General features: G+C 40.5%; 4 protein-coding genes, 2 long non-coding RNA genes and 2 other non-coding genes across 8 annotated transcripts; 2 read left to right on the plus strand and 6 right to left on the minus strand.

The window, feature by feature from the left end:
* Nucleotides 1–4896: 4896 nt before the first annotated feature.
* On the minus strand, nt 4897–7227 carry LOC110949669 (C-X-C chemokine receptor type 1-like). The gene is made up of 2 exons (XM_022191833.2): nt 6720–7227; nt 4897–6561 (listed from the first exon to the last, which is right to left on the minus strand). Exons 1-2 carry the CDS (start codon nt 6724–6726, stop codon nt 5483–5485), a joined length of 1086 nt encoding a protein of 361 aa, XP_022047525.1. The 5' UTR covers nt 6727–7227; the 3' UTR covers nt 4897–5482.
* Nucleotides 7228–10019: 2792 nt separating this feature from the next.
* On the minus strand, nt 10020–14219 carry nabp1a (nucleic acid binding protein 1a). The gene is made up of 6 exons (XM_022191836.2): nt 13104–14219; nt 12723–12861; nt 12565–12636; nt 12073–12157; nt 11881–11950; nt 10020–11353 (listed from the first exon to the last, which is right to left on the minus strand). Exons 1-6 carry the CDS (start codon nt 13195–13197, stop codon nt 11148–11150), a joined length of 666 nt encoding a protein of 221 aa, XP_022047528.1. The 5' UTR covers nt 13198–14219; the 3' UTR covers nt 10020–11147.
* A 536-nt stretch (nt 14220–14755) lies between these two features.
* On the minus strand, nt 14756–14837 carry trnas-cga (transfer RNA serine (anticodon CGA)). Its single transcript has one exon. It is a non-coding gene; the product is annotated as a tRNA-Ser (tRNA).
* A 2919-nt stretch (nt 14838–17756) lies between these two features.
* On the minus strand, nt 17757–38939 carry cavin2a (caveolae associated protein 2a). The gene is made up of 2 exons (XM_022191835.2): nt 37970–38939; nt 17757–22038 (listed from the first exon to the last, which is right to left on the minus strand). Exons 1-2 carry the CDS (start codon nt 38528–38530, stop codon nt 21187–21189), a joined length of 1413 nt encoding a protein of 470 aa, XP_022047527.2. The 5' UTR covers nt 38531–38939; the 3' UTR covers nt 17757–21186.
* Nucleotides 38940–56894: 17955 nt separating this feature from the next.
* Nucleotides 56895–56976, minus strand: trnas-aga (transfer RNA serine (anticodon AGA)). The gene has a single exon. It is a non-coding gene; the product is annotated as a tRNA-Ser (tRNA).
* Nucleotides 56977–57057: 81 nt separating this feature from the next.
* LOC127537191 (uncharacterized) lies at nt 57058–59524 on the plus strand. The gene is made up of 3 exons (XR_007946808.1): nt 57058–58329; nt 58484–58712; nt 58859–59524. It is a non-coding gene; the product is annotated as an uncharacterized LOC127537191 (long non-coding RNA).
* A 2013-nt stretch (nt 59525–61537) lies between these two features.
* Nucleotides 61538–205861, minus strand: tmeff2a (transmembrane protein with EGF-like and two follistatin-like domains 2a). Its single transcript, XM_051959146.1, has 10 exons — nt 205115–205861; nt 190801–190910; nt 152370–152499; nt 131885–131911; nt 91134–91230; nt 76848–76996; nt 75001–75045; nt 74616–74736; nt 65638–65796; nt 61538–62383 (listed from the first exon to the last, which is right to left on the minus strand). Exons 1-10 carry the CDS (start codon nt 205302–205304, stop codon nt 62287–62289), a joined length of 1125 nt encoding a protein of 374 aa, XP_051815106.1. The 5' UTR covers nt 205305–205861; the 3' UTR covers nt 61538–62286.
* A 37-nt stretch (nt 205862–205898) lies between these two features.
* Nucleotides 205899–220666, plus strand: LOC110967604 (uncharacterized). Its single transcript, XR_007946809.1, has 4 exons — nt 205899–211415; nt 213004–213145; nt 214744–214804; nt 215939–220666. It is a non-coding gene; the product is annotated as an uncharacterized LOC110967604 (long non-coding RNA).
* The last annotated feature ends 67692 nt before the right edge of the window (nt 220667–288358 follow it).

Below are 288358 nucleotides of genomic sequence, written 5' to 3' on the forward strand. Positions count from 1 at the left end.
TTGGAAGTGACGGCCCTGCGTCTCCCTTTCCTTTTCCTGATGTTCTGTGACTTTTCAGTCTTTTGTAACCTTTTTCCAGGAGAGTATAACTTCTTCGTAAAACATGGTGTGCAGGTTGTCGATGGGTTTCCTCTTTTTCTTCCGGTGGCCTTGAGATTTGTTCTCGCTTGGCTTCTGGTGAATGCATGCATCAAGTCCTGTCCAGCAAGTTGCACAGTCCCCCCCCTCCTAGTCCCCTGAGCTAAACCACCCCACTCATGATCTCCCCCTACCTCTGCCAGTCAGTCTGACGGGGGAAATGACAGTCACAGCCCAGCAAGCCGTACAATGACAGCTGCATGGTGATCCTTCTGCCCAGTCACTGCTCCGCTCCCGCCCTCTGGTCATTTTTAGCCAACCTGAGGTCAGTAGAACATGTGAGAGGGTGCAACACTTGGCACATAGGAGGGGGGTGGTCGGTACAGACCAATATTTAATTTGTAGGTCACATGTAGAAGCTGACGCTGGTCTGTCAGTTGGGTCGGTGGTCAAATATCATGAGAAAGGAAATATTATCACTGCATTACCAGTGTGAAGTAGTAGCTGCATCTTTATAACAAATAATCAAATATCCATTACAATTTACTGGCAAACTGAGGTGCTATCACAGATGGTGCCGTAAAACAAGTGCATACATAATACATTTTCAAAATTTGCTGTGCTTAACAAACCAGAAACATCCTACTAGCTTAGTCACAACATAAAGTCTAATGTTAATTTTAGCTTGGCTAAACAAGTGTTACAATGCTTGTAACTACTGATAGAATATAACAACAAATACACATTACAAATGAGACGAATAATCATAATTATGTTGAGAAAAATATGTCTAAAAATTCAATTTTAACATACTACTATAACTAACTTCACTTTTATTATAGCAATTTTATTAGTACACATACATAAACTGCTAGCATATTGTGGATTATGCTACTTTTTAAACTGATACCGAGAACTGAATCCAGTAGTTCAGAGTTGCAGAATAAGACTAGCAAAAATTTAAAACACATAAAAAACAAAGAAGAATTTAAAATGAATTATTTTACTCATCAAACCATCAGCCACAAGCATTAACAAAACAACTTCAGAACTCCTGCTGCTAGCACGCGACATCATCACATTTGCTAGTTGGAACAATACAACCCTTAACAAGAAGTTCCTGATAATAGTTGCTTAATACAAATAACTTCAACCTACAACACCTGAATTAAACTTTAAAATGCTGCAAAAAAAATTAGACTTACCTGGCTAAGAAAAGCAGGTAACTTTGAACTAATGTCTTAACTATCAAAGCACTGCCACAAGCACATTTGTGGACAACAAGCAGAAAACCTGTCAGACAACATTAACCCTTTAAGCTTCAGTGTACCGCCGGCGGTACACCTACTAATTTGCATAGGAATTTCAAGAATGTCCGACGGGTGCAAACGCGATTATACAAACACTATACACTGATGGAAAGCTTAGATTCTCATGAATCCGCCGGTATAAACCACTTTCAGATGCGATTACCACAGCGGGTGAGAAAAACACATTTGTCCGACAAAAACAAATATTCATCCATCCGTTCTCTATACATGGCTTCAAAGCACACAGCGCGACTCACATTTCCGGGTTTATTATTACACACACAAAAAAAGATTCCACAAAAAACGGCCATAATCCAACCTTTTTCATCAGATGACACAAGCCAGTAAACTATTTTGTCCAAAACATGTCATGAAGTCGGTATAAAATCCCCGAATCGGTCGTTTTCAAGGAAATGCACCTCCCGATGCGCGTCCAATATTCCCCGTATTTTTCGTAATTTTTTTTATTTAAAAATAGAATATTAGCGATTTTTTGTACTGAAAACGGCTGGAATTGACTGAAGCTTAAACGGTTAACTAACTTGTAAATGCTAGTTCAGCAGGACTGAAAATTCATTTTTGTTGTTCATCCAGTTTGTGATAACTATTAATGCTCTTTAGTTGACTGGAAATATTGGATATGATGTCTGGTAACTGTTGAACTTCAAAGAAAGTGACAAAATAAATGTATTTAATATGGAATTCAATAGCTATACTATTAATAGTAATAGCTAGCAATGGTTGTGTTTGTGGAAGTAGTAGATGTGGTGATAGTAGCTGCTAGTACTGGCTATACTAGTTGTGGTAGTAATAGTACTAGCTAGTACTGACAGTAGTAGTAGCTGTAGTAATAGCAGTATTAGCCAATAGTTGTGGTAGTACAAGTAGCAATAGATGCCATAGCGATTGTAGTATTAACTTGTATAGGCAGTAGTAGTAGTTGTAGTAATAATAGCATTAGCTAGTAGTGGTGATAGTAATAGTAGTTATGGTGATAGTAGTAGCTAATACTGGTGTCAGTAGTAGTAGAAACAGCAGCGACAGCCATAAGAGTAATAGCTAGTCGCTGTAGGTGTGTAGTACTAATAGTAGCTTATAGTAATGGCAGTGATAGTAGTAGCAGCTGTCGTAATAGTAGTAATAAGTGATAGTTGTAGTAATGTTAATGTTGCTAGTATTGGCTGTGGTAGCCGTAAGTGTTGGGACCGTTTTTCCTGTTACATTTAGGAGTAGTTGTAGCTGTAATGATAGTAGCATTATATAATTATTAGTACAACTAGTAACAGTGTCGTTGCATTAATAGTTTCAGCGGTAGTAAGAGGTGTAACAGCTCAGAGTGGCAACAGTTCTTGTAGTTGTAGTGGTTGTATTTGCAAATTAGTAACAGTGGTATTAGCTGCAGTGATAAGACTATTAGCTAGTAAGTAACTGTATTAAATGGTAGTAAACATTGTTTAAGATATACAAATTTGGAAGTTCCTCTTGAAAAGTAGTCAACTGTAACAATTTAAATGCGTTGTCCCTACTGCAAAATCTACAGTACTGTTGAATCTGTCCTGTGTGCATGGACCTTTTTTACTTTGTTGAAAATGGAATCAGCTTTCCTGTTAAATAGCAAATACATGACTTACTGTTACATTGTGTCAACAATATACAACAAAGACTTCAACATACTTGAATCACCCGACTGTTCTGATTTTAGATCAGGGGTTGGCAAACTTTTTGGCTCAGGGGACACATTGATTTTTGAAATTCGACAGATGGGCCAGACCAGCATCAGATGGTTGGAGATTGTGCAAACTAACATGAATTACATGTTAAAGACAATACTGACAAAGTAAAGAATACTCACATTCAGATTCAGTGGGAACAGTGTTGTTAGTCACCCTTTTTTGCCAGTGCATCAAAGTCTGGTGTCAAAGTTTCTTCAAGAAAATTCATGAACTGATGATGCTGAAGCCCTCTCTCTCCTATAAAGTTAATGAGTTTTACAACTGGCTTCACTACATGATGAGGATGCAAAACAGACTTACAGAGCGCTTCCTGATGGATTCAGCAGTGTAGGAAAATCACATCCTGCTCAGGGTTTTCCTCCTTCACATTATCCTGGATTCTTTTCAGCAGCAAACGTTTTTTTCCTGTCGAGTTTGGCGAAACATCTGTGGTGACATTGGCGAGCTTACACCGCAGCAGCTTCATCCTCTGGATGACCCCAGACATCCTGTCCTACAAGTCCTCTCCACGTGTTTTCCCCTTCATGGATTCTATGGTCAAAAAATCCTCTGTTGTTTCAAAATGTTCATTAATCCCTCTAATAAAAATTAAAAGCTGAGCAGTGTCTTTTATGTCATTACTTTCGTACAGTGCTAATGAATATAGCTTGAAGGGCTCCGCTTTTTCGTTCAGTGAGCTGGTTAAGTCCTCGTCTATTATTTCAACACGGCAAGTAACTGTCCTGCTGATAAACTATTTTTTTTCATTCAAATTTGTTTTTGCTCTCTGGACACAGGATTTGCTGTCTCTACCATGCATTCTTTCAAAAACTCCCCTTCGGAGAAAGGCTTGCTAGCCTTTGCTATTTTGAATGCTAGCAAATAACTTACCTTCATGCTTGACTCTTGAATCGTAGTTTGCAGAAAAAAAAACGTATTTTGCCAAGTCTGAAAACTGGCTGCAGCCTCTGAGCCGAAGCTGTCCGTTCTTGCGCTGACTGGTTGCTAGCGTAGTTAGCATGCTTCGTGGAAAAGTGCCGGCTGATATTGTATTCTTTAAAAACCGCAACGGTTTCATTGCAAATAAGACATACAGCCTTTGAACGGACTTCAGCGAAAAAATATTTAGTAGTCCACTCCTTCTGAAACACTCGACACTTACTGTCGACTTTTCTTTTCTTTAATCCACTGATTGTTATGGCAGAGCTCAATGCAGTTGCAAAGTAGAAGTAGAGAAAATAAACCAACAAAGGTCACTTGTGTCTGGAGCGCGCCATCTAGTGGGGTCAACGTAAACGTCGGGTACTGCAGGGGAAGACCAAATGAATGCGGTCTTCACTGTAATTTCGTCAAAATTATTTCGCAGGCCGGATTGAAAAGCCCAACGGGCAGTATGTGGCCCCGGGGCCGTAGTTTGCCCATGCCTGTTTTAGACTGACTTTGTGAGCCTAAATTAAACTACAGTAAAAAGACTTCTTCTTTTTGATAAGTTTCGGTGCCTGTCAGTGGCACTTCTCTGAGATAATTCTGTAATCAAGAGGGAGAAACTGTTTTCTCCCTGACCTCATTCTTGCAGATTCCTGAGGTTTTGCTGCCGCAGTCATCAAAACTTCTGCTTCCCCCAAGCTGTGAGGTTGCAACAAACAAAAACAAACCTTCTGAGAAACTGTCCACGTCAAAAGAGAAATATGAAGTGACTCTGTGGTGTTATATTAATCACAAACAAAGGAGCAGAGTGGATGTTTTCTTTCATTATTAAACTTTAATGATAATTTCAACTATACAGACACCTCAAATTGTTTGGCATGTGAATGACAGCCAGCTGTCTTAAAAAATGACTGTAATACATAATTACTATAATATAGATAGTATTATAGTAATATAGGAATTCAACATAGTACATGTTATTTTTATTTTTATGCTGCAGTTTAGGCATCTTGAGCTTGAAGTACAAAAAAGCAGCGTAACAGTGGTCTGGGAATTTTAATCATACACAGTCTAAAAGATTGCACAGAGGCCAAATATTTCACCACCTACCACTGACTTGTATTTCAAAGTCTGAAGCATTTCCCACCTACATGTCAAAGTGTTCATCAACAGTTGTGACATAATATCATTGTGTTGAAATATTTTGACACTTGAAATTTTTATTTTGACAGACAGGTTTTCACAGTTTCCTTAAAACTGGAAATGGTTCAGTAAAGAGAGGGGATTTCAACAGCTAACAACAAATGGTTAAAGCTTAACATTATAAGCAGCATTTTTCTGGTAGAACACTGAAAAGCTATGTTAAATAAGATTCTAAAGAACAACAAAGCATCCAAAACTATTTACAAACTTGCAACACAATAGTAAAAATATGTACAATACTCTCTGGTGGTCTCACATGAATGTAGATGTGATTTCTGATGACAGCGAAGATTTGCTGCTTCTCGACACCGATGCTCTCTCCACGAGGCCTGTCTTCATCATCATCTGCAGGAACCCCCTCCTGAATTTCTTGCCAACGAAAGCATACAACACTGGGTTTACACAGCTGTGAAGCAGGGCCAGACTTTGGGTCGCAAACATAGCCCGGTCTACTGCCAACCTCGCAGGACACTGGTAGGGCACTATCTTTGCCCTGATAAACGTGTCTGCCAGCACTGCAATGTGGTATGGAGTCCAACAAAGCAGGAAGGCCACGACCACGAACACGATCACTCTCATGGCACGTTGCCGCTGAAACCCCCCACGGATGTGAAGGAGGCGCCGGATGGTTGCTCCATAACAGGGGAGCATAATGGCCAAGGGGATGAAAAAACCCAAAGCGTGGCGAAAAATTCTGGTGACCAGCCTCCACTCGTTAGCGCTGTTGAGATCATATTGTTCAGCGCACACTATGTGACTGGAGTTCTGAGACGAAAAAGAAGAACTGAAGAAACCTGGCAGGGACAGAAGCACTCCAACACCCCAGACAGCAGCACAGACTCCCCAGCTGACCAGCTGTCGGTTGGCCTTACGAGGCTCCATAGCTCGTACGATCACCATGTAACGGTCCATACTGATGCATGTCAGGAAGAGAATGCTGGAGTAGAAGCTCAGCTCTTGGAGGATAGTAACTATTTTGCACATGGCGTCTCCAAACACCCAGCCCTGTGTGACAGAGGTGGCCCAGAATGGGAGGGTAATGGCCAGTAGGAGGTCTGCAATTACCAGGTGAAGAAGGTAGAGGTCAGATGGAGGCAGGGACTGCTTGTTAAGACCAATCACCAGCCCCACAATCAGATTTCCAGGAATTGCCAACAGAAAGATCAGGATGTAAAATATACAGACAACGACTGTCACAGCATCTGGCATGGAGAAGGTGCTGCACGGCTGGGTGGCAGGGTCAACGTAAAACTCACTTGAGTCATTATAAGTGAAGTTGAGTGCGTCATAAATTTCGCCGAAGTCGAAGGAAAAGGCAGATGAGTTTGGATCTGAGAACAAAAGTCAAGATTAAATATCAAATTAATTTCATAATACGTAACTGAGTGAAGTATTTTGGGCTGCTATGCCATTGATATGTTCAAGACATCAAACAATCAAAGTAAATTATTATTATAGAAGTTATAATTCTGTGGATGAAAGAACTTACCAGTCATTGTGGTGTCTTCACTGAACTTCTGAGTCTGGCATAGTGAGTATGTCACAAGGGGACAAGGAACAATCTGTATTTCTCTACACCCCTCCCACCAGGCTTATTTTCCTGTTGCTTCGTAAATACACATTATGATTTGCTCAAGAATTCAAAGAGGAAGGTGTTTCCAGTCCCATTTGATTTATGCAGAGGATGCTACCATACCTATATATCTATTCAGATTTCATGGTTTTTAATCATGATTTTTGTTTTCTTTCTTTTTTAAGTGTGTGTTTTTGTTTACACATCGTTACCAATCATTTTGTATAGTCATCATTAAGTTATTCCTGGACCACAATACTTCCCCCAAAACAAACCCAGTTCAATCGGAGTCATTGGTGTCATGAGATCTGCTGTCACACTATATGAAAAAATTGAAAGAGAAACTGTTAGTTCATAAGGTCTTGAATTCAAAACAAATGCTGTAAGGATGAAGAAGACAGTGAAAATGCCAATGAGTCAATGTCATATCAAGTTTGTTTGTTTTTTAAAGATGCATACAGTTTCTGATGCCCTTTATTATTTAGACAGTATATATACACTACCGTTCAAAGTCTGGGGTCACTTAGAAATCTTGTTTTTTGAAAGAAAAGCAGTTTTTTTCAAGGAAGATAACACTAACTTAATCGGAAATACAGTCTAGATAGTGTTATATGATAATATGATCAACCAGCAACCATCACTCCTGGGTTCTAATGCTACATTGTGTTAGCTAATGGTGTTGAAAGGCTAATTGATGATTAGAAAACCCTTGTGCAAAAATGTTTGCACATGAATAAAAGCATGAGTTTTCATGGAAAACATGAAATGGTGTGGGTGACCTCAACTTTTGAATGATACTCTACATATTAGCTCAATTATTTTGACTAATTTGGTTAGTCTCAATGTGGGCCTCTATCAGCCCAGTACAATTCTAAATGTCAAAAACCGCATGATGGAGAGGCAGTTCTGACTGACCTGACCGCTGCTGCTGAGAGGAAGTTCCCAGCTCATGACATGCATCTTGGTTGACACATGAGCATCTAGCATCACATTTCCTGCCGCACTTCTCATATGGTTCAACTTCCAGTGTCACAAGTACGGTGCTTTTCTGCTAAACGGTAGTGGAAGTACATAGACATGTTTTGAACATATGATTTAGAACCATGTGGTATTGTGGAGACAAGCAACAAAACATAAAACAAAACAAAATGAAAATGTTCAAATGAATGCAATTGGGGAAACAGGGCATTCTGACCTGATCTTCACCTGGAGGATCTCAGTCTGCATTCAGACTCAAAAGAAATTAGCAAACGGAGATAAAATCTGACACCCTCCAACACCCTTAAAATAAATGATTGCTTTTTTAATTTCTGAAACCGACAGGTAACCAGCGGAGGGATGCAAAAAATGCTATTATGTGCATTCTTTCATTGGATTTAGTGAGCAGTCTTGCTGCAGAATTTTAGACCAGGTAGAATTTCAATGGTTTGGGATGTAAGGTGAGCATGGGTGGCAGTTTCTAAGCTCTTTGTGAATAGAAAGCCTTTGTTAAATATTATGAAGGTGCCAGAAAAGCAACATTGAGCAACAGATTTACCCCAAAATGAAGTTTGTTCTCAAAGATAACACTTGAATTCTCACTGAAAGAGTCTGGACCTAATATCCTCTGATGTATGGGGGTTTTGCTTGAAGAAAGTTGTGGGAAAACCGTCTTATAACATCTGTAGGATGTTAGAGGGTAGCAGAGTGGTGCAAGAAGGTTTTCTGGTGCAAACATGATGGCCAGCTGAGGCCTTTCTGTTTGTATATTATCCCTGTGCCTGCATGAGTGCAAAGACATACATGGTTGCTTCATTAGTGAGTGTGACTGGCAACGTGGACAGAATGCATCCTGCATCTCCCCAAATGTCAGCTGGGATGGACTCCAGCCCCCTGCAACCGTCTGCAGGATAATTCAGGTATAGCTAATAGATGGACTGAAGATGGGATTGTGTTTTGCTTTATTTTGTTATGGTTCTGTTAAATGAGAAATACATCTGAGGGAGTGGAGGGAATTAGTTACAAAACTCAGCGGCAACTTTACTAGACAGATAAAACCAACCTCAAAACTGTACCTGACTTGCCTACTAGATGTTTAAGACACTTATTTAAAACTGAAGTGTCAACTGTATTGAAAGATGGAATAAGATCCATAGTAGTATAAAACGCTTGGTCACAGAATATCATTAAAGACCCAAAAGTGCTGCCTCTGTGCTGTACCTCACGCTGAAATGATTCTAAGAGTCTGTTGTCATTTTAATAATCAATGATCAGCTCAGTCACCCCTTTGTTCTTAAAACCTTGCCTGAAAAGGGAAGTTTAGAAATTGAGCGAAGATCATTTTAAACAGATGGGTCAAGGGGTTGGCTTTCTGAGAAATGGTTGAACTACAGTTGATTTTAAATATTCAGGAAATTAACCAGATGAGATTAAGGATTTCTTTAAAGAGGTAGAGGTAGGTTGAAAGAATGTCCACTGAACAAGAGGATAATTTCATTTTAGTAATAATGTTAAGATGTGTGGTAATTACTACGGATGTAAATGGTGGGGTAATTGCTTTCCTGACTACCTGAACCTTATTTGAGAAAATAATCTAAGAATTTCTCAAATTGATCATCTTAAAGCTTAATAAGTAGTGCCAAAGAGGCAATGTGGACTTCTACCTCTGCTATTAGATCAGAGAAATACTTAATGTGCAAACTTTAGAGATCTCACATCTTTGTGAAGATGCGTGTCCTTTCAGATTTCACATTATGACTGGCTTCGAGAAAGCATGAGAGAAAACTGTTCCCATCTAAAGCTCTATTTCAGTCTCATGTAGCTGAAGTGGCTCACAGATGAATCAGTATGACAGATGGTTTCATTTCAGATGAGCCCTACTTGGCCACTTCTATCCACTCCAAAATGTTGTTCCGTTTATGCCTGCACAACAAGAACATGGTTTCATACAAATAAGATTCCTTTGTGCAGCTTGAAAAGTAGGTCATACGTGTACTCATCGAATTTGAACAGCATCTTTGCCCCTTTGACGCACCGAAAGGGAAGAAAAAGTGCGTCAGAAGTGAAATGGAGCAACTTTTAACATTTAGAGGCCAGAAAGTTGAAGGTGCTTGGTGCAACAAAGGATGTGAAGAAACAGGTGGTTTCATGTATGCAATGTATTGCTTCAAAATGGAATAATTAATGCACAGGGAAACAGTACACAACTCAGATATAGCACACATGTTGGAACTCTCCCAAAATAACAAATGGCAGTTTATTTTTCTAGCCACTAGATGGTGTTGTACAATGAACTGATATTGGATGAGAGGATGGCAGTGGCAGTTCACAGCGTGATGAGGTTTAGGGGTGACTTGTATTCAAATCCCCACACACTGATCTCATGTTGGGGTGAAACCGTGCGCATCCGAGGGAAAACCGATTTCAACAATGACAACCAAAGAATAACCCCCTACATCTTTGCATGTGAAGGGTTTGAATTGATTTTGCCATTTACAAGGCAGCGTAAGCATGGGATGAGCAACATGATATTTTATTGACATTAATAGTAACTTAAGTTCTTAGACTAGAGAAAACAGAAAGTGGCAGCAAAAGTACACTAAAATTTATTTGGTGAACCGTTTTGCTAGTATTTAAGTGGTCCCACCTTGATATAAAGGTACAATTGATGGCAAAGAAGAAAAACATGTCTCATGAAAAAAAAAAGGTTTCACATCGATCTACCTACCTATCAGTAAAAATTCAAAACTAACACCTTTCCTTTCACAGAGTCACTTCGGATACAGTTTGGTTAAAAGAGGGAAGACCCTTTGAAGAATTTCACTTGGGCATTCAGTCCAAAAACTCATTTTCACCAACATAAGGCCTTTTTTCTATTAAACAAAAGCAGAAATTGATTTCCTGATTCAAATGACAGCCAAGCCTCAACATAAATTAAGAGAAGAAAGTGCATCAAGTGTTCAAGTAGGGTGTATAGTTTGAAAGAAAATAAGAGGGGTCGGGGTTTGGTTGGTGTGCAGGGGAGGTAACACTGGCACAGAAGTGGCAATTTGCAGTGAGATTTGCAAGACTGAGAAGCTGACCATAACATAACCACCAGGTCTCATCTATGCAAGAATCCTGACAGTGCATCATGTGGTAGATCATGATCACACTGTGCTGCTTACTGAGAGCACTAGTACTCGCACTATGCATAACAAACATTTGACTATGTTAGCCTGTATAAAAATTATGCAAGTATTCCAACTTAATTTATTTTGAAAGCCAACATGGGCTGTTGTGGAGGTGGAGTCGAAAGGTTAAAAAAAGGGCAGGGGGAAATGGGGATGTCCACAGTTTTCTCACATGATCCCCCTAACCCCAATTTCATCTTTTGGCACGTCGTGGATCCCTGCCGTTGCTAATGGTAACTGAGGACTTTGTGGCTGTTGGGGGTCCAGCAGCAGTAACCGGAGGTGCTCCATTGCCAGGTGACCGGCCATTGGGCCGCCCAACGTTCCCAAATGCGGGGTCACGAGGCGCACCGGATGGTGGGTTGTTGTTGTTGGCAAATGGTGGCATGGCACCGTTACCTGTGCGAGGAGAGGTGCAAGTAAGTTGTCACTGAAAAGTTGCAACTTAAGATATTTCTATTTTCATAAGTTTTTTTTTTTTTTAAAAAAAGGAAACCAAAAGTTTGTGAAGCAAAGATGTAAATTAACAATCCCTGCTTTGAATTCAAGGTCCTCAGTGTAGTGCAGAATGACTCAAAGACATTGCCAAGGCTGACTGAAACACTTCTTTTGGACAAATATTCTTAAGACATTCGTAACACACGAGAGCTTCATCTCCTGACAAGTCAAACTGCCTTTTTTTGAAAACCCCTATTGTGCCTGCTATTCGCATTACAGACTGTCAATGTTCATATTTCATTTTTTTGAAGTTCATTTAGTTTAATTTATTGAATCATAATTTATCAATGTAAACACAGTTAACTTGTCAAGATTTCTACGATACAACTACAGCTGTTACTTTGTACTAACACTATTGAAATACACTACTGTACAGAACACTCTGCTCCTACTAGTGCAGTCATAGGCATGCAGAAAAATAAACTCACCTGGTGGGGCAGGTGTACCTGAATTCTGATTGGGTGGAGAGTTTCCTCTCTGGTTCTGGTCAGGCTTACCCTGTTAGAAGAAGAGAATGTCACCTTTAACAGGGCTGCACTGTTATGAATGTTATGACTGATCTCTATTCATTCACTACAAGGAAGATGACATATTACCACAAGTTTTGAATGGCAACTTACAGACTTGTTTTGCTGGTTCGCTTGGGCTAGCAGCTCTGGGTTTGGTTCACTGAAGTTGGGCACTTCTGAATACACCATGCAGAATCTAAGAACACCATCATATTTTAACATAACATTTAAAGATCTGGAATGACATATTTGGTAGGAATTCACATTTCAGTCATTAGTTCAACAGACCATTTTTTCTCTTACAAAAAAAAAAAAAAGATTTTATGCAGTAGGCAAGTCACTGTAAAAGTAATAGCAAGATGTGTCAATATGATACCTGAGAATAAAAAGTTCAGAAAATACATAGTTGTTTTGTTTAATTACTCATGAATTAAAGTACTAGTGTACTAGTGCTCTTAATCCATGTTTTTTGAAACCTATGTCAGTGTCACTTCACAAAATGCTCAGGCCATTTATAAAGGCAGTGCAGAGGAAATATGCCAACCAGAATACCAAGAGGGACAAGTACTTTAAGTATAAATAGATATATGGCCAGCTACTCACTCTCCAATCTTCTGGAGGTCTCCTCCTCTTCCAGTGTACAGGGTCAGACAGCCTTTCCATATGGATGCATAGCTGCCACAGAAATCACACGTTTAACTCATGCAAACAAATCATTTTTTGGATATTAAGCACGCTCCCAAGCACACGAACAATCCTACCCTCTGGTCAGCTTGATGATGTCCCCTGGCTGGATAAGGCTGCCGAGTTCATCCCAAACAGAGATTGCTATGCTCCCGCTCTTGTCTGCCACCTTGCATGAGCGAACCTCATGGCCATCCTTCGTTTTAGTCACTCGTCCTGATAAAAACAAAAGTATAAAGGATAAGTTAGACAAGAGAGCAAACGTATTTAAAACACCTCATCAGGGTCAAATTACTAACTTGTAGATGGACAAATATATTTAAAAGCAAAGCCCCAGTGACGGTATTTTTTTTACTGTGATTTATGTGGCGAAAAATGTAGCGGTCGCTTTAAGAAAAAGAACACGAGTTGACTGAGGGAGAGACTGCTTTAGCCTCCCTCACAGTGCAACTACTTACCTATTTCCAAAACGATGAATACAATATTCAAATTTTTCGACCCAGGTTTCACATCCTTAATCAAAAACAAGGCCTCGTTTGTTGGGGCTGCCATTGTTAAGTTCGAAAAAAATAACCACTACTGGTTCCCTTCCTGTCACTTACTCAGCAGCTATGAGTGCGGGCTGTCGTTACTTTGTAATGTGTTGCTATAGCGTTAGCTTTAGCCCAGCTAACCAATTAGCCTGTTAGCTAAACGTCAACTAAACCCCACTTCACTCACTGTAACTTTCTCTTAACTGTTTCTAACGTTACAAACAACGACCAGCTTCTCCGTAAATCGACTACATTCGAATTAATGCTATAGACGATCGTGGCCGTGGACGTAAGAGCTCAAAGATAACAGCTTTTTTTCACTGCTAACTAACACTAGCAGGGTGACTAAATGTGCTAGCTAGGTAGCTTTGCTAAGGAACACTTCGCTAAGTATTTGCTAGGTCGTAGTCAGCTACCTTCTCCTAATTTGAAGATACGAGTCTCTGGGCATCTCGCTTTTAACGATTATCGCCATAATGGCAGTTTCATTCTTCACATAGCAGTAGTTAACGTGAAAACCGTACTAATGTAGCTGGCTACGATTTAACGATGCAATTGGCCAAAATACCTAAATCTGAGAAAACAGTGCCAATCCTGGCTGACAAATCCAGACTCGCTGTCCAATCTGAAGTGTTTGTTTAACAAATACCACTCAAATGACTCAAAGTATCACTACAGCTTGACACATTGTCTGCACTGCCAACTATTTTGGAGATAACAGCATTGTTCGACAACTCAATTTGGCGTTAATACTTTCAAACCAATCCGTCTCTTTTCCTTTGTGTGGCTCTTGTAAGTATAAGGAACTGTTAGCTTTGTTAGCGCGCAGTCTGGCCAAATGCTTTGTTACACGACTAGTGTATCTATTTCTATCTGTGTCCCCCTACACCGTTGCTGTTATTCGAAAAGCCATATAACAAATGTCCTGATTATTTACACCTACACAATACTAAAGCCCCAAAACGCTATTTAAAGTCAGTACTAGCTCTTCCCTACGATTTGCCCTACTTCAAGAATGCCCCAAAAACTACGTCAGCGACGACTGCCGGTGCCATTTATCCAACTTGGCCAGTTCCATGATTGTACGTGGAGAAGGGGTATACTGGTAGAAATTTCCTTTGGTGTGTTCTTGTACAGACAAGTCGAAAGGTAGAGACAAGACAAACTAAGCGTCTATTGTTGTAAATGCATTGCAGTCACAAGCGTAAGCAGACACTGTGTCGAGCTGTTTAAAGTCAGTAAAGAAAGCATTTGGTTTATACCAAATGTACTCCGCTCACAAACAACGCGAGATGAGAGCAAACGGGATCGTTTTAACCATAGGTTTTAACGACAAAAGTAATGTGTTATTTTGGAACTCACGATTATAATCAGTTTTGGTAATCTCGATTAACAGTGACTGCTATCATCAAACGTGTTTGTGACTACACAAAAGTTGCAGTGCAGAGTGTGATAGTACCGCAGTTGTGTGATTGTGTAAAAAAAAAAACCTTCACTACGCTGTATTTTTACAACTGTATTCGGTTTGACTTGTGGTATTGTTCCGTGATGTGATGCAAGACAAACAAAAGAATAAACGTCACGAACAGGATTCGAACCTGTGCGGGGAAACCCCATTGGATTTCGAATCCAACGCCTTAACCTCTCGGCCACCGTGACTATACAAACCAATATAGCTCCTACCAGTAGTTTTAATGATCTGCAAGACACACGGCTATTTTCGGTTTTTGTAGATGTTAAGAGAGTAAAATGTCACAAACAACTGTTTGCATCTGTGTCCTGAATAGATAAAGCTGTGAAATAGACAATGACGATGTGCAGTGGAAGAAACGCAGGGTGTTGGCATAAGTTCGGACATAGGAGGGAGACAAACACCATCTTAACACATACAGACATGAAAATAATACATATCCTCATTGAAAATATGCCTAACTCATCTTTAAATACAGTGCCATTAAATAGAGGGTTTGTTTTGTTCACTTACATCGATAGATGTTGTTTTACATCAGGATTTAAAACTGGATGCATTTTAATAACTGTAAAAAAGTTTCTCCACCTTGTTAAAGTCACGCTTGCGTCAAAGATAGCCCTGGTGCAAATCCATTTCAGGTGAAAGTGTTTCTCTGATTTAAAAAAAAAGCTCTGTTTTGCTCTTACTGTTTCATGATAAGAGAAACTAGATAATTAACAAAGCTTGTTTTTAAGCCAACTGTGCAAGACTAACATTTTCCTTTGATACAAAAGGTCTCTAATTCTTAAAGTTAACCACCTGTGAGGAGACCGATTGTATTTGTGAATGAAAGCCTTTATTCAGGGAGTTTAGTGATACTGTAACTGTCCAGCATAAGAAACCTGAGACAGCCTTCTTCAGAGAAGACTTAGTATCTGAATTAGAGAGAATCAGTAACAATTTCAGTTCATTTTGAGCGCAGTCAAAGTTGCACATTTGAGAACATTCCTCCTCCTGGTGTTGCTCTTCATGAGAACTTGATATATTGATATCAGTGTTTTTACAAATAAAATGAACATGTTAAATTGTCATCTACACATAGTGAAAGACTCAAATGATGATGGAATTTTGACATTTTTTTTAACAACATACTATATTTGCAAATGTTTTCTTTAAAGGCCATCCAAATTATAGCTGAATATTGTCTCATTACTTCTGCTCATAAATGTTAAAACCTTGAGCTTTCTCCTTCCACCCAACACCATCAGGGTGAATGGGATTTCATCTATGGTGCTTATTGTATTGAGAGAGAGAGAGAGAGAGAGAGAGAGAGAGAGAGAGAGAGAGAGAGAGAGAGAGAGAATATTTAAATAATTCAGCAGCAATTTATATCCCAGAAAGCACCTCAATCCTCTGAGTAATCCCCCAGACCATGCGGTCAATAATTTTCATATGGACAGACTCAGCCACGGGCATAAACACTCTAAGCAGTTGTTTACGGCCACAATCGCTATGGAGGGGACTCCAAATCACTGTGAATTTTTGTGTTGCTCATTCGTAACATAATGTTTTCTTGTCATGTAGCAACACAGTCTTGACTTCTTCAGTCTGCTGGTTAATATGGCAATAAATCTTAATGTGCAACTTATTTGAATGAACCAAGTAATTTTGCACAAATGGCGCCTGAAAGAATATTAAGTACTGGAAGAACAGAAAATGAACACAGCCTTGCATCATCCGCTACATCCACAATAGTGTACATTTGTTATATGCAACAATGTTGCTTTTGTAGTTTAAATACAGTAACTGTGTCATTTATCGTTTCAAATGCAGTGTAATTGTTACTTGTTTAACTTCTCAAAATGTTATAGTCTTTACATGTAGGAAGAGATTTGCTGTTAATTCATTTGGCCAAATGTGTGGGTTCATTCAGTTCTGAAGTGGTATGGTGATACACTGGGAGTGTTTTAGGGACATAAATCTTGTTGAGGGCCACCAAAATCCAGGGACCAGACTTACATATGGACTATTTATGCATGAATTAGTATACAGTAATGTTTCTTTTTTGTTGTTGTTGTTGTTGTTGCTTTATTGGGCAAAAACAGGTTGCTACAACTTACACTACCCATCAAAAGTTTGGACACACCTTGTCATTCACTTGTTTTTATTGATTTTATACATTGTAGCTTAATACTGAAGATATCAAACTGTAAAAGAATACATATGGAATTATGTTGCAAACAAAAAAGTGTCAATCTTCAGTATTTATCCACAATGTAGAAAATAATACAAATAAATAAAAAACATTAAATGAGAAGGTTTGTCCAAACTTTTGACTTGTAGTGTACTTCTGAGAGTTTAGAGCACTAAAAATGAAATTTCAATCACTCTGCTATGAGACAGAGGCAGAAATCTTGGAAACAGAGTGTCAGCAAATAACATTTGAGCTATTTCTATTGATAAATAGTGCTGTGGCTAAATAATAAAACTGTTATTTCATGAAGCAAATCTCCATCCAGGCTCTGGTTCCATCATCTATCTTATCTTCATTTGTTATGGAGCCTTCTGAATCCATGGGCTGTGCTCTGTAAATAAGGGTTGAGCCACTGAACCACTCCTTTCACTTCAATCCAGTGCCCCACTACCTGCTCTTTGCTTCACTGGAATACAGCACTCTGACCTACAGTAAAAGCTGCAGTGAGCTTAACTACATGTTTTCCTGGGATCTGTAGGTCACAACATGAACGACACACAGATCAGGAACTACTATAATTTATATATGTGTGACTCCATCACCTGATAAGAATGAGAACTGCAAATAAAGACAAAAACATTTTAGTGTTGTAAAATCTTTATTGATGTATATAATACTAAACTTGGAAAATAATTGCCTGCATGATTACACGATGCGTTAGGAGGAGCATCTTTAAACACTCTGATGGCAGCAAATCTTCTGCTTTGAAGGGGACTTCTTTGGTTTAACTGGTGAACTAAATGAACAGGCTAAAAAGTAAAAGCAAAGATGATGCTTAACACAGAATCACTATCTGGTGTTTGACCTTTCGAGAAAATCAACGTGATCCTCAATAATTTGTGTCATTTAAAAGAAAAGCAGACTTTTGCACAAATTCACGTGTATATATTTATTTTTTTTAAACACAAGAAGACAGTAAAATCACCAAGTAAGACATTTGCATGAATAAGCAGAAAACAACATGAGCCTAGTGTTTGATCTGTTTTCACTTGGATGATATACACAAAGAAGAATTAAAATGAAAAAAAAAATCCACAATATGATAAAGGACATTTAATATACACAGTTTACAAGTAATTTTAAATGGATATATATCTAATTATATATTTTCTTCCTACAGAGAAAATTGGCTGATTATTTTCTGAACATATAAGGCACTTTAACAAATACGGTGACACCACATGTGCTGCATTTCTCTTATGTTTGTCCATTTTGGACCTAAGTGAGAGATAAAGGTGAAAATCCTCCTCTTTTACCCATACTTCTAAATTTAATGATTAAAACTCTGTCTTAAAATAATTTTGACTCAATAATGCCATTACATACAAGAGAGCTGCAGAGCCGATTCTCAATATCAGAGCTGAGCAGAGCACACCTGTTTCCTGGCCGATAATAAAAATAATAATACAGCTGCAGTTCATATTCAAGAGTTGAGTAGTTTTAGTCTATTATTTATTATTTGCATTGAACATTTTATAGGATGTTTATTTTTTTCTCTTTATTTTTTATTTTATTTTTTTTACATTTCTCAAGAGCGTAAAACAGCAAGAATAAACTGAAATTTGTCTCCAGTTTGGTCACTTTCCTATTAATTCATTTCTTATTTGTATGTTAAATTGTTGTTTATTTCCTGTGTTAATTACTCCCAGTGATTTCCCACAAATGAAATACATTTTTAAAAATATAACTGTAATCTATGTTCTGACACAAACATACCATTGAATAAGCTGTAAGGATTTTTTTCTTTTTTAAAATCAAAATGTGCTAGAAGGCAGAGATATAACAGGATCAATACATATCTGTGATTGGCTATTCATTCTTTCAGCATTCCTATGTTCAATCAGACACCACTGAATAAATGTATGGTATTTATTACCCTTAGAGTAACCTTTCTACTCTAAAGTTGGTACTTGTTGTCTGAAGTTGGAATGAATCCAGACTTAATCAATAAATTGATTTTCTTAAATATTTTAAATACAGAGTATTTTGGGAACCATATTTCAGCTTAAAAAAGTTAACCATCTATCATCTCTATGTTATCTATATTTTTCAGAAGCAGTATAATGGATATGTAGTACAGGCAAACTGAAAAAGAGGTTTCCCAATCCTGCAGTGCAAGCTATGGATATACATCCCCTAAACATATTTCAGTTCCCATGGTTTAATGCATCGCAGACTCTCACAGTTTAAACACCTTTCTGCCAAGATGCACATATGCCTAAACCAAATGCAACTTTATCATCTTTTCCAACAACCTTTCTCTCCAACACCCTTGTCCTCCCTCTGCTTCCCGCTCATGCCCAGGAGCCTCTACAGGGTTCAGAACACCTGTGGCTCCACAGAGCGTCTTCCTCCCTTTGCACTGTCTCAACAAGGAGGCCAAGCGCATGAAAAATGGGCTGAGCAGGAGTCATCCGTCAAAACTAGGAATGCTGCCTTCTGCCTTTATCCACTTCAGTGACCTCTCTAGTACCTGGATCCTTGGCACCTGGTATCACTTGCTACATTATTTTTAGGAAGTCATGGCATAAGACAGCCTGTAGCTGAGGCTGGTAACGCTCCGACACTGAGCAACAAGAGGAAGGTCACTTTATAGCAACTTTGAAGGCCTGACTTTAAACCATAAAGTTGATTGTGACCGATGTATTTGCACGTCCTTTAAACTTTTTTTGATGTAGTTGGTGTGAAGCCTAAACTGCGTTCAGAAAAGTGATAGCTGCAAGGGCTTTCTCAGAAAAAGGAAAAAATTTCAGGCATGTTTTACCATCACTCATATCTACAAAACCATAGGAATCCATCCCTTTCGGAGTGGAAATACACCAGCTTGTACAAGGTAAAGGCACCATTGGAGTATGTTTGTGTATCCAATAAGGCAGGGCAGCTTTAGTGATGTTACCCTGGCAAATATTTAAGATTGAAACTCAGTAAATATTTCACCATTTAACTTATGGATGCCTGAAAGAACATGGCTTAAAAACACCCGAAAATCATACAGTAACGCAGAAATAAAATTCACAGATACAACATTTACTGTATAAGAACACACACTCAAGGCAGGCATAAAGCTACTGTACTAATTTAGGATGTTTAAGCTGTAAATATCTAGCAGGTAGTGTGGATCATATAGAATAGGACAATAATTTCTGTACATAGAAAGTAGCTGTGCAAAAGAAGAAAAAGGGCTGCAAAAGTGACATTTAATGTTTCACTAATAAAACCTGTACGGTCCTTTGCATCACTTACATATTGTTTTCTACATCGAGAGCAGCTTTATCCTGCAATGCTGTCCTTCATCTGCATCAGTGTGGCCGAACCCAAACATTATGTTAACATTTGTTTCTGTAATCTTCCTCAGAGTATCAAATACATGCGATTTTTCAAGACGGTTTGAACCATTTCAAATTCTAACTATACTACTTTACTTTTCTGTGGTGCAAACGTTAACTGGTTGTTGGATGTCAAATGGCAACTGTATATTTTTTATAGGATGCAGCTCCTTTATTTTTGCACATAGGTTGTAAATGAAAGGTAAGGAAAGAAAACTGGATCTCACTGTTGCACTAACATAATTTCATAACTGGAAGGACAAAAGGCAAGATGGACTGAAGTCACCTGCTAGTTAAAATCAGGGCTTCTGCAGGGCAGGTCCAAAGCATTCAGTAAACAACCTCTAGTCCACTACTAAAAAACACCCCAGGGCCTTTTTACTGAAAATGCAGAAACTCCCCATTCCAACTCTTGCACAACCTGGCAACACACTGCCTCAACAGGCTGTGGGCAGTACCACTATTGCCAAAGATTTACTATTTTTTTTTTACAAAAAACACAAAGAACAAAAGAGGCTATTTGTCAGTGAGGAGGAGAGGGCCAGAGGCAGACAAACACAGCAGGAGGGAGATAGTTGGTCCAGTGCCCTGGAGATGTGCACCTATTGAAGTGGTGGGCACCGGTTGATGAGAGAAGTTATGGTGTATTGCTGCGATGTAGCTTTCCTTGGACAACCTAACTACACTGAATGCTTTAATGTAGTGAGGTACACTGTTGGGTCTTATTGCTAATGCAGATCATGTCAAGGTTTGTCAAGGACTGTGCTGGTGATAATTAAAGGCAGTGATGTAGAAAAGGTCCAAGGTCGGGGAGGTCAAGAAAGTCTTTCTAGTATATAGGGGTGCTAATGACCAGAACACAGGACTTGTTACAGGAAAGGGAAAAGTGGTGCTTGCTGGGGGTTCAGTAATTGTCGAAACTTGAGGAAGAAAATCACAAAATGCGAAACTAGGACAGATGCTCAAAATCTCAACATATTAAGATACTTGCTCCACAGACACTGTTGCTGCAGCAATCTGGACATCGGCTTCTATCTCAACAGGGCATTTCTGGTTGTCGTCTTCTTCATCCTCCTCTTCTGTATCCTTGGAAACATCTTGATCACCATCTGTAACTGCAAGGGGAGCCAAACCATTTCCATTCACCTCACACTCACTGCTTGATGCTTTTTCATTCAATGCCAGCTGTACCGGCATGCCATCTAGGGTGGAGGGGCTCAGCATACCCTCCTGGGTATGCACCTCCGTCAAAGGAATCTCACCATCCATGCTTCCCAGAGAAGGGATCTCCACATGGGCTCCTTCCAACAGTGAGCTCATATCTGGTGTGGGGGTCTCACCATCTCTGACCTTCTTGACGTTGAAGGTCATTGGGGACACCTTGAAGGAGGAAGACTTGGCGGTCGGGCTCACGGGGTGGTTGGGGGTGAAGCTCTTCTTAAGTTTCTCACGCTTCTCTGGTGGTACAATCTTAGTGGTGATCTCGGTCATCTTCTTCTCAATGCTCCGGCGCGAGAAGGCTTTCTTGAAGCTATCTACCTTCTTCATGCTGTTACGCACGAACCTTTCTCCCCTTCTCTCAAATGTACGCGAAGTGCCCGCCCCAGGAACACACTCCGAGAAATCTTCATCGATGCGGTGTGCTCCAAACTCACCATCCTCATCTGAAGATATACTAATGTTCTGCAGACCCTCCTCTTGGGCACGGCTGCCTTCAACAGAGCCTGTGACAGATGGGGCAGCCCGGGTGGACTCTGCATCATACTGGCTTGGTAGTGGGGTCTTGAGGGAGTCCTTGACTAACACACTGGCAGGGATCTCATTGTCCTCCTATTAGGAAACAAAAGGACAAACAGAGGTGTATTTAGCAGGCTGTCATAGTTTAATGAAGACTGAATTGAATGATATCTTTATTGAACTGGTTACGGTCAGGGTTAAACTTCAGGCCATGAATCTTGTCTACAAAATTTTAAACCACTGTGATTAAAGTAAAGCTGCTACATACCCCCTATAACCATGTTAATGTATATTCCTAAGATACATTCAAGGGCAGCAATTGCTTTTTTTTACATCGTCAAAGAAGTATTCATCAAAACTGAAGTTTGTGTTAAAAACACGTTGGCTTGGTCTGTCTCCTGAGGATAGACGCAACCAGTCTCTGCATGCCTAACTGATTTTCTCCTCGAGACATCTGAGGAATTCCACCTGTTTCTTTGCAGGAGTCAAATGCTGCTCTTTATTTTCTCTTTAATATCTTTCTCAACCTCTAACATCCATCTTTAAACACATTGATCAACTAAAATGGAGTGAGATGGAGAGGACTAGTTCAATATCCTGAGTTTCAATTTGTTTAACTTCTTCCTTTTTCTCTATGTTTTATTATCTTCTTTCTTCCCCTCTTTGACTCAGTGCCCACTCATCTGTGCGCAATCATGCAATAACACACATGCGGGCACAGACGCACACAGCCAATGTTCTCCTCCAGTGGGGATTTATGAGCTAGAGTTTCCACCCCCCCATTGCCCATATCCTTTCACACCCGAAAGTGAGTGGAGAGTAAAGGTGCAGCTTCACTGGTTGACATACTCCACTAAACATTTGAAATACTCATAAACAAACCTCTCCCCTCCATGACAGCTTAAAGTATCACCATGACACTGTTGGCTTTGAGTAGACTTAATGTAGCACAGTGTAAAGCATTACAGTTCACAACACACAGCTGCGTATGGATTAATTAACTGCTTTCATTTGCCCATAACAAATTAAATCCAATAAAGGCTTGACTTAGTTGGTGTTAACTGTACTAATTGTCATATCCAGGCATAGATCAGCAATGGTGCAGCTCATTTTTGAGATGCTAAACCTCAAACTATGTCGATATCAAGCACTTGCGTCAGCCCCACTCACCCCTGGTGCATGTTGGAGTGACATATATTGTAAACACTTGCTGATTCTTTGCACAACACATGTATGAATGAGTCTTTATTGAAGTATGACTGCATTTCAAAGAATGCATGGCAGCTCCTAAGACATTTGAAGAGTGCTTAAGGCAACAGAATGCCTAAAGTTGTTGAAGGACTGTGCAATGCATCTTCCTTGAGGTGTCATTAACATCCTTAAGGACTGGGCCAACCAGATGGTCTGGAAGAGTGATCACACATCACTTATCACCACCACTATTTTTTATTTTTTTTTTGGCTTTGAAAGGACAGTGGTGTATTATGCATTCAAGCCCATTCAAGTGGGTTTTGGCCAGTATTGTATTTCATGGAAATGTAAGCGATAAGATGATAGACTATGTGTGATAAGCATGTAAAATGTGCTGTGAGACTGATATGTACATTTCAAAGGCATATTTCAAATAACTCCCTTTGTAAGTAACAATGTTCAATCCATATCAATCAGTATTGGTATTACAGTGTTAAACTGCCAAAGACGTGGCCCATTAGAATCAACTATTCAAGTGTGTTTCACTCATATAACCACTTCCCCGGTTTTCTGTATCACTTTCTGCATTTTCTTGATTGCATAAGGACCTTGTGGCAATTTGAAATGAACACTCAGATTACATCTTACTGCTGTTTTACCCTAAACCGCAGCAGTTCGCAGCACTCCCCTTAGACACCTTAAAAATTCAGTGTCATACCTTCCACTTCAGAAATGAAAAGCCATGCAAAAGGCCCTCTTTTTTAACCACCTTGCAGACATCTGATATCTCTCGCCTTGATCTCAAACATGCAGCTGTGATTCACAGTTCAGGTGTGTGCCAAGCATGTGTGGTATCTCTCAGCTAATGGCAATAAATCTGTCAGCGTGTTCTTAAAGGTGCAACATCAACCTTAATAACAGGGACACGTTTTCAAGTGAAAGAACGATAAAAGCTTCAGAACCTACAAATATATAGCACAAATAGATAACAGAGAAGTGCCAATAAATAAAATATACTCCACCTCAACTTGTGTCGATTCTAAATAATTTAAAATATTTTTCTGCTGTTTCTGATCAATACAACGTCAAAGAACCAGTCTTCTGTGACTGTTTTTCCCCCCACCAACCACTAGGGTATGTCTTCTAACTTAAAAAAGCTGGGAATCGTGATGGCACTGCAGGTTTGTAACTTGAAATCCAAAAAGACAAAAGGTAGTACCTTAGGGAACAGCTCTAGTTACCACTATCTTGTTTGGTTTAACTGTAATCCCCCTTTTGAGTTTTGTTCTCTGTAGCTCCCTCCTGTTGTATCTGAAAGAGCAGTCTCTCAATGCCCTATTTTGCTGCAGGTCTGACACTCACCACACCCACAGAGAGTGTGGAGATCAGAACATGTTCATGCAGACTCAGATCAGAATGTGAGCAAGTCTGTGGGAGACAGTTTTTCTATTAAATGTATGAAAGGGTACAGAGAAACGAAGAAAGCTTGCTCCTAGGAAGATGATACCTCTGGCTTTACGCTTATCTCCCTTTTCTGTGCTTCTGATGGAGTCGGGCAGTTTTAATCAGCATGAAATGTGAGATAGCTTAAGGGTTACGAACCCACCTAAATCTGACCAGTCATGATTAGAAAATTTAGAGCCAATACGGCCTCTCCTGACCTCGGCGGAGCACTCCTGATAATGACGGTGAATCTTCGTGATTGTCTGGTGGTGTTAAGGTTTGTAAAGACTCAGTCTTGACACCTCTGCTCCAGTCTGGGCATGCCATAGACTTTGTGATTTGGCTCAAACATGTTTGGTGTAATCAGTGTGGGCACTGAAGTGTGTGGGAGGCAGCAACTGAAAGTCAAACACGAATGAGAACTGAGCCCACCTATGACTAACTGAAAAAAATGCTCCAGTAGCACTATCTTACTGATTCAAGTCTTGCCTGTGCTAATAAATACCAATAATCCTTCTCATGTCAGTTTTAATTGACCGCTGCTTCTAGCAATGACACACAACAACGGCAAGTGAGTCTCCAGTTTTCATCAAGCGTGCTCAGAAAAACAGATCAGATTCAGTCTTTTTTCACAGCCATGATTTCATCCAGGATCTTTTTCTTTCATTTACTGGTAAAGATGCTCAGTATGCATTTGGCTGCCCAAACAGTAAAACAGTGTGAAATCAGCATGTCCCCAGTTTAACCCCCAACAGTCTTGGCAAGCAAGCTACAATAAACAAAATTTTCCTAAATACCGTTTGACCCTCATCTGCCCTGTGTGTGTGTGAATGTGTGTGTGTGGACCTCACATTCTGGCACTTTTCTCTTGGGAACCCTGTTAATTAACGTACCTTCGAAGCAAGCACTCATTAGCTACTGAGAATGTGATACAGTATGTGTGTGTGTTTGCTTGCTAACGTGCATTTGTGTGCAGCCATGTAGGACACTGGCTATTGTTTGGGAAAAAAACACAGTTTAAAAGAGCAAGATGAAAGAAAACAAAAGTAAATTTGGAGCACACCAAAAAACAAAATTAATTTAGTGTGACAGCCAGTTTGCTGTACATTAAAGGGGACGCACTTCAAAGATATTTTGTTACGTAATGCAATTCAAGATCTCATTTAACAGTTGTATGGTAGAATTGCCATCTAATTGCAAGTCCTGCAAGGTGTTACAAAGCTGGAGCTTATGTAAGGCATGCCATTGGAGTCTCTTGCTTCACTCAAATGCAGAGAGATCAGGGTGGGGCACGTTGGAGCTGCAATGGAGTGAAAGAGCTCCAGCGGGCTCCTATTACTCGCTGAGTGTCTCTGTTTATGTGTCATGACATCCTATACCGCCTTTTTTGCATTTCCTTCCTCTAATTTGTTTATATATGTTTGTGAATACAGGCATCCGCACACATCTGCAGTGAGTATATGATGGATGTTCTATATTCATGATCCCCAGAGGAGGAAACCTTTGGACTTTGGGGATTCCCTGACTTTTCACCATGCATCACAGTTATTGACAGACATTCATGTCGCCCTGGGGAGGATTTTTAATAACTATATTCCTCTGACCTTTCATCTAGTTCCATAAATACTTGATAAACTAATGACATTGCCGTCACCTTCTGTGGCTTGTGTGAGGCAGATGAGCAGATTTTAGCACACTAGAAAAACACGTAAAATATTAGAGCTGCAGCTCATAATTAATTAATTAATTAATCCATTAATGTGCTGATTATTTTCACGCTTGATTACATGTCAATATCAGTGTGTCTTAAAGTCCAAGATGATGCACTCAAACACCCAAAAAGATTCACTTTGCTATCATAGAGGAGGGAAAAATTGACTTAAATTGCTTGAATTACAAGATTTTGACTTTTTTCTCTCTACAGAAATACGTAAACAGATTAGCTGATTATGACAATATTTAAAAACCATATGGCATATTAGCATGCCTTACAGTTCTGCCTCAAAAACAACTATGCCAGCTGTAGTATCCTCATCTTCTTCCTATACGCCAAACCTCTAAAAAACTTCTTTACGTTTATTTGCTTTGTGATTTTCAGTTGAATGAAATCACTTATTGAAATGACAACATGGTCATTAAAGTTGGTATTACACTGCTTTTTCACACCTACTGTTATCTTCTGGGTCCTGTATGTGTGCATTTCATAGACACATCTTCCCATTTCATAAAATCCCTTACATTCCTACCTAACATCAATCACTTACTTTCACTTAAATAAAGTTCGGATCCAAAACAGACCACAATACACATGCAAGATAACTTTCTAAGGTAACAACTGAGTCGCACATCCATGCCAGACATAAATACCAGTTTAACCTTATGAAACACATTGCACTAATGTATATGCACTTGTGCTTTGACTAGCCGCATTTTCCTGGCACTTCAGAAGACTAATGGAGGTTTTCTTAATCCTGCCAGGTGAGGCTGGTACAGGTGTATTGGCACAGTGAGTCAGGTGCCTCTGGTGGCTGCACCAATGAGAGGTTAAACCATCACTAACACACACACAGAAGTGCTCACATTCACTCTTGTCAAGTCCCTTGCAATTACTTTTATAAAATGACCAGAGAGAAAAGAGACAATGAATGGATTTTTTTGATTGAAATATCATTTTTTGATATAAAGTTCAGAATAATTTCCTCTTTCCACATATACCTATTGTAAAGTTCCCTCTTCTCTTTATCTGTAATATAACCCACCTCATTCAAATCACTATCCGCTGTCTCCAGCCCCTGCTTGCATTCATTCAGTGAACAATGGCAGCACCATTTCTACCTGAATGTGACTGTGCAAATTTGCCTTCATCTGCATATGTTTTGATTACAGTACATTCTTTCCATTACAGTGCAGGGAGTTGTTTTACAGGGTCACCCTAACCCAGGGGCTGTTGCATAACATGACGCCCCCTCCACCCCGAAGAGCCATCTGTGGACACAGGAAGGAAGGAAGGAGTAAAGGAAGGAAAGGAAATGGAATCTTGCTATTTGTCATGGGACAAAACATGATAAACTCCTAAGGTGCTGTAGACAGAGGAATGAACTCTACACACTGAGATGCACTATTAAGTGTAAAAATAAATGTTCTGTACCAACTCATGATAAGATTGTACACTACCCTACCAGGTATGCTCAAACTGTGGGAAGTGATCAGATTTTTATCAAGAGCCATAAATATCTTGTCAGCACCTTCCTTCCAATCCTGAATCATGCCTCTAGGCCTAATACCCATGAGGCTTTGCATAACAAGTTAGGGCATTCTCTCGCATTCGCACCCCTCCCATAATCTGCCTCACCAAAAGAAAACACGGCATGTTTACTGGCCCTGCGAGCTTGTGTAATCACACAGCACAATAACCAATTCAGGCGTGATGTCATGCTGACGTGCTGGTAGAACAGAGATGGTGGCGACCTGGAGAGGCTACCATTATTCCTCCTGACATAAATGATGATGCTGCAGGTCTGAGGAAGCCTCTTCCCGCAACACATAATTTCCAGGGTGGAAGTCGGTGCACAGTGGATGACGATGTGCTTCATATTCTGTGATATATTCTCCCCGGTTCTCCTAATTAATTCCATATATATGGCATGGTATTCATTATAATAACTCCATGGGTGAGCGCCTTGTCACTTACTGCATTTCCTCTGAATCACATCGCGAAACTTTCACAGATTATCTAACGCCGTCTCCATGTGATGAATGATGCAAAGCGCTGAAGAATGTCTTAGCAATGTCACCGCGACATTCCTGCACATTTACAGCTGGAGTTTTGACTCTACATCACGGCTATGTTGCTCTCCTTCAGCTCTTTTGTCCAAATCTCCCAAGATCCTCCTTTCCACAGCACAATCCCATGCTGTGCCTATCTGAACCATTGTTTGATAAGAGAGAGGAGATACAGCGAACATTTTTGATAAAGCTATGTACAATTGTCACAATGTTTACCCCGTATGGAGGTCAAAGAGCATGTGTGTCCATAGCGAAGGCAGAAAGTCATCATGTTATCTCGAGATATGTTTTCATGTTTCTGTTAGGAGCCACGGAATAAGAACAGTGAGAGCTAAAATGGCAATTGTTTTCCCTCTTCCTGCGATGGATGTAGAGGCCTTGATGAGCGGATTAGTTGGGTCTGAAAAGTCAAGACGGAGCAAACATGTGGATGGAGTCCTGAAGTCTAACAGCAGCAAAAAATACAGGAGGTGACGGAGGAGTCAACAGGATATATTTGGTTTGTTTCACACAATAGGACACTGGGATTCTTTGGCAAAATACCAGTTAAAACTCCAAAGTAGTCCCAGTCTTTTTAAAAAGTTTGATAAATCACCACCTCCACCTAACTTGTGGTGTGAAACTGAGGAGAGAAAGCTAAAAAATAAGAGCACAGGTAAGTGTGAAAAACAGCTTTATTATCTTATTAAGACCTGTTGTACATTAGAAAACATGCTAAATGTGTGCCTTACACTTTCAAAATAAACACTGCATCATAGGACACGCTGGGAGGCTATAAGCAACATGGCACCAAAACATCATTTAAAAACAACACACTTTAAACACAACTTGAAATAGAGGAGCTAAAAAGCCCAACCACACATTATCATTCTGTTGTGGATGCTCACACAGACGCTCCAAATATCACCACTTCTCTGTTATTAAGAGGTGTTGAAAGTGGTGTTTTACTCCAGGAATCTGCGGTTACAAACTGGCCTCTGCCTCCGAGACCGAAAGAGCACAGCAGACTTGTCAAACCTGAATGTGACATTAGGAAGAAGAGCAGGCACTTAAGGTAATACTGCCCCATCCGCATGAATATACAATAGTTTCTGCATACAGTTTGCAAACCTCATTATAATCTCTTATCCAAACTCACTCCTCTACTATTACCAATACGTGACAAACACTGGCCATATATTCCCTTTGCCCTTTCTTTCCCCTCTGCTCATCATTCCTCCCTCTATATTTATCTCTGACGCACTTTTCTGCCACTTTTACTTTGCTCTGTCAGAAAACCCAGAGGATTATCGGAGGAATGAACCCCAAGGGGAAAATAAGAATGATAACAAAGCGGGAATCCACGCTGTAAACAAACTTCATTGTTCATTTAGAAAGCATGCCTTAAAGGCTGTGCAACCATTTTAGACTGTTATCACAGAGAACAGTTTTACATACTTTAGAGTCTCGCATCCGACAGCACTTTTCTAAATATAAAAATCTCACTGTGGAGGACAAAATGCATGAAAGTCACTCCTTGTGTGCTGCTGGTTAAATTCATAATTCAGCTTTAGTGACTTTAACAACATATACGGGCTGTAAATAGTAGCATGTGTGTTTAAAAATTTGTATTAAAACTTCTGCTGTAGACTACTGTTCAAAAGTTTGGGGTCATTTAGAAATGTCCTTGTTTTTGAAAGAAAAGCAGTTTCTTTCAATAAAGATAACATTAAATTGATCAGAAATGCAGTCCAGACACTGTTAATGTGGTAAATGACTATTTTAGCTGGAAATGGCTGATTTTTAATGGAATATCTACATAGAGGTACAGAGGAACATTTCCAGCAACCATCACTCCTGTGTTCTAATGCTACATTGTGTTAGCTAATGGTGTTGAAAGGCTAACTGATGATTAGAAAACCCTTGTGCAATTATGTTAGCACATGAATAAGTGTGAGCTTTCATGGAAAACATTAAATTGTTCGGGTGAGCCCAAACTTTTGAATAGCAGTGTACATAATATTCATTTTTATGAACTGTATCTTGACTTGTTCTAGCTGACATAGGTTCCCCATTAATTTCAGTCTTGTTTAACTGGAATGGGATGTTTTTTTTGTTTAATATCTGCCACTTATGTATAATCAGTGACTAATGTGGTCCTTTAACGTTCTAAAATGATGTAATGCTTTCAGCTAGAGTTGTTGTCTCAAGGCTATTTTACACAAGTCCAAACCTTCCACCCCGCGTATTAATTACTATGGACAGAATTGGAAAAGCAGACCCTGTTTTTTTAAAATCAGCAGCTGCCCCATGATCTAAGGTTACTTACAGACCATCAGTTGCCTTAGCAACTAGTTGAGCTCTGTTCTCCATGTCCAGAGTCCAACTCTGAACAAGATTCAGAAGATATGTTTACCAGTTTTTCACAGAACTAAAAGCTCACAATATGAGATCACTTTGAACTTACTGGAACTCATAAGATTAATTTAATTTTTGCAGAATCTATCCATCAAAAGTGAACACATCTTGTGCCCTAACATGCACTATCCAATCAAACACTGGACAAGCAAGTCTGTCAGAATATCGAAAAGGGCTCCAGACTAACTTTTGGGAGTGGTTTCAGAGCACATAATTTCGGATCGCATGGTTTTCGTTGCACATTTTGGTATATTTTAAGTGCTGCTTTTTTTTTTGTCATTTTCCACACATGCTCATAATTTCATAACATATTATGTAAATGATTGTCAAGAGGAACAGAGACGCAGAGAAATGTTTTGTAAATGTAACTCATTCTATTCCATAAACATGATCTGGGTCCCCCCTCTGGTCACTGACTAAATCTCTAAAAACTCATCTCAGTATATCAAAATTACAAATTTAGAGGTTTTAATTCCATGAATATTATCCCTTTGTGTTTTTAATTAGCTTAGATGTACAACTGTACATTGTTGCTTCCTTTAAAAAGTACAGATCTATGAAGTTCCTGCCTCTCTCTCCCCTAACATTTCTCCACTTGTTCCAGCTCAAGCACTCAAACTCACCAATGATTCCACTCAAACAGCCCGATCTCACGAGGATTCGTGAAACTGTTACGTAAATTTTTGTTTCGGTTTCGTGCGCACCAACACGATTTCGTCATGTTTTTCGTGCCGCTCACCACGAAATGCGCACCAATGTATTTTAAACGGCGGACTTTTCGTGCCACCCAGAACGTATTTCAAACGAATGTGTGTATTATATTTTTAATGTAAAACCATGGCGAATCCAACGCTATATTTTGCATGACATCGTCCCTAACCATAACCCTAACCATAACCTAACCATAACCCGGTGGTACACTTACCAATTTGCATAGGAATTTAAAGAATGTCCGGCGGCCGGCGGCCGCAAACGCGATCACACAAGCAGTATACGCCGATGGACAGCTTAGATCGTCATGAATCCGCTGGTATAAACCACTTTCAGCTGTGATTACCACAGCGGGTTTCGTTGTGAGCAACACGAAAAACATTTCGTGGTGAGCGGCACGAAAAACATGACGAAATCGTGTTGGTGCGCACGAAAAAGAAACAAAAAATTTACGTAACAGTTTCACGAATCCCCGTGAGACCGTGTTGACTCAAACACTGCAAAAACTGTTCCTAGTTACACATTGACAAGTTGTAATATTGAAGAAGAATTATCCAAGTCCAACCCTAAAAGCTGACAGAACTGGTTCCTTTGTTACAGATGAAACCCTGAATGTCTGAAACCGTGCCCTGTCACTGCTCCACTGCACTCTCAAGGCATAAATACTCAGCTATGTTTTCGACTTCTTCTTTCACTCACTTCACACACGGTGTGTCTTCCAGCATAAAAACATCATATTGACATGTTAAAAACCCCTCTGGTGACAAAAAAACAAACAGAGAAAATTGTCACCAGAGGGGTTTGAAAGTTAGTCATAAGTAGCTATTTCTTGGCTCTATTGCATTTTGTCAGGATGACTACACATATGTGGAAATGAATGGGAATTTATAATAATTTCTAGATCTTGACAAGTTGTAAAATACTATATTGTTCAATTCCAGATACTTGCTACTAAATGTTTTGTGCCTTTGTAGACACACTGATCTGGAAGTTGAAATGTGGAATAAAAATGATAAACTGAAGCATAATAGTGTTCAGACTGCACTTATTTTTCTTAAGAAATTTCAGGTTCTTCATAATGTTTTGCAAATCAATAGTCCATTAAATGTGAACATTTTCAAAATTGCACTTTTTTGCACTAAAACAAAGGGAAACATGTGGAGTTATCGTTATTTATCAGTTATTATGCTCAGATTTGACGTATCTGGCCCACTTGAGATCAAACTGGGCTGAATGTGGCCTCCGAACTAAAATTAGCTCGACACCCCTGCTCTATAGTCGTCAATTTTCTGATCATTTCTAACTCCTCATTGCTTCAGTTGGCTGCTATTCACCTGCCACAGCATAGGATGAGTATTTTAAAAACATTTAACAGATGTCAGAGATGGACAGTTTGGTAGAGGATGGCACACTTTGACCAATGTGCATGCAGACATTCATACAGTTTAGAAGGGAAGAGTGTAACCCAGGGTGTTTTCTGAAGCCCCTCCCATGCATCAGTAAGCACTACTGGGTAGCTGTGCATAGAAAACCCTCTAGTCCCCTCTCAGTTACTGCAGTGCAAGTCAGACAATTGTGTAACCAGAAATTAGCTTAAAAAGAGTGAAACAAGGCGTTCTAATGTCAGATGTACCTCAGCTGAAACTAACTGGGCGGGCCAACCAGAAAAACACACACAGACAGACCGGCTAAAAGTCAGGCGCACTGGTGCAACCAATGAGATGTTTAGTCACAGTTGGCAGATTTTTGGTTGCATGCTGGAGCCCTGTCAAGGTAATGAAGGGTTACTGTCAGGGATTGTACTGTTACACAACTTACACCACTTGCTGCTAAGCAAAACAAAAATTACTGCAACGGCTTGTTACTTTCCTCACACTACTGGTTATAGTCAGCAGGAGTACATGAAAGAAAAACACTGCGTCACACACACATTTAGATTTCACGCCGAGTGGCAACAGCTGAGTAAGTCTAAGTAAGCACTAACTAAGCAAACTTTAGGTTAACTAGCACGCTACTGAACATTTGCATAGCTGGGTGACACGTAGGCTCAGCTGTCTGAATGCACTGCTTTTGGCTGTCAGCGGGTGTAATATATCACCTCAAAAAAGGAGACAGAACTAATTTCAGCTGTAGCCTGCAGCCAGCGGCCTGCTCCAGCTTGTGGAAATGGATATAATTTTAAAGCGCCAGATTCTAGAGTGAAAATACACAATAGGTACTCCAATCGCAATCAAATATCTAATTACTCCGGTTACATTACATATCCCATTTGGGAAAGTAAGATTGTTGTCTCTCATATTTTTGCTTCTTTCGTGTTTAGCTTTAAGGGTTACTTTGGCATTAAAGCACTGATTGTGCTGCATTCGACAAAGCTTAATAATACTTATTATTAGACCATTATTTCACATTTTTAAACCTCAGTTTACTCAGCTCCGTGTCATTAAACTACAGTAACGGTAAAGGATTTGGGCGAGGCTGGAAACATCATTATTAGCTCGTCCTCCCTTTCAGAGCATGAACAGTGTGTGAAAAAACAGCCTCTACTTCCTGCTGCTGAAAACTAAGATTAAGTCCCAACCTTTGGTCAAGTGTCGCGACACAACATTTCCATGACGATTGTCAGCAAAGCAAACAAAATGACAATGACTGATGTGACGCTAATCACTCAAGACCTTTGCAAGCATACTCTGGTGCGAGGAATGAATCTGTAAGTGGTGAAAGATGGGAAAGTTGTTTCACAATCTGAACTGTTTACAGTTTTAACTTATTAAATGAGTGACGGTTAGCAAACGTAAATGAGCTCAGTCCTGCAGCACAACTAGGCTACTGTGTTTGCTTTGGCTGGGGAGTGCATTTCTGTTTCCTTGAAAAGTGATATGAATGTTCTTTGATAGTGTGTGACTGTGACAATGTGTGAGAGCTTATTCCCTGCCTCTCTGCAATTCAGGATCCCAAAAATCCAGACAATTACTAAACATCCTCTTGCTATCCCATTGAGAACCATAGGACACTGCTTTCCTAAATATTAGAGACCAACAGAAATACCTACATATTATCAGTTACTGGAATATTGGTGCATGGGCCCGTCATAGATTTATTTGCACATATGTTGGCAGATATGTCAATGATTTAAAAAAAAAAAAAAGATAATGCAGAAAAACATACTTGGTGTAAGAAAGAGATGGTTTCACCACATAGCTTGACCAGCAGAGTGGCTTCAACTCCATTGTTTACAATACTCTCAGCCCTGTCAGTGCTCTCCATGATGAAAAAAAATATCTTTTGGAATAGTAGTGTTCCTTTTCTCCTCTAGAGTTTCAGAGACTTTGAGAATCAATGCCAAGGTGCCCTAAACACCCAAATAAAACACTTGATGTTGGTTTTTCCTCCAGTTTGCTACAGATCTGTATATATAAAGAGAACATGGTCATGGTCAAAATCTGAATTTATCACTTCCTAAAAACAATTATCAGCCTCATAAATCCAGTATTAGGTTGTACTAAATAGATGTATAGCAAAAGTGTGGCTCAGTCTCATACAAGGAATACAAAATAAATAAAATCCTCGCAGCCCAACTTGTTTGTTGTGATGAAATTCTTCTGTGAAGGAACACAGATGAGAACATCACGATCTACTCAGACGTAAACGACTTTTGTCGCAGGAAATTAAATTCCAAATATGCCGCGTTTCATGGAGCATCTCACACAGATGCAAATTCAGATAAGCTTTAAGATCTCCAAAGCGACTGTTGATGTTTAAACTCTCAGGTAATGAGCCTCTGAAGTGAGCCTGTGTGACAACAGAAACTATCTGGAGCCCAACGTTTCAGCTCTCCAAACAGTCCTGACACTGTGCACAGCGGAATCTCAGATGGCTGGGAATTGTATGAGTTTTGCATGTGTGTCCCAACAGAAAAGGCCCAGAGAGGGGGAGAGCCATGTAGAGACAGGAAAAGCACTGGTGCACAAAAACAAACAAACAAGGCCCAAGCAGCGGTAATTAAGTCCTCATTAGTCCTTGTTATGCACAGGAATGCAGCCGAGCGGCAGGCAGCACTGTCATTTCTGACCGACCGTGGCCAAAGCCTGGAGCCGGTATGGACCCCTGCTCTGTGCAACAGTGGGCGCTTACCCAGAAGCCCTCTGTGTTTCCACCTCAGCTGGCACGTACAGGGTGATGAGTGTTATGCATCAGTTTTGTAGAGTGGGTAGAGGAGGGCCCCTCGACCGATAGCTACAGGGCTCGGTGCACTGAGTTTGGCTCTTGGGTGTGCAGCAAATGTGTGTTATCAAAGAGCAGTGTGAAGCGTGCAGCGTGTGCTTTTGTGTAGTTTCAGGGAACCGGGACAGGTGGCTTGACCAAAGAGAGAAAAAGTAAACTAAATCCAAATTGGAGTTTCTTTAAAAGACAGCAACAGAGGGATGGAGCGCTGTGAGAATAGTGAAATAGTCTGGCATTTTGAACACAAACCAAAAGATATCAGACAAGAAAATCAGAGCACAGCATCACATGGAAAAAATACAGAAACAATGCTGGCAGCAGATAAAGAGATTATGCGACGCAGAAAGTGATGGGCACAGTGAGGTCAACATGGGAGAGGGAACAAGGCCTGCACTTACTTCTTTTATTACCCACTCCTCTCGAGCACTCCAAGTCTCATTTAGCTCTGAAACTGCAAACACCTGACCCAACACATCAGCTTAACATCCAATGGGCAAGCTGCATGCACACACATGCGGTGTACACATGCCCCGGAGGCCATACCTGACCCTGCTACGCCCATTTAGAAAAGCTCCACTCTCGGTTTGACTAAGAATTGGAGGCAAATCAGCAAAAGGCAGGAATGCACTTTTAAACTGAGCCTGTGGGCAACACATTGCTTGTGACAGACACTGCAAACTTTTAAGTACACTCCCATTTGAATAATGTCAATAGAAAACAGGCAGACCCCAGTTAAACTCAGTCATAGAGGAGAAAAAAACTGAATCCATGTCACATGAAATTCGACAATCACTGAGAGCAAACAGCACCCTTCCCTCTCACTATCTCCAAAGCAACAGGTCACTCCCTTCTAGCACACACACACTCGCTGCCCGAGGATTCAATCCAATCGATCCGCTGTGCCTCGCCCGCAGTCACACAGAGCCAGTTTGCACCGAGTAAGGTCTTGGCACCTGTTGCATTTGAACAACAGTGCCTCAGTACCTGGGAAACCAGATAACAGCGGCGGTTAAGAGCTCTCAGTGGCTCTGGCTGTGTCAACAATGCCCCCCCTTTTTAACTACCTGGGAACACACTTGTACGCACACGCTCAGATGTAACTACACACAGATACAAGCATGAAAGAGCACGTATGAGGACATGCACGGAGCAAACTCTAGAGAGGACGCCAGCATTGTGTTTTTTTGGTGAACTGGAAATGCATGAGTAAAAAAAGACAATGAACTCAGCTGTAATCTACAGATCAGAAATGCAGGTTTGACTATGTAAAGATTAGAAATTTTAGCTCTTTTTATGTTCTGAGATAAGCGAGGTCTGGTTTGTGCAAGGATACTCGTCATACTTTTCGCTTGCAATTTCCTCTGTAAATTAGAAAGTTTGTCACTTTTCCTGTGCCGGTATAGAGTTTTACCCTCACAGGTGTGATATGGCAGTTAAAATGGAAAATCCATCCAGAAACCGTCTGTCTGCCTGAATTATGACTGTGGGGTGTAAACAGATCCAGTCAAAGTCAGCGTCTGAGCCCTCCTCTATTATCCTGTGGAGCTCCATTCCCAGACACACCCTTCTTCTCTCTACACACACACACATACAGACACATAGGAGACTCGCATGGATGTGTGTATGAATCTTGTCAGGACCTTCACTCAAAAATACCTGGATTATACTACTCTGCATTTTCTGTCTGTACAGTGGATGTGTGTTTGCTTGAAATCAGGTTGAACAAGTTCTAAGTGTTGAAAATGTAATAATAGAGTGTTGTAAACCTAAAATGTATCACGTGTCAGTGTCAACTAGGTGCACGATAAATGCGCACACACCCACTAGATCAGCCAAATATGAATGCAAATACTGCTGACACACTCACCCACACAGACTGGAGACCTCATGAGGAGTTCATTCACTTTAAAGGAGTGGCACAACCATTTGTAATGAAGTTAAGGGACCCACAGGCGTGACATAGGGAGACATATTTCCAATAATGCAACTTTATGCCATCTTTGGTTAGAGCTGCAGTCATTTTCGTTAAACTTCAGCTTTAGATTGCAACATCTGCTTTCTACCATACACGAATATTGTATTAGTCTCACGCAGAAATAGGTCCAACTTCTTTAAAATTAACTTTTCACACTTTGTAGCTCCCCTTTAGAAGCCACAGACATTACACAACTGTGATGAATAAACTGAACCTCGTGCGTAAAATCAGTGGAGAATAACACTAAGTGACAAGCTACTACATGCGGTGTTTTCTGTGCCGTATTGTCCTCCTCCTCACCTGGAAGATGAGCACTTTGAAGTGGTTCCTCTTCAGCAGGTGGCTGTGGTTGGCCTCCAGCTTCTTCACCTGGACCGCCTGCTTGTCCATGCGCTCCTTCACTTCCTTCAGGTGCCCGCTCACTTTGCGCGATCTCTCCAGCAGCTTGCTCACGCAGTTGGAGGTGGTGATGTGGGTCTTGGACAGGCGGGTCACGTCACCCTGCACCACCCGCACGGCGCCCTCCAGCTCGGCCTGCCGCTGCTCCATCCGCTGCTGGTTGTCCTGCACCGACTCCAGCATGTTCACCAGCTTGTCCAGCAGCGCCACCACGGTGATGGCGCTAACCTGGCCGCGGTCCACCGGGCTGCCCGGCGCCGCGGGGCTGGTGGGGCTCTTCAGACCCAGCCGGGACAGGGTGCCGGTCGGGGTCGGGGAGGACGGGGCGGAGGAGGCAGTGAAGCTGGGGATGAGGAGCTCCGTGTTCTCCTGCTGCTGGGGCTGGGACTGGGGCTGTGGGATGGTGTGGGTGCTGCTGGAGACGCTGCTGCTGGCCTCGGCGTGGGACGCGTCTTCTTCCATGGCGCACAGGTGGCGGATGGGATGTTTCACCTGAACACAGACGGTGTGTGGTAGCTGACGGGCTCTCTGCTGCTGCTTGCCGTCACTGGCTCCAGCTGAGAAGTGCAGACGCCGGAGTGTTTTCACTCCTTGGAGTTGGATCGGCCTTCACGCCCCTTTCTGCGTTTCCGCCCTCCGCACACACACACACGCACGGACACGCTGGGAACTTTCAAAAACACCTCCCCTGCAAGCGAAAGGGAGGGGCCAGGTTGCCATGGGAACCGTGCAGGCCTAGCCCTATTGACAGCATGGTGTGTCCTTCCTTGTATGCCTGCTTGCTTGCTCTGTGTGTGTCTGTGTGTGTGTACATGTGACTGCCATCCATTCCACATGCCTCGCTGCATTTGCAAAATCTCTGCAAAGGCTACTCTTGTTTACTGCACAAGCTGCTGTGTGTGTGTCAAACTGTACTGGGGTGTATTGTGATGCAGTGTCAGGGATGTGTGTGTGCCACAGACAATAAAAGGACAATTAAGCTGTGATCTACATCAGTGTTTCTTGTGTTTTTGGATTTTTTTCCACTGACATCCTGCAGCCCCAGATAAATAAATCGCAGACCTTGTTTCCTTTGGTCTGGTGCATGTGTGCGTTTCATTGCTGGGTGTGTGTTCCCAGTGTGTGCCCCCTTTCCTCCCCGCTCTTGTTTTCGAGCTCTGTGTCATGGCATGGGGCACACAGACATGGAAATGTGGAAATCCCTGTTTCAACAATGAGCTCATCCGTGCCCTGGCAGCCTGCCCCGGCCTCTCTCTCAATCTTTCTCTTTGTCGCCGTCACTGTAAATCTTTTATTCACAGTAACACAGTCGCTTTTTCAGCCGAACATGTGTTAAAATTAGATAAATATGTGGTGTTTACAAGGAAAGTGTCAGGGTGTGGCACGCCTGCGCGTTTTGCATAACGGCGGACAAGCGTATGTTTTTATGTGAGCTGCTGAATCTGTCACAGAAAACACGCTGCATTGCGACTACGATAAGATTTTCTACATCAGTGGAGACTGTGGAAAGCATTCAAGCCCCCACCTGAGTTTTATTGGATTCTGCCCAGTATGGTAAATGCTTGGTCATCCACTATCTCAAAGTTGCTACACCTGAACTGAGATTAGGTTTTCTGTAAGGAGCAAACAGAAAAGCCACACCTTAGAACAATATTAAAATATGTTGGTAGAGGCATGGTCCCTTTCAAATCCAAACCACATTATTACTTTATCGAATTTTATAACTAGCTGTAGTGATTTGAAGTTTTACTGGCCCTTGATTTGCAGGTGAAATTCATACACTTGTGCTAATTTAAAAGAAAAGCTCCACAAGTTGGGAACTAGACTTAACTTCTATTCTTACAGAGGCTTACATGTGAATATTAAAGACAGTTTCACAACATTTCTGTCTGAGCAAAACTACAGTCAGGCGCAACATGCATACCAGCACCTCTAAAGTTCATCCATCAGCACATTGTATCTCACTGGTTTATTAGTCACATAAAAAGCAATGTGTAAAAATTCCACCATGAGGTTTTATGTAGGAGGTTGTGTGGTGAACAATGTCTTGCTCAGGTGCAGTGAAGTTTTTTTTTAACACTTTAGCATTTATATAGCATACATGCATGAGATCTTGGCTAATTGCAGAGCTTTCTAGGCATCCTCACTAGTGTTCTGTTTGCCTCAGCTGTTTCCCTGCTACATATCTGATAGATGAGAGTGATATCAGTCAATACTGTACCATCTTTCACTGATTGCATTATTTTTAAGTTGTACAGTAGAGTATTCACCCCTATGTAAAATCAACCGCTTAGAGTTTCTTCTAATAAAAATATAGGCCCTACAATAGGAACTCAATGCAACAAAGCTGATTACTGAGACACACATTTTTTATTTATTACTTCATATACCTAAATTTATTTTGATGACAGCCTCAATCCTCCTCAGTATGTAGGATACAAACAGTAGCACACTGTCTGACGAAATGTTCTGAAATTTTGTTATAACTTTTCTCATAACCCTCCTGTTGTCCTCATTTCCAGGCACCAAAAAATATTGTTTCCTTGTCTGAAAGAAAATCCAAAAATTCAGCAAAAAAATTCCCTAAATTTCTGAAAATTTGCAAAACTTTCAGGAAAAAAAATCCAATAATTCCTTAAAAGTTTCCCTTAAAAGTTTTATTTAAAAAAATCCCCGAAATTTGGCAAGACAATTCTTGCAAATAATTTAAAAAAAAAAGAGAATTTACGCTTCAGTGCGTCGTAGGTGTACCGCCGGCGGTACACCTACTAATTTGCATAGGAATTTCAAGAATGTCCGACGGCTGCAAACACGATTATACAAACACTATACGCCGATGGAAAGCTTAGATTCTCATGAATCCGCCGGTATAAACCACTTTCAGATGCGATTACTACAGCGGGTGAGAAAAACACATTTGTCCGACAAAAACGAATATTCATCCATCCGTTCTCTATACACGGCTTCAATGCACACAGCGCGACTCACATTTCCGGGTTCATTACTACACACAAAAAAAAGATTCCACAAAAAACGGCCATAATCCAACCTTTTACATCCAGACGACACAAGCCAGTAAACTGTTTTGTCCAAAACATGTCCTGAAGTCGTATAAAATCCCCGAATCGGTCATTTTCAAGGAAATGCACCTCGTGATGCCCGTCCAATATTCCCCGTATTTTTCGTAATTTTTTTATTTAAAAATAGAATATTAGCGATTTTTTGTACTGAAAACGGCTGGAATTGACTGAAGCTTAAAGGGTTAAAAAAAAAATCCTAAAACTATCTAAAGTGATTACATATGTATCAGTAAAACTTCTAATATTTTCATTAAAGAAATTCACAAAAAAATCAATCAGAATCAATCAGATTTTTTGTTAATGTTCTTAAGAAACATTTTTAACATTTCTTTAATTCCACCAAAAAAAAATGTTCAAAGACTTCCCAAAAATGTTGAAAATGTGGACATGTGAAAACATCTTTTTTTCCTACATTTTCAAACGTTAAAACAGGTCAATTTTGACCCACAGGACAACATGAGGGTTAAAGAATCCCCAAAGGCATCCAATTGGATTCGTGGACTTATCTGGCCAGGTAATAGTTTTCAGTTTTTCTTCTTTAGAATCTCTTGGATGTTTTTGGCAGCATGCTTTGAATTGTTATGCTGAAATATTCCTCTTCTGTCATATTGCTGCAAACTGGGAGTCATCTTGTCTGCCAGTATTTTGGTATATGTACAAGCATGATGCCATAGATAAAGGTCATACCCTCGACACTTTTGGCACTCACGTGATCCCATATCATCTCACTCAGACCTCTGTGCTTCACTGTCAGGACTATGCATTCACTGTGGTACTCCTGACCGGGTTCATGCAAGACATGCTGAACCCTATTTGAGGCAAATGAATTGATCTTGGTCTCATCTGACCAAAGAATATACCTTGCAGGCTACAAGCAAGCAGGGTTTGTTTTCTTAGATGCTCTCCATAGAGGCTGATATTGTACACTACTCGTCGTGCTGTCTGAGCTCTCATAGAAACTGATTTCCACTGATAACCCCTGTGATGACTCTGAAACACTCGCCTTCCTAGAACTATTCTGTGCAAGTAGCGAACTGTCTGTGGTATCATTTTGGGAGGACGGCTACTGCAGCTCTGGTCAGAGCTTGTTCTTGTTCTATACCTCACAAATACTGCTGCATGTGTGTGTCCACTGATTTCAATTGGTCACAGAAGATTTATGGTATTGTAAAGATTTTCAGTTGCCACAGCCATAACGTAGACATGCTCATTTTAGACCCGTGTTCTTGTAAATTACACTGAAAATCCCAGGTATTCTCAGTTTAGTTTCAGTGATTGCAGGTGTATTCACTCCTGTTGCATTGAGTTTCTACTTTGAGGGCTTTTACTTTCAATACAGTTTTTCTCAAGCATTTACACACAGAAATACTGGAACTATTGAGAGCCCATGCCATATCGAATCATTTAACATTTAAGTGATATTGCACGGGGGTGCTCCCACTTCTGTTGTACACTATTTGCAATTTTTCTGTTGCAGCTCTGTCCTCTCACCACCACTGTAGTCAGAAGTGCTCCCGACAGATTCTCCAATGTCAACATCCAAGGCTAACACCTCTTCTTGAGATTACCGGCTCAATAGGCTTCAAAGCTGTCAGAGCAGAGTGGAAGTGCGAGACACACACTCGCCCAAACAAATTTCCTTCCTCCTCCAACTCCCCAGTGTTTCTGACCGTTCTCTCTGTCACCACTTCCCCATGGAGACGTGCACTTTTGTCAACATGAAAGTGTGACCTCTTGTTCCAAACTCTTGAACTCTGACTTTTCCCACTTTCCCCCTAGGGATAGAGTGGAGAAAATGACGCTCCCGTCCTGTCATTCCTCTAACTGTGCACCCTCCTTTCCTTTACTGTCCTTTCCTCTTGTCCCCTCTTTCTCCATTCTTCCCTTTCCCCTTTCCTCCTTTCCCTGTAACTTATCTTTTGCTTTCCTGAATTTCTCCACTGTTCTTGATGGTCTGGTACATGCTTCACAGTTTCCAAGTGTTATGTCAAGGAATGTTGTATTTCCCTTGCCTATATTCCAACAACATTCACTATTCAGTTAAAGCCTTTTTTGCTGCTAACTTTCCTACTGTTGCATGTGATAGAACATACCAAAAAGCAGTTGTGAAATGGACACCAGCTGCTAAGGAAGTGTTTAAAAGAGCTGGCGAATGAAAAGCTTTTCAAGTTAGCTTGAAGGACTCGATGTATTTGCCCTCTGGAGGCTAAGACGTGCAAATACATTTCCCAGTTCTGACAGTTTAACGAGTACTCTGCTTGAATTGGACCTTTAAAAATCAGTCAGTTGTCATATTTTCTCCTTTCATTTAAAGGTAAAGTCAGAGGTTGAGTTTGTAATTGTGCCACGTTCCCACGAAAGCTTCCATACTCAAATCTTCAACTGCAACAAATCTCAAAAAACAAGAAGTGGGTGAAACCGCTGCCGCAGAAACAACAATCATCATATTCCATCTTCTTTTAACAAACATGCCACTGCAAGTTGCATCAATTGAATGAGCTTTGTATCCTGTGAAACCGACCTGGAGCTACTTCAAAACCTTCAGTAGGGGGTGTGGCATTGCTCTAACCGTCGGCTGTTGGCAAAGTACCTGGGCGGATGACTGATTCCCCAAGAATGGTTGATGAACAAGTTTCTCTGACTATGACATGCAGTCTCATGCACAAGAGGATTACTGAAAATCCCTTTACATAGAAGTAAGCAGTTTATGTTCCTTTTCCCTTTCCCAAATGCAACCTAACCAGTTGAAGTGAGAATATTTGCAAATTCAAAAATGCACAGAGGATAGTTTAATATTAACATACAGCTTCCCACACACACATACCAAATCACCTGCACATAGGATTTGTTTCAATCTAGTTTCCGTCTCTTTATTTCACTTCCACACGTAGGCTACCGTCCAAGTCATAGCTAACTGATATTAACATGTTGGCTGCGCTCATCTATGCTGTTCCAGACCACATGTTTGTCTAAGTGCCTGCTTGATGTGGAAACAAGAATGCAACTGAAACACCTTGAGGCAGACTTCACGGGGACTTTAATGACGGTTTCTCACACAGACACAGACATTACGCTCTAATGCCAAGGAGGAAACACTCATGTTGAAGAGTGCTGTCTGCAGTTTTACTTACAGTTGCTTTTATGAAACTGTTGCCTTCATGTAACTGCTGTATGTGTGACAAATGTTAAATGCACAGTATATGTCCTCACATTTAAAGCTGTTAGTTTATTTAAGGGAATTTAGGTGAGGATCAAGAGCACAATCATCCACTTTTTTTTTGGAAAAAATGGTGCAGCATTAGCAAAGTGTGATATTCTCTCGTGTGAGAGCTCATTTTATGGTCTCTACCACATCTGACAGGAATATCTCAATCTGTTACTAACTCACTCAATTGAAATTCTTGATTTCTGCATCCCCATGTGCTTACCATATGGTCTTTGAACAAGTACAGCAGATGCATATGCACTTTCATTTATATAACATCTACAGGGTTCTGCAGCTCAGAATGGTCTGGCTACACCTCATCACCATTCTGCTTTAGGTAGATAAAGTGTTCGGTGCTGTTTATATTTCTTAAAACACTCACAGTCGTATGGGGTGAAGCCAAGTGAACTGAATCCTAAGCTAAACGTGACATTTTCTGAATTGTAGTTTGCTGCTTGGAGGTTGTTGCTTCCTGTAGTGAAGGTGATTTTGAAAACAATAAAATGTAGACAGCAGAAGCGGCGGGGGAAGCTGCATGAACTGCTAGGTCAATGTCAGGCTCGTACCCGCAGCCCGCATCCAGTGAGTCACACCACTGACTGCTGCAGCTCCATGTCACAGATTACTATCATCATCATTAGAAAGAATTTCTGCAGAAATTCCAGGATTTGAATTATTTTTCTTCCACTGTATTTGGGCACTGTAAATGGAAAACATCAAGGACCTCCAAAGTCTGACAGAGACAATTTCAGTTCATTTAATGACATATAATTTGTTCCCAGGTGCATGCACCGTCAGAATATTATCAGTTTGGACTATCAGCGGGCATTTAGGTTCAGCATCTTTCACTAGAAATAAGGTATTGCTCTCTCTTCCACTGATGAGAATGGATTTAGCCGCCCTAAAAGTAAAATAATGAGCAAAGAGGCTAAGAGGATCCATATAAAAAAATGAGTACTGTTAATCTCCGTTGGCTCACTACTACGAGTGACCCATGTCACATTTTCAGTCTTTTATTCTCGTGTGAAAAACACAAGAACAAGACAGACAGTATTTTCGGATGTCATCCACCTGCTTCCTCATATTTCATAGTTAGTTTCACCTTGTTACATTGTGTCTGCAAGAGACACAACAAGCAGGTTCCCTGATCAGTGTTTAAATGGGACCCCTAATGTTTGTGATTACCGACAACAGTCCCACACAGGTGGTCATACCTATGATGATACGATGGATGCCCGGCAGTGTTTGATTTGTATAACCAGTTCAGACTGGATGTCTGGTTGCACAGTGGGAAGGAAGGAAGCAATGGCACCCTTTTGCCGTGAAATCAAAGGCCCCCACAGAGGGGAAAATGGCATGCTGGGACCAAAACAGATGGCGATGGATCTTTAAATGACCCTTTTTCACACACCAGCATGTGTTAGACACACGCTCACTTAAAGGTGGCCTTGTACGTTAGGAGTGTGTATGTGCTCTCTGTGCTGTGTGATTTCTGTGATGCTATCAATTCTGGAGCTAATGGACCGATTTTCGAGGTTTTGAGCTCTACACACACACGTCCTCAGACAGTGAGGAAATGCCTTTTGTATGTGTGGATGTTTGTTGGTGTGAGTGTGCATGTTGTCATGTGTACAACACCATCAATTTTCAAACCAATGGGCCAATTCTTCCTTGCAAAAGCAGTCAAGGAGCAGTTTGTTGATTGCAAAATCAATGTAAGGTCTCTCCTGGCCAGTCATTCAGCATGATGGTTCCCAAATTGAGGATTCCTTAAAGACAGTCATGTGCCTCCCAGTGAAATGGTTTGACTTCGCTGTTACGTATTCATCCAGTGGTACCTCAACAGCAATGGTAATTAATCAAGCAGTGGAGGTTTAATTTTAAAGCGATATATGCATTTTCTGCTTGTGATCACTTTGGAAAACACATTGATATGTTCAAACCTGTTGTCTAAAATGGTAAGGAGGTACATGAGGAGTTATGCATTTCTAAGATAAGTGTCAAAATCCAGTGCTGACTGCCTGTCTGTTAGGCTCAGTGGGTCCTGGGTTGGGAATGAGGTTTCATTTTTTTGGTCTTTGGTCTGGCTAGGTAGAGCGAACCATTCCTGAGAAAATTTGGTGGTATTTGAAGTCAACAAACTTATTCCTAATTTCAGCACTCCTTTGAAAGCCTGAACCCCAAATTAATGGACATTTGTTGCCATAGCAGCAAGTGAGCAAGCTGACCAGAAGTGAAATGTTTTAGCCCTCTATGGTGTGAAGGAAGATTTCTCTTTCTCATAACTGAAGCAAAACAAACATTGCAACATAAAATTTGACCAAAATAACAATATGCAAGCATATGAACAGCATTCAAAATGGATTAAAAAGCAAAAGTTACTAGTTTAGATGGGCTATCTTTCTGCAGTCCAGGATGGATGTCTCAGTCTGTCTGTGAGCACACAAGCAGAGCCTGGTGGTGCTGAAACCGGCTTCTAACTGGACATTTTCCCTCAGAAACAAAGAGGATAGGAAAGGCTGCTGCTGTCTCTCACACCATCTACTACTAAAAATTAGGGGGAGTTATGTTTTTCAAATTTTGTGAATTCATCCTATCCTTTGGAAAGGTGTTCACGGTTTTATAGATCTGTTCTTTCCACAAGCACAGACATACACAGCTAGAGTAGTGTGTGAATTAGTCTGAACTTTATTCTTTTCTTCATTTACAGAGTAAATGTTTACAGTATTTTTTCAGTGTGGACAGACCACTCACAAACCATGAGGAGATGTTTACTGACTTTAACAACACTACCTTCAAATTTTAAGTTGCATCAAAGGATTAACATTGGTCCAGTGACTTTTTATTTCATTGTGACGACCTCAGCTCAGGGTAAAACCACATGAAGAGGAAGTAGATTAGATCAACAGGTTAGTCTTCAGACGTAATTAAGCGCTGATTATACCGTCTCACAAAGTTACCGACACAACAGACAAATGGTTGTTGTTATTATACTACTTTTCTAATCCACCAGGTGATTCAAAGTCTTTGTTGTGCTGTAACTAATACGAACACTACTGCTCAGAATGTGCATTTTGTCTCCAGAACTGCCACAAAGACACAAATATTGAGCTGCATGCCCTCACAAATGAGGACAGTACAACACTGGCCTTTGACGTATAGTTATTGTTATTAGGTCGGTGTTAAATTTACCATGTCCACGAGAACGCAAGGGTTCACTAGCGTTCTCGTGACATAAACTTTGTCATCTCCAAAGGCCAACTCCACACAGACCCCTCTGGAGCTCTGGACCTCCATGTGCTCGTCAAAGCTGGTACAGCTACTCTAGAAGGGTAGTGGTGTGCACGTTTCACAGTGGTGTTCATGTGTGGAATACTTAGATGCTGACTTATTACGCATGTATGAAATGAAGCAGACAAAAAAGCAGTATAATAACAGCTATTTGTCCAGAGTGTTTACATTTTTCAGTATCATCCACAGATGCATCATCGTAAACTGTAGCGAACTTAAAAGACGTTAAAATTTTCATCATTTGGAACCCACTGGACCCTTACACGCTTGTGGACATGGACAGAATGATACCAAATGAAAGAAAATTCTGCCTTTGATTGAATAATTTCTTTATTTTCGTGTCATGCACACAAGCATGACAACACCTCATGAGTTTACAAGACACCACTATACTAGCAATGCAGCAATACGTCCAAAACACACATGATTCTGCTGCTCACTTCTCAAACAAAATATGTTGCCTTCTACCCCAGACCTGGCAAAGAATTTCTGCCATGAAAAAAAGCTCCCCTTCTAAAACATAACTCAGGTTTTTCATGGCCATCCAACCAAAACAAATCAAAATAAACAGAGGACATCTTCCTGAAAAGTACCTCCCATACGTACAGGACAGTAGAACACAAAATGAAGCTCATTCTCAGCTTCACCTAAATTACTGAACAAACTAAGTATGTCCTTGTATGGAGTAGCATTAAAGCTCCCAGTCTCTAAAGATAGTGGTCATGTTCCTGAGGGTAACTGTGCACACAGTGATCTCTGTGTTTTGCTTCTATTATATTTCACACAAGATTCCACAGTGTATGTATCCTTTATAAGACAATAAATCTGTAATTTTGGTTTATACCAAATATCAACAGACCATTTTTCTCTAAACCTAAGAAACATATTATTTATCATCTCCTGAATATCACAGAATAGCCGATTATGAAAAATAAATGGTGAGTTGTTCAAAGGAAATTAAGGCTTTAGCTCATTAATCCAGGGGTAATGATTCTAGATGCCCCAAGTAAATATCTTTTCTTGTGATTCACTGATTGGACATCTTCACCTGTCTATTCCAAAAGCAAAGCATTTGGCATTTACGTCTGCTGTTTGGAGGTCCTCATCCCATATCTCCAGTAATCGTCAAAACTGAAGTAAATTTATGGACTCCCAGAAATGATTGAATCACTCTATGATGCACTGTGTTACAACTATAAGGAGTAAACAGTTCTTTTGATGGGACTCAAGTGTCTTAAAGAAGCAGAATAAATGTTCAGTCCCTGCGGTATCTTTCTCAAGAAGATCCAGCACCAGTATCACTTGTGTCTGCAGCTATTTTAAGCTTGAAGTTCTACCTTTCAGATGGCTCAAATTAAAGTTTTGGGATGACAGAGTGATAGTTAGTGGTTAGCACTGTCCTCTCACAGCTGAAAGGTTCTGGGTTTAAACCTGTTTTGCCTGTGTGGGTTTTCTTTGGCTGCTCCAGCTTCCTTCCACAGGTGACAGGTTGATTGGTGATGTTAAACTAGCCGAACACTCACGCAGCGCGAGTGTGCATGTCTGTTTGTGTTACCCCTATGATGGACCGCCAGTGTCAGCTCGGCTAGACTCCAGCCTCCTGCAACCTCAGCGAGCACACTTTACAAAACCCTCAGTCGTGTCAAGCTATCCCAAGGAATCATTTCAATTCCCGGTTGGTTAAAGACGCAGTAAAATTCAGCATATTGCTCACTTAAGCTGCACTTGACTGTTTAAATATGATCCCACACAAACAGATGCTTCACTTTGTGCCTGTCAGATTACATCCTAGTTCACAAAGCACAGTGTTAAATAAAGTATCTGTGTCCGACCCAGCACTGAAGGCAGAATGTGAACTTTTTATGTAATAAGTGAGTAAGAAGCGGAATCACTGTGAGGTGACCTTGTTGTTATCGGCGATACAACTCACCCCATTCCGAGGTCTCAGATGGGAGCAGATACTCAGACATTCACAGAAATTTCCTTCCTGCTCCTCCCTGGCCTCGAGCCCGCTGGATTTGAGCCGAAACCAGCAGGAGAAGACAGGAAACTGACAGGATTACTGTGACTGGGTCTTGCTGGGAGCTGTGCAGTCATACAGATGCGAGCACAAATAGGGTGTGCCCAGCGGTTGAACTGCAGGGGAGTATGGCTTCTTCTTATTCAACGTGGGGGAGGAACAGGGGAGGGAGATGAAGGTGAAGACATGCACTGTGGGACTAGATATCCTCCACTGGGGATGTCCTCGTAAGGCCCTTCCTAACAGGCTTGAGGAGGTCAAGTACAGGGAAAATGAGGTCCTATCAACGTTGATTTTTCAGATTCATTGCAACATTTGCATTCCTACACACAGTAATTACTGTCAGTCTGCATGCATAATTTTCTGACTTTTCTGTGTTAAACTTGGCAAAGTTTGGTTATTAAGCATGTGAAGTTATTAAAAAACAATTGCATCTGCCCTTCAGACAAATACATGCCTGCACTTAATGCCTACAGGTCCAATAAAAATGGCTGGGAACATTTGAAGTCTGCCAGAATGACCCAGGAGTGAACCTGAGCACAAGATAGTTTGGAGTGCAGTTCGTAGTGTTCCTCATTATAATGCGACTTTGATGTTTTTCTAGCACTTGGTAGCTGCTGGATGAAATCTTGAGCATCATAGGTGGTACAGAAAATACATCGACTTATTCTGTGTAAGTTTTGTCATAAAAAGTTTTTATTTTGAGACCTTTAATCATTTCTGTTTTTATAGTGCTTTTCACCAAATTCAAATTAATGTAAGAATTTTTTTTTATTGCAATAATTTTTTGTATGACATGGTTGCACTATCAGGCACTAAAGTGAGAAACAGCAGTTTGTTTCCTGTGTATTTTTGTAAATACCTTGTGAGAAATGACATTAAAAGGGTCAATATATAATTCTGGCACTTTTGAAGTCCATGGGCTAAATCTTGCATACATTTTTATTAAAAGTTTAAAAAATATTTTTTTGTTCATTATAATCATGTCTTTACAAATTCCATAATTATTTATTATGGAAACAATCACTTACTAATTAAAAAAAAATGTTTTTGTTCTTAAGTGTCAGAGAGCAGCTGGTTCGACTTAAATTTCACTGGAAATCTGCAGAAACTAGCTCTCACCTTTTGACTATTGAAACACTGCATATACAAATGACTGCAGACATGCTAAAAATTTTTTATAAGAACAGAAACAAATGAGGGAAAACCCTGAAGTGAGCTTGATTGAGAAGAATAACAGGAATAACCGAATAATCGTCTGTACAGCTCTGACATTTATTTAATTGAGTCTGCTCATTCATTCACCTAGTTTCAACTAACTCTGACAACTGAGCCTTAAGAACCGGCTCTCTTAAAAGAGCCAGAATTCCCATCACTAGTGCTCACCGCAAGGTCATTTTTTATTAAAGATTTCATCCATCGGAAATGATACGACTGAGCAGCCTTGGCGGAGTACTGCCCTCTCTGCTTTTCTTGCATTGTTGGATGGTAAGCCAGATTTCTGCACTGCTGATGGAGGCCAAGTGACTATTTATTTCTTTAAAAGGGAGGACTACTGATGAGGACAACTCTGAACGAACAGATATCATCAATCGATATTAAATGTGCAAATGAGGTGTCACTATCACTGTATAAATCAGAAAATACTGTATACAGCCAAAAAATCTATCAAAAACCAAACAAACAAACAAACAAACAAAGCAAAAAACAACAACACATTTTGCTACATTTTAATGATTAAAATGCTCAGTAAATGAGGCTATGAATTATATCTGAACAAATCCCCCCTGGAAAAACCTTTAGAATGTGCCATAGATAGAATAGGACTGGGAAGTTTATGTGTGTGTAAGAGGGGGAGATTTCTGACCAAACTTATTTTGAGAAAATGGCCTGTAAGGATATGTATTCTATTTAAAATGCACAAGCACAGTTAGACAAAGTGTGGTAGAACAAACACCTAGCTGTATATTTTGGATGTTTTCCCTGTAGTCTGAAAGGAAATGTAATGAAAAAAAAATATCCTAAAATCTCAAAATTGGCTGGTGCATGAAAGTGATGTAATGTCTCTCCTTAATCTAGCAGGCATCATAGCCTATGAACTGATCATTTATAGAAAAAATAGCTCTATAGAATGATAGCTGACAGACAAATGCAGTGAAGTAGAAAGATCTGCGTTATATTAGCTTCAAACTGTAGTTGAGTATATGCAGTTACACTTTAAACACGATCGAAGATGAATACTTACATATGATGGAACAGGATATTCGTATGACATCAGTTCTTGTATTTGAATTGCATTGACACTACAGCTTTGTGCAACTAAACCAGTGAAATTTGTGGTGACAACACGAAAACAATGGCACGTTGTCGGCAGGATTCGAACCTGCGCGGGGAGACCCCAATGGATTTCTAGTCCATCGCCTTAACCTTTGTGTTACTAACCTCTGTGACGAGGGCCCCAGGTTCAGTGTCACCCTCCAACAACACCTGGTCTTCAGGAGGATCGAGACCACCAGCCCCAAGCTCAGCTGACAAGCGGAGAGCAGCGTCAGGCTCATCTGGCTCGTCCTCGTCCTCCTCAAGCACCTGAGAGGGGATTTCGGGCATCTGTTCTGGAGCAAGCAGGTCACCTCTGTTGGTCTGGGCTAGTAAATATTCGACAGCAATCCGCTCCCCTGTAAACAGTATAAACACAAAGATGAACAGATGACATACATATACACATCTCCTATATGTATAGCACAAACTTTGCACCCAAGACACAAGTCACCTGGGTTGAGGGGATGCAATAGTCTACTGTACCAGTCTCTCTTACCAGTAGGTTTCCCAGGTGGGTTGAACTCTGGAACCAGATCACAGCCATGGACTGTGTCCAATATTCCTACCGTCGCCACACTATGCTGGTATGTACAGTGACGCTATTACAGGCAGAACTCTGTTAGCAAATCTTTAATCCTCGTGTTGTTGAGGTGAGACATCAATCGTACGTCAAATGTTCTGAGGGTTGAGGCAGCCTCCACAGCTACTGCCTATTTAGCCCAACCCATGTTCCACCTGGATGCTCCTTCCAGGATGTACATCTGCATGTGTACTGCATTGCAGCGCCAGCCTAACAAACTAAATGCTTTAGTCAACCACTATTGTAAAGTGAATACATATGAATACGTGAAGTGGTAATCGTATTGTCTTGACACATTCTCTGTCATAACATAGACACTTGATGCGACTGTACCTGGAATGAATGCACACTGGTGTCGGTGAAAACTCTCCAAGGAGGAGGATCCCCTATCACACCTGATAATGTCCAGTTCTTTCCCACCCTTCTGGAGTGTCCACACCTTTGTGTACAGCGCAACTCCTGCAGGATCTTGCAGGCACTCCAGGTGCTTTTGCTGTACCTCCCACATGTGGCGCATGCTTTTGTGGCTCACCAGATGCAGCCCTGTGGTGTCTGTCAGCTCCCACACTGACTCCAGGAGCCCTGAAATCATACTGCGCATCTCTTCCACTCCTCGCGTCCTCCTCCTGCAGTGCCTCTTCAGTTCCCTTGGTCTGATGGTGGCCATGAGTTGTGCCTCAGTGGGAACAAGCCCGCTGTGGTTTCTCTTCCACTCTGCTCTTTTGGCCTCTTTCAGGCGTTGCACATCCTCCTTGTCCCATTCAAAAACACAAGAGGAGACCTTTGCACAAAAAAGGCCATAAAGAGGGTGGTGTTCGGTGGTGAGACCACAATTAAAGCGGCGCATAAAATGGAAACTATCCAAGCGCACTCCAGACGTCCACGGACGAAAAAGTTTAAGGACTGGAGACACACCTGAGAAAAACAACCATTGATAATTACACAAACCATGACACCTGTGTGTGGTTACACCTTGATTAAGTAAACTCAGGCGCTGCCCAGTTGCCAGTACCACTAATCTCCCAAGTGGTTGGAGTGTAACAAAAATAAAAATAAACACATTTAATACAAATGGCTCTAACAGTGTGTGTGTGTGTAAACGTGTGTAACATTTTTCCACACGTATATTAAAAGAAGCAGAAAAGAAGCAAATTTCAATCACCTGACTGGCTGCAACAGTCCCGGTCAACATAGATGACCTCAGGCTGAGCTTGGCTTGCATTCTTAAAACAAGTGACGATGCCCTGGCACAATTCCTCCAACCCTGCACCTTCACCCGTCGTTAGAACGGAGTTCAAGACCTGGCCAAACTCATTGCCAATGTTAGTCATCCATGCTGCGCTGTCAGCGATCCCACCAGCCAGCTTCTTGGTGATCTGCAAAACAAACACGACTTTAAAATGCAAAATAAAGATATTGCTCCACGAAGTAAACCCACTTCCTGTTTTGTTCTAATTATACATGTTCTATTTTATATGTTTTTTACAGTAGAAACCCTAACCTTCTTTGTTGAATCCATTTTAAGGATTCTCCCATAGGTAGAAGTTATTACTCCCTTCATCTCATCCACGTGGCTGAGGATGTCGTTGAAGTGGACTGTCTCAAACCACTGGGCAAGTGGAAGGGGCCTGAAGGGTGGTGGAGGGATGTTGTCAGCTGCAGAGGGGACAAAGGTCGCCATCTTCTTATGGCGCTCACAGTCAGAGCGGTAGCGGATGGTCTGACGTGCCCACTCCTCACTGTACGCTTTCTCTATTACTGACTGGATGTAGGAGGAACTGTTACCGCTGGTCCTCGACTTAAGGAAAGTCACACATTTTCTGTCTAGAGCCAGCTGTGTCGTGAGGACAGCGGGGAACAAGCTCCTGTGTGCCACATCCAGCTGGGAGAGAATATCCTGGCTCCATGGACAGACAGGCTGAGAGCACTTGCTGGAACGTGGATAGTCCCCTCCCACCAGGTAATAGCAGCTATCCACATCAATCACCTCCCTGACTTTTCTCTAGATGTCTGAGCTGTTCATTTTCCCGGGAACACTGTGGGCATTTCAGCGGAATCCCCCACATCCTCATTGGTGCCCAGATGAACATCCTCTGCCGGTAGTACCACCCAGGCTCAGGAGGAGATGGGCTCCAGTGGTGGATGAAACCAGCAAGCCTTGATTTTTTGTACTGTACTGGTCAAAAGACCTACAGTACCCTGCACCTTGGCCCCACAGGTGTCACAGACCTCCTCCGTATGATGATCAGACAGGTGCTCAGAGAATTTTTCTGCCTCCACAAACTCACTGCACTTATATCATTGCACTCCTTGTCCTGCCACTGATGCTCCTGTCTTTGTGTCTTCTCTCCTTGTCTCTGTGTCTCCTTTCCTTGCGTCTGTGTCTCCTCTCTTGACTCGCCCTGCCTCCGTCTCAAACTCTCCTGCCTCACTGGAGCCAGCACCTGAATACAGATCTGCTGACTAGGAGAAGATATTATGCATGTAAGTATGTTTATATTGTTGTTGTGAAGCACTTTGTAAATGTTTTCAAACCTGCTATATAAATATTGCTGTTTATATTTTTTGTTATTATTCGTACACAGACAGATGTAAAACGAATGAAAAATTAAACTAATTATTATAAGTTTAACTTTTAATTGTTAAATTATTATTATACTACTTATTATGCATGTTTAATATAGCTGGATACATCTGTCTGCTATGTTCAAACACATAACCAGGCTCCATTACCGGCGGGGAGAAAATGCCACACAGAGCCAATAAATTACTGTTATACTAGCGAAAAATGAAACTTGCCACAATTCAATCAAATCTTAAGGCTTTTCCCGAGAAATCGGCAAAGTTTACACGGTACACAAACACATAAATAAGTTACTATTGGTCTTCTGATTCTGTCATATCACCAATATTCCTACCGTCGCCACACTATGCTGGTATGTACAGTGACGCTATTACAGGCAGAACTCCGTTAGCAAAGCGGCTACTTAAGAAGAAAAGTAGAAATACAAGTTGAATAACGTGCTAGCTTCAAGGGAAATTGAATCTCATATTGTTTTGTCACATCGTTTTATATTCGGCTTAAACAGTGCGTTACTTTTCTGAGTTTTAATCAAGTTTCCAAACCTTTTCTGCACTTTTCCCGGGTCTTATGTGGTGAAAAACATGGCCGATATTCTGAAGAGATACCCACGCCCCCTTTACATCACGTGATCCGGTATACTGTTCGGATTGGTTCGGACCTGTGTTCGGACATCATTTCGACCATAGACATATATCTATGGTTTCGACGGGTCCAAAAAATTTTGGTGACGTGTCTATGGGCGCCATTTTGTTTCCTATTCATGAACGCCGGGTTTTCCTGTTAACATTGTTTACACCGCAGAGAGTAATTCTAGGTAATTTCTGGCTTCATAAATACCTGAAAAATGACGGGCTGTTGTGCCTTTGGGTGCACAAATCGATCGGAGAAGGGATTCCACATGTTTAGATTTCCCAGTAATAGTGAAAGAAGGAAACTGTGGGAAAATAAAGTCCGGAGAGTGGGATGGAAACCGACTTCATCATCGTTTTTGTGCCAGGTTAGTCCTGTATGTACTTTCATGTTATGATGTATGGGTGAGTGAAAGATAGAAAAGTTTGATGTGGGTTTAGGCAGTTGTGGTTATTTTGACTTTGACCATTTTCATGAATGGAGCTGCATGAAATACGGGCCGCTGAAGTTTAACGGGTTTGCCCGTTAAACTTCAGTGGCCCATATGTGCAAACGTATTTTGCTAAATTGACTGAAGCTGCAAACTCGATGATAGAAACATTATACACCCATGGAAAGCTTAGATTCTCATGAATCCGCCGGTATATACCACTTTCAGATGTGATTACCACAGCGGGTAATGTAAACACATTTGTCCAACAAACAGCAAATAACGTAAACAGCACAACTCACTTTTGAAGGCTCAAAACTAGTCACAGATGAAAATATTCCACTAAAAACGGCCATAATCCAACCTTGGACATCCAGAAAAAAACAAGCCAGTAAACTATTTTGCCCAAAACATGTCTTGAAATCAGTAAGCAATCCACAAATAGCTAATTTTCGTGAATGTGCACCTCGCGCTGCGCGTCCCATATTGAGTGAATGGAAACAAAATGGCGTCAAAGCCCCAGTTGTCGCAACTCTGATAATGTAGGGACTCTAGTTTAGAACTCTTTGATCGTGTTAGGAATGTGTTCGGAACTGTTCCGATGTGTTAGGAACTTGTTTGGATGTGTTAGGAACTCGTAGCAGTACATTTATTGGGGGGCGAAAACAAAAATGCAAAACAATGGCACGTTGTCGGCAGGATTCGAACCTGCGCGGGGAGACCCCAATGGATTTCTAGTCCATCGCCTTAACCACTCGGCCACGACAACTGTCGACAGTGAGGGATGATCGAGAATGTTTTCAGATTATAGACTGTGTGGAATGTTATTTCGATGATGTACTTTCTTTCAAAATCCTCATACATGTTCAGGCTCTGTGTAGTCGCTGGCATATGGTCGCTGGTGCAAAGTTTCATTTTGTGCTCAAACATGTTAATGGAGGATACAGCTCCATCTGGTGGCGGCTCACACTTGTTGCTTGCTGTCAGCTTAATGGACTGTACAAAGTCCTAACAATTCCTAACAAAGTTCCTAACAGCTCCTAACAAAGTCCTAACAGTTCCTAACGATGGGGGGCAAAAGAGCCAATCCTTTGCTTGGTAACAGGTACCGTTCGAAGAGGCAAAGCAACCCATCACATGCTCAAAAACCTCTTCAGAATGTCGGCCATGTTTTTCACCACATAAGACCCACCCGGGAAAAGTGCAGAAAAGGTTTGGAAACTTGATTAAAACTCAGAAAAGTAACGCAGAATTTAAGCCGAATATAAAACGATGTGACAAAACAGTACGGGATTCAATTTCCCTTGAAGTTAGCACGTTATTCAACTTGTATTTCTACTTTTCTACTTAAGTAGCCGCTTTGCTAACGGAGTTCTGCCTGTAATAGCGTCACTGTACATATCAGCATAGTGTGGCGACGGTAGGAATATTGGTGATATGACAGAATCAGAAGACCAGTAGTAACTTATTTATTTGTTTGTGTGCCGTGTAAACTTTGCCGATTTCTCGCGAAAAGCCTTAAGATTTGATTGAATTGTGGCAAGTTTCATTTTTCGCTAGTATAACAGTAATTTATTGGCTCTGTGTGGCATTTTCTCCCCGCCGGTAATGGAGCCTGGTTATGTGTTTGAACATAGCAGACAGATGTATCCAGCTGTATTAAACATGCATAATAAGTAGTATAATAATAATTTAACAATTAAAAGTTAAACTTATAATAATTAGTTTAATTTTTCATTCGTTTTACATCTGACTAATAATAAAAAATACAAACAGCAATATTGATATAGCAGGTTTGAAAACATTTACAAAGTGCTTCACAACAACAATATAAGCATACTTACATGCATAATATCCTCTGTTCTTTATGTCCACCTACTAGCTTGGCATTAACCTGTTTTATATTTAATGTCTACCGATGACTAAGAAAGGAAAACCAGATAGTTACCGGAAGGACATATGCCTAAAATATGCCCAGGGGCAATACCATTTTTCAACTGGCAAACGACCAGGGGCCAAGAAATGGAAAGAGGCCTTGGAAAAAATAGATGCTTGCCCCCTGCAGAGCCATACGAGGGATCTGTTTGAGAGAAGTCTGAGATGCTCCTGTGGGTTCCATAAGGTAAGTGAAATTATTTACTAAGTCATGATGAGTCACTGTAGCATGGGGATTTGTTTATTGAGCAATATGTAGTTGCACAATTCTGGAGGAAATTAGCAGTGTAGGATTCCTATTTGCATGTAGCATGACCCTGTTTTTGTACATCCCCTCCTAGTCAGCAGATCTATCATCAGGTGCTGGCTCCAGTGAGGCAGGAGAGTTTGAGACGGAGGCAGGGCGAGTCCGGTTCGACACAGGTAAAGGAGACACGGATGCAAGGAGAGGAGACACAGAGAGAAGGAAAGGAGACACAGAGACAGGGAGAGAAGACAGGCATCAGGAGGACCGTGGAGAGCACCCAGGAAGCCGAGTGGCTCTGCACCTGGACAGCAGGCGGCAGAGAGGTACTTGACCACAATTTGCTATCATTTTGATTTAATACAGATCAGTGCATGTTATTTTATTGCAATCCCTGTGACATTGTCACTTGGTTCTTCATGATGTGACATCCTTGTTCACAGTCCAGATCATATCATGTTTCTGTCCACAGACTATACATGACTCGTGGCCAAGCAGCCCAGGACCCTGAGGTACACAAGGTCTGTGAGTGTGTTTGCCTCAGACTCGCCAAAGAGTTTATGCAAGCACGCAACAGGCCGAGGGACACAAGAGGAAGAATCATGCCCATCCCTCAGTTAATAGTCACTGTCTACAGCCACCTTAATATCTTTTTTATTTTTATTTATTTTATTTTTATTTGTCTTTTATATTTATTTTATTTACAAGTAAATATGTTCATTCACTGCTGCAATCATTTGCAAGTAGTGTAATTGCTATTGCTGAAAAAATATATAAGTTGCTATTGCAACTATTTGCAAAAAACAAAAAACAAAAACAGAACTAACATAGTTGCACGTTTTTTTTTAAAAATCATCAGTTAGCCTTTCAACACCATTAGCTAACACAATGTAGCATTAAAACACAGGAGTGATGGTTGATGGAAATGTTCCTCTGTACCCCTATGTAGATATTTCATTAAAAATCAGTTGTTTCCAGCTTGAATAGTCATTTACCACACCAACAGTGTCTAGACTGTATTTCTGATTAATTTAATGTTATCTTCAATGAAGACAACTGGTTTTCTGTCAAAAATAAAGACATTTAAGTGACCCCAAACTTTTGAACAATGCTGTATATATAAAGTAATCTTAAAGTACCGCCAATACTTGACATTTCTGTGTGAAATTGAAAACATCAAATAATGCTTCTCTGAAGACAATAAGATTTTACCAGTAGTAATTAGTGATTAACCAGCAGTAACATCCTTGTTTATTTTTAATAAATGAAAAGTGTGTGTCCCGTATTGTAAAGCCTGAACATACTAAAATCAGTCTAGCAGCACAGTGGTGAAGGAATCTCACATGCACTGCAATAAAAGCAGCAATACTACAAAAACAGACCAATATAAGCACACTGTTGTATTAGAAGTTTAATTGAATACATCATTTGTTAGCATTATTTTTTTTAATCATTATTATTAGCAATATTCTGATGTGTTTGTGAGTAGCAGATACAGCAAAACTGTGGTTGGTGAAGATGGACCGAGTCATTTTTAGCCACTTCTATATGCTGGTTATTTTAATCTATTAACGCATCATACTCTTATTATCATATGTTTTGTCTTTAAAACAATTCTGTTTGAAGTAACCAATAAATACCTCTAACTGCTGGTAAAAAGTGTTTACATATAAGATGAATCAGTTTTACATTTGTTCTGAATTGTATACAAAACATTTCATCATAATTAATATCAGTGTAACAAGTTCCGTGCAAAATTACATTTCTGAAAAATGTGAATAGAGGAATATCACATATTTGCTTTAATGAATTCTTTATTCAGCCCAACACTTGCTCCAAAGAGCTTTTTGTTGTTTTTCAGTGCCTCCTAAATGTTCAGTGAGTTGAGATCAGGTGACTGGGGAAGAAAGTACATGAAAGTCAGCTCTTGTTGGTCTTCTTTAGTCTTCAAGTCAAAGCTCATCCTGCTGCAGTAGGAATTCATCTCCACTGACCTTCAGACTACAGGATGGAACATGTCTCTGGTTAATAGAGAGCTGCTTCTCTTTAGTCAGGGTTGAGTTGATTCACTGCAGGTGTCCAACTCCAGAACATCTTTGACTTCACTATTTTCACCACAGTACTGTTCCTTACATTACTGCCACAGATCTTTAATTTGGATTCATCAGTGAATAAGACTTTATTTTTCATCATCCACTGTGAAATCCTGCTTCGTTTCAGTCCAGTCCCAGAGTCCGGCTTTGCTTCTCCTCCTTAAAAGTGAAGTAGAGTTGCTCATCGTCTTCTGAGACTCTATCAGACAGCCTTCTTTTGACAGGGCTTTTGCTGATTGGAGTCTCAGGACAAAAGTCTGTCTGTGATGAAGTAACTATTTTATCTCTCAAAGAGCAATGCTTGACATATTGATCTTCTGATGGTGTGTTCACCTCTGGTCCGCCCGATTCGGCTTTGGATACAACTGATCCAGCTTCCACAAAGTGTTCTAAAGTGAAGTGGACTGCTCCCTCGATACCGAGGAAGCTCCTCTTTGCTTTGAGTAGCTGTGACTTCCAAAGCCTTTCACATAGCTGTGGTTTTCCCAGTATCACAGTGCAACTTAGCGAGCATTGTTTGGCTGTAAGCTTGAGACACAGAGGTATTTTAACAGACAAACAACGGCTGCAAACTGATTTAGTTGACGAGGCAATCAAATCAACCTGAGTGTCATCTGAGCCCCGCTTCAGTGAAGAAAACAGCTCAAGGAATTGTGACCTTTTGCAGAAAGGAACTAGAGTTTGATTTCACTATTTTGCTTCAGTTTGATTGCTGAGCTAGAAATAATGCAGAAATTGAAATTTCTTGTTCACTTTAAAAGCCAGACCTTCTTGTGTTATTGTATGTTTCGAAATCTGAACACTGTCAGATTTTCCCCCCAGATTTTTTCACTTTTCTACCCCTCTGTATAGTAATGTACAGTAACTTCAGAATTGTACTGAAAAATAAAAGTATAATAAAGGTACTTAGTTGTATTCTGCCACTGAAACAGCAAAACAGCCGAACTAGTAAACTGAATCGCTGATTGTTACGTAGCACAGGATCAGTTCTGCATGTATTCATTTGAGGAACTGTAATGAATATGAACTACATGGCAAACAGAGGCCGACACATCGTGTTACATTTCGTGATATAAATTATTTATTTACATTTACAGAAAAATGACCCCATCAAGACAACGTAGTAATAACTATTGGAAATAGAACCCAAGATACAGTAGCTGACGTCATCGTCACAACCGAACAGAGAGCTCTATAATAACATTGTGCCCTCTGTCAAAGGTCTCCTATAACACAAGGTGCAAGGCATCACGTGTAGCCCCGAAAACCCCCCACCCCCCTCCCGGACTGAACACACACCTCATTTAAAGCCCGTTACCCTGCTTTGCACTACCCCGATTTGCTTGTACCCCTCATCTATAAACAACAGACACCGACTAGCCCGCCTCTAACAAAGCGCACACATCTAATACACATTCACACACACCCACACACACACATTCAGTATCCTCAGCGGCCCCTCGGCCCCAAGACCTCACAGTTCAGTTTTTCAGGAGAACCTTCAGAAGAAGGTGTAAGGAGATACATGGGCAACTGGAGGGGGGGGGGGGGGGGGGGGGGGGGGGGGGGGGGTGTTGCTGGCGGCGGTGGCGACTGATGACAACATTACCCCAGCGCGTGAGTCTCACCACTGACTGGTGTGCCAGCTCTGTCTTTGCTCCATGGGCGTTCCTCAAGTTCATACTGGGAGAGAGGGCGAGGGGTGAGGGGAAGCAGATGCTAATTTTCAGGGTTGGCCTACTAGGGGGAACATCTAACGCCACAGCGCCCCATAACGTGAAGAGGACGCTGTCCGGTGTGTCTGGGCTCAGATAAGTCGAGTGGAGGCGCGCATGGTATTCTCTGAACTGAAGTGAACATTGTTCTGCTTCTGCCGGTTGATCCTGTTGGTCCGTGGGCACTTCCTGGACAAAGACACAGGTGAAGGAGAGAAACAAGAAGATACTTTTCTCAGTGTTACTATATCCCATCAAAAGACCAAAGCCAACAGTGATCTGATCCTGCTCAAGTATTATCTAATATATGCTCTACCGTTAAAAGGTTTGGGGTCACCCAGACAACTTCATGCTTTCCATGAAAATTCACACTTTTATTCATGTGCTAACATAATTGCACAAGAGTTTTCTAATCATCAATCAGCCTTTCAACACCGTTAGCTAACACAATGTAGCATCAGAACACAGGAGTGATGGTTGCTGGAAATGTTGATCTGTACCTCTATGTAGATATTCCATTATAATCAGCTGTTTCTAGCTACAATAGTCATTGACCACATTATCAATGTCTAGATTGTATACAGTATCTGATTAATTTAATGTTATCTTCCTTGAAAAAAACTGCTTTTCTTTTAAACTAAGGACATTTCTAAGTGAGCCCACACTTCTGAACGGTAGTGCATATCCTTATATTTTACATTTGCACTTGTCTTGCTACAATGAACACCAGTGTGCATTTTTGGGGTTTTTTATAGCCACCATTAATTTATGACAAAATTGGATCTTGTTTCATAATAAATGGTAGCGTAAGTAAAATAGAAAAGCTATGTAATTGATGGTATTGCCCAAGCACTTCTTTACATCGGTTCAGTACAGTGTTGTTTCCAAGCAATGTTCAGTTAGTAACAGTAAATAATTATAGAGATGAAGACCTTGTTCTCATGTAAATGTGTTTTTATGGAAGATAGCTTTTTCTATGTCTTTTGGCTTTTTGTTCACATGCAAATGCTGTTTAAGGTCACTGAAAATTGAAGAATTATTAGAAACTGAGTTTTCAGTTTTGAAAGATAATGGGAGGTTTGGCATGTGTGAGTCAGAGTTTGCACAGTTCTTCTCCTGTTCTGATTCTGTACAATGGCAGAAGTGATAATAGTGTTGGTGCTAACATTGCTAGCAAGACTTTTTTACACGTTTACAAGTAAATCTGTAGTGAATCCACCACTGTATCATGGAACACACGCATCACAATCAGTTCACAGATATTTTTTCACAATGTGTAGTGATTAGTAGGCTACTAGAACCACAGGCTCTTTATAAAAGATGGACATAGTCACCATGATACCACTCAATGGTTTGTACACTACCATTTTAAAACCATTGAGTTTGAAATTTAGCAGTGGCCACCTTGCTCTTTTTAAATCAGTTGCAATGAGTTAGTGGATCTGACTACACACAGCAATAGCAGCCCTCTGTTTATCACAAAGTAGCTCCACCTTGAATCACACGCTGCTTTATCACCAGTTTTCCTTAAAATGGGATGATAATTTACAAAATAAACACCTTGCTGCATTGAAGAAGCTTTGAAACTAACAATTGAGATCATGAACTCTCTATCAAAGTGTTGATGAGGAAACAGATCAGGCAAGAAGTAGATACATTTTTTCATAGACTTTGTGCAATCTGACTTCTTTTTATTTTATTTTTTACAACCAGAGGCCCCTAGTGGCTGTTACAAAGAATGCAGGTTTAAGGTCTGCATTGGCTTCACTGTTCAAATCCAGAGGCCAAGTCTATCTTTAATGTACAGTCTGTGGTGAGAACAAGTAATAGATATTATTTCAGTTTTCTGATTGGCTGACATGGCTTTAGGTTAGAGGTATATCGCTGCCTGTTGTTTTGGCTTACTGTTGAGAGTGCTTGGTTTTTGAGAACGAAGGAGGAAAAAAATACCCGTGGACTAGGCCTAATGGCCATTTTCAGCTCTGAATAGTTCTTGCAGTCTTCCTCTCTGGCTGTGTAGGCTTGACAATCTCCTCCAATAAGAGAGGGCAACCTGTGTTGACTGAGAGGTGAAGTCCAGGGTAACAACGGTTGCTGAAAGATTCACCACCGTTCACAAAAACTGTTGCTGCAGGCACAAAGGGAGCAACTGAAGGCAAATCAGATGAGTAAACCATATATACATTTTGTTTTATTAATGCCTGTTTTCTTTTCTGGATTTTTGCAGCTGGAAAATAAGAAGTCACAGTATTTGTTCAAAGTGTCCATATGTTTTCTGAAATCCCTACGCCTTTATAAAAATGTAAAAGCTTCTGTTTCTTTGGAGGGTTTCGGGTTAGGATAGAGAGGTCAGAATGTTTCAAGACACAAAATAGGCATTACTGGTTTTGTTCTGTTCTTTTTTTATGCGATATGAGTAGGGTAACTGGGGGAAAAAAACAGAATAACATGGTAACAACATGATATTTTGCACTGAAATCCTTTGGGGCAGACCTTTTCGCAGATTTGACAGAATGTCAGGATGCAGAGCATAGAGATGACCTTCTCCACTATCGCCTGCTTGTCCTTTAAGTGAATGGTGAATGTTTATAATAAGCAAAAATCACATAAAACTCCAGCAACATGCAATACATGAACTACAAGCAGTCTGTCCAGCACAGAGGTCATCCATTTGTTTCTTCACTCACTTGATTCCACTGTAACAAGTAAAAGCCATGAACTTCTCAAGGCAGAGTTTTTAATATGTCCGTGTTAAATGGATATCGCTGAACTGCAGGATACATTAGTGCTACTGTAGCTGCGTTTGGTGTTATAAATTCTCTCTTTGCTTCTTTATCTTCTCTCCTTACCCTCTCACCCTGCCCCTTTACAACTGCTCGCTCTCTCATTTCGTCCCCCCTCCTCCTCCCCTCCTTTGCTCGGAGGAGCAGTTTTGTCTCGGCCAAAACTCTTTTAAAATCTTTTATTAAATGTCATAAATTGCTTAGGTCAGCCCGAGGCAGACAAGCTGCAGGCTATATATGTGTGTGCGTGTGTGCGTTTGTGGGTACATGTGTGGGTGGGTTTTTACTGTGAATACAAAACGCCTGTTAAAACACAAGTGTGCATGCTTGCCTACACAGATAACTCTGTGTATCAGTGCTTGTGCGCACACACTGCATGTTGTCAGATGTGTGTGCGTGCCCTCGGGGAAAGTGACAGTACTTTCTCTCCGTTGTGAAAAGCTAGGTGACCTTTCAGCTGTTTCCTCCAGGCTCGGGAGCTTGTGACTTCCAAACACACACAACATGGAAAACACTGCTCCCAGGCTCATTAGTAGGCTGTGTTTGTGAGTGTGTGTGTGTGTGTGTGTGTGTGTGTGTGTGTGTGTGTGTGTGTGTGTGTGTGTGTGTGTGTGTGTGTGTGTGTGTGTGTGTGTGTGTGTGTGTGAGGGCAGGACTCACCTGGTAATGCAGAGCACCACCACACAGATGATGACCACCTGGAGTGCTCCAATGATAGAGGCGATGAGGACGTAGTGCAGTTTGCCAGAGCCTGGCACCACATAGAGCACGTTGTACTCTTTGATGTCACACTTAGGGCCCCTAAAACCCGTGTCACAGCTGAACACACACACACCACATAGACACACACACACACACAAATGAGGAGAAAGAGAAAGAAAGGGAGTCATTGCTTTGAACTGAGCGGCAGGTTAAATCCTTTTAGTGACTCTAAATGAAACGCCGTTACCTATTTGATAAAGACATTGTGCTGGAGCACTGCATCACACAAAGGGTCCTTGAGAGAAATTTTTTCAGGACTACTTTTGCGTGACCTCGCGTTAATGTTACCTCTCACCCATAGAGGAAGGCTTAACTGTATGATGATACTGTGTCATGCATTATAGCAGACTGCTGTTGCTTGTGACTTCAGGAACAAATCTGCATTCTTGAAGATAGCTACAGTAGCTGGTTCAGCAGCTCTCTCACTAAACACTGCTGCTGTAGCTCCGTAGAAAGCCAACAGACCTGGGATGGCATTATCAGTGCAATGATGAATCGATTAGTCGTTTGGTCGTCACCAATTAAATTCACCCACAATTTAATAACCAAATAACTGGTTTGAGTAATACTTTAAGCAAGACAAGTCAAAATTAGGGGCTGCACAGTAGACCAGTGGTTAGCACTGTTGCCTTGCAGCTAGAAGATACACAGTTCACGTCTTTGCATGGGCCTGGGATCTTCCTGCTTGGAGCTTACATGTTCTCCAAGTATATTTGTGGGTTCTCACCGAGTCCCGTGGCTTCCTCCAACAGTCCAATAACATGCTGAGGTTAATTGGTAACTTTAAATTGTCCGTAGGTGTGAATGTGAGTGTGATCGTTTGTCTTTATATATAGCCCTGTGATAGACTGGTGACCTGTCCTAAGTCAGCTGGGATAGACTCCTGCCCCTAATGAGGATTACGCGGTGTATAGATAACGAATGGACGGAAGTCAAAATTCTCTCATTGCAGCATATTTAAAGTGAAGATTATCTGTTTTCTTTCCTCTTCCATATCAGTAAACTCAACATCTTTGGTTGCTGACATTTTACAGACCAAACAACTAATCGACTGATTGAGAAAGTAATCAGCTTATTAATCTGTCAGCTGCAGCTGTCGATGACACAGCTGTCACTGAGGCTGTAGTCGTGGCTCTGCTTTGGTTGTTAGAGTTATAGTTGCAGCACATCCATTTCCAGGGATTGTTACACTGACTACGTTCAGTAGTTGTGTGTGTGCAGTGTTGGTGTTTCTGTCTGGGTGTTATATTGAAGTGACCGTATTCCTGAACTCCTGTGGCGTCTTGGTAACACGTCTGCCACTGAAGCACTGCACGGTCAAACACTGGTACAGCTGGAAATATTCACCACACACATCACAACAGATTTAAGTTTGAAAAATCACCTTATATCCAGCCACAGATTCACCATCACAACCTGACAAAGCAGCTGTGCTGACCAGCAGCAGCCGGATACTGTCACAGATCGGCCTTTTAAGATGAATCATGGCCAATAAATGTATCATTTAAAGTGTCACATCATGTTTCCTTTTCCTGATATATTTTCCCCCAAACTGGCAGTGTATTAAAACTGGACCAGCACACCACCTCTTCACATTGACCAGAACTTTCTCTTAGATAATACTCCAAAAATAGCCCCACCATGACTTTTGAGAGGCTCAGTACATTTCTGTGACAGTCTGGTGACTGTGCTTTTTCTCTGCTGTGACTGTTTAGATCAACATGACTGATGGGGCTTGCAGTGGGAAAAAAGGAGGAGGGATAAAGTCTGAGTATGTTCACACCTAATGTCTACAAATGCACAATGCTCTCTTTGTTCTGGTGCACACTAATGCTGGAACTATAGATGTGTGTCACTGTGGAACCCACACAAGCAGCTGCCATAACTTAAGCGTAGACTCCCAGAGAGAAACTGTAAGGGCTGCGATTAGTCAGCTCGAGCTGCTTAGTGTTTTCTTCTACAAGCTTCTGATACCAGGAGACTGTTTACAGTGAAGACAATAAGGAATGAAAAGGAACATAAGCACAGTTACTGCAGGGATTCTAATTAAAGCATCGTGTGTTGCGGTGGTGCCATCAGTGGCTGAAATCCAACACTGTACTGGAAATCTATGCTGTTAGTAGCTGTGGTGAAAATGTCATTAACACCTCGCGTCAAGTGTAAATCCAATGTTTTCTGGCACACGGGAACAGGGCTTTTTTGGAGTACATATTGGAATGAACAGAAACTGGTAAAAATAGAAGACAAAAATGAAAATCTGGAAATGAGAAAGAATCCAAACAGAAACCTATTAGTGATGCATTCAGCTAATTCTTCACGGTGCTGTATACTGCTCTCCCCCAACATCATAACAGGACTCAGATTGGGTCAGTTTAGAGTGGGTGTCGCCTGAAAAAAGCAGACATATGCATGCTCAGACACACAGAAATAGAGACTGATGGAGACGATCTTTGTCCTCGGAGACGAGCTAAAACGGTCCACCTTTTAATCTCTCTCTCTCTCTCTCCATCTCTTCTTCTTTACCTGCTTTTCCCGTCTCTGGGGAGGTTGTTACCCACCAGCACCTGCACATCCTTGTTTGGCACAAACATACACAAACACAGTCTCCTTCACATTCTCTATCCCTTTCGACCTGACAGTGTGTGAGATGAACGTTGCAACCTTGTTCCGTTTGGGGGGCTGTGCAGTTTCCACACTCATGTACACGCACACACACTTACACACACACACACAAAGAGAGACACACAGCACTCCCACAGAGACCACTGTGCTCCCCTTCTCATTAGGATGCAGCCTCCCACTCCTACATCCAACAGGGGGCAGCAGAGACCCTTCACACTCTGTCTGATAAGCTCTGCTCTGTATGCAAGGAGAAGGTCTGGCTGGGTGAGCTGGGACGATCGAGGTTAGAGAGAAAAGAGAGAGATATGAGGAGAGAGAGAGAGACACCAAGACCCCCTGGCTGCAACACTATCAGGCTGTAAAAGATGGCAGACCTGAGCAGCACACATGTATATCCACTGTGTGTGTGGGAGGTTGGTTCTAATATCGTTCCTCATTGTGCTTTTATGTAAATGTGCGTGAATGCTGTGTGTTTTCAAGTGTATTCCGTGTGCCGATGTAAATATATGTACGCGTGTGTGCTGTCATTTGCACCTGTGTGGCTGTGATTTAGCCGTGTGCAAATGTGTGTGTGAAATGTCTGTTATTTGTTGTGTTTTTTTTGTGTGTATCTCTGCGCATTTAAAGCCCAAATATCACAAAATCCTTTAAAATATGGACATTTTGAAGCTCCTTGCTTCCTTATAGGATTATCACTTTAGAAAGTTGACGTGCCTAATGCATTCGCAGCAACATATTTACAGCTCCAGCAAAAACACGCTTTGAGAATTTTGCGTTTGACTGTTCAGATGCAGAATGCTCTGCCGCATCCGATCACTAGATGTTGACTTTTACACTACAAGTTCAGACTGTGGACACATCTTCTCATTCAATTGTTTTTATTTAACTATTTTACACATTGTAGCTGCATATGTAAACAGGTTGTAAACAAAAAAGTGTTAATCTTCAGTATTAATCTACAATGTACAAAATAATACAAATAAATAAAAAGCATTGACTGATAAGGTGTGTCCAGACTTTTGACTGGTAGTGTACTTTTGCTTTATGAGTTTTTTTTCTGCTTATCTGAACCCACCCTGATGAGAGTGAACCATAACAATACAGCTGTTGGTAAAAGGACAAAAAACAAAACTAAGACATGAAAAATGCTGTAAAGCACCGCAAAGCTGAGAGAATCTCCAATTAGTGGATGATTGTTTTTGGGTTTCTCACTACAAACAATCTCTTTCACAAAACACACACTAGTTACCACTGTTAATGATATGAAAAACACCAATTACAGCAGACAGTTGGGCGTGGGTTAATAAAATAAGGCATCACAATGTGACTGCTTGGTATCTTGCGCTGAGAAAAGGAGTTTCAGAAACACGACTGTCGTCTCTCTGCTGCTGAGATTTTATCATGAAGAACAAACTAAACTGAGGATTGAATGTGCAGTGATAACAAGAGCAATGCTCGAAACATAAATGCATCATTTAAATTATTCACTCTCCAACCAGTAGATACGTTTAAATCAAAAACGAACATTTAAAGTGAACGTTCTGCCTTTATCTATAATTAAATACGAGTGATTGTTACACTGCCTGTGATCAACAGCTGCTTTACATTTCAGCTTCAGATCATTAAACCCCTGCAACCCTCTGAAGGCAACAGGAGAGACATGGTGAGCTTCTCTGAAACTAAGGCGTGTATTCTCAAAACACACAGCCTTATCCTCGTCGAAAACTTTGCGGTCTTGTTGTTAGTCAGCGGATCTTAATATTAGTGCTCAGAACTGTTGTTGAGAGTTTTTTAACCTTTTTATCTTCTTGCTTAGTACAGACATCTGACCTGCAGATCTAAGAGTAAACTTTCTAGGACTGTGTTTTACAGTTTGGCAAGCAAAATAGTTGGCAAACCCTAAAAGTCCCTGGGTGTGCGCATTACTGGAAGGATGAGGAAGACGGCAAGGAGTATCCTGGCAGACAGCTTCCATCCTCTCTTCAGCCAGTCTGAGCCTTTGAACTCTGAGAGGTGCTGCAGAGTCCCTCTAGCAACCAAAAATTTATTAGAAGTAGTCCTTTATCCCAAGTGCCGCCAATATTCTGAACTATACAGGCCAACTGATAAGATTGACCCGTATACGTAGTTCAGTTGTGTTGTACGTATTCAATGCGTAATGTAACTAATTGCTAGCCTGTTACTTATCTTGTGGTTTCCCGTTTGGTGAGACAAAAAATTCTATCCCAGTAAATAACAAGAAAAGCACTCAGAGAGCGTAGCACTCCACCAAGGCTGCTCAGTCGTTGTGTCATTTCTGATGGCTGAAATCTTGAAAAAAATTGTGGCAGAAATGATGACAACACAGAATGTGGCCATTTAATATAGATGTACCCACAAACAAAATGACCTCGTGCTGAGCACAGGCGTGTGTTTTGCATGTGTAACATTATGTATAGATACTGAATCGCGTGATCTACATATGTAGCCAGCGGCCGGAATTGATGGGACTCAAAAAACAGCCCCACAATTTAATCACTTGTCCCTTGTATCATTTCTGGCGGATAAGTCCTGATAAATCCGCAGCGGTGGATTTGTAGTAGGATCGCAATAATGTGATCATCATAGTCATAGTTACAGTGATGCCGTGTTGCTATCTCGCAAAGATACAGAAGTCTTCATCACTCCCAACATCTAATCACTTGGTCCTTGTGTCATTTGTCACCTTCCCTGAAAAGTTTATCCAAATCCGTTATTCCGTTTTTTCAGTAATATCACACACAGACAGACGTTGATCGTCACATAACTTTGCCTCTATTCTATTCTATTCTATTCTATATGTAGATAAATCTGCTGCTGATTTGAAACAAGTAACACCAGGACACAGTTTGCCCACTATGTTTCTTTGTTACAAATGACACCAGCTGCTACACAATACCCACACACACACAGTTAGGGCTCACTGTTTATGCTGCTTTTGTTTGAGATGCAGTATTACAGTGGCTCCTCAACACAGCCTGCTTTCTAACTTACTTTTTGTCAAAAGTGGTGCATTTTGTTTTATTTGTGAATTGCACGATAAAGTTAACATGCTTGCATCACATTTTACCATACGTGACCATTTACGACGTGAGGTGTAGTCGAATTAAACCTGAAACAGCGCCATAAAGCTGAAAATTGATGCAGTCGCTTAAATGGCTTCACCAGCATTTAGATTATTCACCAGCAAATGATTATTTGTTTCTACTATCATTGTGCAAATTCAATAAAACCAATAATCTGCAACCATCTGCAGATTTGGGTTCACGTTGTGCTGCTCGGCACCATGCAGGCAACAACGTGAATTTTTAGACAAGTGTCTTTGTGTTTTGTCATGCTAGTCTGAGAACGGCACAGATGTTTCAGAGCTATGAGACTCTGACTAAGACTGTAGACATTAATCACCACACTGTCTGATATGTTTATTTTCAACTTAACCAATTCCTTTTCCACTTTCTGCTGCGGCACATGTGTGAACCACAATAGGAGGTGTGACTGGATTGGAGTCTGAGACACTGAGAAATAGGGCCAAAGATCATGATGCATGAGGAGGGAAACACCAGAACCCTCATTAAGCAGCGAGAAATCCAACATGGGACTAATTTGAAGCAGTGCAGCACATTTGACTGGTCAACAGCCTGGCTTACCACTACAGCGGGGGGGATCTCAAACACTTTCCTCTCCTAGCACACTGGCTTATATTCATTCAGTATAAACAAGCCTGATTAAAAAATAAATGGGCTTCAGCACTTGCCTAGCAGTTGCAAAATTTTACAGCTGATTAGCCAGCAGATCAGAGAGAGAGGTTAAAAAAAAATGTGTGGTGAAGAGACAGAAGCAGTGTGAGTCCTCTAATGTTCATACTCGGAGTGCAGCCAGAGTCACATAGTACAAATGTTTTTCAAATAAATAGAATGAATTGATTGTAAAAGGGTATATGCACTGCAATAGCTGATATATGGCATTATGGCAACATGGCATTATTGATAGTTAACTATTCAAAATCTATTCATCTCCTTATGAACTGATAATAAACGGTCTATACTTAAATACACAAAAAAATAATGAATTAACAAGCCTATAGTGGTCAAAGGTCTAGTGTGGAAATAGAATCTAATATTTAGAGTTATAATTTCATTCATGTTTAATCACATGTAGTTACAAATAGACAGAAGGTCTTAGGGTTTTTTCATGTGTTTTTCATGGCCACCGTAGGTTCTTCTCGGTGCGTGGAAGGTGAAGGTGAGGCGAGGGATACTCAGTTGGTTGCAGTTTGCAATTTAACTGGAGATGCCATTAAACTGTTTGGTCTGAACTGTGGAACCATGTCATTAACACCAGTTAGCTACAACAATAAAATCTGCCCAATATTGTGTAGATCCCCCTCATGCTCCTAAAATAACTGTGAACCATTGGGGCATTAATCTCTGGGGGTGCCTGTGGTGTGCCTTTGGGTCCTTTGGGTTCGGGTGGCCCTCTGTAGATTGGACTTGTTTCAGGGTGTATCCTGAATATGTTTGAGTGGATCATACTCTATATAAAAGATGGACACAGGGACTATGATGTCATCTACTGGTTTGTGAACTACTGCTGTAAAGCCTTAAATCTGTCATTTAACTGTCCCCATAGTGGTGTTTTGAAACCAGACATAACGAGCTAGATGTGGATCTGATGGGAGAGCTTGAAGACACTTTAGCAAAAGGTAGCTCAGTCCTAAAACATACTCTATTTTATCATCTGTTTTACTCTAAATTGTGCCACAAAAGTGGACATCGTGCTCAATTCCAAAAGTCTGGAAACTAGTGATAAAATCCATAAACCCATTTTAAAATGTTCACTGAGGTAACAAATCACGGTAAAGGTAAGTAGAGTCATTTTGTCATAAACCTTGAATACAGTAACCCCTAATTTCCACATAACGCGAAAGCGCTGTGCAGCGCCGCGCTCTTGAATCGTACTGCGCAGCACTTAGAACCCATTCTCTTCTATCAGACAATTTCCACTGCACGCGCTGCGGAGCACCAGCGCCGCGTCCCTGAAGCGCCGGCACGCGCCACGGCACTGGAGATTTGCTTCAGGTCTATTTTCTGTGCCACCGCTTCAAAACCTCGTAAATTCACTGTCGTTGAGATAGCACCAGACAGGAAGTTAAACCGGAACTGTCAAAATAAAACACAATGCACGACCTCTCGGACGTAAATTTTTTTCCTATATGTTGTTATTACACCTCCGGAGGCACGAGCATCAGGTCAACAGGGTCCCAGATACAACACGACGCCATGGGCGAAGAGAAATTACCATTTTTTGTATAGAATAAACCATACAAAATTAAATATTGGATAAAGAAAAGCACTCATTTGAGATCAAAACATAAATCATGTTAGAAGTGCTGTAAATCACAGAGCAATGTGGCTGGGTTGAGCACAGCGACCTTGTAGAAGCAAAATGAGGTGTGGTTTATTTATTTTCTGTTTATATCATGCGTTTTTATCGCGTGATATCGCTGTTCACACGAGAGTCTCTCTGAGGAGCAGCCCTCCCCATCCGGACAGCGCGCCGCTGCGCAGTGCTTGCGGTGTGCTTTGACTTTCGGAGCAAGACGGCGGTGCTTTGCTCCGTTGCGCGACGCGGCACGATCGCGTTATGTGGAAATTCGGGGTAAGACGTCTTTTTGCTACCTCGCTGTCGCCTTATAGCTGGAAGATCCCTGGTTCTCATCCCAGCCTGGGATCTTTCTGCATGGAGTTTGTATGTTCTCCCTGTGCATGTGGGGGCTCTTATTGGGTTCTTTGGCTTCCTCCCACAGTCCAAAGACATGCTGAGGTAACTGGTGATTCTAAATTGTCCCTAGGTGTGAATGTTCTTGTCTCCATGTGTAGCCCTGTCATAGACCGGTGACAGGTGTCCCATGTCTTGACTAAGTCAGCTGGGATAGACTCCAGCCTCCCTTTCCAAACCAAGAGGCTACATCCATCTCATATATGTCTTGTATGATTGGGATCTAGCTGATTTGGAGGCCAGGTTAATGTTTTGGGCTCTTCACCCATGAGTGGTTTCATTGTTGTTGCTCATCAGTGTATTATGACTTCAGTTGTATCCTGGTTGGAGAGCTTTGTTGCACACTTGGCTATCCCTTTGCAATATCAATATACAATATCATTGTCAATGTCATTTTCTAGTTCCCCTCTCCTTCTCTCTCTCTCTCTGTGTTTATTTGTTTGTGTGTGTGTGTGTACCTGCAGGAGGGCTGGGCCAGAATACTGGGAAACTGACACTCTCCATGGACGCAGTAGTTTTTGTAGTGATCTGGACAAGGGATGTACAGGCCACGGGCCAGTTCGCTCCCTTTTTCCTTTGCTGTGTAAACACACAAAAACACACACACAGACACACAAAGTCCATAGTTGTTTAATACCTACATGTTTGGGGCCATCTGTGCACATAAATTAATGTACTGGACAAGAAAGACATTGACTTTGATAAGAAAAAGAAGGTATTAATCATAAAAACCTGTGTATGACAATGGATGAAGAGAGAGAAATGTCTGATTCTGATTCTGACTCATCTATGAGTGACAGCACATGCAATTTGCTATTCTGCCAATTTCACAGAAGCACTCACCCGGGATGTCGGTCCGAGCGAATGTGCTATCTCTTATGCCGTCTCCTGGAAAGGTAAAAGACACATTAAAGCTGATCTCAGGTCACTGTAACCTCTCCTCTAGCCCCAACCCCATTTATTATGTGATATTCATTCTAACTGGTTGCAGGTAGAGAGGGCTGAATGAACATTACCATCTCAACAAAGGGTTAATATGGTGTTGGCACCTATGTGCTTAATGCGTACAAATGTGACCCATTCTCTTCAAAAATCAGAGGCCATCTCCCTTAGTGTATTATCCTGAACAAAGGGGAGAATGGAGGGTAGAAAAGATCAGAGGGACTAATGCATTTTTGCTCACCTTAGTGATGGTGCATCGAATTCCTCTTTTCACAATGGCTAGACAATATCCTTCAAATCATGATCATTTTATTGCAGTTTATTTTTTTTCAGAGGTCAGTGAATATATTCCCGCCAAGTGAGATTGTGAAAGCATTTTCCAGATTCATGATGCAAGAACCATGGCAAGAAATGTGCCTGGATCTGTGACTTTTAATTTCTCATTTCTTATTTTTCTCTCCCCCCCCCATCTTTCACCGCATATTTGCTCATTTGTAGAACACCGCAGGCACAATCACAGAAAAGAAACAAAGAAGGTTTTCGATGAGGTCAGAAGCTCAAGCCTTGTATGTATGACATCCACTTAAGGAAAAGCAAACAAAAAAAAATCTAATGAATTTTAAAACTATCTGGAGGCGAGATGTTGAAAATGGAACACACTGCAGCTACAATAAAACAACACCTGATTATGTGAGCATCTATATCTGTTGTGTTAGTGCAAGGTCATCAGTACTTTTTTTGTTGAGCTACTGCAGCAAGCAGAACTACCTCCAGAAATGTAAAATGGTTTCATAATGGTACGAAAAGTGAGACGTAAACCAGCAATCTAAAAGGCAAGAAGCCACTCTGAGTCTTGGCTGACATGAAGTTTATTTTCCCACGTTTAAATCCCTCACTTTTGTTGCTCTCCTCGCTCTCTCTGATTGGAACAGAATGTGTGGAAGCGTGATCAAATTGATCAGGGACCCACAGGGTGAATGCAGATTTCTATTTGTGTTCCAGAGCTAGTTAGCAGTGATTGCTTTATTTATTCTCCATTGCTTTGCACAAGACCTGTTCATGCTCTGTGGATGCAGAGCCAGTAAAATGCTCTCGAATGCGCTCTTACGTTATTAAGGCCACTAACAACTGTGACGTGAGCATGTCCCTGAATTGCGACCATGGATAAATCTCTGCTCTGTTTGCCATCTGATGACACTTTCAGCCAGATCTTAAAGCAAAAATATCTTTAAAAAAAGAATAAAATAGCTGGAACAGACCTTGAATACAGTGAAATAAAATTAACTGCATATTCAAAAGAAGAATTCTCGTGCGCCTTTTTCATTCTCCTACATGGATTAGCAATATGACTCAGTTTATGGATTTAAGCACAGAGATTAATAAAACAACTTTATCCCCTGAAATACTGCACCAAAATAAAAGATACTACACTAAAAAGGGGGACTACCATTCAGTAAAATTATCAATAGAAGTGGCAGCGGAGGCGATGTGGGGTTTTGAGGATTATCTTTGCATGCCATTTCAAAATATGATTGAGTGAAACTTTCTAGAATTGTGAAATGTGGCTGGAACTGCAGCTGGAAGGAGATATAGAATCATGCTGTCTGCGTTTAGCTCACTTGCATCCATGTCCTCACGTCAACGTGAGGTGAACACCTGCCCTGAGAGAGACTGACGGCTTCAGCTGTGTTTGTGAAGGCGCTGTTGAGTCAGTGCACGCATGCACGCGTGGCGTTTGAGTGTCTGACCTTGGCAGTGGCCCAGGTACTTGACCTCGATGCGCTCCTGCTTCTGACAGGATGCCTCTTTCACCTGGCAGGGGTTGTCATAGGAACGGCCATCTGAGGCGCACACCGGGTTGAAGCTGATGTGTGAACAGTCAATGTTGCAAACACACCTGAGGAACAAGAAATGATATTAGAGTGGTACACTTCCTGGTATCTAATGTGTTGTCTCTGTCAAACCCTAAAAAAAAATGTCATGTTATCTGAAATATTAATGAAAATGAGAGCGTCATTATTCCAGAGAGATTCATGTGCGAGTTTGACTCCAAGAGGCAACCCAAATTCATTCAGGGATTAGAAGTGAGACAGCTTGCACTCAGTCAGGATGCTGGACCATGCATAGTAATCCTGTTCAGACTGGGCTTTGGCTCATTCAATTTGATACAAAAGCAAATGGATTTAACTTTGCGGAAAGAGACAGCCTGCAATAAAAGTGTGACTGACAAATGTTGTGCAGAAAACAATTAATAAAGAAAGAATTGCAGACAACAAAGCATCATATTTTAGTCTTGCAGAGGAGACAGCACAAAGAAGAACACCATTCAAGTTGTCAGATGTAAAAATGTATTTTAGATAAGAGGGAAAATAGTCTAAATAGAAGATAATGAACTAATACTATTATAGCACACACTGATCTAGTTTGTAAAGAGAAGCATTTTTGACAACTGAACAGCTTGTTTGTGGTATCACACCAGGCCTTTTGTAAAATCTTTCAACAAAACCCACACGGCGGAAAAGTTCTGAAAATGATCTTGATGAAGCTGAAGTGTAAAACTTCAACAGTCATACGAGGTGTATTACAGTCACACGTTTTTGCCTGCATTACCTTTAAAGTTATAATCACCTGATTTACTTAAAATGTATGCATTTATTACTGACAACAGATGCTTTCCTTAGGTTCAAGATGTTACGTTTAAATCTTAGAAATGCTTTTATACAAAACTGTAACAGCCAACATCTGTAATATGTTCAGATTTGTCAGGCTCAGTTTTCTCTGCATAATGAATCAGTTACTTTCTTCCATAACACTGATGTTTCTGCTGTGTTTTTGTAGCAGACTGTGATGCATTCGTTTCTCTGAGAATCGAGAGCTTACTTGATGCTTTTAGCTCTCGGAAATTAACCGGCCAATTTGCTGTCGCACCGCAATTTTTGATGAAATTTCGGTGCGAGCTGTTTTGTGCTTGTGTGTCTGCGTGGGTTCCTCCACATGCGTGACATCTGCGCAAATGACACTGAGATTGGAGGACCACGTATTCCTGTGTGTGTGTGTGTGTGTGTGTGTGTGTGTGTGTGTGTGTGTGTGTGTGTGTGTGTGTGTGTGTGTGTGTGTGTGTGTGTGTGTGTGTGTGTATAATGGCATATGTGTAGTGTGACCCTTAAGTCTGTGGCAGGCCTGATCAGCAGAAATTACACCCAGATTGCCTTCCCCAGAGAGCTGCTGCTGAGTAGCACTGAACACAAGATTCTGTAATTATAAATCTGTCATTATTCTCCCGGTGTTTTCATTTTCCCCTGGTGCCAAGCTCTCGGTAAAGCACAGGCATTCAGCTGTCTTACAGCTGCATTTGCATACACGCCCACGTGGACACCCACCAACACACAAACATGTACCTACCCACACACACACACACACACACACACACACACACACACACACACACACACACACACCTTCACAATCAGCCATGATGATTCGAACTGCTGACACTGATGTTGATTGAAATGCCGCGCAGCAAAGCGTGGTGGCGCTCAGCTACTGTTGTAATGATGCATCAGCAAAGCAAGAATGATGTGAAGAAAGGCTTCGTTATGCATCAGAGAGGACGCGGTTGTGTAAAGGCTGGCAATATCCGAAATCCAACATGACACTGAAGGTGAGCTGCCACAGCTATGAATGGCCTGCCACTGCAGAAGGTTACGCAATGAAACCGTGACACCGTGATTTAAAATGTCGTTCCACTGAAATTATAAAACAAATCCTTACTCTCTCTCGCTCTCTCTCTTTTTTTTTTTTGCCAATTAGGCTCTGTAAAAATGACAAGAATCTACATCGATGCACAACCACAGACCCGACACTAAGTCTTTGTGACATTCACTGACGATTGATTCAGCTGTCAAAAAAAACCATCTTTTCAGTGCTCCCTCAGTCGGTGTATGCCTGCAGTGTGTGTATGTGTGTCAGCCAGTGTGTGCCATCCACCCCTCTCTTGGTAGTTAGCTACATTTTCATACATACCAAGTTTTCAGCTGAAAACTAAATCCTAAACTAAAAGAAACACAACTCTGTGCACCGTACAGAAACTCATGAAATCCTACAAGAGAATGCATAATACATGGTGGTTTTATAAAATGTCCCCATGGCACTACAGCTGTTGCAAACCTTTTAAGAAGGAATGTGCAAACTGAGAGCTGCAAATGCTACTTTTAACTACAGTTGCCACTAAGTCACCCCGGTAAAAGCCATAGATTGTATGGAAAAATTGCAAAAAAAAATGCATTCTTTCTAACAGCCAGAAGGGGGCCACTCCTATGGTTGGATTCCTGGACTCCAGTTCCTACTTGACCTGGCACCTTAGAAAATATTTTTCTGAAGAGTTTATGGTCTTATATGCTGGAGTGAAGTCTCCTTCAATCCAGTCTGAGGTTTGTTTTGTAAATTTTGGTCCAATTTACAGGAAAATAAAAGATAAAGCAGCATATGTTTTATGCCAGGGCCGTTTTGTGATTAACAGTTACCATATCACTGTGTGTAGTTTCTCCAGTCAGATTCATTGCTCGCTCATTTGGTCCCATTTAAAAATAGCAAGATAATGATGAATAAATTCCAAACTCAAAGTTTTCTCGCTGTAATCCACAAACCAATGGATGACATTATGATCGTTAAGGCCATCATTTATATCCACTCTAAAGACGAAGCTGTATACTAAAGCCTTAAAGTTGTATTTGTGGCTATATGGCATTGGTAAAAATGCCGAAATTTAGAATACTCACTTAAAGCTTGGGTAGGCAGTATTTGTTTTCGGCATACTCAGACAAAAATTTCATTCTAACCTTTTTAGGACATTGCAGTTCAAGTAATGCACAAGGAAACTAGGCTTCTGCACTTGTTAGATAATCAGAATAAAAGACAGGAGATGGTAACCAGTCACTGGGTTTTTGACCCATCACAAAATAATCTACATAATGACAAAGTTCAGGGTGAGATCAAGATGTGGTGGTACAGTGAGTTAGATGGAGGACTTTCACTGAGGAGAGTGGCGGTTGAATCCTCATAGAAGTCACATATGAATGTTGATTTCAAGTCTGATTATCTATGCATGTTTGAAGTACGAGTAATAAGAGAGGCAAAGAAAAGAGAAAGAAGTATGTAGTTTATATGTAGAAGTTTTAAGAGGTAAACAATAGCCATTAAGCAGGATTTGTATTTGACTAGTAATTGAGGAAATAATGACTTCTTTTAGTGACTGTCAGTCAAGTTTGTGCTCGAAAACTAAGGTTAAATCTTTTTACATTGTACCTAACCACTGCACTGCATTGTTACAATTTTTACTCCGCTAAGGAGGCGGAGCCTCAGCAGAGTTATGCGACGATTGCTGTATGTTTGTCTGTCCGTTAGCAACATTACTCAATAAACACGCTCCGCTTAAAACATCCCCTGCCTTATATATAGTACCTCTAAGTGCAAGAAATAATAACATATACTGGACGATACACCTACAAACTTCACTAAAATAAGAAAAAACAGTCAAGTCAAGGTCATACACCCCAAAAGGCACATCTACATTACCAACAGGCTTAGTGTGTGCAATATGAATGAAATCCCTCAAGTAGCTTCTGAGCTATGATCTGGAAAGCAAAAATATTTGAAGTGCCTCACTATGACCTTGAAAATCAGGTCAAGGTCATGCCCCCCAAAAACCACATCTACATTACCAACAGGCTTAGTGTGCGCAATATGAATGAAATCCCTCAAGTAGTTTCTGAGATATGCTCCGGAAACCAAAAAATATTTGGAGTGTCTCACTATGACCTTGAAAATCAGGTCAAGGTCATACACCCCAAAAGGCACATCTATACTATATAGAGATGGCCTGGGTGCAATATGAATGAAATCCCTCAAGTAGTTTCAGAGATATGCTCCGGAAACGAAATGCGGACGTACGTACGTACGTACGTACGTACGTACGGACATACGGACGGACGTGCCCACGCCAATACCCCCCTCCGTGCCTACGGCCGGCGGGGGATAAAAAGGGACTAATGGTTTTGGATGAAAGTTTCAGGGAAGGTCAGAAATGACACAAGGACCAATCTCATTAGATTTTGGAAGTGATGTGGCTTATGGTCTGGATCCAATGATTTGCTAAAAACTTCTGTATTGTTGCAAGATAGAGGCTGTAACTATGACAACAAGTCAAGTCTACATCAAGTGCGTGCTGATGATCACATGATTGCAATCTTACTACAAATCCATCGCTGCAGACTTATCAGGACTTATCTGTCGGAAATGATATAAGGAACAACTGATTAAATTGTGGGGGTGTTTCTGAGTCCCATAAATTCCCACTGCCTGCTACATATTTCGATCACATGATTCAGTATCCATACATAATGTACACATGCATAACACCTGTGCTCAGCGCAAGGTCATTTTATTTGTGGGTATGTCTATATTAAATGGCCACATTCTACAGTGCCGTGATTTCTGCCACACATTTTTTCAAGCTTTCAGCCGTTGGAAATGGTACGAATGAGCAGCCTTGGTGGAGCGCTGTGCTCTCTGAGTGCTTTTCTTGTCATATGTACGTATATGTAGATAAGTGCCAAATCCTCTAAAAGGGATAGATGCACAACCAAGCTCCCAATGCATTTAGGTGGCTGCAGATTTTCCTCAATCACGACTCTCACAACAAGCCAAAATTATCTGCATAGCGAGATATCACTGCAGGCAAGTGATAAAAAAAATATTTTTTGTAATTTGGGCTAACCTTTAAAGATTATACAACACAGACTTTAATTTTGCAAAAGCCACCCTAAAGACGAGATTAGGCTTACAATTAAACTGTCCACGTTATCGTAAAAAGTATCTAAATGAGAACAGTTTTCGGATGAAAGGAAGCAGCAAGAAGAACTGAGGAGCTAAGAATCAAAGCAATATCTTAGCACCCTTAGAACTAAAAGGAAACTTCCACACATTCACTGCTTTAAAAAATTAAAATACAACACAGGCTTAACATCACACACACATGTACATGTATGCATGCACACTACCACCACCAATCTCCCATCATAGACGAGCTTTCAGAGTTTTGTCCATCCCGAGAGGCCGCTGTTGGTCGGTGGCTGATGTCTCAGCGCCATACATTTTTAATGAGGCCTCTCGCTTTCTCCACAATAGGCACTATAGCACCAGACTGCAGTGCGTCAACACATCCCAGCGCTACCCACAGACAGCCGTGCACAAACGCTCATCTACACGTTCATGACAGCCATCACTTTGTGATAATCCTTGTTTTCCCCCTTCTTCTTCTCACACACACCAAATCGTTCCTTCACACATTCTGCTGAGAGATAGAGAGGGGTAGGAGAGTGTTAAATGAAAGTTAGCGTGGTGCGTGTGTGTGTGTGTGTGTGTGTGTGTGTGTGTGTGTGTGTGTGTGTGTGTCACGTCTGCGTGAGAACACTTTCTTAGCAGGATGTGTCGTATTGATTAGTTCCCTGCGATTTCCCTCCCATCAAAGCCTCCCCACCTCCAGACTGTCTGCGGGCTCCCAGCTGAAAAGGCCACTTTACACACATTTCAACACTTACATACACACAAACGTACACACAGGCCAACCTATCCACTGACTGCCCGTGTTGTGTACAAATCCTAAGTAGCAAACCTCATTGCAACTGAACAGAGCATTGATTTTCTTAATCCTTTGCCTCAAATTTCACTGGAATCCTTTGAAAAACTGAGTGAGAGGAAAACAGACAGACGAGGAGAGAGACGCAGAGAAACACGGTGAACAAAACACTAATATTGAAGCAGAAAGATTTTTTAAAAAAAAACAGGAGAATGGCAAAATACAGAATAAACATCCACAAGCACACATATACACACAGAGCAAAATAGACCACTTTGTAATGTGGCGATAAATGTTATGAGTCCAGTAATCATTGATGGATCACTGAATTATGATACTTGGTGCAGACAAACAACGAGAGGGCCACAGACATGCCAAAAAAACTTGTACAAGCACTCAATCAAAAAACACATCCAAGCAGAACAACCTATATACAGACACAAACACATTCAGGTGACTGTGGTCCTCATGAGCTGGATAATGCAGTCTGGTCCTCCCATATGATACATAGAGTGTAAGGGGCAAAACATCCCTGCATGAAATAAGCAAAAATACAAAAATTCGGATGGATGAGTGAAAACGTGTCACATTAAACTAGCTGGGAGCTATCAGCACAATGTACAGATTATTTTTCTGACTTTAACACATCAGGACCCAAGAGGTCAAGAGGCCCCTGGGCCACAGCCTCTGTCTGAAGTAACAGTTAACAAGTCGAGAAGCAAACTGACCACAGAACGACCCAACACCACCACAAAGCGACATAATAAGACGATTACAAAGAGATGCAAAATGACAACAAAATGATTTAAAACAACTACAAAAAATCTACAAAACTCAAAAACATAATACAAAATACCTACAAGTGTACAAAAACACAAAAATGTACAGAACTATGAAAGAAATCAAAAAATAAATTGCCTGTTGCAACATGACCACAAACAGAAACAAAAAAAAAAATACAAAGAGACTAAAAATGCCCTTAATGAGATAAAAATGACTGCAAGGAGATGAAAAACAACCACAAAAAAAGCAAAACCTCCACCATGAGATGCAAAACAACTGCAGGATTTTGCAAAAATTACTACAAAGAGACAAGAAACAACTACAAAGAGATTAAAAAAATGACAACAAAGAAATGCAAAACAGCTGCAAAGGGAGACAAAGTCATGACAGACAAAATGACTCCATGGATACACAGATGGCTACAAAGAAATGAAGTGTGAAGAGATACAAAATAACTACAAAGAAAAGCAATGCCACAAAACAGATGTAAACCGACATCAAAGGAAAGCAAAACCACCATAGAGGAAAGCAAAACCACAAAATTCATTCTTAACCAAATGGTTATTTAAGTTTCATTCCATATATTGAGACATTCATTATATATATTCAGACTTTCATTCCATATATTCAGACATTGACTATTCTAGTTGGAAACATCTTATTTTTAATAGAATATCTACATAGAGGTACAGAGGAGCATTTCCAGCAACCACCACTCCTGTGTTCTAATGCTACACTGTGTTAGCTAATGGTGTTGAAAGGCTGATTGACGATGAGAAAATCCTCGTGCAATTATGTTAGCACATGAATAAAAGCGTGACTTTTCATGGAAAACATGAAATTGTCTGGGTGACCCCAAACCTTTCAACGGTAGAGAGTGTGTGTCCATGCCAAGATGCAGCTCAAGAAAAGTAAAGGCAGTCTCCAGTTTGCCTTCTGGCTTTTGCCTTTTCGGTGGCGATTCATTGAAATTTCCTTTTGCTCTCCACATAATGGGCTTCAATAAGGACATGAGTGCAGACTTTGAAAAACCGTGGTTCTTTTCTCTGGTCTAACCTGAGCGTTCACACAGCAAGTGTCCCTGCAGCCCCTTCTCTATGACTGGCTCACTATCTGCTCCTCCTCTGCCTTAATTCTATCAGCACCGATGGGTGCTATTGATGGGTTTGAAAGCATGGATTTTTGTGGGTAATTACAGTTTTACACCACAAATGGATCTAAATGGGTTTTTGTGGCACTATTGATCCCTCAGGGGCAAATTGGTCTTTTTTTTCTCCTGCTGCGTGCCTCCGGAGTAGAGAGGTGGAGTAAGGATACCGAAGATCTTTACTACAGCAGGGACAGGCGCGGGAGAGTTCAGCCAAAAGAGGTTCACCTAACATGAATTACACACAAATTTACACACACAGTGCATATTTTTCCATTTCCTGAGTCAGTAAGGAGAGGGATTTATTTATGGTGAATCATAAATGATGACAAATAGAATCAGTGGGACTTTGTTTGTGGAGAAAATGGGCTGAAATGGCAATTTTCTCCTGACCAGGCAGTTCAGTGAAAGTCACAGCATCATTTCTAAGCATATTATGAAAATAACCCTTCATTATAACAGGCCGGCATGCATTCCTTTATGCTGTCAAATTGTATAAAAATAATAATCAGGTTTAAAAAAATAAATAAAAGCATCAAAATATGAGGCGCATACTGATGGATTTCAGTAAGGCAGCGGAATATTGCTGTCGCCATCAGCAGCTCCGAATGTCTTCTGATTTGTTTGCAGTTTGGAAAGTAAAGCACTCTTTGCAGAGGGCTTTGAGAATCCTTTGAGTCCAGCCCGCTTCCGCACTTCTGAATTGCCTCCCACGTCTCAGGTATTTTTCAGTGGTTTACATAGGGTTGTGCTCGCTGACTCACCGGTGGCTGTTTCCGCTGTTGGAAAAGCAACCGAGCCCAATCATAGCTTTTAAGTTGTGATTATGAACGTGAAGGTTGTATTCCGGCACCAGAATCCAGAACAACTGGGCACAAAAATAAGCACTAACAGAATATACGCGTTGTTGCCAAGTTGAAACCTCCTGCTATCCTCACAATAATGGCCCAACTCAGTCACCTGCAATTGATTGAAACCGTTGCTTGTTATAACCTGCATGGTGTTTCATCGTGGAACACAACCAACTATAATAGTCGCATGCCACGATATTTTTTCCCCTTTTCTCATCAGGTCTGACAAATTCCTTAATGTCTTCCATTTTGTTGACCCATGGGAGAACAGAGCGGCCTTCAGTGCCCAACAAACATAGTAAAAAAGAGGAATTACATAGTTAGCGCTGTCAGATGGAACTGCTAAGTTGGTCTCTGGTACCTTAGTGATCACCTGTGTGCTATAAATCAAGATATAATTGGTTAGGTTCTTGTAGCCACATCTGTAGGCCAAGCTTCAGCAGGAATTTGCAACTCTGTGACCACCTGACATGGCAGTGACCCGAGAGTGCGAAAGCAACGCGCCATCTTTGCTTTGTATCTGACAATCAGATGGGAAGACTTTTGTATCTGTCTGGTAAATACGTAGCAACAGCAGCTTAAATTAGCCTTAGAGACCACTTCTGTTGAAAAAAGGGTAGCCAATGCCATGGTTAAGTATTTCCAACTTGAGATTGCAGTGTACTGATTACAGTCTCGAAAACAGATTCATACTATGGAACAATCCTGAGTAACAAACCCTGTCAACTTACAGGTGCAGGTGTAGCGCTGCCAAAGTGCAGCTGAGTAAAGCTCCACCACTTTTTTCTCCAAAGCAGGAAATATAAGATGCACAGTTTGCATAATACATATTAAATTCCTAAAAATTTAAATGGGAAATGGTCTGCACTTACACTACCATTCAGAAGTTTTGGGTCACCCAGACAATTCCATGTTTTCCATGAAAACTCACACTTTTATTCATGTGCTAACATAACGGCACAAGGGTTTTCTAATCATCAATTAGCCTTTCAACACCATTAGCTAACACAATGTAGCATTAGAACACAGGAGTGATGGTTGCTGGAAATGTTCCTCTGTACCCCTATGGAGATATTCTATTAAAAATCAGACGTTTCCAGCTAGAATAGTCATTTAGCACATAAACGATGTCTACACAGTATTTCTGATTAATTCAACGTTATTTTCATTGAAAAAAATGGTTTTCTTCCAAAATTAAGGACATTTCTAAGTAACCCCATTTTTTGAAGGGTAGTGTATATCGTGCTTTTCTTCCTTAGTGGTATTTAAAGTGCTTTGCAATGTGTTTCTCATAAACCCCAATAGCAACAGAGCGGCCATGCAAGGTGCTTGCCTGCCATGATGAGCAACTTTAGCTTTAGTGTCCTGCCTGAGGACAATTCAACGTGTGGAGGGGGATTGAACAACTTTGCGATAAGCAGATAACTCACCTCACCACCTGAGCCACAGCATTTAGAGATCCCATCATTATTGAAGTGCATCTCATGCAACAAAGTCAATAAAAAACAAACTGAATGGTCAAAGCTGTGCTGGCATTTCAGGGGTATTGATTATTAAACAGCTTCAGTTCATGCATTAAGCAACACGTAAGAAAACATTCCACCTCAAAATGTGCTGGTGGCCTTGGAGCAGCGCAGTGAATTAACTTATTTTTTTCTTTGTATCTAACGTTAACTTGCGCAGATGAAAAGGCAGAAAAGCATTATTTCATTCATCTTTCACTCTGCTTCATTTCTGATGCATTCATGCAGAAACATTCTACAGGCAGCCTGTTAAAACTGGAACAGCTTGTGCTGCGTTGACACTGCCTGCAGAAAACACAAGCTTGCTGAGCTACGTTTTCAAAGTCTAGCCTCTTCACAGACTGCATCTATGACCCCATTAGAAGATCATGACCTCTGTCTGCACTGCAGCTTCTCCTCAGAACGGATGTTTCGAATGAGGCTTCATTTGCTTGCCACAAGAAATCATTAAAAACTAGTGGTGGGATGCCAATAAAAAATCCAATTAATTAGACGCTTTTTAATTAGTTAATTGCGATTAATCACATTTTGTCACATACCAATATTTGACACAATAAGTAAAGTTTTTCGATTCAAATAAATGTTGGTTGACGACTGAATCAATGAACAGACATATACGTGAACTTAAACAACAAAATGTTTATATTTCATTCATCCTTATCTATGCATTTTTCATCCGTCTACTACATTAACAGATTACTGCAAAGTCAAAGTGCAATTATAGTAATATATTCAGCATTTTAGGACTTTTTGCAAACTGAAACACTTTCAGTGTCTTGTGGTCTATTATGGAATGACTACACCGTTCGCCGGCACCAGGACTGTCATGGTTAACGTTAGCTCTGGTGCTAACAGCAACATGTTTTGCATTGAGGTGATACTGTTGACTTGAAGTACTGCGGTGAAAAGTAAACTCTTTGTTGCACAATTTGCGCACAACCACGCTTTTATCTGCCATCGGGAAGATTTTTAAAAGAAAACTTCCCGCCCAGCAAGCTTAATGCGGTCTCATCTTCCTTCACTGTTCACCAAGCCTTCTTGTGCGCTGAAATCACTCAGTGCATTTTCTTTACTGACTTTAGGTGCATTACCGCCATCTACTGGGCTGGAGTGTGGATCAGTGTGCCAGAAATTATGGAACTGAGAAAAGTTTGATTAAATGTGTGATTTTTTTAACATCTTATTTTTTCTGTAATTAATTAATCGAAATTAGCGCATTAAAGTCCCAGCCGTCGTAATAAGTATCTGTCTGTCTACCGTATTTTCCGTACTACAAAGCGCACTTAAAAGGCTTTAATTTTCTCAAAAATCGATGGTGCGCATTTTAACACGGTACGTCTTATGTGTGCACCTAGTTCCAAAATCTGACTGTCGGACCAATTCCCGCTGACACAGGGATGTAATACGTACACTACACACGCTGGCAGAGATAAACCTATTAGAGAACATCACATAAAGCTACGTACAGTACTGACTATTGTCCAAGCTTTCGCAAAAGCCGGCATCATTGCTGAACAGCCACCCGGCAACGAGACTGACACCGGCAATGACGAGAGTGAAACCCGACATGTTTGATGTCGAAATTGCCCAGCTGTTCAATTCAGATACAGACTTTGATGGATTTGTGACAAAAGATTGATCAAAAAATAATGTGAGTGTATTTTTAAATACGTAGTAGAATAAAGTTCAACCAAACTCACTGTTTTGCTTCCGTTTCCTCGTTTCCCCGTAATCGAGACTGCGCCTTACAATCCAATGCGCCTTATGGTGCGGAAAATACGGTATCTATCTATCTGTTACAGTTGAGTGATGTAGTATGTAGACTTGCCACTGTACTAACAGTGGTCACAGTCTTCTTCTTCTTCTTCTTCCAAGTTGGTTTATGGTTTGAACCTGTACGGCTGAATTACTTCAATACTACAACTTCCTCTTGTGTAGCGTAGAGTAGCTTTACAGAGTTTGAGCAGAGTCAGAGGTGAGTTGTTGTGTTTCAGACTCAGTGAGCACGGAGAGGTGGATGGAGAGAGAGGCATGCAGGGACATCAGAGATTGTGAGGAGAACAGTGTAGAGTTACACCTAAACCATTTTAAGGTAGGAGGGGATTATTTTCATGGGAAAAAAACTCTAAATATGCAACTTTGATACAGTGAGATTAGTTTTAAGCGGTTTAATCAATGACGTTAAAACTGGAAACAGGAGGAAACAGCTACCCTGGCTCTGTCCAAGGGTAACTAAATCTGCCTTCGAAAGCATCAAAAGCTCACGAATGAATGAGATAATTTACTTTCTCCAATTAAAAATAAAAAGGTAACATGCACAAAGATTTCCTATAATGTTGAACTGCTCCTTTAAAGCTTGACTCAACTTGTCAAACTTTCAGTAACCTCTACGACAGCTTCTGTGCTGGTTGAAATAATAATAACAGTGTCAATATGAAAAAAAAATTTCCAGTGAAACAACACAGCTAACAAGAAATAAATGTCAGGCTGAATAATGAAGTGAAAACAAAATGCCACTTCATTCTGATTACATCCCACATATCCTAAACAATAGCAACACTTCATGGAACAGCTAACATTTTTTACAGGAGAATATTATTTACTAATCTGTACTGTTTGTGTCAAATAAAATACAAGGCATTATTACGAACACACCGCTTTCCGGTCACCTGCTCTTCGATTACATCTCTCATCTCTCTCTCTCCACTCATTGTTTGATTAACTGACGATTTGTTTGATTAAAATCGGCGGCTGCCTGATTGGAATAACCTGTCATTTTAATCAAAATTATCTTATGCTGCGCCAGTTGTTGGCTGCTGTTTGATGAAAATTACCTGCTGTTGGGTTGCAATTACCTGTCTGATTATTTGCCAGGAACATTCTTATCACAACACCTTGGGGCTTTCGAGAGATTAAAGAGTACTTGTAGTTTTCCGCTTTACAAGAAGGAATCACTGAAATATTCATATATCTGTTTATGTCAACTATTTTTTTTTTAACGAGGTGCATTATTGACTTTGGCTGCTGCTCTCGTCCATTGTCTCCTTCCCACGTTATGTGCTGCGTAATTTGTCTTTATTTCAGGTTCTGCTAAATATGCTCGAGGCTCCTTTTTGCTTAAATGTTTTCACTTTTCTGTGCACAAACCACTGACAGTACACTGTGACCTTATGAATTCTCCCTCTGGGTATTAAGAAACCGTCAATAAATCAATTACTGCGTTTTAGTGGAATATTAAGGTGCATTTGTGGAAGTGGGTGGCATCGGGAGAAGTGGACTCCAGCTGTTTAGTATTTGCAACAAGGCTCAGAATGCATCATGAAGCCGGTTCTTGGCATTACGGTTATTGCACACCAGGGTACATTATCTTTCCATTACATCAAGCAGTTTGATAGAGTCATACTCTCAGGGCACTTCTAATTTCTAGCGGTACATCTGGGATTTCTTATAAGCGCTGCCTCCCTTTTGCTGATACCAGCTGATGGCGTTCCACACCAGATCAGTACCGTTGGTTCATTTAAGCCTCATTCAGGCTGTACAAAGCCTCCGTCTAATTGGGCTCCACACATGCGTGTTTTTATGCACCCCCGAGGATGTTTTTAGTGCTGCTTCCTCGCTAATGCACGTGGGCGAGCCAAAAACACATTACCTGCATCCATCTCATCTGCAATGAATGGTGAAATCTATGACAAACGCTATTTCATCACTGAACTAGTTTTTCTTGTGTGAGTCAAAGTCATTTTTGGCCTGACATTGGCAGGTCCTGTAAGGATAGTAATTGGATTTCCAGAATAAGCGAAAATCTCCTTTCTCTCCCTGCCCTGCTCTAGTAATTGAGGTTAAATGAAATGGTCAGCCATGCACTAAACCTCAGTGGGTGTTCAGCGGTGGGCGTGTGCAGGATAAAGGAGAGCTCCAATTTAAATTCTTTGTGTTCAAACTTACTAAAATGCTTCAAATAACAAATGCAGGGGGTATTTTTTTTGATTGAAAATGTCAAAGGGTTTAGAAATAACACGCCTGGTTTCACATGGTCTTGAAACAAAATGGCAGATTCGATGATTTTATCGGTTGTGTTCGTTGTGCAAACTAACCAAACATCCTCAGCGTCCACATCGCACTCTGCCCCAAACTGGCAGATGTCACAGGTGGACGTCTCCTTCTGCCCAGTCTCAGCTGAGCCCTCTCCTCCTAAAAGTGACAGAAAGAGACAGAGAAAAACATGTTTTATATGAGTTTGATTTCCAGCTTCTTGTGTGTTCTCCACAATCCTGCAGGTTCGTTCTACAGGGAGGACAAACGTGTAACAAACCCTGTAATGGTGCACCTCTCACAATGCAATGTGACCGTGAGAAATCAGCCTTGGACAACTTTAAGTGCATTTACATTCTGCCATATCCCACCATAATCCCACCGAAGCTATCTCCTTCATCCATTCACTCTAACCCCCTTCTTCTCCACCCTTTTCTACTCCCTCGCCCGACTCTCATCTATCACTCTCAAATCCCTGCTGATCTTTTCGGAGTCCCTCTTTTATTTCATCGTGCTGATTTTCTCGCGCTGTGAGTGCGACGACTCCTTGGCGGCGGTGTGGGTACTGGCGTCAGGCTTATGGCGGCTTAGGGACCCCACCAGTGCATATCACGCCTCATGAGCGGCCGAAGGGGAGACGGAAGAAAAAAAAAAGCAATCTGGCCAATCTCAAATTGCATTCTCCTACCACAGAGGACTCCTCCAGACTCTGCACACTTTCACTCCCCACCCCCCCCCCACCCCCCACCCCCACCCCCCCGGCCCTCTTCTCCATTAGACAAGCTCTATTTTTAAACTTACTAGGGCCCATGAGGACAACTTCGGAAAAGAAGACGAAGAGGTGGAACTTGGCATCATTTCCCCATGTCATATCTATAATCTCCCCAACACACACACATTCACAGACACCCACTCTGCAGCCACCATGCATTGCTCCCTTGTGTCGCGTCTTTCATTTTCCCTTCTGAAACTTTTGTTATTTCTTGTGATCCCTTGCGACACGCTGGATTGAATTGGAGAGAACTCTTGTAGAGAGGTTTAACCTGATTTTCCGCTGTCAGTCTTACGTTGGGTTTGACTCTTATTTTAAGGTCAAAGTCAGTTAAGTTTACTCTGACTGTTGAATCTAGTTAGCATGTGACGTGCCTCATCCATAATTCTGCGCTTGGATTTTGTTGCTGTTGGCATAGATTATCTCAACAGCTTCATTCGCCTCTTTCGACTGTGTCCAAAACCACAATGCAGCCTACAAGGGGGAAAAGTTCCTTTGCCGAGGATGTTAAACTCCTTTCAAATGTCCTGCCTTTGCTTTTAGTGTATTTTCCTTTTGAAGCTGTGTCTCATGCTGCAGGTGTTAAAAGGCAGCCATGGCGGAGATGCAGCATGTCCTCTGAATGCTTCACATTTACTTGCACGTGGAAATAAATATAGATTCTGTATTCACAGCCCTACTCTCATGTCTGAGGACTGGCAAGACTACAAGGCTACAAGGTGTGAAGCTGAGTTGGTGTGTGGCCAACTAGTGGAGCTTGAATGGCAAATAATCTAAGTGTGCATAGAAAAAAACATCTATCTATCCATTATCTATGCACCTCTTAATCCTCACTAGGGTCGTGGGGTCCTGGAGTCTATCCCAGCTGACTTAGAGTCAAGGCAAGGGACTTTGTGGACAGGTCACCAGTCTATCACAGGGCTACATACAGAGATAAACAATCACACTCACATTCACACCTACAGACAATGTAGAGTCACAATTAACCTCAGCATGTTTTTACTGTGGGAGGAAGCCAGAGAACCTGGAGACAACCCACGCATGCACAGGGAGAACATGTAAACTCCATGCAGAAAGATCCAATGAAGGCGGGGATCTTCTAGCTGCAAGGCGAAAGTGCTACCCACCAAGCAACTGTGCGGATGAAAAAGACATTTTCAGCAAATATTCTAATATACAATGTGAAAAGGACTTTAAGTTCCACTGCAGTGTAATTTGTTTCCAAGAGTTCTTCAAAGTTTTTCCAGAACATAATATTGTAATAATACTGCAAACACAAAGTAAACCAAAATACAGCAATTTAATGAGTGTTTTGTTCACTTTTAATTACTTTAAGTCAAAATGTTTTTTTTAACTAAAAAATTGGGCTTTTACAAACTTGAGCAATTTTGACTTAAAATTGAACAAATGCACCACTCAGTATTCACTCAACTCATTAAATTAGATTAAGAAAGAAAACAAGCACATAAACATACTTCCCAGGATGCACTTTAAGGGAGACCCTTCTTTTACACAGTTTGAAGAAAACAGACGTGACAGAAACTCAGTGTGCATCTTAATTAAGTAAACTAAACACTTAGGGTTTCACGAATTTAATGTTAAATTAAGTGCCGGCTGTTCGTATTACAAACAATTAAAATAATTCTAACCGTGATGAAGGCTCACGTTGAATTCAGTCCCTGCACACATACCCTGCATCTCACAGTCACTGGCAGCAACTGATTGCTTGTTTTTTATTGAACACAATATCTTCATTTAAAGTTCTGCATTGTAACTGAAAAAAAAAACACTCTTTAAACAGAGACGATATTTCATGAGTGTAACTATTGTCCAAACAGTTAGTTCAACTTAATATCTTCAGTTTAAGTTGGTTTAACTTAACTATTGCAGTTTTACAATTTTAAAACCATATAAGGGCTTTGAACCAATTCATCAACCTAAGTGCAGAGAACGCACATTTACAAGGCAGCCAGGGGACATTCATATACCTTTCATATAGGAATAAACCTGAAATATGCTGCAGCCCTTTTGCACAGGGATAAAGTGAAGGCATTTAAAAAAAACAGTCTTTGTTACTGCCCAGAGGAAAGGAAACTATAAAGTGAGATCTGTTCTTTGTGCAGGTCGTTTCTCCTACACATAATTGAGCTCAATTTAACATCAATATGACATTCTGACCATTTTCTCACACTTCTTAAATTCAGCTCCAGAGAAATAGCCTTCGTCTCGTCTCAGCCCGATCCCAGTTTAAGATCTAAAAAAGCTCTTCTTTTCTCTTGCTGCTCTGACCTTTATTTGTCTGGAATAATCAGCTCTTGCACTAACAGTCAGATACAAAGGAAAACTTGACTGGCTTAGAAATGAGCCTGCTTGATATCAGGAAATTGTTTTAAGTCAGTATTTCATCCGTTCTCAGAGTTGTCTCACATCGAAGAGCTATACATAAACGTCACTTTCTCACTGATTTGTCACAAACACATTTCAGATGCCTTCTAAACAGGAGCAGAGCGGATGTCCTGCTGGGCGCCTCGTGAAGCTGGAGGGACGGTCATGGAGTCACTAGAAATGCCAGGTCTCATCCCAGCATGAATGTTGTTACAAGATTTCATGGTGATCCAACAAATATATTTAGAAATGTGCTGCTTTGGACCTACGGTAGCTGCTGACAGACTGACAGATTTTCACTTTAAGGAGGAAAAGGAAGAAGCTGAAAGCGGTAATCACATTTCTTCACCCTTAACACGTTCTGGTAATAAACACAAACATCCATTTTACTTTTTTCTATTTGAAAAATTGCCTTAATATTCCCACTGGCTTATCTCAAACAACTCAATATAGTGAAGCCCTGTTACCCATTTCTGAAACACTACTGGAGGGAAGATAATTAGGGCTCTGCTGTTATTTCAGCACGTTTTTTTTTTTTTTTTTCCTTTTCGGTACGCATCTGTTTGGACGGAAGGTTTATTCACACTTCTTTCAATTTGATTCTAAAGGGTTTTGTGCATGACGTGGCACAGTGATGTTCCGGTTCGCACTGTCATCTCACAGCAAGAAAGCCTGTGTAGGTTTTCCTCTGCAGGTGTTCCAGCTTCTCCCACAGTCCAAAAGCTTGCATGGTAGGTTCAGTGGTGACTCAAAAATGACTGAGTGCGAGCATGCAAGGCTGTCTGTCAGTGTTAACGCTGGAATAAAAGGGTGATCAGTCCAGGATATACAACACCTCTCACTCAACGATGGCTGGGATGGGCTCCAGTTATCTTCTACATAAAGCCAGGATGGCTATAGGTGGATGGATTTTGTCCATTATGAGAGATTTACATTTCATTTATATTCCCACACATTTCGTGATGTTTCTGAAATTATTCCCCTCAGACAATTCATCAGATATACTCTACTGTTCAAAGTTAGAGGACACTTAGAAATGTCCTTATTGTTGAAAGAAAAGCAGTTTTTCAATGAAGATAACATCAATTTAATCAGAAATACAGTCTAGACATTGTTAATGTGGTAAATGACTATTCTACCTGGAAACGGCTGATTTTTAATGGAATATCTACATAGGGGTACAGAGGAACATTTCCAGCAACCATCACTCCTGTGTTCTAATGCTACATTGTGTTAGCTAATGGTGTTGAAAGGCTCATTGAATAAAAGTGTGAGTTTTCATATAAAACATGAAACTGTCTGGGTGACCCTAAACATTTGACATTAGATAAGTTTGATAACAGAAGTGGAAAACACTGAAATCTGAATCATGTAGTTTTTTTGTTTTTTTTTTGTCATGCTAGTTTATTCATTGCTCCATGGGGCTGTTAAAGGGGAACTTCGGTTTTTTTCAACCTGGGGTCTGTTTTCATATGTCATTTCATACATGTGAGTGATGGAGAAATGAATTTTCGACATAGCTCCAGTATTTAGCCAGGCAGGCAGCTTAGCAGCTCAGCAAGTGAGAAGTATGGGGCAACATGCCCCCCCCGCATCAAAGTCCGCCCTAACGTGCTTTTTCCCCACACTGACCGGCCAAAACACAGGTTATGGCGCGAGCTATCGCGCAATTTCGGAATGAGATTTGCTTTCTAGCGTCCTGAGATTTGGATACAGACCACAACAAAGAGCGATCGCCAGGTAATGTGGAGGTTTTCATTCACTTCTCATCTCTAGTATGTTGTGGGACACTCATTGAGACTATCTAAGCCGGTCAGTGTGGGGAAAAAAGCACGTTAGGGCGGACTTTGAAGCAGGGGGGGGCAAGTTGCCCCATACTTTTCGCTAGCTGAGCTGCTAGCTGAGCTGCTAAGCTGCCTGCCTGGCTAAATACTGGAGCTATGTCGAAAATTCATTTCTCCATCACTCACATGTACGAAATGACATATGAAAACAGACCCCAGGTTGAAAAAAAAGGACGTTCCCCTTTAAGGAGAAAAATGTTTGGGAGAAGCAGGTCAGAATTTAGCAAACTCCAACTACAAAGTTGATTTATGTCTGACGAGAGAATGAAAAGACAGAAGAGTTTTCCTCATAGTGAGGATTTGTGCATTAGGTACCAGTGAAGAATTTCAGCACAGTTTTTCTTTATTGATTTTTTTCCTTCCTATTTTCTACATTGTAGAACAAAATTGAAGACAGCAAAACTATGAAATAACACAAATGGATTGTTGTAGTGAGAAAAAAAGTTTCAAAAAAGCTAAATATATTTCATAGTTGAGATTCCTAAAAGAAGCTCAGGGTGACAGCTTGGCAGACTATTGACATTCTGTCAAAAGTTTCATTTAACAAGTGAGGCTTTTGAAAAGTTAAACAGTGAAAATTTTTACTCTCATAAAGCATTTGATACCCCGGTTGTGTTGTGTTGAGGTCATGTTGTTACAGAATTAAGGGCTTCATTCACCTTCTGTAGCATTACAGTAAGTGAGGAGAAACGACAGGCCATCATCACTTTAAAACATGAAGGTCAGTGAGTTCAGAAAATTAATAAAACTTTCTTCAAGTACAGTCACAAAACCATCAAACTGTGTGATGAAACTGAATCATCCCAGGAAAGTTGGACCAAGAGTTCTATCTGTTGCAGACTTTTTAAAGTTACCAGCCTCAGAAATTTCCATTTTACGGGCATTTAAGAGAGGAGTCCACATCAATGCTTCCTGGAGTTCAAAAAGAAGACACATGCCAACATCAACTGTTGGAAGAAGACGTGACTCAGACCTTCATGGTCAAACTGCTGCAAGAAAACCACTACTGAGGGAGACCAAGCAGAAGAAAAAAAATGCTTGGTCTAACCCGAGGAATGAACATTAAAACTATGGAAATCTGGACTTTAATCCGGCTAGTCCAAATATGAGAATTGTATCGGTGGCTTTGTCTTTGTGAGGCGAGGAGAAAGTGAACCGAAGGTATCTGCATGTGTGGTTCCTACTATGAAACATGGTAGAGGGAGGCGGTGTGTCGGTTTAGGGGGGCTTTAATGGTAATACCATTGGCCATTCATTCAGAATTTAAGGGAAACCTTAAACATGGCTACCACAACATTCTACAGCAAGACGTCATCCTTTCTGGTTTGTGGGAATCATCATTTATGTTGTAAGGCAATAAGCCAAAGCACACCTCGGAGCTCTGTAAGGGCCTGACCAATGAGCAGCGTGATTGAATGCTACATCAGATGACCTGGCCTCACTGACCTAACCCCAGCTGACAAGGTTGGGATGAGTTGGACTGCAGAGTGAAGGAAAATCAGCCAGTGAGTGCTCAGGATATGTGGAAACTCCTTCAAGGCTGCTGGAAAAGCTCCATGTGACGACCTCATGAAGCTGACTGAGAGAGTGCCAAGAGTGTGCAAAGCGGTTATTAAGCCAAGAAGTGGCTCCCTAAACAGAATTTGCTTTGTTTACCACTATCATTTTGCTGAGCACATCAATCCAAATGTGTAAAACTACTGAAAAACAACCCTTCAGTGAGTTCGCTTTTGTTGAAACCGTTTTAATGAGGTGTGGATTCAACCTCAGGATCTCTGTGGAGGCTGCACTTTGTGGTCTTTTTTAACTATACTGCATTAGAGCTATTTCTCTGATTTATCTTATCCCCATCAATAGAAATTGGATGGTCCAAATATTTCTGCCAGCAGCATTGGATTTATACCTAAAGAGTTTATCCACATTTATCTTCTTTTCAGCTACTAAATAGTGCATTGATTATAAGTTTCTCTCATATTAAGTAGAGTACTTTTATCCTGGAGTATTAGTCAAGCTCCAGAAACCTTACATTTAGCAAAATGCAACTCGCATATTCTCATTGGACCCTCACTGCCCCGGTAAAATCCATGTTTCTCAAACCCTATGCCCACAGTTTGGAAGGCAGGATTCATGTTATCAATTTGCATTCTCCATTAATTGACTTATTATTTCTGGCTTCCCACCAATGTATGCAACACACAGCGATACAACAGGCTGAGAACTTCACAAATGAACTTGACGCAAAAAAAAAAAAAAATCAGCGAAGCTCCTCATTAACACCAGAAACACCAGCAAATTCATGTATGATAATTTACATACTGTCAAGGACTATTGTCAGTGTTGTTCTCAATGTTCAGCAGCGCATGACAGTTCAATTATATGGACTTCCCACATCAGAGTTTAGGGTACTGTCGGTAGCTGATTGAATTCGTCAGTTGTGACTCTTTGTCCACTGACGTAAATGTAATTTCCCCCATTTCCACCTGTCGTGTATGATGTGGTGTGTGAAATTCTCAAACAGACCACACCGATTTCCGAGTTCTTGCAGCCACCAGAGCTAGCCAGCCTCTCCGGCCACTCTGTACTCTGTCAAATGATCAGCTCCACATAAAGGCTTGTGGGCAGGGAAGCATGTAAGCTCTCCCACGACTCTACTCTCCCACAATTGCACACGAGCGGAGGAAAGGGAGATAAAGAAAGAGAGGGAGACAGAGAGAGCGAGAGAGAGAGAGAGAGATGTATAGGCGCTCTAGCTCCAGCCTATACTTGTGTCAGTATTGCTGACTTGTATTTCTTACGTGTGTTTGTGTACAACGCAAATGCCAACATTGTCTCCTTCCCCTCTTCGTTCTGTCATTTTCTCTCTTACACTGCAGCCAACACATTGTGTATGCACACACACAAACACGCACACTCTCCCTCAGATCCCCGTTCGCAGTACTGCAGGCACATTTACAAAAAGCGACTGGGGACAGGCAGTGTTTTCCACTCCTCAAATCCCCGATAGAGTCTCCTGTAGCACTAACACAACATCTCCCCTGTTTCTATGTCTGCTAATCCCTGGAATCAGGAGACACGGCTGGGTAATGACTGAAATGATTAGCCCTTCTCCTGCCCCACAATCACCCCCCGCCAGCTCCTACATCACCTAGTATCGATCCACGCCTGGACCAGAGCAGTCGACCGGTCTCATCCGTGAGTGCCGTCCTAGCCTCACCTTCATCTCTAACAAATCCCGTCTTCCCTTTGTTCCTTTTGCTTCAGTCACTTCAGTTTAATAAACACGATGAAAGTGTATCTTCTGAGTGACTTTTAACACTGCAGAGAAGACAGTGAGAGCAAAGGCAAGAGAAACTTAGGATTAGGTCACCGGGCAGAGAATAGATCAGAGGGAAATCTGGAGTTAAAGGGGAGATAAGCAGGATGGCTGATACAATGCCGGAGAAGTAAAAAATGGTGGATCAGTCACAAAGGTGTTGTGGACCTTCTTCCCAGGGGTTAGAGATCATCTTTAATCCCCTTACTGAGGTCTGGAGCTCGGCAATGCATGATTTCACACAAATCCACCTAAAAACACAACAGAGTTCAAGACTGTGACTGTTGCTTTTAAAACTGTGACTCTGCTGGTGTTGCTACCCGTGTATCCACCAGGCTGCCAGAGAAAATGGGAAAGGTTTGCTGCAAGGGAGGGAACCAGCGACAAGCTTGGAGCTCATTTCTCTGAAGCAGCTGGCTGAGTCGCTCTGCTGAGATCAAGCGTTGGTCGATTGGTTCAGCTCCTGTAACTTGTGAAATAGAACCAGGGACAGCCACTGTGCACGGGAAACTAGGAAGATATTTGTGATTATATCACATATAATTTCAGGAAAGAGATTCTAATTTAAATACATTCGAAATCTAAGACCTCAGAAGTCATTTATTTTTTGGGAAAACATGTGGAAGCATTACAGTTGTGGCAGTGAGCACATTTCCACCATGTGTATCCACACAAATCTGAGCACTCACTACAAAGGGTCTCATTGATCTCTGATAATTAATTCCCTCCAGATCATTCTCATTTTGTTTATATCTGCAAACATTCTTGAATTGGAGTCAGCATAAGCACCTTTTTCTAAGCGAAATTCTATTCACACCATCCACTGCAATTTTGCACCTTTTTACATCTTCCTGCATACTTCTGTTGTCTTTATATTCGATGACACCGCTTCGAAAATTCACCATGCATTCATTTTGCTTAAAGTGCCTGTCAGAGAGCCATCATGTGAACTACATTTACGTGCATTCGGCGCAAAGGCTGGAATGCACCTCCGGGCTTTTGCTGTAAAGAACTGCTCTGAAAAGGGAAATTACAAAAAGCACCAAATATTCTTAAAATTACAGCGAGGCAATACATAAAAAATACAAACAACAATTTTCCTGAAGTAGGCCATCTTCGAAAACTGGCACAGCAAGAAGGGCACAACTCGAGTAAAGAGGCAATAATGAGTCCAGTGAATGAGCTACAAGGTTTCATGGCTGAGATGGGACACACGGAGGCTGGGATGATCCACCTGTCACAGCTTTATCGCTGCTGAAAACCCTCCCATGACATCTGGGCTGGTATTTCCCAGAAGGCACATTGGAAACTGTGTGGAGGAGTGTTCAATGGTCTAAAAAAAAAAACGACCTCAGCAGCCCAGATTAAGGCGCTAACGGCAGTAAGACTGTAATGACTTAAAAACAACCATCTCTGTCTCAATCTGATCCCGATTTCACAGTCCCCATGAAACCTGACAGAGTCCCTTTTTTTTCAAAGAATAGAGGACAAATTGTAGTGTCCAGATGTGCCAAGCAGATACAGACCTATTGATATTGGCCCGAGGCTGCAGATGCTGCCAGAATTGCCTCGACTAAATATTGACTTGAGTGGGGTGAGTCTTCTTTTGCTTTAACTTTGCATTCCTAGCTGCTCTTTGTCTTACTTTCTTTTGTTCTCACACAGTCCCTCTGACGATCTTGTACAGAATATCATGATATAACTGTACTGTACTGTACTGCACTGTGTATACAAGGACACTAGCATAGTCTTGCAGAATGTGACTTTATGTAGATATCAGTGAAATAAAAAGGTATTCAAGAGAGAGCAGAGACAAAGGATCATTCATTTGAGTAAGCATACAGAGGGAACGAGAGAGCATTTCTTTCAGTGAGCACAAACACACACACACACACACACACGCCCAAACACAGACAGGAGATTTAGGGCACTCTAGTGTGCAGCTTTCATACGGATGATGAATGAAGCCCACACACACCCCTGAAAACAGAGCGAGACCACTACGACCTTGGTTGCAAACACACTGGGGAGAGATGGAGAGCAGTGGAGAGGGATGAGAGACGCACAGGCGGATATATCCTACATATGGCTGTGTGTGGCTAAACAGATACAGTGTAAACCCCACATGGCTCGCAATCATCACTGAATCACCCTCGAAAGCGCTTCGACTGGGTTCAGACTTGACATGTGGGCAGTGATTTATTCAAACTCCCCTGAGCATTTCACTAATTTGTTTGGCTGATTTGGAAAAGTGTAACATCCATGTGCTGCAATATCATAATATGGTATTACGTAATTCAACATGTGTGAAATTCCAATTGTAAGCTGATAGAGACTATTGTGTCAGGACAAGCCGGCATAAGCAGTTAATAATTTAATGACATGATTCATTTAGCGCAGAATAACACATGTAGAAACTTCACATCCAGCACAATAGGACCGCCGTTGACAATATGCTACCTTAGCCTCACTGATAATAAATGAGGTAGACAAAATATCGCAAACACCTCTTGCAGCGCAAACTGCAGCCTCCAGATAGATCCTGCAGTTGAATCAGCACTCTCTCAAACTGAACATTATAACCTTCATGAAGATACAGGGTTGTTACACAAGACTGCATTAGTTTTAGCTACATGTGCCTAATAAATTACTCCTCATAAATATACTCAATTGCGTTGAGTGTTCCAAAAGATACAGGCCACAAAATAAATGTACCATGCCAGCAAAAACAAAATTATGGCTATTGGCAGGTGTGATAAATCTTACCGAGGCCCGTTTTCTTCCCGTAAAAGGACATGTGATCCATGAAAGGTGATACAGGAAGCAATGAACATGAGCCAAATAGCTGATAATGGCTTCGGATGATGATACAGAATCTGTCCTACAGCCGCACTGCATCAACATCACAGTGCAACCAGTACACAGTTTGAACTCTGACTCATCTAAGATGTAATCTCTCAGTTGTGTGGGGAGCTCATTTAAAAGAAGACCGTGCTGACAAACTATGAAACCCATCAATCAAAATGACATTATCAAAGGGCCGCTGACCCAAGTGGCCGATCTGACATGGTGAGCCGAGCCCGAGAACAGAAGACAGCCGAATAATCTATAAACATAATGGACATCAATATTGAAAAGATGACAGATGAGACTGCCGACAGAGGCCAGGATTCAATTTCTATTCTTTTTTTGCTGCAGGAGACCATATCGCGTTTCACAAAGTCATTTGTCAGCCATAAGACCAATGAGGAGAAGCCAAGCTCCTCCAACATGTGAGCCAAGGGCGGTTGTTCCAGTGACGCAAATGACAAAATGAATCAGGCATGGAACAATAATGACTGTGATATAAATAATGATACCATCAAAAAGCTTGGTGGGCATTGGCACAGAAACACGAAACACATATCATACGTAGCACTACTCCAGTAACATAACATAAAACCCATCAAGCCATATTTTCAAAGGATGAGAGTGCGGGCAAAATTTTACATTCCGATGACAAAAAGGAAAAAGTAATTTTTAACTGTTGGAGTCAATTTACTCGCCCGCCTGAAGGTGTAATCCAACCAGAATGAACCTTTTGTTCTTTTAAATGACGTATACAGGAAAAACTTATTAACTTCCAGAAGAAAATTGATCCCACAAGATTTGAAGGTTCTGCGTTCTCCAGCCTGTTTGAGAAATTGGCATAAATCGTTCTTGATTGACTATTAATATCCTTGTTTGTCACTACATGGCAAAGTAATACATGTGACAGAGAAGGACTAATGCAGTTGGGCTGCAGTGAGCACGCCTTGCCGTTGACTGTATATGAAGATGGACGAACCCTCCATGAGATCACTCACAGGTTTCCTGAAGAGTGGTGTTGAAGCACTGGGTGGTGGCTTTCAAATTCGTCATCTTGGCAGTGCCTGACTGCACCTAACTCCCAGCTAATCAAAAAGGAGCAAGTGGAACATGAATGGAGCTGAAGAACGTCTCTGGGCCATGGAATGTCCTGGGACAGCGCTCACCCATCACTCAAAATAGTCTTGCCCCTAATTATGTATAACTTAAAGCCTTATATCATTTAAACTGGTAAATTATATACAAAAAACACTCCCTATACAGTTGCAGGAGCTAAAAATGATCTTGACATTTTCTTTATTCTTTAACATGGGGGTCTATGAGGATCGACTTGCTTTTGGAGCCTTAAGTAGACATTAGAAGAACTGTAGTATCTGGTAGATTAACTATTAGATGGCTCTCATGTTTTAACACAATCCAGTTAGAAATGATGGTTATCATTTGTAACCAAAGAGACGCTTTACGTGCATTTTTACGATCTCATCCTTTCATAATGAGATGGAATATAATGTGTATGTCACATTGCTATTGCCCTGATGAAGACTTAAACTACAAACATGTCTGTCTGGCAATAAGCTGCATTGCTGTAGTTTTGACTCTTTCTGGCTTCTTGCATTTACCTGGCCAGTAGGAGGTTGTCTCAACTTTTCACTCACAGTATGAACTCGGCTCTTGCGACAAATTCAGTGGAACTTTCAGCGAAGTAAATGCAGCAGATACCAAGTTAAAATGGTCTGAACGAGTATCTCACTCACAAACAGTAGCTAATGCATTTTGCACACAGCCTTTCCAATATTGAAGAAGCCTGGCTTATTGAAAACAAAGGCATTTAATTTTAAAGATGTCAGCTATCTGGGCAGGTTGACCGATTTTGTTTGTGGCTCAAGGGCAGGCAATATTGTATACCTGTGGTATGTAGTGGGGATGTGAATCAAGATAGATGACTATAAGGGCAAATAAGTCACAACACTAAAACTACTGACAGATGAAGTGAGTAACACTGATAATCTCACCACAACGTAATTTTCTGCTAGGAAACATTGGGCGCCGATGTTCATGTGGATGTTACAGTGCTTGGATACTTAGCACTCCCAAAAACATTGCTCCAGATTAAATTTTGACTGACTGCTGCATTTCTCTTCATGAGTGTGTTTAAAATCCTCTGCGCTTTCAAAATCTAAGTCAAACCTTAAGCACAACACAGACACAGTGACCTCTGGCTCACTGCCCCAAATCCAACAGGAACTAGACACAGCTCCAGCCAGGTACAACCACCATCAGCAGCGACCGTGCAGCTGTCAACGTAACATAATCCATAAACAAGGTCCTCAGCTGGGTCCGAGCCTTTTTGAATGGATTAAAAAGAGGAATTATGGACCTAGAGCGTCATCTCTTCCTGCTTTGAGAGGATTAGACCGTGCATTCTGTTCTCTTCTAACCCAAACGGAGCAGGGCCCATCAGCCAACCACGGCTCAGGAAAAGTGCATTCAGGTTCCTCAAAAAACTAGGAAAAGTGCATTGCATACCTGGATATTTCTTATTTGACTTATGTTGGCAATATTTTGAGAAGCTAACTGTTCTTTAGTTAAATAAAAACTGTCAGAATACGACACAGTCAAAAAAATGAAAATGACACATTCACATACAAGCACACACACCCATCAAAAGGCAGATGAGGGCGAGTTTCAATCGAGATCCATCGACAGAAACAGTCACATGAGTCACCAGCGCTATCTTCCTCTTTTTGACCATCTTGCTTTTATCAGAGGGCTATCCATGGTTGTTTCCTCATTTTGCTCGAGAATGAGTCATTTTGTGAAAATATGACTTCATAAAGCAACATCGAGTCTTTGGAACAGCTCAGTATTATACAAAAAGCATTTCACAGGGCACTGCTTCACCAACAACATGGCGTGGAATCGTCTTTTGTGCTTTTTTCCCCTCCACATTTGCAATGGTTTACACTAGCCCTTTTTTTGAGCAGCCTCTTCCTGTGTTGTGTCCCAGACACGATTCTTCTCTTAATCCGGAAATACGCTGAAATAGCCTAAAGCAAGCCACATTGGACTTCAAATAACATGGGGAGAAAGCAATGCAGGCTATTCCTTCCTAAAGAGGACACCCATCTTTTTTAAGTTTGATTTTTCTAATGCATTATGACACAGCCGCAGTTCTGGCCTGCAGCACTCACTGCCTATTAAGCTGTTAAACGGATGTTTTTGTCAAATCAACCACACTAAATCATTCACGCTTTTGTTTCTGCTTAATTTCAAGTCCATTTAATCCTGTATAAATGTGGCAGCTAGCACCACCAAGGCAAAACGCAAGTGATCTCCATGATTTGATCGATGGTTTTTTCCCTTCACCTATCTCCCCCTTTCCTCCATTACTCCATTATTTGTTGTCATGCACATATTGCACAAGGATTTTGAATTTCCTACCCATATCTCACATCAACATGCTCGTTGGAAATTTAATTAATACTGCTCTCAGCTCGCACTAGCAGCGAGACCTCTCTAACCTTGGCATATTTACTCTCCAAGCCCCAGCACAATGTGGAGAATATACAGGGGTGAGCTGGCAGTGAGTGACAAACACCCTCTCTTTTCTATCTATTTCTACCCATCCTTGTGGAACATCGTGACGCACTCTTGTTTGGTGAGTGGTCCTGACACATATGGCTTGCATGGGCCACTAGTCGCCCACCTGGACCTGTGTTACTGTGAAGAGACAGACTTTGTCATAGTGTGATAAAAATGACCCGAAGCCACAGGTTTTCAAGCGCACACGTTACTGTCGAGGTATTACAGCAACACCCACAGAGTATTCAGGCTAATTAGATCTCTGCTGAGGTTGACAGGAATTATGTGATGTCACCAAAGTCAATAAAAAACAAAGATACAGGCTGTTCTGCTCTGACAGGTGACAACAAAACCAACAAAACTCGCGAGGTAGATGCCAATCAAGCCTGGGTTGCACACATTCACAGTCCCCATGAGTGATTTAATCAGGCGCATTAAGTGAAAACACCAGTAGGGGTGAGCCACGGGTGTGTGAGGGCTCTAAGTGCTTCTACAATATGAAGTCCTGCAGCAATTACCTGGCCTGACTAATGTTTTTTCAACTTGTCAAATTACAGCTCCCACATGCGACTTCAATTACTCCAACACTTTGCAAAGTATGCTTTTTCACTTTCTCGCTGAGAAGTAATAAGAAGATTGATAGCACTTTTGTGTCTTTGAAGCAACAGCAGGGAGACAGTTAGGAAGTGAGCCTGGCTCTGTCCAGTTTAAAAAAAACCAAAAAGTTACAGCAACCCTTAAAGGCATAAATGTACACGTTCCTTCCTAACCTCGATACAAACCCAAATGTAAATGAATGAATTAGGATTTATTAGGGTGTTATGTACTTCAACTAGTTCTCTTCCGGTGATACTCACCATACCCCACTGTTACAATAGCTGTGAACTGGACTTTGCATTGTCGCATTAATCAAACAGCACTCAGATAACTGTATGTTCCCTCTGTGTGCTGCAGTACCACTGTCACTGTTCCTATTCATACATTTGTGCCGACATTAAATAATGAAATTATATTATTATACTGTGTGTTCATTTTAAACACAGCAGTTGTTTATGGGACTGGGAGAAGGGACATGCACCATCTTTGCACTTTATATCATTGCTGTGCAGTGTCTGAATGCTCTGAATGAAATTTCATTGTTTTATTGACGATGACAATAAAAGATTGAATTGAATTGGACTGATTGAATTGAAAACTATGAAGAAAGACATACAGAATTATGTAGCAAACAAACAATTGTGAAATATTTCTAAATATGTTTTAGATTTTTAAAAGTAGTCACCCTTTGCTTTGATTACTGCTTTCCAAACCCTTGGCCTTCTCTCAGTAAGCTTCATGAGGTAGTCACGTGAAATGATTTTCACTTCTGAGGTGTTCTTTTTCAAGGTTAAGTTGTGGAATTTCATGCCTTCTTAATGGGTTTGGGACCATCAGTTGTGTTGTGCAGAACTTAGGCTAATACACAGTTGACAGCGCTATTTGATAACTGTTAGAATCCATATTGTGGGAAGAACCACTCAGCTAAGGAAAGAGAAACGACAATCCTTCATTACTTTAAGAATTGAAGGTCAGTCAGTCCGGAAAATTGCAAAAGCTTTGAATGTACGATATGTATACGAAACGGCTGTGTTGATGCTTAATCTACATTAGTTACAATGTAGGAATCATCTTTAGTTTTCAAAAAAAAAAAGCACAACTGATCTATTTATTGCTTGTGATAATGACACAACAAGAGGCCACCAATAAACCAAGTAATTCTGCCAAAAAAGCTGTATTTTCTTACATTAAAATGAGGAATTACTGTTACATCTTTTATGAGTCAAAAATGACGACATATTTTCCTGCTTTAAAAAATCCATTTAATATGAACTAATAAGAATTTCGGTTGACTACGGATTTATGAATAAGTGTTATTTCTGGCAGTGTGTGTGTTTGTCTGTGTGTGTGCTGTATGCTGTACCAGTTGTGTGATGCGATGTGAGAAATAAAGTGTGAAAAAGCCCCAGCGTATATAGTGCAATACAGCTGGGGAACGGGAGGCGTGTGTGTGTTTGTGTGAAAGTGAAAAAGAAGAGTGTGTGTATTTGTGTGGGATCACATTTACTGTGTGCCACTCTACAAATGAATTCACGCTTGGCATGAAACATAATTTTAATATTATTACACAACATTATTTTACTATCTAGTATAATGTTTTTAGCATAATTATTTTGTTATATCTTTTTGTATTCCTAATGGTTCTTTTATAGGTATTTAAAAAAAGAGGAAAAATGATAAAAATGTGGTTTATTGTATTCAGTGGACCATTATTGAGGATGCAATGAAGCCCAAACACAATAGAAGGGCTAATTATACAGAAATGGCAAGAGAATCCGATCTTAGTGTGCAACAACAGCAGATATCAACTTACTTAGAATACGGACACAAAACAGTATTATTTATAAGAGTTCAGAAGACCAGTGAACACAAGCCATCCTGCTTTTAAAAACCGCCGTTTCTGTCATGTCCACTCATCTTGCTGTTGTTCTATTCATGAGCTGGAGCCGCAGACTTTGCCGGCCAAATGATAGACCAAAGGTAACATCCCGCTCCATCTGGAACTTGAGCCAAATCCATTCATATTTTACTGCTTATCCATGTCCTGCCATTCAGCTGGCAGCAAACTGCACTCCTCTCCTTGCAAGTGGTCAGCCCACATGGCAAACAAACGAGACTGCAGCTGACTAATGACTGTTTCTGTAAGCTAATGTTACGTTTGACCAGCAGTGTAATTATATACTGTGTCATTGGTTTTAGTTATCACTGAGGGCAAGCCGGGCTGCTGCAATACAAGCAGCCTTTGTTTGCTTGTTGAATAGCTTGTAATCACAATGGTACATAATAAAAAAGTCATTTTTGCCCATATGCTGAAGTAGCTGACTGCATCACTCTCAGCCACTGGCTTTGAACTATCATCATCTTGCCATCAGATGTTTTCCAAATGCTCGGTGGAGTTTTCAGAAGCATAGTCTTGTGTCTTTTTAAAATACTTTCCCAAAAGAATTGCTTGATTTATGTTAAAAAGCAGCAAAATTCTGCCTGTGAATATCCCTCAGGCAGGAAGAAGAGATGATGAGAAGAAGAGAGATACAATACAAAAAGGCATGCCGAGCGAAACGACAGGCTAATGTTGTTTTACTTTTGTGTGAAATCTCTACAGCTATGAGGTAAATGTTCTAACAGGGATCATAAAATAGGAGAGCGGAGATTATAGTCATTATGTTTGATATGGCAGGACAATGACTGAGCATAACCATTAATAAAGGTAGCATGGGGTTACAACTGAGTGTTACCTTTAAGAGAAGGTTGAAGAAACATTTGTGAGTGTGGTCGAGACTTCAGAGGTGAAGCAATGCAAACAAGAAAAGCATTCAGGGAGCACAGTACTCCACCAGGGCTGTTTCCCTCATAAGGCACTGTCAGAAATGCAGAATTTTTTTTTTTTTTTAGAAATATGGCATTCGTTTATTAGTTATTGATGATCAGAAACCACCATAGAATGTGGACATTTAATATAGATGTACCCAAAAAAAAAGACTTTGCTCTGAGCACAGGCGTGTTTTACATGTATACGTTACGTACGGATACCGACTCACGTGACTTAAATACAGTGTGTCTAATTCGTTCGCTCTGTTTGCTCAAAAAAGTGCAATCGTTTTTATTTTTCTGCTTTCAGGAATAGACATGCCTTTTACTGCAACAGAACAGGCAATCTGTGTGTTGAAACACGCCCAAACTCAGTCAAATGTGAATGTGCAATGTGAATTTGTTAGAAAATTTCATAAGCAAGTGCCAACAGGAACACAGATTTGGATGTGGCATAAAAAGTTTCAAGAGGAAGGCTGTCTGTGTTGGAAATGAGGATCTGGACGGCCGGCAGTTTCAGAAGTGACGCACACATTGAACAGTTCTAATAAATTTGGAACATTTTCATTTAAAAGTTGCAAAATAAAACATTTTATGTCCAAAATGAATCCTATTAAGTATCATTTCTCTTGACCATGTAGTCACTCTGATATGAACAGCTCAAATGATGTCAATTTTTTTGGGACACCCTGTATGTAGCAGTCTGCTGCCTGCTACAACTGAATGGGATTTAGAAACACCCCCATAATTAAATCAATTGTTCCTTGCATCATTTCCCACAAGTCCACAGTAGTTGATTTGTTGTAGGATCGCAACCATGTGATCGTCAGCTGACGTAGTCTTTACTTGTAGTCATGGCTACAGTGACGCCATGCCGCTATCTCACAATGATACAGAAATCTTTAACAAATCGTTGGATCCATACTATAAGCCACATCACTGCTAAAATCTAATCAGCTGGTCCTTTTGTCATTTCTGACCTTCCCTGAAAATTTCATCCAAGTCAACAGGTCCGTTTTTGAGTAATGCTGCTAACAGACAGACAAACAGATGGATAGACAGACAAACAGAGACAGACGTCACATAACTCCGCCAAGGCTCCACCTTCTCCTTGGTGGAGTAATGAAGTTTGTGTCTTCTTGTATGTACAGTACATGAATACACATGCACACAGTAATAAAACCACCTGCCAAATATCATGAAGGTTCTCAGTGTGTAGCTCTGACCCACTGGGGCATGGACATGGGACTACTAAAGGGTATCCTGTGGGGTCTGGTACCAGGATGACGGCAGTGTGTCCTTTGGATTCTGTGGGTTGTGTGGTGAGGCATTCAGTGGATTGGACTTCTTCTAGTACATACCGCAGATGTCTGATCAGATTAAGATCTGAGGAGTTTGGAAGCCCGGTCAATGGCTTGGGCTCACTGTGTTCCTCCGTGGCTCCTGCCATGTGGTTGTGGTTGATTTGCAACAATGTTTCGGTTGGTGGTACATGTCACAGTAGAAACCACATGAATGCCAGGTTTGACTCAAGGTTTCGAGCAGCATGTTGCATTATAACGAGATGATCAATGTTATTCACTTCCATTGTTAGTTTTTTAATGCTGTGGCTGATCTATAAAGCCCTCGTAGCCATAGATACAAAAGTTTCAGGATGAAAGAAAGTCAGAAAAAATATATTTTACTAATCAGTATTGAAATCACAATATCAACATATTTTCATATGCATATAAATATTTAGTATGAAAATCTCAGCCCAAGCTTGCCAATAGCCTGGGAAAATATTTGAAATTATTGCAATACTTCAAGGCATATTGGCAGCGATAGTAGGAATCACAAAGCCTTTCCTCATCCTAGTTGACTATAAAGTAACTCAACCTTCTCCAACATCAACTCATTAACAAATTAAAAAGGACTCATCCACCCCTGAGGGTCTCTATTTACTTGCCAGTATGCTAATGCAGTATATAAAAAAAAAATCCTTTGACGTTATACTGGCATCTGTCCAGACTAGAATTGAATCTCAGGGCTTGTATTTCAAACAGACAGGCAGATCTGCTAAAATATTGCTATATACACACTGTAGCCGATATCTTGAACAACGTGTCAGGAAGGGAGCAGCCCTTCTGTCAGAAGCTGCTATTAAAAACCTTTTGTGCTCGCATGGACTTTCAATATCCGACAGTTGTTTCAAAAGCTCCATTTTCATTTTACTACTTATTGCTCAGAGCCATTTAGAAGCACTTTAATCACTTGTATTACAAAAGAAATGTGCTGTGTATATCTTTGTGAGAAACCAAAATATGCTGTCACCGTGGCGTTCTTTTAGAGAGCAGAGGAAGACATGTAGTGTCACTTTAGTCGGCAGAACTACAGCATTGTGTTTGATTACTTGGGAAGCATTTGCATGACATAAGTGACTCTGACATACTGTCAGCAGGGCCCACTGCCTGACTTGAACAAACAGCTAATCACATCATCAATAATGCTATTTTGAGCCAGTTAAATGCCAGTCATGTAAACATGGACGACCCCCTTCCACATAAAATCTTAGAAAAACAAATGTGTTATTGTGTTATCAACAGTCTGACAGATGAGACAGGAAAGACAATGGCAAAAAGACTTGTGTCAAAAGTAGACTCTGCTGAATGTAAACTGTGCAAACAATTTATGGTGCCATTAACTGCAAACTTAGTTTTCTTGAACCACCATGTGTGAGGGCATAGATTCTCAAACAACAGACGTTTCAATCCTGAAATCAGCAGTGAAGCACTCAGAGAAGCACCCATGCATGTCTTCAACCCGTCAGTTAGACACAGACTTGATCATCTGTACTACTTGGATGCTAAAAGGGTTGCTTTTTGAGACAAATGCCCACAAAATTATGACTTAACTCTACAGCTCACGTCAGAATGTGTCACTGTTTTTGTCCCCTCCCCCCCAAGTGAAATCCTGCTGTTTAGATTCACTTAGTCACTCTCATAGTGCTTTTTAGGTCACAGCAGGCAGCTGGTCTCAGTAAAAAATCTATAATAAACTCCATGCACACTACCTGTGCAGCAACAAACAACAGACAAACAACATTAGCAACTAGCTGGTGACCTAGTGCAGCAAGAGCACAATATTTCCCTCAGGAACAGAGCTAAAAGGAGGCTCAATATTGGACTCACAAGAGCACAAACCCCTAACGCCACATGAATTATAATTTTGCTCTATGCCTGCTTGATGTGCAAATAGGTGACTGTTGACTAATAAGTTTTCCATATCAACTTAAAAACTGAATATACATCAGTGTTTTGTTCAGAGTTATCATTTATCGCAGGTTTAAAAGCTAGAGAGGAGGACTTTTGCATGTAAATCAACATCTGTTACTTTCTTACACTGATCAAGCGAGTTCACACAATACTGCAATGTTTTGCAGAACACTGGAATTTTCCATCTACCTTATGTGTCAGCATTTCTGTGCTGGTCGAATTTTACATCAAGCAGCAAGAATTGGTTTGTCTAAATAAAAGAGCGGAACGACTGTAGTGATGGAGACAACAGCAACTTGGAGCAAAAACCCAGGAAGTGTCAACAGTGTTTGTGTAATTTCTGCCAGAGGAGAAGATGAACGCTCCACAGGTTTAAGAAATAGACTCAGGTTTTTTCAAGCAATCAGACCCACTACTTTAACACATATTGTGACTAGAGATCGCCCTAGCATAGCTAATAGGAAAGATGAGACAACATCCATTATTTTAATCAGGGAATAATAAAAAATAAAATAAAATAAAACTTTCTACATTCCAACTGTAAGTTAAACTCTAAGTTAAACAATGGATGTGTATTTGTTGGTGGTGTTGTGTTCAAATTACACAACTACAGTACAGATAACCTCCCAGCACACCTCAGCAAAGAAACAGTGAGGATAAATTTTGTAGAAGAAAAAACAAACGGTAACTTCTGAAAATACCAGTCTGGTATTAATTCAGACTGCAGTGCTGTTGCACTACATCCTTCATGCTCAATGTAAATGCTAAATGGATTAACATTCTAACATACCTTCACATCAACTGAGAAGACAAAACTTTACAGGTGTCCTGGTGGCACAATGTGGGCAACCCATAAACAGTGGGCTAGAGTCCACGATACAGTGGTCATGGGTTCGAATCCAGGCTATGGCCCTCCACATAATTTCCTGTCTCTCTCTATGCTAAAAGGTCAAAAAATAACTAAAAAAGGAACTGATCAACACACACAGCTACACAAAAGCCTTTGAGTACACACAAGTTAACATTCTCCATCTCACGTCTTCTGTCTCCCTGGAAAAAGACATAGATTGGTGATTTTGGCACAGTAATGCTCCTTCTGTCCCCATCACCTGCTTGCCCCATTATGCAGCGGTGACAGAAAATCTGAGGAAATGTCAGCTTCCAGCCTGCGACTTCTCTGCACCAGCTCCACCGGTGTCAGCTGGCTGCCCACTGAGCCCCACCGTGCCACGTCTAATCTCACCCCAGCCTGTGGGGCCAATCTCACACCACTGAGTCTTGGAGTGGAGCCTTGGACAGCCGGATGGCGCGTGAGTGGTGGCAAGGTTTGGTCTCAGGGGCGGAGAAGGAAGAGCTAATGGCTAATCTTGTGTGCACAAGGCCACAAGAGAGGATTGGCTCGGGCTAAAGAGAGAGAGATAGGGAATAGAGATTTGGAAAGCAGACCAGGTGAGAGGAAAGGAGTCGGAAAAAAGAGAGTAAGAGTCATGTCAGAGTGTGGAGGACATGATTTGTGGAAGAGGGAAAACTAAAGGAAGAGCTGGTGGTCTGTGGCTGATATGAATGCACACATTTGTGTGTTGTATCAAGTATATAATAAAGAGGTAACTTATCAGTGCCGTCCACATTTTGCTAAGAAAAAAAAAAAGAACCACAAGTCTGCCTAAACCTACATTAACCTGTTAGCAAATTGTGACTCATTTACATGTATGGCATATAGAGAGCAACATTAGCATTCATTTGGAGCTGTGTTTCTCCACAATATGGCTTAAATATTCATACTTCATTTGGCTCTGGTCGGGTGTGAGACTGCCTTGCAATGGAAAACAACACCATGTTGTGCCCAAAAATGCCATGGTTACCTTCAAGTGACAAACTCCCCTGGTGGGAATAGTAATCCTGTTTAACGCATCAAGCCTGTCTCACAAAAACTATATTCCTATCCAACTAAACTGCATTCTCACAGCTTTTCACCACACAAGGTAAGATTGTGACTTTATACAAACACTTTCAGTTGTAAAAAGCAAAAAATTCCAAATCAGAGTACAGCTTCTATTCACCAGATAAAACAAACCCTCATTCAAAGGCCATCAATGTGCAAGCAGAAAAGAATGAGGCAGCAGTGCATTCAATGAATGAAAGATATTTCTATTTTACCTTCAGTCACTGTTGAGAGTGATGGAAGCAATCTGATGAAGGCTATACAGTGCAAAAAAGGTTGCGCATTATACTCAGAAAACTGCATGCTTGTAGAAAATTTACACATCAGACTTTATCTGGAGGCATAAAGACAAATGTTCCGTTTTCATTCACATATTTCTTAATTTAATGTTTTCTGTAGCTTGTGCAAAAATGTTGTCGAACTCAAACTTTTTATTTCCTTTTCTTTTACAAGGCTTAAAAAGGGACGATTGGCTTAAATACTGTTATACTCAAGTTTAGTTACATTATCAACTGCACTGCATGGCATGCCGAACACGAAAACAAACATGAGAACTATGCTCTGTCAATGAAAGTCTGCTCTTGAATTGTACATTGAAGAAAAATGCGCCAGATGTAAGTCTCAACAGAAAAAAGAATCTTTACTTTCATATGCTCCATGCTGATGAGTCCCACTGCAATACAGATTATTCAGGGGTTAAGGAGTTGATGGAAACAGTTGTAGAAAAGATTTAAGCCTTTGTAAAAGGTGTTGATTGTCTCAGTTTCTGTACAGGCATCACCTGCAGTAGAAATGCCATTAACAGTTACTCAAACTTCCTTGCAGTTTCTTTCACCTAATCTGTGAGACTCAGATACAGGAAGAGGAAGGTGAGGTTAGTGTGACACCTGCAGTATCCAGGCAGGCACTGTGATATTTGTACTTCAAGATGGCTATTAGTAAAACAGTTCTCAAGCTGTCCTTGAAAACTCTCTATTTTCTAGTAGTTAGGTCTGGTATGTAGGACTAACTGTAAATATCTCTTAATTGTACCCCTGAGACATGCAGCCTAGACTCTATGTGATGGCCAAATGAGTGCTGGCATCTTCTGGGCTATCAAGTGGGCACCCTCTTTTCTTGCTGGTCCACAGTACTTCTATTAACTCACTTGGGAGCCCAGAAGGAGTCATTTTTCTTTGTCCAGACTCATTAACTGCACTCTTCAGCAGCTCTTGAGAGGTCTTTGCTAGCTGGTGGGCCTTCGCACTCCCATCGTCAGAGTAGCCTGCTGATGCAACTACAAACCCACTGCAGCCTACTTTGACTGGTCGCACCTCTACTCTCTGTCTAGATTGTTGCACATTAGATGAAAATTCAGCATACCTCAGCTCCTTGAGCTTATAGGTCCACACTAAATCCATCCGTCCATCCATCCTCTACATATCACTTAACCCTCACTAGGGTCACAGAGGGGCTGGAGTCTATCCCAGCTGACTTAGGGTGAAGGCAGGGGACACCCTGGACAGTTCATCAGTCTATTACAGGGCTACATATAAAGACAAACAATCACACTCACATTCACACCAACAGCCAGTTTAGAGTTACCGATTAACCTCAGCATGTTTTTGGACTGTGGGAGGAAGCCGGTGTACCCAGAGTACAGGGAGAACATGCAAAATCCATGCAGAAAGATTATGGGAAGGCCGGGACGCAAACTTGGGATCTTCTGGCTGTAGGGCCAAAGTGCTATCTCAGGGTAAACTCAATGATAGAGAGATGGAGTGAGACCAACCATAGCACAAAATATGGACTGAGGTTGGGTGAAAAGAGTTCAACTGGAAAGCAGAGCCTCTGGCGTAAAAAACTTGAATTGCAGATGTGCAAATAGACATTTGTGGACACCACAGACATGTAGTTGTTGTTATTAGGTTACTTTGTAGTCCACTTGGAGTCTGCTAAGAAGACTCAGCTCCCTGCATTTGCTGTTAGTAGATCAGCATCTACGTACTTCACCCATACACTAGAGCATGCGCAGACATCCACGGAGTGATCTGCCTGTGGGACTTGGATCCTAACAGGCCCTTGCATATTTGTGGATGCAGAGTATAATACTGGCTTAAGTCTGCCACCATCTTCCAATTGTTTGTCCCTCTCATCTGCCTGGGTTTGATACGGTGGGTCTAGCTTAATCTTCATCTTTCAAGACTAACGCTGTTTCCAGCCAGCAGGATGAAGAGCGGAAGGGGATTGATGCTCATTCGCTGACTGGTTCCGCCAAAACACTGTAGCACTTAGTTGTGCCAGCAGGTGAATCAGCTTTATCCTGTCCTTGCAGCCCACAAGGATGTGTTTTAGTGTTGCTGGAGTTGGGCAGAGGAAGCAGGTGCAGTGTAAGACGGCTGAGATTCTTGGGAAATGGCAGGTGTGTTGAAAAGAAAGCATGCTGTCTGAACTGTCAAGGAGTACAACAAGCTGAATGCTCACGAACAAGAAACAATGAGGGCTTCCTTTTTAAATAATGTGCTATTTTCCATCTACATTTAACACATCCTACAGGAAGAAATGCAGAAGAGAAGAAGCACAGACACAAGATACTCCACAGAGAGAAACCTAACAGAAGTCTTTAAAGATGTGACTCAGAGGCTCTCTGTTATCTCTACCTGGAAATTACAGCAGAATACACACACTCAAGAGATTTTTAAAAGGTATTGTGGGAATATATTTTTAAAAAACTGAAGTTAAAGGAGAAGAGCTAGATTGATTTTGGATATGTACACATAAAAATCCATTTATAATAACTATGCTGGATTTGTTGAGGCAGGGTAAAGAAAAAAAAAACGTGTCAGGCAGTTGTTTTTTTCCTAATGGCACATACTGCGTGAACCAGGAAGTGTGTTTTTCAAAGCTATTCATTTTCTCACAATGCACTGTAATATGTGTGAATGAATGTGTTTGTTAGTCTTAACTTCATCATGGGACCCTTCTAATCCGAGCACTTTTGCACGGCTGCTGCAATCACAATTTCATTGAGCAAACAAGTCAACTGTCCCTCTGCCAATCCACCATTACAACCCTCAAAATGATCCGTTTCTCTGATGTAAACAAACCGGCAGCCACACTGGGCTTTCCCAAAGCACGGCAAGGAAGTTCTGCTCTCAAAACACAAAGCCTTTAGCACGCACAGAGTTTCCCCACTTGAATGCCATGAGGGATTCACCCACTCCTCCTGAGATGAGCGCCGAAGCCCACAAATAAACAGCCTTCAGATGTTTACATATGGAGCACAACACTGTGGAAGGCCTCCGGAGAGTTAGTGGAAAGCTCATTTGCACTGTCGATGAGAAGAATCAGAAATGGCTGTTTTAGTTTACTGATTAAGAGAGAAATATACAGCCTGAGAGGCAAAGGAAAATACTATGGAAGCAACACTGGCATGCAGAGTTCTTCCAGATTTTCAATATTGGCTTGTAAATGCTGAAAAATGTTGAAATGTAGTTAAAATGAGGTAAATGAGGTGATAACCGAGCTCCATTAAAAGGGGTGATAACACCTACTGAGCCTACTAAGAAGAGGAGGAGGTCCCTACTGGCTGTGCATGGGGAAGATCTGCGATGATAACAACCATTTAATGGGCTGATAACATCTGAAACGGGTGTCTAAAGGGAATATATGTCCTTTTAAAGAGAAAAAATAAAGCCGAACATTCTTAGTTTCAAGCTTTTCTTTCTCACACGTGAGAGTGAAGTCAATTATTTTGGGGTTTTGCACTGTCGGGCAAAATAAACAAGACATGTAAACGCACAGCCACCGGAGGGTCACTGTTTTCTGACATTTGACTGACCCAATTAATCAAGAAAACGACGAGTCAAATTAATAAGTAATGAGCGTATCTGTTGTATGCATCCCTGATTACAGCCCATTGTAAATGTAGTCAGTAACTGTTCTGCTTTGTTATCATGGCTCACTCTAATAATGGGTTTCGAAAACAATAAGAGAAAACACTCACAAGCAAATAGCTACAAGGTGTCCAGCAGATATTAAATCTTAGCTGTGAATATAAGTCCCATATAAAATGACCTGTTCTGGTTTACTGCTTAACTGAGCATCAGCAGAATAATAACTGCGGCAATTATCTTCAAGCAAATGAAAAAATGTTCTTCTCCCCGCTACAATGACCCACAAGAGAAACCAGCACTGTGATCTTTCTTTCTTTCTTTCTTTCTACCTGGAATTGAGGCCAACGCATCTCTGTAGCTCAAATTGCTTTGCTAGCATCACCCAGGCTCTCGCGCTCTCTAATGAGCTGTGCTGGCTTTCTGGTGACAAAGGAAATGACAGCTGGTGTGATTACAGAAATCTGGGACTTGACCAAACTGCAACTTGTGGGGGGGGGAAAAAAGAACAAAAAAAAAACTGGGGGAAGGAAGAACTTCTAAAAGCAACAACATCCATTGAGCCACTATCTTTTACCAAGAAAGGGAAAGGCAAAAATAAATAAATAAAAAACTCAAAAGTGTATCACCATGGCGACTGCAATCCAGAGATGGTAATGACATAATAGTAGCAATGATGTTAAAAAAATGACAGAATTTTTAAATCCAGGGAAACTGAGGATGCTGTTGTTGTACTATTACAAAGGCTTGCATAAGAAGGCATGACCTCAAACCCCCAGAGAAGCCAAGAGAGCCACTGCTGCTGCATGAAGGATTATGAGGCTTCATTTAACTGGGATATCCTATCTGTTTCCCTGAGTACTGTCTTTACAGCCATGATAGTAACACTGTAAGACCGTATACAGCAGATGGTTATGGCACAATATAACCGAGCTGATCTATCGTGCGCCAAGTTTCTGTGGATGATGGAGTTACAATCTGTCATTTGTTTTATTATCCATTGTGTGTTTTGACATTATGAAATACTACAGCTATAAGCGCACTTTTACAATCTCCTTTCCTCAAGTCAGACATGAATGTTCGCAACTGCTGACTGTGAGCTTACACTCCAACTGGACGGGGCAGCTCTCAACAGTTTCCACACACCTCCCTCTCTCACACACAATACACTGCTGGCATTCTTTTCCTAAAGCGTCCATCTGATTCCCCCGTTCCCTCTCCTAATCCCAGTCAAATCTTGCCATTACAGAAAAAAAAATCCAATCCTCCCATCTCACTATCCCAATATCTGCCCATTCCTCCTTTTCCACGGGCCTCCAGTTGGCAATCTCTCTCCACCCCCCGCGCCACTCTCCTCCTCAGCCCTGTTCCATTATTTTCAGGGATGGCAAAAAAAAAATATATGACAATAAAAATCCCTGATGCCGGTGAGAGTGAGGGCTGGCCCAAAGGTGACCCTGCTATTCTCATCAGCCTCCGTCCCACTTTTCACCCACCTCCACTGATAGCTCTGACACACGGTGGCTGCCACTCGCCGTTTACATTCCCTTCACACGCCAGATACTGTCTGAACCTTGCTGCCTCCCCACTCCAACTCATCTCATTTAGAGCCCCTGCTGCGCACACCAACACACACACACAGGCAGAGGAAATTTCAATAATAATTTCAGAGTGCTATGATTGGATACGTTCCCATGGAGAGACGGAGGAAAAGCAAACCAGCGGAGGTGAGAGATGGAAAAGGAGAGAGAGGGAACGTGTGTGGATGAAGGGATCTAACGTCTTTGCCTCTATCTCATTTACAGATCCTATCCCTCTCTCTCCAGATTATGTCGTTATCCCCATGCCAAAATAAAAGATTATCAGCCAAACCTTTCTTATGTGCTCTGCCTGAACGTATGCTCTGGGAGGCCCCGAGGATGATCCTGTTCTAACATGTGGGGACTATCCTGAGGTACATTACAATAAACTCAAACTCCCTTCCTTTTCAGGTGATGCACTCTGTGAGAAAGAAGTTGTCTGATTATGCAACATGTTGTCCCAATCCTTCTATCCAGGGCTGAATTAACAGCCCCACACTGGGACCAGCATCTGTTTGATTGGATTTGGCACCACATTTGTCACTATCAAAATCTGTAAATACATTTAGTGGAATATTTAACATGATCTGTTCTTTCCTTTATGGGGTCCCTGTGGGTCCTGGGCTTGTTTTCAGGGTAATTTTACTACCTTTACATGGAACTCTTATCTTGCCATTGCAAGAACTCGCCTTGATATGATAATAATTCTAGGCTTTTTAATGTTGACTTTTACAATAAGGCAGAAAGTACTTATTATGAAATAGCTACACTACCATTCAGAAGTTTGGGGTGACTCAGACAATTTCATGTTTTCCATGAAAACTCACACTTTTATTCATGTGCTAACATAACTGCACAAGGGTTTTCTAATCACCAATTAGCCTTTCAACACCATTACCTAACATAATGTAGCATTAGAACACAGGAGTGATGGTTGCTGGAAATGTTCCTCTGTACCCCTATGGAGATATTCCATTAAAAAATCAGCCATTTCCGGTGAGAATAGTCATCTACCCCAATCACAATGTCTAGACTGGATTTCTGATTCATTTAATGCTATCATCATTGAAAAATTGCTTTTCTTTCAAAAAATATGGGCATTTCTAAGCGACTCCAAACTTTTGAATGGTAGTATATATTTCTACATTTTTCACCATGAAATGCTGGCAGTAAAGATATCTTTTAGTAATTATGTAGAGGAGGTTATCTGGAATCTGGCAATACCAGAACCACAATGGTGTGATACAGTACGACTTTAGAACTGGAAAATAATATTTGCTCAGTGCCTATATGAACATATCTATGCAATAATGAGTTTGAGTAGGTCCAGCTGAAGCAATGGGTGTGGAGATGGATGCAGAGCTGTAACTGTGATTAAATCTGATGTCAATTCAAGAATATTTTTATCACCCACACTTTGTCGGGCAGACAAGCAAATACAGTGACGAAAAGGTCAAGTCGTGCAGTATTATTAGATATGCGCTACACCTCACTGCAATAAATACTTAAAGAGCAATACAACAAGACGAACGGATGTGAATTTGAATGCAAAGTGCATCTGTCAGGGTTTCAGAGTTAAACTTGATTTAAAAAAGGAGCCAATGTTAGTCAATGAGGTCACTGACACCGAGTCTGTGCTTGCTATGATCATAGCATTACTTTAGCCGAAGGAATCTTTTCCACTAAACAATTTACCAATCCACAACTTCTTTTGTTATCACTGCTAGCTTTTCATCACATCAGCACTCACAATTTTAAGCAACCATGACCACAGTAAATATTACAGGTCTGCATGCACCCATATATCACTTTAACGTCCAGTCCAGGCCTTACTTTCTGATTTGCTACACGGGGGACACACTAAAGCGTGCACTGGTATTAAACTTTGACATTGGACTTTAATCATTCAACGTGGAACTGTGTTACAAACAAGCCTGGGCTTTCTGATGCACTGTGCACTTTTAAGTCTGTTATTTTTCTGCCAGCAGAGCATGCTCAACACCTGCTGCCTTACAAAATAAATAACAAGAAACAATCCACACCATGATCACTAAATGTGCCCACGACTGTTTCCAGAGGCTTCATCAACACACATATGGCCAATCAGTCAGAGGACTGTGGTCTGGTATTCAGCTCATCATTACTGTAAAATGTAACAATCACCTCGATGATGACTTGCAGAAAATGCTGAAACGACTTTTCTGTTTGCAGTCGATTCACCAAACCTCTGCAATAAACAGAGTGTTGCTTTAATGTTGAGGATATTGGTGCAGAATGTCAACTTCAGTAAGGTTCAGACTTTTCAACAAGGCTGGAAGCCTATCTACCCTTCGGCTTTCACCTGCCTATTAGGGTGGAACATATTGGCTAGATAGGTTTTGTGTGTGTGTGTGTGTGTGTGCGTGTGTGTGTGCGTGTGTGTGTGTGTGTGTGTGTGTGTGTGTGTAAGATGTGTAGCAAAGAATAACTGAATAGGACAGACACACACACGCGCGCGCACGCGGGTGGGCTGGCGGTGGTGAGCCTTATCGCTATGCCACAAAGTGGGAAGATTAGATTACTCACTTCCCTAAACCTCTAACTTGGTTACCATAGCAATAGCAGTGTGACTGGGGCAGCAGCTCGTCACTGTGGAGGCTGCAGAGGCAGGAGTGGATGGAACAATCACCAGGGGAACAACAGGTCAGCCGGCTGCTTTACCTCAGCACCTCACCGCTCTGTTCTGTTCTATTCTATTCTATTAAACAACATCAGTAAAGCAAAGATTATTCTTCATTATTCTCAATATTACTCATCATTGTGCTGGATCATCGTTGTGAATCCCTGCATACATTTTGATTGGATATGTTCCTCCACACTATCTGAGGATTCGATACAATAATAAAGTACAGGGTGCTGCCTCATGTTGTGCATTGCTGCAGATCGACTAAGAAAGATCAATTGATATTGAATTCATAATTGTACTATAGTGGCGCCTCTGCCTTAATTCAAATTAATGAAGTGCTTGCAAATCCATAGTGTTGTGGGTCTGATCATTAGATTAATTACCCCAATCAGGCTATTGTATTTCAATTAGGCCAAGTGCAGTGTTTATCTTTTCATTAGTCAACACTCAGAAAAATAAATGTTCAACAAAGAGTGGAGACAGGGCGTGGCGCATGTGCATATGAATACAAAGAAATACAAATCTAACATTGTTATCTGTCTGCTGATATCGGTGTCATAAATAATAGGGGAATAACAGCATCGTGTTTGCTGATCTTAACAGTGCTGACAGACAAATACTTAAAAAGTCTCTGCTTAAACAAAGCTCAGGGAATAATTAGAGGCACACACAAAGGAAATCAGGTAGGAGAAAAGATTGAAAGAGATACTTAGAAGAATGCCCCATAAATACTGGTAATTAGACTGTAGACAGTCCTGACGTTCTCAGCCTGCCGCTAAGGACTCATAATGGAGTCGTTTCTTACCATTCAAATAGAAAAATGGCTCTGACAAGTTACGGGACACTGTTTTGACCTTGACAAAGCACTTAATTTAGATAAGAGTTACCCTCGAAACGGCAGTGGAATCAGGTCACTTCAATGCCAGTAGCCCACAGAGCATGACTGAGCTTAAATCTTTGACTTCGGGACCTGAGGCAGCAGAGACCCGCTGATTCCTAACCAGTGTTCTAGCTGGTTCTGCAGGGGACTAATTATAGGTCTACTTGAGGATTTCTCTAAAAGGAGATATTTAATATTGAATTAAAAAAGCCATGAAGAAAGCCCACACAGAGTACATTTGGGTGTTTTAAAAAGATAGTGAATAATTAAAATTACTGGTTGGCAAACTAACATTTTCACAAGCTGGATTCTTCATATTGAGATGTGTTAGATATACACTACCAATCAAAAGTTTGGGGTCTCTTAGAAATATCCTTATTTTTGAAAGAAAAGCAATTTATGTCAGTGAGGATAACATTAAATTAATCAGAAATACAGTCTAGACAATGCAAAGGCCTATTCTAGCTGAAAACGGCTGATTTTTCATGGGATATCTCCATAGGGGTACAGAGGAACATTTCCATCAACCATCACTCCTGTGTTCTAATGCTACATTATGTTCGCTAATGGTGTTGAAAGGCTCATTGATGATTAGAAAACCAGTGCGCAATTATGTTAGCACATGAATAAAAGTGTGAGTTTTGATGGAAAACATGAAATTGTCTGAATGACTCCAAATTTTTGAATGGTAGAGTATATCATGATCAAGTCCATGAACTGGTTGTTATCCAGGCAGTATGGCTCTATGGATGGTGGTGGGTGGTCAGTCTGTCAGCTCACCTTTTCAGTGAAGGGACTGAACCTACATTTTCTAGTCTTTGTCCTCAGAGGGAAGAAACTACTGACATTTTCTTTAAGTGCTTTTATGAGATAATTAAAATCTAAAATTTCTCAACAGTTATTGGAGTAAATTACTGTATGTACAAACATTCATGGTCACTGGGGAATGCATTGTGATTACTTTCGAACTGCCAAACTACTATATTATGACTGTAGACTTATTTTCAAGTGGTATTTCCCAGAGTGCCTATGCATGAATTTCCATGTGGGCATTATTAGTCCTTTATATTACAATCGCACATCATTCCCACACATATGGTCCAATAGGGACCTCCTCTACCTTCAGGGATACAAGGTGCATTATCACTAAACAGAAGTAACGCTGATAATGCTGGTGACCGTTTGCAGTCATGTGAAAAATGCACGGATACAGGGAACCACCCTGTATCCGTTTAACCCAAACCACGATCCTTTTCTAAAGCCAACTGAGTAGTTTTAGTGTCTAAATTTCACCAAACACTGACTAAATGAAATTAATGAAAAGCAGTGAGTGAAATGAAAGTCAAAATGACACTTAACCCAAAAAACACTATTCTAATAATGAACCAAAGTCCCTCCAACATCCAAAAGTGAACTTGTGTTCCGCTTTGTAAGTGCAAAACTGCAGCTCCATCAGCATTAAATGAGGTGATAACAGAGCCCCATTAAATGAGGCGATAAGGGCCTGCTGAGCCTACTAGAAGGTGGATGAGCTCTCCACTGGCCCATATGTTTGGGAATGATGTGCCATTTAATAGTATGATAACATCTGAAATGGGTAAAACTTGAGTGGATCTGATGTCAGATAGATCAGTGATTCACAGTGACTGGGCTGCAAACTGGCACCTGTTCATGCAGTGTTGGTGACCAGTGTGCACAGATTCTGCAGCAAAAACTGCTTCTTTGAGACCAAGTCAATGGCAAAAATCATGAAAACTTGACAGTATTTGCTTTTCTTTAGTACTGTAGGTATCAACAAAAGATATAGGTACTGGAGACACTGGGCGTTAAACAGCAACATGTAGAGTGACAGTGGCAGGTTCACAGTGACTGTAAAAGAAAAATCCCACACCCACATCAAAGGTATTTTGCATTTAAATCAGACAATCAGGGTTCAATTCATTTCAATTCAATTTTATCTATATAGCTCCAATTACAATTCGGATTGTCTCAAGATGCTTCACAGAACTCGTGCCTGAATCCCCAGAGCAAGCCCTAAGGTGACAGTGGCTAGAAAAAAACTCCCTTTTAACCGGAAGAAACTTTGGCTCATAGGGGAACCATCTGCCGCTACCTACAGACAACTGAAGGTTAGCATAAAAATGGTGCTACTAAGCATTTCAACATGTCATCACAACATACTGCAATGTTAGCATAATTGATGCGGTAAATTAAATGCTAGCAGGCTTCTGTCATTACTGGTCCGTCCGTCAAAACAAAATACAGTGTGTTTGTGTGTTAAAGACAAGAGTTTACTTTGATATACAGTACACTACCGTTCAAAAGTTTGGGGTCTCCCAGGCAATTTCATGTTTTCCATGAAAACTCGCACTTTTATTCATGTGCTAACATAACTGCACAAGGGTTTTCTAATCATCATTTAGCCTTTCAACACCATTAGCTAACACAATGTAGCATTAGAACACAGGAGTGATGGTTGCTGGAAATGTTCCTCTGTACCTCTATGCACATATATTCCAGCTAGAATAGTCATTTACCACATTGACAATGTCTAGACTGTATTTCTGATTAATTTACTGTTATCGTCATTAAAAAAATGCTTTTCTTTCAAAAATAAGGACTTTTCTAAGTGACCCTAAACTTTTTAAGGGTAGCTGATCTATGCTTTTGGTACTGAACTTACTGTCACAGATTTCCAGCGGACCAGCTTGGCAGATCTTTGGTATCATGACATCCTCCTGTTGCAGAACATTGTTTTCTCTTAACCTTTCAAGAGATCAACAAGGAAGTATTATCATGGACCCTTTCTTGCCACCACCTCCTGTCAGTTGAAGTGAGAATCTTACCGCTCCTTCCAGCTGCACAGTATTGTGGAACAGACATCCTCCACTTACAATTATCTCACAGAAACTTTTCAGTAAGCGGTGTGCTGTATTTGTTCTGTGGCAGCAATAGCCTCTATCTGATCTCTGCCTGTCTCTTGATCAGCCACTGCCTGCACAAAATTTCATGTCTATCAATCCAAAAGCTGTTGAGATTTTTCAGTCTGAAAGAAGCTTGCTGAAACCCATGATGGCTTCAATAACTGCTTCGATCAAAAAATTAAAGATTGCATTCTTTTTTAAATCATTCCAGTTCATTATTTTGATGTTCTGTCACAAAGTCTAACTGATTTACTCTCTCAACTTTTATCTCTCTTGGCATTCTAACAAATGGCCATTACAGCTTTACAGATTTGTCTGTGTGTCTAAATAATCTGACTGTCTGCTTTAAAAATACGCTTGTTGAGACGCACAGAAATCTTTTAGGTTTGAGGCTTCGGCTGTCTTTTGCTCTTCTATGATCATGTGAGTGCAATTCAATTTTCTGTGCAATTTGATTTAGACAAATGTCTGATTCTGACTAAAGGGGCCATGTGACTACACTCATGTCCAAAGGGCATCTCCCTGCACAGTTGACTTGTGTTCTCACTTATCAGATCAAAGAAAAAAAAACCACAAGAGGACACAAGCACAAGGATGAATGCACCCATGCTTGCATGTCTGCTCTGCACTCACACAAGCACCCACATTCACACATATAAAGCCAATGAAACCGGCAACTTCCTGACTGAGCCAAGTTTTATGTGTGTAGATTTATCAGCAGCCATTAAAATATATTTGATTTTCACCGGGATGCCTCTTCGTTGCTGCCTCCTTCAATAGAAGTCCAACCCGCCTTTTACAACCACTTGCTTTAACCTTCTCTCCCGCTCATAAAACACCAGCAGCTTCTTCCACCTCTGCCAGATCCCCTCCTCCTCTCCCTCCATCTCTTCTACTGTATCTCTCCATCTATTTTGACCTCTGCTATGATTCTATCTTTATAGGCTGTGTTTGTGTTCCTCCTCCTCTTGTCCTTGCCCTCGTCTTTCCCCTCTCACGCCTCTACTGCACAAATACCCTCTCCGCCCTGAGCTATTTTTCCTTAATTGTCTCTTTTTCCTCCCGAATGATCGATTCGTCAAATTTATCTGGCAGTTTGAGCATAAGGAGAATTCTCAAGCTTCTACTTGAAACCACCCAGAGGTCTCAGAAGGTGAGCATTCATAATGAGCTTTCATGGGGAGATCCAGAAAAATAACCTCCCTCACTTGCTTTTTTTTTAGAGGACAATGGTCTATTTTAATGTGCACAGTGGCACTAAACTCTTCACCTTTTCTCTGACTGATGCTCCACTGTCATTTCTGTTGTGTAACTCTTGTTTTTCATGACAAAGCAGGAACTTGACTAGAATTCTAACTGTAGTATAGTGCAAATGGTGTTGTACTATATTAAGAATTAAAATCTCAGTAAAATCCTCTTCTGAAGGACAAATGAAACATGTCTGGTGTCTTTTCTTATTTCTCTAATGATTCCTAAAGTTCACCAGAGATCAAATGTATTCTTATATAGCATCTGTTGACATTTTGTGAGCTCAGGTATGGTGTTTCTGCTGTAACACTGTAAGATAAAACTCATGCACTTCTTCAGAATAATAGAGTCCTATGAATTGCAGACTAACATGACTCACTCACATTAAAAATCTGCTTCATGATTTGGTGGTTTTGTGTACTTTTAATGTTTTCAGCTGACTCATTCTACAACATGGTTCCTGTGAGAAAAAAAAAGTAAAATGTGCTTTTAGTGACAACACACATGATATTTGGCATCACCAAAGCACAAAAAGTCAGCAGCGGTTGATAATCCATGTAGACGGAATGGAGACACAAAGAAAACTCAGCATATAAGGAGAGAAAAAAATAAGGTCAGACTGTTATTACGCCAGAACAGAACCCTGTTTGGCTGCTTCGCTTGCACATGAGCAGACAAATCAGATTTGATCGCATTCAAACATAACATTTATCTATTAACATTACAAGAGAAAATGCTTTTAAGATAAGGATTAACCCATGTAACAGAACCGCAGGCTAACATTAATCTGCAACCTGACCTGTAAAAATGGATGCACTATTGTGAACAAAGCCTATTTCTTATGTAAGCCCACAAGCTAATGTAGTATGAAATGTTCCTTTCCCCTCAGATTAACACTGGGTTAGGATGCTAACATTAAATTAGTCGGCAAACACATTCTATTTCATACAAAAATAATGTTCTAGTCTTACTCATGCAATTTGTCGTTGAATCCAAAGTGCGACAGGTCTGCCATGCCTGTAATTACAGCTTTGGTTTTTTTCCTCCTTTATTGCCCTTTAATCTTATAAGAATTTTATTTGTCTTTGGTTTTGTCGACTATGTCCTCTTCTTTGGAGTTTTTGCTCTTGCAAAGCACAGAGATCCTTAATGGGAGCAAGACTCTGTGAATGCTTAGTTCCTCTACAGCTATTATCCTCATGTCTCACAAGAAAATGCTGGAAAACAGCCCCAGGAAGTGTAATTTTTGTCCACTATACAACAGAGTACAGAGGCAGAGCCAGCATCCAGGGTACTACAGACAAAGCATGTCGTTAATGCTCATGTCAGACTTCACAATACATGTAAAAATCACAATGCAAGTTGACTGTATGCATCCTTCTATGTATGCAAATGTTGTGTTTGGTGGACTTATAAACCACTGTTTAAAAGTTTGGGTCACTTAAAAATGTCATTGTTGAAAGAAAATCTTTTTTTCAATGAAGATAACATTAAATCAATCAGAAATACAGTCTAGGCATGGTTAATGTGGTAAATGACTATTCTAGCTGGAAACAACTAATTTTTAATGGAATATCTCCATAGGGGTACAGAGGAACATTTCCATCAACCATCACTCCTGTGTTCTAATGCTACATTGTGTTAGCTAATGGTGTTGAAAGGCTCATTGATGATTAGAAAACCAGTGCGCAATTGTGCTAGCACATGAATTACAGTGTGCGTTTTCATAGAAAACATGAAACTGCCTGGGTGACTCCAAATTTTTGACTGGTAGTGTACATATAAATTGTGTATTTCACTTTGTTCCTCCTCACTCCTTCTTCTAATCGCTGCCTGCCCTCCTTCTTCCTCAATCTTTGAATCAGTCTCCGTCTGTTTCCTCTGTTCCGTTATCTATTCTGCGACTTTCCCCAGGCTATTTCTTTGTCAACCCCCCTCACCCTATCCTTCTCTCCCTCTATCCTGCTCTCTGGTTGACCTAGCACCAGTTTCATTTCCGCTGGTTCGTCCGTCTGTCTGCCATCTACTTTTTGGTGAGGACTAATCTCTTTTTCAATCTCTCCCTCTCATATACAGTAGGCTTGGAGAAGCTCCATGTGTGGGAATTAATGAAGGCACTGCATGGGTAAACATAAGGCAGGATGGAGATGGGCGAGCGCAAATATATGCATGCGTTCAAACATGCACTGACAGATGAGCTTGACTGCTGCCTGTGTATTGTCTGTGCTCATGTCGGTGTCTTGTTAGTCAATTAGGCAACAAATGAGAGTGTTAGCTGAGAGACACGCTATTAATCAGCTGCAGACTTTGCATGATCAGTTACTTACACAAAAGTTATTCATAAAAAGTCATTCACAGCTCTAAGCGCCTTTCCATCAGACAAACTCTCACAAAGTTTTCACTCCCTTTCACTGCACATGTCCTATTATCTTATCAACTAGCATAAGCAGCAAGCATTGCTATTTTATTGAAATAACAATTGTGCAGCAACAACATGAAATGAAAACAAAACAACACAAAAAAGCTTAGTCAAATTAATCAGTTTGAGACCAAAAATCAGAAGACATGTGGTCATTAATGCTGCATGCATTTTTGTACCCAGCAGTAAACATGTTTCTTTCTGCTGTACATTGGAATGATTCAGCATGGGGAGTCTCTGGGGATTGACTCATTTTTGGAGTTGACTTCAAGTGGATATACTCAAGGAATTGCAAAATAACCTCATGAAATAAGGCATTTATTTTGCAATTAAACTTTTCTGCCAAATTCGCAAATCATTCAGTGCAGCAACTGCAAGCAAAGACCACTTGAAAAGCTTGTGAGATAATAAGAGGTATGTTGGCACTGACAAGTGAGCTTCACATGAAAGATGAAAGGTCAGAAAACGTTATGTATTGCATCTTTCTATGTATTTACACTAAAAAAGTTTGGGCTCACCCAGACAGTTTCAGGCTTTCCATGAAAACTCACATTTTTAATTTCATGTGCTAACATAATTGCACAAGGGTTTTCTAATCATCAATTAGCCTTTCAACACCATTAGCTAACACAATGTAGCATTAGAACACAGGAGTTATGGTTGCTGGAAATGTTCCTCTGTACCCCCATCTAGATATTCCATTAAAAATTAGACGTTTCTGAGTAGAATAGTCATTTATCACATTAATAATATCTAAAAAAAAAAAAGTCTTAAAAAATAAGGACATTTCTAAGTGACCCCAAACTTTTGAACAATAGTGTATGTTAAAGAAAAAGAAGCTATTTATTTCATATTTATGCATTGTTGTTCCCATGTTAACCATTTAATGTCAACATGCCCCAAGAAAAGGGGTCTGAGGAAAGCACGTCAAGTCCAAGTGAATACTTTCATCTCTAGAAAGCTTTTTGTCTTTGGAAAGTTGGACTCAACATTTCCTACACTGTATGGAAAACTAATCGTTAAGCTAAACTCACAAAACTAGTTACAACCGTCTATGAAAAGGAATTCATGAGTTCTTTGTTTACTATAAAGGCTGTTACATTTGTACTTCTACTCGAGGAAACAGGTAAAACACCAATGAAACAGCAAAGACTGTGTGTGTTTTAAGTTTAACAGTCAGTAATTTTTTAACAATTGCCTCTTTGCGTGTCTGTCAGGAGTAAAATTAATATTTATTTGGAGTTGTGTTTCTGTCAGTTCATTCCTCTTTGCATCTGCCTTTTCTCAGGCAAATATCTGGCTCTTTAACTCTTAAATGCTCCCCTATGTCTATCGGCCAGTTGTTGTTTTGTCTGCCTGCTGTGGATAACAGTGACATACAGTATGAGGGAGCATGAACCAAAACAGCAACGCTTCGTAGGTTCAGCAATACAAGTGACCTTTTTCATTTGGCAAGTAGTCATGTGACTGACTGACAATGTAAAAATATTTATTATTAGAGTAGCTTTAAATAAAACAATGAAATACATTAAAACTTGTCCAACTAATATATTTCACAAAACTCAGCATAACATAACCTGATGCTTTCGATACTTAACCGATACTTACAATACAAAGTATGTTCAAGTCAAACCTGTTTCTTTGTTCCACAAAGTTTCTATTCTAGAGCTAGAGCTACAATTCTTTCTAAGTGAACTCAACTTTTTAGTCTTCCAGTCCACCATGTCTGTTTATTACAAAAAAAAAAACAACCAAACAAAAAAGCAACATATTTTCAGTGGTGGAAGACAGTGGAAACATAAAAAAAGAAAAAGACAAAAAAGAGAAAGCATATTGAAAAGCTGCGCATGTGGAATTCGAGGAAGAGGTGAGTAATCTTACCATCATCTCCTGATCCTGAGCCGGCATCTGCAAAGCAGAACAAACAGTTATTAACCAGAGGCTTGCACAGCCACAGACATTAGCTGAATAAGCGTGCGTCTGCATATGTAACTGTGTGTCTGGGCCATTTTGAATGTCTGCTTGTGATTGTGTGCGCACACCAGAAACGCACACTTTGTGAGCTTCTGGATGTGTTTGAGCGATAGGAGATTTCTCTAAAGATGGTGCACAAAGTGATACTGCCTTATGAAGAGAAAAAGCAGGAAGAAACAGAGAGAAAGATGAGAGTGAGATGGAGGATGCGCTGAGGCTTTGAGCACCCTGCATCTTCCCCATTCTGCAGCAGAACATTGATGCTAAAACCTTCAACCGTGGACCCTGCAGTGGGAAGCCACAGTTGCAAATGTGTTTGTGTGTCAGTGAATCCTTCTCCATGGCTTTCCCCGCTGAATCTATGTAAAGCTCCCTCAAACACACTGGGCTTACTGAACTGTTCAACAATACAGCTGTGAAAGCGATACTCACGAGCACTTGGAAGCTCAGTGTAACTTGAGCTGCCGCATAAAGTGATCTGCTAAAATGCACAGAGCAAGAGAATAGACGCATGCAGGCCCTCTGAGGACTGGAGGGGATAATGCCTCAGCTCCATATGAATACCCATGTGAGAAGGGTTTAATAAGAAGGTTTTATAGTGGGGCGAGAACACATGGAGTCTGACCAGCAGGCTGAAACTGATACTTTCAGGACATAAGGTTTGGATCAATAGAATACATTTTTTATGGGATAAAAACATGTCTGCATGGTGTTGATTCTCGGAGGTCGGTGCAGCAGACGGTTAGATGTGTCAGGGGAACCTAAGTCTAAAAGCAAACAGTTAAAGTCTGAATATAATCAATACTGTGAGACTGTCTCCAAATGGAAAGAAAAAATACTTGCAAATATACAATCTTTTGGCTACTGATATTCATTTTGATGACAAGCTGAATAATTCACATAACTAACATTTAAGTGACCGCATCGTGCTCATGCCCTGGGGATTGGGTCCAAGCCCCTATGTGCAGAATTGGGATAGGGATAAATAATGTGCACTGCCTGTCCAAAAAAAAAGTCACCACCTGGATGTAACTAAACAAAAATAGGTAAGAGCCTTCCATTGGATAATTACTGCGGTGATGAATATGTTTCAGCTGCAACAACTTATTTAACCGTCGTGTCGTCCTGCGGGTCAAAATTGACCCGGTTTAAAGTTTGAAAATGTGTAAAAAAAAAATATATATATATATATATATATATTTTTTTTTTTTTCACAGTGAAACTTCTGATGCCCACATTTTCAACATTTTTGGGAAATCTTTGAACACTTTTTGGTGGAAAAAAAGAAACGTAAAAAATGTTTCTTAAGAATATTCACGTAAAAATCAACCAAAGTCCAGTGAATTTCGCTGGATTTTGGTTGGTTTTTCTGTGAATGTTCTTAAAGAAAATAGCAGAAGTTTAATTGATATATATATGTAATCACTTTAGATATTTTTAGGATTTTTTGGAACATTTTAAAAAAATATATTGACAAGAATTTTCTTGCCAAATTTGGGGGATCTTTTTTGACAGAAAACTTTTAAGATAAACTTTTAAGGAATCATTGGAATTTTCTTCCTGAAGGTTTTGCAAATTTTCGTAAATTTGAGGAACTTTTTTGATGAATTTTGAGATTTTTTTTTCAGACAAGGAAACAATATTTTGAGTGCCTGTAAATAATTACAACAGGAGGGTTAACCCAACTTGATGCAATGAGGAGCTTTTTATTTCTAAAACAGCCGTGTTGGAAGACATATCCTCTGGTTGTGGAAAGGATGTTAATCTGTTTCAGAAGGGTCAAATTATTGGTCTGAATCAATGAAAGAAAACAACTACGGAGATCGTTGAAACTTCTAAAATCAGGTCCAGAACCATCCAGCGCCTTATGAAAACCTGGTAGGATAGAGGTGAACCATCCTCCACGAGGAACAAATGCGGTCAGGACAAACTCTTGGATGATCGTGGTTGGAGATCACTTACACGTTTGGTGAAATCATGTCATATTTTGGATGGGCAGTGTGTAATGCACTGTGTGGGATAGCTATGACTGTTGCAATCCTTCTCCTGTTAAAAAAAATGGAGGGTCTGAACACACTGATGGACAAAAATGGGTCTGAAAGCAACAAATAGACTGCATCAATTTTCCCCACAGTTGTCACTTTATTCTGCAAACAAAAGCTGCCATCAGTACAGTGAAAAATGCTATCACCAGAAAACAATTCAACACGCAGTAGGTTTAAAATAAGTCAAATAATCCGAAATTTATGGATATAAATCAGTGTCCATAAAAAGTGCAATATATATTTTTACAGCTTGATTTTGGGGATGAGTCAGCACTGCAACCCTCCTGACTACCAGCAGCCTGATTCTAGACAGAGTCTGGGTGCAGATGGTATTTTTGAAGGTGGTGTCAGGGTCTTGGGACAACATTAGCATCAGGAGCTGAAAGCAGCTTTACAGTGCAGCTAACTGAACTGAGAAGGGGGATGCAATTAGTGGTTTGCTCCTGCGTGGACAGAGAAGAGCCACAGAGGGGGAGCAAGGAGGAGAACATTTTAAACTAGTACACTACCTGAAACAAATGCACCCAGCTTAGGAAGTAAAACCACAGTCAGACCAGTTTTGGTTTAAATGAAAGATAATGAATGGAAGAGTAGCGGATTACAAATATTATTACAATAGAAACACTCTCATTCATTCTGTCACAGTGACCGACAAAGACATCCCTCTTGTGAATCCTCGGCGTTCCAAGTCAGAATTATGGAAAATACAAATCGACTGACAACTTCTGTAAACTACACCGCTTTGATGCATGCATACACTAAAATGCTATTTAAACTGTTAGGTAAAAAATTTAATTTGCATGATATTAATGAGAAAAGAAAATTAGAGGGGTATAAAAGTCTGAAAGCACACTGAAAATCTGTAATGTTTTCAAGTAAACAAGTTCAGAAATGTAAAATAAAGAAGAAGCACTTCACATTCTGCACTGTTTGTAAGTCAGCTATCAAATATAGGCTTTTGGTGGTAGCTGTACTGAAGGTGATATTTCCTTGAATTGTTGCTTTCCATTGAAGCAGCGTCCAATTGACACTCAGCTGGATTTGATCAACTTATCATCAGCGGCTTTTTCAGGTAAATCAGCCTGCAGCTATTGTTCAAATATCTTTGCATCTCAGGTTCGAGTAAAGCATTGCCCACTAAGCAGCACTGTGATGGAGGGAAACACGGTATCCGAAGTAAGAGAAAGGTTCAGAAGTTAAACTGCTACTCTGAGCAACAAGAAAATTGCTTCACAGTTGGCTGTCTTTTAACACATGACTTTTTCTACACTTCATCTAGAGTGCATTGCACACATTATATCTGACACTAAAGCTGCATATAAAGTGCATTAAAACCGGCATCAATAAGAAAACAAACTTTTACCTAACAAACTATCAGAGTCCTTTCAGTGTCTGCTGGTAGAATCAGCTTAAGGTAGAAAACTGGTTAAGACTAGCTAACAGGCAGAAAAACTGTCTGTGGAAAATGTTCTGCTGCTACACCAATAAATAAACTAACAGTGATCATATCAGAATTAATCAAAATGAGGAGAATGGAATTTATGGAGAATTTCAGACCAGACTGTCAATCAAGCAGCCCCACCCCCTAACGGGACTAAAACTTAAATGTTTTATATAATATTCAATATTGATTTATTTTCAGATCAGCCACCGAGCTGTAGAAAAGCAGTCTTTGGTGTTTTAGTTTTTGCCGTGCAGATTTGGAGTCTATGGAGATTTTTTGGAGCCAGAACCTGCTGGATGGAGTGGTGCTGCAAGTTTATGACACTTCCAGGTAGGCTTCGCTTTTGAAGCCAGTTGCTACATCCATCTTTATTATATAGTGTATGGTAACTGCTGAAGTACAGAGCTGCAGAGTGGAAGTTTCTAAAGGAGTGGTGCACCACACTTTAAAACACTTTGTGGATCCGAAGCTCGATCAGGTAGACTAAAAGTGAGCACACCATTGGGAGGCACATCCAGCTTTGGTCAGAGATAAAAAAAATAAAGGTTAAATCAAGAATGCAAGACTCCAGTCAGCAAAAGTCTGGTTAAAGAAGGCTGTCACATAATGTCTCAGCGGGTAAGCGGTATCTCTAAACCACTCTTAAGGAGGGGAAAACAAGACGAGACACTTGGAAGGGGCTAAGACATGCAGTAACGGATGGGGAAAAAAGTCTAATTTATTGATGAATCCAAGTGAGGAAGTTAGAAATTACTGACAGTGGCAGAAGAGTGTAAGTAAGAAAGTCAACAGAAGAGAAGATGATACTGCATTTGAAGGGATGCTACTCTAGCAATGGACACCTGCAGGTAACTGACCACCCTGACTAAGGAGAAGCAGCTCTCCATTCCTCTGAGAGCTTCACCACCCTCCAGTTTTCAAGTTTGTGGTGAAGGATTCCTACTGCAGCAGGATAATGAGACAAACACACCTCAAAGTTTTGACTTGAAGATCAAAGAAGATCAAGGAGAGCTGACTGTGACAGATTTCCCCCCACAGTCTCCTGATCTCAACCCCACTCAACATTTATTAGACACCGAAGACGGAGGAACAACAAGAAGCTCTTTGGAACATTGTCACATCAGTATGGCATAACATTGTTTATCACATCAAAACAAGCTGGTGGAGTGTATGCAGCTCAAGTATTCCTGTCTTCAAAGCAAATATTGAAATATTCTGAAATTCTTTTCACTGACACTATTAAGCTCATATTGTCTGTTAGAATGAATCATTTTCTAATAAATTTAGAACAAATGCACCTGTGTCCTCATACTTTTGACCTCACTGTCCATACAACACCTTCAGTAGACCTCACGAACACACAGAATTCAGTAGCACTCAATGTCAGCGGCAACTTTATTTCCTCACAAGAAAACTCCATAGAACATCTTTAATGTTGGAGAAGAAAAAAGTCAGTGAACATGCTCCACAAAAACCACCCTCCTCTGCCTTTCTCCCTTTTAAATCTGCAGAATTTCACTGACCTTGGAGCACGTGGGACACTAAATGTGCAGTGTTTCATGAAAAGGCTTAGCTTGAAGGATCAGGCTGAAGTCAGAAGGGGTTCATGGGAGATCAATAAAAACCTTTAGTATCTGTACAAGGGCAGAGGTTTGAGGAGAAAAAGATTGGCATTAGAGAAGAGAACAAAACGGTGAGGGAGATAGGCGCAAGCTTACATTTTTACCTGCTTGTCTGCCAAATGAAGGGTCACAAAAAGGGGATACCACACAATTTTATATTGTGGGAGTCACTGGAGAGTTTGTATAGAGTGCAGGAAAGAAGGGCAAAAATAGAAATAAATGGTTTCTTTTTTGGTTTTCGAGCAATTGATTAGAAAAAGTAGAAAAGCAGAAAGAAGAAGAGAAGAACCTTCTAGGGGAACTGTTATTAACCTGACTGAGCTGCATAATGCATTGTACACACACATGAACTCACTTTTCTATTATGAGATAGTCTTAAAAGTTAGGCTGAAGCAGATGATATGATAGTTGCATGGTAGGCAGTTCTCTTTGTGTGCGTGGGTCCATGTAGAAATTCAATTTGAATGGACTAAGTTCATTGTAAACATTTGTGATTGATTGTCCTGAGATACACACAAGCAGTAACACAAACTAGAACACGGCAGTACCACTTCTTTCTTACAAAACACTCAAATCACTCAACTGTACCACTGCATGAATGCAAAGACAACTCATGAACAACATTTCCAACACAGACACAGTCTGTACATTTCTTGGAATATGTCAACATATTTGAACAAACAAACGTGTGTCCTCTTTGGTACAATGCAGATTATGATGTACTAAAACAAATTGGATTTTGTGCTCCGTTTTATAATCTAAATATATCAAAAAGTAACCAATGACATGAAATATCTCGTCAGCCTTGCAATTACCATGACCTTCAAATCCATTCAAATAGAATTGATGATTTAAATCTCCTTAGAGAGTGAATGAGAAAGGTCAACCCACCTCATTGAAACCCCTGACACCTACGATCTTCTCTTGTCTTTGCTGTTTTAGTACTGGATGTGATCATGCCAAGATCTACAGAGCTCTCTAAAGTCCTTCAGAAAAATATGTTGTGGATACCTATGAGACTTCAAGAGATTTAAAATGATCTAAAAATGCCTTGAAATACAACTACAAATGGTGTAGCTTTTAAATGGTGGCCAATATATCCATGACTGGCCACATGAATTTAGCAAATTCAGTGTAATACAAGAAATCTCCAATTAGCCCAAAATTGCATCCCAGGACCTGCAGGTGATCCTGTAACTGTTGGTGCCAAAGTGCACGTGTTTGCAATCACGAAGAGATTGCACAAATTTGGCTTCTATTGGAGACATGCTGGAAAAAGGCTTCGCTATCTGATAACTTTAAAGTAAAACTACAAATTTCCAGTGAACATACAAGCAAAGAGCCTGTAGCCCTTTGGAATCATCTGCTCTAGAGCTGCTTTGTCACAGTTGCATAGACATGTCTGGGGAAGACCAAAGACAGCTTTATAGGAGAACCTCAGACCAACTGTGACTCAAGGTGGTGGAACATGTTCTTATTTAGGGTTGCTCTACTGCCTCAGGGTCTGGGCAGCTTGCAATCATTAATTCAACTATAAAGTCTGGATAATATCAAAAATGGCTTTACCCTAAAGTGATGTCATCTCTCTGAAAGTTGAAATTGATTCAGAAGTGGACTTTTACAAAGGATAACGATGCTATCACACTGGTAAATCCACCAATGACTCAAAAATAAGAAAGGGAGCGTTATAGAATCCACATCTGACATCCATTGAAATGCTGTGGTAGGATCTCAAACAAACAGTACATGCAAGAAGCTGCAGCTGAATGAATGGTCGAAAAGGGATAAAAAATTTCTGCAAGCCAATGTCAGAAAAGAAATTTCAGCTCAGTAGTACAATGCTATTTTCTTTTTCCACTAAAGAATGTTACATCTAATGACATCTTTCATTCGAGAAAATACTGAAGAAGCATTTTTACTCGTCATCTAGTGACCACTGAGGAGGGTGGATGCCAGGATTCAGATAGCTTTTACTAGCTTACTGACTAAACAGTTTTCTAGATGGAGCAGTATGTAGCAAACAGTTTGTGCTTCATGTAAGGAGGTGGAAAGGGAGCATGCACAGTCTGATGGGTAGATGGACATGTAGCATGAACTGCATTTTTATAAGCTACTACCATGTTTTAGCTGTTAAACATTAACCATACCTTATCCATATTACCTCTCTGTCTGTCAACAGAATTACCCAAAAAATACTGTGTTGGTTTTAATGAAACCTGATAGATGGGTGAAGCAGGGACACAGGAAGAGCCCCTTAGATTCTATTCGCTTCATTCAAAATTGTGAGGTCGGGCTTTGGCCTTGGAAGAGGACTGAACTCGGAGTGCATTTCTAGTTTATTTGATATTACAATTATCTAGCTTATTAAATCATGCTTCACCTTCTTCCAATTGAACCTTGCATATTCAGAATGGGAACAGCTCAGAGAAAAAGAAACACACAAATTCTTGAATATCTAAGACAATCCAGCTTTGGTATAAACATCACTCAAAACAAGAGGATGAAGGGAAAATTGGTTTTCATGGCATTTAACTCCAATGCGATCACGGAAGCAGGAATAACAGCACATATTTGTGTAAAAAAAAAGTTTGCATTTTTTTGAGCTTTTGCAGGATGCTCCAACATTCTCACTCTGTATGATAGAGCCACTCCAACCTAGAATAACCTTGGTGCCCTGAAGCTCATCTGGACCTCTGACTTCGACTGGAGGACAGCAAGCTGAAAGATCTCCAGTGATCAATAATGTATTAGATTATCCTTACTCACTGTAATTACCTTAAATTCGGACAGACTTTTCAAGTAATTAGAAATGACAGAGGTTTTCTTTTTTTTTTTGTGCACAGACGATGAATGGAGTATTGATGACTCCTCCTGTACTCCATGTGAGATAAACTGACACCATTGTACTGATTCTGCTGGTCTACCGAGAGCTTAATTCATCAGCCAAACATATGGCTCCTGTCGTCTGTCATCGCAGTCACACAAAATGGTGATTAAACATGCCATCAACATTTTAACAATGTGTCAATTAAACCCTCTCTCACCTTTCCATTTAATGACTTCCTGAAAGTTATGTGGTTCAAACCGTGAAGTGAGTTGGAAAATGCCATGTTAGCGCTCGCCTTAGCTCAACTCTTCCCTTTGGGGAAAATAGACTGCTGGGTTTGTTTCGCTTCGCTAAGCTAATGCTTAACTGTTCCTCACTGTGCCGGTGCTAGCACCTGATATGATGGGAGAGTGGTGCCATTCTGGGCTAATCAGCTTTCAAAGCCTTTGTCCTGCTGATAGCTCTTCTTTTTATCGGCTTTTTAAATCAGAACTTCCTTATCTGTTGGCAACACGAAGGTAACAAAGATGGGAATTAACAAGAATAAAAGAAGAGTAAATTTGCCGTTTCGTCTGATGATCATTGCACTAAAAGCTTCTATAGTAGGCTACAAAAATCCACTTTACAAGATGTCATGAAACTAAACCTCTGTGATACAACACTGGGTCTCGTTTGCAGCTTGCATTTAGCGGCCATTAAACAGTGTTTTTCTTTTGGGACCAAAAAATAGAGGGCAATGGTATGAAATCATGTTTGTCTGTGCCTCAGTGTCATCACTTAGCATGAAACTGGCACCTCAGCAGGCCTCCTGTTTACTGTTTGGATCGACAGCAGAGTCAAACGTCTGGCCTCTTGGCCTGGGCAGCATCTAAGAGGTTTAATGAGAGCACGCGAATCTGCGAGGTGGCTGAGGACGGATCATGGGTGTCTGTCATCTGCAGTAAACACAAGGACAGACCTGGCAATGAAACAAGATATGAATTTATTACGGAATCTGAAGAACTGTCTCCCACTAATCTTAAACTCATTTTGATTCCAGTTCAGCAGCTGTAACTTAGCTGGAGTGGAAAATAGAAATCTGGTCTAAAAATTAAAACCACAGGAGACACGGGAGCCACTAGGAGAAGCTGTCATTATTTCTTTCACCTATAAATTCAACTTTATATTAAGCATCAAGTATATAATAACAATAAAATGACTAATCGATATCAGTTATTTAAAATCTTTGGCAAAATCCATATATTTCTCTGTACATATTGACATTCAGTCATATTTTAGAATTAGGGCTGCAACTGACAAATGCGTATATATTTTAACAATTTATCTTTTTGCTTTGAGTATTTTACTTTTATTTATCCATTTATCCTTTTACTAATTAGTCGATTACTGTAAGTGATTCATTTTCCTCTGAGCAGAATGGAAATGGAGCCAAATTCATAACACAGCCATTACCCTTTATCTTGACTACTAAAAAGCAACTTTAGATATAACTGCTGGTTAACATGTAGTCTTAATAAACCATGTTTCTGTAACTATTTTATATTTGTTCCATTGTCTGACAACAGAAGCAGACAATATGTAAATGAGTGCAGCTTTATTGGGAATTTGTCTGTATTTAATTACAGTATATGTGAACACTGAGAACAGGAGAGAAGAAAACATTTTTTAAAAAGTCTCCATGCTGAGACGTGTATGCGTGTCTTTCTTCTCGTGGTCATGACTTGGCCCATGCCACTGTGGCACACTGCTGAAAATCTACAGTGTACAAATCATATTTGCTCCACCAAGGAAAACGGTGGGTTATGTGACAATTGGTGTTTTTTGTCTGTTAGCAACATTTCTCAAAAATGGACTAACAGATCTGGATGATATTTTCAGGGCCAAATGATTCAATTTTGGCAGTGATGCACCATATAGTCTGGTGAAACGGATGTGTTAAGGATTTCTGTATCATTGTGAGAAAGTGGCATGACGTCACTAACTATGATTACAAATGAAATCTACGTCAGCTGCCTGCTGACAATGACATGATTGCGATCTTACAATAAACTGACCACTGGAGACCACAATTTATTTTAAAGATTTCATCCATCTTAATACATACAACGACTGAGCAGCCTTGGCGGAGTACTGCACTTTCTGACTGCTTTTCTAGTTTTGTTCCGTTAAAATTTAAAGTACTCAAATTTTTTTCAAAGGCTTGAGTCTTTTGGAAACTTTTACTTTGAATGGAGTTGGCCTGCCACCATTGTTTGGCTCAGGTTGTCCAATGATCGAAGGGTCGGCGGTTCGATTCCCGCTCTGTCCTAGCCGTGTGCTGTTGTGTCCTTGGGCAAGACACTTCACCCACCTGCCTCCAGTTCTGCTACTCACACCGGAGTATCAATGTGTATGAATACACAATAATGTTCCCCTCAGCTCGACCGTGTGCTTTAGCTTCTTTGAGTTCATAGTTGATGGTTTTTGTTCAGTCTCGCTGGCCTCATCAGCATCATTTTCCCGCAGGAGCCAACATCTCCTTTCAGCTAGGAAGCTCTGATGAACCCACTGTTCGCTACCAAGACAGCACAAACCAGCAAACAAGCAAAGCCACTGTTGCTGACTAACAAAGTGAAGCATTTACCAGCTAAAGTGACAGATACTTTGCTTTGGATGTGGTCCGGGCCAAAGCACAGCTGAAAGAAAAGTAAAAATATCGGGGTTTTTTATTCATCAGATCAGCAGAAACGCTCCGTCAAAGTCATGCTTACGAGATGAACATCATGTGATATGATTAAAAGTACCACAAAAACCTAGTCAATGGATGTGGTGGTGAGGTTGTTTTCTAAAATATACAGTCCCATGATGTTATGAATACTCGGTCTAGATTTTCTTTCACCAATTTTTTCTTGCAGAAGTGTGTTTCATGATATCGCTCACCTCAGGAAGGGAAACAAGTATTGGCAGAGGCGAGCTGACATATATCCATTATACTGTGAACAGTTACTGCTAATGGGATTTTGGAGGATGGAAATGGAAAAGAGGGCAGGAGGAGGCTGTGTGAGAAACAGAACAAGAGAGGGGAAGATGGTTTAGCAGCAGTCCATACAGTACAGTAGCTGTGGCGCTTACATTCTTTGCTGTTACTCACATGGCCGCGTTCATGGTATTTTAACATATTAACTGCTGCACTCATTTTATGTTAGCTTTGCTGAGAGTATCAACTAAATGGCTAAGTGCTGAAGAGCCAGTGGGGAAACACTTCAGAAGTAGCTGCCTACCATACTTTTCCACATGACAGGTTTGCTACACTTAGTTATATAAGAAAGCTCTCACACTGCCAGGGGCGTCTTAGTGAGGGGAATAGTGGAACTGAGTAACTGGGGACACCAACATGGGGACAAGCCTCGCAAAGCCTGGAGGTGAAACATGATTTTAACTGTTCTGAAAAAGATTTGGACGATCCTACCAAAAGATTATATTGCTATCTTTTGGGATTCACCATCCGAATCACAAATTTCTCCACAGCACTAACTAAACTTGTGATTACATCATTAGTTGTGTATATGGTTGTCCATTTCAACTCAAGGCTACAAGTCCAAGTCACATTTCTGAAAGTACTGATGTGTATCTCAGCTGTGTTGACGCTTTGTTTGAGAGTGCTGGTTTTCTTGCCACTGTTTTTTGTCCGCCACGCTTTAAAGAAAAAATAAGCTACATTTGCAAGATGTGTACCGAGTCACGGCCAGTCACACCTTTGCTTTGTTCATGTCGAGTAGGAAAGTTCCACTAGTGCTGCCATGTATTACTCCACCAAGGAACATGGAGGAGTTATGTGACAATCGGTGTAAGTCTGTCTGTCCATCAGTGTGTGACATTACTCAAAAATGTATTTGAATGAAGTTAGCACCCAAGGTCAGAAATGACACAACGATCATTTCATTTTTTGGCAGTGATTTTGGCAGTGATGTGGCTTATAGTCTAGATCCATGGATTTGTTCGGCGCCACTGTAACTATGACAAGTTAACGCTACGTCAGCTGCGATCACACCCTGCAGAAAAATGCACCACTGTGGATTCATTGGGATTAATCTGTCAAAAATCATACAAGGAGCAGTTGATTAAATTGCCAGGGTGTTTCCAAGTGCCATCAATTCTCCCCGCTTACTAGATATTTACGTCACACGATTCAGTATCCATACATAATGTACGCATGTGTAACACACGCCTGTGTTCAGCGCAATGCCATTTTGTTTGTGGGTACATCTATATTAAATGTCCACATTCTATGTTGCCGTTGTTTCTGATCATCGATAACTAATAAACAAAAGTTGCATTTAAAAAAAAGCTGCATTTCTGACAATGCCATATGAGAGGTTGAACAGCCTTGGCGGAGTACTGCGCTCTCCAACTGCTTTTCTTGTTTATTTAATGACACAATTGCTCTCCTCTGAAAAGCAGATCATACGCCAAATTAAGATCATAAACTAGCATTTAACAGCATTTGGATACTAATGGTTTAGTCGACTGTGGGTGTTGGATGGACAAAAGTAGTTTGCCTCCAAACACAGTAATTATGCTGATATTGATGGTGAGGACTGAAGGTCCAAACTATCGGGGGTGAAGCAGTTGAGACAAAGACAGCATGACTCACAGAGGCCTAAAAACTAAAATGAATCAGAATTATTCTTCAAGCCTTTCTGTATTCTCTGTATCAGAATTGAGCTGTAGACGTTACTGAAACGCAACCCACCGCTATTTTCTGAAGGTAACTAAGCGTGCTACATTAAATGAAGACATCATCTAATACCACTACGACTTGTAACTAAATGGATGCTGCATTTATTGTGCATTTTTTCTCTTGCATGGAATCTGACAGAGTTCAGTGACAATTCTGACACCTGATGAAGTATTGTGAGGCTACAACCTTTACTATCTGTGTGTCTGGTTACCGTAGTTACAGATAACACCTTTTTCTGAGCGTATTAAACACATTAGCATTCCTGGAGCTACCTGTTCTCACCACTACAGAGCAGCACTTCATTCAGAAGATGATTCACTTACTTGTTCACTAAAATCCTGTTGTGTGGGTCAGCGTGGAGAACACTGATACAGTGATATTTAGCGAACATCTAGAGGAAGCTTTACATGTAGAGCCACCATTTATCCAAGCATTTATATGAAAGAAATCTGAGTGAAAGAAACATCTAAGTCAAATCCACATCACCTGATAATATTACATGAGCAGCGTTAAATTATCCTGAGCTCACCGTTTTATAAATATAGACCTGTATGTTTTCTCACTGTAATGTGTAGACGAGCTTAATTCATGAATCTGTTTATTATAAGAACCATTAACATCAGATAACATTACCGACAGCTATTTGGGACAGCAGAGGAAACTGTTCCTGATTAGGAGGCTAGATTGTGATTCTACAGATGCAGCAGCTCACTGAATAAGACTTTGCATCAAACCAGTCATTAGTTTATTTATATCTGTCCATCTTGAACACTACTATTAACATTTTGTCACAGTTCAGTTCTCAGCTTCAAATACAAGTTTGGGGTCGTCCAGACAATTTCAGGTTCTCCATGAAAACTCACACTTTTATTCATGTGCCAAGACAATTGCATAAGGGTTTTCTAATCATCAATTAGCCTTTCAACACGTTTAGCTAACACGATGTAGCATCAGAACACAGGAGTGATGGCTGCTGGAAATGTTCCTCTGTACCCCTGCCTGCTGATGGGGAGACAGAGGCTTATTGTAATCCAAAGTTCTCCCAGGGCTGTCTTTTCCGTTAAGTCCAGGATTGTTCATTTTGGCCTCACAGTTGTGGATTTGTTCCTGACTAACTGCAGGGATATTTTTTCAGACGGAAATTTCAGAGGACGGAGCCTCTCTCAACATAAATCTAGTTAATGCAGAATAATATTTCTGACCAGAAAATGAACTCAAGTGAAAAAGGTTAATGCCGCCTTCCCTCTGTTATTTGTTCTTCAAAGCTTCATATCCCAAGACAGTCGGTCAACCACATCAATATTTTTCACAAGGCACTCCATTTAGTGTGTGTGCTTTTAGTAATTATATTTGTCTTTTATTATTATTATTATTATTATTATTATTATTATTTGGCTCTGGGCCACTGCTGCATAAATGTTGAATTTTCCACAGTTTAATTTCTGTAAAAACATTTTTTTATTTGTTTGTTTCTCTCACGGGGTCGCATCATGATTTAAGCACCAACAGAGACCGTACCTTATTTAATTCTGGACACATTTTTCTTTTCACTTTTCACACCTAATTTGTCACTGTTCTACATCCAAAACACTCACAAATTTGTGAGCGGTGTTGAAATGCAGCAGGCAAAATTAATACCATTATGTAGTACTCATGGATAATTTGTAATTTTGTAAGAAGTCATTCTCTTTCAGAATAAACACTCAGCTAAAAAGCATCTCATCAGTAGTAGAGATGGTACATTTGTTTACTGTGACCTCGCTCTGGATTAATGCCACAATAAAGTGTGACTGAATATAACATAAAATCCTGAAGGAAGCATTGAAACGCTGTTCTGGTCTGTCGGAAAGCTGCACCACAACAACATCTTTGTTGGAATCCTAAATGAATTTCTCAAAAGTACTGCTTGTTTGAAGGAAGAAAGGGGTCTTTATCCTGTTCTCTTTCAAAAGACAAAAATTCCTAACACACACACAGGGTCTTACACCCATCACATGTCTTGAAAGGGACCTCAGACACAACCAACAAACAAGCAATTTAGAGAGAGGCGGGAAACTCCATGTGACTGGTGACACACAGGCACGGCTACAGTTACTTACTGCAGTAACAGTTCCACCTCAATCTCCACACGTTCCCTCTGCTGAGCTGTGCCCATTCAAGGAGCCCTTTAATGGACTTCTGCCGGCTGCCTGTCAGCGAGGGTAACTGAGTCAGCGACTGCTCAACTCGAGCCAGCAACACTAGCTTGACTTAAGCGGTGATTCACACATGCCTAAAAAAACAGCCAGCGTCACCTTGCCAGTGGATTCACTCATTCACAACTAAGCACATTATTCAGAACATGACTCACTAATTGGTGGATTCGTCTGTGGGCGTCGCTACTTTTTCTCCTGCATACGCTCATCCATTTAAATCTGTCATCTTAGGATTAAACACATTACACCAGCCAAAACCTAATTACACATGTTCCGATAGAATAAAAAATGAAAAAGGTGGCAAAAAAAAAAAAACACATCACAGCCTGATTTTGTATGTGCATAGACATTTTACAGACTGCTTTTATGATGAAAAGTTACATAAACATGAACATGTAGAACAGTGACTCCAGGGTTATTGTTTTCTCCTTTTACATAAATAACTGCTCAATTATCATCAGTTAACCCTTGGATCCCCAAAATCCATTGGTGAGGTTTAAAGGCATATTATCTTTAAAAAAAATCACAGTAATTACATTATTTACAATCAGAAACTGAAAAAAGAAAGAATTGTTGGATGTTTCACTTTCCAACAGTCCTTATTATGTAAGAGGTTTGGTCTCTCGAACTAATTGGACTTTTAAATCATATTATGCCATCAAAGTCGTTCTCATGCCTTTGGCAAAAATAAACATTTGCACCTGATCCTTCCTTGAGTGACTCAACTGCATCCACCAGTCATGGGACTATTATCCAGTTAGTAATTGGCAGAACAGCTGTGTTTACACAAAGCAAATAGGTACAAGTATAGCTAAAAATTAGAGAGACCAGGAGGAAAATAATTGCGGCTCAACAACAGTATACAGAGGAGCAAGTTGTTGACAGATACATTCAGCATGTTGATATATCTGTCTAGAACTGATGTGCTAGTAGTGTGAAAACCGAGCCCTCAGTGAGTAAAAATGTGACTGGAGCATGAAAAGTCTAAAGAGTGATGGAAGTTCAGTATACTGGTCATCGGGATAGAAATATGGTTTCATGAGGATCTTCTTTCTACTCTTACTGTACATCGGGTTAATAAAGCCGTTTCTAAACCTTGCATGACCAGGAGGCTTTACTCAAAATCATAACATAGACTAAGAAGTAGCATCAAAAATAGCGCTGTGCTCTTTGAGCAGCACTACTGGTTAATGAAGTGCCTGACCTTTTCCAACTGAAGACATGTAGTTGAGCAGCTTAAACACCAAACTGTAACAGCCAACAGTACTTCCAGCTGCGTTTGATAATTATACAAAACACTTTTCTTTCCTGCTAGTGAAAAGATGAAAACAATGGGGGATGCCTTCAATGGAAAGGGTGGAGAAAAGGAAACACACATTCAGAAACACTTTTTTCCTCTGCTCTCCTGTGAGATTCACATGTGAGCGTTTTTGTTTCACAATGTTGGTACAATATTAAGCTAAACTCGCGACGGTTATTGTACTACGATGCCCTTTTTCCACACCCCACCTCAGTTATTTTGGACATGTCAAGGCCTTATTATGTATATCTTTATAATACTCTCTGAAACAAAGACAAAAAAAGGGGTATCTGCAACAAACCATGCAGCTGCTGACAAATTCAAAATTCAAGATAAAACTTTGATGTAAATCTGAAGGGGATCTATCTGTCAAATGTTTTATCCCAGATTTAGCCATCACTGACCAGAACCAGACAAGTCCATGCTGTTTGTCTTCAACATACTAAAATTGGATTTAAGCATCACAGTTGAGGGGTTCCAGAGAAAACCACCGCTACTTCATGCTCCTCATCATCCACTAGTGTTTAAAAGACTGGGATCACCCAGAAAATTTAATGTTTTCTATGAAAATTCACACTTTTATTCATGTGCCAACATAATTGCACAAAGATTTTCTAATCATCAGTTAGCCTTTCAACATCATTAACTAACACAATGTAGCATTAGAACACAGGAGTGATGGTTGCTGGAAATGTTCCTCTGTACTCCTATGTGGATATTAAATTAAAAATCAGCCGTTTCCAGCTAGAATAGTCATTCACCACATTAACAATGTCTAGACTGTATTTCTGATTGGTTTAATGTTATCATCATTGAAAAAAAACTGATTTTCTTTCAAAAAATATGGACATTTCTAAGTGACCTCAAACTTTTGAATGGTAGTGTACATCTCACAGGTGAGAGTTCACTGAATATAGTCTTGGCAACAACATACTAATTCGTCCGTGCAGTCACCATCTCCGTCAACTGAATATTGAAGTTGTGTTGAGAAGAATATTTGCAACAGAAATGCCTTTGTAACATAACAAAATGTAGAGCCTGTAAAAGTAATTATCCAACCTCACGAGGTAAAACGGAATAACAACAACACAACAGTGTCCAGGGCCAATCAAAGAAGAGCTAAAGGAACCGATTAGAGTATTCATTTGAACATGGACAGCTACCTCGAAACCTTCATGCAGAAGCATGCCGTCACACGCTGCAAGGAAATAAATGTAACAGCTCCAAGTATACAGTATCTAAGAGCAAACATGCTGTCAAGAGCCAATAAACAAAACAAACACAGCCACCTACCTCAAACACTTTTAACCAAACAAGTAAAATTAGAAATAACCTTTCCTGTTTATACTGTATTTAAAATGAATAAGAACCAAGTAAACAATCAAGCAACACATTCATTTTAGCAGCTTGAAGAAAGTGTACTTTAGGAGGTTCAAGGCTAAACGTTAAAATCATTTTCTTAATGAGCATTTTAAGGTCCCATCCTTCACATGCCTCATGAAAGGGATAGACTTCCCTTCTAACAAATGTATTCATCTACATAGACTCATAATACATCCATGTTAAGGCTGGGCGATATGGTCAAAAAAAAAATCTCGATGTTTTTAGTCATCTTGGACGATTACAATTTTAATCGATTTTTGTTGTTTCTTTGCGGTCTGTTTGCTATGGCTACTGCTAGCCATGCCGCACTCCCATAGCTGCGAGCACGCTTCCCATTCTTTAGGATGCCTCTGCCGGAGGTGCTGAAAGAGGTTACTTGTGCTGCTACTCTTCGTTTTCACAGTACTTTTGCAAACCTTGCACATGACTGTAGTTAGCTCTGTGTCAGTCTTGTCAAAGCCGAACCACTTCCATATAATCGATGCAACATGAGGCCCTTTTCTCGCGACCAACTCTTCATCTGCTGTTCTGTCCGCCATGACGGGGGTGTGAGCGTTTTGGCGGAAGGAGATGAGAAGCGGAAGTAAATGCCAGTGTACAAGTCGTGAAAGGCAGAAGAAGAATCTGTATTGTTATATATTTAAGCTCGCCTCGATTTTACGATTTGGCAAATTTTCAAATCGTCAGATTTAAAAAGGCGAATTAATCGAATTAATTCGATTTATCACACGATTTCTTTACACTTCAAGTCAATTTTTTGTTTTGGGCATGGTTAAGGAACCATAATCTCCACTGATAGCTGTGTTAGTCACAGTCACAGGAAGCATTTAGTTGCAGTTATTGCTGACCCTCTGACCCTAAACGTTTCCAGTAACAGTTGATCGGTCCTGGACACAAGCTTGGAGGAAGTTTAGCCCATTCTTCTGCACAGAACACATTTGTGTTGTTTTATTCACACAACCTGTATGCTTAAGGTCCTTCCACAATATTTCTTTGGATTAAAGTCAGGACGTTGACTTGGCTATTTAAAAACATTACTTTTATGCTTCTTTGAACATTCTTTGGTAGAACAAATTGTGCGTTCATGGTTGTTGTGTTGCCACACGACCCACTCTGAGATTCGGTTCATAGAATTTTCTGCTATATTTCAGAATTTACTGTTCCATTTAGGAATCCTGGCCCAGATCCAGTGAAACAGGCCCAAAAATGTCGTCCTGACGGTGAACTCATGGCATTGGCCAATGTGAGATGTGAGAGAAGTTACTCCTTCATGACCTCACAGACTATTAGACTTCTTAGATTGATCTTTGTTGGTTGATCACTGGTCAGGTAGAGTTCAGATTCTTTAGAGATGGTTTGTGACCTTTTTCAGCCTGAGGAGCATCAACAACTTTTTTTTCCTGAGGCCACAGAAATATTGGCTGCATTTTGAAGAAAAGAATCCAAAAAAAATCACGGCAAACACTCACACCTGATTGAACTGCCAATGGTTGAAAACACAGAATTCTTAATTTCACTTTCAAGTTAAACACTCATTCAAAGGTTTCAGACACTTTTGTCTCTCACACATATGAAATGTTGGATCATTTTTCTCAAGCAAGAAATGATTAAGTGTAATCTATTAGCCTCATTTGTTTAAGTGAGTTCTCTACAGCAACTTTAAGGACTTGTGTGGTGAAAAAAAACTTAAGTCTTTTAGATCATATTTTTGTGGAAACCAAAACAATTCTAAAGGGCTTACAGAATGTATGGCACCACACTATGAATATATTTATCCAGTAAATGTGTGCTGTCAGTCAGTCTGGTGAGGGCAGTTTGTCCTTCCACTCTCCTTTCAGCTCCAGTTTGCTGCCAACAGACAGGCAGCTGCTTCACATCTTGCTTTTAATGTGGAATTTCAGCAACATCAACATACTAACATGTTCGAAATCACAATGGAGGCAAAATGTCTACTGTAGTACTTTAATCATGTGCAGTACTTTATCACTGACACAGTGAGGTCGATGTAAATGTGTTTATATGCTGGTCCTCACTTACGTTATTGGGCTTCATACTTCATAGGTTTTATTTGAATAGTGTTTGGAGAAAATAATACAGAAGAAATTAGAAGAAAAAAGTGAAATGGCCGTCGAGATGATGTGTGATTCAGTCATTCAATTTTCCGCTTTGTTGAGCGCGCCTCATGGCAACAGTGTTACAGTAACTACTTATGACAATTTGGCAAGTATTTATATTCTGTGCCTTTTGACATTTATTCAAACATTAAAGGTCACAGCTGTCGAGATTTCTTATACTTTCTGTTAAGCACGACAAATTTAAATAAAGGATATAATTAACCCTCTGCTTTCTTAACAAGCCTCTTGGCCGTATGCTGTCTTCACTTTGTTGAGAGAGCGTGGCTTTGATGAATGCTTCATCTCCGCTCCGTTTGTCGTTGTGCTTGTTACATTAAACCCGGGAATATTACGTCAGTCTGTCACCTCCAGATTTTCTTCATCATGTACGTTCTGTAATTCCATTGAAGGAAAGCATCACTCGGTAATCACCAAATTCCATCTCCTGGAAGCATGTTCATACATTGATGAGTACAATGTGAATGCCTGGAAATTGTACTGTTGTATACACAATGTTTAAACTGGATTTTGTTTACAGTTTTAGCATCTTAGCTTTGCATCTGCATTCATATGCAAACTTACAGACAGCTGTGCAGCAAGGAGCCGCAATGTTACCTCAGCCCTCAAGTACTTCTTATTCACACACGTCTGCATGTGCATATGTTCAACTGTGTAGGGGTGTGTTGATGTCAGAGTGCGAGTGCGTGTTTGTGGAGAGACACCATAAGGAAAGCGTACATACCAGCAGGACAGTCTCCTTCTGACATAATAAGTACTTCAGACTGCTGCTTGCAGGCATCCCTGCGCAGGAAACACTCGTTCTGGTAGTTCTTATTGTTGGAGCCACACACTGGAGCATAGTCATTATTGCACTGCAGGAAGGAGAGGAGAAGAAACGGGTAAGAAGAGGAGCACACGAAGGTGAGGAGGTCAAATTAAGTTTAGTGTGTACCCTTAAGTAAACTTTGTCAACATTCAGAATTCTGGACAGAAGCCACTGCCTTGATCTTCTATTCTACAGTTCAGCCTCAGCATCAATAAAATGCTGAAATTCTTACCAAACAGCAGACGCCCACATTGCCCAAACCGCTCATTTCTGCTCACAGTCACATAATTAACTGAAACTGGCCAATAACACTGTGGAGATGGTCTTATAGCAGCTTTCGTTTCAGCAGCAACAACCTGGTTTCATAGCCAAGACCTCCGAAGCAAAATGCCTGGATTCATCCTGCTGAGAAGCCAGTAGAGCAGCTTGGAACAGATTTAATTAGCTGGAGGCTGGAGTTATTCATTCATTTTAAAGCTTTTCTTTTGGTAAACCAACTAACTTCATGGCAACTTCATAGAGAGTAATTAAGACTGTTCAGCTGCTGAGAACTTCCAAAAAGTCTGTACCAGAACTGAGCTAACGTCAGCATAGACGTGTAACAGTGAACTGCCTGGGGAGCATCTACTTTAGAGACTGAAATCCCTTCTTACAAAGACATTGTTATTGTCTGGTATCAATTAAGGCAATCAACTAATGTACTTTTCTATGTCCAAACATAGGGATATTAACAGTGCAGGCTGCTCGGGTCAAAGACTAGTCGTTGAAAACAGAGCAGAACTCCCTTCTGTTCCCGTCCTAACATGGTACAATGTGAAAACACCATAAAATAAGAGTTTGACAGTTTCAACCTTCAGGCAAATGTAGTGGAACCCATACAAACATGTGGTAACAAAAACTGAATCTGAAGAAATTCATCTGAATGCGTGTGAGACCAATGTGTGGTTATTTTCTTTAACAAGTAAAGGATGATAGTATTTATACTGAAATGACCAGAACTGATTTCTAGTTAGCTAAGAATGCTAATACCATGTGTTTCCAGTGCTAATTTGTGTTCGCCAAAGAGGCTAAGGTCACCTGTGGCCAGTGTGCAACCTGTTGTAGAAATCTGTTTTACTGCAAGAACCACTCAGCTAAATACTGTGAAACAACAGTTCATTACAAGACACGAAAGTCTATCAGTCCGGAAAATTTCAAGAAGTGTGAAAGTTTCTACCAGTGCAGCGGCAACAGCACCTCAGATTAGAGTCCACATCAACGCTTACAGTTCAAGTCGCAGACACTTCTCAGCATCAGCTGCTCCTTGACATTCTTCAAACCTGTGTAACTAAACTTTATTCTCAGTTACATTTTTGAAGAAACATACATTTCTCCGATTATATTTCTTTTCAATATATCACAAACGTGTTTCTTATCAGCATGTTTTCATGTCGGCAATCATTTTATCACTTTACTGCTGCTGCTTTTCAGCCATGCAATCATGCATAAGGTAGGAGTTATGATGCTGGCAACCAAGAAAATAGAGGAGAAGCTTTATACATGCTATGAATGGATTGTATTTTAACCCAAAGCATGACATTTTCCTAATCTGGACCAGGAAGCTTTGATGTCTAAACCTAACTAAGCTTCTAACATGTAGGTGAAACCCTGGTCTCCTGGGTCCTTTATCCTCCTGCTTCAAATTCCTTATGTGGAATCTTAGCTTTCAAACTGGAACCCTTTTGTACTGTGTCCCAGTCTTTGGGTCAGAAAATATACTTCGATACAGATGTAAATGAGAATACAGTTCAGTTGTGCAGAAGTCATCACTTTGCCCAAACCTAAAGCAATAACTCGTATTTTTCCAAAAATAAAAAAATCCAATACTAATTAGTCAGCGTGTTAGGGAGTTTAGTAATCCATATTATGGAAAGGACCACTCAGCTAAGTAAGAGAAACAGCAGTCCTTCAATTATTCTAAGACGTAAAGGTCAGTCAGTCCAAAAACCTTCAAGGAATCTAAAAGTTTCTTCAGCACCTCCGATTTGAGTCCACATCAATGCTTTCCAGAGTCACATCCACATATCGCCATCAGCTGTTCCTCAATGTTCTGCAGTGACATCTGGTTTTGCTCTGTGACCATGAATTGTTTTTCGACAGGACAATGAGCCAAAAAACACCTCCAGGCTATGAAAGGGCTGTTTGGCTAAAAGCAGATTCATGGAGTGCTGCATCAGATGACCTGGCCTCCAAAACCATTGACCTGAACCCAACTGAGACGGCTGCATCACAGAGTGACAGAAAAGACGCCAACAAGTGCTCAGCATATGTGGGAACTCCTTCAAGACTGTCGAAAAGGTGACAACTTTATGAACTGGTCGAGAGAATTTAGAGTATGCAAAGCTATCAAAGCAAAACAAGGCTACTTTGAAGAATCTAATATTCAGAACACATTTTGTTTTGCTTACATTTTTTTTGTACTCCATAAATCCAAATGTGGTGTTTAATAGTTTGAATGTCTTCGGTATACAGGATACTTTCCTACATGAAAACAAATTGCACATCTGGCAGTAGGTTTGGTGATGGACACATTTGCAATTCAATGCAGCAGTTCAAAAAACAGATACTGTACTAGTGACTAGAGCTCTCTGCATTCATGTTTAGGGAACACCAGAGTGCATGCTTTCAGCTTTGCATTTAATTATGAAGTGATACATAAATGCAATCAGCTGAAAGAAGGACGAGTAGGAGATCTAAGGACAATTTTTCTCATGGATAAGTGCAATGAATGAAAAAAAATGGTGCAACTCATTATTGTAATGTTTTAATCTCGATTATTTTTTTTTCAATAATATGACAGGAAAGATTGATCTAATAGGTCATATTCACACTGCAGTTTTTTTCTGAAAAATGACTGGCATCCACTGCCGCTCACTTCTTGTTGCTCCATTGGAGCAGTAGGAGGTTAAGTGACTTGCTCAAGGGCACTCAGCAAAATAGCTGCTAAGGTGCAGGAGAACATTACTCATTCATTTCCCCTCATGGTTTGTTGGTTACAGAGCAAGTCAAGATTTTTCAGATGACTGATGGCACTACAGCGCTGAGTCTTAATTTTCTTTGCTATTTTTTTTTTAAAGCTGTAGAGGAGGGATATTCATTTGATTTGATATCGATTCGCCGATGCGACACTCCAGGAATAACAAATGTGATTATTCAATTGAGAAATATTACCCACTATTCCCTGGGAAGAAGGCATGGTTTTCAGAGGGTCCGGAGAAATTGTTGCTCCGTAGTCACAGTCCGTAACCTGATTAAATTTAAAAGTGCTGAAAAATGGGGAAAGTGTGACAGAAAATGTGTTCCTGCTGGGTGTGACATCGCAAGGACAAGGGGCTCACTGGAGAGTCCCCACAGGAATGAGGCTAAGGAGCTCATGGCTCTTTGTCTCCACTTCTGTTCCCCTTTAAGTCTCTAATGGATTGACCTGAAATCTCTTCTCTCTGGGCCAAATCTTTCTGTGCCCTCACAGAATACGATTTGGCTCTCACAGAAGGACATAAGACAGGCATTAATGTAAATAAAAGTCTGTATGTTTACACTCATAAAAATTGCGAACTTCTCATTAGCATATCGTTAGAGAAGCAGAGACATTTAGCTCCTTTCTTCCACTCTTAAGAAACCGACCGCTACATTTGGCCTAATACTTACCAATATGAGAGCAACATACTCGTGCTTTGAGCTTCGAGTTAATTCAACTTCTGTCCTGTTTACACCAAACCAAGAGCGCGATATTAGACACAACCGGTTCCACTGTTTCCGTCTGGCAGATGGCGATAACACAACAAAAAAAAGAAGAGGTCAACAGCAAGATGTCATGTTGTGCTAAACTGCCAGCTTTCGCCACTTTTATATGTCGTTTTGCATATTGTAATTGCTGAAGCAATCACAGAAGCAGGAGACCTTTAAGAGCGGAAAAGCAGAGAATCACGGCAAAGTCAAGCTAGTGTTTTTTTTTTTTTTTAATTTACAAACAGGAACAGTTGTGTATTTGGCATTAATGTTGAAAAGACCCTCTCCAGTAAAACCATATTTTTTATTAGTTTAAAAAAAAAAAATCTTGTTAACATGCCCATATGGTGTTTCTGATATGCTCGAAGATTCGTCATGAGCAAAATAAGCAATCAGCTCTTTGTTTTTCTGTAGATTTGGCTGTGACTGAATTACTCCAAAACAATTTATTATTGTGCAGTGCAGAGCAGCTTTACAGTGTATGACCAGAGTCATAGGTGAGCTGGTGAGAGAAGGGGCTTCATAGATTTAGATACTGTCGTAGAAGCGACAATGTGGAGTTACATCAAAGGCATAAAGAGACAAAGGGATTTACATAAGAAAAACCTTTACATGTGTACTTTTGACACACGGAGATTAATTTCTGGATGTTTTATCTTAGACCAGAGAGGAACTTCAAGTTTTTAAATTGAATAAACCATATTTTTAGGTGTATGTTTTTTCTTTTCTATTAAATCCTTTTGTGTGGAGAGAAAACAGGTAGCCTCAAGGCCACTTCATAGTTTCTGCATCCCTGTGCACTCACCAATGCAGTCTTTGAAAGCAGGCAGTGGATGCCAGTGCAGTACTACAATAGGTATGGTTTTTGACATTTTTTATGTTTATTGCCATAACATAAAGAGCAGAGTCAGGGAGGAGATGGATCAGAGGCCAGCAGCAGGGACAAGGATGTAGGGTCTTTACAGGTAAGGAGAGATTATAACTTCCTGAAAATAAGATATCTATTGCAGGGAGAAACCAGGCAGTACTGATCATTTCATGTTCAGTGTTTGGCACCTTTGGCTACTCGTCCAGTAGATGTTCAAGGGACATTGTTGTCAACTCAACTAGAGTTTGGCCACTAAAACTTTAGATTTTATAGTTTAAAGTTTTATACTTTATAGTTTAAAGAACTAGCCTAGTTGGTCCCCTGGTATTGTACTGTGGCTGTTAGGGATTATGTGGTTCTTTAGCCACTAAGGACGGTGCAATTAAATGTAAGAGAATGATAAATCGCTCTGAAAAATTTGTCCCCCTCACTTCTGAGATGGTGGTTACGCCCATGGTTGGTCAAGTTCGTCAACACGAGAAACAAGAGAAATTCTGTCAATCAATGATAGAAACGTCACACGTGTAGCTACTATACAAGGTGCTCGGATATTTTTTTACAATGCTGGTTTTGCCACTCAACACTGAGATGCCGGACTTCTGTTCAGCCTATGGATGCTCTAATGAGCGCTGTAAGGAAACAAGAGCTCGTGGGGTTACTTTTCACATGTAAGATGTATGTAAGGAATAATATATTGTTAGCAGGTTGTCATAGCTAGAGTGAAATAAACACCAAGAAGACGGATAGAACCCCATCAGCTCTGTGTCTGGCTTCTACTACCCATGATCTAACCAGCTCTCACATCATCTTGTGTATTACACAGCTGCTTACTGGTGAAATAACTAATCTGAGACAATTTTTTGTTTAAAATTCGATGTTATGAATCTAGCGTTCCTAGCAACTTACTGCAGTAATTGGTACAAGATGGCGCTTCAGTTAGTAAAGCAACAATACAGGTGACACAGTTGATGAGCTGATGACTGATGATGTTATTCTACAGGATGAGTTGAGAGCAGTTGAATTTTGCTAATCTAATCTAATTTGTGAAGAGATGAGGACTTTAATCCAAGGAAATGGCTCTTAGAAAATTTGTACCCTATCCTGAACATATTTTACTGATTTAGAGTAGTTAAAATAACCAGATATAATTGAGGACTGTAATAATGGGAAATGGAATTTAAAAATAAACCAGAATAGACACCTTTATTCAACACTTATGAGACAGGAACTCATGGGAGAAAGAGGGGATGTCACATGCAGCAAAGTACTGGGGTTTCAACTGTGGTCGGCTGCGTACATGGCATTAAACTCCGCTATGCCATAGCCACCCCACACTAGCTTTGTGTCCTATCAAGGCCACCCCGGTAAAAAAGTCCTGGATACGCCACTGCTCACACTCACAAATTGTGAGCGGCACGTGGAGTTCTGAAAAGGAGTTTACCTGAATTCCTTGGGGAACTGTGTAGATGATGAAATTTATACCATGCGGAAACTTGCACTGTTGTGGAAAGCATGAATTGGCCTTAAGTAAGCAGTCAAGCTACGGCGTTGCAGTGAGTACTTACTGTAGTATTTAATGTTCTGATTCAGTTAAGTAAATGTAACAGTCTTCCATATTCAAACTTTAGCTTAGTTTAGCTCAGTTTACAGGCTGCACAGTAGCTTGGTGGTTAGCACTTCCATCTTGCAGCAAAAGATCCCGGATCCAGGCCTTCATGGGAGCTTTCAGCATGGAGTTTGCATGTTTTCCCTGTACATGGATGGGATTTCTCCAGGTTCTCCAGCTTCCTCCCACATTCCAAATCATGCTCAGGTTAATTGGTAACTAAAGTGTCCATAGGTGTGAATGTGAGTGTGGCTGTTTGTCTCTATATGTAGTCCTGTGATAGACTGGAGACCTGTCCTGGTTGTCCCGTACCTTCACCATAAGTAAACTGGGATAAACTCCAGTCTTCCACGACCCTATGAGGATTAAGCGGTATATGGATAATGGATGGATGGATAGCTTAGCTTAGCACAAAGCAAGACAACAGGGAAAAAAAGCCCTTGGGGCCTCAGTTGCTCCATCCAGGCAAATAATCAACCAGTCAACACTGTCTCAGAGTAGACACAGCCTTAGATGATGTCCACACTAAGCTAGTAATTTTGCGCTGTCTGAAATTGGCCACCAGAGTGAATAAATTAGAAGATTCCTGTCCCAAATCAACCAAAAAAATGGAAACTTTCTGAAACAGCATGAAGCAGTAACAAGACAGACTTTTACCTTTTTCTTTGATAGCTGTGTGTTAAAAATCTTTCAACCAAATAAAGCACATTTTAATGACATTCGTTAGGATGTTGACTTTTAAGCTGCAGTTAAAACACAGCTGAGAGTCAAGAGAGAAACCAGACTCTCCCACTGCTCACCAGATGTTGGCTAAGAGTTTAGTTGCTTGGGGACAAAGAAGAAAAGATTTGGCAATGCTAAATGTTTAAAAAAAAAACAGAAAACATGAGTTTGAGCACAAAAATTGCATTTCAAACTTAGCTGGCTTAGAGCAGACAGCTTTTGATACGCAGACACACAAGACCCGATAGCCACAAGGAGAAGCGCAAAAATAACCACGGCATCGATTCAGGAACCCAGGAGCATCATAACGATCAAGTGTGAACACTGTTTTTAACAAGCTGAGGGGAAAAAAAGACGGCAGAATACACACAAAAGACCGTAAAAGCAGGAGGAGTATAGGAGGGAAAGAGAAACTGCACACTGGCTCTTGATCAAAGGGATCGGGACGCAGGAAGGAAAGAGGCTGTAGAGAAAACGAGAGGCAAAAACGATGAGTGAAATTGGGCTAACGGGGAGAAGAACTCAGTGGAAATGGATAAGCCGAGACAGAAGGAGACTGAGGGGTAATGGAAGTAAAGGAAAATACAGAAGTGAGATGCAGACGGCCAGAAAGACACACACAGAGAGAAAGAGACAGAGCCCTGGCTCAACAAACTTGGCACGATAAAAAAGAACCACAGCGCCTGAAGAAACCGAGGCATACAGCAGGAAAAAAAGAACATCATAAAATAAAAAAGAAAGAGAAGAAGAAATGGGGACACAGAAAGAGAGAGAAGGATAGAAAATCCCCTCAAAGGAGAGCGGGAAAGAATGAAAAAATGGCAACCCCACAAAGGCGCTTGGAATAGCTTACTGCAGGGCGCGAGCTTTTTTTTTTTTTTTTTTTGCCATCCCCTATCATTCCCCTCTGCCTCCCCCACTCACTCACACTCTCTCCCATCTGGCTCGGGCTGTCCTTAACCTGGGGACTCTCACTTTATGCCAGGCGTGATGCAACGGAAGGGAAAGCTGCCCGGCAGAACCCTGCGGGTGTCTTTTAAGAGTGCCTTCTTTTCCGTGAAAACTCCCCCAACCCATCTCTTGATCTTCCCTAGTATTTGGCTCTTGCCCCTGTGGAACGGAGAGAAGTGATGAGAGGATGGGGGATTTACAACCTCAGTTTCTGTAAGGGGAGGTGCGAGACGGAGGCTGCAGCTGTGTGCAAATTATAGTCTCACCCAGAAATACTCATATGTGGGCCTAGAGGAGTGTCTTATGGGTCTTTTACAGGAAGACTGATTCGTCTCTTCTGTATTTTAGGTAAGGCAGACCATATGTAAGACATGCAGGGAGCAGAAATAGATTGCCAAACATAAAATTAGAAAGTCAGAAGAGGTGTCAAACATTGATTTCTTCATATTGCATGAATCTTTCAACTGCTCTTCAACTATTTTTGTTGAATAAACATCAACAGTTATCTGCCAGCTTCCTTTAATTCATCTGGGACTTGTGAGGGGGGGAGTGAGCCGAGGTTACTCACATCCAACTTTTCCTGACTCATTTTCCTTCACGCAGTGCGTCTTTTATACAGTACATGACCGTAACAGAGACAAAGGTGTTCTTGTTATAGCCCTTGTCAGGGTGCTGCGGCTTTGATCCTCAAATGCCTTGATAACTAGCAGCGTGTGATGTTGGCAGTCTGCAAATTTAAGCTTCGTCAGCTGTTGCACTTTACTGTAAGTCAGCTCAGATGACTGTCAGCTGAATGGAAATGAAAAAAGACAAAAGTGTCAAGTAGAATGTGAGACGTGCGTTTGAAAGATCGGACTGTTTGAGGGACGATTCTGGAGGAGAGAAAAACGAAGTATGTTAATGAGAAGGGGCCAATGAGAGAGAAGGTGAGAAAATTTGATCCTCCACAGTTCGCAGCAGACAGCGAAGTGGGGGCCAGTGGCCAAGGCCATATGGCACAGCCTTATGTGCCCGCTGGCTCAGGCTTCGCCAAAGTCGCAGACATTGCCCCACACTTCAGCTCTGACAAAATCTGGACAGTTGTGTGGCATCTCAATGAAGAATAAAATGACAAGAGCGGTGTGACTTATGTGAGTGTGTGTGTTTGAGAAAAATAATTATATGACTATATTTAGGCACGTTTCTGTTCTTCTTCCACTTCACATCCCTTCTGTCTTTTGTCACAAGAAATCTATTTTCCACAAACCTCCTGCAGGGGCTGCTGTGGTTCTGCCTACCCTCACCTCTCTTCATCTGAGTTCCAAAAGCTAAGCTTTGGGACTGCAGCCAGGACCTGTTGTCTCCCTACCCGCCTGGGATCCTGCACAGACACACACAGAGCAACCGACGCATCCACATCGGAGCACTTTGTACAAAAAAAAAAGGCATCTGCTCCTTACCAGGTCACAACACACAACAACCTAGCAAAACAAGAACCACCATCATCATTCATTCGCTGCCTCTGTTACTGCTCCCAATGTTGACTTGACCAAGCATCCAACATAACTGCTGGCTGACAGCGGTGGAACAAAGACAGGTGGTGGCAGGAGGAGGAGGAGGAGGGGAGGCAGGGGAGTGGGCAGAGTGAAAAAAAGCAGGTATGAGGAAAATGATGTAAGGAAAAGATAGAGCAGAAAAAAGGTACAGAAGACTGAGAAGTAAATGCAGGGAGGACAGAGGAGTAGAAGAGCGAAGAAGGAATAGACCGAAAGGTTAAAAAGGACTAGCGACAGGATGATAGCAGTGAAAGCAGTGAGGGGATGAGGAGGACAATGTGCGGGAGTGGCGAGGGATATGCAGAGCAAAAACTACACGAGAGCGAACCATGCGAGTGGGAGACAAAGGAGAGGCGAGATGCAAAGTGAAGGCGGGTGCACGCATCAGTGCGTGACTATGTAGCGGAGGGAAGGAGCGTGCCAATTTGAGGGGTAGAGCTCTGCGAAATGCTGCAAGAACAAACATGACAGGATATCAGCATCAATAAGCGAGAAAACAAATGACACATCCATCCGTCCGGCAGAGCTCCCCTCCGCCCAAACCCTGCAAAATCCCCACATATGCAAAAATGATCATCATTCCAAGCCGCAATTAGTCGCATATTGCAAATCCTGCTCACAGAAGTCACGCTGACTTGTGTGTGGACTGCAGGCTAGCAGGGGGGTGTTATTCAGAGGAGAGACACACACTGTACAAAGTCAGATGATTAGTGGAGTTCAAGTTAAAGTTCGAAAAAAATATTACAGTTTTGTGCCTTCACACTGGCTACAGCAATGGCTGGAGTCTGAACAGACATGGATGTAAACAGAAACCATGAGAGAAGAAATTAAAAGTTTTACTCAGAACATTGTGTCACTTTAAAAAAATGTGTCTCATTTATATTTCCAAAAAAGTGAAAAGCAGAACTCTCAGTCATGGGACTAACAACCAAAGTTTGACATCTGACAAATTTAGTGCATTGGACAACTGGCAGTTAGACAACCAAGTTCAGTGTTCGTCTGTGTTATATTCCCTTATGCTCTACCACATTTGATCAGTTGCAACATTGTGCGCTACACTGAAATCTCATTTCAAAATATCTTTCTTGAGACACAGTAAAAGATGAAGCGTATGGAGCCACTGTATAAAAAATTCAAAGACATATTTCTCTCTGATGGCACTGTTAAAACACATGATCTGAACTTAATCAAAATATTACAGTCATCAAGTGACGAATGAGGAGTGAGCCTACACTAAAAGATATGACATAATATGATAAGTGTTCCAAATTTTTTACAACAGAGAATAAAGTTATACACATTTAGGTCCTTAAATCTTAGCAGTGCTTTGCCTGGTTTTTACTCTCTGTGTCTCAGCCAGACATTCCATGTTGTCTGTACGTCCAAAGACTTTCAATACAGGACAGTTACATGTAGATAATCGGTTTGAAGAGTGGGTTTGTAAGGGCAAACCCATGTACTGTACTGATAGTGCAGAACAAAAGCAGTGGCTGGTAGGGCATATTAGGGCACAATTCTACAAAAGAGGGGTGCTTTTGTAAAAATTAATAGTATTATTTTAAGATTCAAATCAAAATTCCTGGAAGTACTCAACAAAACTTTAATTCATGTCTCCCTACTCTAAATAAATAAATCACATTACTAGCAATACTGGGTAAGGATCTAATAAAAAAGGACCCAAGTTTCATTTTATTCAAATAAATGAAATAACTAAAATAGGCACGCTAGCATCAGATAACTCGGTTTATTTACTTTCCCCATCAACTGATTCCTTTCCCATTGACTCTGTTCCATTCCCCACAGCAGGGGGGCTTTCCACCAGTATGAGGACCACTGATTTATTCAGTGTAGTAAACGGATGCCAAATAAACAACTTTAAATATTTGAATAGGATATGATAAAAATAATAGCTGCTGGTTGTAACTCCAAATAGTCACCAGCTATAAATGGACTGTGAAAGTGTCCCTGTGATGACAGAAATATAAAAAGGCTCCCCCAACACTTTATACACAGAACGAGAGGGACAAAACGACTAAAAATGATAACTGAGTCAATCTTGTGGTCATTTTGCCTCTATGTGTGGTCGAATTTAATCTGTGGCTGACTGTGGTTCATGTGAGTGGATATCATGAGGTTGCTGGTTCAATCCCCCAGTTCCTTCTGTCCACGTGCTGAAGTGTCATTGGGCAAGACAGTGAGCATGTACCTCTTAGGTTCATTTAGAAATTCATGCATGAGACTGTCAATATATGTACCTCTGACCAACAAGGCGACAATAAGAGCCAATGGGATTTCAGGGTGTATAGCCAAAATGTTAGTCCTGGTGTGAATATTGAGGCAAAAATGATCAAGTTCTAAGTTTTGGAACTAAAATCCGTCTGCTGATGCAAGCAACAACTGAGTGAGTTATACTTTGGGGTAGTCCTTTCAGTGGCATCTCCAGAAAATGATGATCAAGTGTGCACTGGCACCATCTAAAACCAAAAGCCAGGAAATCTATTGAGCTAAAAACTAATGAGGTCTCAAGGAATTGCATGCATTTTTCTTGCTTTACATTTAATATCACAAACACTCCGTTGTGCATAGAAAACTGCAGTCAATGTTTTTGTTATCTGAGTGACCGAGCTCTGAAACGGCACAGGAGAAAATATGCTGCAGTGTATTTGAAGGGGGAGAGTTCACCCACAGGCAAGGAATCCATAGTCTGTAGTCAAACTGAGTTATGACTGACAAGAACAAGTTCAATGGCAACAACGTAGGTGTTTGCTATAAGCCTTTAAAGCCCCCACAAGGGATAGCTCAAAATGCTTCTCCCTCAGCCGAGTCCCTGCAGACTGATGATCCCTCCAGAGCGGCACCCACCTTCTCTGTGGGTCTGATGCCAGGTGACTGGGCCTCACATACCTACAAAAGGAGGCACTCAGGGAGACAAATTTACCAAGTGCCTGCATAGCCTAAAGAAATGTTTGTCAGCTGAATCCAAAGTGCTCTCAAGATCCCTGGGCTCCTCAGAGTAGATGAAATCATATTTCAGACGAGGTGATTAGCTTTCACTGTCATGTGTGTGTTTCAACAACCTTCCTTCTATACAACGGCCACCTTAATGCAGCCATTCATCTAGCTGGCATTTAATCCCATGGTTAATTTTAACCTGGGTCATTAATACTGCTAATATAACCACAGTGTGTGCCAATGTGTACAGTACCTGCGGAAAGCTCAACTTTTTCCCTCCTCCACTGGGTCACCATACAGTATGATGCCTACTGCTCTGTATGCTTTTTTGTGTTTCGCTGTGACAACAAAACACTAGTTTGCTCATTGCTCGCAAGCCTTAAAGGAAGCTCAGAGAACAGCAGATGCACTTATCCCTGAAAACAACATCATATTGACACGACTGACACTAAATCTGCACTTGTCTCTTTATTTAACAGGAACAATACATATCGGGATTGTTCCATATATAGAAGTACTGCACGAGCTGTAATGTGGCATTTAGCTGCAGCATCTGTGCTTGGGGATAAAATGAACACTGAATCTTAATAATGTGCTTTTTTCTGTTGTGCCTCTCGGTAACTACAGTCTTTTTTCCATACATTTTTTAAAGAAGAAAAAGAAGAAAACCACAGGTGTAACACCTAACTGCATCTTCTCCTTGGCCACCGCTTCCCTTTTCAAGAGTAGGTTGTTTATCATCTAAATATTGTTCTTTTAAATTTGAGTAACGTAACATTAAAGTGTAGAACTAGTGTGTAGCTCTAAAATAGCCAAGCAGCAGCCAAACAGCTGTTCCTTGTATGGAAACTACATCTACAAAACGCTCTATGAAGACGCGGGTGTTGTCTTTGTAGTCTTCCTGAGCTTCATTGCAGGTACACAAAGGTAGACATCCATGGCTAATTTTCCATGCATAGCAATATAAGACTACTGGGTAAGTCTCTGGAGCTATATAACAGGTTTCACTCAATGATGAACACAAAGAGTTAGAGTAGATGAAACAGTTTCCAATGCAAGGACAGACTTTTAAGGGCACAAGTGGAAACAGTGAAGAGATTAGTTGGAAAGGCAAGGTTGTTGGCTTATTAAGTGGTAGAACGACCCTCCATCCACCCAAAATACCAAGGCATTGCTATCTTGACGAAGAAGAGGATGTTTGTTTTCCGTCTGGCTGAAGGTAAAGACATAAATTAGCTGCCTGGAATGGTAGTTTTTCTCACTGTATGAGGGATCTCCCTCCAAGGCAATTTGTTAGTTTCTACAGGGTTAATTAAACATCACAAACACAAAGTGCCACCACTGATTTTCAATGGTCCCATATGTTGACCCTAGAGAACCATGTCAACCAGCAGAAGCTCCACAATCAGCAATCACCATTTTTATACTAATAAGCAGCTGTTACAGCCATTTTCTCTTCATCAGTGACCAATTATGAGCTTCCAGCAGGTGCTAGCACTCAGGTGATGGTCGTAAGCAGTAAACCTGAAAAGATCCTGGTGTTCATGTAAATGTGTAATGATGAAGTTTTAATGACACTGAGAGTGACAAAACAAAGTATGACATCTGTTTAAGTGGGAATTTCACCACAATGGCAACTATAATGCAATTTAATATATGAAAATACAGTATCTTAGAAACATTAGATCGCTCGAATGTTAATGCGCTATTTAAGGTAGAGACGTGTTTAGAATATAATACAATAATGCATATGAGTTATGACTAAGAGGAACAATCACTCCAACACATTTCAGTGTTGGGGTCATTTTAAAACACTGGAAAGCAGTATGCCATTCCACTTTACATTGTAGAATGATAAAGCGAGACGGTATAACTGTATGCCCATTCTATGACAACATTTCTGAAGCTGTAAATAAATTGATATTTGTCATCAACACAAGATTTGTGGCACTTCTCGCTCTTGAAAAGATACTTTAACTTCAAACGGCCCCGACCACTTTGCATCAAATTTAGAAAGCAGCTGCACTAACATCAACAGAGAACATATCAGAAGCTAATGATATGACTGGCTCAGTTGGGGCAAAATTAGAGTGCTGCCATGCTAGCACAGCAAGAGACTGCTGTGCATGCAGGAAATTTGGCAGATGCTATCCCCTGAGAAGGCCTTAACTCAGATGGACTTACTGTGGCAGCCTTTCTGTCAGCGACTCTAAGTCCCGGGACAGCCTGCTAGCAAACAGCTAGGCAGATGCCTCCACTCCCAGCGTATCACTTCATTGACTAATGTCAAAGTAGGACCATTTACTTCCAAGTCGGAACTGCAGCTTGTAAACTGCTTTGAAGCACTTGCTCACTCAGAATACCAATCCAGAGTATTTTCTGTAATCCTTATCATAGATCAAAATGCATTGCTTTTCTACAACCACATGGGTAAAGTGTGTTTAGCTATTTTCTTTTTTCTAAATCTTATTTTTCTCATCTGAAAGATATTTTGTTGTAATTGTGTTGTGAAACCTACTTTCCAGTGAATTTAAAAATCCATCCTACTTAAACTGTACTCGGTGTATCCTATAGAGAGATGAGGAGGGCTGGAGCTGGTCTTTAACTCCACACTTCTTTCACTTGCATCTCTTGCTCACATCCTAACTCCTCTCAGTCAGGATGTGAGCAAGAAATGTGAGTAAGAGACACAGGGATGGAGGAGTCGAAGCTGCCAAATTAGAAATCCTTTATTCAGTAGCATCAGTCTTAAGTAATACCAGCTACTTATGGCGTGCTGCACAGCTGTAACACCTGTCAAATCCAACAGCACCAACAAGACATAACATATGTCACACCACTCAACTAGAGACTTTAGCATAGCATACAACTGTGTTTCCTCACTCTAAGCTCCTCTCCAAGCCTCCTGGCTTGCAGTTTTCTCTTCTTGAAGATCCTTCATAATAGTGGAGGTAAAACAGCCCACAAGAGAAGAAAAAGGACACAAGGAAGCATGACGTAGCATAACGAAAAGCACCCAGAGTCACACAACCATGCATAATTACAGCCAGTTTGGAGTCAACAAATATCCATGCACTTTGGATTAGGAAATCTGGAGAAACCACACACAGACAAACGGAAAACATGCAAAGTCGATACAGAATATTCCACAGCTGACTAGGAAGTGAACATCAAGACCTTTCCTGCTGCGAGGCCACAAAGCACAACTACTGCACCACTGTGCCACCCGAGAAGTATAATTATTGTTTTTGTAACACTACAAGAAAACCACGGAGTAATGCAACACCACTGAATCTGTCTAGGATTGCAAAAAGAAAAAGAAACAACCGAGAGAGTATCAACTACAAAATTCAATACCGATTACTTTATTTCTAGTTACTTCCACTTCTCCCTAACTTGTTTGAGACAGTCTCTTGAAACTACCAAAGCTCTGCTAGAATGAGCAAACGCAGGTAGTATGGGTAGGACTAGACCCCAGTACATGAGTCGAATCAGTAGTGCAGCCCACTAATGCTAACCCCCTGAATCTAAGCCCCAGGGATACTGCCAAGCTCATGCACAAATTGGACTGGATTATATTAACAATCACATTATCATGAAATCTCCCAAGCTTTTCCTCAGCAATTTTACAGTAGGAGACAACAATTTAACATGCATGAAGGCAACAAAAAAAGACCCACAGTCTACATGGTGCTGTAAGTACTATAACAAGGCAAACTCAACTTTTTACTTATGTGCTCACATCTCAAGAGAACTACTGTGCATGTGGGCCTGTTCACTATCCTCCTATATAGAGTCAGTGGTTCAGAACTGCTGAAAAGGGATTTCATTCAGCTGAAGGACACTCTTGGGAACCTTTTTGTGCAAGCATCTCAGGCTCTACCCCAACATAAAACAGGGGGTATGAAATGCTTCACTTCACAGCTATCCCTTCATCAGCATGTGTGGCATATAGAATGAATTTCAATGACAACTTTGACATTTTCTAGGGCAGCAGAAAACTGTTTCAAGGGGACGGAGTCCACTGATCCTAGCTGTGAGTTAAGGTGCTACCCAACACTTTATTACAAGGCCTTCAGAAACTTTCTTTGAAATGTTTGAGTGTATCTAAAGTGATGTAGACAGAGACATGCGGAGCTCAGAGCAAACCTGACACTGTTTGTGCATCAATGAGGTAGACCTAGAGAAGCAGACAAAGAATCAGTTCCTTCCTTCTGTGCATGTCATGAACCCTTCCTGAGTGGCTGCTAGATTTTAAGCTTCGTGCTCACATTTTTCCAGACTCCTCTGCAACCCCTCTTCAGCCCAGTACAAGACTGGATTGCTATTTTAAATACTACCTTTAAAAATGAACACATGCAAATCTGACATGTGGGGAAATTCAGAGGTCTAAAACCAGCCTTCAAACCAGTCTGTCTGTCAAATCTCTCCTCCTGGACCACTTCCCATCTCCCCGTGAGAAAGCAATGTTTAAATAATATCATTGGAGATCTGTGCCACAAAGAAATAGCATCTCTTCCAAGGGCCATAATCCAAGACAGATGAGTAGTTTCATTCACTTAAATAAACTGTTCATTTTTTTTTTTTTTTTTTTGCTGAAAAAAAAACAGCAATGGCCATTTTAGCAGATGCCCAGTGATGATAAGTTTACATGTAACACATTTCCCTGTTCAAGGGGAAGAAGACCTCTAGCAGTCATATGATATGAAGCATGACTTCTATGATTAGGTGTGAAGGGGGGAAAAGTGGGTTATGGAGAAGGTCACGATGGATGGATGGAAGTGTTGGGCATTGACACCAGAGATCACTGTTTGTTTCCCCATTTCCTACTGACAGCCAAATTGGTTTCTTTTAACCATGACCACGATCCCTCCCTACCCTCAAAGAAATGGTGATCGCTGTAACCATGACAATGAATGGTATCAAACCCTTTCACCCTATATCTCTTCTTCTTCTAGCCATAACCAGTATGTTTTTGGCTACTCCTACACCTTAAACATCATGTTGCCAGATCAGAACACTGTTAGAGGCATCTGATCAGGAAATGCCTTTTTTTTTCTGTTGTTCAGGTGTTTTAATTGGCAGTTGCTATTGGTCTATGTAGAATACAGATTATTAGATGTAGTGTATTCCTGTGTGGCTGAAGATAAATAATGACACATACTGGATGTGAAGGTTACTTTCAGAATAGCACATGGAGCAATTACTTGCAGAAAAGAGAAAGAAGAGAATATGCCTCCACAGCCATTACGCCCAGGCTTCAATTGTTTTGACCCTATTTGATGCCTTTGCAGGAAGCTCTTATGCAGTACTTAAGTTAAAAGGTTTAAAATTCATTTCAGATTTCCTGCTTTTTGTTTCTCTTAGTCAGGCATTTTCCTTCTGAAGATAAACCTCGAGAATGTTTAATTTTTTATGGTAACATTGAGAACACCAAACTAAAAATAGAAAACTATTCATTTGTTCGAAACCGTTGTGAAAGCAACGCAAAATAACGTATAAAATTTCACAGGAATGACTGTCTGTGGTTGCTGGCTGTCTCTCTGGACTTATAATTAATATAGGCCCACATAAGCATACTTTGTGGTACACTTTGTAAAAACACTAATATTTAGCGGCTAACCTCACACTGAAGAAATGCTTAAGGCAGACTGAAATCACTCAGCAGTAGCTGTCAGGCCTGTATAACTCAAGTGTAGAAGCTGAGCTCTGTGGACAATATTAGGGACAGATGATGTGGAGACATCAGAAGAGTGACGAGTTGTGTACAAAATACTACTTTAAAGCTCAAAGCTGCTCCATTTGTTCCCTGTCTTTTAAAAGGTGGCAAACTTGGACTGTTTTCTGTGTGAGGACAGTACGAGACAGTTTAAGTGTCGATCAAAACACAGCCTAATGCACCATTTACAATGGGCTTTCACAGTGTACCAAGACAGAAGTGGAGACTGGCAAAATAGTGGAGAGAGGCAGACATATGTACAACGAGAAACATTTTGATAGAACATGAAGGAGCTACATTAGAGAGGTGAAAAAAACAGAACTTCATAGATGGGAGTGTGATGTATGTATATGTCTTCAACTGTGCAGTATGCACCGTGATCTAAACACTGGCAGTTTAAAGGCTGTTTATGTGTGGGTACTTGCACTCCCAGAATAAAAATTCAGCAGCATGACCTGCACCCACAGTATTTTGGCTATCAGTTATAGCGTGCTAGGCTTTAAAACACCGTAGCTGTGTCTCAATTCAGTGTTCCAAGGCTTCATGTGCAGACAAAAATGCGTCACAGTGGCATGACAACACTGTCCCATTTTGAAGGTTCCTTCAAATGTAACCCTCTTCTTCCCAACCTACCCCATGATTCATACTGGATTTTTTTCTGCAATATAGCGGACTTCTTAAATGATGCAGCAGCAGAGGAGTACACTTCTTAATGTAAATATTCTGTAAAGTTTTAGCTCAGCTGCATAGCTAATGACACAAATGTTAAATGCGTGTCCCTGTTGCTGTCAACATTGTGAGGCAACAGGTGACAACGGCACTTTGTGATGCAACAGTAAGGGTGGTAACAGCTGGTGAGACAAATAGGAAGCCTTTCACAGACCAGACTATGTAATTTAAAAATGCTCGGTTCGGGCCTTCACGATGCTTCGAAGAATACGGTGCCTGCATTGAGACAAAGTGAAAAATGCATTTCACATGTATGATGTGCTATCTCTCAGAACTTGGCTTAATTGGGTTTCCTTCATGGCTGCCGTTTTCTTTTTTTAAAAACAAAATGACTATGTCCTCATTATTGACAGAATGGTAGAAAGGCAGCATTACTTTGTGCAAATCTAAAGCTGAAATTCCACTGCTGGCTTTAATGGTTATTGTAAGTTAATTATGAATATGTTATACTTGTCTTAGTGGACCATTATTTTTTTTTGCAGGTCACATTCTTTTCCTTATTGACAATATAAAGCCTTTGAGTGCCTTAACTGTTATAGAATTATGGCCAATTAGACACTTTGGAGTGCTTTTAAAAACTTAAAGGAAAATATGTTATTTAATGCATTTCTTTGTTTTTACAGACGACAAAACTGAAGTACTTACCAGGCTGGAATTTTGTGCACTCCTCATGTACACATCAAACTGTTTATGCTTCATCACTACTCCATATTTTTATTAAAATATGCAGCTTCTTTCTCTGTACTTTTGTGAACTAGTCAGTGCAGAGGTTGAGCAAATAGATTCAATGATGGGTTTTGGTTGTACTTTGGTCAGACATCTGTTTTGACAATATAAAGTTCTGCTGTAACTCAGAACTTCTTCAGTTTAGTCACATTCATCCCCTGAATCGAAATGTTCATCTGTGACATGTTTCGTATAAAATATGTACACATCAATTGACCTTTCCAGACACTTTGACCTAAAATCTGCAGTGTTTCTGGGTTAAACAGTAATCAATATCCAGCAGCTAGACGGACTACAAATATTCACCTATTTCTGCCCATTCTGGTGTATTGTTGATTTTATGTTTATTTCATCCAAACACCCACAGCAGGTGTCTACTCTTACAAACACCGCTTATTATGCCAACTTGGAAACTCTGCAAATGATCAATAATTCCAACAGTATCTTTGCAAGGGCACTTACACAAACACCATCAGACATTGTGTGGTCAGGTAGGTTTGTGAAAAAGTCCAAAAAAGAGCAGTAAAATGGCTAAAAGAAAATTAAAGTGTTATGGCATCTAAGCAATCTCTAGCTCTCCATGGTGATGCTGTAATAGATAATACTTTATGCAGCTATGATCACATTTAAACACAGAACATCACTCCTCGGTTTTGAAAAAATTGCAGGGGAGAACATTACATTCACTCATGTTGTTCATTCAACATTAAAATATATTTCCAGTTTAGTTGTTTTTAATGGCAAATATATTCAAACTGTATTTTTCTCTAAATACCTTCAAAACAGCAGCAGTAACATTCTTCAGAAAAACATCGACATGCATTCACTGTTCCATCTGAGCTGTAATTGAGAGAGGAGGCTTTAATCAAATCACCAACTTCCCAGTTGAAAATAATATCTGTCAGAGTATTATACTTTCTGTCAGGTCACGGAATTAATTACAGCACGCAGACTGCTCTGACCGAAATAATTAGAGGCCTGACATTTAACACAGACTCAGGAAACAGTCTCTGGTGATGTCTTTTAGATCTCTGTCTGATGTGAATGCTGGGGCATGTGACTGGTTTCTCTGACTGTGTCCTATGCAGTAGATGACAACATATACAGCTATAAGAACAGCACTTGGCTACCATGAGGGATATTTTCATGATACTTAATATCCTCTGGTGTTGTTTGAGAAAACTGCTTCAGTCTTCTATTTTCTTTATAGGTACATTACCGTTCAAATGTTTGAAGTCACTTAGAAATGTCCTTATTTTTGAGAGAGAAGCAGTTTCTTTTCAATGCAGGTAACACTAAATAAATCAGAAATACAGTCTCGGCATTGTTAATGTGATAAATGACTATTCTAACTGGAATACGGCTGAACACAGGGGTACAGAGGCCCATTTCCTGCAACCACCACTCCTGTCTTCTAATGCTACATTGTATTAGCTAATCCTGTTGAAAGACTAATTGATGATCAGAAAACCCTTGTGCAAATATGTTAGAACATGAATAAAAAGTGCGATTGTTGATGGAGAACGTGAAATTGTCTGGGTGACCCCAAACATTTGAGTGGTAGTGTAGCCTACATGTACAGTATATCTATATGTGTAGATCCATCTCCTGTTGCCAAAACAGCTCTGACCCATAGGGACATGAAAACAAGACCTCTGGATGTCCTGTGGCGTCTGACATAAAGATGTTAGCAGCATACCTTTTAGGTCTTGTGAGCTGTAAAGCGAGGTCTCCGTCGATTGGGCTGTTCTGGGGGATTCCATGGATGCTTGATCACAGTGGAAAGTAGGAAGTTTAGAGGCTGGGTCGTTGCTCTAAGCTTTTTGTTGTGTTCCTCAGAGTGTTCTTCATCAGTTTTTGGGGTGTGGTAGGGCCCACTGTCCTACTGGGGGAAACCACTACTGTCAGGGTGGTGCTGTGACCATGAGGGAGATGTGCTTGTTCCACAATAACACTTACATGGGTGGTACATATCAAAGCAACATCCATGTGAATGCCAGGACCCAAGGCGTCCCAGCAGAACATTGCATTGTAAGGGCATGATCAGTGTTATTTTCTTCGCCAGCTGGTGGTTTTAATGTTGTGGCTGACTGGTGTATATTTCAACAAGGGACTTCTGTGTAAGTAGAAGTACTTGTTAGTGATTTTCAGTATCTTCTCTAAAGACTATACACATCTGTAGTCCACCCACACACATGTTCCCATTCATCATACCTGATTATATCTCTTCTGAGGACTGTGAGTCTATCTCGGTTGACATTTCCTCCTGCTATATTGTTGCAGCTGTGAAGGTGGGAGAATTGGACCCTTTTCATTCCTATTGGTTCATGTCCTGTAGCTTAGTTACTTTCAGTAAATCCACAGTATTTCTACCCCACTTCAAGCTAAACAAGAGTCTAATCACTCTGAAAAAAAACACCTGCCTTAAAATCTAAATGCTTTATTGTACTAAAAAAAAAAGATCAAATTTTCAATTAAAAAAAGGAAATACTGCTTATCTCACTGCTTTGCGTACAGGCATTTCCCAGCACTCGGCGCAACAGCAGCCTTCTGTGGAATCAACTATGGATAACTTTTCGTGGCTTTGGCACGAAACACATTCAGCCAACACTATCTGTCAAAATTCATGACTCAACCGGCAGCTCATAACTGTGCAGGCCATTTTACTATCATTTACACCCTGTTTTGAAAACTGTTAAGAGTCCCCAATGTCACGCGTCACAACATTAATTTAGACTGCAGTTTGCTCCACGCTGCTTCTTCCTCTACTTCTGTGAAGACAAAGATAATTCTGAGGTTAAGATTCAGAATAAAGGTGTGATGTGTCTGAAAACAAGCCTTTTTCACAGCAGACATTTTGACATATGGGCATCTTACTCTAACTGTGCCATTGTCATTGGTAATTGCACTGATAAATCTAAATGATCTGCTGTGATAAAGGCTAGCTGTAATTATTGTACTTTCACTCAGCGAAAATACCAGTAAGAATCTATAAACTACATTTTGTTGGCGTTTTTTTCCCCACCACTTTATTGAAATAACCTTTAAAACTGTCGTCCTTGGGTATCTAAAAGCTGTATTTTAATAATCACCTCCATGCAGTGCAAATTTTAGGAGATAGTCAGTGTGTGCTGACAGTCAGTTGACAGGACCACACTACTGCCCAAGCTTACTATGCACACACACACACACACGAACCTGAACATGCACACACACTCCCATGCATGCATACAGAAAGCGAGACACATACAAACACAGACACATCCTTCATCCACAGAGACCTGACTGATAGCCTGATCCATTTCCTGTATCCATTAGAGGCGGCTCGAGATTATGCAATTCATCCCAAGGCTATCATCCACCTCTATCAATAATAAACATCTCCACGAAACTAGGGCTAGCCTCAGAGGATGGAGACGGCACCGCCCAGCACGTTCTACTTCGGATGCAACCCTCTGCCTGCTCGGTCCGCACTAAGCATCGCGTTTGCTTTCCACACGACTTGTCTTCGGTTGCCGAGACCCCCGGGCACAATCTTTACTTATGCCTCCTCGCACTTATCAGAGCTGCAGCTTTATCAAGTTTGACAGATACGTCTCAGTGCCTATGGTGGTGGCAGAGAGCACCTGTGGCTCGTGACAACAGACAGACGCTCTCGTCCAAGATTCCTCTACGCCTCTGATGAGCCTTCTTTCTTTCCATCGACCCGCCTCGTCGTCAAGTGACTGACGTGTGGCGTTTGTGATCTGACCTGGTGTCGGGGTGGGGTGGGAAAGGGAGCTCAGAGGGTGGGAGAATGAGTGTTAACACAAAAATACAACGTATGACCTCAGTGAATGTGTATTCCATTTCAGCTGAGTTTACAGTATCACGTCTACAACTGGTGTTCCATCACAGAGCAACATGTTTCTGCAGAATTCTCAGCTATAGTGAAAGTAAACACACAAATGAGGCATACATTTAAGTTTTAATTGATCTCTACCACTACATATTTATACGATAAGGACACCTTGAAATACGGGGAGGAGGAAGTGAAGCTTGACGGCTGACCCACTCAGTAACCTCAGTATACTGACCTTTCCACTGATAAGAGTGCTGTGGACTTTGCATTAAGTTCTTTGCGTATTTATGTCTTCCTGTAAAGCTTTCAAGTTGTGCAGAATTTTTGCATTTTTCCACATTTGTTTGATCATTTCATGAATTATGTATCAGCATAACACAAGCATTTCTGACTGACAGAATTATTTATTTTAATTTGTGATTCAGATAGCGTACCTGGGTATATTTAAATGTCATTATTTTTAAAAATCTAATTGGCTTGGATTATGCTACAAAAATGTGTTTTAAAGAGTTTTTGAGAAGGAAAGGCTGACATTTTGTGTAAACTTTAACAATTAATGCATTATGTGGCTGCATGTCGATCAAGGCCATTGCTTAAAATTTGCTTCTTGTTGTGAGTTCCCTTGATTTAGTAGTTTTCCAAAGAGTGGAGTATCTTCAAATAAGACTAGCACATCACTACCCTTCTGAGATGAGATGTAGTCACAATTAGCAGAAATGTATGAACAGGATACAAAATCCTCTTGTCTGAGAGATTTAGCCTTTAATATCAAAATATTACATTTGTGTTGGTTGGGAAAGAAAGTCACAAAGCCAAACGTTGATGAAATGAATCCAGAGAGTGTATTTAGATCAACCTGGATTATACTGCACTGATGTTAAACAAGCGCTTGTCAGATTATTAGCGTTGTGCTGAGGGAATTACAACCAAACCCTATTGGTAGCTCACTAAAAAAAGACAAGGAATGGTGTGGTTGGCGTGTTTGAGAAGGTCACTGGCAGACCTGGGGTCAGTTTTCTTTCTGTTCCAGTTCTGTCAATCCGACTTTTCCCAGAGAGAGCTGGCTGCACTGGAGTTACTACAAATGAAATGTATTTCAAAAGTGTTGCAGACAAATGCAGTGTTCCACAGGCATCGTAAAGTTTTGTTATGCTTTGGATAAACTTTAGGAAAGGAACGGCACACTACCCCAGACAGAAGTAGTCAACAGCGGTGAAGGTGAATGGAAAAAAAAAAAGAAACAACAAAAAACCAACAATGAATCCCTGAGGGGTGCCGTCAGAGTGACAAATCTGTTCTGTGCCTGACACTGTGTTGTATTCTGCAGGCCTCCTGGACAGAGGAGTGTCAAGCGCTGTCTGGGTAAGTGACAAACTCTTTTCCCATGACATCTTTTCCATGTTTATGCACACTGGTCAAGTCTTTACAATGTAGGGAAAGACAAAGAGAGAGCAGCAGAAGACAGAAACAAGGGTGGGTGAGCTATTTGGACAAGCGAGAGGGGGGAAAGAGACAGGCAGAGTGTAATGGAAGAGACGGGAGTTACTGTGACAACGGGAAGATGGAAAGAGATAGGGGGAGACTGGGAGGTGGCTGGCTTGTGCGTCTGCTCTTTAACCGCTTGGCAGTCTTCTCTTGATTAGGGCCTAGCCCGCCAGTCCCTGCAGAGTCTCCGCAGCCGAGTCACTAGAGACAGGCTCCTCTGTAATGGTGTCTGACAGGCCAGCCAGAGCCACAGAGGAGCTGACACAGATGCTCCGTTTTTCAGGAGAGACGCCTGACACAATTCCTCCCCAAGTCCAGCGTCTTCCTTCTCTGCCATCATAATGTAACAGGCAACTCCATGCCCAACAGTGGTCGATATTTAATTTGTCAGTGATATATGTACCATCCTTTACAGTATGTCTTGGTGCTGCAGCTCATGCGTCCAGAAGTTGCCTCCCTTGGAGCGCCATTCTAATTCTATACTCTAAATTCTGACCCCAACCCTCAAGGCTGCATTTGCAGTTGAACTTGGCTGAACAGACAATGGGGAAAATATTTTTTTCAATGAACTCAGTGGCTTCACATTATGAAAACCCAGTTCAGTGTTGTCATGCCTTATAGCTCAGAGCCACCACCAGAGACTAGCACACATTCATATAGCTTAAACATGCTTACTCATGCTTTTTAAAGCTTATTTGGAAAACCAATCCTGTTGGTAAATAGTACATAAGAGCACATGCTACACAAACATAATTGTGTCAACAGCTCTCTCCCAGCAACAGACCAGACTGTGCAAAATACTCACTTCCTTCATTATCACTGGCTTTGTTTGAGCCGGATGCTTTCTCATTTTCTGACACACAAATATGTGACTCAGAAACTTTCCTCCTGTGCTAACTTGTCTTTAATTGGTATATTTATCTTGCAAAGACGAGAGGTGGCTTCGCTCCACCACAGAGTCTCTGACAGGAGCGAGGCAAGAACCTGAAGGATTAATTGACCCAAATTACTAAAAAAACAAATATATTTTTTCACAGGTGGCACTTTCCCCTGCTGATCATTTTGATTTACTATGACAAGGCGCTGATATCCAGCTCCAATCAGTCTGCTGCCGCTACAAAGCCTTCTCCTCTACTACGAGTCCAATTCAGAGACTCTTTTACATCAACTGCTCAGGATACTTCAGAGATCTGCATATGTCTTTTTAGTATGAATTGTTTTAAAGCATCTGAACTGCAGTTGTAGCAGATTTCTGAGATAGATACCGCAACACTTTAGCACAGAAAACAGAACCTGTCTGCACTGAATGAAGCCACTCAAGGCAAATGGTCGTTTAATGATTTGAATGAACTGGACCTTTAACACTTCAAGTGCTAACAACTCCTACAAACAATGAGAAACTAGCAAGAAGACCACATATATAAGTGCGAATGATTGGCGTACGACAGATGAGAGGATGGATGTAATGGCAGGTGGAGGCGTGGAGACAGCAGGAGATGAAAGGTTTTGAAAGAACCGGTGTATTAAATAATGCAAAATAACCATGAGCTGTAAAGGAAGGCGGAATACATTAATTTGCTTTGCTAGAACAAGAGAACACTGGATGGACTTTATTTCTCCGCACTATAACACATTCACGACAGTGAATTGAGCACACAGCAGCACAACTTTAAGCCTTTACTGAACGACATAAATTAGGTTTTAGTACATGCAACAGAAATGTCTAACAATTAAGCGAAAAAAGTGTGACCCACTTCTTTCTTCATCAACAGTGCTTTAGGATCTAGATGTTCCATATTTCTTCACAGCAGACCTCAGTCTTATTTAAAAAAAGATAATATGAACACATTATCATGATGGGAATAACTTGTAAACCTTGTTAACTGTAGCTCATGTTGCTGCTCAGCTGATTAAAAGAACTTTAAATATTCGCTACCATGACCAAAATGTGTCAGATACAGTTCATCAGTTTTGTAATATTTTTGTTGGAAGCGTGACATTAGCTCCACAGCTACAGCGACTATCTAACACTGCATTAGTCCAGCAGCTGCTTGCTACTTCTGGTCATTGTGCTAGCTTAGCATTAGCATGAGCCTCAGAGGGCAGCCTTCCAACAAGAACTCAGGAATTTTCCCAACTACACAAACTGGTGATTCAGCTGCAAAATTTGTTCTAGCAAAACAAAACAAAAGATCTAGACACGATATCAATACTGCCTAACAGATAATGAGAATAGCCAAAGCATATAATAATGAGTCAGAGTCATGGATTGTCTATAAAAGACTGACATAGCATCCAGATCTGAAAAGGGAAGCCAATGGTACAGTGTGCTAAATCTGCATTCTTTCTCTTTACCAGCAGGGGGCCAGTCTTTTAGTTGCAAAACAAACTATACAGAAGTCTACGAGAAAATGACCCAGCATCTGACTTGACTGGTCACCTCAGTCCACATTTTTCTAATGAGTTTATGATCTCTATCGCTAGTGTCGCATCCCCTTGATGCTATATCACGTGCGACGGCCAAAATCAAACCCGAAGGTTCACAAACCAATGGATGATGTCATGTTTACAAATGAACTAATCAAACTGCCGGCATTGTATTGTGAAGGCTGACCGAAAATAATATATTATCAAGAGGGCGCACATATTTAATCCCCTTTGATCTCATCTGTAACACACTTGAGAGCCCTTATTAACAATCTCAGCACCACCTGCTACTAGATTCCACAACTGATTTTACACAGCGTAAAGTCTGATTCAAAAAAGCAAAGCTGTGAGATCAAGTTGGCATTTAATGTTTTGCCACCTTACTCATTCTTATCATTGTCTTTGACAAGTGCTCTGCTGTTACATTTGTCAAGTGTGGTCATTCTTACCAGCCTGCATCCGAAAATAAATTCACCGTTATTCAAAAACTCACTCCCAGTCCGTTTGCATGGCCCTGGATAAAAGGGTGATAAATGAATGCAAATATATGGAATGGGGTCTGCATCAGAAGCTGGTGTCAGTACCACCTGGGCTCATGTGAATATGCGTGTATCTGGGTAATTGTAGGGATTTCATTATTTCACATTCCATATTATTAGCCTATTTGTGTGGATGTGAAGATGTTTGAGCATGTGTGTGAAGGGAGAGATGAAGAGAGCAGGATGAGAGGCAGAGGGAGGGTCAGATGTGTTTCAGCTGTCTGAGGAGCATTTGTTGGCTTGTGTGAGTATGTGTGTGTCTGTAAAGGTGTGTATCAAAACATTTTCACAGGTTCTTGTTTAGTGCAATATGAAGGACGCGCCGCCCTTCCACACCCTCCCATCAACATCATATGCACCCACATTAGCTCTCATCCCTCTTTGATGTGCTGCGAGCTTCAGCAGTCCAGCCATCACAACCCAAACATTAGACGGTTTCCGGCAGGCAAAAAAATGGGAGAGCAATTTGAGGTCAGGCATTACAGTGAACACTAGCCACATCAAACAACCAGCAGGGAGCATATTGAAGACTGAATGTGTCGCCAACATTATCTTAAATTCTTTTATATAAAGTCAATAAATATGCATTTCAGGTTGAATGTACAGTACGGTGTTAGATGTGTCTGAGGAGGTCAGAAGACACTGTCTGCATGCAGATGAATGACTATAAGCAGTTTCTCCATACTTAAGTATACAAAACATTTATGTATGCTGAAATTGGCTCTTACTGTATAGTTGTTGTTCTTTTTTTAGTCTTTATGAGTTATAGTATCTCCATGAAGCTTTCTAAATGCTTACACAGTCACCTTAACCTCTATTTTCTGCAATACAATCATAATCCAGGGCAGTGAACTTTTGCCTAATTATATACAGTTGTTGTTTTTTTCAGCTAATGACTGAATTTGTTGGTGATCAGATATGATGCAAAATCTTTATAAGGTTAAAAAGTCCACATTATGCTTTATTGGGACTTCGCTTTCGTCAGCGAGGTGAGAAAGCCCAGAATCCACACCAAAGGGAATTGTTTTCTCTTACAGAATACGCTGCTTTTTAATGCTTAAAATGTCTTGTATGAAGTTCAGGATTGTCTTCCGTTACCTATTTACATCATCATGTAGCACATTTGCATAATGCCCACTGAGTGGTCACACCCACAAACAGAACAAGCAGCTTCCTTGCAGTCTGCCACTATTTCTTCATTAAAGTTACTTCTGTGAGAGCTTCACCTCTCTGCTGGTACGCAGAGATCAGGGTTTACAGTACGTAACCATGACCATCTGATCCCATCAGAGCTGACTGGGCTTTTCAAGTGATGGGGCCTCAAAGAGACGGGAGCTAAAATGAAGCATTTCAGACAGAGAGTGAGAAGAGGTGCTCCAGTAATGTCCTGTATGAGAAAAAGAATGTATTTTTTAAACATTAAAGCACAAAGATAATCTATTAAACCACAAAAAATAAAATAAAATAATGAATGTGAATCGGCATAATATTGGGCTCTTTAAAAATCCAAACAATTCATTATGCATTTACATTATATAATCTTGGGGAAATTATGTTATTTAAAGTGAACAACAGATTTAGCTGTTTATCCACCTTTGTTAAAATCAGGGAAAGCTCAGGCTTTCCTAATTTTAGAAACAAGCACTTCTACTGGTGCAGTAGAAGAAAAGGTGCCAGCAAACCTGCCACATCAAAGCAGACTGCTCACCCAAACCTCCTCTCTAAGAATTTTAGTAGTTCTATATAATCACATTTAGGGTTAGGCATCAAGAGCCAGTTCAAAAATTTAGATTTCAAAAGGAGTCACTGAGTAATCTTAATTTCAGTTCCGCTTATTGGTTCCTGAACAAATTCCAATATGCTAGTTACAGGTACCATGTATCTACCAGGACCTGCTATCTGTCTGTAGAATTAATCATGGCATTTAGGTTGAATGCATGCATGTCTTTCTGTCTCCTAATGCATTTCTCTTCCTAATTTGAGTCTGTAGCATTATTGTCAGTTAATCCACTCAGCTGTTGCTGAGCTACTTGATTAGCTGGTGCACAACTCAAATTTTGTGACTCTCATACCAATCACCTTAATTTAGCAAATGATGCTGCAAAACACAAGACAAAGATGGGACTGGATTCTATCATTACAGTAGGTGAAAGTAACACAAAAATGTTTGCAAAAAACAAGACCATCATCGCTACATCATCTTGCCCTGCATTCCCACTGGAAACATTTATCTGTGGTGGGAAACATTTCACATAAATCTGCTGGAAGAACACAGGAGGACATTGTAGTACCATCGCATGAACAGGAACTCTTTACTTCTCATCTGTAGCGGCAAACAACTCCAGGACTTCCAGTGACTATTGTGCTCAGTTAGGCATGTTGCAGCTAAATACGGTACCTTAGCACTCTTATAGCAACACTTTGCTGCAACTGCAACAGCGTGCTGATTTCTCTCTCACACACCGGGAGCCTCACCTAACACAACAAACCCACTGGTCTACATCACCACCTTCATTAACTGGGGTGTGCAGTCTGGCTGTGGGTGTGTGGACCTAACACGTTGAAAAGATAGTAGCCATATTCATTCAAAAAGTTAATGAGAGGTTGTTTACCTCGATGGAGGTGGGCTGTTTGCAGGAAGGACTCTGATTCTTTACTTCAGTAAAGGAACAAAAAAACACACTGTAATGATCCTGCAATGAAAATGTTACTTGATGTAAAAATGTATCACTATAATCAGCAAACTGTAATATGGTATTAGAGTAAAAGGGCTTAATGCAGAAAACTGGGCCCTGTGACTATTACAATAATTACTATTACTCTGCCAAGGAATGCGGCGGACATATGTGACGATCAGGGTTAGTCTGTCTGTCTATCTGTTAGCAACATTACTCAAAAATGGACAAACGGATTTGGATGAAATTTTCAGGGAAGATCGGAAATGACACAAGGACCACCTCATTAGATTATGGAAATGGTGCAGCTTATAGTCTGGATCCATGGATTTGATAAACATTTATCATTGTGAGATAGCGGCACAGCGGCACTGTAACTATGACAACGTGTGAACGCTACATCAGCTACCTGTTGACGATCACATGATCGTGATCCACCGCTTATCGGGACTTGTCCGTCAGGCAATTGATTGAAGTCCTATCAATTCCTGCTGCCTGCTAAATATTGAAGTCATGCTATTCAGTATCTGTACATAACGTACACATGCATAACACACACCTGTACTCAGCGCAAGGTCGCTCTGTTTGTGGGTACATCTATATTAAATGGTCACATTCTATGCTGCTGTGATTTCTGATCATCAATAACTAAGTAACAAATGGCGCATTTCTGACAATCCTACAGGATATGGGGAATGAAAAGCACTTGGAGTACTGTAATCTCTGAGTGCCTTTCTAGTATAGCATATTATATCATCTGATTGTTAAAACTCATGCATTTATCTAAAAGCAGGACTCTACTGTTGTACTCACAAAAATCACAGATTTAATAAAATGCAAATTATTCCCAACCTGAAATTAATTCTGTTTTCATCCCTGAGAGACAACACATGTTGTTTGCATGACGACAAGACGTCACTTGGTGGGACAACACGTACACACAGTAGGTTGCTTTAAATGTAAGTGAGCAAACAGCGCTGTCATTTTTCGAGTGCAGACAGACTCAAACATGCAGCTGTCTGTGTTTTGAGCCCAGCTAAACAGAATGTGCCAGTATGAACATTTGGACTGCCAGTGCTGCGTCTATGTTAAGCTCCAGCAATATTGGTCAGTTAAAATTACAATCAATTTTTGTGATGACTGCAATGTGCATTCATTTACACACACACACACACACACACACACACACACACACACACACACACACACACACACACACACACACACACACACACACAGACTATACTGTGACTATTTGAAGCAGCATTAAGTGAAATCTTCAGAGCTGTTGTGTTTTCAAAACAGCCAGAAGGAAGAGACATAAAATTCTCTCAGTTATGTTGATTTTATTGCCTGTTCATTTAAATTTAACCAACCACATAAACACGCCAGCAGCCTCACACTGTGGTAGATATTTGTGTAGCACATTGTGCATGAGGGTGAAACTTCTGTCTGAACACTTGTTTTTCTTTTTTCTTTTTTTGTTTTGTCATACATTTCATGTATTGAATGATGAAATAAATTTCAGCAATTAGGAATAATTTGTAATTAAGGGATAATTTTATGGACACAACAATTATTCAGGTCAAATCATTCATAACTATAAACAAGTCGACAACCATTAAGTTAAGCTATAATCCACAATTAGAATTCTACATTAAAACAATGAACTTCTATTTCACATGGCCCGAATGACAATCTAATTCATTACTTAATATGCTTTACATTTCATGCTGCATCTTCCATACAAGCCTGCACCCTATCACCAACAGCACATAATCCAACTGTGTCCCATTCAGATATTATCAGAAAAATTCATACATGTGGGGTTACTCGTATCTGCCGCAGAATAATTTAGCAGACATTTTCTTGTGCACACGTACTAAATCCGACCTACCTTGAACACTAGAAGTATTTTTCAACCCAGGCGCGTATAGTCAGCAGCGCAGAGCTGTAAGTAATCCTGACATAAATGACCCATCACATTACCTACATCTGCTGTGTTAACATCTGTCTCCTATTCATCTGCAAAATCTTCCACAGGAGTCGCCTTAAAGCTTGGACGCCTTTTACAGATATTCCATTCACAACCTGCTGCAATGTGACATCAAGCTTGTAAACAGACGCGCTGCATGTATTCCTACTGTTTTCCAACTCTGTGCCCTTCGAGACTTGAATGCCTTTCAAAAAGAATTCCTGTATATTTAAACTCTTCGCTTTGCTCGGTATTTTCCCCAATTTTTTTTACCTCCTAATTTTTGCAGCGGACTATTTTTCTACTGTTGGCCATTTTAATTTATTGTTGGCAGATTTTTATACAAATTTTGCCTCAAGCATAAACAAAGGTTTATTAAACAAAATTAATATCTTAGGTGTCACATGGTTTTTAAAATGCTATTAGCTAATGTGTTTTTTAAATATAGTTATGATTCATTATGCAATAAGCCACTGTAAAGGATTCTATGGCAGTTTCATTGATTCTGATGAAAAACATTTAATAAATTACAGTTTAAAAGGCAAATTTATTATTCACAGCCTACATACACATGTTAATTATGTTCCTGATTGGTAAAACAGCCACACACAAACTGAACTAACTGCTTAACCTGTTCCACTAATCTGCATTTCAGTAGTATTTCGCTGATAGTAATGTACAGTATAATCAGTATTATCAGCTGTAGGTTAAATGACACAATCCTTGCAAAAAAATGAAACATGCACCAACAACAAGAGAAACCAGCAGGCCCGCATAACGAATCAACATATATTCAAAGGTAACAGTGAGCTAGCACTTGTTAGCGTTATCAAGTGACTGACTGTAAAGTTGTTTTCAGCAGCAATAAGTGCAGGAGTACAATAAGGTAGGCCATCAACCGTCTCGATCTTTCGCTAAAGACATATTACTGCAATAATACCTAACTCAAAAATGATTTTCTTTGGGTGGAGATAATGTTTGTCACTTGGATTTTATCTCTGGTCCTGGCAGCTGGAGTCAGACTGGGTTAGATGGTTTGCTTCAAACCTGACAAGTGTGTTTTTCTGTTAGATTAATGGGGGGGGGGGGGAAACATGTCAAAACTCATACAATTTATTTGTGTAACACAAACACTCAGCAGAATCACGTCTTCTGCACCAAAATGTCTGCGACACACTCGGGGTAAACAGAGCGGCACATCAACTGCATACAGCTTGTGTGTAGTTTTGAGAAATTGTTCCAGTGACTCACAACATTAACAATATATTACAAAGCACCATTACTGAGAGCAATGAAATGTGCCATTTACCCTTTGGTGGACAGCTTTAGCTGAAGTGTTTCACAGCGCCATGAGCGCACATATTTTTAGGCTGGATGACCCCTTTGGGAATCCGCACTGTGACCTGACATTAACAAAACCAAACTGGCAACAATGGCTTTTCCCAGCAGCTATTGTTAGATGAATTACGAAGAAATGTTATGTGATTAGTCAGGGCATCGTGTAAGCTGACAAAAACAGCAACTCCGGTTAGTGAGAGAAAGTCTTGGTTCTTTCAAGAGTCAGTGTGAGGCGAATCTAATGCATCTTGGCAATGAATAGTGTCCATTGATTCCAACACATCAAACCCACTTCCTCTTCACAGAGCCCCTTGCATGTCTCTTCCCTGAGTGTTTTTTTTTTTTTTTTTTGTGAGAATGTGTGCACACATCCATAGATTCTGCTTGAACAAAGGAAATCCATCCGAGATGAAAATTTATGCAACGTCCATGTCTCTTCTGGCAGTTCTGAATGAACTGACAACAGGAGAAAAATCTTGGACCTATTTAGTTGACACTGATTGGGAGTGACTGATCATTTCAGGGCATAGCAACAGTTGCTATGCTTGCAGGGTCGTGTTTACATTGACTGATGAAGTAAAGACAGTGACACCAGAAACCCTTCCACATAAACAAACAGAAGATGCATAGCTGACTTGACCTCAGACTCATGGTATTAAGCCAGAAATTGTGATGTGACCTGCTCTTTTCTGAGAGCACCGAGTGCCTCAGTGCACAGCGACAGCAGTATCAGTGTGAGATCTCCTGAAGAGGAATGGAGCTGTAATGTCATTTATCTACAGGGCTCTGTTAACGTTTGCTCCTAGGGAAGTACGAAATTGAGATAAAAGCTGGTGACCAATCGAGTGTCAGCCTGCCTAGTGCCTGCTTGCGCTGATGACGTGCTGATAAAAGCGACGGATGAGAACACGTGCTACGTCTTCAGATCTCAGTGGCTTCATTTATCTGGGGCACTGCGTAGCATATTCATGGGCAAAGCTTGCAAACGTTACACCAAAAAATCAATACACGGCTGACTGGCTTGCTCCTTTTTTATTATAGGTCTGGTCGTAAAGTTAAGTATGAGTCATTATCAGGAACAGCGTAATTTCCCAGATTTATGCCATTAATGAGGGCCTTTCAGTCTTTGGTCTCATCAGTAGCAGTCTTGTTTATGAATGGGGAGCGTGTGCAGTGATCCAAGATAGCTACATGGGGTTACACTGTGAGCTATAAACTGGGCTCTGCTACATAACCACCTCCCCCTGGGACTTATATTGTCTAATCCAGACAATGGACTTCGATCCAGTTGATAATACAACTTTAAAATATTGTTTCAAGCACAAAATATATTACTTTTAAACTCAACATATGCTTCTGGTAACATACGCTGTCATTAGCATAAGCTGTGCATGAAATTTCCTATATATATATATATATATATATATATATATATACAGCCATTTTTCTTTTATTCAAGAGGAATTTTAATTGCTACTGTGAGCTGTGATATCTGAATGATTTTACAATCTAAGGTAAACACAGCAGCATATCTTCTCACTAAGGATTCTTGTGTTGGAATCAAAAAGAAGTGTTCTGTAAACAGATCTCACACACACATATGTATAAAGGATCATTTTTTCTAAGAATCCTGGCTTTCGTGACTGTTTTTCTGCAGCCATGCTGTACACAAACTGTGAATTGGCCCAGAGTCAATTTTTCCTAAACCAAAAAAAAAAAAAAAAAGATTATTTCAGTGTTTTCAAAACTCCTGCACTAATACACCCACTGTAACAGTTGCTGCAGTTTCTCTGTTTCTGTCACAGTGATTTATGTTGGTAGACTTGCCACTTAAAAATGAGCCTAAGTAATTTTCGAAACAACAAATCCCCGATATCTGATAAAGACGGACAGAAGCAGGCTTGTCAGTTCAAGCCACCACAGCCATACATTTAGTGAGCTGAAAGAAAATCTGTCGCCCAACATCACTCCCTTATTCATTCATTCAATCCTCACTAGTGAGCATTAAATTAGGATTATAGATACTTACGGAGACAACAAAATGTTTGGGTTACACTACAGTACTTTAAAAATGTTATATTTCTTTTTTATTTACATTTGTGAAACTGATTTTCAGCAGTAAACTCATAAAACCTACTTTACAGGCAACTTTGTGGAAATGTTGTACCAAAGTGAGTCTTATATGTTGAATCATGTCAAAGCACAAAAAAACTTAATTTAACATTTCAATTTTAATCAGCGAAATGTTGATGCAGGCGGCTTGTGAGATGACAGCTGAATCAGTATTGGTTTACTAAACTTGTTCCAGTATTTAATCAGCTCGACTTAGTGTCAAGATGACAGCTGAATCAATCTTGATTCAGTGTCAGAGCTGAACAATTTATCATCACGAGTTGTGCATGTGTATTAGTTCAATCGCAAGTAGCGCAATGTAAAGTGAGGCAAATTTAGTTACATTTTCTTTTCAGCTTCATGCGAGAAGAAAACTCACACAGTTCTCAAGTTCCATGAATAATCTACAAGACAAACATATTGGATAGAGCACTATGTACTGTTTTTTAATGGTTTTTGGATCCAGAGGGATTTTTTCATTTGTAAGAAATGGAGTTGACATGCATGCTCTACATGTGCACAGCAAACTGAGTGAGGAACAGAAGGGAAGTACAGAAAAGATAGATATGGTTGCAAAAAGACATCAGGTGGTATGGAAATATTTCAGCTGCAGAAAAGATAACTCTGACCCAAACAGGTGCTCTGTCTGTGGTGTTTTACAACTGTTCATCCAATTTGTTTGCTAAATTAAATCAGCACAACAAAGCTACCACAATTAGTGTTATTCAAGTCACTTGGAGAAAATTCCAGGGTTTTCGCATATTGCAATAAATACAGCAGAATATGACGACTTTTTTTCCCCCCAATATCATGCAGCTATAGTGGCAGTTATGGCTTATAATCCAACCTTTGTTCAACATCAATGATAACTATAGTTTTCAATTTTGATTTCAGTGATGGTCATAAGGATTTATCCAACATCTCTGCCAGACATTTAAATTTAAATTCCAGGTAATTTTGGAATGAGGTTAACTAATCAGAAAACGAACACTGACCTGCATCACTGTTAGTGTGGCATCTGCAAAATGTGGTACATTGCATTGTGATACTCACTACTCTTTTGTTTATTACCGCCCGGCAAAACTGCGTTTTCCGGAAGGTATCGTTTTCAGCTGCATGGTCTTGCTTGCTTGTTTGTCTGTAACAATTTGGTTTCCGCGCGATAACTCGATAAAATATTGATGTAGCCTCACCATATTTGGTACACAGGTGTACCATAATAAGACACAGGTCAAGTTCGCATTTGGTGACTGTGACCTCATTTTCAAGGTCACAGGGGTCATCTTTGTTGCCGGGCGGTCCAAGTTTGGTAAAACTTCTAGTTTAAGGAGTTTTCTATCCATCTATTGTCTATACACCGCTTAATCCTCATTATGGTCACAGGGGGCTGCAGTCTATCCCAGCTGACTTAGGGCGAAGGCATTGGACACCCTGGATGGGTCACCAGTCTATCACAGGGCTACATACAGAGACAAACAATCATACTCGCATCCACACCTACAAACAATTTTGAGTACCAATTAACTCTCAGCACGGAAGCTGGAATACTCAGAGAAAACCCACATATAAACAAGGAGAACATGCAAACTCCATGCAACAAGATTCCAGGAAGGAAACCGGGATCTTCTAGCTGCAAGGCCAAACTGCTAAACCACTTTGCAGCCCAAAACTTTTCTAACTTTATATTATTTACACACTAAGCATTTGGACTCCCAAATAAATTGGTGGACAGTAAATGTTGCACACTATATCTAAATAGGCAGTGATTTCAGATGAAGTCTGTCACATGTTACTAGCTGGAATTACCTGTTCTTATTTTCTCCATTATGTTTGGCATGTAGTGTTATAATAAGAAAGGATTTTAAGATACCAGTCTTTATTCAAGTACTAATTGGTCACTATTTCAGGCCATGTCAGCTCCAAACTGCTAACTTTCCCCTACGCTTCGTTTGCATCCAGAATAGGAGGCCATGGGGAAAGAAAGAAGAAAGTTGCAGGTCACGAACCCTAAACTACAACCCCTCAAGCTACTACAATTAAGTTAGTACAGTGAACATGAAGTAGCTCAGTTACTACTTCAAACCTGGTAGCTGGACAAGCCAACAGTTATCTATGTTAGCATAGCATAGATCAGATAAAGCACTGATTTCTTGGTTTTTAGCTTCAAAAAAGCCAGAAAGCGACACTACCTCTTGAGTGTTGCTCTTGTGACGTCTGTACTCTGCTCCGATATGTACAAAAAGCTTGTCTGGTCTGTCATTTCTAGTTACAGATGCTCAACTATATTTGGATAATGGCTGTTTGGAGAGATAGTTGGCATTTTCCATCAAAAGAAAAGAAGAAACACAGTGAAACAACAGAAACATCACAGGACTCACCTTGAAATCACAAATGCATGTCACCATGTTCCCGATTCGTAGACACTCCCCATCAAACTTGCATGTGTTGGTGTCGCACAAGAACAGATCTGTGTCCCGGTCATCAAAACCTGGAGGACCAAAGTCAACAAGAGACATCAGTGACTAAGTGTTTCTCTGTTCAGCCCTCAAGCAACTCTAACCTGAGCCCCGCTCAGGGTCGTTCATAATGAGCGTCTGCCATTAGTCATGGCTCCCACAACACAATGCACTCTTTGATCACATACTGTGCAATTTAAAAAGACAATGCTCGAGCAGTCCCTGTCCTTAGCTGCCAAAATGACAAAACGGATTTTCAAAACACCAGTCTCTAGACTCTACTGGTTGGATGAGCAAAAGGCATTTCTTTCATTTGTTGTTCTGATGGTGGTGAATGGTGAAGGGTGCTGTATAATATATCAGCCCTGAATTTCCCATATGTTCAACAGACTTGACATCTGGTGACTGCAGAGGTCATAACATATGATTCACAGAATTTTGCCCCCAGTAAAGGAACATCTGTATTCATTATGTTGCTCCGCTCGTTTCTTTATGCTTTCCCTTTAACGTTTGTTTGTGGACGGTAGAGCGAGGCTGACTCCCGGGGCGTTGTCCTGGAGAGCCAAACCTGGGATATGATCCGATTCAGGCTGCGTTAGGGATCTCAAATGACTCCAACAAAGCATCCACAATCAAATCAGAGAGTCACATGTGCATGAGACTGTAGACTGAGCTCAAGGCTATTAGTCTACCTGAGCTGATTGCTTACAAAAAACCACCATGTACTGAAGGCCTTTTGCAAACTACCTCGGTCTACATTCAACCCAGATTCCAGCTGACAAAGATGGAAATTTCACTGTTAGGGCAAGAATCTCTTTAACTTGTTCCAAAGAGGCCTATTTACTTTGGTAATATAATCTCACTCATTCAAAGGTAAAAGAAGCAAAGGCGATGTATTTTTTACAGGTTTGCTGCAAACAAAAATTCAAATTGCTGCAGATAAAGAGGACATTTGCACAGGCAACTGTCAGCCTAATTTATGACAAGCAAAACAATTCCACCAGCATTCAATTATGTAGACTACTTTGGAATAAAATCCTATCACTGAATTAAATAACAATAAAAAAAAAAACAACTCGTATATCCGTAAATCAAAGCAATATGTGTTTGAAAGAATATGGGGACCCTTTATTGAATTTGTTAAGTACTTGGACTTGTCAGATGGCTTGACTAACTTTTGAGTCCCTTGCACTACCATTTAACTGACCACCAAAATATGATACTTCTAAATTCTATAAGTGAAGCACTGTTCTTGGAAGGCCCTGTTCTATTGAATTGTAATTTTTTTCTTCTCTTTCACATTTTATTTATTTATTCATTTTTTACATTCTTTTCCTTGTTGTTAAAAAAAAACACACAAAAACTATAATACTGAAGAGTAAAGTCAATAATTTCTTGTATTTAAGCTGTATAACTTTAAAAAAAATCTTCAATAAAAATGTATATGGCAAAAAAAAAAAAAAATCCAACTGAAGGGATCTTGGGGCGGCTGTGGCTCAGGTGGTAGAGCGGGTCGTCCAATGATCGAAGGGTCGGCGGTTCGATTCCCGCTCTCGCCTAGTCGTGTGCTGTTGTGTCCTTGGGCAAGACACTTAACCCACCTTGCCTTCAGTGCTCTTCACTGGTGTATGAATGCGTGTGAATGTTGGTGGTGGTCGGAGGGGCCGTAGGCACGGATTGGCAGGCTCGCTTCTGTCCCCACCAGAGTGAGTATGGGTGAATGGAAGCAATTGTTGTATAAGCGCTTTGAGTAGTAAAGCGCTATATAAGAGCAAGTCCATTCATTCATCTTGCTACATCTGGTTCATACATTATATGTTGTGAATATTCACCGAACAAAGTGTAAAAATCTAATATCATCATGCGTTTATAAAAACTGCTATATGGTGCATATATGAACCTATCACATATCGGCAAAAATGATCTGATATGCAAAATTAAACTGTATTCCAATGCTTTCATGAGTGACAGGCTGCTCTTCATGAGTCAAATTTGCTATATTTTTGTTGTAAAAATCCTTTTATTAAGTGTTTATAACATTTGATTACCAGAGACATGTACCGTCTTTTTCAACAATAATCTGAATATTATGTTTTAATGTGGCAATGATTCATTTTTTTTTAAATCACAATCTATCATTTACAATAAAAAAAAGTGAAACTGATTGCTTACAGGGACTCTTCAACGCCCATTTGCTATTTAGAGTTTGAACTCATTTTTAGGTATCCAGCCTTGTTTTTTTCCAGCAGGCACCTGTTTCAGGAAAATCTCCTCTAAAAAAAACCCATTCTACTCTCCTCTACCTGGTCATCTCTAAACAGCAGATATTTAGCACCCAGCTGCTGAATATAGTGCAGGATTTAGTGGCTATGAATCAGATATTTCCCTTAGGAGTTGGCAGAGACAAAACCAAAACTAAAAGCGAATGAATACTGGACTTAAATGCAGCAGATTCACACAAACGCCACTACATGTACATTATAATGGCATTGTGTAGCAGCTGGATAATTAAGTAACTGTTTAATTTCACCCTGTCAACTTAAAAGATGGTGTGAACAATGTGTTTCCATTTTCCCTGAATGAAAAAAAAAATGTTGAGAATTTCTGAATTCTTGCTTAAATATACCATGTCAGTCTCATCAGTCAATTTATCTGCCTGTTCATTAAACGTGATGACTAATAATTATGCAGTTATGACCACGAGATCAGTTTATGGAATCGGTTTTATCCAATGCATGAAGTTACAACTAAGAAGAGAACATATTAGGAAAACACTTGGTTTCAGAAGAAAGAACAAGCAGATTAAAAAAGACAGTTATGGGATTATAGTGTTCAGATTATTTTAAGAGCTTCTTAAATTTGGTAGAAAGATGTAACCATGCCTCACAGTAATTACATCAATATACAACCAAAATTTACATTTAAAAGGAAACACACTTTCTCCCCAAAAGGGAAGGCTATGATACCACAGGAAATGCTTCTACTTTAAAAGAGCCACAGAGTCTGAGTCAGGAGGTGAAGGCAGAGGTCCATGACAGGACTTTCACCCAGTAGACCGGGGTTTTCATCCCATGTGGTATCTTTATTCTTTGACTTAAGTTTTGCTTTTTTACTTGCTGTTGAGTCACATTTAGGCAGTAAAAGTGGTTAAAATATGACCCTTTCATGACATTTGAAGCTTTTCCTCAGTTTTCCAGGTTACCACGGTGAATAATCCCATCCTAACTCTCTAACTGACTTACTGAAAAGGAGTGACGGTAAAGCAATGAAATAAATGGCAAGGTTGTATGGATTAGAAATATGTTTATGATATGTCACAAACAAATATTACCCAAAAGAAAATATGCTTCCCTCAAAAAGTAATTGAGAATGAGGTTTAGTTGTAAAGGAAGGTCATTTTCAGCAAACAGGGATGGAAGTTGCATTCTTGGCAGCTTTCAGGCTTAGTAGTTTTAGGCATTTAAAAAATGTTTAATGAAGCATTAAATAAGACAATATAGTAAGTCAAGAAGAGGCTCAAGTCCAGAGGGCATGACAAAATTGGAATTTAAAGTTCAGATAGAACATCAAAGATGCTGATCTTTGATGTTCACAGATGAACAGTGTGGGTTTTGTCCCTGTGTTTGCCTCAGTTCATGCTTTGCTGCCTAGGGGAAAACCCTTTTAACTATGCAGAAAGCTATGCATGCAAAGTTTGATAGTTGTTATATTTAGACAACATTGAAATCATGTGTGCGCTCTCTGAAAGGGACACACCTTGTCAATTTCAGGATCAGAGAATAATGCATCTTTTCTGTCAGATAAACCATCTTTTAGGAGGTTAGAAGTTATTCAATTTAAATACTGAACTAGATGGTATTGGAATGAAGAAATCTCTGATTTGAGTGCTTAAGTCAGCTCACACAGATGTCGTTTCCTGGCAAACCCTCCGACCAAGGGCATCAGTTTGTTTTTAAAAGTGGGAGGGACGGAGACCACAGGACTTTGAGAAAATGTTGAAGAATGGCGGCAAAATGCCACTAGCTGGGTTCGAACTCACAACCACTGCACCAAAGGCAGAGGCTCATCCTGCTGCGCCATCGATACATAAGGATTGAGGGGTCTGTGGGCCGCTATAGTACGAATTCTTACGGGCTGAAATTTTGCCCCTGCACATCTCTGGTCGGAGCTTCCACTTGGCACGGGCGCAAATTTTGCATCTGCACGTTTTTTTTTAACCTCACGAAGGTGTGCTGCATGTCTGTACAACTCACCGCCGAGTGCGGATGGTGCGTTCAGGAGCGTCGGAATTTTCTATACTGCTGAAAATAACTGGGTTTACAACGGCTTACATGTGAAGAATTTGAATGTGTCGGAGACAAAATGACCCCTGACAAAAAGTGGGGGGGACACGTCCCCACCGTCCCCCCCTAAACTGACGCCTATGCCTCCGACTACCCCTGCATGTAGCTCCATCAGACTTAACCAAGGTTTCACTATCATTCAAATAGTTGCATTCAAACCACTAAGAAATAAGCAGACGCAACACACCACAAACAAAACAGCTAATAGTAAAATGAAACATCACAGTTTAAACCACGACCATTCCACACTGATGAAAAAGAACTCTCTGTAGCTGCCCCATATATCTTTAATCTCCAAAACTCTTCAAACACTATTCAGATTAAACATTGCCATTTACCCTTGTAGAAACCTTGACAGGCAATTTTTATCCCAAAGAAAGAAAGAAAATAGAAATATTCTCAATGTCCTTAGCTTTGCCATGCACATTGCAAGCCAAATATTTTACCGTGCTGTTTTCTATTCATAGAACAGAGATTCGTATTGCAATGGACACTTAGATACAGCATCTTCTGTAACCTAACTATAATAACCAATGCCCTCTTCCACTTCTAAAAGCCCTCCTTGGCATGGAACAACCTATTAGGCAATAATACCCCATGGAAGAGAAGCCCATGCTGAAACAAACCTGCCATTTGCCATGGTCCTGAATGACCATAAAGTGTAAGCTGTCTATGCAAATATACAATCATCGAGCCAAGAACAATGACATGAGAGGTCTCCACGTTTGGAGTGCAGGGATGGAACAAAGCCCTTAGCCCGAAGAGGGCCATACGAGGCAGCCTGGAAAGCTACAAAAAATTGGCACCCACACAACTGGCATGTTGATGATACTCACTGGAGAGAGGCATTGTTGTGATGACAGCCATACTATGAGCTATGTGTATACAAACGATTGGAAAATATCAGATCCTTTTCAGGCCAACTGGTAGCCTTTTTGTAAGATGGGAATTTTTTATTTTTTTTTTTCCACAGTGAGTGTGTGAAATCACTCCAAACTACTAATTTCATAGTTCGATATTTTGGCATTTTTCAAGCTTGCCTGGGCAGCAGGACAAAGAAAAAGAGAGGTAACTGTTGTTAAATGAAAGGAAAAAGAAAATATGACTCCTTCACATGCCATTAAGCTGTCTTCTTTACTACGAAACAGATGTGCGGTTTGGACATCTTCAGAAGCCAGGAAGCAAGAGGAACACATCTATCACTTGTAAACAATAACTTAGAGGGATTCATTATTGCTGGAGACATTCTTATTGTCTTGTGAACAACAGTGCAATCAAGACTCACAGATGAAGACACTTCGTCTACACTGTAATTACAAAGAATGTTTCTGTGAACTGTTCACAAGTGACATATCAGCCTTTTCTATGGCTGGAAATGTCTGACGCTCTGAATGAACCGAGAATAAAACACAACAGAATGTCTCATGATGATCATTTTTTTGAAATAAGGCCCCACAGTGCGAAGACTTTCAATAATAAACTGCACAAATTGTAATTAATCTTAAAACAATCAGTGGCTGTGAGCAAGATTTACACACTGGTACAATTTAATTTCTCATATGTAAAGATGTATTACATGGTAATAAATGGCCTACAATCACTCTCACATGCGGTTTGTTAGAAGTTGGTTCTCATCATCCCAGAAACATGTGTTTTTTAACCATGAAAGAAATTTGGCCTTTACTGCAGTCCAACTCTCCTGCGGCAGCTGGTTTGAGTTCTAACATCTGAGTGCATATGTTTGGAAGACATCAGCATCAATACAGGAAAAATGAGGTGTCAGTGAAATTTGGCAAACATTACTGGAGAGAAAACATTAATTTGAACATATTTTGTAAAAGGAAAAAAAAAGGATGTGTAATAAGAAAAATATGAAGCAAATGTTGCAAAACCCGTCCTCTTTTCATCTAGCACAAAGGCTTGGATGCACAAATTTTAATCATGTCAAAACATCATCATGTCTTTAATCACCTCAACTAATAACATAAATCTACTACAGTTATCAGTAGTTCAACAGTATTTTTATGGAAATAAATTTCCAATATTAAATAAGTCTTAATAAGTCAACAAATCCTTCTGAAATGATGTAGCATTATGTACAGTACTCTGACCTTACCATAACTGTGTAATACTACACAAATTCAAAATCAGGGCAGACAGTTCCTTAAACTGAGACTGGATTTTGAAAAAAAAAAAAATCCCCAAAAACTCTATGTCGGTTACATTTTGGTATTTTTTTTAAATTTAAGACAAAGAAACTAGGGGCAACGCATAGATGTACACTAGCGTTCAAAAGTCTGAGGTCACCCAGGCAATTTCATGTTTTCCATGAAAACTCACACTTTTATTCATGCGCTAGCATAACTGGACAAAGGTTTTCTAATCATCAGTCTTTCCACACCATCAGCTAACACAATGTAGCATTAGAACACAGGAGTGATGGTTGCTGGAAATGTTCCTCTGTATCCCTATGTAGATATTCCATTAAAAATCAGCCGTTTTCAGCTAGAATAGTCATTTACCACATTAACAATGTCTAGATCTGATTCATTAAATATTATCGTCATTGAAAAAAAGAAATTCTTTCAAAAACAAAGACATTCCTGAGTGACCCCAAACTTTTGTACAATAGTGTGTTAAGTTGGCAAAAGGACATGGAACAGGCAAGGGTTGGATAAAAAGAATGACTGTATACAGAAGCTACACATAGCACCCATGTCATCACTGATGTGTCATCACATCATTTTACTATCTTAAAGCCATCATCCTTTTGGTCTTCTGAAACTGGACATGATAAGTGAGAGGTTAAGGTTACTGACAACTTACCTACACCCCATAGAGAAGCGATTTGTCAATAAGAAGGTAGCCACACCCTACAGCATCCTCTGCTTTATTGTCTATTTTACTGTAAATAGGACAATTATTTACAAAATGAACGTCATACTGTATCAGAGGGGGCTTTAGAGTAGCAATTGAGACCATAAACTCATTAAGAAAATATTTACTGAGGTAGTAAATCAAGTGAATCGTAGGGACATCTTGTCACAAACTCATTTTAGTTCAGGGGCCACATGTAGCCCAATGTGATCTCAAGTGGGCCGGATCAGGAAAATCAGAACATAATAAAAAAAATGTCCCTTTGTTTTAGCTAAAAAAACAATTACATTTATGAAAATATTTATGTTTAATGAACTATCTTTTTACAAAACATTATAAACAACCTGAAATTTCTCAAGACAAATGAGTGAAATTTTAATATTATGCCTTAGTTTATCATTTGTGCATCACAACTTACAGATCACAATGTATCTACAAAGGTACAAACATCTGGAATTGAACAATATAGTATTTTACTTTTTGATCAAAAGTACCTCTCAAGATCTACAAATTATTTTACATTTACATTAATTTACCACTGGTGTAGTAAGCCTAACCAATGTGTAAAATAAATATGTAAAAACTACATAAACATTGTGGCAACACAGGGGACAAATTTAAAATAGCAGTTACTTTTACTGAAAAATTGCAGGTAATGTCTCTAAATTTCTCCACTTTGCTGTATGTTTGACACCGCTGGTCTAGAGTAGCCAGCATTAGCTCACAATAATGTGCTACTTAAGCTAAAGAACATTTAAGCTCTCTAATGAGCGAGTGGATGTGATCTCATGCTGTGATGCTTTGCTTAAGGGTGTAAAGTTTGCTATCACATATCAGGCAGTGATACTTCAGCAACTACTGGCAAGTGTAAAAAAAATCCACTACGTGAACTCATGCGCAAGGATCAGCTCACTACTAAGTTGACTCTTGTCCAAATAAAGACAGAAAGATGAATGAGATGTTTCACATGACAGCGCTGGGTATGAAAGCTAGCACTGTTTATCTTCCTTTTAGGGAAACTGTGGATTGAATGTCCAGAAGTAGCAAGTCTTTTCCATGATGAAAAAAGGGTAAAAACGAAGACTAAAAACTGCTCTGACGCACTGCCACATCACAAACCTCAAATAAAACAAAAATAAAGGATTCGTTTTTTAAAGCACAATTGCCATGAACTTTTAAGTTGCCATTCAGTAAGTAGTCTATGATTAAACCTACAAGTCGCACTTTAATACATTTAATAGACTCTTTTAATGGAACAACTCCAGCTCCAACATCATCAGCATTACAAAAAGGAACTGCGGGGAGGGCAGTGACAGCAGACACTGAATAGCATCGCGACAGTGGAAGCAGCAGGTGTTTCTGTGGAACAATGATACTATATGATAAATAATTCCATGGCATTAAATATGAAATTCACAATGATCTGAGCTGTCATTGCTCAGTGTGCACCTTCAAGGTTTTATCGCAAGGCGTGCTGCCTCTTTTTCTCTTTTTTCAAGGCCGTCTTCCGGGCCATCGAGTGTCAGGGTGCTGGTTGTGCTCACAGCCCTGGATGCACCGTGTCACACACCTGGAAAACTTATACTTCCTGCACCTGCCCTGCCGTTCCAGGGGGAGATTACAGTGAGCTGAATAATTAACGAAAACAAGCTGGCAAACATCAAATATTGAAAAGGTAATGTTTATATGCTAACGATTAAGATGGCAAGCGAAGCACTTACTTGTCTAAAAGAGAGAGCTTGTCAGCCAAATGCATCTCCTCCTACCTACCTGGAATTTCACTACACTAAGAAGAACAAGGAGACCTCCCCCTGCTTTAAGCATTGGGCTGATCAATAATTAAGTAGGTTAAATTAATAATGAAGGCTGAACAACCACAGTGGTGAGACATCCTCTCTTGACCCCTTTCATGCTGGGGGCTTTTTATATATATATCTTTGCAACAGGTTTTCAAATGTTTCTCATAAAGGGAGTCACAGTTCACCTCTCATATCAGGTTAAGAAAAGGCACTGTAGCTCCAAAACAATAGCATATACTCAAATTATTATAAGAGCTGCTTACTTTAATTACAGCAAGTCTTAAAAAGTGTTTTTTTTCACATGGGAAAATGAAAACAATTTCAGCTAAACAACTTTCAAAAACCCCCTTAATGCAGCCAATTGCCAATTAGTAACTTTAGATCCCTTTTTGATTAAACCGTGCCAGCACTGCCTTCTCTGATAATTCATTTTCCATTACTGTTTACTGTCAGAGGTGTAGACATGCATGCAAGGAAAGTACTTTTGACCGCAGCCTCGACAAATCTTGGGAGCAGATGGCCAATTCTCTCCAGACTAATTCACTCCACTTGATGGGATTTACAGGAGGCTTTGCATATTCTACACTTCTGCCTGTCACTTCAACTATCAAAGCATCACAGGGACTTTCAGAGTTAACAATGGCTGGGGCATTCACTGAAGAAGGGATTGTGGCTTCTTTACAGAAATTTCCCAGCAGGGGATGTAAAGTATATCATGGGATAATTAAACTGTGACCAGACATTCATGCAGTGCCACCACTACAATGCGGTAATCTGTGATAAAGATAAAACTGAACTGGACTGACTGGACTGGCAGTAGTTGTTTTTAATATGGATGATTATGGCCCAAAGATGTAAACTGCCTGTTGGCAAAAGTCTGCCATGTGTTTCTAATAATGACAGCACAGACTTTGCTCATTTATTTAAATAATACTTGCCAAAAAAAAAAAACTACAGGCAAAATGCCACCTATGGTTTGATTGTGATAATTACACAAAATACTGAAAACACAGTTAACTGTGCGGGATGAATATGACAACCTGCCCAATGTGTCTGAATAGAGTTGACTTCTCTGAGCACACGTGCAGAGAAATTTGGAAGTAGGATCCGCATCTGAGCTCTTGTAGGTAAATTTTTCACATGACAGACTAAGTTAGCAACCAGCACAGTGGAGCAGCAGTTATAACGCTCAGTATTTCCCTAGATTCAAACCTAGAACTAAAGGAGCGTGGACATGTGGGCACTGGACTTAAAGTCGCTTTAGGAAGTATTTAAAATCCTTCACTTTTTAGACACTTTATTGTGTTGTAGATTTTATTTACATTTATCTAAAAAAAGCAAGTCCCACTGAGATTAGAGATCTCTTTTACCAGGAAGACCTGGCCAACCATGCAAAATTTAATAAGTAATATAAAACAGACACATACTACACGAATAAACAATAAACAGTAAAACAATAAAACAGATTGACAGCTATTCAAGGACAGTGACCTCTGAGGTTTAATCTTCAATGGCAACAATTGCCATTTTGCCCATGTGTTGGCAAGTTAACATTTGCTTGTGGCTTTAGACGGGACTAAAACTCCACTCACTTGAATGGAAGCCACATCAAACCGATTGTGCCACATCTTACTCTCACAGTGGACTTGGTTTATCTCTATTGCACCTGCTCTGGATGAAAAAATGTTTAAGAGGCTAAAGTCTACTGTGACATGGCACAAGGAGGAGCTCCAGAAGTCTAGTTCCCTCTCAGAACACTTGACAATATGGACATACAGTGTGTTGAAATGTTAATATGGGTTTTTTCCTCTATGATAGCAAAAACTAAATAAAATATTGTCAGTCTTGGCTTTAAGACATATTTGAATTTTGATTCAGCTGGCTTCATAGATAAAGACATACACTAACGTTGAAAATACTGGGGTCACTCAGAAATGTCCCTTTTTTAAAAGAAAAGCAGTTTCAATGACGATAACATTAAATGAATGAGAAATACAGTGTAGACATTGTTAATGTGGTAAATGACTATTCTAGCTGGAAATGGCTGATTTTTAATGGAATATCTACACAGAGGTACAGAGCAACATTTCCAGCAGCCATCATTTCTGTGTTCTAATGCTACATTGACCGCTAGCACATGAATGAAAGTGTGAGTTTTCATAGAAAACATGAAATTGTCTGAGTGCAACTTTGAGTGCAATGATTTTAATAGTATGAAAAGTAGCAGTGGAAGTCCATGCTCGCTTTTGTGTGCATAGAAGTCATAACCACTATGAGCAAACTAAAAGCCAAAAAGAAAGACTTTTTTTTCGAGGGTTCCATATAATTTTTAGATGACAACCCTATTTACACACACTAAGAATGAGAACCTTTGGCTGGCTAGTTCATAATGCAGCAGTAGGCATACATACAAATCAATAGAAAATTGACATCCTCTTTGATCAAAATGGCCCTTTTCACAGCAGTTTTTATGACTTACCTTAGCAATAAAAAATCCCTTTAAAGTCCATTTAATTGCCTTAACAATGGCGCAGCTCTACCTTTTCAGGTGTCCTAGAAAGTCATGACAGTGTGACAGGAGCCTGCACAAAACAGCACTAGAAGCAGCTAAATGGAACTCAGCCATCATTCATTTTATTATTTACGCCTGTTCCTTGCTTACCGTGACATGTCACCATGTCTAACTTTTCATTTTCTCTAACATTACTCTTTCAACATGGCAGCAAGTGACAAAAGCCTCTCACAGCTCAGTCGTCGTTTTTCAGTCTCCGTACGTACGTGGAGATTACAGATTCTCAAGCCCCCTGAAAAACTGCTCAGATATCATTCATTTGAAAAACAGCCACACGTCAAGCATATGGAGGACTACTCTTTTCTGTTACAGGACTCGCAGGATTGTTTTCATAAATCCTGATTAGTGCAACTTTAGATTTATACCAATGACATGCCAAGTCAGTGTCTGCACTGAACAGATTCGGTTAGTGTCAGGATCATTTCGGGACTGTGCCTCCTCAGTGGCAGTTCCTTAAGCCATCCACAGATGCAAAGCAAACAAACGGCAATCTTTGTTAAACCGAGTTGTTTTTCCAACTTCACATTTTATCCCACTGAACAAAATCTTATTCAGTACTTGTTGAAAGGCAGCACCGATTAAACTGCTACCTTCTCTTCCTGACTCTTCTGCTTGTGTCTTAGCGCTGAAATGACACCAAAGTCATAACCAATCTGATTTGTGTTGTGCTGTTAAAGTACATTATGTACAGAAAGGAGTGAATAATTAATCCCAGGGCAATTATTGTGAGATGTTTATTATTAATAATAATTTTACTGTTATTATTATTATTATTTGAAGGGCATTATCTGCTTTATGGTAGACTATATCAACAACTACGTCACTTGTCATACTCTATTAATTCTAATTGATGCTGGGTGTGTGTGTGCGTGCGTGCGCGCGTGTGTGTGTGTGCAGCAGTGTTCTCAGCATATGCACTTAAGCCTCCTCAAGGCGTGTTGGATAAAAGCCTCCGCCGAAATGCATATGAGAGTGTCAGGAAGTGGGGAGGCAAGCAAGTATGTATTTGGACAGGATGTCTACCATTATCAGTCATTATAAGACGTGCAAATCATCACCATCATCATCATCATCGGCAGCTGCAGCACGAACCCATCCTCTGCTTCAGCACAACATATACTGTGGTAAGGAGCTTATCTGAAGAGAATCTGACTAGATGTACGATCAACTGACAGCTAAATCACAGGACAGTAACGCATTCAAACGGACGAGCTCCTTCATCACTGCTCTGCTGTGGATTCTTGGAGGGAAAACTCAAAAATAGTCACTGTTTCTTTAAACTGAACACAACTACAGTTCATTCTGAAGAATAATATCGCCGAAAACCCACCGAATATGACAATTCCACACATGTAAATACCACAGATGGTTAGAGCAGTGACAGCAATCTTCCAGAGGTTACAGTAATGAAAGATATTTCTCATTTGGTCTTATTTGTCTGTGTTTAATTAAGCCAGACTTAATTAGCCTATTCTCATAATCAAATTCATTTTTAAAAACTTTGATCTCCAAATTAAGCTCCTCTGACAGGCTGGTTTTGCCTGCGGAAAGTCAAATGCGAAATTATCACAGATCATTTCTTTTAATATCCTACCTGTCACCATATAAAACATTTCTTGTGATGCCTGTAATATATCATCTTTTCATTTAGATGCCATCCGCTGATGCTCCTTCCCAGTCATGACTCCACGCTGATGCCTGGCTGTTATGAGCCATAATATCAATAATGCTGCTGCCCATGAGTGTGTGGAATCGGCTTGGAGCTATTTTAAGGGTTCAGACTTGGACAGGCGGCAGGGGAAATATATGGCGGCACAGTCGACTGATTTACAAAGGGGAGGCGAGGCGCTGCGCTCTGCAGCCCGCTCCGCTTCTTTTTATCGTTTTGGGCACCGAGGACAGAAAACAAGTTTACAGCTCAGTGGCCTATAAAAGAAACGACTGCGTTTTTATTCAAAGCAACACTTGATTAAACAACTGGCATGCCAAATAAGCCCATAAAAGCAGACTCATAATGTCCCGCTGCGATGAAGGGAATTTGCTGGATTAAAGTTAATGCCCAATCTGAGCTGAATAATAAACCGGAGAATTTTTTACGCACCGACTTCGACTTGCGCTCCAAACTAACAGTTACGGTGGCGCACGTCGCGTTATTTATTCTGGCGACAAGTCTTCCCTATCACCTCCTGCTCTGCCACTCGTTAAAAATGATCCTTAAATGTTGCCGTTTCCACTTTGTGTCGGATCGAAACCATCGACCCCTCTCTCGCCTGCCAGGTGACAGGATCGGCGCTGCACGCTCCGCTGCACGCTGCAACTAAACTAAATGCACATCGAGCAACACCAAAAAGAAAAAGAAAAAAAAAAACTCTCCATCCTCTCTCATCATGGGGCTTTGCAGTCCTCTGCAGCCTGAGCGCTCCGCCAGCAGCACAGAGCCCGGGCAAGGCTGGCCGCAGGATACAGCAAAAAAAAAAAAAAAAAAAAAAGAAGAAAAAAAGAAGAGCTCACCTAAACTTTGATGCTGCTCGGCGTTGACGTGACGGACTTACATGACCCTAACTTGGAAAATAGGTGCGCATCCAGATACATATGAAACAGAGCCAGAGGCAAGCAAGGCGGCAACTTAATGAAATGACTCTCACCGGAGCAGTTCCAGCCGGTCGGCGTCTGGCAGTCGCTGAGGGAGGAAGGGAAGGCGCGCAGCTGCTCCACAGGTAAAGTGGCGAGAAACGAGACGAGAGTGATCCGGAGCCAGCCTCCCGCTGTCCCGCTCCACTGGCGCAGCCGTCGGGGCTCCTCGAGCTGTGCCTGCGCCACCACGGACAGACCCATGTCTCACTGGCCCCGACCACACAGGCGAGGTGGGAAAGAGACGCAGACGCGCACCGGCAACTCCAATCCCGACAGGTTCAGCGGGGCGCCTAGAGACCAACAGCGGACCATTTTCCGAGCGAGACCGTGCGCCCCATGTAGCAGTGCCCCGGTGTAGACTGACCAAATGGGTTCCGCCCGATCCAAAGAGGGAGGCTGCTGCAATAACAGTAATAATAATAATACAAAAAGGAGGAGGAGGACTCGGGTGGGAACTGCCGAGAGGGTTGGTGAGCGATGGAGGAGGTTATGTGGGATGAAAAAAGTTAGCGAGGCAAGCGAGAAGACTTGCGAGCAGGAGAGGATGCTCGAGGATGAGGAGAGGGGAGAAAAGATGGGAAAGAATTTTTTAAAAAGGAGGGGGTGATACAAAAGGAGGTCATAAAACTGTAAAAAAAAAAAAAAAAATGAGAGGATGCAGCCAGAGTATCCCACAGGCAGGGTTTGGAGACGACGGCAGTTGTGTAATAGTATCCACGGGTGAAACGAGCAGCGGTCCTCCCGTTTACTTTGTATGTGCGGTGCGTTCAGAGTCGCAGCGAGTTGGTGTTTGTCTCTCTCTCTCTCTCTCTCTCTCTGTGGCTCTCTCACTAGCAGCTGGTTATGATCACGTGGAGTATGATGCGAGGAGGAAGGGGGCGCCCCTCAGTAACTATTAGAATATCTTACTGGTGGAGTAGGCAAAGGAGAGGAATAATGATAGGATGATTTTAAGAAATAAATAAAAGACAAGAAAAAACAAAGATTGAAGATGGAAAAGAGAAAAACTGAGAGCTCCAGGCTTAGTCCCATCAGCTGGTGATGACTACCCCATGGCTAGGCAGTATAAAAAGCAGGATACACTGCATTTATAATTGGCCAGGAGCATTTAAAAAGTCTGCAGGAATCGATTCGTCCAGCCTGGTCAGGGATAATTGCTCTACTTTGAAACGACACTGACGCTATTCCTAGGTCTCTGCCTGCAGGCAATCCAAAGAAACCTCAATATTATTTTGGATATAAGCTACTGCTGTCAGGATGCAGCCAGTAATTGACATGCTTTTGGCCATGAAAGCCCCAGAAAGTGTTCAGCATCAGCGGGAGTTAAAGAGGTCAAGTCCAGAATCAGGTTGAGAACGCTCACCCTCTATGAATCGAGGAAATTGAAAGCCATGCGCATGGAAAAGCCCCACAAAGCAAACAAAGGGGTCGTTGTCAAGGCGGTCACAGCCATAAAGACACTTGACCTCATGATATTAAGGAAGAAAAGCTGCAGATGCTGTAAACAAATAAGCCTTTTATTGCTTGTCCCTCTAAGATCATTACACGGGTTTTTCTCAGCTAATGTGGTTCGCGACACATCTGCTGCGGCAAACAGCAACCAGTCACATTCAAACAGTTAGAGGTCCTCTGGGTCATCACAAGGAGTGAGGAATACTTCACATAGCTTCACAAACACATGCGCGCACGCACATTGGGCAAGTATCCTCATGGCAGGACAAATCACCAAGAATGTTCTACCTAATTCACACATGAGGTTAGTCATAGATTGGCTTTAAACATCTTGTGACGCTTGCTGCTAAATTACGAACACAACTTTGGAGTTCTGCAGAGCTTCTAAGTCTTCTTAGAGTACAATGTTTAGGCTTTATTGTCTTTAGATGGACAATATGAGGCAGTTATTTCCAGCTAAAGATGCCCTGCTGTACCCTCAGTCTACATGACCAGCAGCTGACAGACAAAGTGACAAGAGGTGTGAAGAAATGTCATCAAGCATCTATCAACAGAAGGCTATTATAGAATGGATTTGTCAGAACTTGCTGAGGAACAAAGTAACGGGACAGTCAAACTTGATTCAGCTAGTACTGCTTTTGTCTACTGAATTTTTAAACTAGTATAAATGGTTTTAGCCACCCAGGGGCAGCTGAATGAAGCTGTGAACACAAGCCTGATAAATTATCTTCTAGATATTTAAATCTCATTAGTGAACTAAGCCAATAATTACAAAACAACACTGGCATTCAGTTGGAGTCATGTGTCTGAATATCTCTACAGCAGCTCCAGTGGGACATATCTGGTATTTTAGCAGCTAAACGCTTTACGGTGTTCACAACCTAGTTACCAGTTGTGTCAAACCAATGCACCTTTAAATCTTTTGGCCTTGTGACATTAGTTGATCAGATTTGCTGTGGGATTATGGCTATAGATTGCGATGCACTTGAATTTGCATGATGAAATTGGGATAGCTGAATTTAAACGTTCATTAAAACTCATGGATGTAGTAGTTTGACAAAGAAAATCATTGTAGAACGTCCATTTGCTGAAATAGTTCTCGAACTTTTGCCACATCTCTTGCCTTGATCAGCATCGTGTGAGACGCAGACATTGCTCAGTTGTAATGGAGATGGCTGGGTTGTAAATTCACTGTAAAAGCATGAAATTGCCATCATGTGACTGCTGAAGAATCCCAGAGGAAGGCATGCTTCTGAGCGAGAATGCAATTTTCTTTACACAGAAGCAGCTTGTAAACAAATATAGCATCATTGAATTTTATAGATGTGTAGTCTTTGCCAAGTTGCAGCAACCACAGCTGAATTAATGGGATCATATTAGCCTTAGACTATGACAAGGGAGGGGGGAAGGGAAGGCTAACTAGTAGGGTGGTGGCAACCAACCTAAGGCTGCCTTTCTACTCTACTAATTTGGACTTCAAAGCAAGCAGTCTCTCTTTGCTTCCAGCTGTCTTTATTTGTCCACTGAAGCGTTCGGGTATACTGTACGTTGCCACTTTAAAGGCAATATTGTATATAATGTAGAGTGTGAAATTGGAGTACAATAAGAGAAATAGAACTAAAACATGACACTTTTAGTGCAGTGGAGTTTGTGAGTCTCTTAAGTCTAATTTTCTAGAAGCAATACTGAGTCCTTCGTATGAAGTACAGGCTTTTTTTCAGTGGCAAAGCTGTAGAGAGGAAGCCTTAGACCTTGGTTATCAGTGACACTTGTTAACACAGTTGTCAGTCTTACTTCCTCTATATCGTTCTGTCTCTTGACAAACAGAGAAAACAGCATTCATTCTGCTTTTTGAGCCATCATCAAAAGGAGCAGTCTGGTCATAAAGAATAGGTTTTCTAATGGGAGACTTCAACCTTTATATCTGATGTAACACACTGGCGAGGAAAGAAAACACATCAACTAATGGTAACCAAGACTAGCCTGTTTCAGCAGTAGAACTGAAAAGTATAAGATGGCCATAGGTCATTATCTGATTTTTTTTGTGCATCCAAAGTAAGACTGGCCTCCCTAAACGAATCTATAGATTGTTTTAGAAAGCAGCTTTTAACAAGTAGATCATTTCTTTGTGACGAACCCCTCTGGCTGTAAAAATGATGAGGGAAGCAACATAGCAAAAGGTGTCATTTGGGAGTTGCTCAGTTGGTGTAAAGGAGGGGTAGAAGGGGTTTTAGGGTGGGTGGATGAGCCTACAAAGCATTGGACTGTAACATAGAAGACTGCTGGTTGTTGTATGTTTCAAACAATCATCTCTAACAGTTGGTATTGTTTCTTTAAACCGTGAACAGTCATTAATTTTAATAGCGTGATTATTGTTCTTCTATACTTAGCAAAGCACTTCTTTTTTTTTTTTTTTTTTTTTTTTTTTTACCAAAACCACAAACCTTTCCGAAAGCTAATCATGATGTTTTTGTATCTAAACCTAACCAAACCTGTGCTATAAGAACACCTCTGACTACCAGTGCGGTCGTCTTACCTCTGGTACACTCATTATACAGGACTATATCAAAAGAAAGTGAAAAAGCAGCAATAGCTAGGGCTGAAACATGACGAAAGCATCAAAGTGCTAAAAAAATATAAAATACAAATAAAAAATGCAGTTCTTCGTTTGACTACTTGAATCTGCCTCCTCAAGTGAATTTATCCCCACAGAACTCCACGTTAAAATGGCCAACTTTACAACGGAAATAAAGCATGTTCAAAGCCTGGTACAAAAACAACTTTTGTCTCCATAGCTTATTTTGAGCTCATGACAACTGTATGGGGGTGAACTTCAAATACCTCATCCACTTGAGCTTCATCCATCGTTTTATGCCGCCAATTGGACACACAAATGGCATATTCAGTTATTTTTTTTATTCCTTGTCCATCTCTATTCACCATTAAATACACTCAGAGTTGTTTTGCCTGCCCACATTTAGAGACCTGTCACCGTCACACTGTGATTTATAAAAGGGAAGGAGCGAGCTTCACTTTTCAAGGTTTTATATAACTGGCTGGGGATGTAAACAAAGCAGCAAAGCAGTTTAGTGCTTAGATATTCAGATAGGCTTTAAGCAGGAGTCAAAAAGCCAAGAGGAGTCTTTGAAGAGTCTCCAGTCTGACACAAAGGGTCCTGACCACTGTGACAGCGTCTGGCCTTGTTGGCTTGTACCAGACATCCCTGAGGTAATGCCACATACAAAAGCTCACTTTAGAATTAGAGAAAGGTTAATAAGTAAGAAATATTAGTATATAGGAATTTTCAATGCTATGGATGATCATTCAGATGTTGTCTCTTTTATATGTCTTTAATGGGCCATGAGGGGTTTTTCAACCGTCCAGCTGGCTACTGGGACAAGGGCATCAAAGCTCTGCAGGTGTTCAGAGTTTTGAGAGAGAATGAATTAGTCATTTGTGCTCTGGCATTAATAATTTGTACCTCAAAAAAGCAAGTTAACTTGCATGCAAGTAGTTTGTCAGACGGATCTGGTGATTGCAGTTGAATAGAAACAATCTTCACAGAACAAAACCCATTAGTTACGCTGTAAAATGTGGTTAAAATGTCAAAGACAATATAAAGGGCTGTTTATCAGGCAAAACAACAGGCAGAACAGACAGAATAAGGTGGATCTAAAAACAAAACAAAACCGCATTAAACATGTGCAACTATTTAAAATTCTTCACAGCATGGTGTTTATCTTGCACTGCTTTACAAACTGGTATATGTACAGTGAACAGGTAGCAGGCCGAAACTGGTCACTGCAGCTAAAGCAGCATCCAATAATGCAGGCATCACAAGTGTATGACAAACAGATTTTTGAAGGTGTAAGCACTGAGGGAATCAATTAAATACATTTGAAGGAATGAATTTGTTTTTGACAAATAACTAAAATCATATTCTGTTCAAGCTCATCCTTCATGGACCAAAGAAGGTAAAATATTATCAACTCAGTTTCTTAGTGCTCTAATGGCACATTGCTTATTGAAATCACTATTGCTTTCTAATTTTATGCATGCAGCTATACTTAGAATTGCTGTCAAACAGTGTTTACTGGAGTGGCCAAGACCAGCGCTCACGGTAGGGCGGCTTAATTTCTCCTTAATTTTGGAATTTATTTTTTATTTTTTCTGCCTGGTAATTTGCTTTAAGCCAAATCATTCATCATCATCAGTCACTTTTGATGTTGACTCAGTCTTATCAGTTGCTTATGCAGGCAATACTGCCATACAGAAGTATGCCATGAAGACTAAGCATACAGAATAATGAGCGTTTTATGTAACAATCGATTGATTGAATTGATTATAAATATGGAATGGTTGCTGAAGTTTACATTTTACAGTATAAATTACATAAGATAGTGACACACTTATGTTCAAAATGAAATCTTCTGCCCAAAACACCCAGCTGAGATGTCACACTGTGTCCATTCAGCCTTTTGTTTCTTCCTTTTGGCTACAGGTTCTGAGTCAGCCTTGCATTGTTCAGCAGTTTGCACTCTTTAAAGCAGGTTTCATCTCAAAAGCTTCATGTAAAGCACAGCTAAACCTAACTGTGTTCACTTTTAAATGACATAACACTTTTTTGAATAAGTTGGATTATGTTCATTTTGTCATTTCTTACTGTAGAACAGCATTACTTTTAAACCGCCAACTAAATCAGGAAAGTGTGGTTTTACCTTGCTGACGTGTTCTGCAGTCTTCCTCACAGCTTCATCAGATGTGTGATGACCTGTCCTTTTTTATCAGGTGTGAATCTGTTAGACCGGCCACGCCCTTCTCTGTCAGGTGGTCTCTGGAGGATGGAATCCATGTGAGAAGGTGTAGGCCTCCTTCACCCGCTTCCCAATCTCTATGGCCTCCTTAATCCATCATTTGTATTTGTTGGCTTCTGATGTTAAAATCCTCTCCTTGTCCCAGTTCATGATGTGATTATTTCTTTTACAGTACCCTGTAATGACTGTTTTTATTGTTTGTTTGTTTGTTTGTTTGTTTTCTTGATCGACACATAACTCCGCCAGGCCTTGGCGGACTTATGTGACAATTAGTGTATGTTTGACTGTAAACCTGTCTGTCTGTGTGCAACATTACTCAAAAACGGAGCAACAGATTTGGATGAAATTTTCAGGGAAGGTCAGAAATGACACAAGGACAAAGTGATTAAATTTTGGCATTGATGCGGCTTATAATGTGGATCCACGGCTTTGTTAAAGACTTCCCATTGCCAGATATAGCAGCCTGCACAGCTGTAACCATGACGTCAACACTGTGTCTGCTACAGCTGAAGATCACATGATTGGGATCCCACTACAAATTGACCATGATTTATCAGTTGGAAATCATACAAGAAATGATTAAAATTGTGGGGTGTTTCTCACCAATTCCTGCCTACCGCTACATATTTAGGCCAAGCGATGTAGCAAACCCCAGCCAGACACCTTAAGTTCAGCCATCAGCCTTATTTGAACACAAATTCACCTTTCTGTCCTTCCTTCATTTCTTCACCGTCATATCTTGTCCCCGCTAGGTGCTTCTAAGTTTAGACACATCCTTTGCTAGACAGCACAAGCGTGGAACCGTTTTCTGTCATCTTTATGTGAATTTTCGGGCTTATTGGCAGCGGCTTCGTCATGTCAAGTAAACGCTTCTGAGACAACACTTCCTGTGCCGCTCGAGTGCTTACAAAATAAAAGCCCGAAACATTAAAAAATATACGCCTTCAAAATAAAAGCATGGAGGGCACAGTTATTTTAACACTAGCAAAACAAAGGCTTGCCAAAAGTGATGAACTGATCAACACACCTTCATAAGTGTAATTTACACGCACTTTCCTATCCATACATAACATGCACATGCATAACATATGCCTGTAATTCAGCACAAGGTCATTTTTTATTAAAGATTTCATCCGTTGGAAACAATACGTCAACTGAGCAGTTTTGACGGAGTACTGCACTCTCTGAGTGTTTTTTTAGTTCTTTTTGTGTTCTTGTGAGTCGTCCAATTGTTTCCTCTTCACATTCTGTCTGGTGTTCCTTTTTTATTGTGTTGTATGATCTATCTGTTTCACCAATGTATGTTTTCTCACATGATTTGCACACAATTTCATATATAATCTTGCATTTATTGTCCATTTCTATTTTATCTTTTTATATGATCTAATAGCTGCCAGAGTTTTGTATGTGGTTTTACTGCTGTGTTGATGTGTTTTTTTATTTTACGCTGTATAGGTTCTGTTATCCCTCAGATATGTGGGATGGTGATTATGTCTTTATTTTTATTGTCCGGTTTTTGTTTTTTCTCTTTGTTTTTGGCTTGTTGTTTTCCTTTGTTCATGGACCATATTGGATATTGACAATGTGTGAGTGCGTTCTTGATGCGTTGTTCCTCTGTCTGTCTTTATCTTCAGTTGTGATGCTGGTCCATTCATAAAGCGTTCTGACTACTGAGAGTTTGTGTGCTGTGGGGTGTCCTGATGTCCAGAGGAGGTGCTGGTCCGTGTGTGCAAGTTTCCTGTAAACTGTTATTTTAATGCTGCCTTCTTCAGTGAGGTAAAGTCATACTTTCCTTATTTAGTTTTCAGTTTAAAAGTAATGCATTTCTATACTTTTTTGAATTGTTATAAAATCAGTGCAAACATTTTCTGGTTGTTCAGGACCATGCCCGCCTTTGGCTCTACTTGTTTATTCTGGAGAGACAGACTTTGCTAAAGCACTGATGGATGGCTTAATATCAACACTGATGGCTGCAATAGCATTGGCCTGTTTGAATAGTTTTGTCCCATCAGCATTGGGTTGCATTGTCACTGCAGTGGTTCTGAGAGTGCTTTGTAGTCCAGCTGATGGTTGACCAACGACCGGTTCGTCACACACAGGCTGTGTCGCTCTGGTTGGAGTCTTACTAAAACATCCATCTTCTCGGGGTACCTTTACAGACAGTTGTCTCTCCTTCTGATTTAGAAGAAAAGCACAGTCTGTTTTGAAAACCTGTTGGAATAATGCACAAAGCTTACATAACCAGGCCTTCCCTGAAAAGCTGTTTGTGTTCAAATGGGAAATTCCAAGTTAGCATCTGAATCATGCGCAGTGTTTGATTTGTCCTTGAGGAGTGAATTTGTAGTGAATCCAGCTTTGTCCTGGCCCTCGTTCTTGTTCTTGCTGGAGACAACTGAACACTTGGTGGGTTTTGTCTCGCCGCTTACTGGGAGCAGAGATGAAAATTCACCTTGGTGGTTGGCCAACACAAATGGTAGCTCTGCATTATGGTGTTTGAAACTGGGCACTAAAATATTGAGGTTTTTCTCATTTCTTTCCTGTTTTTGCCTAAGTAACAACATTAAATATGTGCACACAGGTCACAGGGATGCAAGACTACACTCAGTTTTGCTACTTTATTCTGTTTCATATCGTGAAATAAGAAAAGGGTTTAAAATTAGCTTGTGCCAAGCATTGTTTCACACAAGATTTTTTTTCCTCTGTTTTTTAAAACAATTTCAAAAGTGAAGAGTCATTTACACTGTGGGAGTCCTGGAGCAGTCAAAAGAACTTGGCCTAGTCTGCGTAGGTGGATCCTACAGAACAATACCAGCCACACTAGAGTCAAACTTTGTCCAAAATTTCACCCACATGGTTTTTGCAGGGTGTAACACGAACAACTGTCTTGGTTTTGCTTGGCTTTACCTCAAGGCTAGACAGTTATCCCACTCAACTCCATCAGCAAAAGTAGATGTGAGTCCAGCTCAGCACAGAGCATTTTGGTATAGTTAAGTTTCCTTTGGATTTTTCCTGAAGTTCAGAGTTGACTGCAGAATTTACAAATAGTTCACGCTTTAACTCACCTTCAACCAAACAGCCATTTCTACAATATTTTCTTTTCTCATTGTGAGCCATATCTGTGCATTAGTCTGACTGAATACCTGCTCTGGTATCAGTGACACTCATGCAGGCTTGTTGAGGAGGAGGTCAGCCTAAACGCTGCCTAGCCCCAGGCTAAAGGCTAATTACATTTCTGACTTGCTGAAATGTACACCGTCTCCTGAGAGAGCATTCTGGAATAACACTCAACCCTGTATCAGATATCTGATGATTGATTTTTACCTCATAATTACTTTGATGTATTAATAAATCATCCATTTCTTTTGTAAATCCAGGGGCTGACAGTGTCTTGGGAATCATTGGCTGGTGTATGTTACCCACGGCAAAAGTTGAAAGGTTAGAGTGCACATAGAAGTGTATGGTATATAATTATGTCAGCCTGTTACTGTGATTGCTAAGATGCATTATCAAAACATGATACTGGGCTCTTGGAAGCATTTTCTTGTGTTTTTTTGTGTGTGTGTGTGTGTGTGTGTGTGTGTGTGTGTGTGTGTGTGTGTGTGTGTGTGTGTGTGTGTGTGTGTGTGTGTGTGTGTGTGTGTGTGTGTGTGTGGTTACAATTGGTAAGCCAAGTACTTGTCAGTTTTTTTTTTAAACTTTTGTTTCAGCACAGGCTGATTAAAGTCATGACTCTGTCTTTCTCTGCTTATGCGACTGCATTGAAATTCTGATTATTCTGGGATCTTGGGGAGAGATTAACCTGCATGTGCAGACCTTCTATTTAAAGTATCATTATCATCATTATTATCATCATCGTCATCATCGTCATCATCATCACCACCTCCAGCGTCATCATTCATCATTATTATCATGCTTATTGTCATTAATTTCCAACTTCTCAGCTATTATAGTCTTTCATTCCCCTTGCAGGCTGCAATATCTTCTGTTGTTGTTGTTGTCATCCATCCAGCACGCTATATTTAGGCATATGGTGGAGTTATGTAAAGATTGGCATGCGTTTGTCTGTCTGTCTGTCTGTCCGCAACATTACTCAAAAATGGACAAACGGATTTGGATGAAATTATCAGGTAACCTCAGAAATGACACAAGGACCAACTGAACAGATTTCTGTGTCATTGCGAGATAGCGGCACAAGGTCACTGTAACTATGACAACAAGTGAACACTACATCAGCTGCCTGCTGACAATCATGATTGCGATTGGTCGGAAATGATACAAGGAATAATTGATTAAATTGTGGGGGTGTTTCCGAGTCTCATCAATTCCCGCTACATATTTAGGTGACACGATTCTGTACCCATACATAACGTATATGTGCATAACACACCTGTGCTCAGCACGAGGTAATTTGTTATTAAAGATTTCATCAAATGATAGAATGACTGAGCAGCCGTGGCAGAGTACTGTGCTCCCCGAATGTTTTTCTTCTTCTTATTCTCTATAAAATAAAATAAATTCTGTTCATGTCTACTTATTTCTTTTCTATTTTATGTCTGTGATTTCTGCTAGATGCTGGATGCTGGATGAAGGAGGTGGTCACGGTGGACGATGGATGTGCAGAACTCAGGACTAAAAAAGACATCTGGTTTGATTAATAACCCTCCAGTAATGTTTAAGAAAAAGAATTCGCTCACTGGAGCAATTTATGACAACTGATGTGCTGTTTCTTCAAAAAATGTTCAATTACCTAGCATATAGTTCTTAAAATTCCTTCTACTCCCTTCCCCTCTTGAATACCCGGAACCTATGAATATGCTAAATATTATACTAAACTTGAAGTTTAATGAGAAGAGTTCTCCTATTTAAACAGAAATGATGGTTCTCTGGATGTGCAAGCAAGTGCAGGTTTTCCCATGACACGCAAGTTGCATACTGAAAAACTGATTTTGTGATGTCGCTGGCTCTATTTGCTGTATTTACATAAGTGAGAGTGACGATTAAGGCAAGCACAAGAAATTGACACATTTCAGCAGATACATATGAAAATGTGCTTCTCTCAAGTCAAATTCTGCAGACACATCATTCTGCACTTTAAAGCTCCAACTGAAGTTACAAGAAGTCTGTATGTTTTTATGTGAAGGGGGAACTTTACAGTTTGGTAAAGATCATTATTTCAGTTGCAACTTAAACACGACTCGTCTCTTACTTCAAGTCAGGTGTTTTTTCTTTATGCAAGCTGACCAGTCCACCAAGTGTTGTGAGTGCATAGGGTTTAGCAGATATATTTATTAACATCTTTTCCTCACTGTGAATTAAACAAGACTGAAAATGTAATGTGGGTGGTGGTACATCTCTATCAAATTATATTTGCCCTTAGTCGTATAATTATAAGATCATTTTCAAGGGATAGAGCTGCTTAGGGAACTCAATGCAGAAGGTGTCAGGAGGGACATTTGTACCCTTAAATAAGTAAATTTGTGCTGTTGAATTAATTATATGACCCCCAAATGACTTAAAATAAATCCCTCAATTAAATAACGCCGCGACCTTCATTGAGCTTCCAAAATTCACGGAGCTTATCAAAACTCAATGTACTTTAGTTAAAGTGGCTCTAATGGATATTTTCACATAACAATGGTTCAAATGGCAGCGTGAAAACAATGTGACAATTCACACTGGTCATTTGTTTCTTCACATAGCTAGATATATTTCTACAGTATTGTATCAATGCTGGAAAATGGACTGGCTGCATCTCAGAATCATTCTGCTGTATGGGGGAAAATGCTCTCTTTCTTCTTTCAGCTAACACCAGATATTAGGCAGTGCTAACAACAGGATGTAGCAACAATGTCCCTGCACAAGACTGACATGAATTTGTTTTGGTGCAACACTTGCATGCAGAGAGATGAGCACCGTCAACAAAAAGGTTCATTTAATGGCAGAAACAAGGAAGAGCGCCATTATTGTACGATCCAAATCTTCTGCAAAACCTGACATTTTCAGCCTGTAGTTTGCGGCTCAGAAGTGGTTGTTGTTGTTGTTTCCTGTAGTAAGGGGATTCGGAAAACAGCAACACGCAGATAACGAAAGAAGAGGAGAAAGAAAGCCATGTGTAATGCATTTAGGTAACAGCAGGCTTTGACCTCAAGTCGACATTAGATGAGTCAGACTAGGTCACCTAGGTTTATCCTGTCTTGATATTTTGCACATTATTTTGTTGCTACCTGTGTTATAGCATGTACGGCACTTTGGTCAACTCGGAATGGATTGGTCGTGCTTCAAGAGCTCCAGAGAGAAGCGATAGTGAAGGACAGAATTCTGCAGCAGTCAGTCCAGGTCCTGAGTGATGTGGTCTCAGAAAGAGAGACTGTTCTCACCCAGCATGAGCAGGAAGGCCTAACTGCTCTGTGGGACTGCGATGATGAGTCAAAGGACGAGGTCTTGGATGACAAGATGCAACAGCACATTATTACCTGAATGAGCAGCTCTTCTTGGCTCATTTTTAGCTCTCCGAAACACTATTTTGTTTGGCACCAAATGGTACACTGGGAACTAAACTCGCTGGTGAACATAGTGGAGTTTTTAGCAGCTCAAGAGACACATATTTCCCTCAGGAGTTGGTAGAGAACAAAACCAGAGTGAAACGAGGCTGAATACCAGTTGTATCCCATTTGGACAAAGCCACATGCAGGAGGGCAGGAAGTACAGCAAGTAACCTATGGCGCTTTTAACTTACTCAGGAATCAATACCCAATCTGAAGAGCAAAACTGTAAAGTATGTCTGCAAGCATGGCTGCTGGACTATAATTTGATCTTTGTTGTTCAAGCAGAAAAGAAAAGAACTTAAACATACCAAACACTCCTTTTTCTCAACAAGTAAGCATGCCCTGTCCATGTGTTTCTCTGAAGAAAAAACAAGGTAGAGTGCATCCATCCCTGACACAAAGCCATTCAGGCCATGAAATATCCATCATAAATATCCCAGTGTGTTTTCAGTCAGATGGATGTTTGAGGGGATGAATGAGGAAGTGGATTTTTCCTCTTTGCCACTCATGGGAACTAATAGAGTTAGCCTGGGGGTATTAGCCTGCAGTGCAGCAGAAAGACAGCTGCAGCAGAGTTGTTACAGTAAAGCTGTAGCGCTTGGTGTATACTTACACCTAAAGCACCATCATCCCGCGCATTTTTAGTATGGGTGACACGACTGGTAGTCACGACACTTCTGGCAGTATTAGTTCCTATCTCTAGAGCTCTGCAAGTTCGCATAGTTCATGGAAATCTTACTTTTTCATCTCAGAAAAATATGAAGTTTGACACTTCCCTATGGTAAGTGGGTATCTGATTTGCCCCTTGAGTGATGGCCTATATCCAGATCATATTACTCCAGGCCAGTAAATCAGTCTCAGGTTTGTGTCCTTTACTTATCGCTCTCACAAAAATTAGCCCGGAATTAAAGACTTCTTCAATTCATTGACAGCTCACTCATCCACCAGACTAAACCTAAATTGTCTGAGTGGAAAGAAAAGTATTACTTCTTCTTTTTTTTTCTCTTAGCTTTCCTCAAGCATCAGAAAGTCAGAAAGTGGAAAATGTGAACAAGAAGCCAAAACATTGTCAAACTTAATTTGCAGCAATTATACTACACTGGTTCTATCTGTTCCTATAGTTCAAGGGTATCAAACATTAGACCTGCAGACCAAACCCAGCCCACAGGATGACATCGCAAAGTGCAAAAATTAAAGAGGTTAAAATGAATACTTATTGTGAAAGTATTTAAAGACACTGAACACTGTGCAACATAATGTGACTCAGCAGCTTCAGTATGACTGAGTCTGGTTGTTGATGTACTATCACAACTTATATGCATTTGTTATGCAGAAATTTTCTACATTTACAAGGCAGGAGGGCAATTTAACCTTCTTACTTATTAGTTCAACCTTTAGTTTTTGTGGTGTGTCAGGATTCCTGCACAGATGTGGAAATGAATGGGAATTTATAATAATTTCTAGATCTTGACGTGTTGTAAAGTACTATATCGTTCAGTTCCAGATTCCTGTGACTAAATGTTTTGTGCCTTTGTACACACACTGTGATCTGTAAGTTGTGATACACAAATGCTAAACTGAGGCTTAATATTGTTGAGATTTCACTTATTTTGCTTACGAATATTCAGGTTGTTCATAATATTTTGTGAACAAAAGATTTCATTTAATGTGAACTTAGTAAGAATGTACTTTTTTGCACTAAAGCAAAAGAAAAATTTGGAGTTGCCATTATTTATTGGTTATTATGTTATGAATTTACTGGTCCAGCCCACTTAAGATCAGACTGGGCTGAATGTGGCCCCTGAACTACAATGAATGTGATATCTCTGCTATAATTCATTCACATTCCGTGATGTTTGCATGAAGGCAGGCCTTGAATACAAAACATCACCCTCAGGAATTTTTTCTAGTCTTGTTTGTGTGACATTTGCTCATAGTGACCAAGAAATTAAACCTGTCCTCATGCTATATGTAATTATACACATATACAGTACCTTTCCTTGTATATGTGTGTATGAAAGGGCATATACTCCAGAGTGATTATATAGGGGCATATGCGCACTTCTGTGCTTGTGTCTGGCTCAGTGCATCAGCAACTTGCCGACAAAGTATGCCAACTCTCCCCATCCAAACTGGCCATGTCTCTGTCTGAACGGTGATTTTAATGAGCAGGTGCTGGGGAGCGGGACAAAAGGCATTAAGCAGCTCATCTGTCCTGATTGCAGGCAGCCACGCTCCTCTAGATGGGATGTGGAGGGAGGGGTGAACTTGTCCTATCCTCACTGTGTCTCTGTGTGTCAGCCTCTGTCTGATTATGCAGATTCCTTTGGAATAACTACCAGTCACCACACTAATGGAAGAGGGTTCAATTATGACGCTGAAATTCCACAGTTCCAACAGAAATTTTAAAAAACTTAGAATATTTACCGTCAGTGGCTTATGGTAGATCCACAGTTGTGCATTTTTTAAAGAAATGTGTAATCTGACGGTGGAAATGCTCAGTCATGCTGTTGACTGCTTACATATCGACAAGGCAAAAAGCTTAAACTTTCATTGGAGGGGTTCGCTAAGTTAGTATTCAGTATACAACAGTAGAGCTACTGAAGTAGAGGTGGCACTGATTGGTAATATTGTTTGTGACTGGTGAAGTGAATAATCATACAATAGTAAAATTTCAGTCATTGCATCAGTTACTATTCATACAGATGGCATTATGTGCACATTTGCATAAAGTTCTTATCCACTTATCACATTACATTGTGTCTCTTTTGTAGTCAAAAGGCCAACAGCAAATGCTGTTGCTTGAATATGAATCCAAATAGGTTCCATGTGAGTGCTTCAGTTGATGTCTCACCTTTGCTGATTATACCATTACTGCTGAGTCAAAAATAATGTCACTGACAAAAACCACGAAAACAAGCAGATAAAAAGATCAGCTCTCAAGGACATCAATGACACGTACGCACACCAACTACAACTTCAAATAAAGCAGAATCTTAACAGTAAACACATATTTTTCCATAGCACGGCTTCTCCTGCTATATTGACCCGCCTTTTTCTTCCCTTTATTTCCAGCTGTTTCACTTCTACAAGCATAAAATGCATCTCATTCTGTGCGCCACAAGGTTTTCATGAGAAATAGCTGCTTCTATAGTATGTGCAAATGTGAAAGCTTTCATGAAGTGATCATAGGTTGAATCTTTATTGCGTTGAATCAAGCATCGACAACGAGCGACAAAGGAAAATGTCACACATTATTACTCAGAGTGGTTTCATATGATAAGTAAATATCACTGGCAATGTCAGTCAGGGCATCATGACCAAGAAGCAGAATAGACAGAGTTCATGAGTTTATGCTCCTTTATTTCTTTGCTCCAGATTTGATGTTTTTGTTTTGTTTTTTTTTGTCATTTGCACAAATAATAAATACATGAGAAACAGCAACGCACAGAAATAAAAACTGCTCAAAAGCGAACAGAAATTTAGAGGACATCACAACAAAAAGAGAAATATGTCACTATGACACACAAATGCTGCGAAAACATAAAAGCTAAGCGACTGAAATAAAAAGCAGTGATGCAGATACAGATATAGACAAAGTGTGTGCATGTGTGAGTGTGTGTGAGACAGAGAGAAACTGGAGGGACATGATGTGTACATGATGTGTGCATGATGTGATATGACACGTTATCATTTTTAAAAGGATTCATTAGCAAAATGCATGTGCAGAATGTGTGGAGAACTTCAGTCTGATTTAATTAAACTAAAGGTAAATCTACGTGAATTGTACAAGATTAATCTATGAAGAAATAAGTAAAATATATGGAGATGTGGAAACTGACAGGTAGCTGCAGCTCCTAATAATATACAAATAAATGTTTTGAAAGAAACATAATTTCTGCCAGATTTGCTTATGAAACAGCAAAAATACATTTAAAATCAGCATACCTTTGCCGTTTATTTTATTGCTTTGCTGTCTCTCCTTGCCAACAAATTGTATATTATGTAGGGGGGGACTTGTCACTCTTTTCATCCAGGAAATGTAGGAAAAGCATTAAAGAGGCTATAAAAGTGTTATATTTGAACAAAAAAGCAAGATATTGTCCTAAGTCTATCCAAACAGTGAGTGTGCTTCAAATGAGCAAACAAGCTAAAGTCAACATTCATTTGTGGTTTCATCTAACCGCCAACCCAAGATGGAAAGTCTGACATCCAACCCATTGCACCACAACACCGCCTTCTCACTGTGGACCTCTTTAAATTGTGTCATCTGCTGAGTGAAAGGTTGAAATCTCCCCTCACTGGCTAGATTTTCTAAAGCCTGAAAGCAGAGCCAGGAGGAGGTTTACTTTCGTCTCAGACCCCTTAAATTACAGTTTGTGGAAACAACAATATTACTGCCCCAGCTTCAAACCTTACATATACCCACATATGAACACATATCCATCGCCCAATACATGGACACATATAAGATTGTTTATACTGTTTTTTTTTAGAATGTGAACACAAGTCCAACAGCAGAGTTGGTGAAAAGCAGCTCTTCACAGATTATGTTACCATAAGAACAAGGCTCAGTTGTATATCTAAGAGAGTCAAAGTGGCACTGGAAATAGGCTGCCTCAACTGAATTTAAGAACAGTGAAGTGTTACATACCTTCATTCTACATTAAATGTATTACAAGTGCAGTAATACATCATTCCAAGGGCTGAGACTTTAACATGTTTGTTTTCATTAATTAATTACAGACAAAATAATGTATTAAAAAAAGAACACACGTAATTGCACCTTTCTCATTCCCGAATTTGTGGCACATCGCTAACACTGATGCACACTCCAGCCCAACAGGTGGCGGTAATGTACCTAAAGTCTATTTGTCAACCGTGAAGAAGATGCACAGGCGTGAAGTCAGTGCACAAGAAAGTTTGGTGAACAGTGATGGACGATGACCGCGTTGAGCTTGTTGGGTGGAAAATGTTCACTTAAAAATCTTCCCGATGACAGCATGGATAAAAGCCTGGTTGTGTGCAAATTGTGCAACAAAGAGTTTACTTATCACAGCAGCAGCATTTCAAGCATACGGTATTGTGTTGTCGCAAGCACCAGAGCAAATGCTAGCTAAAACAGTCCTGGTACAGGCAAATGCTGGAGCCGCTCCATAATAGACCATTTTTCAAGACATTGAAAGTGCTTCCTTTTCTAAAAATGTTTAAAATGTTGAACATAGTAGCTACAATTGCACTTTGAGATTGCAGTAATCTGTGACTGTAGTAGACAAATGAAAAATGCACAAATAAATATAAATAAAAGTGTTTTGTTGTTTAAGTTCACATATATGTCTATTCATCGATCCAGTTGTCAATTAAAATTTATTTGAACTGCTTATTGTGTCAAATATTGCTATCTGACAAAATGTGATTAATCGTGATTAATTAATTACAAAGCCTGGATTTCTTTTTTTTAAATCGCGTCCCACCACTAATTACTTTGCAATGTATTAGACCCAACTCTGATGAGGTCCAGTTCAAAAAATCAATACATCAAATCTATCAAACATCACAAAATGATCTCCAGTATGCACTTGTTGGCTGTATCAGTGCAGTCAATCATCCTCACAATAGTAAAAGAAGTCTCAAAGGAGCAAAGAACCTGCATGCCAGGCTCCGAAATTGCATCCTCACCGGGCAATGAACCATGTGAAACATATGGAAATAGACCTTTTTTACAGCAGACGTTTTGACTTCTCACAACAGGAAAAACACAGTTGTATCAGTAATGACTTCATTCCACTTAGGAGAAGTCCTGCGTTTGTGCATGCTGGTTCGCTGTCATGGCTTACTGGGACTCTTAATGGAAATGAACCATCGTTAATTCCCCTTGTGCTCTTCCTACTGTGACAAGTCAAAACGTCTGCTGTGACAAAGGTCTGTGACATGCAGCGGATTGTTAACTCATTTAGTACGGCAAAAACATACAGTACTACAAAAGCTCTGCAAAGGCATGGTTTCAACATTTTCCAAATGTTTTATTTCTGCATGACAACAGAAAGAAACCAGTGAGTGATTAACTTGTGTTGTGCAAGCAAACGGTGAATGCAAGAGAGGACAACGGGTTAGCTGATGACTTTATTTGACATTTCTGGAGGCTTTAGAAAGTCCATTTTCTTTTTTAACTACCTTCACTTAGTAGCTGAGTTTTTGTGTGTATATGTGTGTGTGTAATAATAACATGCATGCTAAGAGCTGGGATTGTTAGTACAGCTTTTGAGCTGAAATTCTTTTTAATGCTGGAAATGAAGCTCCAAAAACACAGCCTGTGAAAAGTAGACAATAAATCCAGAAGGTGCTAATTCTTCATAAATTACAATGCTGGTGATTAGTATGCATACAATGTAAGATTCTTCCCCTGAAGTGACCCTTGGCTCAGTTTCTGCAAGAGTGATTTGACACAAATTATTTGTGCTGATAGTATAATGCTATCCGTGTCAGGACTGAAGAGATAAGGTCATACAAATTGGGATGGGGAGATCAATTATTTTTGCAGTGGCGAATGAAATTCAGTGGAATTCCATCTGGTTTGTGACACTAATTATGCTGAAAAAACAAAGCAAAACTGATTATGTCTGGAAGCACTTTAGTAGCTTTGAAGGCACAAGTGTGTTGGTTGTCCAAATGATGACTTTTGAGTTTTTGTACTTTTAATTTGCTTATCTGCCGAGATAACCTTGTCAGTGTTCGACACAGCCATGAAACCAAATCCTGAAAGGTCAGTGAGGACAGGAGTGGAAAAAAAAAATCAATACTGGTGGCTGTGATCACAGAGGACATTTGGAGTTACAAGAGTTTTGTCACTTAGAAAATAACTTTATCTGGCTATGTGGCACATTGTGGATACAAGATAAGGATATAAAGAAATACCAGCGAGTGGATAAGTGCGTGTCAACACACTAATCCATAAAACACAAAGAAAAACACTGTGTTTTTTTTTTTTTTATTAGAAATGGTTTGCAGTTGTATCTTCATTGCAGCACATTCTCTAATAAGGTTTGTAGGGCACATATATTTTTGAGTGACAGCAGGCAGTTATGAGAAACTAGTCCAATAGCCAATGGCAAAGGAAAGAACTATATTGAGATGTTATCTAGGCTACATTACAGACAAACGTAGGAGGAATCTGTTGTTGTCAAACTTGTATCTTAAATTTCTGGGTTGACCTCGTGGATTTGTTTTTGGTACACATGATGGAGATAGCAAGACACATTTTTTTCCCCTAAAGGCTTAAATGGGATGATAGGTAGTGCTGATTTATCTGAATATATTGAACATGTCTGGTGTTAAAGCTGGTTACTGTGGCTTCGTAAGCGATTTTGAACAGTGCAGAGGGTGATATGACATCATGGGACTGCTTATAAATAGCACATGACTGATAGCATTTAAGCTTTTGATGTGCCATTGTATGGCATTAAAATCACATGCAAAATGGTTAAGGCTGGCATAAAGGTCGCAGTGAGGGTGTCGTCTGTCACCTCTACATACATGCGGTGACATGGCAAATGTAAAAAATATGTTCCGATAACGCATGATGTGACTTGGCGTGTTATTTTCGTGCCTTTTCTTAATGGTAGGTTACAGAGGGAGGAACAAAAGTATCTCATGATGAGAACTATCTTACCTGCTACTCTGTTGTTTGTGCAACACTGACATTAATATTTTCCCTTTGACAAGTTCCAAACTTTGCATTTTTGGTCTTTATAAAAAAAGTCACCATTTATTGCACTTTTAAAATAAACACTGCTGATAGGAATATGTTAAACTGACCAGCAGCACATGAAAGAAGAGGAAGCTGTTTTCAAAAGTAAACAAGTACAACTGGACTTTGTGAAAAGGAATTCCGTTTAAATGTATCCTGATTTCATCTGGTCAAGTCATAAGCTGCAGCAGTCCACACCTCACTCTGGCGTAGAGCAAATTGTTCCTTGACAACACATCCCATGTATAGAGGTTAGGTTGAAGATCAGGGTCAGTCTGAACATATTTCTAAGTCGGGGTTTGACCTTACTCACTAGTTTCCTTTAAAAACCTCCAGAACCCCTTGAACCGCACAGAGCTCATGGGAAGAACACCCTGTGGAGTCACCTGAAGGCCAATTCAAGCATGACATATATCCTGACATCGACCCGTCCATGAGGCAGCATACAGACTCCTCTGTTAACACCACCGTGCAGCTCAAAATTTGTAACCGTGTGGACTGCGCTGACTGTACATGTGCCAAGAAAACAAATGGTGCTTAAAACAAATGCTTGTTTAGAAGAGAGGCTGTCCAAGGAGATTGTTTATCATCTGCACCTTTCTAATTCAACATTAATAGATTTGTTACTAAAGTAGATGCAGCCCAAATCTGGAGGTGCTTTGATTTGGACATACTTTCCACTGACAGAGCTTAAACTCTGTGGGAAGTTCTAAATTTTCTAAAAACCCTGTGCTACGTTCACACTCTGTGCTTGACGCAGCTCAGAAACAGTCACAGCGACACAGTGCTACAGTCCAATTTGTAACTCAGTGCTATATCCTGTAGAAAAGAGCAAAGTCCCGGCTGACCTTTCAGACACAGCCATGGGAGCCCAGTCTGTTTTTCTGACTTTGTTATGTGGGGCATAGTGACCCTCTGCAGGAGAACAATGGCAGACCAATGTGCAGCTATTGTAGTATGAACCACATGTATGCCCACTGTCCACTTTCAAACCCTGCATTGGTCATGTGGACACCATGGATTGGCTTTTACTCTACTCAGCATTAGGAAGTCTGTTTGAAAACACATGACATGAAAGCTGAGTTCGTACAGTTAGAATATACAGTGGTGGAAAAAAGTTTTCAGACCCCCTAAAAATTTTACACAATCTCAAATACTATCATGAAATATTTGTGGAAAAATCTTTTTTGTGTTTCTAAAGGTGTGGCTGCATTAGAAAGACACAAACAAATACAATTTTTTTTGTTTTGTTTATCGTTTACGAGAAAAACAAACAAAACTCAATTCTTGATGGTTTCAATATGTCAGTTCTCAACTTTGTTGGTATCAAAGTCAACAAATAACAGAGAATGTGTTCAAAATTGAACAAAAAAAATATTAAAAAATGATCAAATTAATCTTTAGTAGTTCTGTCATTAGCATGCAGTAGAGCTCTAATCCTGGCTGGCATGTTCCCTACCAGTCTTTGACACTGTTAAGAGGTAATCTCGTCTAATTTTTCTTGAACTACTGCTTCTAATTTTTTTAAATTACTTTGTTTATGCTTTGAAACAGACCTTTTGATAATCCACCTCAGATTTTCATTGGGGCTCATGTTCAGGGATTGAGCTGGCCACTCTAAGACCTGAATACTGTGCTCATTCAGCCAAGTTCTACTGGCCCTGGATGGGTGGCAAGGGGTGTTATCTTGTTGAAGCATCCAGTTTTGACCTCAACGGAACAGTGCACATGCACAGGGAGCAACTGGGTTTGGAAAATGGCACAATACTTAGCAGAGTTCAGGGTGTCATCACAGACAGTGAGACACCAGCAGCACTCATGCATCCGTAAACCATGATACTGCCTCCATCATGCTTGATAGTAGGTACTGTACATGCCGGAGATAATGCGTCGCCTGGCCTTCTGCGTACCCTCACATTAGCACAAGGAATATAAAGCTGGTAACTGGACTCATCTGACCACAGAATCTTCTTCCAATTCCCGGTTTTCCAGTTCGTGTGTTCTTGGGCCCAACGACGCCGGGCTAACCTCTCTCTCTCATTGATCAGGAGCTTCTTGACAGCCTTGTAGGACCTTAAGCCATGATCTGAAAGTCGGTCACGTACAGTGCAGGTAGAACACTGGACACTATTTTGGTTTGAATACTGCTACTGAAGCTCCTGTGATGTCATTTGGTGGTTTTCCCTGCACATGTGGATAAGGATGTGGTCATTTCTTGCTGGCGAAACTCTCGGACTCCCAGATCTCGGTTTATCTTTCGAGCTGTTGGTTGGTCTGTATTTCTGCAGAATGTATCCAACTGCTGAAGGACTGCATCTGCAACTCCTGGCTATCTGGTTGAAACTGTACCCTTCCTGGCTGAGAATCTGTATCTTCAGGTGTGTTTCCTGCATTAGGTTCCTAGTTTTAGCTACTTTTGTCTCTGAAGAACTTTCACATGTGCTGGTTTTATACAGACACGAAGCACAGCAACAAAAATTGTGTCTTTAAATAAAAAGCACAGCCTTCATTAGTGGATCACTGGTACAAAATGACCCAATGCTCAAAATTTCTTCTATTTTTATGGACCAATCAAAAAAGGTTTTTAATGGCTTTTATTTCGAGATTTGTTGAATATTTTGACTGTAACTGTACTAAAATATATTGCACTTCAAGACCTAAGAGTGATTCTTAATGCAATATTTCACAAAGGCATGGCATCCCCAAAAACGTTTTTCCACCACTGTACTTGTGGATTTAGACTCAAGTGATTAGACTTCTGTGCTGTACAGAATACATTGTGTAATCAACTGGGACCACTATACAGTGATAGATCAGTGAGTTAGGTTCACGGCAAAATTGTCAATGCAAGCACAGTGGCAAAACATGTAAAGATGTCTTTGGCACCACCAAATGATGAACTATTTGTGTCACACCACTTTGGAGTGTATGAGCACATAATGGAGCAGTGTTAGGTCACCAGCCAACGGACAACATTGAGCTTAAGTGTCTCTTGAAGCCATCCTCCATCCAAAATGTTTCTGTCAAACACTTGACAAATTTAGGCTGGAAAAACAAGTCTTCTGAATCAGCTATGTGATAAAAAAAAAAATTCTATCAAAACATCCAGACAGACTTCTGAACCTCTGAATAATTATCCACTTCACTGTCCGCCTGTATACTATGTGCTCTGATCACTTCTATTTTTACCCAAAGTTTGACAGAATACTACTACTGCATTTCGGGCCTCATCCAGTGCCCTGTTGAGCTTGAGGGAAAGATTGCCCATGGTATAGTGCATTTTAAACGTTTAAATTGTCTGTCAACTCTCAAATCTCTAAAAAGTTTGTTGGTAAAAATTCACCGCAAATGATTTTTTATTTCAGAAAAGAGCTTGTTGCTAAATGTTTCCGCTCAGTCTTTAATGTAGAGGCATCAGAAATGGATTGTACACTCATGTGGACCAGAACACCTGCATTCAATCCGTTTCTTCTGTCACGCAAGTCAATGTCAGTCCACTTATCCTTCACATCTACTGAGAAAAATGCGATCCACAGCTTTACACTGACTTCTCAGAATGATAGTCATACAGTTTTTATGACACCTGATCAATTAACAGAGAACTTCACACTAATGTGTACATCCTTCTGGAGACCACTTTCCGCTGCACTTGAGGCAGCTGCAAAAATACCGCAAGGGTACTGCGGAGGAAAAAAAAGAATTACATAATAAAAAGAAATAAGCTCATCTAGTGGGTGCTTAAGCAGAGGTCTGAATTGCAGCTATTAGAAGCCTGAATTGCATCATTATATAGTAATAAGTAAAAGCTTTACAATCTTTCTCTGATCCTGATGGTCATTTAAAACTCTTCAAGTATTGCTCTTTAGCAAGTCAGCTTGCTTAAATGTTCTGCTACAGGTCAATTGAAGAAATTCAATTGTGGCCCCAGAGGGCAGAGAGGCTACATCATACTCCCAGGCCCCTTAAAGTAATTAACGTTACAGTTGGCTCAGGAACTGGAATCCTTCTTAAATCTTCTCATCTGCGAGGGAGGGATCCTGCAGACCTTGGGGCCTCCTGCAGCAATGAAGCAGCCACACACTGTCATGTCATTTGCTTGTGCAGCCCACTCAGCTAATTGGTTAGGCAGAGTTCATTTGGCTTCCTCTCCGATTTGGCTACCCACCGGGGATAGGAGGAGAGAGTAAATAGAAACTCTATTTAAATTTAGTTTTCACAAATGGCTCAGAGGAGACTGATGGCACACAGTGTGACTGTGGGTTGGCTTAATGGGTGCTGAAGCTGTCCTTAAGCCAAAATGGTCACAAGATGCAGAAGATGTCAGTAAAATAAATGAAAAGTTTGGTCGAGTTCTACATGATGCTATTTACTGTTTTCTGGAATCAGTAAGGTTTTCTTTCCACAAAAGCCTGTCTGAAAATTGAATTCTCCATAAAAAAAAAAATTCAATGGTTTCACCAAAAGAACATTTTGCTCATACTGAGTGACAGTAGAAGTAGAATCATAGAGCTCTGTCTCCTTAAAATATTCCTATACGAAATTGCAGTGTTTGATTGTGACATATCACAAATTCCCATTTCTAATCAACATACAGATCAGTGACAAATGGAAGGAAATCCCAACATCAAATGTCTTAGTAAGGTACTGGCCAATCACGTGCCATGAGATCAATATCATGCTTAAACATTGATTGTCTTAGTCTCTGGAACTCCAACGGAGTTCGAACCAGTGGTGGAGTCCAGGGTATACGGCGGTATACGGAGTATACCCACTTATTTTTCAGTTAGCATTGCGTATACCCACTTCTAATGCTCCCTGGTGCGCATCATTCAGTAAGATCCATTAAAAAAATTCTAGATCCATTAAAAAAATTCTATAAAGAGGAGAGGACGAGATGCTGTGAGATCGCGAGATTCTGCGAGAGTGACGAAAATTCAACATGGCGGCCCCCAGCTGCTAGATTAGAACTAAACAAATCGCCGTTTTCTCGACTAATTTATATTTAAAAAAAACAACCTAAGTAGCCTGCTCAAGATCGTAGAAGTAGTGCTAAAGGTGGAGGACCTCGAGAGATTTATCGACGACTGCTTCATCCGGTGCACGATGGAGGAATCAGTCACCCAGACCCCGACCCCAAACCCAAACAAGAGGAAGAAGGCCGACTCCGCGACTGACACACAAGACCTGTTGACCACGGATATCCAGGTAAGTGTTCTTGAATCTATTAATAAAAAACTCGATATCCTTGGTCTGCTTCACCAGGAGATTAAGGACCTGAAGACAACCCTGGAGTTCACTCACCAGCAGATAGATGACCTGCAGAGAGACAACTCAGAACTCCGGTCCACGCTGACAGCCGTCACTTCAGAGGTGAGTACACTTAAAAAAGAAAACAAAACCCTGAAGGAGACCGTCCTGGACATTCAGTCGAGGAGTATGCGGGAAAATTTGATCTTCTCTGGCATCGCTGAATCCACACCGGATAATCCAGAGTCTTTGGTTAAAAACTTCATGGTGTCAGCGCTTAAAATCCCTGCGGACACGGTTAAAAACATCACTTTCCACCGCATCCACCGGATTGGACCCCGAGGTGGAAACCGCCCCCGTCCTATCGTCGCAAAGTTCGAGCACTTCCAACAGAAAGTGCTTGTAAGGAGCAAAGGACGGGAGCTGAAAGGTACGTCTTACGGAATGAATGACCAGTTTCCCAGAGAAATAAACGAGAGGCGCAAAGTTTTATACCCCATCATGAAAGAACACAGGCAGAAAGGTAAACGGACCGCACTAGTTGTGGACAAACTATACATAGATGGGCAGTTATTTCGGGAAACTTCTATTACACCCTGGCTCTTCTAATAATAATAATAAGAATGATAATAAAGACTTAAACACTTAGTATACCACCTATTAATTTAGTTTAGAAAACGTAATTAAAAAAAAAAAAAAAAAAAAAAAATCAAAATCGCATGAATGTAAATGTGTCACCCTCCCTATCTACACTCCCCACTGGAGAACCCCCTCCTCCTCCTCCTTTTCTGTCTCTCCATCTCTATATGTTTCCCTTTACCCCTCTCCCCCTCTCACACACTCACCCCCCTCATTTTCACTTACACCCTATGTACCCCCCATGTTTATTGTGCTTCTATGTTTGATAATGTGTTTGTTGATAATGTTTCAGGCAATATCGTGCTATTATATAATGTATATATAGATCCTGAGTTGCTATGTGCATCGTTCTCCAACGCCCACAGCTCACAGACAGCAACAAACAGCTCACAGGGACACACACAGACGATACTCTATGTTGCGATTTATTCAATGACTGAACATCTCTCTTTATGTTCAAGTTAAATATTGTAGCCTGGAATGTTCATGGCATACGCTCACAAACAAAAAGAGTTAAAATTATGGACTATGTCTCCAAATTAAAAGCAGATATTTTGCTCCTCCAAGAAACGCATTTAGTAGAATCAGAAGAAAAATCTCTATTAGATTGTAATTATAATACCATCTTTTCATCTTGTTATAACAGCAGACAAAGAGGGGTCACTATTCTCATCCATAAGAGAGTACCATTCACTTTAAATAGCACAATAACAGACTCAGAGGGCAGATATATTATTATCCAGGCAACAATCTTTAATAAATTATATTCAATTGTTAATCTGTACGCCCCAAATAATGATGACCCAGCCTTCTTTCATGTGGTTTTCTCCCACTTAGCAGACCTATCCGCTAACTCAACAACCATTATCGGTGGCGACTTCAACATAGTATTAAACCCGTCACTAGATCGATCTCATAGTCCAATACATGCAAAACAACCACAATCAGCAAAAGTCATGCAGGATTATATGAAAGATTTTGGACTAGAAGATGTCTGGAGACTCAAAAACCCAACAAAGAGGGACTATACCTTTTTCTCTCAGGTGCACCAAACATTTTCAAGAATTGACTTTTTCCTCTCAAATAACTCTATCGCACACAAAGCTACTACTAAAATTCACCCAATCATTATCAGCGACCACGCACCAATATCTCTCAGCCTGCAGACAGATTCCATCCCTAAACCTCCTCTGACTTGGCGCCTAAACATCTCTCTACTCGAAGACCATGAATTTGATCGAATAATAAGAAGTGAGTGGGCAGACTTTCTTAAAAACAATGATTCCAACGATGTATCTCCATCTTTACTTTGGGAAACTGGAAAAGCCGTAATCAGAGGCAAAATAATATCGTACTCCTCGTACAAGAAAAAAAGGATCAACAACTACAGGAAGAAATTGAGGAAAAAATTAAAGAACTTACGGAGAACTATGCAATAAATCCAAGTGATCAATTATGGTCTGAACTACAAAATGTTAAACTAAAACTCGATAATATCTTATCAAAGAAAACAGAGTTCCTATTACAACAGCTGAGATATAATAATTTTGAACACAACAATAAAACAGGAAAATTTCTTGCAAACCAACTCCAGCGCAATAAAGAAAAATCCTTCATAACAGCAATTCAGGATCCCTCAGGAAAATACACTCAGTCACCCCAGGAAATTAATCAGACTTTCTATAACTATTACCGGAGTTTATACTCATCTACAGTCAACCCAAACGAAGAAGATATTCATAACTTTCTTGACAATCTAAACTTGCCCGAATTAACATCAGATTATAGAGACACACTAGATGCTCCATTATCTATCAAAGAGTTACAGTGTGCATTAGACAGTATGCCAGCAGGCAAGGCACCTGGTCCTGATGGCTTCCCTGCTGAATTTCTTAAACAATTCTGGTCAATGTTAGCACCCCTGTTCTTCAGGACAGTGACAGAGATTAAAAATAATGGTTATATAAGTTCACATATGAATACAGCTGCAATTAAATTATTAATGAAACCAGACAAAGACCCTACACTCCCCTCCAGCTATCGACCTCTGTCACTAATCAACACTGACATCAAAATTATCTCTAAAGCACTCGCCTCTAGGTTGGAGAAAATTATCCCGTCAATGATCCACTATGATCAAACTGGTTTCATAAATGGCCGACACTCCACCAACAATATCAGAAGACTTCTTAATCTAATCTCTCTGACGCAACACCACAATAAAGAAGCTATCGTTATGTCACTGGATGCAGAAAAAGCCTTTGACAAAGTCAATTGGTCTTTTCTCTTCGCTGTGCTCCGCAAATTTGGCTTCGGAGAGTCTTTTATCCAGTGGATATCGGCTCTGTACAACTCACCCAAGGCTACAGTCACCACTAATGGAATCACTTCACAAAGTTTCAGTTTGCAAAGGGGAACGAGACAAGGATGCCCACTCTCTCCTTTATTGTTTGCGATCTTTATCGAACCATTAGCAACAGCTGTACGTCAAAGCACTGATATCAAAGGTATATGTGCTCTGGAGACTGAACACAAAATTAACCTATACGCAGATGACATTTTACTTTACCTACAAGAACCGAAAACCTCAGTGAAGGAAGTATTTAACCTCATTACAACCTTCTCACGTCTTTCAGACTACTCCATCAACTGGTCAAAATCAATCATATTACCTTTAACAGAAAACTCATGGAATCCCACAGTCCAAACCTCGAATTATTCTATTCCTACTGGCAACATCAGATATCTAGGCATAAATATTTCCTCCAAACTCTCAGAGCTAGTTCACCTGAACTACACCCCACTTTTGGATAAAGTCTGTGATGATCTAAGGCGATGGAATAACCTCCCCATCTCCCTTTTGGGACGATTAGCTACGGTTAAAATGAAAATATTACCTAAAATCAACTACCTCTTTTCCATGATTCCGTTTAAACCCACATCAAAGTGGTTTCAATCGTTAGACTCTGCCATTGGTAAATTCTATTCAAAGAACAAAAAGGCTAAAATCAGTCTGGCCACCCTCCAGAGGAATAAATCAGAAGGGGGACTGGGAGCCCCCAACTTCATGTATTATTACTTAGCCAACCAACTTCAGTATATCACCAAATGGATTCATCCACATGTAGAATATAACTCCTGGCTGGAACTAGAACAGTTAGATTGTAACCAGATCAAAATCTCTGACCTGCCCTTTATCACTTCCGCCCTTAAACATCACTCCTGCTTCAAGAACCCAATGATTGCCTCCACCTTGTCTGCCTGGTGGAAAACATTGGAGGTCACAGGCTCCCAATTAAAACCCAGCATACTGTCCCCAATCTGGCACAACCCTGATTTTGCAAACAATAAAATAGCTCTTTATTTCAGGACGTGGGCAGAGAGAGGAGTCACCCACCTCCACCACCTTTTTGATGATAACATATTTAGGACATATACAAACTTATTCCAAACATTCGAAATAAGAAATGGAAACTTCCTCCACTACCTACAGGTAAAGAAGACGCTTACAAGTAGAATTCCATCGCTTCAGTCTAATCCACAGCCAACTGATTTACAGCCACCTGAATTTGTCAAATATATTGCGAAACTGTCTCCAAGAAACAAAAAGAACCTCTCAAAAATTTATAGTTTACTCTCAAAGACAGATTCTATTCACCTACCAACTCACAAATGGGAAGAAGACTTGTCCAAATCCTTTGACTCTGATTTTTGGACCCAGATCTGTGAAAACACATTTAAAATGACAAAAAATACCAACTTACAACTGATCCAATTTAAGGTTCTTCATAGAACGCATATAACCCAATATAAATTATATAAAATGGGCTTCTCAAACTCAGACACATGTACTCAATGCACTCAAAACATGGCTGACACATATTTTCACGCCCTTTGGCTATGTACACCTGTCTATCAATTCTGGGCACTAATCACACAGAAACTCTCCGATATTTTGGGCTGTGGGATTCCACATTCCCCGAACATTTGCCTAATTGGTGACCTAACGCTAACAGCCTTACCGGTTATCCACATCCAACCCACACTTGCAGCTATCGCCATTGCCAAAAAAACTATTTTAGTCAACTGGAAAGATAAGAAAGCCCTCAACATCATCCATTGGCTAAACCTCCTCACAGAACACATTTCACTGGAGAGAATGTCTGCTACCCGGAAAAAACAATTGGACTCATTTAAAGAAAAATGGTCTCCATTTATTAATTCATTAAATATTAACTTATAGCTCCTGCTTGTATGTGGGCGTATGCCACTGCCTCCATTATTTATTTAAAAAAAAAAAAAAAAAAAAAAAAAAATCTGTAATACCTGTTCTGTCTGTGCATATGGTCTAACTTTCCTCTGTTTTATTTCAGTTTATTAACACTACAACTCTCAAAGATTGATAGCACCATGGACTTCAAAACCGTATGCATGCACTGGTGGTGACCTTCCTCTAGGGTTCCCGGGGTTGCTCTCTGGCTCTGCGGGGTCGGGGTGGCTTGTGCCCCTCTCCCTGGTGTTGGATGTCTCGGGTGTCTCCCCCATTGAGCTCTAGGTCTGCTGGGTCTGCACGCTCTCCCTGGACCTTGGGGTGTCGGCGGCTGATCTCTCCTGGGCGCCTGGCTGGTCCGGGGGGCTTCGGGTGAGTCGGCCCCTCCGTTGCTCCCCTGTCCCTTCCTGCTCCGCTACCCTCCTCCTCCCTCCTCTCCTGCCTGCCCGCCCCTCCTCGCCCCTCTCCCTCTCCCGTGGGGGGCCGGTGGCCCTCTGCGGGCGGGTGGTCTGGCGCGGGGGCTGGGTGTTCTCTCTGGGGGGGTGGCTCTGGCCCACCTGGGCACAGGCCTTCATCCTGGCCTGTGTGCCCCCACTGGAGTCCAGTTTCTGCTGGCTGGGGGCCTCCGTCCGGGCCTGGTGCTGTCCTGGGGTGTGGTGGGGTGGGTGGGGTCTCGGGGGCGCTGCGGGGTGGGCGCCCTGCGTCCTTGTCGTGCCGGCTCCTGGGTGGGTGTGGCGGCTTGTGGCCCTCGCTTCCTTGTGGCGCGGCCTGGTCCCCCCTTCGGGGTGGGGCGCCGCATGTGGCTGACCTGTGTTGGGGCTACGGCGCCTGCCGGGGCGCTGCTCTGATCTGCAGCTCCCGGGGGGTTCTTGTGCCGGCTGGGCCAGTTGGTTCGTGTGGGCCCTCCCCGGTCCCTTGCCTCTTGGCTCTGGGGGCCCTCTGCGTCAGTACCGGTGGTCTTGCTACCTGCCTCCCCCACTGCTTTGTCCTCTTGGGCCAGATCCACACCAGAATGCCTCTGATTGTGCACCTCACATTTTTCACACCTCACTGTAAATAGCAACCTTTAGGCACATATAGGGACACAACATTTAGGGCCCCGAGGGCAGGTGGGGGTGGGAACGATGGGCACTGTGGTGGGGCGGGTGGCAGGGCTATACGGCCCTGTCTCCCCCTCATCACCCTCTTGCCTGCCTCCCCTGCTCTCCAATCTTTTTTTTTTAATGCACCACACACACTCACCTTGGGGCTAGGTCTGGGTTGGCTAACGCCCCCCAGCCTTCCCACTTTTAATGCACCACATGACACCCAGGGTTACACTACCACGGTGCTGGGATAATGTTTCCCGTTAGGGATCGGGAGACATATTAATAGGAGAATAACGGGTGGGTTTCACCGTTATGGCCTCTCTGGTGGGATCTGGCCCCCATATGGCTTTACGGCTATGGGGCGGCGGGGTGCACCATCATCCGTGTCGCTGTGGCTGGGGGTCCCCGGGGCCGGGGGTCCGGGGCCTGTGGGGGTTCTCCTGCGTGTCCTGCTGGTCCCGGCTGGTGCGGTGACCCTTGTTGGGCTGCGGGATCTGGACTGGCTGTCCTGGTGGGTGCTGTGGCTTTGGCGCGGGCTGGTTGTGTGTGGTGCCTCTATCCTGGTGGGGGGGTTGGTTCGTGTCGCGGGATGTGGGGGCCTTGGGTGTGCTGTGCTCGCCCGGGGGCTGGTGCGGGTGGGTATGCGGGGTGCCCCCCCCATTGGCGTTGCCGGGCCCCACTGCTCTGTCCATTTTTGCCCTCTGGACTCGCATTGGGTCCCGGCTCCGGTTCCCTCCGGCCGGCCTCCGGTGGCGGCCTGCCCCGGTGTTGGGCTGGTTGCCGTCCCTTCGGCGGGGCGCTCTGCCCCTGTGTCTGGCTTCCCGGCTGCTTGGGGCCGTCGGCCCCCCTTGGGGGTGGGGGGTGGGTGGGGTGTGGGTGGGTGGGGTGGTGGGGTGTGGGGGTTTGGTGGGGGCTGGGGCGGGCGGGGTTGGGGTTTGGGTGGCGGGTGGGTCCGCTTGCCCCGGGCTGCCTGGGCCGGTTCCGGCGTGCTGGGGGTGTTGGTAGCTTCGCCCTCTTGTCTTCGGGGTCCGTGTGGTACATGGTGGCCCCGGTTGCTCTCTGGGGGCGCTGCCCCGTGGCTCCTCGGCCTGTGGGGGGGTGCCCTGTCGGCTTGGCACTGCACTGCTGTGATGGCTGTTCTGGGCTTCGGGGTCTTTCACACTTGCATGTGCATGTTTGCTCAGGTCCCACCAGCTCCTGTCGAGTTCCGCTGTTGAGCAGTGATGGGACCCGCCGGAATGTGCTGAGACTCTCTCCAGAGTCTAATCTCAAACTAAACCCTCTCTCCTTTTCTCTAGTATCTTCCTCTAGTATCATCTGGCCTATTCCACTCTATACTAACATGACACCCACAACTATGGTGTTTAGTACTGTCTGGCTAATTATTCTTTCATTTATTTATTTATTTATTGTTTGTTTGGTTTTCTGTTCTCTTGTGTATGTGTTTGCTTTTTTGTCTTATTGATGGGTAATTATTAGTTGGGAATAGCACAACACCTGATATTCTTCAGATGTAATAGCATTGCTTGCTAGACCCTGTCCCTGTCCATCCCCTCTCGTCCTGTCCACCCCTTTGTTTCCCCTCACATCACCACTGAGGTGTAGCACTGCCCTCCCTGGCTCTTAAACAGGGTAATGTAATAAAAAGTGTCAGCTTAGCTTTCAGGGAGGGCTGGTGATGGTCACACGCATGCACCAAATAATAAGATATTTGGCTGCAAGACTAAAATATGCATTAATCTCATAAAGTGTTGACACCCCTTTCATGGAGTTAAACAATGAGAATAAATGCAGACAAAAAGAGAAAAAAAAAAAAAAAAAAAAAAAGTAATATCTGTGTGCCAGGTAGCCCTCTTTTCCTTAAGGATGATGAAGCCATGAACAACCCTCCTCTGCCTGTAATTGGCTGGTACATGCTATCTTCACTGATTCGATTGGCTAACTTTAGGGATGAGCCAATCAGAGGCAGAGTAGAGCGGGTCATACAGAGGAAAATTTTGCTAACACCTCTGTGGCACTCCAGTTGATTGACAGGTCTGCTTGAAAGATGCGCGGAAATGCGAGAAAGTCAGAATAAACACCTTTCAAGTGAGTGGCACGTATCGAGCGAACCCACTTTCATGGACGATATAATTCTCAGGTAAGTTTTAAGGTGGTTTCCAAATGAATCATTGTTTTAAACTACTGGCAACATGACTGCACATTTCAAGGAGAGGATATTTTGTCGCCAGCCATTTTCAGTACAAAAAAATCGCTAATATTCTATTTGTAAATAAAAATATGACGAGAAATACAGAGAATATTGGACGCGCATCGCGAGGTGCATTTCCTCGAAAACGACCTATTCGTGGATCATATACCGTCTTCAAGACATGTTTTGGACAAAATAGTTTACTGGCTTGTGTCGTCTGGATGTCTATGGTTGGATTATGGCCGTTTTTGTGGAATATTTTCATCTGTGTGTATTAATGAACCCGGAAATGTGAGTCGCGCTGTGTACGTTAAAGCCGTGTATAGAGAACGAATGGATGGAAATTCGTTGTTTGTCGGACAAATGTGTTTATATTACCACTGTGGTAATCACATCTGAAAGTGGTTTATACCGGCGGATTCATGAGAATCTAAGCTTTCCATCGGCGTATAGTGTTTGTATAATCACGTTTGCAGTTTCAGACATTTAGCAAATTGCTTATGCAGATCTCAAAGTGTACCGCGGGCGGGACACTGAAGCGCAACTGAAGCGCAACAGGTTAAACTGAGTGTCGGGCCGAGTCTGACTAACGTTTTGAAAGGCTAACGTTATTCTAACGTAAGTCTGAAGCTAGCTAGATTGGGATAATGTGGGAAAACCTCTAGGCTGGTAGTTGATTTTAAAGTAAGTAAAAACACAAGAATGGGGACAGGTAGTTTAAGATTCGACCTAAAACAATATTGAGGTTTTATTCATGATGAAATATGAACAAGGATGCACTGTCAACTTCATATTTGAAGTATTTTATTTAAATAAATGTTCAAAAGTAACTGAAACACCATGTTTGCCTCATGATAAATACATGTTACATTAATCCAGTTTGCTTGTGTGACCAGTAATAACTACAAACTGCTCCTAATCAAGTCATGATAATTTTATAATAGTGGGCAACTAGAAATGACTGAATAAATTGAAGAGAGTAGTCTTCTATGTCACTGTTTCTAAAACAGGGCGTTTTTCTGGACTAATTAAAAAAAAGGTGAAAATTAAGAGTATACCCACTTCTCCAGGGACCACTACACCACTGGTTCGAACACCAATTTTCCAAAACATATTCCCTCATTTACTGGTTTGATGATGGTAGTGAAGAACACTGTCTAACACATAGGCCCAGAATCTCCCATTGGTGATCATTTTGGTTGAGACTTATCAAACCACTCAGTGACCCCTCGTGCTCTATTGATGGGGTCATTCAGGAAGAGACCACTCCTACGAAGACAGAAATGTTTAATCATGTGAAAAAGTGTGGCAACAATAGTACCCAGACCAACAAGCCAGCAAAATGCTTCACATAGTACAGCAGAGCCACCAGATCTCCTCGCTGGACGGGTCAGTGGTTCAGATGTAACCCAAAGTGTGATATTTCCCAGTACCTAACCAAACAGTTTTGTTGGTTAAACCTAGCCAAACAGCAATGAAAGCTAAACTTCTAAAGTCTAAAAATATTGGTTACCAAGCTTCCTATGTGAAATCTCCATTTCAAACAAATGCCTCCACCAGCCTTTAACTTCCTGTTATGGTGATTGCAGATCTTTGAAAGCGGAAACAATACCTAATGCATCATACTGTGACCTTACTTAGAAAATGTATTTCATTCAAAATGCATTTGACAATTCAGCTTTGTTATTTTCTTGAGGCAACGTTGGCATCTTAATAGTCCAGTGTACCTGAGAACCTTGATATCGTGCTCAAGTCTGTGGTCTGAATATAACGCTTAAGCTAGTACCACCATCTAAAACCTGACTAATAAACACAGGGCCTTGTTTGTTTCATTTCCAAAAAAGCCCAAATGTAAAAAGTTGTTACTTTGCAGAGAGTTAAGTGCTGGAAATATATATTTTTTGGCTACAGTGGCTTCCGAAGTCTTGCTGCCAACCAGTGGAGGCTCCAGGAATTCAATGGTCCAGCCAAGAAATAGTTCAGAACAAAATCCACATTTATTTTTTTTCTATAAATTAAAGAAGATTTCTGTAGTTAATCATCTTTAGTGCTACTGGCAGAAGGATTATCTTATTTTATTTATTTTTTTGGACAGAACTAATCAAACTGTTTCCAATCTTTATGCTAAGCTAACCATCTCCTGGCTGTAGATTCATCTTTACACAGTTTACAGGCATGGGGACAGTATTGTGCTTCTCATATATCACACAAAAAGCTAATGTCAAACTAATCCTTGAACTAAATGAGCATCTGAGGAGGGAAATTCCTCTGAATCGTTCTATTTGACAGATAGACATAGGGTGTTTTTGCAGTAAATTATCTTGAGTAACTTGAATGAGATACCTCTCAGGAGATGATTAAATGTGTGGCTGTCAAATTGAATTTGAGCTTAGATGCATATCTCCATTGGAGTTTTGTGTATTCAAAGCAGTGCAGTTCATTGTGGTTAAGCAGCCAAAGTGATAAATGGAGAAGCTGAAGCAATAAAATGATGCATGTCAGAATTATTACTGTATCCAAGCTTTTGGTCTTTGTCTTTACAAACAATTATGGATGTAACAGGTGCATGAAAGATCATTTGAATGGATATCTAGGCCACAGAGCTTTCCCTTAATACGGGCAATCAAGTGTAGAAAGCTGTTCAGTTCTTCACAATGAACTAGCTGCTCTCATCAGCAGTAAAGTATTTTCTACTGTGCAGATAGAAAATGTCTCTTCCTTGTATATTTCCATCCAACTGACAGGCTATGACTGCATACAATGGTTATGTACTTACTTCAGCTGCATGTTGGAGTAGTGCTCTTTGCAGCTAACTACACTTTTCTGTGTTAGTGAAGAGGCTCTGTATTCCTCACTCACCTACACAATGGCCTGGAGAGGTAGGTGCGGATATTCCATTTGCACTTTTATGATAAGCCACTACTTACAGTATCTTTTAATCAAGCTGCATACTGTCACTCGCTGCTTAAAATAAAGATGCAAATCAGGGGACACAAGTTTGACACCAGATCATCCCTCAGACGAAGCTGAACACTTTGAGTCAGGCTCTGTGGGAGAATAGAGCTGAGTGTGCCCCTGCAGCCCTTCCACACTAATCTGACATACGCAGTGCTTTGCACTATTACAGGCTTTGAGGCAGTGATCAAAGGAATGAGCTCTAACAGGGCCAGGAAACAAAAACAGAAACAAAGGAACAAATGATTTAGTTCCGACCTCAGTTTGATGCCTACCTCTTGCTCATCACAGCCTCTCCGCCTACTGACTTCACACAGCCATCTCCCCCATTTCATTTTCTTCACAACTTCTTTTCCCCACCAACCCCCTCCACCAGCCTTTACCTCATGTGTTTGTCATACACCCACACAAATAAAGAATTCAAAGATCGCCTTTGAAACCTGCTGGATTTGAGTTCACGTAAGGACAGTACTTTGGCATAGCTAATATCTTGTCGGCCAGTTGTAGCTTATTTGGCTCATCTTTGGTGTAAACAATGATGACTGATAACTTATGAGAAATCGCAGCGCAGAAATGCCAAGATATATAAGTTTGTGTCCATTTTCTCAGTTCTAAAAGACACCACAAAATGTCTTGCGGAGGTTTTCTTGGTTATACTAGTTGCTCTTATATATTTAGTGAAATATTTGCTTTGTTTAAAGAACAATCTCAATCACTGTATGACACATGCTTTTAATGCTTACTGATCAGTGTCAGCATCAAACTCTAAAATTAATAGAGTTAACGGTGTACCAGCAAGGCATGACATACCGATGGGAAAATAATGATCCCAACATAAACTAAATACTTCATAATTACAGAGTTTTCACTGACCACAGCTGCTCAAATCTACGTTTTTACTTCGACTAACAATAAGCCTATTTATATGACAGAGAGCAGTGAATGTGCATTTGTTATTAGTGCTGGGTGTTGATCCTTTACTGTAGGAAAAGTAACAATACGAAAAGAAATACCAGAGTGCAAAAATACCCCATTACCCTTAATACTTAGAAAGAGCATTTATAGTATCAAAGTTAACTATTTTTTTCATATATATACCTTTGGGGAGTTTAAATAATGTGCCATTTTTATAGGCTTAATCAGAGGTGTATGGAGTAAACATTTCACTCTAAAAATGAAGTGGCAAAGATGTGCAAAGAAACATGAAATTAAAACAATCTGGCAAGGTACAAGTTTTAAAAGAAATGCTTATTTGAGTAAATGCACCAAAAAACCAAAGAGGTTAAAGCAACAGTCTTGCAGGTTCACTTTAATGGCAGATTTAATAAAACACTGTGTTCCTCCGTGGATTTCAGTTAATTTGAGGATTTCTTTTTCATTACTATTTAAATTTTCAAGTTTCCACTCCAACAGCATCTCATCTAGTGCCACATTTCAGCTTGTATGATCTTTGTACAGGGGGCAAATTTGCAGAACAGGACGTTATATTTCATACTCAGGCCTGATGTAATGGGGCTGTCATCGCAAGGTAGCTCTCTGTACCCCACTGGTGTTGAGAGTAGCAAGCAGTGCAACGGATAATGCTAAAACAGCTCGTGCTGTCTGTACAGAATGGGCAGTATGGGCTGACTGAAGTGAACAATTGAAGGAACATTCTGTCCTCGCTCAAAGGCTCTGAAGACATTATGATCTGCGTTCTCCGGGGCTACGTACGGTTGCACATTTGCAATAGCATTTCTGAGCTGTTCACAGTTGCGTCGAATCACTCTGAATATGTGTGCTGCTGCATTTTTCACTGAGTGCTGTCTATATAAGGACTTGTGCCCATGTGCTTAACTGTCCAAGACACCCGGTCCAAGACAGGGCAGACGTCAGAGAAGCGACATATTTCATGAATGTGTCAGTATCTCAGGGCCTAAAGGCAGCTCTATTACACAGAGTTACTTGCCTTTGTGATGGCTGAGATCAGTTGCCTAAGGAGGTAAGGTGGAGCTGGGATACACTGTCCACGCTGAAGAGGAGATTGAAGAGAGCAAGGTCTGCTTTAAAGGGCAACAGAGGGCCGGAAGAAAGAGGCAGGATGGCTTTTATGGTGACCCAGAGGCTGCAGAGGCAAGTGAGACCACTCATGGAAGACCCATGGGCACTGTCGAAACAAGCAGGATTGCACAGGGAGGAGGTCTAATAGCTGGAGCAACAATCAGCAGGATTGCTGAAGGAGAGCGCTTGAGGAAGACAGAAATAATCTTACAGGAGTCGAACGAATACAGCCCCATCTAAACCAAACCACCTGGGAATTTCAGAGATCGGCCGTCTACACCGGGCACAGCAAGACTCTGGACTACTGTGCTCACAGACGCTGGGTGCTGGAACAGCTGACTTAGATGGAGGTCTTCTCAGATGAAACAAGAACAGAAACAGGGCTGAATAGGACAGGAGAGGAAACAGAGAGTGAGAGATCAACCTGGCACTGATCACTGTGAGAAACAGACGGTACTGAATGTAATTAGAATACACAGCCACCTTGTCATAAAGGGGTCAAGAGTGAAAATGGTATAAATTACTGTTTGAATGGGCTCACATTTAGCAGCCCGGTAACCCTAGCAACTACACGCTTAATAGATAATTCTGCAAATCACGATTTGCATTGCCAATTAACAGTGGCAGTTTAGGAAGGAATAGCAAGTAAGTAACATGCAAAAAAGTAGATAGCAACTTCATTTCTACCCCGGCTGTGTAGCAACACCAAACAGCAGTAACAGCAGCACCTTTAGGCTGCATCTACAATAATACGTTTTCTTTACAAAATGCACAACTTCTTCTAACTTTACACTAAATGTCCACAATACTCCTTAACTTTAGACCCCTAAAACAGAGGCCTTTGGAAAAACTACTGACCCCATTTCAGTCTGAAAACTTAAGGGTTGCATTTTAGTCTGGAAAGGCAGAAATGGAGACTTCTGCAACGATGATGCAGATACCTGTGTCTGCTGTCTGACAGGGCTTTATTGTGTGCCTAAGGCCTCGAGACCCTTCTCTGGAAGAAATCAACCTTGACTGCCAGTTATTCAACATAGATAAAGAATTACAGGCATTAGTTGATTAGTTTCTAGCAGCTTTTGTGCAGTTAAACAACTCTCCAGTCTGAATTTTAGTCATTGCTGTTCTTCATCTATAGTTTTCTCTGTAACTAAGCAACCAACCCCTTGCTTTATGTTTACAGCGACATCCACATGTATGTGAAAGGTCATGTGGTCATAGAAGACAGAACATAAAAGTTAAGTTTTCATTTAAAAGTTATTTCCATTAAAACAATCCTTGCATGCTGCCAAATGGCTCAGATGTAACTCTGCTCTTCGTCCTCTGCACCCACCGCTCAAGCACACCAGCTCACCTACAGCTCTGCTCAGACACTGTGAAGCTATTCGGTGCTACAGAATGATTTTGTTGACGAAAAAGACTATAGAAAGCCCCAGACTGCAAGTTGACTGTATTGTTTCTTTAGGTTTGCTAAGTGTGAAATCCCAGAAGTCTGATTCCATGTTTTTGAGAATGTCATAGGTATACTGCAATTTTACGGTGGAAATGCACTGCTCATGATGTACCAATGTGGAAAAACAAAACAAAACAGATGATATTCACTGGAGGGAATCTCTAAAGTACATTGCTTTTTGGTCCCTCACACAGGAGATGAGACAGATCTGGACGAGGGTAGAGGGTAGGGTTTCTAAACTCTCGCCCTACTGTAGCAGAAAGTAAGATGTTAAAAACTACACCAGCACTAACCATGCTGCAGTTTTTTGTTTTTTTTTAATTATTATTAGAATTCATCAATCATCATCCAATACTGATATTTTTGTCTGGCATTAGGTTTGTGTTTTCTTCTTTTCACCTTTCTTTGTCACAGGAAGACTTTGTATTATGGCTGATAACCCGAATTACCGTACCAATTATTCTGATTCCCTTACACATATAATCAGGCCAGAAGAAATTAGATGTGAGGATTTTTTTTTTCCATTTCACTTCTCATTATAGGATTTTTTAATAGAAAACTGACAATGTGTGGTAGAGCTAAACCCCCATATAGCGTTTTACATGTGTGCCTGAGCTGCACCATTTCTGATCAACCTGAAACTGGGTTTCTTCATCCTCATATGGATCATTTAAACTAATTATGTGCTCAGCATTATTAAGGCTTTCCAGGGGAGATATAATAAGGACTTGCTCTCTCTTTCCTGTTTCTATCCCACATTTAAACCTTCAGTCTTAACCCAGCTTTGTATTTGAAATAGAGTTTATTGATCTGAATGCACATGATTACATATATCGAATTCAGTGCCCACAACAGATACGTCTCCTACACCAAGCATATCCTACGGTGACAGGCAAAGATATAGCATCTTATGAGCCGAATCACACACCTTTTTTTTTCTTTCCCTCATCACTCCAACACACTCATGTATTCAAACTGGTGTCCATGTCTCTGTCCGCCAAATCCTGAGGTGTAACATATCTTCGATGCACAGACCCGCTTGTAATTAAACACCTCAATGAGCAGATTACGAGTTTCCCCATTTGGAAATTTCATTACCATTCCCATAATTGGATTCCAAATTTAATTAGTGTTCCTGGGCTAAACAGCATGTGATTCAGGAGTGAATACAGTCAGAGGTCTTGAATGCTGCTTTAACCCTCTTTACTCTGCTGATATTTGGCAGCAAACACACTGACCATCATAAAAATAATAATAGTTTAGACACTTTGCTCTTAATTGCACCTATCTTGAGTGAAATACACTCGTGTGTGTCATCACAGTACAATGTGGTGTCAAAAATTGCATCCGAAAATAACTTACATTTACTGCCATGGCACTCTTTGCTAGAAGGCTGGAACTCTACTTAATCTGATTAGGGCAAATGGATAACTAGCATGCTTAAAAAAACTCATAACTTTCCACTGAGGACCTGTAAAGTAATTAGTGCAGAGAGACTAAAACCCAGTTATTTTTTTCTTGCAATATTCTTGGTAAAATAATTTTCCGGCATCTGACTGAAAAGGAAATCTAATAAGTTCAGAATACTTCCCCTGTCCAGTAGGTTTAAATACGATTATTGCCGATGGTCTGTGTATATATATGTCTGTGTGTATGAGTGTATGTGTGTCTGTAAGCTTGTAAACACACATATATATTCTGTATTCAGTAAAAGAAGTAGTTTGTCATTTTTGGAATTGCACTTATTTGCTTATGTTCCTTATAAAGTGATGAGAAAAACACTCTTGGATGAACCAGATGTAAGTTTATTGAAAAAAATGGAACTAAAAGAAAAACATATGCACTTGCAGAGACTTGTAGAAGGCCTGCCGCCACATATCCCTGAAAGAGACAACCTCTCTCATATTGGTACACTAAGTGTGAAGCAGCAGCCATCATTCATTTCATCCAGATTTAAACTGGAGAACGCTGAGGCACAGAGGCCGAAAAAGAAAACTGAAGATGTAAGCTCACAAACAAATAACATTGGTAACAATAACAATAAAAACATAAAAAGGCAAAATTAGAAAATAATAATTAAACATTAGTTAGAACATTTAATGTCAGAAACAAATTAATCAAATAAATCAAGAGAAGCTGGAAATAAAATATTAAAATATTAAGGACCTGAGCTACCCAAAGATTAAAAATGAGTCCAGCTTTGGATGGTTCAGAAGTTTAGTCCAGGTTATAGGTAACACCCATTAGCCCAGGTTATAGGTGCCCATTAGGTAACACATGATTTTTCCAGTCTCAGTAAGAACAGTCGCACCTGCAGAATAATTCAATCACTCAAGTTTGGTAGGAGCTAGTGTTTTGACTTGAATCGGGAGGATCGGCACATAACATGAACTATGCCTGTCTTAAGCAGCTACAGAACTCTGGTCTAATTTTTATTTGCACTATTGATAGGAATGAGGTGTCAGGTATTACCTTTAGGGTGGACAAAGACCAAATGACAACCGTGAACATTTATGGCTGTCCACCCCTATGAACTTCTATAGGTGACTTAAAGCTCACCATATGACAGAACTACATGTACAACACTAGGATGCCAGGGTGGCTGGTTGTGAGGTGAGGCAGATGGGCAGATTCCCCACCATCTTGGCTCCTTTAATATCCATCTGACATAGGTCCGAGACCAATCACCTGCAGGCCGGCAGCTGGTTCACCAATCACAGACTGAAAACAGCACGCTCCAAACGCATTTCTGACCACACTCACAGCTCGATAGGTTTCAGATGGGCAGAGAACACGGAATGAACACAACAGAATACAACCGCAGTTGTGACAGCAGTTTAGCTTTGCTAATTTCACATAAAGACTGAATTCATGGTCAACAGCAAACCTGATTCTGCCCTGAAGGTAACAAAATCTACCCAGCAGCTGTTTTTTTTTTGTGGTACTAAAAGCAGATCGGTGGACACAGAGGCAATGATTTACACCATTTCTTGTTACAGTCGAGGCAGCGGGTGAGTGGGGCTTCGTGAGAGAGTCCCAGAAGTTCAGTAATGGGAAACTTAATGGTGGGGCTGGTGGGGTTTGGCATAGTGGCACTGACTGGAGTGGACTTCTGACAAGATGAGTGGTTTATGGTGTTGAACTGGATGGAGAGTAATTCTGATGAAGTGCGTGATACTCTGGTGGATGCTGGAGTCTGAGCGGGGAATCCAGACAAGGTGGGTGGCTGTTTAAATGCTAGTCAAGGAGGCCGGCTGGGAAACAGACGACTGAAGAAAACTGAAATGCACACACACACATATATATATATATATATATACACACAGACAGACACACAGACACACAGACACACAGACAGACAGACAGACAGACAGACAGACAGACAGACAGACAGATAGATAGATAGATAGATAGATAGATAGATAGATAGATAGATAGATAGATAGATAGATAGATAGATAGATAGATAGATAGATAGATAGATAGATAGATAGATAGATAGAGATATGTATATATATATGTCAGCAGATTTCCAGCAAAAGGGAATAGGTTACCACATCCAGTCACACAGATATGGACTGATGGAGAGAGACCATACCCAAAACATAAAGGAAGGGGAGAAAACAAGAGAACATTCATGAAGAGAATGAGAGGCACTGCTGGGACCATGGCACACTCATTAACACATTATATAACCTGTTTGTTCAACCTGCACTAACAACAAAAAGTAAAAATGACAAGATTTACTGGGGGATTATTAGCAGGTCTAATGTGGTGTCATGAGATTACAAATAAATAGCACACCACTTCAGGCATATTTTGTGTCTACACATTTTAGGCGTTTTATTGCATTAAAATAACGAGCACAATGGTTAAAATTAGGATTAAGGACATGGAAAAGGGTCGTTTGTTGCAAGTTGTGCAATGACACAAAGGAAAGAACATAATACATTCTGATAACATGCACAGTGATTTGGTGTGTCATTAAAGCGACTTTTTAAGGACACCAGGCTTGCAGATCCGTTTTTCTTGTCCAGGCACAGTGACTTCATGTCAAGTAAAATTTATTTGCAAAACACATTTAAAAACCACGAGAATTGAAGCAAAGTGCTCATAGGACAAAAAAAAGTAAAAATCAGACTGAAAGGCATCACACAATGACTCAAACACAAAATTCAATAAATAGACAATAAATAAATAAAAACAATAAATAATATCACTCCACCAAAGTTGCTCAGTCGTGTCATTTACGATGGCTAAAATCTTGAAAACTTTGTGTCAGAAATCATGGCACCATAGAAAGTAGCCACTTAATATAGATGTACCCGCAAACAAAATGTTGGTACCTGAGCACAGGTGTATGTTGTGCTTGTATACGTTATGTACGGATACCGAATCACATGACCTGAATATGTTGGGAATTGATGGGACTCAGAAACACCTCCACAATTCAATCAATTGTAATGATACAGAAATCTTGAACAAATCTGTGGATCCAGACTAAAAGCAGCATCACTGCCAAAATCTAATTTGTGGGTCCTTGTGACATTTCTGACCTTCTCTGACAATTTTATCTAAATCTGTTAGTCCATTTTTGAGTAACATTGCAGACGGACAGACGGACAGACAGACGTACACTGATGGTCACATAACTCCACCACCTGGCAGAGTAATAAAAGATGCAACATTGGAGGCGATGTCAAAGATGAAGTCATGGTGTCATGCTCTACTTGAATTAAATTCCAAGGAGAAGTTTGTAAAGGCAGAGCAAGACACACTGTTCACAGGATTCCGAGCAGCCTCTGCAAAGGTATAATCAGGGACGGCTGGTATAAATGGGCTAACAGGGCTAAGCCCTCCCAGGCCAACACAAAAAAGATGAGAAATTTATTTTTCAAATAACTTACAACAGATTGTTTTGAGTTGAGGTGAAAACAAAGGTAGCAACAGCACCAATCAGTCAACAGATAAACATAGAATATCTCTAAATGGGCTTTTTTTTTTTTTTTTTTTTTTTTTACAGCCCCAGCAGATACAGTCCGCTTTCATTCATTATGTTCTTCTAAGTGATTGACAGGTGTCATGTCCCGCCCCCGTGATTTACTGATCATTTGGGCTAACTTCACGCAGCCCACTGGCCTTTGACGCTTTCATGTCCATTTTCCTCAATGTCTTTGGAGGAAAGGCTGGAAGTTAAGAAACTGGGATCACATCGGCTGTCGAGCTTCTTTTCAAATAAGATAGGCCCATGTTGACCTGTTAAAGGACTGTGACACCTTGTTTTTGCTGAGGTCATCTGTTGTACTGAAGGCATGTTTTGCACTACATGTCGCCAAACAGTTGTAATAAGACAGTTGCAGCAGGCTATCTGTGGGCAGTCATTGCAGTTGGAACACGTTTTGTAGTGGTGTGTGTGTGTGTGTGTGTGTGTGTGTGTGTGTGTGTGTGTGTGTGTGTGTGTGTGTGTGTGTGTGTGTGTGTGTGTGTGTGTGTGTGTGTGTGTGTGTGTGTAAGTAAGTGAGACAGTGTGAGAGTGAGAGAAAGTGTTGATGTAGAGCACTAAAAAAGTATAGTGTACCTGTAATTGATGTAACTGTGTGTATCATAGGTGATGTTGCTTTTGCAGCTGTGTTAACCATTTAATCGGTATTATGCATTTGTTAGCCCACCCAACAAATTTCACCACCAGCCACCACTGGGTATAATCATCTGTATTTTTGCCTGAGATTAGGATCTTCCAGGAGCATCTGGTGGGCAAACCTCAGTCCTTTAACTGAGAAAAAGAGTTCTGCTAAATAAGGTGTTCTCAACCTATTTGTAACCAGAAAATTATCAATAAAATCTTAAAGACAGTCCCGACATAAACAAGTAGCCAAGGAAGGGAGATCAATTCCAGCAGTTTGTGTTTTTTTTTTCTCCCATTGAAAAATGCAGCAGTACTGCATAGTAATAAAGGTATGAATATATTTTTCAAAGTCTTTGAGCCAGAGACAGGTCTTCACCTTGACTAAAAGTCTCAATTTAATAAAGCTTGTTTTGAGCACTGGAATGATCTGTCTGTCAAATATGAAGGAATTATCAAAGGTCATTCCAAAGAATTTCACTAAAATATCAGTTGCGTAATGCCAAAACCCTGAGAACTGTCAGGATCCAAAATGTGAAGCAAACATACTAATCTTAGTCTAATTGTTGTGAAGACTGAGAAAGGCCATCCAGATTTTAATGTCTTTGAGTCAGTTCAGGAGAGGCTGCACTGAGTCTTTGTACATTTTGCAAAACAGTGACATGAAATCTGATGTATCTTAAAAATGACCCCCAAAGGCAGAATATAGAATGAAAACACAGTTGATCCCTGAGGGACTCCACGAGTAAAAAGGACTGCAGTTGAAGAATATTTACCCAAATGAACTGATCCTCTAGCTACAAAGTGAAAGTGCCAACCCACAAGCTACTGTGCAGCCCCACCACAAAGCAGAATTTCTTAAATTAAGAACTGAAAGAAGCTCATTAAGAAATGTAAAAGAGTTTTTTTTTGTTTTTTTTAACCTTGGGAACGTTTAAAACCCAGGCTAAATGTTTTGTCATCACCTCAAGGCAGCTAGGGACAGAATTGCAAGCTAGAAGTCCAGCAACAAAAACAACAAAAAAACAAACCAACAAGAAAAACAAGAAAAAGAACAAGTGCATTGAACGTTTACTGACATATTGCCCTGACTTTTTCCTTTCAGATTATATAACCTGCTTTATAGGTGGAAGATGTTGGGGCCTGAGAGGAATACTGATAGACACTACTCATGGCTTTAAAAGGTCCTGTCAACCAGGATTTTTGGGTAAGATTTGATTTCCATATAAAAAAGTTGTTAAAAATCCTCTGTCAAAGAAAATGCAACATTATCTATCAGAAGATATCAGATATAGATCAGGTATGTAGCCTTAACTTGTTGCTGTCATACGTTCATCATCATAGAAACCACAATAACACCATTTTATTATAATTTCCATAACTTACACATTGTACTATTCAGACCGATGTTCAGGAAATTATTTGTGATAAGCTTAATGAAAAACTTTAAACGTATAATGAGAGTTTAAATTTGTGGAATGAACCTTGAAAACATTAAATGAATGAAAGTGCTGACAACTAACCTTGTGAGTGTGGTGTCTGCCATAAACCAGCCATTATTGACAAAGATTAACTTTGCATATTTTTGGTCCAACTTAAATAGAAATACAAAAAAAGGATTGTTGATGTTTGTACAAAAGTTGTGACGAAACCAGAGAGTTTATCCGTCACTGATTGAGACTAAAATGCAAAGTAAAGCAGAATTTGACTTCTCTGTGCTGCACGTAGGCATTGGAAATGTTTTCAAATCATTTTACAGACTGCATTTTAACACAGTTCAGAGGTTTCCAGTCAAATGCTCTTCCTTGAAAGAGAAAATGTACATTATGTAAGAATTCTCCTTGTTTCCACAGGGCCAAGATTAATTGTAGAGCCACCTCCCTTTGAAAAGTGAGCATCACATGCCTCGGAATGATTATGATAATAAATTAAATTAAAGTGTCTTGAGGACAAAATTCAACCCCCACCATAGTTAGTCGAGAATTCAGCAGAGTGTGCTCCTTCAAATTAAAACAAAACATGACGTGTCTGTCTCAAGTGACTGCATAGTCCGCATTCACCTGAGACATACAGTATAAGATGCATAGAACTGCTTTAAGGAATGAGAGGGGGGGGGGGGGAGAGAGAGAGAATTAAGCAGTATGAGATAAAAGGCAGTTCTTGGCACACGACTGAGACTTTCTGGAGGCTTAGGAGTCAGAGAGCTGCAGGCCCAGACCTGACCTCCACAGGAGCCAAGCCTGAGGCAACGCGACTTTGAGGATGTTTATCTGAAACATGGAGCAGGTTGGGTTACACAGCAAGAGCAAATTCCAGCATGTGTAGGTAACCTGTCAACCACACAGTGAAGCAACTCAGTTGTCAGGTGGCTTCATATCTTCAGTCAGGGCTGTCCTGAAAAAGTATATTTAAATCAGTCAACCTGTCTGTTTAAATCTATAGATCTATCACGAGCACCTACAGTGGTCACAAGCCTTGGTACTTAGCACTGTTTGGTTTATGTTCTATTAAGTAGCTAATTACAATTGGCTTGAGTCTCGTCTTGTTAAGATGGCTATAATTAAAACTTGTAAGCCTGTGGGTGCATGGGACCGACAAGAACAACTAGCCCACAGCACCACAATCTCAAGCATGCATACAGAAAGGCTCTCAGTCTGCTGCTGATAAAATGTTGAGGCATAGCCTCAGATATATCCTCACTTCAACTGCTTACTCAAACAACTGCAAAACTTACTAAGGTTTGGATAGTGTTTTTTTTTTAACCCCAAAGAGAAAGTGTGTATCTCTCCTTCTTTGCAGCACGTCTCTTTCACAGAGCACAGTTGTCAGACAGATTGGTTGCCTCTGGCAAAGTTTGAATTACTTTCAAGTGACTTTGTTCCATCCCTGACATCACCTTAGCCTAAACTTGTCTTGAAATCTGCACAGAGAGGGAGGGAATAGAAGGAGATATTGATTAGTGTGCTTCTCATGAAAGGCTCCAGGGTGAACAGTAAATACTTATGGAAGGACGCAATAGCACATCATTGTAAAGTGATGAAAAGTCTCTTCAAAGACCTTTTCCATCATATCTAATGAATTTAAACAACACCCTAAGTAGGTGTTAAAAGGGAAAAGCTGCTTACGGCTCATTGATAAGAGTTAGTGAAGTGGTTTCTGTAGTGATCTAGAGTCTGCAAACTAGTGTGTAGGTTTATCGCAATACGTGAAATAAACTTTAATTGTAGCATTGGCTACCTCGAGTTTTTCAGTAATAAAAAAAAAGATGGCTGTGTAACTGTTCAAAGGGACTACCAGTGCATTCATGATTTTAACAAACCTCAAAGTATCAGTGAATTGTTGATATACTGGGGTGAGTAATGAAACAGCATTTACTCTCAGATAACCGTTGACCTCAACGTGTCAGTTCAAACCATATGCCCTCAGGCTATTTACTGTATGTCAAAGTTTTCTGTTGCTATTTCGTGTCCACTTTAGCAAAACCTATTATCTGGATCACTGCTTCCAGGCAAAACAGAAAGTTCTCAGAAATGCTAGAATATTTTTTATTGCTGTCCTTGTATCTCAGGTTATTACCATATTTTGTTGATAAGAAAGAAAGAGAACTCACGAGTGGCAAGAATGACTGTATTTGTTAAGTAAAAGAGAAAAAAACAAACAGAAGAAGAAGGCTGTCTTCCTGAGAGCAGAGATGAATTTCTGTTTGATGAGTCCTTGGAACTGGAATTTCACTCAAAACGTGTGTGTGTGTGTGTGTGTGTGTGTGTGTGTGTGTGTGTGTGTGTGTGTGTGTGTGTGTGTGTGTGTGTGTGTGTGTGTGTGTGTTTGATAGGGTGGCTTTGTACCATAATGGCTGCATGCTACAAATACTTTGAAGGTACAGTTCACATACACCCTTTGATGACAAAATGTATGTCACTCTGCCCCCAGTGGACCCTCATGCAAATGCATTATTGTTCTAACTTAACTTACATGAGTGAATACCAATCTGCAACCTCTTTGATGAGGCAAGGAAGGGGTAAAGGGTGACGCTGTAGTGGCTGGGTGGTGCAAAGCAGATTCAGGAATTTATTCATTTTTACAAATTTTATGTAAAAAAAACATTATAGTCATTTCTTATTCATTTCTATTAATGAAATGAAGCCCACAAGCCACTTCAGTCATCCAACCGAATCACACACAACTTACCCTTATTCCATTGATGGTGTATTTATATTATTAGCGTTTTGCTCATTCTCTTGCTGGATTTCTGCTGCCACACTATTCAACCAAAAGCAATGCTGCTGGTTGGAGCAGCACTGCTATCTTTTTTAAAATCCCACCTCCATACAAGCTTCCACCTGTAGTCTTACTTTCCCCTGGGGAGGATGTTAGCATCGACCTTATTGTTTCCTTGTGTCGAGCAATGAGGTCAGAGCCTTGACACCAGACATTAATTCTGCACATATTCTACAAGTAAATACCAATCTTTTTCCTTGTGAGCTGGCTGACTGAACTTCACCTGTGACAATCCATGTCACACACTCTCATCCTTGAAGTTACAGCCTTAATAAATCATGTCTAGCTTTCACACCATGCTAGTTAGTTGCTGCAGTAAACGTGCACTGTATGCAGTGCGGGTTGACCACAGTCTGCTCAGGATCTCTGGGTGTCACAGAGAAGCCAGCCACTGAAAGCCTCACTGACCTCTGAGGTAATTTATCTCAATTAGGCTGCAATATTGCATTCACACTTTTGTTAAACAAATGTGTGCAGTAGCAACACTTTCCTTAACAAGCAGGCAAACACCCTCAGTCAACCCTCTTAATACATCCGCCCAGTAGCCCTGGAATCTATTTAAATCCATCATCACATTATCCATTGCTGCTTCCACTTTGAGGCATAATTAATATGCAACAACAAAGCTAAGGATAATTGAATTTTCTTTCCATTCTCATATTGCAGCAAGTGCCATCCAACGTGACACTTGATCAAAGGAGAGCTCCTGCTGTCCGCATTATGCTGACAGATGTGTTTCAGAGGAATATTCAGTGTACGCATTGGCACAGAGTGGAGTGGATTTTCAGCTTTGCAGGATTTATCTTCTGTGAGACACAAATTAAGGTTAAAAATTAAAGAAATACTATAAATCAACATTTCCAGAGCCTGCAGTGTGATGCACTACACATTCATTTGCAGGTCAGTAAAAAAGTGGAACCTGAAAAACTCCTCAAATACATTACACATGCAGAAGAAATGACAGAGGAGATAGAAAAAAATTGTGAGGTTGGCGTTGTATTAGATGATTAAAGTACTGAATTTGTTGTCAATCAAAGAATGTAATTAAATTTTTGACTTTCTTGCTGATTAAAAATAGCTGGTTTGCATCAGCCACTGTTAAAGCACATTATCTTCCCCCTTCTGCTGTCTTACCTAATAGTGTTTCTCACACGTGGCCTTGAATGCTAGTGTGTCTTTATGCCAGCAAAATGCTGAAAGATCTGTAAATGAGAGGAGCACTGGTCATCTGTTCATTCTCCGAGTGCATTCCTGAAAAAAAAATCATAATTAATGGAGCTTTTTATTGCAGCCGAACATATTTATTTACACTTGTAATATAATAAAACCAGCCTGTTTGAATTTGTCTTTGCAGAATAATTATTACCGACACTTTCGACACATGGATCTTATACTGAAGCATTAATATAGAATCATTAATAATTTTTTTTCTTCACTACATTGTGCTTTTTCTTTGTTGATTTGATATTTCAGCAGCGCAGCCCATTGCTGAAATTAAACAGACAACTGTGAAATAGCAGCTTGTGGGGCCTAAACACCAAATAAATGCAGCACAAGTCAGTAGGTTGACTACTTAAATGAGTCAGCACTTACAACTTAATTCCCTTTCAGCAACAACGTAAGCTTGAAAAACTGAATGAAAAAATGATTACCATAACTTAGCCCATCAGTTACTTCAAAATATGTTAAGCTTTCTTGCATCAGCTGGCTTACAATGTCATAATCAACATTCTTAGATTAAAAACGGATCGGTTCACTGCATATATGTGAACGAGGGCACAAACCCACAGCATTAAACAGCAGACAAAATTAGCGCAGCAATTAGCCACACAAGAGGCAGATATTTCCCTCCAGAGTTGGTGGAGATGAGACCAGAGAAGCGGGGTAAATATTAGACTTAAATCTGTCAGATGGACACAACTGCAAACACATGTTAATATGACAGAATTAGCAGTTTTGGAAAGTATTCCTCCAAATGCATGTGTATGAGGTAGTCCTGAAAAAGAGAACAGTCTCAACAAATCCCAGACAACGTGTTACACTCAAAATGAAATGCACTGTCTCATGCTGCAGTGTTCACTCAGCTGCATTCTACTGAGTATGCGATCCTTTAACCTGGCAATAGCCAGATTAATAATTGTGTAGTACTTCATAGTGCTCCACAATATCAATCTGGGACCGCTCCATGTAAATCCGTTCGGAGGAAAGAGGCACGGATTGGACAATGCAACAGTATGTCCCACCTCTGACAGGTTTGTTTTTAGCCAATCGCGGGATCTTCACAACGAGCGGAGCCAATTGGTAGATTAAGCTCTTACCAAAACCCGTAGGTAAAAAAGCACAAACATCTTTACCATCCAGAAATGTGCAAAGCGCCTCTCGTTGTTCTTCCTTCAAAGAAGCGATACGAGATTCAGCTAAAACTGACTTAATAGCAGCATCTACACGATCGTTGTCCTCTGTTGCCATGTTTGTTTTGATCTACTGGCGCTTGGTGTCGTCTTCACACCCGGATATCCTGCCCCACACACAAATACTGCTGCGTGATTGGCCCGTGCCAACTTGGCTCTGTCCGAACAGTGAAAGCGGGAGTGGTACAAGATGCTTTCTTGAGAGATTTGTGAACTCACAAATATCGCGAGAAATCAACTTGCTGGCAAGGTTAGCGATCCTTCAGTGGAAAAGAAAAGTTTCTCTCAGAAAAGTTTTTTTGGTCCAGATGTGGAAGCTGATGACAGATTCAAATCAGTTACTGTAACTTTCTAATACAATAACATTCACATACTGTAGTTGCCTTCTGGACTTGGAATAAGTACACTCCCATTTTTTATGAGATGAACTCAAAGATCTAAAACTTTTTCCACATACACAATATCACCATTTCTCTCAAATATTGTTCACAAATCTGTCTAAATCTGTGATAGTGAGCACTTCTCCTTTGCTGAGATAATCCATCCCACCTCACAGGTGTGCCATATCAAGATGTTGATTAGACACCATGATTAGTGCACAGGTGTACCTTAGACTGCCCACAATAAAAGGCCACTCTGAAAAGTGCATTTTTATCACACAGCACAATGCCACAGATGTGGCAAGATTTGAGGGAGCGTGCAATTGGTATGCTGACAGCAGGAATGTCAACCAGAGCTGTTGCTCGTGTATTGAATGTTCATTTCTCTACCATAAGCCGTCTCCAAAGGCGTTTCAGAGAATTTGGCAGTACATCCAACCAGCCTCACAACCGCAGACCACGTGTAACCACACCAGCCCAGGACCTCCACATCCAGCATGTTCACCTCCAAGATGGTCTGAGACCAGGCACTTGGACAGCTGCTGAAACAATGGGTTTGCATAACCAAAGAATTTCTGCACAAACTGTCTCAGGGAAGCTCATCTGCATGCTCATCGGGGTTTCGACCTGACTCCAGTTCGTGGTCGTAACCGACTTGAGTGGGCAAATGTTCACATTGGATGGCATCTGGCACGTTGGAGAGGTGTTCTCTTCACAGATGAATACCAGTTTACACTGTTCAGGGCAGATGACAGACAGCGTGTGTGGCATCATGTGGATGAGCGGTTTTCTGATGTCAATGTTGTGGATGGAGTGGCCCATGGTGGCGGCGGGGTTATGGTATGGGCAGGCGTCTGTTATGGACGAAGAACACAGGTGCATTTTATTGATGGCATTTTGAATGTACAGAGATACCATGACGAGATCCTGAGGCCCATTGAACATCACCTCATACTGAATTTCCCTTCAGGGATAAATAAAGTGATTCTATTCTATTCTATTCTATTCTATTCTATTCTATTCTATTCTATTCTATACTATTCTATTCTATTCATGTTGCAGCAGGATAATGCACGGCCCCATGTTTCAAGGATCTGTAACCAATTCTTGGAAGCTGAAAATGTCCCAGTTCTTTCATGGCCAGCATACTCACCGGACATGTCACCCATTTAGCATATTTGGGATGCTCTGGATCGGCGTATATTACAGCGTGTAACAGTTCCCGCCAATATCCAGCAACTTCGCACAGCCATTGAAGAGGAGTGGATCCCCCCTGCAATAAACAAAACTGCACCTTTCAGAGTGGCCTTTTATCCCCATAAAGTTCAGTCAATTTTTGCCTGAAATTTCTACTGAAGATGTACAGAAAGTAAATTGAATGCTGTTCTTGAACTGTTTGGAGTACAGGCATGGTTGGGGTCTCCTTTGAAAGCTGACAACCTGAATTTTCACCCAGTGCAGTCAGAATTACTCTAGATGCTACTGGCACAGAGTATTTTATGTTGGAACACACAGAACTAGGATGACTTTTATTCTCGCCTGAATTTTTTCCCTAATAAAACACCTGAAAATAAGTGTGGCAGCACTGTGACAGCTTGAAAACACAAAAAGGCAACAGCCTGGGGTCTTATATAGTTCAGGTCAAAATTTCAGAGCAATACTACAAGAAATGAGTGTTTCACACATGTATTTGTACTGCTATGGCCCGGCGCTGTCAATTTTGGACACCCTCTGTACATCCACTGCACACCCTGGGCAAAAATGATATATGTTCGTTTTATAGCCCGTTTTAACATTATTTTCACTCCAAAAACTCATAAAGAACTCAAAAAAGGCACTTCAGTGTGGATCAGACACAGATACTGGGAGGGAGACAGGGAGGGAGACAGAGAGGGAGACAGAGAGGCTCCTTCTGCAGCCAGAGCCGAGGTGTGAAATGTCACACAACCCCGCTGGCAGAGGCTCTATTTATATCCTGGTATTCAGCAGGCTCATTGGCTATCAGCCCTGTCAGTCAAACGTTTCCTCCGACGTGATTTGCTCAGAATTTACTGACGAAATGAGGTAGATCCAGATCGGTCGGTCTCGGCTACGGTTGGCCGTTTAGGGCTCGTAGGCAGGCCAGAGTGACTTGATTGGTTGAAACGCGGTGTAAACATAAAGGAAAGACTTCAGTCGCCATTTTGAGTCCTAGACCGCATGGATCTCTGCACGCTGAATAAAAATATGGGCATAAATACAGTGAATATGAAACGCACAGCGCCACCACACGCCGCCTGTGCGCACACGGAGCCGAGCTATTTGTGGATTATTTACTTATTTCAATACATGTTTTGGACAAAATATTATACTTGCTAGTATTGTCTGGATGCCGAAGCTTGGATTCTGGCCGGTTTTTGTGGATTATTTTCGTCTTTGACCAGTAAAAGAGCATCCAAAGGTGAGTTATGCCCCTTTATGTGCCTTTTAAATTTTTGTTGTTTGTTGGAGAAATGTGTTTATATTACCCGCTGTGGTAATCACATCTAAAAGTGGTTTATACCGGCGGATTCATGAGAATCTAAGCTTTCCATCGGTGTATAGTGTTTGAATCATCGCGTTGGCAGGTCGTTCTATTTTGAAAAATGCTTATGCAGATATCAAAACGGCTCGCCCGCGGGCCGCTGAACTATTGTGGGCAGTCTAAGGCACACCTGTGCACTAATCATGGTGTCTAATCAGCATCTTTATATGACACACCTGTGAGGTGGGATGGATTATCTCAGCAAAGGAGAAGTGCAAAAACAAAAGTGTTGCATTTATATTTTTGTTGAGTGTAATAAGTCTAAGAGAAAACATGGTTTGCAAGTGTAGAAAATAAATTTCCAAACAGTAAATTGTTCTTGTAATGGATGAAAATAAGACATTCTGCAGTCATAAAAATGAATAAAAGCCAAAATGAATGGCTGCTCTGTATGATTCTGGCAACATGGAGCTTGGGTTCACTTAAGGGGAATATTTGGATGAAAGATGCTGATTGGCCTTTGATATGGGTTTAGGCTGAGTCACATGGAGTTTGGTCTGAGTAACACTGGTAATCTGTCCCTGGTCAGATGGTGGTTTTTCTTTAGGGCAGTCACCACTACAATGGCAGCACAGGTAGCAGTAGCAGAAAGTATCTTAGGGCACTTTCCTTTTCCAGCTACCCCTCTGGCCAGTGGTCACATCACATTAATGTTCTTCGTGTAATTACAAGGACATCATTATCCACATAACAGTTGTTTACATGGTACAAAATGCTTTTTGTTGTTGTTGTTTTGTGCACTCATATTCAGACCGCATCTGGCAGGCAAAGAAATGGATGCGGGTGTTGATATCTGCTCAAATATGCAAGTTTCTAAGGACATAGTTGGTGTTTAGACGATTCCAAGGAACACGGTGGAGATGTGACGATTAGCGTATATATGTCTGTGAATCTCTCTGTATGTCTGTCTGTCTGTCTGTTGCAACATTACTCAAAAACGGACTAATGGATTTAATGGATTAATGGATGAAATTTTCAGGGAAGGTCAGAAATGACACAAGGACCACCTCATTACATTTTGGCAGGGATGCGGCTTATAGTCTGGATCCACAGCTTTGTTAAGGATATTCCATTGCGAGGTCGCTGTAACCATGACAACAAGTGAACATTGTGTCAGTTACCTGCTGACGATCACATGATTGTGATCCTACAACTCTACCGGGACTTATTCATCGGAAATGATACAAGGAACAATTGATTAAGTTGCAGGAGTGTTTCCGAGTCCCATCAATTCCCGCTGCCCCCTACATATTTAGGTCGCGTGATTCGGTGTCAGTACATAACGTACACATGTATAACAAATGCCTGTGTTACATGTAAGGTAATTTGTTTGTGGGTACATTCAGATTAAATGGCCACATTCTATGGTGCCATGATTTCTGATCATCAATAACTAATTCTTAATGAATTCATTCCAGGCTCCTTCACTGAACAGGTAAAACCACCGCATCTTCATTAGGAACTTCATCAACGTAGACCGCCAAGGGACAAGTAACAATTTCCCACCACTCACAGAATACTTCACTTCCACATATCGGTGTACACATCCTTCAGAATAAAAGCATACCTCAAAACACAATGAGTAAGGGCTTATAAATTTCATGTTACTTAACACAAATAAAAAAATTGCAGCATTTCTATAAAAATATGCTGCATTTCTGGCAATGCCAGATGGGGGAATTAACAGCCTTGAGAGAATACTGCTCTCTGAGTGCTTTTCTTCTTTATAAAGTGACAGTATAGAAATGTAGATGTTATGTACTTACCAAACCTTTCGATTTTTGGTGCAATTCACATCTGATGCATGTCAAACAGAATCTAGGGCTGCTTTCACACCTGTTAGTCCGTTAGAGTGGTTCGTTTGGACCCAAAAGTTGTTACAATGTTGCTAATTTCAACTGGTTCGGTTCGCATTCACACCAGTGTTTTCGCAGTTGAACCAACTACAATGAATGTTATATCTCCCCCAGTCGTTTGGCGGCGCTGTTCACAAAAATAAGGTGTTTTAGATGACGTAGGTGAACGCTGATTGGCGCAGCATGTGAAGAGGGAAAAGTCCCGGAAGAAAACATTCCATGGATCGAGGTTTATTCGTAAACAACGAACTATGCTCTCCTGTTCGTTCGTGTTGCCATATATTCGTATCATTGCTTTATGCAGCAAGCACAAATAATGCTGTTGTTCCAGCATGAGGCTCGCATTCGGTACGAGAACATTACACAGTCATTTTTGGCTACGGAAGCTCCCGTAGACCAAAACGTCTGTTGCACCATCAAGCCGGTCCGAATGGAGACAGGTTTGTGTTCTCACCAGGAGCGAACCGAACTGGAGTTCACATAGAAGCGGACCGAGACCACCTTCGAGAGGTGGTCTCGGTCCGGTCCTTTAGTCCGCACCAAAAACATCTGGTCTGCTTTCACACCAGCCCAAACGAACCGTACTTGCTGGTGTTGCAGACTCCAGTCCGCTTTAAGCGGACCAAAAGGCGTATGTGTGAAAGCACCCTAGACTGCAGTTTACCTCTTCCAAAAGGACTCTGCCACAGATCTTTATGCTGTGCCAGAGTATGCCATGTAATGTTAATTTCCAAGCTTACTGGACTTTGGTCTAAAGTGTACTTGAGCCTTGGTATGGAGTAACAACTGTGAAAACACCCAAAGTTTCTGCCACAAATGGGACACATCACATGCACAACCTCATTTTTGCTGATTTGTCTTCCTCCCTGGTAAAGCACCTTTGAAATCAACACTTTATGGAGCTTCATGGAACAGTCAAAATAACAGGGACAAAAGCTTTGGCATGATGACCAAAACTTGGTTTCTGCAGCATGGATCTTAGGCAGGTTGGTCTATTGGCTCAATAAATTTTGCAGCAGACATGACATATAGTTGAGAAGTTTAATCCTTTTTCACTTTTCCATATGCAGCTCAGTTCAGCAAGAAAGGCAGAGCTGAAGCATGACAGAGTTCCACTGCTGGTTTGGGTTAACTCCTTAATACTCACCGGCACAAATATCACACCTTGTGAAAAATCTGCTGCTAAATTTTCAACGGTATGAGATTCATTTATATTTTGTCTGAAGGTGCAAAGCCTCATGATTCAAATGGTGCACACTATTTCAAAATTCCAATACCACAGGAATAAAGGGAGCAGCAGCAACAATAGTGCCTTACTTTGTAACAGGAGTATTTTCACAAAAAATGGTGTCTTCTTATTTCTTTTTAACTTTTATGTCATCAATAGAAGCACATACTTGGTGAATCAAAAAATCCTGCAGGCTATTTTCACTGATTTGTACAATGAACAAAATGCTTCCAAACCTTGAGTCTCATTTTGTTCAAAAAAAGAGATTGGATGATAAGGAGTTAACCATAGTTACACCACAATAACCAAATGTTCCTACGATTAACAGTGGACATAATGTAACTTGTAGGCTATGTCGTTCCTGATATGAATTTAAAATTAGATTTCCCTGAATTGTTGCAGTTTTTGCCTTTTCAGGAAACTAAGGTGCAATCAAACAGGAACTACACTGACATTTATTATAATGCTCAAGTTGCTATATTGTACTGTATGCTGACCATGTGCTGCACACTGTAGGTGCTTCACAGGAAGCTTGAGAAGACTTCAGCAGATGCAATTAACAGGTATCTAAAGGCAGTAAAATATGATTCATAAGGCAATCAAAAGCTACATTCAGTCTTCCTCCGCATTTATGTTCTACTGCTGGGTCAGCATGGTATCCAGAAAGAGCACCGCTTCATCTTCTCTCCTGTGTTATCTATGCATACAGCGCATCCAGTATCTATGTAGTCAGTATCAATGTACTCACCCACTTCTAAACACCTGAATTACAGTATCTAGTGACCACATAAAGATACCAAAGAAGATCAAGATAAGAAAACGTAATGGTGCAAGCCATGTAATATCCTAACATCTGAAGCTAATACTTGGCAATAATAACGAGAGTGTGGAGAGTTGAAGCAATTGCCTCTGCATTAGTGTGAATTATAAGCTAATCAGTATTTTGGTGAGCAGGAAAGCAGGCCATGAGATAAAGGCCGCTTCTTCTCCCCTGGTGATGCATGCTGGTGCCTCGCTAATGGTGGCTAATTTGCTAGTGAGGCATAATTGGGTTCCGGAAGCATAAACTCCACGGGAATTGTGAACACCAGCAGAGATAGTAGCAGGGCGAGAGAGCATGTGCGTGTGTGTGTGTGTGTGTGTGTGCGTACGTGCGTGTGTGCATGTGTAGCTGGGAGAGGTTTTCTTAAAGTATGAATGGGGTCTACGTACATACACATTACTTGAAGTGTGAATGTTGCATCTTTAGCTTGTATACAAACTGTATGAGTATCTAGGGGGGTTTTCACCATTAGCTTTAATGATGTTAAGTGTGTGTGTGTGTGTGTGTGTGTGTGTGTGTGTGTGTGTGTGTGTGTGTGTGTGTGTGTGTGTGTGTGTGTGTGTGTGTGTGTGTGTGTGTGTGTGCGCATGTGTCTGAGAAGGTGTCTTTATGTAAATGAGAAGCTGCAGGAAGCAAAGAAAGGCTTCAAAGCAAACGGCCTCGAAAACAATTCTGTGTCACCTTAACACTCGTGTACATATGACTACTAGAAAACAGGATCTGGTAAGTGACAGACGATAAAACAATGAAATATATATGTGTGTGTGTGTGTGTGTGTGTGTGTGTGTGTGTGTGTGTGTGTGTGTGTGTGTGTGTGTACTTGGGTGTGTGGATATTATGGAAGATGGCCATTTTTTGCTCCTCTCCAGTGGTGTAATTTGCAGCAGGAGAATGTTTAATTGCCTGTACCAAATGACATCCTCAGGCAGGTTTGCCTTTTAAATATGAACTATCGCTCTTTTCAGCAGTATGCCACGAATCTGTGTGCATCTATTTGTCTCATATGGTCATGCTGTTAATTATAGCTTCTCACAAAGCCGTGCTTTTTGACTATGATTCTGATGTTGACTAACCGGTAACTCAGCCAGCAATTGGTACATCCATTTTCACATTTTTACAATGGTGTGCTCACAGTCATCTTCTTCGAATATCCTACTTTAAGCCGACAAACAGTTCAGTGCATTGAAAGCAAACTGTTCCCTGTCGATGACCCCTAAGTTTCAAATCTCAGTCAAAATAACCTTTCCACCTCTTTTACTACATCCTGACTCAAAATAGAAGGCTTGTCTCCTACTGTGTTGACACAGAAGGGTGTGCATTTCATTGTTTCATTTCTGAGTTGCAGAGATACTTGATGTCTGCCATACTCAGTTCCTCTTGTCCTCCTCAATTACACACACCCGGAAAGGCTTGAGGTACGTTGTTCACTTAGAGCACTCAGCTGAAACTTCAATTTGTGAAAAATGAACTGTGTTGAAAGTATTGATGTTACTTGCGGCTGCTTGACTGACATGTATTGAGTTTTTCTTTCTTTTTTCTTTTGGAATATTTATTTTCGAAAAGTTAGTTTCTTCAATTCAGATAATCATTGAGAGTTTCTTATAAGTGAAAACACTGATTGCTTTGTTTGCATTTGATAAGCAAAAGAACAGGGAAAAAAAGATAGAGTTCAGCCATAGATTAAGCTCATTTTAAATATTCAGGTATTCAATTTTAAATTAATAAATGTACTTTAATTGTCATCATTCTCTCATCACTTTATCTTTTATTCTGTAACTAACATTGAACAGTGGAGGATGTAAAACTTGACTTTCAATGCTGGATTTCAAAAATACAGATATGTCTAAAGGAGTTTCAGAGGCACCACTGAAAAAAATCCACAGCAAGCCAGGGACTTTTGATTCATTTTTCTTTATTAAAGGCCTTAATTAAAATATGGTAACTCAAATGCAAACATGCTGATTTTTATCAGAGATATCTACCCCGTTTACCATCTTAGTTTAGCATTTTAGTCTGCTACATTTTTCCAAATACCCCGAAAAACTCGTAGACAGCTAAAGCTGTTGTACATTAACTTTGCAGGTGTTCAGTCCAAGACTAAACTACTGGACGGGTTTAAAATCAGACTTGAAGATGGTGCTAGATGGAACACCACATCAGCTATTTCTAGTTATTCTAGGGTAACAAAAAATGTCTGTAGCAAATTGGATGAGAATCTATTAAATGTTATCAAGACTTCTCAAAAGTACAAATGTCAACCTCATGGGGGCACTGGAAGAAAAGTCAGTGTGTAACTTGAGACATTTCAGTCTGAACAATGCTGTCAGGGATTACACTGAGATTTGTAGTTTGGGCTCTTTGATTTCAGGGTTGCCATGGGAGCAATTGCACGTGCACATTGTCAACAGCAAAATAACACTGCATGCTTGTTGCGCTGACAACCCTCGTCTCCTAATGTTCGAGTGTGCAAAATGACCATCTGATTCTGTAAGTGCACTCTACTTTGTATCACTTTTATAGGAACGGTAGTGTTAGTCTGCCACTAAAGGAAGAGTATTAATCAATTAATAAGCATGGACTAAGCTTTTTTGAAAGTACATTAAAAGGGTATAAATTCACATTTTACAGTTCTAAAATATACACAGACATGAGTGATGTTTTAAGAAATTATTTAACTATTTTGTATCACAAAGCCACGGAATAATTTGTTTTGCTCTGATATTCTTATCAGTAAGCTTTTTATGTTCTCTCAAGTAGGCTGTGTCTTGTTGAATAGCATTTACTACATAGCAACCTGTATATTGTTTAGGAAATATTTCTTCATTTTACATTCAGTTGTGAATCACAACCATGTCAACCATCCATTCATTCATTCCATGTGTGCCATCTAACTGACAAAAGAGGGGGCTGATCTACAGTAGAGGTTGACTTCTGTGGAGGCCCTTTGACAACATGAAGGAAAACCCCATGTTACCTTCCAATACTTCCAAGTTACACCCATTCCAATTGGTGTCAGCCCATTAAATGGCTGTTATTCTTGGGTATCATTCCTGTGGGTCAGTAGGGACTTCCACCCTATTTGGTGGTGTTGAAGCTTTGAGTTTACACTTGACTTTGCTTTGACGTTGGCTGTCACTGACTGTTTTTCACTCAGCGTTTACTTGCATTTTCATTGGATATTTGGTTCGGTTTAAGTACCAGAACAATTTGATTAGGCTGAGATCATTTTTTGAGTTAAAATAGATCCTGTTGTGACATTTATCCACAGGTTTCAATACTCCCATTCTGTCTGTTTTCACAGTGACGACTCCACCGCAGATTTACATGCACTTATTCACATGACGTCAAGAAGGCTCCAACACTGCCAGGATAACCCTGTGTTTATCAGTGATCAAAATGGATCACTAAGTCTATTAGGAAGTGGAGGAGGTTCTTATTGGCCATTGTTGGATGGGAATGATGGGAAATGATATTGGACATTTAATGCACTGATAACATCCAAATTGGGTGTGAGCTCCTATGCTTTATATAATCTACCGCTGCAATTAGCTGTAGAATTTGAATGTGAGTGTGCTTGTTTGTCTCTATATGCAGCCCTATAAGAGACTGATGACCTGTTCATGGTGTCCCCTGCCTTCACCCTAAGTCAGCTGGGATAGATTCCCGCCTCCCCGTGACCCTAATGAGGATAAAGTGCGTTACAGAAAATGGATGGATGAATTTGAATGTAAGAGTAAAAACACATTTTAGTTTTTCTTTGACTTATTAAGATGAAGAATTGTAAAGGGAAAAAAACCAAAAAACATATGCACTACTGTTCAAAAATTCGGGGTCACCCAGGCAATTTCTTGTTTTCAATAATAACTTACACTTTAATTCATGTGCTAACATAATTGCACAAGGGTTTTCTAATCATCAATTAGCCTTTCAACACCATTAGCTAACACAATGTAGCATTAGAACACAGGAGTGATGGTTGCTGGAAATGTTCCTCTGTACCCCTATGTAGATATGAAATTAAAAATCAGCCGTTTCCAGCTAGAATAGTCATTTACCACATTAACAATGTCTAGACTGTATTTCTGATTAATTTAATGTTTTCTTCATTGAAAAAACTGCCTTTCTTTTTTAAAAAAATAAGGAAATGTCTGTGACCCCAAACCTTTGAACAGTAGAGTATGTGTATTGTTGAAAATGGATGCAGCGAGGTTGAGCTTCTGTCGATAACGCTGATTAGTGAATGTGCCTGAGCTGAACCATGCTGTTCCTTTACAGCTGCAACATCCAGTACTAATAATCCACATATGATTGTGAGATTCAGGCTGATATGCTACAGCAGCTCTATAGTAATGAATGCATAAAATCTAATAAAAAAAAAAATGCATTGGTTGTCACTTGACTTCTGTTGTGTTTTGTGGTGCTGAATAAAGATATTTCAGATTTTCCAAGCATTTTGTAATTCACTGTAGTATTTGTTATTACTGCTTCTGATGCTGTGTAACAACACAAACCATGAAGAAGCACAATAGCTTGAACTCTGTTTCTCTCCCTGTGGCTGTCACCCTCTAATCTGCTAGACCAGTCTTCCACCTCTCTCTTGGTCGAATGCTTTACGTGATGATACCAGTGTATCTTTGAACCTCCTAAACCCCTCCTGTACACTCCCCTGGATTGTAGCCAGATAGTGTTGGGAACCCAAACAGGAAATATGTTTGCAATACTATTAGATTTAAACCAGGTATAAAAAAAACTGCAACCTAGGAGCAATGGACAATGTTCTTGGAAAAACCGCAACCTTATCTTATTTTCTTGAGATGTTTGAAATTGGGTATGGATAAATCTACCGTGCCAACACCAACCCGCTATAGAAATAGAGTATTCAGTATAGATCTTGACAAGTAAATGGAGTTACTGCTGCCTCTGTCGGATATACAATAAAAACTTTTCAGATATTATCTTCATCATCTGAAAAAAAAAAAAAAAATCCCATTGCACTGCTGCACTGTTGTTTGTGCAAGCAAGCGTGGAGGATCTTAATGTATGTCCTCCAGAAAGCCAGGGGGAAAATCTGAGTTTGTGTGTGTGTTGTACAGTCATCTGCTATTCTACAAATGAAAACATAGAAGTATTAAAATCTGCGTGTGCCTGCAAAATCATATAGATGTCCATGCATGCTGCACAGGCCTGCATGTGCGTGATTGTGTGCATCTGTCCGTATTACACAGTATATATATGTGGGGCTGCGAAAGGCTCAGGTGTGGATATGTGGGCGTAATCAGGCCTCCATTCCCTCTGCTGACAGTCCTTTTACGCTCCGTGTCTGAAGTCAGCTTCTTCACGAGCAGCCAATATATTACTGTTGCCTGGCCACAGGGTCGTCTTTGGGGAGTTTCAGGCCCTTCTTGAGATAACCGCTAAAACTCCGTCCCTGCCAAATCAGACTGTTACTGTGACTCATCTGACACAACATTCAGCTTGTTTTCCTCTCTGTTTGAGACAGTTTACTTTTCCTGGCCTGCATTTCTTCTGTGGCATTATGTTTCTTTTCTTTTTTTCCCCTTAGTGCAAAAATCTGCTTACTCACTGCTAAAATGAATCCTATATCTGTGTAATTACTGCAATCTTTGTGCAATAAAGTAGTTTCTATTGTGAGATGTAAGCTGCTTCAGTTTCATTCCATTAATATTGTGGTGTATTTAAAAGCGAGAGAATAGAACAGTTACAGATGTTGAACTGGATAGTTTAGTCAAAACTACATTTTGGGGCCTCTTTACTACAAGTACTGTTTGCACATGTAAAGATGCCAAGAAGATCAGGGTCTGAGTGAGTAAAACTCACTAAACTGGAACTCTAAAATGTCACTATAATGTTTTTCAGCAAAGTTGTAATGTGCATTAACATGTCTAGCTCTCATTGATGGAACAAAATCAAAAACACATATCTAAGTGTCAGACAGACAAATTAATGTCTGAAACTGGTTCAGTGTATTTCCTCTCGTTTCAATGAAAACATATGAAATGTTGCATTTGGCTCCCATTGCATAAATGCCGTTGGTTATAAAAATGGTAAACACGGCTTGTTTTCAACATCATCTGGCTTTGTGTTGTCTTTTGTGAAGTTGTCAACATGTCTGAAATGAAGTGTCTTATGTTTGGGGACATCTCTCCTTTTTCACTATTAGGCCACAAAGTTTACTTTTGCAGTCCAGAATTTCTTTTCTGACACTAGGTCCAAATATTTGAGCGCTTGTTATTCAGGTTATTACTCTTCCTGTATAATCCACAAATCAATCCATTCTTCCTGCATTCAACAACATGTTAAGAATGTAGTTTGATCCCATGGTAATAACGCAGGTCGGACAAATACAAGTCTGACAGACTCTGATGGTGTTTATCTCCACTGCAGATTCCTCATGGCGGTTTTATAAACATCCAGTAGGTCAATGAAAATATGTTAGCTTGGACAAAGAGGCTCTTTCAGGAGGTGTTGCAAAGTCACAATGTGTATTGACAAGTCTAAATAAAAAAAAAGGGCTCCAGCTGAGAGCTCTGATATTTGGAATGATGAGAAGAACGAAAGTACATGCATATATGTCACAGAATTTATGTGTGAAAACTGAATCAGTATGTTTCCTATTCTTCTAAATACAGCAATATGAATAATTACACTCGGTTCCATTGCATAAATGCCAGTGGTTGACAAGTAAATAAGCTGTCCTGCAACAGCAGTTGGCTTTGTGTTGTCTCTTGTGCACATGTCAACATTGTTATGGGCTTAGAAAGTTCACAGCCTGACTCTGAGATCAGGCTCAATCTACAGCACCTGTGTGATTGAGCTCAGCTGTGTGTTGTTGCCAATCAGCTGGGCGGGGATATAAGGAGGGATCTCCCAGCTATCAGTTGGTTGTGGGTAGGTGACCTGGAAGGTTTGACACCATCAGTCAGCCTTCTTTACAGAAACCTACATGTTGTTAATGCCTAGAACCCAGCACTTTTTTCTTTTTGTTTTGGGGAATATTTTTTTTCTTTTTAAGGATTTCAGTTTTTGTTTTTTTTCTACCACTTTTGGTAGATTTAGAGGAGGAGAGCGGTATTTAACCATACCCTATCCCCTTTTAGACCACAGACCCCATTTTCTGTTTGTTTGTGCAGATTTCTGTTCATTTCAACCGTGAATAACCTTAGTTTTTTTTTTTATTTGTCTGAGACCGGGGGGGTGAAACATAACATGTTTAAACTAAATGTCTGAGGCATGGAGACACTTCTGTATCTGCACCATTAGACCCTAAACCTTCATAAACTGACTTCAAACTGGTAGTAGTACCCTCTAACAATAAATTAAGCGATAATAGCAGGATTCAGTTATTATCACGCAGCTGGAGCAGATCCAGAATGCTGCTGCCAGAGTCCTAACTAACACCATATTACACTGCTCCACAAATCACGACACTGACTTCCTTTTAGTCAAAGGATATAGTTAAAAAATCTTTCTCTTGGTCTACAAAGCACTGAATGGTCTTGAATCAGAATACATCCTGGACTTATCACCTCCATATGAAGCATCTAGAACCCTCAGGTCATCAGGGACAGGTTTACTGTGTGTTCCCAGAATCAGAACCAAAAACAGTGAAGCAGGATTCAGCCATTTTGCTCCTCACCTGTTGAACAAACTTCCTGAACACCTGCTCAAACTGTCGGCTCTTTTAAATCATACCTGAAAACCATATTGTTGAGATATTTAGTCTAATTACTTGACTGAAAGTCTCTTACCTTCCTGTACTATCAGTCCACTGAGCTCTGGGGGAAAACTGTGATGCCATTTTGAAGTTACCTTGCTAACCCCAAATCCTGCTTTGTATTTCAGGCCTCAGCTAGGCTTGCAGAAGCTGAACTTCTAAAGGAAGGGTTTTCATCCCTTTACATTAGACAAAATGTTATCTATCCTAAACCCCTCATGTTCATGCAACACAGAACATGTATATGTTTTTTTTTATCTGTACGAATATGCTACAATTATCCACAATCAGCTAAGCAATGTTTATCTGCCTTTTCATCAATAATTGTCCCATTAAGCTGTTCCAGTTTGGCAAAGGGCCAAACTCAGGACAAAACTGGCAGCACTAAAACCCTTTGAGATGTGGTTATTCTTGCAAAACTCCATGTTGGTAGTATTAACCAAGGTTGCAACCGAGGTTGCTGTTTTGAATATTTAATATGGTATTGCTATCAGCCACATTATTAGATAATTAACTCCCCTGCAAGCCAACAATTAACGCTTGGTAAGCAGAGATATACCGCCTTAAACTCTTGTTTTGCAGTTATATTTAGTAACTTAATTAACTTTGAAGTTACACCATTTGGCAACCTCCCATTTGAACATGTAGTCTGTATCAGCTCACTGAAACTCTCCTTTGAAAGTATGCAATGATTCTATTGAATTAAACATTTAACCTATTCACAGGAGTAGTTTTTGGACATGCGATAAAAGCAAAGGATGTAAATACAGCATAAATAAGTCTTAACACTTCTGAGGCTGCCACAACGACTGAGTCAGCAGCCTGTTGAGCTTAGTCTTGTGTCTCCCGCCAGACAAATGCATGAATAAATAAAGAAATAAATATCAAAATAAAGCACGGTGTTCTTTGTTAACACCCTATGAGCCCTCAGATCCACTTCAAAGCCCTTCTAGCTGTTTCCAAATCTCACCTTGTTACAAAGGGTGGCAGATTCATGGACTTAAGGCCTGCGCTCCCTGCAAATCCCCATGAGTGCTGAAGGCTGCCCAAATTTGAAATTCATCAAATCCTCAAGGGACTTCAAATGAACTGTCTGTCCGCTTGGAGTGTAGATTTCACTAGATTCAGAAAACTCCTAGCAAGAGGAATATATTGATCACTGTTGTATACATTTAGTGTCTCATGGTACAGTTTAGAAGATGAAACTATTGATAAATAATAATGTGGATTGATTATGATCTACAAAATTACAATAGAAAAGTTTTTTTTTTTTTTTTTTTTTTTTTTTTTTTCCTCGTTTGATAGATGGGATGTCATAAATTGAGGTTTTAAAATTTCTATTTACATTACCCTTCGATCATTTGGGGGTCACTTAAAAATTCCTGCTGGAAATGGCTGCCTTTTAATGGAATATCTACATAGAGGTACAGAGGAACATTTCCAGCAACCATCAATCCTGTATTCTAATGCTACATTGTGCTAGCTAATGGTGTTGGAAGGCTCATGATTAGAAAACCCTTGTGCAATTATGTTAGCACATTAATAACTTTGAGTTTTCATGGAAAACATGAAATTGCCTAAGTGATTTCAAACTTTTGAGAGGTAGTCTAAATTATGTTATTTGGCAACTCATGTATAGAAAAATTACAAATTTTTTTTACTGGTTACATGGTCAAGAATTTCAATTCATCTCCATGGAAACACATGAAGCCGTGGGAGTCAAATCTCACATCCTCTCACTATTCAAAAGTCTGCAAGGCCAGAAGTCTGTCTGGACATTTGGATTAAACCAGTCACCATTTTCAGTCAGACGTGCAGATTACTTTACTGCAGAAAGTGGAAAATAATGACATCTTTACAAATATTGCCTCCTGTTTATGAAAAAAACCCAAAGAAACAAACAAAATATATACTGTGACCCTGTGATTGATTGGCACATATATGCTTATCTGTATTTTGTGTGGGTGTCTGCATACATTTGGCTCATTGACATTCATACAGCAAAACAATTTGTTTTTTTTCTCTTAAGATATAAGACCTGCATTGTGTGCAAACCAGTAACCTCACAATTTAACTCATCATTTAACCTTTGGAAGGCCTTTGTTAAAAGATGAGCCACTTGCTGAGTAGTCAAAATATGAAATGAGTTGGTGTCTGACATTTTCACACTCCATATATTTCTTTGTCGATGCTCACAGGAAAATGTAATATATGTATTCAAAGAGAGGCAGGGGCAAGGAATCGGAAATCAGAATAAGCCCCTCACTCTACACTAGCACAAGTTTATGTACACACTTCAAATGCACAAAAGTAGGCTAAAGTTAACATTCATTTGTGGCTTCACAAGTTGTTAGTAAGGTTTACTGACCAGGAAAAGTGACATCAACAAAACACCAGTGCATGTGAGCAATGCCACCATCAGTTCTGATCATCTTTGGTTACATACTGTAGTTGGGAGAAGGTCAGATTTAGATTACAGACCAATGGGGAGACAGCCAGTCTGCTTCAGGTACGTGTCCACTGGATCCGTCAGATTCCCACATCCCATTCATTGTGTGGAACGCCCCACGTTGCATGCTGGTTCCATTGTGGTGCGTTGCGAGCTATGACCCGGTGTGTCTCCCTGGAGAACGCTGTAGCTCATCAAGTCGACTTTCACTTTACGCAAATTCGATGGAGCATGCAGAGTGAAACTGTTGTCAAATGTCTAAGCTAGCCGTTGTTGAACTAAAACGGCGACCGATTCAGCTACAAGTTATTTCTTGTCTCAAATGCTTCCAGAAACACTTTTCGCTGAACTGTTTTCATGTTAAAAGAGAAAGTTAGCGACCGAGCCGCCATGTTGATTCAACTTGAAATCCAGGAGCAGACAGCCCCCGAGTCGATGCGTTTGTCCAATCAGGGGCAAGCAGGATAGTTGGAGAAGAAGGTCAGCAGGAGTTGAACAATGCCTACTGGCTGCAATTCCACGCCCACCAAGGGGGAAATTTTCAGATTCAATGCATTTACATGCGGGAAAAAACGGACACGTAGCATTAGTCATGTCAAAACAGACAATATCTAATCTCTTGCAGCATCTGCTTGTCTAAAGGCCATCATGACCTTCGAAAGAGGAAAGAATAGTTCTCCCTTCACAGTACTCAAACTAAAAAAAACTGCTGAGCAAAAGTTTTCTCTGTCCCTCTTGGCCACCACATTGTATGTTCAGTGTGGACATTTTGCTCTTTATAGTATCATTTCCTGAAAAGACATATGATTGGACAGTTTCCCATCAGGAGCTAAAGCCTGAAAATGGAGCCAACAAGAGGCTCAGAAGTGTAATATCCCCTCAGACCACTTGAATTGCAACTTACTGAAATGTTGAGATTCTTGCACAGTCATGACAAAGAATTAAAAACCTGACAACTCTAGCTTTAAGAGAAGGAAAGGCCAAACAGTTTAAATTTCCTCACATTCCATCTGTTAACTGTGAACAATGTAAAAAGGAAATAAACCCATTTAGCATTTGGCCGGATTTAGCCCTAGTATTAAAATGCATTCTTATATTGATTGTTTCTGCAGCTCCAATCCCAATATGTAAATGGCATGGCTGACTGACTCAACAAACATGGTGTATCTCAGCTCATGGAAAGAATGCTACTGTATCATCTCAGTTTTTGTTTTTTTGTTTTTTTTTTCTCACAGCTGAACTGATGTCGGAGCTACTACCTTTAGCTTTGGCGGGTTGCTTGACACAGAATCAAGAACACAAATTTGGGTGAATTTTCAACATGTGGGACTGATGGGTTTTTCTTGGTCTTTAAGGTCTTTTTATATCAATTGCAAAAGTTCCAAAAAAAATAATATTAGAACATTGTTTTTCTTTTTTTATAATTTCATTGATTATTTGTTGCTTACAACCAGGTGTAGATTTTTGCACACTGAGAGCTACAGAAGAAATACCCCGAAGTCTTCACATGAAAACGGTTATCAAGATGAACGTAGAGGAAACAAAAGAAGGCAGAAGATCAATGTGAGAAAGAGGAAGTGGGGTCTCCTATCTGGGACCACAGACTAAAGGAAGGATGGAGGATGACGATCCCGGTCAGAGATGGAGAGAATGATGGATGGGAGCTGTGGCAGGACTCCACAGTGAGCGCCACACTCTCCAATGGAGCACGGAAAGGCAAAGGCAGAAAATAGGAAAAGTGTGCTCGTCTTGTCTTTGGTGACCCTGCATCACTGCCGACATCACTGGCTCAGTCGCCTCGTGGACACTGGAAGGACAGAAGCTGTTGAAAATCGTTCATAGCATGTGGTGTGTTTGATTTGAAAAGTGCAAAGTAATGACAGACTGTCTTCTTCGTGGTATCTCATTTTAGGCCCTAACACGTATTCCATTTAAGGAATGAGACGTTTGGTTCTCTGGACAAATTTGAAGGATCCACTTAAGTAATTGGATAAGCAGTCCGAGGAACCAAGACCTGACACATTAAACCGCAACTCTGACAGCTGCTGGGCGATGATTTTCAAATAAACACTTGAACTAAGAACAATCATGAGCCAAACATGAGGGTGTCTTTTGTTAAAATGAGATTTCAGAGATGCAGAGCACACTTCTCCCTGTGCTCTGCTTTTTTTTTTTTTTTAAATCTGCTATTCCCTCTTCACGGCACCTGGGGAAAAAAAGAACAATCTCGATTTTGAGAGAACGCTAAAGATCCAGCCCCCAGGACAAACCCCTGCTGGGCACACCTGTCAATCAGAAGTCTCCCAGCGCAACTCGGTGAAGGTTGATTTTCTGTTTGTAGATGACATCAGCGATAAAACGATCACCCATTTATCTTAGGGTTGTGCTAAAAATTACCAACCAGACATTTGTCAGTGTATTTGGGGTATGGCTGCAGTTACCTATTGATCCTTGTCAAGATGAGACAAATGAACACTGAGAAAAGCAAGGGCAAAAAACAAGAGAAAAAACCGTAGTGTTTTAAGTTTTGATTTCAGACAAGCTTTCTTCTGGAAGCCTTTTTCTTTAACCAGACAAATGCTACTGCATCCCTCTAGACTGCCAGAACAGGCAGCACCTTCTAAAGTACAGTATTTCTACAACAACAGCAAAATCTTGAAAGATTTATAATGCTCATCCATCCATTCTCTATACACCGCTTTATCCTCACTAGGGTTGCAGGGGGTGCTGGAGCCTATCCCAGCTGACTCGGGCGAAGGCAGGGGACACCCTGGACAGGTCGCCAGTCTGTCGCTAGGCTACATATACGGACAAACAATCACACTCACATTCACACCTACGGACAATTTAGAGTAACCAATTAACCTGTGCCTGGAGAAAACCCATGCATGCACAGGGAGAACATGCAAACTCCATGCAGAAAGATCCCAGGCCCAGGCCGGGATTTGAACCGGGGATCTTCTTGCTGCAAGGCGAAAGTGCTAACCACTACTGCAATGTGCAGCCCTAGATTTCTAATGTTTAATTCCAAATTTACAGCAAATGTGCTGATTATTATTGTATAAAAGAATATATCGCACATGCATCAGCCAATTGTGGAGCATTTAGCTAGCAAAGAATCAGATATTTCATTATGTGGAGACCAAAACAGAGCTAAAAGAGAAGTATATTTTGGATTTCCAGTCATCAATATGCTAGACATACAATCCCATACAGATTAAATTCTAATTTAATGTTGCTCTGTGTCAATCTGTTAAGTAAATGTTATCTAGATTCAAATTCAGAAAAAAAAAAAAAATTGTCCCAAGGGGGCGATTAAGAAGCAGGCAGTGCAACAATGAGGTAGAAAAAAAGATTTTTTTTTTTTGTAGATAAAGTAACATAAAATAGACAAATAGGAATTTATGTGAAAATATTTACATGTATAGAAAGTTAGATACAGTGGGGGTAACGTCCGTGTCCGTCTAATGCAGCCACACTTTTTCAAACACACACACACAAAAAAAACATTTTTCCACACATATTTCATGACAATATTTGAGACTATGCAAAATCTTAAGGGTGTCCGAAAACTTTTTTTCCAGTATTGTACAGACATTAAGACAGGGCAGCAAGCAGTTTATAACACAGTAATGCAGCTTCAAGAGGAGGGGTGGTAATAAATAAAGATACAATAAAAAATCCCCCGATAGAAATCTATCTTTGATCTGCTACCAGACTCACAAGACAGAGCTGGTGCAGTATTGGTTATGAGTATACTTTCTTTTATTCTCCGTCCAACCAAGCCACTCTTTGTTCTTATTATATTTTATACATTTGTTTTTATTCCTTTCCTTTCTCATCTGGGTTGTGAGGGAATGCCTCTTTTCCCACCACTTCTTGACAAATCCAGCCTCTGCAGGTTATCAATTAGGCTGCAACAAACCTTCACTACTTTAAAATGTCATGTACCTATTAAAATATCAATAACAGCTTTATAAGGTAATAATTTATCACTTTTGCATTCACAATGTGATTCTCCCAGCCCCAAGTTGAATAAAACCTGTTTTGTCAGTTTCACAGTACGGGAGGTTTAAAATCCTAACGGATTGTGGAATTGAGAGGCATCATACACATAAAGAAACTTCAAAGATTTTCTTCTCTCTAATCTCAGATATGCACACACTACAAGACTGGAAAATAATGTGCATCACACACTAAAGAATATTATTAAGATTATTGTGCCTGAGGTATCCGGGTGTGATATGGGGGATGAATCAAACCAGACCTGCTGTGATCAGAGTTTAGTATTATTGCAGGTTTAAAGTTAATCAATTGATGTTTTTGACAAATTGTGGACATCGTTAAAAGATCATGGCCTAAAGTTTATTTAGGCTGATACAGTGTTAATGTTGGCTACCAGTTGTCCATTTCCCCATCCAGTTGTTCAGAGCAACACTAGTGTTCATTCAGTCCTGTTTTCCTCTTTGTTTGTTCTAGTCTCTACCAAATCCTGCGGCTAACATCTTCCTCTTCAGCTCCCCATGTATTCACTGTATTGATATTCAACGTAAGCCATGTCCCCCAGATCTGAGCTTATAATTAGCTCTTTATCAGCATTAGAAAGTTTGAGAAACAGTGATGCCAAACCTATAGACTGACCAGCTCAGCTTTATTCGTAGCATATTCCAGGTCGACATACTGACTTAAAAGTAAATCAGTTTTACTTTATGTAGTTATTCTGGGTTGGCCCTGAATGCTGATGTCACAACCAAGCTCACAGATGTAAAGCCTAAGTTCAAAAGTTTGGGGTCATCCAGACAATTTCATGTTTTACACAAAAACTCACATTTTTATTCATGTGCTAACATAATTGCACAATTGTTGTCTAATCATCAATTAGCCTTTCAGCATGATTAGCTAAAACAACGTAGCATTAGAACACAGGAGTGATGGTTGCTGGAAATGTTCCTCTGTACCCTTATGTAGATATGAAATTAAAAATCAGCTGTTTCCAGCTAAAATAGACATTTACCACCTTAACAATATCTAGATTGTATTTCCTATTAATGTAATGTTCACTGAAAAAACTGCTTTCCTTTCAAAAATAAGGACATTTCTAAGTGACCCCTAACTTTTGAATGATGGCATATACAGTGCCTTGTGAAAGTATTCGGCCCCCTTGAACTTTTCAACCGTTCGCCACATTTCAGGCTTCAAACATAAAGATATAAAATTTTAATTTCAAGAATCAACAACAATTGGGACACAATCGTGAAGTGGAACAAAATTTATTGGATATTTTAAACTTTTTTTAACAAATAAAAACCTGAAAAGTGGGGCGTGCAATATTATTCGGCCCCCTTGCATTAATACTTTGTAGCATCACCTTTTGCTGCAATTACAGCTGCAAGTCGCTTGGGGTATATCTCTATCAGTTTTGCACATCGAGAGACTGAAATTCTTGCCCATTCTTCTTTGCAAAACAGCTCGAGCTCAGTGAGGTTGGATGGAGAGCGTTTGTGAACAGCAGTCTTCAGCTCTGCCCACAGATTCGATTGGATTCAGGTCTGGACTTTGACTTGGCCATTCTAACACCTGGATACGTTTATTTGTGAACCATTCCATTGTAGATTTGGCTTTATGTTTTGGATCATTGTCCTGTTGGAAGATAAATCTCCGTCCCAGTCTCAGGTCTTTTGCAGACTCCAACAGGTTTTCTTCCAGAATGCTCCTGTATTTGGCTCCATTCATCTTCCCATCAATTTTAACCATCTTCCCTGTCCCTGCTGAAGAAAAGCAGGCCCAAACCATGAGGCTGCCACCACCATGTTTGACAGTGGGGATGGTGTGTTCAGGGTGATGAGCTGTGTTGCTTTTACGCCAAACATATCGTTTTGCATTGTGGCCAAAACATTTGATTTTGGTTTCATCTGACCAGAGCACCTTCTTCCACATGTCTGGTGTGTCTCCCAGGTGGCTTGTGGCAAACTTCAAACGAGACTTTTTATGGATATCTTTGAGAAATGGCTTTCTTCTTGCCACTCTTCCATAAAGGCCAGATTTGTGCAGTGTACGACTGATTATTGTCCTATGGACAGACTCTCCCACCTCAGCTGTAGATCTCTGCACTTCATCCAGAGTGATCATGGGCCTCTTGGCTGCATCTCTGATCAGTCTTCTCCTTGTTGGAGGTGAAAGTTTAGAGGGACGGCCGGGTCTTGGTAGATTTGCAGTGGTCTGATACTCCTTCCATTTCAATATGATTGCTTGCACAGTGCTCCTTGAGATGTTTAAAGCTTGGGAAATCTTTTTGTATCCAAATCCGGCTTTAAACTTCTCCACAACAGTATCTCGGACCTGCCTGGTGTGTTCCTTGGTCTTCATGATGCTCTCTGCACTTTAAACAGAACCCTGAGACTATCACAGAGCAGGTGCATTTATATGGAGACTTGATTACACACAGGTGGATTCTATTTATCATCATCAGTCATTTAGGACAACACTGGATCATTCAGAGATCCTCACTGAACTTCTGGAGTGAGTTTGCTGCACTGAAAGTAAAGGGGCCGAATAATATTGCACACCCCATTTTTCAGGTTTTTATTTGTTAAAAGAGTATAAAATATCCAATAAATTTCGTTCCACTTCACGATTGTGTCCCAATTGTTGTTGATTCTTGACAACAACAACAAAAAATTCTATATCTTTGTTTGAAGCCTGAAATGTGGTGAAAGGTTGAAAAGTTCAAGGGGGCCGAATACTTTCACAAGGCACTGTATTTGTATCAGATCAGTCAGTTAGGTCAGACCCTCCTCTGCACTTTGAGGAGGTATGCAGCGCCTTACCTACATGGCTGAGCTCCAACCTGTCACATCTGTCTGACCTCCATGATTTGTATGGTTTCCCTCCTCTCCTGGCCTCTTGCTGCATCAGAGTTTGCACCTGAGTGAAGTGTTGCCCATCACTAATAAATGCTCAAATTCAGCTGAGGAAGAACACCATACAGTGGATTGACTGTGTGAGGCTCGGCTATGATGTGTGTCGGAGTAGGATGTAGAGGAAGAGGAAGGCCAAGGAGGCCTTGATCCCCACACTGCTGTGGAGAACAGCTGGGTGTTAATTGAAGAGAGACCCTCGAAGGTACTGGACCCAGCTGCTGCTGGGGTGCTGCAGGGTTCAGGCCTCTGCAAAATCCCAGTCTCCCAGGCCTGCTGTTCTCTTCTGTTAGCCACAGCACAGCAGTCAGTTTGGGTCAGGAGTTCCTTGAGCTGAACAGTAAAATTGAGTACAATCCCCTTTAGCATCCAGAACACTGGTAAACCAATGCATTAAAAAGAATGGTAAATCAGAGGAAAAAGTAAGACCTTTTATAGTTTGAATTCACATTTGGGCTCGGTTTATTTATTTATTTATTTTCTTGTGCTGAGTCTGCAACTCTGTTACAAACTGCTGTTTTTTTTTTTTTTGCTGAATATATTTCCAAGGTAAGATACAGTAAGAGCTGCAGGATTTCAAGCTTTATTATCCGAAAACTGTAGTTCAAAGAGGGCAACTTTCAAATACCCACTTTTCTTTTGGCTTACAAATTAATCAATGAGAAAACTGTTAATTGGCATAATTGGTGATACTACAAAATTGGAACAAAAATAAAAAGGCATATTCGATTTGTTTCCAAGCTGGGGACCTTTTTCAGATTTTTTAGATTCTGATATGGTTTTCGAATACAAAATGTAATAATAAATAATAAAGTATGATGGAAAATGGGAACATGGCTATTTTCAAACTGTTCTTAGCAGCTAGCTTGCTAGATTTTTCCCAAGTTGTGTCCAAAATGCCACTGTATAGTTTATTGCACCAATTTTTCAGTGTAAGTTTTGTTTGCTTTGTCTAACTGCCTCAAAAAGTCTAAAATTTAAAATTTTGAAATGTAAAAGGACTTTCTGCTAACCGTTTGACATTTCTCAAACTTTTGCGCATGCACTTTACACCTGTTAGTAATTATGTAACATGGCAACAATAAGTATTCATAATCCAAAACTATTGAGGGAAAAAGAACACTCAACCACTGAATCTGTATTCTATAGGCAGTAGGGAACAAGTAAATGTGGTAGCTGAGATGTTTCTGCCTCATTTGTGCTTTGTGGCGATTCTCTGTGGACCTCAGGATCACATGCAGGGATGATTCTATCAGTAAGGCCTCTCCAATTATTATTATTTCCTCCATCCACAAGTGATACTGATGAGGTGGAATGTCCTTCTGTGGCTGTTACTTTTTTTAATATTCACAGCCTTTCAGTTTTGGTAATTAATTTCTCGTCTTTTTTTCAACCTCTGCAGTTGCTCTTGTTACAAGAGACACAGCGCTGACTTCTTTAGTCACTGGTGCCCAAACCATGTTCTTTTTCTTTTTTGACAGACCTTCAGAAACTCTGATATATAGAACTGTTTTAATTAGTGCTGTTTTTTTAATCAGGACTTCCACCTCACTGTCAGTCGAGTTTTTTTTTCTTCTTGTGTACCCATTTCCCTTGTTCTACATTCAGAACCGTTTAAAATGAAGTGGTTTACCACTTAGGCTTGATTTGCCCATGTGTGGTTATGTAAAGAGAGAGATCGAACATGAGCAAACTCATATGGAATGCTTGGGACTTACCACTGCTGACGGTGCACAGTGTGTACACACGCGTGATAAAGGGCAATTTTCTTGTGCACGCTGCTTGTTTTTATGCAAGAGATTTAGGGCTCATCCAGTGTTTAATAAATGAGGTCCCTGGATAATAACCGCAATTAAGTACTGATCTGAAAAATAATAATGAGATACGCGCCACTAATTGTTAAGTTCTAGCCTATGATGTGTCGTGTGTGTGGTTCGGTTTTGAATTGTAAAACTTGTTTGAGCACGATTTGGGAAAGGTCGTGGTTTTGGTTAAATATTGAAAGCAAAAGTCATTTATGACATTTCAATAGGCAGTGTAACCAATAAAGTTAAATAAGTCTTTCTTTCCACGATTAAATAAAGCTATAAACTGGCTTTTGAAAGCAGCAGCCCATTCAAACTATCTCATGTCTAAAAACACTTCACTACATTTGCAAAACATCCCGTTCAAAGTCAAGATAGACTGACAGATAAATACCATAAAACCACTTTCGCACACAACAAGGCTACAATGTGGACATGTGGAGAACGTACACTGATACGTTTAAACACATACTAATGAAACATGAGCAGAATGGAGACCACAAAGAACATGAAAGGACATGCAAATACACGGGCTGGAGTGTGCAACGGTATTACCAGTATGCCAACTGAGAAAGGTGCGATTAAATGCATTATGTTTTAAAAATGCGTTATTTTTTGTCACTGAGTCTAAATTAACCCAGCCCTCATGGATATATAAACATGGACCACATCTGACAGTCTGTGGACATTTGCTGTGAGTGGGTCATGTTTGCTGCTGACGTTAGGGCAGGAGAACTGGAGAAACCGGAATGATCAGGGGCCTCATTTATAAAGCTTGCTTACGCACAAAACGGGGCTAGAAAGTAGCGTACGCCACTTTCTACACAAAGGTTGTGTTTTATAAAAAACAAACTTGGCGTGCGCACTGGTGCGCTAATGCTTGCTTGAGCCCATTTTGGAAACAGAGGAACAGCAGTGCCAGAGGGTGAAGTGGTGAATTGAAACCAGATTGATCTCAAACCTTTATTGTTATCACATATTAGACTTGTAGAGCCCGATAATCATAAACCCTCATTGTTGTAGATGTTCATATAGTGCGCCATTCGGCCTACGACTGTATTTGCAGAACTATGTTCATATATCAAACTTCCATCTTTAAATGATATAGTGGTGGATGGCACTGATTGTCACATGCCTTTTCCAAATTAGTAATCAATCAGTCCAATCGCTGATCAAGCGGATAAATAGCAGGTGACAGTCATGCATAATGTGGCACAATGGATGCGCTGGCATTGCTGGAAGTCACATAAATGGTAGATAAGAATGGAGAGAGATTTCAGGGATCACGGAGATTTTATGGCCCATGATGACTGGCTAATAAGCCGATTTAGACAGACCCACCTGCCGAAACCAAGCCATCCCGGTGTTGTGCCAAGGTACTTATCCCCGATAGGAAGTGTATCCCTTGTCCACGGGAGCGCGCACACTATAAAATGGCAAATACTATTATGCATATTGTTGTATGGATGAGTGAGTGTTATCTTATTTCTGTTTTATTTTGTTTGAGAGTACAAAATGTATCTACCAAAATAAACAAGTCCGTTGTTTGAAATTCTTGAAGTTGTCGAACTGTCGTCATTTATTACACTGTGTAGCGCCGTGAAGAAAAGCTCTTCCAAAGGATCTATACTCTTCACAAGTAACGCTTTATCTCTCTTCATACCATGGCCATACGCTGAGCTTTGACTGCTCTTTGGGATACTTTTTCTTCGATTAGCCTGCTACTGCAATGTACGATCATCCGGAAGTTGTGTCCACACTTTCAAAATAATAGCACGTATCCATGAAAAACGTGAGGACTCGACCTAAAAGTAAGACGACGCCAAACACAAGCTTGTAAACAATTGTATTTTTTGAGACACAGTTTGAACACTAACTTTAAAGCTCTGCCAGCACAATGGTAATAATAATAATAATAATAATAATATCACTGCTCCTTTTTAGTATATTACTCGCACTATTACGACTGCATTTTTCACTGGAAATGTTATTCATAAGAAATTAAAGACAGCCTTATCAATGGTATTTCTAATTCCATGTTATCTTTGCATATTAAAACCTGGCAACCGTTTGATGTGCACCCCTGAAAATGAAAAATGAAAATAAATAAATAAATATTGGTGCAGTTCATTAGCTATATTTCATTTGCTATTTTTTGTTTTTCATCGGAACATGCAGATTAACCACAGTTCAATTCAGGCTCACAGAAAAATTATTGAAGGGGATGCAGATAATTACAACCATATTTTGTAACCTGCAAAAACTGTGTCCCTCTTCCTGCTTGGCTATGTCAAACCATGAACGACCCTCCGAACCATTTTTATGGCTATTTCATTGTCATTTCTAATAAAGCCTAAAACAATGGGGAGTTTGCACAGGTAAACTCAATTTGATCCTAAGTTACAGGGGGGTACAAATTATTTCAGACCATATCTGGCCTGCAAAAATCTGTACCCCCCTTCAAACGGGTCAAATCATTAACTACCATCATAACATTTATTTTGTGGTCATTTCTGATCAAGCCTGATAGTATTGGAAACCAAACATTTTTCTCAGAATAACAAGAGAAAGACTTACAAAAAGAAAAATACCAAGACCAGTAGGCACATAGTGTTTAATTTTGGCTAAGGTATTGTATAGCCACCTGAAAAGGATCAAATATTTAATCTATGGAAAGGACAATGAACAATGAACACTTTCTACTTGGGGTGGGGTGTGGGGTTACATACATTTTCTTTATATAAAGATAACGATAACTTCTAAATACCTTTTTCAATCGAATAAATTGAGTAATAAGCTATGACAAACTAAAAGTTGAAATAAATTAAGTGGAAAAAAAAACTTAAATGAAAACAACACTCTCAATGTACATGAACATAACTTAAAAGCAACAGAACACATTTCCTGAACTATATACATGAGGCACTGTTAATTTTCACACACACGCAACACAAAGGAAGACTTGGTCTATTGGTGGACATTTGACGCAGACATGATGGAACCACCTCAAACAGGCCTCACACTGAATCTGGAAAAAAAATTGCATGCATGAAATAGGTTGTCCTTCTTTTCTACAATAAATTGCAATTTTTATTTGATGACACATTCTCTCACCCAGTTGATTTCTGTCTCTCGCTCTTCTTCCCCACAGGAAAAGCATATGTCTCTCAGGTTATCTAAAACAAAGAAAATAGCATTTTTTGGTCACCATTGTCTATTTATTCAGATTTCCATACTTTTAGTGTAATCACAGAGTTGTTTGAGAATGTTTATTTCTTAAAAGGAAAATTCATTGGATAACAATTTACTATTTTATATATTTACCAGTCTCAAGGAGGAGTGTGACTGCGATTTTCATCCTGTGTGTGTTGTCTTGTTTTTTAGATGGGAAATCTACAGTTTGTTTTTCCAAAAGTTTTTCTGCAAACTGAAAAGACAAATTTTTAGAGCTGTAAGCTTAGGTTTAAAAGTTCATTCATGCACAGCATAAATCAGTCCCATGTTGCCTGATAGTACAGGTGCAATAATGCCAGCTGTTTTAGATGACATTATAAACATGACCAGTCCATACATCAGGCTTCCTTACACTGTGGGTGAACAGCCCAACATTAAACGGAAATTTGCAGCGATGTCCGGTTTGCCAAATGTAATCGGCGTAACTGACTGCACTCATGTTGCTGTGAGGCAGGGGTCGGCAAGTAGATGTGGCTTCGGGCCAAAATGTTTGTAAACAATCGAACAGCGGGCCAACCTGCGGGGGAGCGGGGGGGCGGGGCGATACCGCGAACAGCAGAGCTTCTACAGCTGATCGCTGCTGCTTGGGACACACGTCTCAATTCTGATCAGAGATGTATAGACCTTTTTCCGAAACGTCATCATTGAACGTCACCGCCGGTCACCGGCCCTAGCAATGCGATTCCGCCATTTTAAGAGGGGTATGCTTTGCCTTGACAACCATTACTTTCCCACGTTTCCCTCCCGATTTGAACGACCAAAAGCAGATATGCCCAAAACCTGCGCTGTTTTTGGCTGTTGTTCTCAGTCATGGAGCAACAAGAACATTTCCTTTTACAGGATTCCGACTGAAAAGGGCCAGAAAAGGACTTTATGGCTCACAGCATTGAGGCAGATTAACAATAATGGTACCACATGGAGCCCACAGTCAAAATGGTCCTATGTTTGCAGTCAGCATTTCGTCAATGGTATATTGTGTTTCATGAAATTATTACCCCTTAACTGATTTTCTGAAATTATTAATTAAGAAGCTTAACCAGTTGCGCTTCAGTGTCCTGCCCGTGGTACACTTTGAAATCTGCATAAGCAATTTGCTAAATGTCTGAAACTGCAAACGCGATTATGCAAACACTATACGCCGATGGAAAGCTTAGATTCTCATGAATCCTCCGATATAAACCACTTTCAGATGTGATTACCACAGCGGGTAATATAACCACATTTGTCCGACAAACAACAGCGCGACTCACATTTCCGGGTTCATTATTACACACAGATGAAAATATTCCACAAAAAACGGCCATAATCCAACCTTGGACATCCAGACGAAACAAGCCAGTAACATATTTTGTCCAAAACATGTCTTGAAGTCGGTATATAATCCACGAATAGGTCGTTTTCAAGGAAATGCACCTCGCGATGCACGTCCAATATTCCCTGTATTTCTCGAAATATTGTTATTTACAAATAGAATATTAGCATTTTTTTTTTTTTTTTGTACTGAAAGTGGCT

Source organism: Acanthochromis polyacanthus, chromosome 14, assembly GCF_021347895.1.
Source record: "Acanthochromis polyacanthus isolate Apoly-LR-REF ecotype Palm Island chromosome 14, KAUST_Apoly_ChrSc, whole genome shotgun sequence".
In the NCBI taxonomy this organism is placed as follows: Eukaryota; Metazoa; Chordata; class Actinopteri; family Pomacentridae; genus Acanthochromis; species Acanthochromis polyacanthus.

Coding starts and splice junctions, on each gene's coding strand:
- cavin2a (XM_022191835.2), bottom strand. CDS start 38,530: ATGGAAGAAGACGCGTCCCACGCCGAGGCCAGCAGCAGCGTCTCCAGC. Junction 22,039..37,969: donor TCAAAGTGCTCATCTTCCAG/GTGAGGAGGAGG, acceptor GTTTCCTAATAG/GAGGACAATGAGATCCCTGC.
- tmeff2a (XM_051959146.1), bottom strand. CDS start 205,304: ATGGGTCTGTCCGTGGTGGCGCAGGCACAGCTCGAGGAGCCCCGACGG. Junction 91,231..131,884: donor CTCAGGATCAGGAGATGATG/GTAAGATTACTC, acceptor TGTCACTTTTAG/GAGGAGAGGGCTCAGCTGAG. Junction 75,046..76,847: donor GTACCTGGGCCACTGCCAAG/GTCAGACACTCA, acceptor TTACCTTTCCAG/GAGACGGCATAAGAGATAGC.
- nabp1a (XM_022191836.2), bottom strand. CDS start 13,197: ATGGCAGCCCCAACAAACGAGGCCTTGTTTTTGATTAAGGATGTGAAA. Junction 12,862..13,103: donor ATTCATCGTTTTGGAAATAG/GTAAGTAGTTGC, acceptor TGTTTTTATCAG/GACGAGTGACTAAAACGAAG. Junction 11,354..11,880: donor AGGTACACCTGCCCCACCAG/GTGAGTTTATTT, acceptor CTCCTCGCACAG/GTAACGGTGCCATGCCACCA.